General features: G+C 44.0%; 1 protein-coding gene across 1 annotated transcript; it reads right to left on the reverse strand.

The window, feature by feature from the left end:
- Positions 1-143933: 143933 nt before the first annotated feature.
- On the reverse strand, positions 143934-155529 carry LOC123428023. The gene is made up of 2 exons (XM_045112176.1): positions 155378-155529; positions 143934-144471 (listed from the first exon to the last, which is right to left on the reverse strand). The coding sequence occupies exons 1-2, from the start codon at positions 155527-155529 to the stop codon at positions 143934-143936; spliced, it is 690 nt and encodes a 229-aa protein (XP_044968111.1).
- Between the last annotated feature and the right edge of the window lie 132829 nt (positions 155530-288358).

The raw sequence follows: 288358 nt of genomic DNA on the forward strand, positions 1-288358 counted from the left end.
CAACTCTCCGGTGATCAAGCTAAGGAAGAAGCACAAGAACACTCACGACGTTTACCTAGGTTCAAGCCACCTTGCGTTGTAAAACCCTACTCCTGCTTGTGTGGATTGCTTTAGTTGGAAGATGAGTACAAAGGGGTGTTCTTACCCTAGTTGAGGTGGTGGATCCCCTTGCTACGGAGGCCAAGCCATCCATTTATACAAGTATTTGTCCTCTTTCGCCAAAAAATACACACTTGACGGGAAGGGTTGCCACAACAACCACTTTGAAAGGGGACAGGACTACAGCCTGCCCTGACAAAGGTGGTCTTCGCCTATTAAGGATCCTCGCCATGACGCGCTGGTGGGCTCGGGGGTGACCTCCGTCCTGTCGAGCCCCCAACCTTGGACTTCTTGCACCAAGTAGGAAACCTTTGGGGGTTGCTATGGGAACCCACGACATGGCTCTGCTCCCTTAACAACAAAGGGAAAAACTTCTCTGTTCGTGCCCACTGGCATGGAACCTGGCGCCGTCCTGCATGGCTCATGTCACCCATGTGAGGATGCAGGATCACGCGACCCTGCATGTCTGCCCTTATTAAGTACGACCTGACGAGGGCGGCATCACGAGGTGGCTTCTCGACGCGGCTCTTAGGGGGAATGGCCTCGAGGGGAACTCCACCAATTCCTGGCAACCTTCGATGATCTGTATCTCGCGAGGAGGGGACCTTGCGAGGGTCGGATTCTCGGGCATCGACGGAAATCACTCCCAGGCCCACGACGTGCGTCGTGCCTTAGGCCACATGCACGCAGGCCTCGCTACCACCAGTCCCAAGACCTCGACAATGCTGGAAATGTTTTAGGATTCAACAGAGATCATTGTGGTTCTTGACATCAGAAAGGCTTTAGGATTGACAAGAGAACTCTATGGTTCTCAATGTTGCCTCGCCCGCGGAGAACCCAGAAGTTCTTGGCGTCGGAACAGGTTTAGATTCAGAAGAGAACTCTATAGTTCTTGATGCTGGCTCGCCGGTAGAAAACCTAGAAGTTCACAATGCCTTCAAGGCTTTCAGATTCAATAGAGGACTATGGGGTTCTCGATGTTGGCTCGCCGACGGAGAACCCGGTTGTTATCCATGATGGAAAAGCTTTAAGATTGAATAGACAACTGTCGGGTTTCGATGTTGGCGTGCTGGCAAAGAACCCGGAATTTCTCGATGCCAGAAAGGCTTTAGAATTCAGCAGATAACTCTGTCGTTCTCGATGCTCGCTCACCACCGGAAAGCCCAGAAGTTCTCAACCTTGGAATGGCTTTAGGTTTCAGGAGAGAACTTTGTGGTTCTCGATGTTAGCTCAGCGGTTGGGAACCTGGAACTTCTCGATGCTTGAAAGGCTTTAGGATTTAGCAAAGAACAACGTGGTTCATTATGCTGGCCTGACGGCAGAGAACCCAGAAGTTCTCGTCGCAGGAAAGGATTTAGGATTCAACATAAAACTCTATGGTTCTCGATGCTGGCTCGCCGGTAGAGAACCTGGAAGTTCTCAACACCGGACAGGCTTTAGGATTCAACATAGATCTGTTTGGTTCTCTATGTTGGCTCACCGGCAGAGAACCTAAAAGTTCTCGATACCAGCAAGGCTTTCGGATTCAGCAGAGAACAGTGGGATTCTAGATGCTGGCTCGCCGGCAGAGAACCTAAAATTCTTGATGCCAGAAAGGCTTTAGGAATCAGTAAAGAACTTTGGGATTCTCGATGTTGGCTCCTCAGTGGAGAACGCAGAAGTTCTTGATGTCGGAAAGTATTTAGGATTGAGTAGAGAACTATGTGGATCCTGATGCTGGCATCCCCCATGGTCTTGGTCATGGAGCAGGGCATGGCGTGGGTGACGCTCTTACGACACACGATGTCAGGAGGATCGCTTCCCTGCCCCGTTGCACATTGTGCATTCTCATCAGGGGGTTGCTGATGGGCGTGGCCCTGCACCTCTTGGGAATGTCACGCAGATGTCTTGTCCACACGTCATCCAGGGTCGCCTCCCTGGGGATGCTGATTTTGGTGTCTTAGGAAGCACGCAACGGAGGGTCGTTGTGTGTGTCGTGCCGTTTGCCGTCGTCTCCACTTCAGTGTCGCCATTGGACCTCAACAGTGCGTCCTGGGATGCAACGTCGGTTGGGTCAAGGTCATGGCTCGTGGATCTCCACGTGGTGTTGTGGTTGCGCTCTCTTGTGCATTGTGCATGATGTTCGTCCCCACCTCATCGCCCGTACCAGACAATGTGGGCAGCTTGGACGAAGACGGGACGACTTCTGATGTTCCCTTGGCCTTCTTGGCCTCCTTGGAAGTTAATGAAGATGTTAAACAAAAAATACAATGATTCTTCCTTCGATTTGATTACATCTTTGACATGTTTCACTTGAAAAAGCTCGATTTTACGTTTGTCCGCCTTTTTGCCTTGCACATGAACCACATAATCAGAATAGAACAAATACCTTATATCTGTGTCGCTCACCCGCACTTCATGCAGGAGGGCTTCTTGGCAGTCTTCCCAAAGCATCGTGAATACGCGAGTAACTACATCGCCGATTTCATGGTCGCGAATAAGTACAAGGAGACGATTCTCGTGCCTTATCAATCCATGGAAGTCATCCATAGATATCTTTCCTTCGATTTCAATCATTAATTTGCACACGTGTAGGCTAATTTGAGGTGTACTTATTTTGTGCAGCGACGGTCGCGCCATCCGCATCGTCCTTTACCCCCGATTCTCCCACGCTCTTTACTTGGACTCGTCGAAGAACATGAAGAAAAAGGATTACACCCACATCAACTCTGTTCTTGACAATGCTATGTTTTTCTACGGCCTACGGGGTGGAGAGATCATGACCAGGAAGACAAGGAACCGTGCGTCCGCCTTCGGTCATAAGACTGACTTCTACTGCATCCAACAACCAAGTGGTACTCCTAATGATGGATTCTATATCCGCCACCACATGCTAGAGTAGAGACGGGATCAACAGAACCTTCGCATGTCACCTACATCCGATGATGCCCATATTCTGCAATGGGAAAGAATGTAGGAGATATCCCGGATCACCGACTTCGAGCTGAGTTCTATCACATGCAGCATGAATTTGCCCAAATCATCATGAAGGAGGTCGTCGAAAAAACAAGGATGTTCTATGAAGAAGGGTAAATGTCGTGGGAAGACGTCCGAACATGCGTATCGGCTCAACGTCTCGACCTGAAGCATTTCACTATGCTCGGGGACTATCTCTCTGACTTGGATGGATGGCACGACATGTTGGAGTGATTGACGATATATGACAAAGTGTCCGTTTAGTCCATACTTTCTCTATGATGAAACTTTGAGTTATGCATGACGGAACTTTATTTGTGATGTAAGTAAACCGTCCTCCTCAACTAGCGAATATCACTTTAGTTAGGGCATTTTGGGTACTATGAACTTTGTTATTTTATGCTTATGAGATGTTACTTCTATTTTTGTCAATTGTTTCTCTTTCTGTTGCTCAACTATACATGTTGCATATTATCGATTCATCTGATGATGCAGGTACATAGATCATCGATGGCGAAGAAGTGCTACGCGAGGAGTATACGACGACTGATCGGAGTTTCAGGCCCAGATGTACCGGTTTCCGAGTGACAGCCAGGGATAGTTAGATAGCATAGCCGAAGCAGAAAGTAGTCAGTTTAGGTTCACGCTAGTGCGAGAGAGGGATACGAACCGATGCCTCATGAAATACTACATTATGTATGATGAGACATGCCATGTAACTTGAATAGCTATATCATGATTATGATTTGATGACATGATTTGTGTTGGATGGTATGATGAGACTATTATGTGTATGATAATCATATCATAAACTGGCAATATGCTCATCATGGAATAGTGTATAAAATATGTACAAAAAGATCGCAAATACGTAGGAAAAAAAGTTATATGAAAATATAGTAGTAGCGCTCTTTAGCGCCGAAAAGGAAAACACTACTGCTAAGCCACTTAGCAGTAGTGCTGGTGTGGACAGTGCTACTGCTAAGTAGCTATAGCAGTAGCGTGGGCCAAAGCGCGCTATTGATAGACGTTAGTTGTAGCACCGTATCAGTAGGGCGGTACCCCGCTCTACTGATAGCCCTAAAAATTGCGCTACTACTAGGCTTTTACCTAGTAGTGCTTGACTAGTTCTTCGGCTAGTGCCTTTACGGCTTGCTTGAACACCCACCTACTTGGATTAGAATGAACGGGTGGCTTATAGAGAGTGTTGTGGATTCGGCAGGGCTTGTCCAGTATCTTGTTTAGATCGTTTGTGATCATGACAGGTGTGCTCATGGGTCTACTATATTGCGCATTGGTTTGTCATTCCCGTCACAGACTATTCAGGTGAGGGGGTCACTTCTGTCAAAACTTAGGGATAGCTAGCTATTCTCGCCCTTGCAAATGCGGGTCATTAGTGAGGTGAGGTCTGCCATGGTCCTCGGCTTGTTTTGCCTGAGCTGTCGAGCTAGCTATTCATCCCGAATGATGTCCTTAAAAGATGCAATTGCCTCGGTGTATGGACAGTCAATGATCTGGTTCTTTTTAGTCAGCAATCGATTCGAGAACTTCCGAGTTGACTTGTCCTCTTTTTTGATGATGTGGGTGAGGTCATCCGCATGTGCCCTAGAAGTTTGCCCTCAAGGCCTCCTCAAGTTCCTACCAACTTCCAATAGAGTTTCTAGGGAGGTTGTACACCCAATGCCTTGCCATTCCTTTAAGTTTGAGTGTCATGTACTTTATGGCATGGAGGTCATCACCTCGGGCCATGTCTATGTGGAGAAGAGAATTTTCTATACAAATGGAAGGATCTGCTGTTCCGTCATACTGAACTATGTTTATGGGTTTAAACATCTCAAGATATTGAAGTTTCATGACTTCATTTGTCAAACAGACTGGATGTGTCGGGGCTCAGTGTGAGGTATATCCTCATGCGTGTAGGAGATCGCTCATGCTCGTTATTATTCCAGGGCTTGCCCTTATGTAGCCAACCAGGCGTCATACCCTTCCATTCTAGCGGGCACATGCTCTCGTGCTCCGTAGATGGATCATCGAGGGCCTCTATCTGCATGTAACTTAGGGCGCGGGTCAAAGGGCTCTAGGTAGTCGATTGGGCTCTTGTCATGTGGACGGTTTCTTTTAGAGGGCTCCTTATATGCCCATGTTCGCTGATCTCGCCCTCTAGTGGTACAGTTGATATTGGCTCCATGGCCATACCTGAGTGGCTCGTTATCTACCACCTCGTTGTTAACGACGGGAACCTACTTCAAACATGGGTATGGGTTGGCTGCCGTACACCAGGCTTCGAGCTCTTCTTCGGTCGTGACGACATGTGTCCATTTGTCATTCACTACATTTTCATGATGTTACAGGTCCTGCTGTTTCTTCTTCCTGCTTTGCACTATCGCGATTAGCCGATGTTGGAAACGTGTTTGTTTGGTCGGGTCTTTGGAAACGTCAAAGTCGTGGGGTCAAAAGTTGTCCTCATCCTCGAAAGGGGAGGGGTAGGAATCGTCTCACCCGTGACCGAATGCTCCCTTGCCCCTGTGATCACGGCGGGTGTGCTCAAGGGTCTATTTTGTTTAGCTGGCTTGGCTTCATCATTGTTATCAGGGCGACACCACCATCAGCGACGCCCGTGGTGTTATTTTTATTTCCGCTATTGCCCTTTGTCTTCCTATTGGGATGACACATTTCGATCTTCCCTTGTGTTTCTCCTCGGGGTCTTCATTGGGTGTGTCGACCATGTAGACATCATAGGTAGACGTTGTGGCTCAATCCCATGTATGAGGTGCGGTAACAAGTGCATATCCTTCTATGAAGCTGTGGTCTTCATTCATCGGGTCCAAAGTCAAACATGTCCGTTAAATACCTGGCCATAGTGACTAAGTGGGTGGTGGACGGGATGAAAATTTCCCAATCATTGGCCTTACATCCAATCTAATCATACATCGTAGACCATATTACCAAATTCTGGATTCGATCTAGAATTTTGTTTAGTTGTGGGAGCTCTTTGGCATGAAGTGCATGTGGATAGGTTGGAATAATTTGAAAGATTCTTTTTTATTCTGCTTGACGCGTACCCGTTGTCTTGACCATCCTGGGTTGATTTTAGATTGGCTGCAGGAGTGGTTTCCTTAAAGGCCACGGGCTCGTCCGAAGACAAGGTCACCTCTAAGCCATCTATCAAATATGTTTTGGCCAGACTGACCGTAGAGGCCACCTAATCTAGCTCTAGGATTGGCTTCATCACGAGGTCGAATTCGGGGATCAGATCGGAAACTAGATATGGAGTTGTTGCTCCCGAGGGATCCTCAAATCGATCTTCGACCTGTTTCGATAGAACTAGGTCAGCCCAAGCATCTCTGACATACTCTAGGCTTCCGAACATGATGACATGATCCGAGGCGAAGGCCTCGACGTGACCGAGATGGCTTCTCGAGTCGGCGTGTAGTACTACACTGCGGAAGGTGAAGAGTTGGTTAGGGATGAAGATGGCCCTGCATCCGATGCTCCTATCGAACTACAGGTGAACCATCAATCCTTGGCTATCCAACAACTAGCTCTCAACGAAATCACTAATGTCGGTCTTAAAACCGACATACCTCGGGTAGGGGGGCACGAGGTGTTTAGTCGGATCGATGGGTAACAAGAGACAAGGAACACATCATGTTTTACCCAGGTTCAGGTCCTCTCTATGGAGGTAAAAACTTACGTCATTCTCTTTTTGAATTATTGGTGTTGCAAAATACAGAGTTGATCTACCTCGAGATCGGATGCGGTGGTCTAAACCTAGGGATGATGATGAATGTGTCTATGTATCCTCTACCGGCAAAATCCTCTAGCTTATATCGCCATCAAGGGTACCTATGGTTATGTAAATGTCGGTTAGCATATAGAGATTACATGCCGAATGAGTCATCCCTCCTTTGAGCACACGCTAGGTCTTCGGTAGAGTCTGATGTGTTCACACCCAGACCTGGGGGCCTCCAGAGTCCTTCCTCCTTGACGGGACTCCAGTCGGACCCATGGACTAGACTAGCTCGGTTGGGACCCCATAGTCCAGGATACCATCACCACCTAGCGGCCAATCCTCTAGACTAGGGCACTTCTGCTCCGTGGAGAGTCTGATTGCTCGGTGTACACGCCCAACTGTCGTTGTGCGTGCATGATGTCTACTACGCAACTTTATTCTTGTAGACGTTGTTGGGCCTCCAAGTGCAGAGTTCTCTAGGAGAAAAACAAATTCCCCTCAAGTGGTTGACCTACGGGTTATCAATTCGTGGGAGATGTAGGATAAATATGGTCTCTCTCTCAAATAACCCTTTAATCAAATACAAGAAATATCTTGTCTCCCCAACTCACCCAATACAATGGTAAATTGTATATGTGCGCTAGTTTGGCAAAGAGATAGTGATACAAGTGCAATTTGAATGGTAAAAATAGGTTTTTGTAATCTAAAAATATAAGAACAACAAGGTAGCAAGTGGAAAAGATGAGCACAAACGGTATTGCAATTCATAGAAACATGGCCTATGTTTTATACTTTCACTAGTGCAATCACACAACGGTGCTAACATAATTGAATCATATAACCATCCTTCAACGTGCGACGAAGAATCATTCCAAGTTCTTATCTCTCATAGAACATAAAATGAAATTGTTGTAGGTAGCAAAACCACCTCCAAGTTATCCTTTCTGGTCAATCTGTTGACTCGTCCCTATAAGTATCACAAATAGCCCTAGAGTTCATATTAGAATAACACCTCTGATACACATCAGTAAACTCTAATGTCACCGACATACTCTAATGTTACCACAACTATCAGTGAGTTTCTTGTTCGACATGCATCAAACAATTTTAGATACATCATATTCAATCCGACAGAAAGAACTTCAAAGTGTACCCCAACGTTTCTATCGGAGAAAGTAGGATGAAAACATGCATCAACCTATGTGCATAGACTACCCCAATGTTACCACATGAATCTGCAAGTTGATTACAAAAACATATATCAAGTCACTCAATAGAATACCCCATTGTCACCATGAGTATCCACATGGAAGACATATATTAAGTGTTATCAAATCCAAAGTATTCAATCCAACATAATAACACCTCAAAGGGAAAGACTAAAATCATCACAAGATAGAGAGAGAAGAACACCATATGATCCAACTACATTAACAAAGCTCGTGGTCCATCAAGATTTTGCCACATCAAGAACGAGAGAGAGAGAGAGGGAGAGAAAGATAGATAGATAAATAGATAGATAGATAGAGAGAGAGAGAGACAGTGAGAGAGAGATGAAACACGTAGCTACTGTTACATACCCTCAACCTCGAGGATGAACTACTCCCTCCTCATCAAAGAGACCATGAGATGATGTAGATGGCCTCTGGTAATGATTTCCCCATCCCGCACTAGAAAAGGGCTGTGGGTGAGACCGCTTTGGAATGGAGGCTTGTGGAGGCGGCGCAGAAGTTCTCTAATAAGTTGTGGAGTTCCCAGGATTTATAGGAATTTTTGGCGTTCGTTTCACGTGAAAGGAAGCCCGAAGAGCCCACTATTGGAAATATGCCCTAGAAGCAATAATAAATTAGTTATTATTATATTTCTTTGTTCGTGATAATCGTTTATTATCCATGCGATAATTGTATTGATTGGAAACACAAATACATGTGTGGATACATAGACAAAACACTTTCCCTAGTAAGCCTCTAGTTGACTAGCTCGTTGATCAAGGATGGTCAAGGTTTGCTGACCATAGACAAGTGTTGTCACTTGATAATGGGATCACATCATTGGGAGAATGATGTGATGGACAAGACCCAAACTATAAACGTAGTATATCATCATGTGAGTTTATTGCTACTATTGTCTGCATGTCAATGTATCTCTTTCTATGACCATGAGATCATGAAACTCTCGGACACCGGAGGAATACCTTGTGTGTATCAAACGTTGCAACGTAACTGGGTGATTGTAATGGTGCTCTATAGGTATCTCCAAAGGTGTCTGTTGGGTTGGCATGGATCAAGACTGGGATTTGTCACTCCGTGTGACAGAGATGTATCTCGGGGCCCACTCGGTAATACAACATCACAACAAGCCTTGCAAGCAATGTGACTAAGGAGTTAGTCACAGGATCTTGTATTACGGAATGAGTAAAGAGACTTGCCGGTAAAGAGATTGAACTAGGTATGGAGATACCGACAATCGAATCTCGGGCAAGTAACATACCGAAGGACAAAGGGAATAGTGTAAGGGATTATATGAATCCTTGGCATAGATGTTCAACTGATAGAGATCTTCGTAGAATATGTAGGAGCCAATATGGACATCCAGGTCTCGCTACTGGTTATTGACCGAAGAGTGTCTCGGGTCATGTCTACATAGTTCTCAAACCCGTAGGGTCTGCACACTTAAGGTTAGGTGATGTTTCGGTAGAGTTGAGTTATACGTGTTGGTGACCGAAGATTTGTCCGGAGTCCCGGATGAAATCCTGGACGTCACGAGGAGTTCCGGAATGGTCCTGAAATGAAGATTGATATATAGGAAATTTATATTTGGATTCCGGAAGTTTTTGGGCATTGGCGACAGTGTACCGGGAGGGACGAATGGGTTCCGGGGGGCCACTGGGTGAGCCCACCACGCCCCAAGGGTTCAACGTGGGTTTATTGGATGTGCAATAAGTCATAATGGGCTTACAACGTCATCCAAGAAAAGCCCATGAGGAAAAAGTGGAAAATCAAAAAGAGGTGGGAAATTAAGGAAGGAGTCCTAATCCAAGTGGCATTTGAGGAGGACTCCTCCCACCTCCACTTTGGCCGACCAAAGAGAGACTCCCTTGGTGCGCCAAGGGTGCCTCCTCCCTCCTCCTATATATACTAGAGGTTTAGGGATTTCGAGACATAACTTTGCAACGTGCTGCCCTCTCCTCTAGTTCGTAGTTCTTCCTCTAGATCGGTTTTCGGCGGAGCTCAGGCGGAGCCCTGCAGGAATAGATCATCACCATCACCGGCACGTCGTCACACTGCCAGAGAACTCATCTACTTCCCCGCCCCTTTTGCTGGATCAAGAAGGCGGAGATCATCATCGACTTGTACGTGTGTGGAACGCGGGGGTGCCGTGTTTTTGGCACTTGATCGGGATAGATTGTGGTACGGTTCATGGGACGGATCGTGAAGACATACCACTACATCAACCGCGTTTATCAACACTTCCGCTTAGCGATCTACAAGGGTATGTGGATCCGATTTCCCTCTCGTAGATGATCATCACCATGATAGGTCTCCGTGTGCGTAGGAATTTTTTTGTTTCCCATGCAACGTTCCCCAACAGTGGCATCATGAGCTAGGTTCATGCGTAGATGTAATCTCTAGTAGAACACAAAATTTTTTGTGGGCATTGATATTCGATTTTCTGCCCACCTTAATCTTTTCTTGATTCGGCGGTATTGTTGGATTGAAGCGGCCCGGACCAACCTTACTCGTAAGCTCATGAGAGACCGGTTTCATTGACTAACATGTAACGTGTTGCATAAAGATGATTGCGGGGTGTCTGTTTCTTCAACTTTAATTGAATTGGATTTGACCGAGGCGGTCCTTGGAGAGAGATTAAATGGCAATTTGCACGTCACCGTTGTGGTTTCGCGTAAGTAAGATGCGATCATACTAGATACCCATAGCAGCCACGTAAGACATGCAACAACAAATTAGAGGACGTCTAACTTTTTTTTGCAGGGTATGCATGTGATATGATATGGCCAAATACATGATGTGATATATTGCATGAATGAGATGATGATGTTGTAATAGTTAAATATCGACTTTCACGTCGATGCTACGGCAACCGGCAGGAGCCATAGGGTTGTCTTTAAACTAACGTTTGTGCTTGCAGATGCGTTTACTATGTTGCTAGTTAGTAGGTTTAGTAGTAATAGCATATATAGCACGACAACCTCGATGGCGGCACAATGTGGAGATCATGATGATGGAGATCATGGTGTGGCGCTACTGACGATGAAGATCATGTCGGTGCTTTGGTGATGGAGATCAAGAAGCACCACATCATGGGCATATCATGTCACTTATGAATTGCATGTGATGTTAATCCTTTTTTTGCACCTTATTTTGCTTAGAACGACGGTAGCATTATAAGGTGACCCCTCACTAAAATTTCAAGATAAAATTGTGTTCTCCCCGACTGTGCACCATTGCGACAGTTTGTTGTTTCGAGACACCACGTGATGATCGGGTGTGATAGACTCAACATTCACATACAACGGGTGCAAAACAGTTGCACACGCGGAACACTCGGGTTAAACTTGACGAGCCTAGCATGTACAGACATGGCCTCAGAACACAAGAAACCGAAAGGTCTAACATGAATCATATAGTTGATATGATCAACATAGAGATGTTCACCACTGAAACTATACTCAACTCATGATTTGGATCATGCGCCACTCGAATAACTAGACGGGTGTCTATTTGAGTGGGAGTTCTTAAGTAATATGATTAGTTGAACTAATTATCATGAACATAGTCGAAAGGTCTTTGTGAATTATGTTGTAGCTTATGTTGTAGCTCTACTGTTTTTTATATGTTCCTAGAGAAAATTTAGTTGAAAGATGATAGTAGCAATTTTGCGGACTGAGTCCATAAACTGAGGATTGTACTCATTGCTGCGTAGAAGGGTTATGTCCTTAATGCACCACTCGGTTTGCTGCACCTCGAGCGTCGTCTGTGGATGTTTCAAACATGTGACATACACGTTTTTTATGACTATGAGATAGTTCTGTGCATAATGCTTAACGACTTAGAATTGGGGCGCCGAAGACGTTTTCGAACGTCATCGAACATATGAGATGTTCTAAGAGATGAAATTGGGATTTCATGCTCGTGCCCTTGTTGAAAGGTATGAGACCTCCGACAAGATTCTTTGTCTACAAAGTAAAGGAGAAAAGCTCAATCGTTGAGCATGTGCTCAGATTGTCTGAGTGCAACAGTCGCTTGAATCAAGTGGGAGTTAATCTTCCACATGAGATAGTGATCGTTCTCCAAAGTCACTGCCACCAAGCTACTAGAGCTTCGTGAACTATACCATATCAAGGATAGATATGATGATCCTTGAGCGATTAGCAATGTTTGACACTGCGAAAGTCGAAATCAAGAAGGAGCATCAATTGTTGATGGTTAGTAAAACCACTAGTTTCAAGAAGGGCAAGGGCTAGAAGTGATACTTCATGAAACGGCAAACCAGTTGCTGATCTAATGAAGAAACCCAAGGTTGAACCCAAACCCGAGACAAAGTGCTTCTGTTATGAGGGGAACAGTCACTGAGGCGGAACTACCCTAGATACTTGGTAGATGAGAAGGTTGGCAAAGTCGACTAAAGTATATTGGATATACCTGATATTGATGTGTACCTTACTAGTATTCCTAGTAGCACCAGGGTATTAGATACCGGTTCAGTTGCTAAGTGTTAGTAACTCGAAGTTATAGCTACGGATTAAAAGGATACTAGCAAGGGTGAGGTGACGATGTGTGTTGGAAGTAATTCTAAGGTTGATGTGATCAAACATCGCACGTTCCCTCTACCATCGGGATTGGTGTTAAACCTAAATAATTGTTATTTGGTGTTTGCGTTGAGCATTAACATGATTGGATCGTGTTTATTGCAATACGATTATATATTTAAAGAGAATAATGGTTATTCCATTTGCTTGAATAATTACCTTCAATGGTTTATTGAATCTCGATCGTAGTGTTACACATGTTCATAATATTAATGCCGAAAGATACAAAGTAGTAATGATAGTACCACTTACCTGTGGCACTGCTGCTTGAGTCATGTCAGTATATAATGCATGAAGAAGCTCCATGCTGATGGATCTTTGTACTCACTCATTTTTGAAACGTTTGAAACATGCAAACAATACCTATTCATATAAACGCATAAAGAAACTCCATGCAGATGGGTCGTCTGGACTCACTTGATTTCGAATCACTTGAGACATGCAAATCATACCACATGGGCAAGATGACTGAAGGCCTCGTTTTCCAGTGAGATGGGACAAGAAAGTAACTTGTTGGAAGTAATACATTTTTGATGTGTGCAGTCCAATGAGTGCTGATGCATGCAGTGGACATTGTTATGTTATTACTTCACTGACAATTTGAGTAGATACAGGAGTATTTACTTGATGAATCACATGTCTGAAATGTTAAAAGGTTCAAAGCTATTTCAAAGTGAAAATCATCGTGACAAGAGGATAAACTGTCTACGATATGATCATAGAGATGAATATTTGAGTTGCGAGTTTTGGTACACAGTTAAGACAATGTGGAAATTTTTTCACAATTCATGCCACCTAGAACACCATAGTGTTATGGTGTGTTCGAACATCATAACCGCACCCTATTTGATATGGTGCATACTATGATGTCACTTATCAAATTACGACTAGCGTTTATGGGTTATGCATTAGAGACAACCACATTCACTTTAAATAGGGCACCACGTAATTCCGTTGAGATGAAACCATATGAACTATGGTTTGGAGAAACCTAAGCTATCGTTTCTTAAAAGTTTTGGGTTGCGATGCTTATGTGGATAAGTTTCAGCAAAATAAGCTCGAACCCAAAGCGGATAAATGCATCTTCTAGGACACCCAAATCAGTTGGGTATACCTCCTATCTCAGATCCGGAAGCAAAGTATTTGTTTCTAGAAACGGGTCCTTTCTCAAGGAAAAGTTTCTCTTGACAGAATTGAGTGGGAGGGTGGTGGAACTTGATGAGGTTATTGAACCGTCACTTCAACCAGTGTGTAGCATGGCGTAGGAAGTTGTTCCTGTGGCGCCTACGCCAATTGAAGTGGAAACTAATGATAGTGATCATTAAGATTCGGATCAAGCTACTACAAACCTTGTAGGTCGACAAGGTCACGTACTGCTACAGAGTGGTACGGTAACCCTGCCTTGGAGGTCATGTTGTTGAACAACAATGAACCTACGAGCTATGGAGAAGCGATAGTGGGCCCGAATTCTGAGAAATGGCTGGAGGCCATGAAATACGAGAGAGGATCCATGTATAAAAACAAATTGTAGACTTTGGAAGAAGTACTTGATGGTCGTAAGATCATTAATTACAAATGGATATTTTAGAGGGAGACATACGATGATGGTGAAAGTCACCATTAAGAAAAGGTCGACTTATCGCAAAGATGTTTCCGACAAGTTCAAAGAGTTGATTATGATGATACTTTCTCACTCGTAGCGATGCTAACAGTCTGTTGGAATTATGTTAGCAGTTGCTGCATTATTTATGAAATATTGCACATAGGATATCAAAACATTGTTTCCTCAACGGTTTCCTTGAGGAAAGGTTGTATGTGATACAACGAGAAGGTCTTGTCGATCCTAAGGATGCTAACAAGTATGCAAGCTCCAGCGATCCTTCTATGGACTGGTGCAAGCATCTCGGAGTTGGAATATACGCTTTGATGAGATGATCAAAGCTTTTGGGTTTATACAAGGTTTATGAGAAACTTGTATTTCCAAAGAAGTGAGTGGGAGTACAATAGAATTTATGATAAGTATATGTGGTTGACATATTGTTGATTGGAAGTAATGTAGAATTTCTGGAAAGCATAAAGGGTTGTTTGAAAGGAGTTTTTGAAGGAAAACCTGGATAGAGCTACTTGAACATTGAGCATCAAGATCTATAGAGATAGATCAAAACGCTTAATAGAACTTTCAATGAAATGCATGCCCTCACAAGTTTTTGAAAGAGTTCACAATAGATCAGCAAAGAAGGAGTTCCTCGCTGTGTTGTAAGGTGTGAATTTGAGTAAGACTCAAAGCCCGACCACGACCGAAGAAAGAGAAAGGACGAAGGTCGTCCCCTATGCCTTAGCCGTAGGCTCTAAAGTATGCCAAGATGTGTACTGCACCTAATGTGTGCCTTGCCAAGAGTCTGTCAAGGGGTACAAAAAGTGATCCAGGATTGAATTACTAAACAGTGGTCAAAGTTATCCTTAGTAACTAGAGGATTAAGGAATTTTTCTCGATTATGGAGGTGATTAAAGAGTTCGTCGTAAAGTGTTACGTCGAAACAAGCTTTGACACTAATCCGAATAACTCTAAGGAGTAAAGCAGATTTGTATAGTGGAGCAGTCATTTGGAATAGTTCCAAATGGCACGTAATTGTAGCATCTACATGATAACTTAGACATTTGTAAAGCACACACAGATCTAAAAGGTTCGGACTCGTTAACTAAAACCTCTCTCACAAGCAAGATGTGATCAAACCCCAGAACTGTATGGGTGTTGGATTCGTTAAAGTCACATAGTGATGTGAACTAGATTATTGACTCTAGTGCAAGTGGGAGACTATTGGAAATATGCCCTAGAAGCAATAATAAATTTGTTATTATTATATTTCTTTGTTCATGATAATCGTTTATTATCCATGCTATAATTGTATTGATTGGAAACACAAATACATGTGTGGATACATAGACAAAACACTGTCCCTAGTAAGCCTCTAGTGAACTAGATCATTGATCAAAGATGGTCAAGGTTTCCTGACCATAGACAAGTGTTGTCACTTGATAACGGGATTAGATCATTGGGATAATGATGTGATGGACATGACCCAAACTATAAACGTAGTATATGATCGTGTTAGTTTATTGCTACTATTTTCTGCATGTCAATGTATCTGTTTCTATGACCATGAGATCATGCAACTACCTGACACCAGAGGAATACCTTGTGTGTATCAAACGTCGCAACGTAACTGGGTGACTATAAAGGTGCTCTATTGGTATCTCCAAAGGTGTCTGTTGGGTTGGCATCGATCAAGACAGGGATTTGTTACTCTGTGTGACGGAGATGTATCTCGGGGCCCACTTGGTAATACAATACCACAACAAACCCTGCAAGAAATTGAGTTAGTAGTTAGTTACGGGATCTTGTATTACGGAACGAGTAAAGAGACTTGCCGGCAACGAGATTGAACTAGGTATGGAGATACTGACGATCGAATCTCGGGCAAGTAACATACCGAAGGACAAAGGGAATATTATACGGGATTATATGAATCCTTGGCATAGAGGTTCAATCGATAGAGATCTTAGTAGAATATGTAGGAGCCAATATGGACATCCAGGTCCCGTTGTTGGTTATTCACCGGAGAGTGTCTCGGGTCATGTCTGCATAGTTCTCGAACCCGCAGGGTCTGCACACTTAAGGTTAGGTGACATTTCAGTATAGTTGAGTTATATGTATTGGTGACCGAAGTTTTTTTTAGAGTGCCGGATGAGATCCCGGATGTCATGATGAGTACTGGAATGGTTCGGAAATGAAGATTGATATATAGGAAGTTGGTATTTGGATTCCGGAAGGTTTTCGGGCGTTACTAGTAGTGTACCGGGAATGACGAATGGGTTTCGGGGGCCCACTGGGTGGGCCCACAACGCCCCAAGGGGTCAACGTGGGTTTATTGGATGTGCAATAAGGCATAATGGGCTGACAAAGTCATCCAAGGAAAGCGCATGAGGGAAAGGTGGAAAATCCAAAAGAGGTGGGAAATTAAGTAAGGAGTCCTAATCCAAGTGGGATTGGAGGAGGACTCCTCCCTCCTCCACTTCGGCCGACCCAAGGGAGACTCCCCTGGCGCGCCAAGGTTGCCTCCTCCCTCCTCCTATATATACTAGAGGTTTAGGGCTTTTGAGACACAACTTTTCCACGTGCTTCCCTCTCCTCTAGTTCGTAGTTCTTCCTCTAGATCGGTTTTGTGCTGAGCTCGGACAGATCCCTGCAGGAATAGATCATCACCATCACCGGCGTGCCGTCATGCTGCCGGAGAACTCATCTACTTCCCCGCCCCTCTTGCTTGATCAAGAAGGTGGAGATCGTCATCGAGTTGTACGTGTGCGGAATGCGGAGGTGTCGTCCGTTCGACACTTGATCGGAACGAATCGTGGGACGGATCGTGAGATGGTTCGTGGGATGTATCATGGGACGTTTCATGGGACGGATCGTGAAGACGTACCACTACATCAACCCGTTTATCAACGCTTCCGCTTAGCGATCTACAAGGGTATGTGGATTGATACGTCTCGGTCGTGTCTACTTTTCCAAACTCTTTTGCCCTTGTTTGGGACTCTAATTTGCATGATTTGAATGGAACTAACCCGGACTAACGCTGTTTTTAGCAGAATTGCCATGGTGTTGTTTTTGCGCAGAAATAAAACTTCTCGAAATGACCTGGAAATTTACGAGGATTTTTTGTGGAATATATAAAAAATACTGGCGCAAGAATCAACCGGAGGGGGTGGAGCGAGGAGCCCACAAGCCCACCAGGCGCGGGCCCCCTGGCCGCGCCTAGCAGGCTTGAGGGGGCCTCAAAGCTCCACCGCCTCCAACTCAAGCTCTATTTAGTCCCTTTCTTTCGGAAAAAAAATCAAGGAGAAGAGTTCATCGCGTTTTATGATACGGAGGCACCGCCACCTCCTGTTCTTTCTCTCGAGGGAAGATCTAGAGTCCGTTCTCGGCTCTGGAGAGGGGAGATCGTCGCCATCGTCATCACCAACCTTCCTTCATCGCCAATTCCATGATGCTCTTCACCGTTCATGAGTAATCTCGTTGTAGGCTTGCTGGACAGTGATGGGCTGGATAAGATCTATCATGTAATCGAGTTAGTTTTGCTGGGGATTGATCCCTAGCATCGACTATATTCTGAGATTGATGTTGCTACTACTTTGCCATGCTTAATGCTTGTCACTAGGGCCCGAGTGCCATGATTTCAGATCTGAACCTATTATGTTCTCGTCAATATATGTGTGTTCTTGATCCTATCTTGCAAGTTGTAGTCACCTACTATGTGTTATGACCCGGCAACCCCGGAGTGACAATAGCCGGAACGACTCCTGGAGATGACCATAGTATGAGGAGTTCATGTATTCACTAAGTGCTAATGCTTTGTTCGGTTCTCTATTAAAAGGAGAACCTTAATATCCCTTGTTTGCATTAGGACCCCGCTGCCACGGGAGGGATGGACAATAGATGTCATGCAGGTTCTTTTCCCTTAGTACGTATGACTACATACGGAATGCATGCCTACATTACATTGACGAACTGGAGCTAGTTACATATCTTCCCATGTTATAACTGTTGCATGAGGAATGTCATCCGACATAATTATCCATCACCGATCAAATGCCTATGAGCTTTTCCTACTGGTCCTTGCTATGTTACTTTGTCGCTACTTCTGTCACTGCTGCTACTGTAACTCTGCCGCTACTAATGTCACTGCTGCTACTATTACCGTTGCTACTGTTGCAGCACACTACTTTGCTACTGATACTTTGCTGCAGATACTAAGTATTTCAGGTGTGGTTGAATGGACAACTCAACTTATAATACTTGAGAATATTCTTTGGCTTCCCCTTGTGTCGAATCAACAAATTTGGGTTGAATACTCTACCCTCGAAAACTGTTGCGATCCCCTATACTTGTGGGTTATCAAGACTATTTTCTTGCGTCGTTGCCGGGGAGGCATAGCTCTATTCTTTGAGTCACTTGGGATTTACGTCTGCTGATCACTATGAGGAATCCAAGAGATCCAAAAAATAAAGTCTTGCCCTCAACTACGAGGACATGTAAGGAACTGCCATCTAGCTTTGCACTTGATTCACCTTCAGTTATGAGTAAGTTTGCGACACCACCTACTGCTAGAAATTTTGATTTGTCGCCTGTGCTTGATGATGCTACTTATGCTGTCCATGATGCTTGTGATGATGCTTTGCTTGATACTGCTTTTCCACTAGGTGCATTCCTAGATGCACAAATTGCTAGAGTTGCTGCTAGATGTGATGATACTTCTGAAACTGCTGAGATTATTAAAGTAGAACCTGCTATTTCACCTGTTAGAACTAGCTCTCCTAGATATGAATTGCCTGATATGCCTGAGGGTTATGTTATGGAGGGAGAGATAGCTGAGGAATTTCTTGCTTGTAAGGATAGCTATGATGTTGAGAATTTACTGCGCAAGTGGAAAGAAAAATCTTTGAACGCTATGATGAAATATGACCCGAAGTTTGCTACTTCGCCTATCTTTGTGACCGATAAGGATTATGATTTCTCTGTCGACACTGAGTTAATCACTCTGGTCGAATCTGATCCCTTTCACGGTTATGAGTCTGAAACGGTTGTAGCACATCTTACCAAAATGCACGATATAGCCACCCTATTCACGAGTGAGGAAAAGATCCACCACTACTATATCCTTAAGTTGTTTCCTTTCTCTCTACAAGATGATGCTAAGACTTGGTTCACTCCTATTGCTCCTGGTTGTGTGCGTAGTCCTCAGGATATGATCTACTACTTCTCTGAAAAATATTACCCTGCCCATAAGAAGCAAGCTTCCTTGCAGGAAATATACAACTTTGCGCAAGTTGAAGAAGAGAGTCTCCCACAAGCTTGGGGGAGGCTCGTCCAGCTACTGAATGCTTTGCCTCATCGCCCTCTTGAGAAGAATGACATACTTGATATCTTCTATAATGGACTAACCGATGCTTCTAAGGACCACCTAGATAGTTGTGCTGGTTGTGTTTTTAGGGAACGAATCATAGAACAAGATGAGATCCTATTGAATAATATCTTGTGCAATGAGAATGCTTGGACTATTCCCGAACCACCTCCGAAGCCAACTCCCTAGAAAAGAGGTATTCTATTCCTCAGTCCTAAAGATATGCAAGAAGATAAGAAATCTATGAAAGAGAAAGGCATTAAATCTGAAGATGTCAAAAATTTACCACCTATCAAAGAAATCCATGGTCTTGATAACCCGATACAGGTAGTAGAGGTAAATTCTCTCCGTAGATTCAATGAGCGTGATATTCCTTTTGACAAACCTGCTAGCTTATGCTTAGATGAATTTGATAACTTTGTGGACAAACAACAAAGTTTCAATGATTATGTTAGCACACAATTGGAACAGAATGCTCGTATGCTTATTCATTTAAGTGCTTGTGTGGACAGAAACGTCAATGATCTTAAGCTCTTGAGTAAACATGCATCTATGGTTACTACTCAGGTAGAACAAGTACTTAAGGCTCAAAATGACTTGCACAATGAGTTGAATGACAATTTTGTCAGAGTCGTCACTAGAGGCGGTAGAATGACCCAGGAACCTTTGTATTCTGAGAGTCATCCTAAGAGAATTGAACAAGATTCTCAAGGAGTTAGCACTAATGCACCTAGTCATACTAGGAAGAAGAAGAAAGATAATAGGAACTTGCATGCTAGCAACCCTGTTGCTGTTACACATGAGAGTCCAAACGATGTCTCTGTTTTTTTATGCTGAAACGCAATCTAGTGATGAACATGAGCCTAATGATAATATCGATAGTAATGTTCAGGTTGATGCTCAATCTAGCAATGATAAGGATGTGGAGATTCAACCTTTTGATCTTGATAACCCACAACCTAAGAATCAGAGATACGATAAGAAAGAATTTGCTGCTAGGAAGCATGGTAAAGAAAGGGAACCATGGGTTCAGAATTCCATGCCCTTTCCTCCCAAAACATCCAAGAAAAAGGATGATGAGGATTTTGTGCGATTTGTTGAAATGATTAGACCTGTCTTTCTGCAAATGCGTTTGACAGATATGCTCAAAATGTCTCTGTATGCTAAGTACATGAAAGATATTGTGACTAATAAGAGGAGGATACCTGAGGTTGAGATTTCCACCATGGTCGCTAATTATACTTTCAAGGGTGGAACTCCTAAGAAACTAGGTGATCCCGGAGTGCCCACTATACCTTGCTCCATTCAAGGCAAAAACGGTAGAACTGCTTTATGCGACCTTGGAGCCGGTGTTAGTGTTATGCCTCTCTCTCTTTATCGTAGACTTGAAGTGGATAAGTTGACACCCACTTAAATCTCCTTGCAAATGGCCGACAAATCAACTGCTTTCCCTATCGGCATTTGCGAGGATGTGCCTGTTGTGGTTGCTAACATTACTATCTTAACAGACTTTGTTATTCTGGATATTCCCGAGGATGATTCCATGGCGGTCATCCTTGGAAGACCCTTTTTAAACACTGCAGGGGCTGTTATCGGTTGCAACAAAGGCAATATCACTTTCCATGTCAATGGTAATGAGCATACGGTGCACTTTCCGAAGAAACAATATAGAGTACATTGCATCAATGCTATTGAAAAAACTTCATCGATTCTTATTGGGAGCTTTGAATGCCCTATACCTACTGTTAAGATGAAGTATGATTTTCTTGTTGGGGATATGCACATCCCCATTGAGGTAACCTAGTGACAATTCGAAAATTCTCCGTTCTTTTTTCATGCGATTCGAAAAAGTTTGTCAAGGAGACTCGATCAACCTCATTGACGGATTTCTTTCGATGACCATGGGATGGATGAATCGAGGAGTCACAACCCTCTATTCCAAGCTTTCACCTTTGGTTGCTTAGAAGAAAAATGATAGATTTAGCTTTAGTTTTTCCTGCTTTCTGCTTTTTGCGTCCTGTAGAAAAGTGTCCCGAAAATAAAAGTTCTCCGAATGACGTGAAAATCAATTATGATTTTTTCTGGAATTTTTGAAAAATTGTGAGATGAAGAGCTAGTCAGGGGGATGCACCAGTGGGCCACAAGCCCTGGAGGTGCGGACACCCCCCTGGCCGCGCCTACCAGGCTTGTGGGGCCCACGTGTCCCCCCTCCACTTATTCCAGCTCCCATCTCCTTCTCCTACCTCCAGAAAAAATCATTTCCCAGCTCAAACCCGTGTTCTTGCTCTTCTTGCTGCGATTTTCGATCTCCTTGTGCAAAGCCCCATTCACCAAACTGCTTGGGGAAATTATTCCTTGGTATGTGAATCCTCCATTGGTCCAATTAGTTTTTGCTCTAGTGCCTTATTCGTTGCGTATTTTTGCTCCCTTGGTGACCCTGTTCTTGAGTTTTGGATGCTAATTTTAGCTGGTCCCAAGTAGTTTTGATGCATCATATGGCCTCTAGGCACTTGAAGGAGTAGTCGCTACGAGTTTCGTTGGGCCTTGTTCACTTTTCCTTAGAGTCACTAAAATTTCAGAAATTTTCAGAGAAAGAAAAAGGAAAAGATGAGGAGGTTCCTAAGAGGCTCTTCAAGCCGTGACCCAAGGATGATGAAAATGAGAAGAAGAAACGCAAGTATCCGGTCCCCCGAGTTGCAGAAGTTCGAGCGTGTGAGTGGCCAAGCGATGTGTTCATACGGGCCACCAGACTTTATGAGGAATTTTACTACTTGGTGGAGAACGCAGGCCTTACCGCCTTCGTTGAAGATAAGTGTCCGCAATACCTCCTCCTCACTAATATTTTCGTGCAAAGCTTTAATTTCTATCCAAGGAAGAACCCTCCTATGGTTGAGTTCAAGTTATATGATATCCCCGAGCGCATGTCACTTCAGGATTTTTGCAATGTTTGCTAATTACCTTATGTTGGGGATATTCATGAACCTCGTCCACGGGACTTGGAGGCTTTCATTGATACTATTGCTGTAGGAGAGGAGAGAGGAGTGTCTTGTGCTAGAGCTGCTAGCATACATTTTCCCGTGCTTCGGTACTTCTTATTATTCGTGGGAAAATGTTTGATTGGCTGTGCGAAAGCTGGGGCCCTTAGCTCCCCAGATCTTGCGGTTTTGCATGAAGCCCTTTATAATGATAAAACTTATAGCTTGGGTGCTATAGTGGCTCAATGGTTGAACATGAACCGTTCTAAAGGCGTTGTTTATGGAGGTATCTATGCTACCCATTTTCTTAGAAATTTTGAGATACCCATTAGACTGCACGAGGAAGAAGAGATTCTTCTTCCTGAGAGATATCTAGATTATGGTAGCATGGTTCGCCATGACTTTCTTGATAAAGATATAAATAAGAGGATGATTTACAACTTGGTATTTAGTCAGGGTACTTGTGAGACTATTACTTTGCCCGCTCCTTCTTTGTTCAATCTTCATCTAGGCAGGTACATTATTATGCCCTCGGACATCTACGCATAATGGGGCATAGCACCACCACAGGCGCCCGTGCCCGAGCTGCCAGTCGAGTACCAGATGCCAGTTTATCAGTGGGAGCGAGAGGAGCTCACATAGCAGTGGCACCCTCAGTACACTCCAGAGTACCCCGGAGCTGGTTATTTCCCTCCTTGGAAGTAGACCAACTTAGGCCAAAAACCTAAGCTTGGGGAGTACGTGTTTCTCACCGACTTTATATTCATGCTCACACTTTCAATTTGTTAGTCGGTGTTCACACTTTGCCACTCTAGCATGCATGCTAGTTTATTTCTTTTTCTCGCTTTCTTCTCGTGTGTTTCTCTAGTTTGAGAAAATACAAAAATATTTCTCGTTCTTCTTTTTCTTGTCGGGAGCTTTCCCGTGTAAATAGTTTTCTTTTTCTTTGGGTCAAGGTAGAAGATCATGGTTACAATGTTTAGTGTCTCTTGCATGCATATCTGTTTATCTGTCAAAGAGCCATATTACTTTCTCTTATCCTTTGTGTTTGCTTGCAGATTCCAGCTTAGTCCAATGCACGAGCACTCTTATTATTGTTCACATCATTCGGTCGTGCAAGTGAAAGGCAATAATGACGATATATGATGAAGGAATTTTGAGATGATTATGATGTAGTTTGATAGGATGGTATCCTCCTTTGAATGATTCGAGTGGCTTGACTTGGCGCATGTTTACGCATGTAGTTGAAACAAATCAACATAGCCTCTATAATATTCATGACCATGGTGATTTATGTCCTACTCATGCTTGCACTCAATGTTGGTTAATCTGAATGCATCTTGATGACTGTTGTCGCTCTCTAGTTGGTCAGTTCCCAGTCTTTTGCTATCCTTCACTTGTACTAAGAAGGAATATTGCTTGTGCATCCACTTCCATAAACCCAAAGTTGTTCCATATGAGTCCACTATACCTACCTATATGCGGTATCTACCTGCCGTCCCAAGTAAATTTGCATGTGCCACTCTCTAAACCTTCAAGAAATAATCTGTTTTGCATGCCCGAACTGCTCATGTGGTGACAAGGGGCGATCAGTATCTTCCATGCTAGGTGTGTTATCCTCGATATATGTTTATTCACTATCACTCACGAGAAAGGGGTAGGTAATTGAATGCCCAGTTCCATGCTCAAATCGAAAAGATAATTACAAACAAAACTCCCCCTGTATTGTTGTTGGTATGGACGGCACCCGAGTATTCGGCTAGTCGTGGAGTGTGATTGATCGGTGATGGGGGAGTCAAAACTTTACTTTTCTGTTTGGGAACCGCATATAGTATGTGTAGCATGGAAGATGGTGAAAACTCTTGGTCACTGGGTTGACAATGAAAGCATGCCACCCCAAATTATTTATCTCAGTTTTAAAAGCTTGAGCTCTGGCACCTCTGCAAATCAATGCTTCCCTCTGCGAAGGGCCTGTCTATTTATGTTTTCGTTGAGTCATCCTCTTCTTAAAAAAGCACCAATTAGAGAGCACCTCTGTCATTTCTATACTTTACTTTTAATTGTTATTGAGTATGACTCTGATTGGATCTTCTTTGCCATGAATTACAATGTTCATTCAGCCCTTGGTCTTTGAAGGTGCTCTGCATTTATGTTTTGCGGTCTCAGAAAGAGCTAGCGAGATACCATCTGTTCATATTGCTTCATGATTGTTTTGATTGATGTGTTGATATTTGAAACACATTATTATTGCCCGCTAGTTGATTATGCCATTGATATGAGTTTGCCATGAGACCTAAATGTCATTGCTTATGTGGTTAGCTTGTGATCTTGCTAAAAATCTGAATATGAGTTAGACATAATTGCAACAACAAGATCAAATAGAGTTCATAAAAGTTTTTCTTTTGTCTCTTTCAGTTTGTAAACTGAATTGCTGGAGGACAACCAAGGCTTTAAGCTTGGGGGAGTTGATACGTCTCCGACGTATATAATTTTCCAAAATCTTTTGCCATTGTTTTGGACTCTAATTTGCATGATATGAATGGAACTAACCTGGACTAATGCTACTTTCAGCAGAATTGCCATGGTGTTGTTTTTGCGCAGAAATAAAAGTTCTCGGAATGACCTGGAAATTTACGAGGATTTTTTGTGGAATATATAAAAAATACTGGCGCAAGAATCAACCGGAGGGGTGGAGCGAGTAGCCCACAAGCCCACCAGCCCCCCTCCCCCCGGCCACGCCTAGCAGGCTTGTGGCACCCTCAGAGCTCCCCCGCCTCCATCTCCAGCTCTATTTAGTCCCTTTCGTCTAGAAAAAAAATCAAGGAGAAGAGTTAATCGCGTTTTACGATACGAAGGCGCTGCCATCTCTTGTTCTTCCTCTAGAGGGCAGATCAGGAGTCCGATCTGGGCTCCGGAGAGGGGAGATCGTCGCCATCGTCATCACCAACCTTCCTTCATCGCCAATTCCATGATGCTCTTCACCGTTCGTGAGTAATCTCATCATAGTCTTGCTGGACGGTGATGGTTTGGATGAGATCTATCATGTAATCGAGTTAGTTTTGATGGGGATTGATCCCTAGTATCCACGCTTCATGCTTGTCAGTAGGGCCCGAGTGCCATGATTTCAGATCTGAACCTATTATGTTCTTGTCAATATATGTGTGTTCTTGATCCTATCTTGCAAGTTGTAGTCACCTACTATGTGTTATGACCCGGCAACCCCGGAGTGACAATAGCCGGAACCACTCCCGGAGATGACCATAGTATGAGGAGTTCATGTATTCACTAAGTGCTAATGCTTTGTTCCAGTTCTCTATTAAAAGGAGAACCTTAATATCACTTAGTTTCCATTAGGACCGCGCTTCCACGGGAGGGATGGACAATAGATGTCATGCAAGTTCTTTTCCCTAAGCACGTATGACTACATATGGAATGCATGCCTACATTACATTGACGAACTGGAGCTAGTTACATATCTTCCCATGTTATAACTGTTGCATGATGAATGTCATCCGGCATAATTATCCATCACCGATCCAATGCCTACGAGCTTTTCCTACTCGTCCTTCCTACGTTACTTTGCCGCTAAAGCAGTCACTGTTGCTACGGTTCCTCTGCCGCTACTGCTGTCACTGCTGCTACTATTACCGTTGCTACTCTTGCTATCACACTACTTTGCTACTGATACTTTGCTGTAGATACTAAGTCTTTCAGGTGTGGTTGAATGGACAACTCAACTTCTAATACTTGAGAATATTCTTTGGCTTCCCCTTGTGTCGAATCAACAAATTTGGGTTGAATACTCTACCCTAGAAAAGTGTTGCGATCCCCTATACTTGTGGGTTATCATGGATCCAATCTCCCTCTCGTAGATGATCATCACCATGATAGGTCTTCTCGTGCGTAGGAAATTTTTTGTTTCCCATGCAAAGTTACCCAACACCCACAAGCTCGGAGGGCTCGCCCTAGGGGGCGTCCACTTTGCTTGTGGCCTCCTCAACTAACCCCTCGCACATCTCCGATGCTCCGTGGGCCTCTTTTGATCCATAAACATCACTAAAAAGTTTCGCTCAATTCCGAGAACTTATATTTTTCGCAAAAAAACATGGTAATTTTGCTGAAAACAACGTGAGTGAAAGTTCCTTATATCGACTAGAGGGGGTGAATAGGCGATTTTCAGGAATTCATCACTCAGGAATTTCTCGTTGAGGAAATTCCTAAGCGATGAAACAATAGGAGCAGAATAAGTACTGAACAGCTTGTGAAGTACAGTAGCATCATATTCATCATGATAAAATGAAACATACATATAGCACATGTAGCGTGTAACCAAGATAAGTAGGTGAAGAACAAGCTGACTGAAGAATTTGACATGAGGGCATTAAGAAAGTCTTCAGTCAAAGTATTCAAATAGTAACGATCAATTTCATCGACAAGTACTTGAGGAAATATATGAGTTGAGGAAATAGAACCACGAGCTCAATGTAGACATTGATTCGATGACCTAGTTCCAACTTTGTGACAGTTGACGTATGATTTGGAGCAGCTTGGTATTTAAACCAAAGGACACACAGTTCCAGGACACACAGTCCTTACCATATTCTCCTTGAGCTAAGGTCACACAGACCTCACCCAATACTCGTGGTATGTCTTCAGGGCAGACATCTAAACCCTCACAAACTCGGTCACTTTGGGTTTTGGGTTTGGTTTGGGTGTTTGGGTTTTTCCTCACACATGATTTTCTTTCAAAGTCCTCACACGATGGGATGCTCTCAAATGACAAGTGTCAAGTTATCTCTCAGAGCAGCCAACCAACTAGTGATTGTAGGGCGGCTATTTATAGCCTCGGAGCAATCCCAACATGATATCACATAAATTCCCCCTATGACATGACCTTTATGTGGATAAGGTTTTGGGAAAGCTCGCTATCACACCCTGTTTTCACTTTGTTTCAACGGTAGTCTTTTAAAAATTTGAGTTTATTAAAACTTTTTAAGCAAAAACTATGAGTGCCATGATTTTCATTGTTCGTGTTGGGATCTAAAAACAATATTTTTATAACATGATATTTCCAAAAAGATCCTTTCTCTCATTTTGATTAATTCAAAACCTTGCTTTGGTTTTGCACTACAAGTCCCTGATTCCAAGGGAGTGCCATCACCCAAAGATTGTATACTGATTTTAGCATTATTATAACTCTCCAAAATCATAAATTTTTCATTTTATAAAATATTTTTCTATTTTATTTGCATGTCCCTTTTTAGGCCAGAAATGATATTTCTCAAATGCAAAATTATTTTTCTGCCTTGGAAAAATCTGAGAAAATATGGAGATACTCAAAGGACATATATTTTCCATACATCACATTTTCAGCCCCTATGTATGTTCAAAATATTGAGCAAAACCTTAAAACCTATTTTGTCTGTTTTGACCTTTTGAGATATTTCCAAAGGAAGTATTCTCAATAAATTCCCAGAAAATTGTAGCATGCCTCCCAAGCTATATTTGGTGATCATACCAAGTTTCACCTCATTCCAAGGTGGGTTGGTTCACCAAATAATCCTAAAACCTTTCGTGTTCAGAAGCAAATTGTAGCAACTCTACATAGCAAAGTCTGTCTAAATGACCTGAAACTTTGCAGGAGTGCTCAATACCCCAAATGAGGATTCCCTCCCAAGAATTGGATTTGTGGGGATTAATTTACCCACATTCTCCTTTAATAAGACATAATTGTCCATTTGGGAGTGTTTTCAAGTTTACACTGTCAAACTTGTCCAATGGAGCTCAAATTTGGCAGAGCATCCTACTTTTGCATAAAACCCAATCCTGTTAATTTTCAGCATCAGTGGTGAAGGTTAACTACCGCAAACACATGTCAAACATCTTCAGCGAGAATGGTCAAACAACACATAACACCCTCTACACCCACTCCCTTCTCATTAAAATCTTAGCACACGCTGCCAGCATAACTCCTCAACTACAAACGTGTGGCCCCTCTTTGGTTCCAAGCAGGTAAGCCAAAATCACCAATTTAGTGTGTGGTTTAAAACTGACAGCATCTCCCAAAGCACTTCCCATAGACCAGCAATTAGTCTCTTGGCTCAAACCAGTCGAGGGGCATCTAAGCCAACCCCCGGACATGCCAGACAGGGCCAAAGCACACCAGAGCGCGACAACATGCCGTGGCACGCCAAATCTGCGCTCTGGGCATGCTACAGGGCGCACCCGACGCAAAGGAGGCCAGCCCGGCCGGTTCTCACCTCCCCTCGGTGTCCCTGCGCGTCTCCGAAAAACTACCTTACTCAGGGCAGCCTCAGGGCCCCTTCTCCACCTCTTCATTGACCCAGGCGACGCGTGCCCGCGCATGCCAGATTCAGCCAGAAGTGCGCGGCCCCGCAGCACGCGCACACTGAGCCACCTCTCCCTCTCGTTGAGACTTCGGAGTCTCAAACCACGTCCACAAAACCGTGGTATCGACCCCGACCTCTGTCTCCCTCTCCTACAGCCACGGTGAAACCACCGACGCTCCCCCGCTCAGTGCACCATTGCTGGCCTATAAATGGGCCCTCCCCCTCCATTCCAGCACCTCACCCCACTCCTCCAGACCCTCAATCTAGCCCCTAGACACTCCACTCGAGCAGGAAAAGCTCCGGTGCTCGAGATCGACCGAGGCCCCGCCGCTTCGGAGCTCCGTCCATCTTAGGATACATGCCAACTCTCGCGCTCCTCTCACCTTCTGTGTGACCATAGTGAGCTCAAGAATCCTCTCCACCTCTTCCCCAAGCTATTCCCTGCCCGTAGCACCCACCTCCACCACCACCCGAATCATCTCCTCCACGGCCACGTCGTCGCCGGTGACCCAGGACCTCCCAGTCGTTCATTCGACCACCAGCAGGTAGGAGATGATGCCACGATGCCATTCCTGACACCTCCTGGCCACGAGAGCGTCGGAACCGCCACCGGCGTGCCTCCCCTCCCCTCTGTTCCGAGGAGGAAGATGACCCCGATAGGCAAGGCCCACCTGTCGACGACCATCCTCTCCCCCTCTCTCTTCTCTCTGACGTTGAGTGCAGGGGCCCGCACGTCAGGTTCAAACCTGATGGAGCGCGCGCACCTCGACCAGCTGGCTGGCTAACTCGACGGCTGGCCTGATGGGCCGGCCCAGCCACTAGCCGAGCGAGGCCAGGGTTTGAGCCCATTTCTTTTTTCCTTTTAAATCTGTTTTTAAATCATTTTTGTAAGATAAAATATTTAATCGAATTTAAATATTTTTCCACCACAATTCTTCTGAAAATATGTATAATTTATTGGTGTTGTTGTACTAATTTTTGTAAAACTTTTATACATAGCTTTCATTAAAATGCCTAGTTTAGGTATTTTAGCTCCTATTAAATAGATTTTAAAAATATCCTTTTACATCAAAACCATAGATAGACATTCGTAAAACTAAAGTTAAGATTTTTTAGAATAGGTTAACATTTTTAAAGTGAGTTTGTGCTCTGTTTTTGAGTGTGCTTTTATTAGTATTATATTTATTACGATGATAGATCACTCGTTTGATGAAGGAGTTGGACCCGAAGACCCCGGATACCTAGGTGATCAAGGCAAGCAGCCCTTTGACCATGTGTGAGAAAATGTGTTTTGCATGACATGTAGATTATTTATTCCGATGCATATAGTTAAGGTTAATCGGTGCACCCCGAGCATGGTGTTCCCGATAGCTCTTGTGGAGCACTTGCATTGAGCCTGACCCTACCATCTATGAGGGTCCCGCTGATAAAATGTTGCCAAGTAGACAGTAGTGCTACGCATAGGATGAAAATATGCATGATGATGGTAACACAGAGTTGATATCAAAGGTTTTATGAAAACCCCGTCGGGTGTCACTAATGTCCGAGGGTGATGGTGTTGAGCTGGATGACCACTTGAGAAATAAGTGGTGTACTGGAAATGTTTTCTGTGAGTTGTTTCGGAAATGAGATTAGATTTATGATGTGTCGATCATCCTAACCTTACATGTGCGACCACGGTACCCCTTTATGGGACGAGGCTTTGTTGATTACTTTGGTCGGTGCTACCAAAGAGCCCGCATTACTAGTGGCGGGAGTGATATGTGGTTATCTCGTGACAGGGTCATACCAGGTAGGTTGACTATGTTATTTTTACGTGTTCCGGGCACACCGTTGGTCCCCGCATGGATGATACGGTCTAGAGTTGGTGCTCGTAAGAGGTACTTCATGTGGGCTGGGCACCAATCGAGTGGACTCTTTGTCTAGTGTCTTCAGGGGAAAGGCATTCATCGGGTACTTACCTCGGGTATGTTATATACCGCGAGTCGTGGATGACACGGAAGTTTCTCGGATCTCGTGGGTATAGCGTCCAACCTCTGCATAGTGTGAAACTATTCTAATAGACGTGTCCGTGGTCAAGGACAGTTGGGTAATCCTGCTTAAACTACATCCAGTCGTTTCCGCATAAACCAAGTGTGTGTGTTTAAAAGTGTTATCCGAAAGAGGTGATAAGGTCAAGTTCGGTGACTTGGCGTATAGGGTGAACCCGGAGTGTTCAACCCTCAGCAGATATGCTGATATCTGTAACCTATTTTTACGATTACCATCTAGCTTATGATGCATATCCATACAAGTAATTGCCCATGCATATTCTTAAGCAAAAAAACTTCCTTTCAACAAAGGCTGCATGTTATTTATAGTCGTACCAAGTGCATTGTCCACATCATGGGTTGTTTGCTAGTACATTCAAAGTACTCACTAGCTTTCCACTGGTTATGTTATTGACCAGACATGGAGGAACCAAAGTTCAGAGAAGAATTCGTCATCCAGGACGGACACGCGAACTAGTGTCACATCCCTGGAACCCTAATCAAGTATATCATTGTGCTCATATCTTCTTTGCATTGCATCCAAGAAAATTGCAACAATATCAAAGCAAGTGGTGAAGCAAAACTCAAAAAAAAAACCCTAGCCACTTCTCAAATTCTAAGAAATTCTAAACTTGTTCAAATCAATGAACCCAAAATGGCCTCAAGAAAAGTTCAATTTTTTTGATAATTCATGAAAGCAAATAAGCAGTGAAGAAAACTATTTTCATAGCACCTTTGGCTTTCTATTTAAATGCAAAAACTACTGGATTCAAGTTTAAATTTTGAATGCAAAAACTTTAAGTTTTCAAAAATGTTGAAAACTTAAGGAATGGTTGGATATATTCCCAAAATGACCTCAAGAAAACTTCAGGAATAGCAAATCAAAATAGTTAGCAAAACAGAAATAAACACAAAAAAAATGAGGAAAGACTTACCTGTCGCTCGCCTCAGCCTAGGCCCAGCTTCCCTGTCGTCTTCCTCCTCGCTAGTAGGAGCATGAGGTGGCTGCCGCGCGCCTCCACGCAGCTCCCTACGTGCTTGGCCGCCGCTTCGCGCTGGCACGCGAGCGGATAACCCTCCCGAGACGTGCCCGAGCTCATCCTCTCCTCATTCTCCCCCTCTGCTTCGTTCCCCACTGCCGCCATTGGAGCCTGAGCAGAGCGCGAGCTCGCCGTCGTTCTAGCCTACCTCTCTCCTTACTGAGCCGCGCAATAGGTCCGCCGCAACTCCCTGAAGCTTTCTAGCCACGAGCCCGACGCTGAGACGCAGTGAAACGACGAGACGTAGTCGTTTTCTTCCTCGGGTCACCGAAGTTCGTCGCCAGCGTTCTCCCTCTCCAGGCCGTCCCTGAGCAAGCTAGCGCCACCACTACACTCCCCGAGATCTTGGGTAGCTTTTCCCCAAATTTCCCCCTTTGATCCCTTCCTCTAGCCTCGATTTCACCGAGTCCGACGAGATCCGCCGCGGGAGCTCGTCGCCGGAAGCCCTCCGGTGAACAGCTCGTCCTTCTGAAGCCACCAGCAGCTTCAGGCCGTCGCGTAGATGTCGTAGGAGCTCAGACCCGTGCGTAGCTCCCTCTGTTTCGATGACCCTGATGACGCCCAAACTTTGGCCGCCGCCAAGCTCGTCGCCGGCGTCATCTCCGGCCAGATCAGGCCCGGCTAAGTGCAAAAATGAACCCGCGGGAGACGTGTCGTTTCTTTGGTGCCCTCAGCGCAGAGTTTGGCCCCCTGTGCGCCGTTTCCGAGCCCCTCCGCCGTACTGGTGGTCACCGGAGGCTCCCTGTCGGCGAGGACGACCTTGCCGCCGGTGGATCTCAGCTGGCCTGAGCCACTGACGCGTGGGGCTAGCCTCTGGATAATTTGGATTAACAGAAATAAAGTTAATTAATCTAATAAGTCACTGACATGTGGGTCCAGTACTGTTAATTAGCTAATTAAGTTAAATCTAAACTAAAACTGATCAGAGTCATTGACCGGTGGGTCCCACTGGTCAGGTTTGACTTTCAACAGCCAGTTGGACCTGCTGATGCAGTAAAGATTTTCTGATTTAAAAGAATTCCAGAAAAATGCCAAAACTTCTAAAAATCATAGAAATTAATCTGTAACTCCAATGAAAATAATTTATATATGAAAAAGTATCAGAAAAATCCAAGGAATCTGAATATGTCATTTTCAAACATGTTTGAAAATGTTACTGGACCAAACATATAGAATAATGAACAAGTTAAATTTTATAAATACTTTGGAGATGGAATTTGAAAATCATTTGAATTCCACTTCAAATGCTATGATCAAACATTGTTCAATCAAAACCAACAACTTAACATATCATTTCCATGCATGTTAAAAACAAGTTGATCTGAGCATCAGGTCGAATCAATTAAAATGGTATTCGAGAATACCTCGTTTGAAGTGATATTTGAATCTGATTCAAATCAACTTCAAACCTAATAAATGTTAGCTATATTAGCATACCACCTTGCATCCTCATGCCATGCTCATCCATCATCTTGTTGCATATGATTGTTATTGATTGTTGTCATTTCTTTCGGTAGGCTCCGCTCCTCCGGATTCCACCGAATATCCGACTGACGGATATTGTCCCTCGTGTGAGCAACAAGGCAATCAACCATTTTGATCATCCCGATAAATCCCATGTTCTCGCTCCTGCACTTACTTATTGCATTAGGATCAAATGCTCAAATGCTTTTGCCACGTTAGTTGAACCCACTTCCTTTGCAAGACCTGTCTTTTGTCACAGTAAATAGCTGAACCTTGCAACCTAGAATACCTGGTAGATGCGTGAGCCATGATGTGCCTTATCCTGCTATGCATGCTATGCTTAGAGTTGTGTATGGTCTGTCATCTGGGAGATGAACAGAATTGTGAGAATGTGTTCAGTAAGTAAAGGTTTTGTGTTGAACCTGATTTGGTAAAGGTACCGGTGAAAGGCTATGTAGGAGTACATGGCGGGTTGTTTCATTGGAACCGTCCTTAGGACCTGAGTTCCGTGTTTGTAATCCAAGATGAGATACTACCACATGTTGGGCCATGAAATATGACCCCACTCGACTTATTAATCGCTTAATTCTCGGTCCAGGAGTTGCAAGCAGTTTCTGGTGTTTATAGTCATGCTGGAGGTCGTGCATAGAGCTGACCTGAGAGGTGGGCTGTGATGCGGTAGGCAGTGGCACGGTGTACCAAGTGGCACCCGGATGGTGGGCTTGGGAACCCTGCGCACATCGTTTGGGGCCGTGGCGGAAACCTCGGCCGGACTTCCGTGCGGGTTACCCTCAGATAGGCGATAGACCTGGACTAAGTATTAGTGTGGTTAACGGTCGTGGCCGACTCCCTCGCTGGGCTTCCGCTTAAAGGTTGCCGAGGTGCATGACGTGCACATGGTGATAAGTGGCGAGAGAGTGTGTGAAGAAGTACACCCCTACAGGGTTATCATCTATTCGAATAGCCGCGTCCGCAGATATGGACTACTTGGAGACATATGTTGTTCATAGACAACTTCAATGGCTACTCATAAAATTGTCAAGATAAGCGTGAGTGTCGTGGACGGCATTTCCGTATGGAAACTGAATGATTCCACGATGGGGTATTGTTGTGGTGTTAGTGGACTCGTGTGCGAGAAATCAAGTTGTCAAAGAGTGTTTAAAAATGGAAGTTGTCTAGCAACGAGTCAAATGCTGGCTTTCCGCATGAAGCCCCACAATTCCTTATTGATACATAGCATGAGTAGATAGTTATCCTAAAGTCTTGCTGAGTACCTCCGTACTCATGTTTGCTTAATAATTGTTGCAGAGGTTGTGAATGACCCTAATGGAGGGTTCTTCCTAGACATCGACGATGACGAGTAGCTGGTGTCCCACCTACGATCTGGCCCTAGGTAGGGTCTCTAGTATAGTGAGGCCATGTGCCTTCTAGTTTCATCTGTCTGTACTCAGACACTTTAATTACTTCCGTTAGCTTGTAACTTGAATGACTGTTAGGATGGGTCGTGAGACCCCTACTGTGTAATATTATGTGTGTGCCTCTTTCGAGCCTCTTAAATAAAGCTTGTATGTTTATGGTTATGTTGTGATGCCATCGATGTATCTATACATATCGGTATGCCATGCGTACGTGTGTTGTACTTGATATGTATGGGGTTCGATTACATAGCCGTAGACTTTAGTAGCATTCCTTACAGGGAAATGCCCCTTTGTGGTCCGACTAGCCATGGTAGCTCGATACTGCTCCGGACACATTGGTTGACCGGCGTGTGTCCTTCTTAGCTGTTGTGTCTGTCCTCTTTGGGGAAATGTCATGCGATGTAATGGAGTCCTTGTACCTTGCTACGACTCGTCTACATTCGCTGGTGACCGACACCTGCTTTGCTGGGTCATGTATGCCTGTCCCTCTGCGGAACAGTCGCTTTGGTTTATGACTAGTCATGTCGATCCGGGTTCTTTGTCATTGGATTGCTAGCGACACAATTGCATACGCGAGTCAAGAGGCGGAAACGGTCCCGGCTAAGGTAAGGCTGCAACCGTGGGGTTAACCGTGCGTGAGACCGCAAAGAGATGCGATGTGTTACAGGCTGGATTCCTATGGCTTAGGATTGGGGTCCCGACAACTAGGACGCTTTCTAGTCAGAATGCGTGTTGGTTAAGGCTGATGGCATGGGTTCCCGTTTACTACCAAGTATTCCTCTAGTAGTTGTGCGGAATTCCGAAACTATGAAATTCCTCAGATCTATGATGTTTCTCACTTGTAAGCAATTCGCAATGGCGAAATCCTAACTCCTCCGTCAGAACCATTTCCTCAGATCTGTTTCTAAAGAAATGACTGAACTACAAGAGATTTCCAAATGCTTCACTCGAAGGATTGGTTATGTGTAGGCTTTGAGATAAACATCACTTCAAAAAATTTCCTTATTACTACCTCAACCCCCTTTAATAGGACAATGTTCCTCTGGCAGAAAAGAAGGAACTGAAACGACGAAAACAAAATTCTTCATGCTTCAAAGTCCTTGCATCAATATCTTCAACGAGACATCAATTTCCTCACTTTCAAAATCTTCAGGAAAGTATCAAAGTCTTGAGTTGAAGACATTCATTTTTAGGGGTCAACTTTCTTCGATTATGTCAAACTCCTCTATGACTTATAGAGCCTGTGTACACTCACAACCATATTAGTCCAGTAACCTATAAGTCTCCAATACACCAAACTCACTAAGGGGCACTAGATGCACTTATAATCTTCTGGGAAGTATCAAAGTCTTGAGTAGAAGACATTCATTTTTAGGGGTCAACTTTCTTCGATTACGTCAAACTCCTCTACGACTTATAGAGCCTGTGTACACTCACAACCATATTAGTCCCTTAACCTATATGTCTCCAATACACCAAACTCACTAAGGGGCACTAGATGCACTTATTATCTCCCCCTCTTTGGAGATTGATGACAAATAGGTTAAGTTTTCAACGGGGAAAATATATGAAGTGTAAGTACTAAGTTTGTGATTGATGACAAATAGGTTAAGTTTTCAACCGGGAAAAATATATAAAGTGTAAGTACTGAGTTTGAGAAATTTGATAGCAAGACATAGAGAAACTCCCCATGAAGATGTGCATGTCTGAGGAATTTGCTTTGGATTGCAAATGCACAATCTAGGTTAATATCATGGAGATCTCCCCCGATATCTTCTAATTCATACAAACCTTTGACGTATAACATGAGGAAATTGAAATGCATGACGGTTAGTGGTGTTTGACGAAATTTAGCATCCGTGCATTAAACAACATGAGGAATAAGTATGCGAGGAAAAGCAGTTCAAAACTGTCAGACCACCACCGGACTTGAGTTTAGAACTCATTTAATATAACACTTCAGGAGAACGAGAGTCGCAACTTAGCAAAAACATATCCCATATAGGTAGACCTCCTTGAAGACTAATTCAAATTTCTACCCCTTTGTCATGAAGTGACGAAAAGGGATGAAGTTGAGGACTAAAGCCCCTGAAGAATTTCAACTAGTTGGTGGTGGAGGAGCACCATCATTGTCGGGTTGTTTGTCGATGAAGGGCCGGCAACAATGTCATCATGACCCCAGCTTTATTCATTGAGCGCGACGAAGAAAATGAGCTTGTCACTAGTAGAGGAACTTGAACTTCTTGAATTTCTTCTTGGGCGGAAACAAACAGTCAAAGTCATGCTGAAACTCCATCTCTTTAAGTTCTCCACGAGTCTCGAGGTGAGGCAGAATGGCACATGTGTTAACGAAGATTTCATGAAGATAATAGTGATTCTTCCTCATAGAATTATGCGTGATAGACATGTCATGAAGAATTGCACCAAACTAACATCTCACCCACTTGTGATTGCGATCGACCTTCTGATGAAGACTTAGAAGAAGTTCACGATTAGTCATCACTCATGGGGCAGATTCTCGAGGAACTTGAACTGAGGCATTTTCAGCAAAATCTTATGATGCCGTGTCATCATTTGTGGAATATGATGCAGCTTGACGAAATTGTCCATCAAGGGGACGAGATCCTTCATCAATGATAGTTTTGCCCTTACCTTCTATTGGGGTGAATGTTTTCTTGAGGACTTCGAGTGGGGGAAGGAAACTGAAGTGCTTTTGAAAATCCACTTTATAAGGGATTGAGGATCCGGCCGTGATGGATTTTATGATCATGGTGCACAAGGCTTCAATTCAAATGATGACCGAGTAATGTTGTCCAAAGTACTCATGAAGAAATCATGATGATTTATGGGAATCCCATGAATGATGTTGAACAACAAATCTTCATGATTCCCACCACATCTTCTTCTTTAGAAGTATGCCCATTGATAGGACTCGCGGTTTTGGTCAGAACACGGTAGAACATTCTAGGCACATGGAGAAAGTCCTTCACGAGGAATGTGGTTCTGGGAGGTTTGCATGGTGCCCATGGTTTCATCAACACTTGCATCATATGATTTGGCAGTTTAGGTTCATCATATATGCATCTGGCTCCTTCTGAGGGAATACCAACTGGGACCACACGAAGCAATTCCGTTGCAGGATCAGTATAATGTGTGTCTTCCCTCATCCAGGCAAGTACCCATGTGTTGATATCCTGTGCTTCACGAGAGAAGTGCAAGGTTGCATAGAATTGAAGAATCACTTCTTCATTCCAGTCATAGATATCCATGCAGAACAGCAAGAGGGCGGCACCGTGAAGAACACTTACCACTGGTGGGAAGCGTGGTATGAAATCCATGTATGCATGAGTAATTTGATGATGCTTGAACAATGTTTTATTCTCAAAGAGCACATCACCGTAAACTTTTACTTGAGTGGAAGTCTAGAACCTCTTGCGACTTATCTTCAAAGTGTCATAGGGATCTGCACCCGTGAAGAAATGATGTTCATCATAATATTCTCCTTGAGGAATTTGGGTCTCTTTGTACCTTTACATGGCTGAAGTGCCTTGGGTTTAAGTTTGGTTTATATCTCCCGATAAGTCCTCTTGGCACATTTTATGTTTGAGGAACTTGTGCCAGAACAACCGCTCACTCAGGATTTTGAATTAGGGGCTCATTAGTAGTGTCCTCAATGGTGATGATGTCGACCACTGTTTCCTCATCACGAGGAACAATTTCTTTAGCAACTCATTCTTCAGTCAGAGGAATATGCGGTGTCGATTCATCATCTACATTCTTGCTTGGAGTGGACTGAGGAATAGGTGCATCAATATCTTCAATCATGGTTTTTGTTGGTTAGCAGTTTGGTCAATAGAATCTTCAGCTGATGCATATGGTATTTCTCCCAGAATTGATGATCGGAGTAAGACGTTCGCCAAAACCTGTATGAATTTCTTAAGTGACAACATGGGACTAAGGACTCTGACGAGGTGGAGTGGCTAGTGCCGAATTTGGGTGAACTGTGTCCCGATATTCATCACCGATCGCCGGAGTGGTGCAGCCAATGTCCACGTCTTCTTCAATTTCTTCAACACCCACCTCTTTAGCAGATACCTAAGGCGGGGGTGATTATTCTTGAGGGGTTGAAGTGTTTTGATTCACTTCAATTTTTCCATCAATCGACAAGGTGGAAGCATGAGATCGATTTTATTCATCTAGTTCAGGAATGGCATATTCTTCACCAAACGGTGCCATTTCGTAAGAAGGTATCGAAGTGTTGGGAGTCACATCAATTGGTTCACTTGAGGAACTTGGCGAAGTCCTCAAGAATTTGACTTTAGAGGATTTTGTGCTTGTTGATGCTTTCCACTTCCTAGTGGCTTCCTTTTTAGTAGCTTTATTCTTCTTCGCTTCTCATGTAGAAGGAAGTGTTAATTTCTTCACACTTGAAGATTTTGTCGTTGGAGACAAGGGTGAAAGGGATGCACATTCTTCACCCAGAAATGATGCATTCGTCCTGAGAGGATCAATTTCTTCAGGCGCAATAATTTCTTCACCTGGCTTGGCAGGTTCTTTAGGTGCAACAATGGAGGTTGTCTTGACAGTTTCTTCATGTGCCGCCATTTCTTCAGCATACCTTACAACTTCTTGAGCAGCTAGAATTTCTTCAGTTGGCTGAGCAATTTCTTCAATTTGTGTGAAGGAGCTAGCGTGAGCTGCAACCCTTGTATTGTGTTCTATGATGGCCTTGGTTGCAAGGTTGACGAACCTATCCTTGGCATCTTTCGAGTCCGAATGGTAATGAGTGTATCCATCACTAAGATTTTTTATCTTACTCTATGCAGTGATTAGTTGTTCAGGAGACAAGGCGAGAAGGTTCTTCTTCATAAATCATTCCTTCTGATTCTGCTCCTTTCTGGCCCTCTTGGCTTTTTCAACTTTCCATTTTTCTTCGAGCATGAATGCCATCAATACATGGCTTTGTCCAGGTGGAAGTTGCAAATCGTCAATTGGCGTTTGAGGATTTTGATACCAGACATCAATGAAGTCTAGCACAACTCTGGGGTCCAGCATCACATGAATGTTGGTGCCTTTGACCTGAGGAACTCTTTCTTGTTTGCTTATGATGATTTCTGCAACTTCGTCATCATCAGCTTCATCATCCTTAGATTCCGAGGGAACATTGAAGACCACCTTGTGACGACTTTGTCTTTTACCTCGCCCATGAGTGATATTTTTTCATTGTTGCACTTGAATAGGTGAGTGGGGAGTCATACGCAGATCTTCCTTAGGGAATTGTGGTTCCCACTATGCGCTGACATGTTTGAGGGCTTTTCTATGAGAAATTTGAACTTGAAGAATTTGTCTTCACATCATATTTCTTCACCACAGCTCGCTTTGGAGATGTTGTAGTAGCACGTGCTTAAGTAGTGGATGACGTGGCAGCAGCAGCAGTTGCAAGGTTGAAGTTCCTCACTACCTCTGCTGCAACCTTCTTCATCTTTTCTTGACATTTTGCCCATTCTTTGGGAAATTCTTCACCACTCATCATGCTAGTGGGATAAGCAACTTGGTCTTCTTCCAGTGGTGGTCTTGGACATGGAGGATTTACAGTGAATTTCTTAATGTACTTAGGAGTAACATATTGGTACTCCTTCCATTCCTTCATCCATCTCCTCTGTATCGTTTGAATGCACGTTTTGCACTTCTGCTTGGTCTATTTTCCATCCACTTCCTCATCGAGAGTGAAGTACTCATCATTGATATCCTCGGGGATATCAAATGCGGTGTTGGTCTTAGCCTTATTTCCTCCTTTTGGAGGTATTTTCCCTTCAGCCATTGTATTCAACTTAGGAATTTGTTCTTTTGATGATTCTATAAAAGTGTGCAAATTTTCTTCAAGGAACGCTGCAAATGAGTTAAGTTTATGAGAACCTAGAGATTCATCCGCATACATTTTGTACATGTGAACAGTGTATAAGTGAGAAAATTGTAAGATGCAATATGTGTTCTTAGAATTTTTTCAAGAGAATACCAAGTTGAGGTATTTGACGATGGGATTTCTTGAGGAACTTCTCTAAGTGTTTTTTGTAGGTTGCAGAGTTGTGTAGATTCAAAAATTTATACAATTGAGGAATGTTTGAATAAATATATGGCTTAGTGAAATAGTGCAAGGAAATGAAGTTGATTCAGGAGTTTTCTAGATGATTCAGAAGTGATAAACACTTTTTGAAGAAATAGTGAAGTTACAAAGCTCTAATAGGGGCAGTAAAAAGTAGCTCTTATTTACCCTGGCCAAAGAACAAAGTGAACACGGAGTGAGAAAGGAGAACATCGTAGGTTCAGATCTACGACACCCTAACTCGACCGTAGAAATCAGCTATGACGAGGCATAGTGAAGATTTCCACGGCCGGTGTAAGTACGACGAGGAGGAGGTTGAGGCAACCAAGCTCGTCCTCTTCGACGGTGTTGAAGAACAATGGCGGCGCTGAAGTATGTGTTTGAGTGGGAGTGGAGGCGGAGTAACTGAGGTAGAGGAGGGGTTAAGGGGGTATTTATACCTGAACTGAAAACTTCCGGTCCGAAGATTTTGGACTAGATTGCCCGTGACCTTTCCTCTATAAATGTCATGTGTCACCCACATACACAGAGGTAGAGATCGCGGGGGGTCATGGGTTATCTAGTCATGGGAAGTGGGAGCAGTTTGAGTGGCAATGGCCAAATTTTTTATTGAATATTTTATGTTTCTGTTCACAATTTCCTAAGTTGGCAAGGACCTAGTAAGGACTTTGAATGGGTTTCAATTTAGAATGCATATGTGGAATTTGTGAATAGAGTGGGTTGAGCTGAGCATATAGGGGGAAAGGGTCCGATCACATTCACTTAGAAGAAAAACAATTTCAAGAATTAGCTATAAGTTAATTTTATTAAGAACTTGAAAACTAATATATATATATATATATATATATATATATATATATATATATATATATATATATATATATATATATATATATATATATATATAGTCGATGTAGAACATGTGTTGAAAAAGTTTGAAGAATTTGAACATGTTGAGGAATTTGCAAAGTTGAAGAATTTGCAAAATCCTCAACTTTTAAGAATTTCAACTTTGGTTGGGGGCGTGACCCACCATACAAGAATGATGATTTCAGACACCACGTACAATTATTGTAGGGTTCTTAGAATCAAATTGTTCATTAGTTTCTTCGCACTTAGAGTGTTAGTCTTCATTTGTTGCAGAAAAATGTTACTTCATGTTTTGCACATCTAAGTCATCAGTTTTGCATAAGTGTTAGGATGTGGGTCCTTTCACACAATGTTTTAACATTCTAAGATATTTATCTCACACCGCAACTTGCAAAATATCTTTTCATCCAAGGGCTTAGTGAAGATATCAGCCTGTTGTTCTTTTGTCTTCACGTAGTTGATGAAGATGTCAACCTTGAGTACATGATCACGAAGATAATGATGTCCAATCTGAATGTGCTTGGTCTTTGAGTGTTGAACTCGGTTGTGATCAACCTTAATTGCACTCTCATTGTCGGAGTAGAGTGGCCTATTGTTTACTTTGATGTCATAGTCCTTATGGGTTTGCTTCATCCAGTAGTTGAGCACATCACGAACCAGTAGAAAAAGTGTACTATATCGACTAGATGGGGGTGAAGAGGTGATTTTTATGAATTCATCACTCAGCAATTTCCCTGTGAGAAAATTTATAAGTAAGGAACTACTTGTAGTGGAATAAGTACTCACACTTAAGCGTAACATGGCAAAAGCATGGTCATCATGATGGAATGACACAACCATTTGCGTGAGTAGCGTGGCCAGGATAAGCAGGTGAAGAACAAGTGGGGTGAAGAATTTGATATGAGGAAATTCAGATAGTTTTCAGTCAAATTCTTCAAACAGTAACGATCAATTAAATCAACACATAAATGAGGAAATAGAAGGGTTGAGGAAATAGACCGAGGTACTCGGTGAAGACAGTTATTTGATGACCAAGTTCCAACTGTTGTGGCAGTCGTACGTCTGGTTTGGAGCGGCTTGGTATTTAAACCGAAGGGTATACAGTCCTAGAGCACACGGTCCTTACAGTATTCTCCTTGAGATAAGGACAGAGTCCTCGCCAAACACTCATCATAAGTCTTCAGGGTAAACTTCCAAACCCTCACAAACTCAGTCACTAGACAATCCACAATTTACTGCCGAATGCTCTATACCATTGACACCTAACCGTTTGAAAGATGCATTGTCTTCAAAGGTAACAAGCGTAGGTTCCTGATGACCCACAAGTATAGGGGATCTATCGTAGTCCTTTCGATAAGTAAGAGTGTCGAACCCAACGAGGAGCAGAAGGATCTGACAAGTGGTTTTCAGCAAGGTATTCTCTGCAAGCACTGAAATTATCGTTAACAGATAGTTGTGTGGTAAGATGATTTGTAGCAAGTAGCAAGTAACAAAAGTAACAATGGTGCAGAAAAGTGGCCCAATCCCTTTTGTAGCAAGGGACAAGCCTGGACAAACTCTTATAGGAGGTAAAGCGCTCCCGAGGACACATGGGAATTTCTGTCAAGCTAGGTTTCATCATGTTCATATGATTCACGTTCGCTACTTTGATAGTTTGATATGTAGGTGGACCGGCGCTTGGGTACTGCCCTTACTTGGACAACCATCCCACTTATGATTAACCCCTCTCGCAAGGATCCTCAACTACGAAAGAAGAATTAAGACAAAGTCTCACCATAGCATTAAACTAGTGGATCCAAATCAGCCCCTTACGAAGCAACGCATAAACTAGGGTTTAAGCTTCTGTCACTCTAGCAACACATCATCTACTTACTACTTCCCAATGCCTTCCTCTAGGCCCAAATAATGGTGAAGTGTTATGTAGTCGACGTTCCCATAACACCACTAGGGGAAAAACAACATAGAACACATCAAAATATCGAACGAATACCAAATTCACATGACTACTTATAGAAAGACTTATCCCATGTCCTCAGGAACAAAAGTAACTACTCACAAAGCATAATAATATTCATGACCATAGAGGTATTGAATAGCATCAAGGGTCTGAACATATAATCTTCCACCAAGTAATCCAACTAGCATCAACTACAAGGAGTAATTAACACTACTAGCAACCTTACAAGTACCAATCGGAGTCGCGAGACGGAGATTGCTTACAAGAGATGAACTAGGGTTTGGAGATGAGATGGTGCTGATGAAGACGTTGAAGGTGACGAGTCCCCTCCGATGAGAGGAGTGTTGGTGATGACGATGGCAACGATTTCCCCCTCCGAGAGGGAAGTTTCCCCGGCAGGACGACCTGCCGGAGCTCTAGATTGGTTCTGCTCAAGTTCCGCCTCGTGGCGGCGGCGATTCCTCCAGAAAGCCGCCCCTTGATTTTTTCTGGAACGAAACCCTCCTTATAGCAAAAGAGGGGGCAGAGGGCCAACAGGGAGCCCACAAGCCCCCTAGGCGCAGCCAGCGGGGTAGGCCGCACCTAGAAGGCTTGTGGCCTCCTGCTGGCTCCCCGCTGGTACTTCTTCGGCCCAGTATTTTTTCTAAATTCCAAAATAAATCCTCGTTGATTTTCACGGCTTTTGGAGTTGCGCATAATAGGTATCTCAAACTTGCTCCTTTTTCAGGACAGAATTCCAGCTGCCGACATTCTCCCTCTTCATGTAAACCATGCAAAATAAGAGAGATAAGGCATAAGTATTGTACCGTGAAGTTTAATAACAACCCATAAAGCGATAAATATCAACATAAAAGCATGATGCAAAATGGACGTATCAACTCTGCCAAGCTTAGACCTCGCTTGTCCTCAAGCGAAAGCCGAGATCAATAAATATGCCCACATGTTTAGAGAGAGAGGTGTCGACAAAACAAGATACGGACATGCATACATCATGATCATAGTTAGAACAAAAATAACATCATATAATCTCTCATGCTAAAGTGACAATTCTTTCACAGATTAAATTGTGGATCAAGAACCTTATTGAGAATTAACAACCAATAGCCTTTAGTCATTGAAGCAATTGCAATTTATCATAACATCGGAAAGAGACAAATAAGAGCTTGTAAAGCAAATCCAAATACTCAATCGTCCTTTTGTCTTCTACAATTGCTACAACTCACGTGGTACTTGTGAGATCAAAGTTTCAATCAGACACAGAGAAAGATAGGGGCTTATAGTTTCGCCTCCGAACCATTTACCTCAAGGGTAATTTCAACAATAATAATTCATGAATACTTACATCCAAGTTGACATATGAATATAGATCTTTCCCTAGCATATGACGTTAGCCAAGAAAAAGGTGAAATAAGGAATTGGTGTAGATCACCATGACTCTTTCAAGGGCAAAAATTAAAGGTACAAGATAGGCCCTTCGCAGAGGGAAGCAGAGGTTGTCATGCACTTTTGATGTTTGGATGTGCGGCCTCTTAGTCTGAAGGAACGTCACTTTATATTGCCTCCTCTGATAAAGAACTTTATTATGCTGTCTGTCGCTTTTATGTCTTCCTCATCACAGGTTCGTACAAAGCTTATTTTCCACACACTAATAGATCATACATAATTAGGGATCAATTTTTATTGCTTGCACCGATGACAACTTACTTGAGGGATCTTATTCAATCCATAGGTAGGTATGGTGGACTCTCAATGCAAAACTGGGTTGAAGGTTTATGGATGCACAAGTAGTATCTCTACTTAGTGCGGAAGTTTTGGCTAATATGAGGTGGAAGCAAGCATCACATGCCAATGGATCTCTTGTTATATAATCATTGTTCGGAACCAAGCAAACATAATTCATTACGTTGTCTTCCTTGTCCAACATCTACTTCTAAGCATGCAATAGTTTAGCGAGTGTTTACAATCATAGATGGTGTCAAAGATGATATATTTATATGTGAACCTCTCCTTCTTTATCACTTCCTATTAATTGCAACAATGACCAAGGTCTACGTTTGTCCACCCTCAACAAGTTTCAATCAACATTCTTTTTATATGTGAATCCATCACTTCCCATAAGATCATTACATGATCTTTCATGCTTTTGTTCTTTTATCATTCTCTTGACCATGGCATGAGGCAAGGCCCATAACTAAAACTCTCTTTATTATATGACTCACGAACTCGAGTACATCAGGGGTGACAAAAAGCAAAACTCAAGCCTAAAACACTAAGAACTTTAATCTACTAGAGAAAGATAAAACCAAAAAGGAACGAACTAAGAAAAGGAAAGGGCAAAAGATGTGATGGTGATACGATACCGGGGCAATACCCCCAAGCTTGGCATAAGCCAAGGGGATTGCCCATACCCATGCTTAGTTGTCTTCCTTCGATGGTGATGGTGGTGGAGTTCTTGCAGAGTTCTTGAACTTGTTTAATTTCGATTTGAGCACAAAGTTCTGCTCCTTCAAATCGTTGATTTCCTCTTCAAGCCTCAACACCCTTTGGCATAATTCTTGCTTACTCTCCTACAAAAGACGAGAAAGGGTAAACAAAATCTTAGCCTTCTTTATTGAGTTAGGAAGGCTCGACTTCTTGAACTCCACGTGTGTGTTTCCAGATTGAGGTAGAGGAGCTTCCACTTCATCGGAACTTGTTCCTTCCTTCCCCATGGGATCATAATCTTCTTCCTCATCAGTGGTCCAACCATAATGATCCAAGTCCCCATAGATCTTGGGGTTAGCAAGGTAATCTCTCACATAGCTCTCCCCCTCTGAATCTTGAGAAGACATCTTGCCCTAAATGTGCGACATAAAACAGGCTAGAAACGAAAACAGAGGAAATTTGCGTGATACGAGGGTCAGACCTTTCGGGAGAATATATAATGATTTTTTTCCGATCAGAAGGAATACTCCGCAAGAAAACGGAGTCCGGGAGGCACACGAGCTGGTCACAAGTCCCCCAAGCGCGGCAAGGGGGTGGCCCGCGCCTGGCAGGCTTGTCGCCTCCTCGTGCGCTTTCCGGACTACTTCAAATTTTTCTATTTTTCTAAAAATTCCAAAACGGAGGAAATTTCCTACTTGAAAAGTTTTGTAGTCTGTTTACTTACCGAATCACATAGCTCTTCGTTTTCAGAGTCTAAAACAGGCTGATAAATATCCCTTATGTACTCCTCCAGAGTTATGGTATTGATAATATTGCTTTCAACATTTATGGGAGTACGTGAGATATAATGCTTGATTCCTTGCCCATTTACCACTCTCGGAAAATTACCTTCTGTGTTGGTGATCTTGATGGCACCAGAACGATATAATTCCTCAACAATGTAAGGAACTTCCCATTTAGAGAGAAGCTTGCCTGCAAAAATCTTAAACGAGAATTATATAGCAAGACATAATCACCTACATTGAACTCACGTTTCTGTATCCTTTTATCATCCCACCTCCTAACATTTTCTTTGAAAAACTTGGCATTTTCATATGCCTGAGCTCTCCATTCATCAAGCGAGCTAATATCAAATAACCTCTTCTCACCAGCAAGTTTGAAATCAAAGTTGAGCTCTTTGATTGCCCAATAAGCCTTATGCTCTAGCTCAAGAGGTAAATGACATGCTTTGCCGTAAACCATTTTGTACGGAGACATGCCCATGGGATTCTTATAGGCAGTTCTATAAGCCCACAGTGCATCATCGAGCTTCTTAGACCAATCCTTTCTAGACCTATTGACAATCTTTTGCAGAATTAGTTTAATCTCTCTATTGCTTAGCTCTACTTGACCACTCGACTGAGGGTGATAGGGAGATGCAATTCTATGATTGACATCATACTTAGCAAGTGTTTTATGAAAAGCACCATGAATGAAATGTGAACCACCATCAGTCATCAAATATCTAGGGACTCCAAATCTAGGGAAAATAACTTCTTTAAGCATCCCATAGAAGTGTTTTGATCAACACTACTAGTTGGGATAGATTCTACCCACTTAGTAACGTAATCAACAGCAACTAGGATATGATTATACCTGTTGGATTTTGGAAAAGGTCCCATATAATCAAAGCCCCAAACATCAAATGGTTCAATGACAAGTGAATAATTGATAGGCATTTCCTGATATTTACCGATATTACCAATTCTTGGACATTCGTCACAAGACAAGACAAACTTACGAGCATCCTTGAAGAGAGTGGGCCAATAGGAACCTGATTGCAATACCTTGTATGCAGTTCTATCTCCCGCATGGTGTCCTCCGTAAGCCTCGGAGTGACACTTCTGTAGGATCTATCCCTGTTCATGTTCAGGTACACAACGTCTAATAACACCATCTACTCTTTCCTTATAAATGTGAGGATCATCCCACAAGTAATGTCTCAAATCAAAGAAGAATTTCTTCTTTTGTTGGTATGTGAAACTAGGTGGTATATATTTCGCAACTATATAATTTGCATAATCAGCATACCACGGTGCACTACGTGAAGTACTAATGACATTCAATTGCTCATCAGGAAAACTATCGTCAATAGGTTGTGGGTCATCAAGAACATTCTCCAACCTAGACAAGTTATCTGCTACGGGGTTCTCAGCACCCTTCCTGTCGACAACATGCAAATCAAATTCTTGTAGAAAGAAAACCCATCTGATAAGTATAGGTTTAGCGTCTTTCTTTTCCATGAGGTACTTAATAGCAGCGCAATCAGTGTGAATAGTGACTTTGGAATCAACTATGTAAGATCTGAACTTTTCACATGCAAACATGACTGCTAAAAATTCCTTTTCCGTAGTAGCGTAGTTTCTCTGGGCACTGTCTAGAGTTTTACTAGCATAGTGAATAACATTCAACTTCTTATCAACTCTTTGTCCTAGAACAGCGCCAACAACATAATCACTACCATCACACATGATTTCAAAAGGTAAGTTCCAATCAGGTGGTTGAACAATAGGCGCAGTTATCAGGGCCCTCTTAAGTATTTCGAAGGCTTCCTCACAATCATCGTCAAAAAAAAAAGGAATATCCTTTTGCAAGAGATTGGTAAGAGGCCTAGAAATCTTAGAGAAGTCTTTAATGAACCTTCTATAGAAACCAGCATGACCAAGGAAACTTCTTATACCTTTGATATCTGTGGGGCATGGCATTTTCTCGATTACATCAACCTTAGCCTTATCGACTTCAATACCTTTTTCAGAAATTTTATGTCCTAAGACGATGCCTTCATTAACCATAAAGTGGCACTTCTCCCAATTCAAGACAAGATTAGTATCTTTACATCTCTGCAAGACTCGATCAAGGTCGCTGAGGCAATCATCAAAGAAGACCCGTAAACAGAGAAGTCATCCATGAAAATCTCAACAATCTTGTCACAAAAGTAAGAGAATATAGCCATCATACATCTTTGAAAGGTGGCAGGTGCATTACATAAGCCAAAAGGCATACGTCTATAAGCAAAGGTACTGAAAGGCAGGTGAAAGTGGTTTTCTCCAGATCAGATTGTGCAACAGGTATTTGGGAGAAACCAGAATAACCATCTAGAAAGCAGAAGTGTTTGTGTTTAGAGACAGTCTTTCTAGCATTTGGTCGATAAAGGGCAAAGGGTAATGATCTTTCCTAGTGGCTTTATTCAATTTCCTAAAATCAATCACCATCCTATAGCCAGTAATAATCCTCTGTGGGATCAATTCATCCTTATCATTAGGGACAACGGTAATACCTCCCTTCTTAGGGAAGCAATGCACCGGACCTACCCAATAACTATGAGCAACGGGATAGATAATACCTGCTTCCAGGAGATTTAGTATTTCTTTTCTTACTACCTCTTTCATCTTAGGATTTAATCTCCTTTGATGAAAAGCAACTGGTTTGGAATCAGGATCTATTTTAATCTTGTGCTGGCATAGAGTGGGACTAATGCCCTTAAGATCATCAAGAGTATATCCAATAGCAGCATTGTGCTTCCTCAGAGTTTTTAGTAAATTCTTTTCTTCATGCTCTGAGAGGCTAACACTAATAATAACAGGATATATCTCTTTTTCATCAAGATAAGCATACTTAAGAGTATCAGGAAACTGTTTAAGCTCGAGTACAGGATCACCCTTTGATGGGGGTGGTTCTCCAAGCAGTTCAACATGCAAATTATTCTTAAGGATAGGATATTGTTCAAAGATAACTCTATCTATCTCATTCCTTTCATGCATATGCATATCGTTTTCATGCTCAAGCAAGTATTGCTCTAAGGGATCAGTAGGAGGCACAGCAATAGAAGCTAGGGCAATAGTTTCATCCTTACTAGATAACTTTTTTTCATGAGGTTGTCTACCAAACTTGGATGAATTGAACTCATGTGACACACCTTCAAAGCCAACAGTGACAGATTTCTTCTCACAGTCAATATGAGCATTGACAGTATTGAGAAAGGTGTGCCAAATATGATGGGACAAAAGCTATCTTGTGTGGTAGCAAGAACGAGGAAATCAGTAGGATACTTTGTTTTAACACACAAGACTTCAACATCTCTAATAATTCCCAAAGGGCAGATAGTATCTCTATTAGCAAGCTGAATAGTGACATCAATAGGTTCCATCTGAACAGGTGCAATCTCGTCTTTAATTTCATCATATAAGGATTGAGGTATTGCACTAACACTAGCACCCACGTCACATAAACCATGATAACAATGATCTCCTATCTTAACAGAAACAACAGGCATGCCAACAACATGCCTATGTTTGTCTCTAGCATGTGGTTATAGCAATTCTAGCAACATCTTCACAGAAGTGAATATCATGGCCATCAACATTGTCGTACAGGAGATCTTTGATAATAGCAATGCTAGGTTGAACTCTAATTTGCTCAGGGGGTGTAGGTGTTATAATGTAGCCCCTACGTATCACAGTTGAAACTTTAGAATGATCCTTTATCCTAACAGGGAAAGGTGGTTTCTCAATGTAAGCACTAGAAACAATAGGATCATTATAAGCGATGACTTTCTCTTCAACGGGATTGGGTTTAACTATATTGACTTCTAAGGGACGATGATATTTAAACCACTTATGTTTAGGGAGATCAATATGTGAAGCAAATCATTCACACAATGAAGCTACTATCTCCGAGTCAAGTCCATATTTAGCGCTAAAATCACAAAAAGTATTTGTTTCGACAAAGGATTTAACGCAATCAAACTTGAAATTCATACCTGAATCCTTACCTTCATCAAACTCCCAATCTTCAGAGCTGCGTTTAATTCTTTCCAATAAATTCCATCTGAAGTCAATATCTCTCTTCATAAAAGAACCGGTACAAGGAGTGTGAAGCATGGTGCGATCATCGTGAGAAAGCCGAGCATAGAAGTTTTGAATGATAATTTCTCTCTAGAGCTCATGGTTGGGGCATGAATATAACATTGATTTAAGCCTCCCCCAAGCTTGAGCGATGCTTTCTCCATCACGAGGCCAAAAATTATAAATATAATTCCGATCACGATGTACTAGATGCATAGGATAAAACTTTTGATGAAATTCCAATTTGAACCGATTGTAGTCCCATGATCCAGTATCATCACATAGCCTATACCATGTCAACGCCTTATCCTTCAAACATAAAGTAAAGACCTTCTTCTTGATTTTCACGGCTTTTGGAGTTGCGCAGAATAGGCATCTCAAACTTGCTCCTTTTTCAGGCCAGAATTCCAGCTGTCGGCATTCTCCCTCTTCATGTAAACCTTGCAAAATAAGAGACAAAGGCATAAGTATTGTACCGTGAAGTGTAATAACAGCCCATAAAGCAATAAATATGAACATAAACGCATGATGCAAAATGGACGTATCTGTTCCACACAGGAACAATTTCTTCAGAGATGCTCAATCACTTTGGGTTTTTGTGTTTTGGTTGGGTGTTTGGGTTTTTCCTCACTTATGATTTTCTCCCAAAGTCCTTAGACGATGGGATGCTCTCAAATGACAAGTGTCAAGTTCCCTCTCACAGCAGCCAACCACCTAGTGGTTATCGGGGCTCCTATTTATAGTCGGGGAGCAATCCTGACATGATTTGACATAAATGCCCGACTGATATGACCGTTATGCGGATCAGGTTTGGGGATAGCTAGCGCACGGCGCAACAACGACCGAAACTTTCAAGCTGTGAAAGTTCTCATGTCTCTCATGTTCCCCACTTATTGGCAATTTGCACTAGCGTAATCCTAACTTCTCAGTTAGAGCAACTTTCTCAAACACCAGAAGATCTTCGTCTCTATCACTCAAGAAATTGACTAAACTGTAAAAGATTTCCAAAGGCATCACTCGAAGGATTGGGTATTTGTAGGCGTTTAGATAAGAATCACTTGGAAACTTTTCCTTAGTATTACCTCGACCCCCTTTAATAGTATGGTGTTCCTATGAGTCCAAATAAAGGAAATAAAACTACACAAACAAAATTCTTCACTCTTCAATGTCATCGCTTCAATATCTTGAAGGACACACCAATTTCCTCACTTTCCAAATTTTCATGAAAGTATCAAAGTCTTGAGTTGAGGACATTCATTTTTAGGGGTCAATTTTCTTCGAATAACTCACACTCCTCAGTGACTTATAGAGGCTCTGTACAGTCATTAAATTATTAGTCTCTTAACCTATAAGTCTTCAATACATCAAAATCACTAACATGCACTAGATGAAATTACAATCGCCTCCCCCCTTTTGCTGATTGATGACAAATTGAATAAGTTTTCAATGGGGATAAATATTTGAAGTGTAAGTACAGAGTTTGTGGAGTTTGATTGCAAGATATAGAGAAACTCCCCCTGAAGATGTGCATATTTCAAGAAGTTGCTTTGGACTACAAATGGACATTGTACGTTTATACCATGGAGATCTCCCCCTATATCTTGTAATTCATACACTCGTTTAAGATATATCATGGGAAATTGAAATGCATGATGACAAGTGGTATATGACAAAATTCATCATGGTTGTATTAATCAACGTGAGGGATGATCATGCGAAGAAAGTGGTTCAAAAGTGTCAGACCACAACCGGACGTAAGTTTACAATTCATATAGCAAAACACTTCACAAGAACGAGAGTCGCAACTTCACAGAAATATAGCCCCAATAGATAGACCCGTTTGAAGAGTAACACAAATTTCTCCGCCTTTGTCATAAAGTGACAAAAGGGACAAAATTGAGGACTAACAGTCATGAAAAAATTCATCTTGTTGGTGGTGGAGGAGCGTCAACATTGTTGGGGTTGTTTGTCATTGAATGGCCGACAACAGTGTCATTAAGACCCTCAGATTCATCCGTCGATCGCGATGAAGAAAATGAACTACTCACCAACAAAGAAACATGAACCTTCTTGAATTTCTTCTTGGGTGGGAACGAACAATTGAAGTCCTGCTGAAATTCCATGTCCTTAAGTTCTTCAGGATTATTGAGGTGAGACAGAATATCCCATGTGCGATTGAAGATTTCTTGAAGATAATAGTGGTTCTTGCACACAACATTCTATGTCACAAGCACGTCATGCACAATTGCACCAAATTGATGCTTCATCCACTTGCAATGGCGATCGACCTTCGGATGAAGACTTAGTAGAAGTTCACGGTCAGTCATCACACGTGGGGCAGTTTCACGAGGAATTTGAGATGAGGCTTTTGCATCAAAGTCTTGTAATGTAGTGTCATCACTGGTGGAGTTGGATGCTGCTTTACAAATTGTCCATCAAGAGGACGAGATCCTTCATCAATGAGTGTTTTGCCCTTACGTTCAATTTGCTCGAAGGTTTTCTTAATGATTTCATGTGGGGGCATATAACTGAACTGATTCTGGAAATCAGCTTTGTCAAGAATTGAGGATCTGGCCCTAATGAATTTCACGATCCACGACGCGTAAGGCATACGTTCAACAGGTGACATAGCAATATCGGCCAAAGTCCTCATGAACAACTCTTGAAAATTTATGGAAATCCCATGAATGATGTTGAACAACAAATTATTCATGATTCCCATGTGACACCCTAGATTTTGGCCCTTTATTTTTCTTTTGGATTTCTTTAAGATTTTATTTGAATTTTTTTTTCGGTGGCTCTGTGGTTTGGAAACATGGGAAGATCATCTCTTCCTAGTTTCCAACGTGGCTTGTCAAGACCGTGTCATTTTCCATCTTAGCCCTTAGCAAAATTCTTGTTGGTGGGAATTTTCCTTTTTCTATTAAAGGAATAACTCTTTTTGCTCTAGGTTTTGAAGAAACCTATATTTCTGTCTCTCCCAAAATTCCTGAATAATTCTCATAAATTGTTTGGGTCATATCTTCCTCAAATATGTCAAAATATTTCCTTGTCTCGTTCAAAAATAATTCAAGAATATTCCATTTCCTATTCTGCCGTGAATGGCAATTTGTGGAGGAAGTGTCCCTTCTATCTTCTTGATTGCCCTCAAAAAATTGGTGGACTCTTTCCTATCCATATTAGGGCATCATGCCAAAGTGCAACATTATTTGCCCTATATACCTGAGCTAATTTGCAAAGTTTCTGTCTAGAAAGGAACTTTGTGATGGAGGTACTAGCTAGGCATATCCAAATGATTTGAAATTTGGACATAACCATCATCTACTAAAAAAAGCTCTCCTACAAATTGGAGCATATTCCCTTCATCCATGTGACCCGAGAATCAAATATTAATTCCTGGTCAAATTTTCAGTTTGTGAAGCAACTATATTTTATATTGCTTCATAATTGCTGAAAAGTTACCAGGACCTTCTCCTTCCCATAAGAACCATCTCGGCAAAATTTGAGATAATTTTATTGAGCCAATCTTTCGATAAAAATTTGCTTAGTTTTTGTCAAGAGGGATGCATTGTGAAGGAAGTGCCATTTTTTGTATCTAGTTGGCATGAATTTTTTGCATTGTGTTCATATGCACAAATCATTTATCTCCCCCAATTAATCCATACGCCCAAATAATTCATCTCCTCTAATCGTTGCCTTCGCCCTGGACCATGCCCACCCAGATTCTTCCTTTAGGCATTGTCCCCGTCGAGGAACAACGCATGCCAATGACCTGTGTCGTCCTCCCCTCCATGGCCTGTTGCCCATGTTGTCCCGAGCCCTCCCCTTGCATGTTTAGAGTGCGCCAAGCTCCCCCACAGCCCTCCGCTTCTCCCCAAGCTCTTTGCCGCTCCAATTGGCATCAATGGCCGAGATGCCACCGCCGATCACTTCGGCACTTTTCCTCCTTGCGGCCCTCCCTCTCCCTCCATTCGGCTCACGAAGACCTCCCAAAGATTGTAGAGCCGTCGATGCCGCCCTCTCCTGTTGAGGAGCCCTACCGGCGCTGTCCTCCCTTTATCGAGTTCAGCCGATGCGACCTCCGTGTGGCGCCCATGCTACATTCCTCCTCGAACAGCCCCGAGGCCACCCTTGAGTGCGGTGTAACCTCGTGGATCCCTTGAGCGTGGATAAGTGGAGGCGCCCTTCTAGGAAGCCACCTCTCTGCGCTGAAAGCATATTTTATAAAATGCGCTTCCGCGCTCTGCCCAACGCCGAAACTCTTAAGTTGCGGATATTCACTAGTTAAGAGCAGATTTATTTCTTTTTGTGCATGCCATCTTGCTCTAGGTGTATCATGTTCATTATTCAACTTTAACATGTAAATGCCGTGCTGTTGTTTGTATTGATTGGTTTGGTTGCTCTGAGCTTGTGAGAACATTCAAAGTACTCACCTGGCGTGTCTTGCCAGTTTGCAGGTCATGTCATGATTGATTGCATGATGAATTGGCAAGCTAGGATAAGTGTTCCAGCCAGAGTCCCTACAGAGTGGAGTCCACCGCTATCGTCGTTGTTCCACTTCAAGAAGTTACTCCGCTGGTTTGATGTATTTTGATGCTAGCATAGAGAAAACCCGAGTAGGCATAGTGTCGCTGTGCCAATGTAATTCGTTGTGATATCGGAACCATTCTATCCATATAATTTGTAATAAAGATCTGATTTGTTCTTTGCCAAGCAGTTTCATCTTCCATAATACTTATCTCGTGGCTGGAAGGGAGTACGGTATGGTCTCTTTGAGCCGGGGTGCGATAATGTTGGTATCAGAGTAGGTGTGGCTATAGAATGCCTTAGCCCGCGCGAATGTTAGAAAACCGTAGTATATAGTCTAGTCGGTTTGCTGCACTTGATTGCTACATTTCATTGCTTCATAGCATGCATATTTTTTTTATCTTATTGCTAACGGTTGACCTTGTGACTGAAGGTGAAATTTGATCCGCTACCTCCACCCTCCATCTTTGCATACCTACTTTTCTGTGTTTGTCGTCATCTCTGTCCAAGTGCTGCCAAGGTACCTAATGACACAGAATCCATTTGCAGGATTGAAGCTCAAGTATCTCATAGATATATTTTCATCACCCACACTTATCGTTTCGGTGATATACATGTTTCTATCCAAAATCGTGCCACCCAACCTCTTGTGTTGGCAACCCTTACTAATCTTTGCTATAAAAAATTGGCAATGGCAACCAGTCTTATTTTTCGCCGCAATCCTACCCTGCCACCCATTATGTGCATGTGTACAGTTCCCTTCCGTCCGCTTGATGATGATGTGGTTGTGACATTCGTGTCTCGCTACATGATCACCAAGTTCGTCCTCGTCCCTGATCCAATCTATATGCAACCGGTATTAAGCCATCGCTAGGTGTAGCTTTGCTTTCATCAACTTATTCCACGCATAGATTAACTCTTGTGCACACCATCACAACATATTAGATCGTGGTACCAAAGTTTCCACGAGATTTGTGTGCTTAAGCATGCATAGTTGTGAATAGCAATAAAATGTGATGTTCCTTGAATATGATATTATTTGTATTCCTTATGTGCTTTTGTTTCATTCATTTATTTTGCTTAATTTTCTTGGGCCCTCGGTGTTACCTTATTTCCCTTATAAAATTTTCTAAACAAACATCACCAGACCCGAAGAATTAGTGAGGAGTTCAAGTAGTTGGAAGCTGAGTTAAACATTATGGAATTCTCAGCCGACTGCATTATATTGAGAATACCTGGTCTTAATACTAATGATACTATTGCTTGACTAGCAACACCAAGTCTACCTCAGTGTACAATTTTCACAACAGTAATGATGAAATCAGCCGGAAGACAAATTGTGTGCAAGACAAATCGTATATTTTGAGTCAAAGGTATGATTCATATACAAGGTTTGATTCTAGTGTGAGTACAATTTGGAACATGCTATAAATCGAAAGAAAACCGAAATTTGATATGAATCTAGTTCTCATCAAGAAGAGTAGTCAAAAAAAATTCATACAAGTAACCGGCATATCACAAAGCATATATATGGTGTTGAGTCAACATATCACAAAGAGAAGTGTTTTGTATGAGGAACTCCAGTTTACCTATGCAAGCTACTAGAAGCATCCGATGCAAGATTCATCCGCCTCCCTGAGTATTATATGTGGATGACTTCCCATGCGAGCTAACGAGGTTTCTCCAATAAGCTACCGCAAAAGCTTCAAGCATAAGGTACCGAGTCTTCCCCACCAAGTCTTTAAGGGGGAAGCTTCTAAAGTACGATACCCATTCTTCCTCAACAAGCTGCCACGATGAAAGCTTCGAGCACAAGCTATTCATTCGTCCTCAACACAATACTCTCGATGGCTTCCAACACAAGTTGTCCGACCTTCCTTAGTACAACACTCGTGCAAGATATTACACAGTGATATGGAAGCATATAGCAGTGCATCCCAAGAATCAGATCCACTGCAGTTTGGTTAGAAGCAAGAATCAGTGAGAGTGCAGGTCTACCTCAGGAACCAGATACTTCCATATACACTATGAGCATGCTTCCAAATTCATGCAAGTCACTCGTACGATGAGAAACTCATGATAAGAATTTGACAACCCCACCAGTTATGCAAGAGGAAGAAATCCATTTATACACCTGTGTGAGTGATGCAAGGACAAACGAGCTTTGTTCAAAGACAACATGAAATCGATTTTGGCAGTGCTTATCCAGGCTAGCTTCCGCACACCCGACAAGGAGATATCATTAACCCTTATCACTAGCTTGTATGATGGACGACAACAATGAGCTCCGTACAAGCACACACGAAACTAACACATATCCTATGGCCCAAGTCTTGAACAAGGCCAAGGTATGATGGCCAAAATATTGCATATGACATCACCTCTAGTCATATGAAGAATCGAATACATATATATATAGGCAAGTGCTTTCAGCAAAGGATCTAGACAAAGAAAACAATAATGAAGGAGCAAAACCGGCACTACAGATATGGTACTTGTTGCATGAACAACATGGTACAGATACCCAAGACAGTCTGATACGGTATCGATTCCCATGAATATACACCTAAAGTGGGTCTACTCTGTTTTGGTAAGGACCTCTTATCAAGGCAACCCGCTCAACAAATTGTTATGCTCAGAATTGACAGTATCGACTAATCAAGTATGTCACGTCACATCAAAGGCCAGCTCAATGGATTGACTTCAGCAACCATGTTAAAGCATCACAGATCCTACTATCCACATGGATATACCGACATAATGAGTTATCTGAATGTTGAACAACAACCTCGAAGCATGTTCTTTCGCATACGGAACTCAGTTAAAGGATAGCTTGCCGAGAACAAGATTCTTGTGTCAGAACCAACGTTCGTCAAGACTCGAGATGCTCCGGGTATAAGGCCGTAGTCCTTTATACTGGTCACAATACACGACAACCAACCTTGGGTATGGACCTGATTCTCAAGACAGTGGAGCCATCAAAGATGATTAATAAATCCGTGCAAGAAGTCACACTCCGCGAGGAGAATGGTTATGATTCACATCACTGTTTTGGGCTCGCAGGATATGCATCTTTTTGAGCGACCCAAGGAAAGGAATAAAAGGTTTCGTGTCCATCGAGATTTTTTTCACAACTCCATGAAATATTGTTAGTGTCGAGTGCCACATCTATTGAAAAATCACTCTTAGACTTGTCAGAAGGAGATATATCTCAGTCACGATAATCTATCACGCTGAGCTAAGCCAACATATATCAAAATATTTGGAGATAGTGTGAGAAGGAGCATGTGAGGTAAAACCAGTCAGAATGGGGATACTGTGAAATAAACCACCCCAGAGCGAGTAAGTCAAGTCACCTGAAGAACACTATGGGAACATCATATAAGGGAAATGATACGTGAGTTGGAAACGGTTTCCTTAAGTCAGGATATTCATACTTGTTCCCATAGCAACCAAATCTTGAGGACGAGATTTCTATAATGGGGGAAGGTTTTGTTGGGGAACGTAGCATCGGAAACATGATTTTCCTACGCACACGCAATACCTATCCATGGTGATGATCATCTACGAGAGGGGTGAGTGAATCTACATACACTTGTTGATCTATAAGCGGAAGCGTATATAACGCGGTTGATGTAGTGGAACATCTTTGCGATCCAAATCGCAGCCCGTCCCGCGATCTCATCACGATCCGTCCTGCGATCTCATCACGATCTATCCCGATCTAGTGTCGAACGGACGACACCTCCGCGTTCAGGACACGTAGAACTCGATGACGATCCCCGCCTTCTTGATCCAGCAAGAGGGGTGGAGAGGTAGCTGATTTCTCCATCACGGCGGCATGGTGGTGGTGGTGGACATATTCCAGCAGGGCTTCTCCTAAGCATCGCTGAAACTAGACTTGAGGAGAAACGGATCTAGAGAGAGGGCAGCACGTGGCTGTTTTTCTTTGTCTCAAAAGCCCGCAATACCTCTAGTATATATATGAGGGAGGGAGGGGAGGAGGCAGCCTCAGACCCTCAAGGTTTCGCCAAAATTAGAGGTGGAGGAGTCCTACTCCAATCCTACTAGGAGTAGGATTCGTCCTTTCCACTTGGAAACCCTTTCCACCTTTTCCACCTTTGGGTTTTTTGCCTCACAATGCTCATGGGCGTTAGTAGGAGCCTATGTCAGACCACTAGGGGCTGTTTTGTATCCTCCCACAGCCCATAAGGCCCCTCGGGGCGTGACACCCCTCCCGATGGTCCCAGGTATCCTCCCGGCACTCCAGGTACACTACCGATGAGCCCGAAACTTTCCCGGAGACCAAAACAGGACTTCCTATATATCAGTATTTACCTCCGGACCATTTCGGAGCTCCTCGTGACCTCCGAATGTCATTCGGTACTCTAAAAAACTTTTGGTTACCAACAACTATAACTCAATTATACCGAAACGTCACCGAACCTTAAGTGTGCACACCCTGCGTGTTCGAGAACTATGCAGACATGACCTGAGACACTCCCTAGTCAATAACAAATAGTGGGACCTCGATGTCCATATTGGCTCGTACATATTCTACAAAGATCTCTATCGGTTGAACCTCTATGTCAAGGATTCAGTAAATCACGTATGATGTTCCCTTCATCCTTCGGTATGTTACTTGCCCGAGATTTGATTGTCGGTATGTCTATACCTAGTTCAATCTCGTTACCGGCAAGTCTCTTTACTCGTTCCGTAATACAAGATCCCGTGACTAACTCCTTAATCACATTGCTTGCAAGGCTTATTGTCATGTTGTATTACCGAGTGGGCCCCGAGATACCTCTCCATCACGTGAAAAATCCCAGTCTTTATCCATGCCAACCCAACACACACCTTTCAAGATACTTGTAGAGAACCTTTATAGTCAACCAGTTACGATACGACGTTTGATAACACACAAGGTATTCCTCCGGTGTGCGGGAGTTGCATGATCTCATGGTCATAGGAACAGATACATTGACATGTAGTAAATAGTAGCAATAGACTGGCATGATCATATGCTACGTTCATAGTTTGGGTCTTGTCAATCACCTCATTCTCTTAATGATGTGATCCCGTCATCAAGTGACAACACTTGTCTATGGCCAGGAAACCTTGACTATCTTTGATCAACGAGCTAGTCAACTAGAGGCTCACTAGGGCTAGTGTGTTGTCTATGTATCCACACATATATTTGATTTTCCAATCAATACAATTCTAGCATGGATAATAAACGATTATCATGAACAAGGAAATATAATAATAGCCAATTTATTATTGCCTCTAGGGCATATTTCCAACAACTTTGTGACACCCTGGATTTTGGCCCTTTCTTTTTCTTTTCAGTTTCTTGAAGATTTTATTTGAAATTGTTTTTCCGTGGCTCTGTCGTGTGGAAACCTAGGAAGATTATCTCTTCCTAGTTTGCAATGTAGCTTGTCATGCTCAAATCCGTCCCAAGACCCTATCATTTTCCATCTTCAATACAGGGAGCAGATACTTTGTCGTCTGCCATGGCAGACGACAAAGGGGGACACCCCGGACGGCAAAGGCCTTTGTCGTCCGTCAGCAGACGGCAAACTAGACGACAAACAAAAATCCGGTGAAGGGCCTCTTTGCCGTTTGTATTGGGAGAGCTGACGGCAAAGGATCTGTGCTGTGAGGGGGCAGGCGACAAAGAATATGGGACGACACATCTGCGGGCACCTCCGTCAAGTGCTAAAAGTAGCTTGCTGGGCCCACAGAGAGTTTGCCGCGTGCCATGGACCCCTTTGCCGTCTGCCATTCTGGTGGGCTGACGACAAAGGTGCCACAAAAGCCCCTCTCGTTTACCCCTTTGTCTTCTTCCCTTTGCCCCTTTGCCGTTTGCCCTTTGCCCCTTTGTCATCGGCCCACCAGCATGGCACATGGCAAATGGGGGCACCCACTTTGATTCGAAAGGACAGTTTGGGCCCTTTGCCGTTTGTTGTAGATCCTTTGCCGTCGGTGGGCACAGAGCAAAGGCTCCAAACTGCCAGTGTTTATTTTATTTTTAATAATATCCATAATCCATAATACATAATATATTTCACAGAAACTGCCCCATACTCATAACCATATTAAAATAAGTTTCATCCATAATACATACATATTATCCAAGTTTAATCCGTACCAAACCGTATATTACACTAGTTTCATCCATACATTCAAAGTTTCATATCCATTTACTACAATAGTTTCACTCCAAGCTTCCGTGAAGCCATTTTATAAGAAACCATATTGAAGCACTCCATCAATATAATCCAAGTTTCCATGAAGTGAATGTAATCTTCAAAATGGGAAATAAGTAAGTTAGAAGAAGAACACTAGATGAAGAGGAGAAGAAATAAGTAAGTTTTGTATCCATTTAGCTCCAAAAAGACATACTTAGCTACTTTAGCTCCAAGAAGAGGATAAGAGGAAAAATGAAAAGAAGTAAGAACAAGAATAAAAAAAGAAGAAGACAAGAAGAAGAAGAAGAAGAAGAAGGAGAAGAAGAAGGAGAAGGAGGAGCTTCTATTCTTCTTCATATTCTACCTTCTTTTTATTTCTCCGATTCTCCTCTTCTTAGAGCTAAATTAGCTAATTATGTCTTTTTGGAGCTAAATGGGCTAATTATGTCATTTTAGAGGAAACCAAGCTAAGTATATAATATTCATGAGCTAACCAAGGTTCTTATGCCATTTTGAGCTTATTATGTCATTTTGGAGCTAAATTAGTCATTCTAATGAGCTCACCAAGGTTCTTATGATGTATTTACATAACTAAGCTAATTATGTCATTTTGGAGGATAATTAGCGAAGTATGTCTTTGTTGGGGAAAATAAGCTATGTAGAAGAAGAAATAGAAGAAGCAAGAATAGAAGAAGAAGGAGAAGAAAAAGAAGAAGAAGGAGGAGGAGAAGGAGGAGGAGGAGAAGGAGAAGGAGGAGGAGAAGAAGAAGAAAATAAGAAGAGAAGAAGAAGGAGGAGAAGGAGAAGAAGGAGGAGAGAAGAAGAAGGAGGGCTCCTTCTCCTTCTTCTCCTCCTTCTCCTTCTCCTTCTTCTCTTCTAGTTCTTCTTCCTTCTTTTTATTTTCCTCTTTCTTCTCCTCTTGTCCTCTTATTCGAGCTAAATTACCTAATTATACCTTTTTGGAGCTAATTATGTCATTTTGGAGGATAATTAGCTAAGTATTGGTCATTTTTTATTAAATAGACCATTTTGGAGCTAAGTAAGCTAATTATGTCATTTTGGAGGATATTTAGCTAAGTATGTCTTTGTTGGGGAAAATAAGCTACGTAGAACAAGAAAGAGAAGAAGAAGAAGAGAAGAAGAAGGACAAGGAAAAGAAGAAGGAGGAGGAGGAGGAGAAGGAGGAGGAGAAGGAGAAGGAGAAGGAGAAGGAGGAGGAGAAGAAGAAGAAAAGAAGAAGAGAAGAAGAAGGAGAAGAAGGAGGAGAGAAGAAGAAGGAGAAGAAGAAGAAGGAGGAGAAGGAGGGCTCCTTCTCCTCCTTCTCCTTCTCCTTCTTCTTCCCTTCTTCTTCTCTTCTTCTTCTTCTTCCTTCTTTTCATTTTCCTCTTTCTTCTCCTCTTGTCCTCTAAATTAGCTAAGTATGCCTTTTTGGAGCTATTTATGTCATTTTCGACGATAATTAGCTAAGTATAGGTCATTTTTTATTAAATAGACCATTTTGGCCCTAACTAAGCTAATTATGTCATTTAGTTGGAAGCCTAGCTAACTATAGGTCATTTCAGTGCTAACTTGGGTAAAATAGGTCATTTCGGAGTTAACTATGCCTATTAAGCCATTTTCGAGCTAGCTAAGCTAATTATAGGCCATTTAATAGCTAAGTTAGGGGGAATAGGTCATCTTGGAGCTACGTAATCCTTATTATGTCATTTAGGAGGGAACTTAGCTAAGTATAGGCCATTTTTTATTAAATAGGTCATTTGGAGCTAAATAAGCAAATTATGTCATTTAGGTGGAAGCCAAGCTAACTATATGTTGTTTTGGAGCTAACTTGGGTTAAATATGTCATTTTCGAGCTAACTATGCTTATTAAGCCATATTGGACCATTAAGCAGTTGTTAAGCAAAACACTAGAAATAACATACCATTATCGTCATCATGGCGGTGAAGCACGGTGGCTCTGGCTTGTTTCATGTGGAGAAGGCTACCCTGGAGAAGGCTCCATTGTAGAAGGGTCGTGCGATGCGTTTCGGGAGATAGTCTGCACCAAACATCGTTTGCAATGTGTCGGTAGCATGATAACACTCTTGAGATCACTGCATTGAAATGGAACTCACTGTCCACGCCATGTTAATGACTGGCATCGCCGGAGGGACGTGGCCGGTCTTCTCCCACATAGACTGTACATTTGGTTTCGACAAGTCAAACTTTTTAGTTATTAATGAATCGGACATTAAAATGCAAGATTTGAAATAATATGAAGAAGAAACTTACCACGAAGAGCTCGTACATGGCCCTATTAGACGCATCATTCCGTGCCCTCTCCGCCTTCACTAATGCAGCCCTGCTCTCCTCCATCTCTTTCATCTCCTTATCCTTCTCCGCCAAAAGCGCCTGCATTGCCTCTCTCTCTTTCAGAATAGCAGCCTGCAACACGAATCATTGTTAGCATTGCAATCATATTGGTTCCGACGAACAACATAATGCGGAAAGATAGTTGAGACCATTAAACTATCCTCGATGGCGAGCTCGACTGGCCGTGGACGAGGTGTTATCTCAGGATAGGAGCTCGTTTGGTGTGCCTTTATATGTCGGGAGTGCTAGGACAACGTATAAGGCCGTCTCCAATGGTGATCGAGCCATGGGGCCTCCCGTTGCCAGCTATCATCACCAACTTTGGATCAATAGTCCCCTCGCTCGGGTTAAAGTCCCCCGTTTCCCCGCCTTCCCGTGATCTCTGTACTTCATGAGCTTGTGGTGGGAGGATATGTTGAAGTTTTATGGATGCTCGAGGTCAGACTCAGAGAATGCCTTGAACATCTCGTACGAGGCAGTATGGGCCATCACATACTTGTCGTACATTTGTGGCACCTCCGTCTTATTGTGACGCCCCTAAAAGAGAGAGAGAGGAAAAATGTATTAGTAAAGGGCTCAAGATAGCATTAAGAAAGAATTGAATGAGGCATGAAGCAAACCACATACCAAGTTCTTGCCAAATCGGATTAAGTTGACGCTCCCTTGATGGTGTGGCACACCAACCATTTTGCCACGCCTGTCCTTGCCATTGTTGTGGCACCACTGATCCACCATCCCAATAATCCATCTTATCCACACACCATCTTGGGGGCACCTAAGTTAATAAAGAGAAATTGAGCGCAAAGTGTAAGAATAAAATCAAGGAAACTAACTACAATGACTTAACATTATGTAATTACCTTCATGTAATGCTCCTTCTCCATCTTAGAATCGTGGCACTTCGCCTTGTCCTTCCTAATACGCCGCGAGGCATAATAGTCTTGAACAGCCTGCACCCGAGCCTCGTGCCGAAAGTTTTGAAGTAGGCGGCGACATTCGGTTTCAATAACGTTTGTCGCATCCTCCTCATATCCCTTCTCACACCTGTAGTAGGTCTGCAAACGAGACAAACCCAATTAGTACAATAACTAGCTATGGTTGATTTATAATTGTGTAAAGGAGAAATTACCCAGAACTGTCGGATCACCATGTCGGCCCTCGTGTGGCACAAAAAACTAAAGTACACGGAGGATTTTCGCTGACTGGTACATGTTTGCAGACAGTACATGGCCTTTGGGTAGAAAGCATCCAAATATCTACATTATCGCGTCGTAGCATTCTCTGCCTAGGTTGAGTTGAGCCTTCAGAGCCATTACTTGAGCGTTGGCATCCAGCTGAAAAAGCTCATGCTGCTCGTGGAGAGGACGTTTTGAAGACTCCAACATTTCATAGAAGGCCTTTGCAGATTCCTCCATCTCATCATCCGAATCCTGAGCATCATCAAAGTCTTGCACCATGTCTTCGATCCCAGTACCATGCTCGTCGGTGCGACGGCGAATCACCTCAGTACTGGCATGTTGGTCGGACTAACCATGAAAGGTCCACACCATATAATTAGGCGTGAAACCCCACTTTTGCAGGTGTTTACCCATTTCAAACTCTGTCTGCTTTTTCCACTTGTCGCAGTTGGGACATGGGCACCATGTTTTCTGTTGGCCATTTGCAAATACGGCTCTCACAAACTCCCTGGTTTTTGTTAACCATTCATGGGTCATGTCTTTCTGACTAGGGTGACCAGTGTACATCCAAGCACGATCACTCATCTTGCCAAGCTACCTATGGGCACACAAGAATTAAATATATAATTCATCATCTATATTCATCCGCTAATCAAGTTTGCAGTTTTATTACGTCCATGCAACCTACATGCTAATAGGTAAAGATAGGTCCTAATCCCACCCTAGTATGTGTAGATTGGGTTTGTTTTCCCATGCTCTGCTCTAGATCCGACGCAGAATTTTGGCAGCACCTCCGAGGTTCGAGGGTCAGTGGCATCGCGGGTCGGGGGTCGAGGGTCGGTCGCGTCGGGAGTCGAGGGTCAGTGACATCGGACGTCGGGGGTCGATGGTCCGTGGCGTCGGGAGTCGAGGGTCAGTGGCGTCGGGCGTCGTGGGTCGGGGGTTAGTGGAGTCGGGGGTCGCGGGTCGCGGGTCAGTGGTATCCGGTGTCGGGGGTCGGGAGTTGGGTGTCAGTGGCGTCGGGGGTCGGGGGTGAGTGGTGTCGGGCGTCGGGTGTCGGGAGTCGGGTGTGAGTGGCGTCGGGTGTCTTCTTCTTCTTCTTCTTCTTCTTCTTGATCATCTTATTATTATTATTATTATTATTATTCTTATTTCTCCTCCTCCTCCTCCTCCTCTTCTTCTTCTTTCTTTTCTCTTTCTCCTCCTCTCCTCTTTCTTCTTCTTCTTCTTCTTCTTCTTCTTCTTCTTTTTTCTTCTAGTTTATTCTTCACTTATTTTATTCTAAGTTTTTTCTTTTCTATCTATTTTTGTTTTCTTTTCAATCTACTTTTTCTACCTAATAAACTAACTATCTAATTTAACATAAAAAAAGAAAAAACTAACTATCCAATTTAATCGAAAAAACAGAAAAATAAACTAACTATCTAAATTAACTATCTAATTTAAGAAACAGGAAATAAAGCAAAAAAGGAAAAAAAACTCACCTGAAGGGGCAGTGGGTGCCGGGGCGGTTGGGGCTTGGCCAGTGTGGCGCCGGGGCCGGCAGGGGCGTCGGGCGGGTGCGGGGCGTCGACTATGGCAGCGGTGGGGCCAGGGCACCGACAAGGGCGTCGGGCGGGGGCAGGGCGTTGGCTGCGGCAGGGGCGGGACAGGGCACCGGCTACGGCAGGGAAGCCGAGTGCAAGGGCGCGGGTGGAGGGAGGACGGCGAGGGCTGAGGGAGGACGGCGAGGAGGGTGAGGGCAAGGGCGCGGGCGTAGGGGGGACGGCGAGGGAGGCGGCGCTCGCGGAGAGAGGGGCGAGAGAGACAAGGAGAGATCTGTTGGAGAGAGGGGGACTTGGGTGGGGTAGATGTTGGGGAACGTCGCATGGGAAACAAAAAATTTCCTACGCGCATGAAGACCTATCATGGTGATGTCCATCTACGAGAGGGGATTTCCGATCTATGTACCCTTGTAGATCGCACAGCAGAAGCGTTTAAGAAATGCGGTTGATGTAGTGGAACGTCCTCACGTCCCTCGATCCGCCCCACGAACCGTCCCACGAACCGTCCTACGATCCGTCCCACGATCCGCTGCGATCTAGTACCGAACGGACGGCACCTCCGTGTTCAGCACACGTACAACTCGACGATGATCTCGGCCTTTTTGATCCAGCAAGAGAGACGGAGAGGTAGATGAGTTTTCCGGTAGCGTGATGGCGCTCCGGAGGTTGGTGGTGATCTAATCTCAGCAGGGCTCCGCCCGAGCTCCGCAGAAACGCGATCTAGAGGTAAAACCGTGGAGGTATGTGGTCGGGCTGCCGTGGCAAAAGTTGTCTCAAATCAGCCCTAAAACCCCACTATATATACGAGGGAGGGAGGGGAGGAGGCAGCCTCAAAACCTAAAAGTTTGGCCGAAATTGGAGGTGGAGGAGTCCTACTCCAATCCTACTTGGAGTAGGATTCCACCTTCCCACTTGGAAACTCTTTCCACCTTGTGTTTTTTCCTTCTCAAACCTTATGGGCTTTAGTGGGAGCTTATTCCTGCCCACTAGGGGCTGGTTTATCTCTTCCCATAGCCCATGAGGCCCCTTGGGGCGTGACACCCCTCCTGATGGTCCCCGGCACCCCTCCCGGCACTCCCAGTACACTACCGATCAGCCCGAAACTTTTAAGGTAATGCACGAAAACCTTCCGGTAACCAAATGAGGTCATCCTATATATCAATCTTCATTTCCGGACTATTCCGGAAACCCTCGTGACGTCCGTGATCTCATCCGGGACTCCGAACAACATTCGGTAACCAACCATATAACTCAAATACGCATAAAACAACGTCGAACCTTAAGTGTGCAGACCTTGCGGGTTCGAGAACTATGTAGACATGACCCGAGAGACTCCTCGGTCAATATCCAATAGCGGGACCTGGATGCCCATATTGGATCCTACATATTCTACGAAGATCTTATCGTTTGAACCTCAGTGCCAAGGATTCATATAATCCCGTATGTCATTCCCTTTGTCCTTCGGTATGTCACTTGCCTGAGATTCGATTGTCAGTACCGCATACCTATTTCAATCTCGTTTACCGGCAAGTCTCTTTACTCGTTCCATAATACAAGATCGCGCAACTTACACTAAGTCACATTGCTTGCAAGGCTTGTGTGTGATGTTGTATTACCGAGTGGGCCCCGAGATACCTCTCCGTCATACGGAGTGACAAATCCCAGTCTTGATCCATACTAACTCAACGAACACCTTCGGAGATACTTGTAGAGCATCTTTATAGTCACCCAGTTATGTTGCGACGTTTGATACACACAAAGCATTCCTCCGGTGTCAGTGAGTTGTATGATCTCATGGTCATAGGAACAAATACTTGACACGCAGAAAACAGTAGCAACAAAATGACACGATCAACATGCTACGTCTATTAGTTTGGGTCTACTCCATCACATGATTCTCCTAATGATGTGATCCCGTTATCAAGTAACAACACTTGCCTATGGCCAGGAAACCTTGACCATCTTTGATCAACGAGCTAGTCAACTAGAGGCTTACTAGGGACAGTGTTTTGTCTATGTATCCACACAAGTATTGTGTTTCCAATCAATAACATTATAGCATGGATAATAAACAATTATCGTGAACAAAGAAATATAATAATAACTAATTATTATTGCCTCTAGGGCATATTTCCAACAGTAGACGGCCGTTAGGGGAGCCCTCTCTTTGCCGTCCACCCCCCGACGACAAAGAGGTGTAAGGCAGACGACAAAGAGAGCAACCGTTATGGGGAGAGAGGGCGTGCGTCGTGGGCCGCCCTATGCTCTTTGTCGTGTGCCGGCCTGCTCTTTGCCGTGTGCTGGCGCACGACAAAGACCAGACTGATTGCAAAGAGTATCTTTGCCATCCGTTTTTTAGTGAGTGACGGCAAATAGGGTCTTTACCATCAGCTAGCAGACGGCAAAGAAGAGGTTGACGACAAATTCTCTCATTCCAGTAGTGCTTAGCCCTTTGCCAAATTCTTTTTGGTGGGTATATTCCTTTTTATATTAAGGGAATAACTCTTTTTGCTCTAGGTTGTGAAGCAACCTATATTTCTATATCTCCCAAAATTCCCAAATAATTCACATAAATTGTTTGGGTCATATCTTCCTCAGATATGCGAAAATATATCCTTGTCTAGTTCAAAAATAATTCAAGAATATTCATTTTCGTATTCTGCTCTTCAAAGTGCGTTATATCGACTAAAGGGGGGTGAATAGGCGTTACAAATTCATCAATGAGGAAATTCCTAGTGAGGAAAGTCCTTAGTGTTGGACTAAGTGCAGCAGAATAAGTACTCAAACATATGTGCAAAACAGCTATGGCTTAATGGTCAGAGTAATGAAACGTTCAGGTTGGAGAGGTAGCATGATCAAGATAAGCAGGTGACAAATAACTTAAGTGAAGAATTTGAGGTGAGGAATTTGATAAAGTCTTCAGTCAAATTCTTCCAACAGTAAGGATCAAAGTCGTCAACATACAATTGAGAAATGAAAGGATTAAGGAATTAGAACCCATTGCTCGATGAAGAAAATGATTTGATGACCAAGTTCCAACTGCTTTGATAGTCAAAAGTCTAGTTTGGAGCAACTTGGTATTTAAACCGTGTTCTCCTTGAGCTAAGGTTTCAAGGCAGACTTACAAACCCTCACAAACTTGGTCACCCGACAATCCACAATTCACTTATGGATGCTTTAGACCATGACGCCTAATCGTGTGGAGGATTCATAGTCCTCAAAGGTAACAAGCGTCGGTTCCACACAAGAACAATCTCTTCAGTGATACTCAATCACTTTGGGTTTTGGGTTTTGGTTTGGGTGTTTGGGGTTTTTCCTCACTGATGATTTTCTCTCAAAGTCTTCGAGGATTGGCTTGCTCGCAAATGACAAGTGTCAATTTCTCTCATGGAGGAGCCAACCAAGTAGTGGTTATGGGGTGGCTACTTATAGCCGGGGAGCAATCCCGACATGAATTGACAATAATGCCCCAATGATACGACCGTTAGGTGGATAAAGTTGGGGAGAACTGGTGCGCAATAGAGCAATGGTCAGAACATTTCAACTGTGAGTCGCACTGGCGAAGATCTAACTCCTCATCTAGAGAAAATTCCTCACAAACCAGAAGATCTTTGTCTCTGTCACTGAAGAATTTGACTAAGCTGTTGAAGATTTCCTAAGTTGTCGGGGGGATAACCCCGGGGTAGGCTCATCAAGCGGGCTCCTTCATTTCCGGCCCAATGGACATGAAGATAGGGAGATTCCCAAGGCCCAAGTCTTCTGACCGGCTGGGCATCGCCAGCCAGCTGGAAGACGAGGCGGCCACCATTCTGGCCGGCCAGGCATCCCCCGCCGGCTAGAGCGCAGGCGGCCTCCCATTCAGAGCTGGCTTGGTCCCGCCAGCCGGACTAGGGAGGAGGCGGCCACCCGCGAGCCGGCTAACCAAGCAGGCTAGCTAGCCGAGGATCACCAGTCACATCAGATCGTAGGTCAGGAAAGGACCTCACAATTAAAGGTAGCTACGCGTCAGCAAAGGTACTGGATTGGGGCGCCCGACAGGTACGAGCGTTGGCGGCCACGCCGCTGACCTACCCCGGCTCTGATCCATCACCTAGCCTGATGTCGGACCGTCACACTCCCACTCCATTACTGCACTCGGTGTGGGGAACAGTGGAGGCGGTCGTACTGCCTGCCATGAAGAATCTCGCGGGGCGACGCTTGATGTACATCGCGTGCTCAGCGTCAACCTTACGCGGGAGCCCCATTGGCCAGCCGGCGGGTCCCACAGGTAAACGAGACCATGCAGCCGGCGGGCCTCTCATCGACAAGACAAGACCCTTGTGGGCCCCTGGCCAATCGGCGAAGCAGCCAGCCGGGTCCCACGCTTGTACCCTTTATCCATATTGTAGGCCGACGGGTTCGTCTATAAACCCCCCCGGGCGCCCCCCATGCAGAGGGACCGATCTTTGCCAGTCATTCAACACTACACACTCACCAACCAACAGAGAGCGAGGTAGAGACGAGTCGGCTGCTCCCCTCTTCCTCCTCCCAATACAGCTCCAGGAGCAACATTGTACTATGTTCCCATACATCAAACACACAAGCAGAATTAGGGGTGTTATCTCTACGGAGAGCCCTGAACCTGGGTACATCGTGCGTCCCATGCGTGTACCAACCTCGTTCCCAGCGCCCACCCTTGTGCCTTCGGTTCTCACCGACTTTAGGCTACCTATGGCATATGTTGTGAGTATTCACCGACATTTGGCGCCCACTGTGGGGCCGATCGCGGCATCGACTGGCTTCACGCGCTCGGCGGGGCCTTGCACCTACACCACCAGATGCATCGCGTCCGGATCAGTCTGCATGCTTGTGGAGCTCGCTTTCGACGAGGCGACGACCATGATGATCGACGTCCCCGTCCGCCATGCGGATTCAGACGAAGATTCTGATGACGAGGCGCTTCCTAGCGTCGTCGTCGCAGCTATCGCGAACCTGAGCGTTCTCTTCTGCGACCTTCGCCGCAACGACGGCCCACGCTACTTCGGCGAGGACTACGACGTTGAGGCGCTCTGCGCCAGCTTCAACAGGCTCTCTATCGCTGAGACGCCTCCCCATGACATTTACCCCAGTAACGTCCTCATCTTCGAGGGCCCTCCGCCGTCGGTGGGGTTCTTCACCCCATACAATGTCGCGGCCATCTCCAACGCCGTGGAGGTGATGGTTATCGGCACCGGCACCAGCACGACTCCTGGCAAGGCCTCCGCAGGCGCTGGCGAGCCCGCTGCGGCCGCCGCCGACACTCTTCGCGATGCCATCGCAGGCCGGAAGACACCAGTCGCCGCTTCCGCCGACCCTGCAGACGCTCGGGCCTCGCTGGAGGAGGGTCGCAAGCGTATCTTGGAGGAGGGCATCGCCGTGAGTATAACTCCGCATACGGTCTTACACCTATTTCCGAGGCCCCCAGCCGGTTTGGATCGGTCCGCAGCCGCGGACGGTTCGTTGCCGAGGTCCTAGGCGGGAACCTGCCCACCTACGAGACTCCTGCGGCCAACATGCGGGCGGTGCAGCGGCCATGGAGGAGATGGCCAGCCTGGAAGGCGAGGAGCACGTTTTCCACGAGAAGCGCGTCAAGGATCTCCTTGACGCCGCTAACCAGCAGCACGCTCGGTTTGACCCCGGCCAGGCTCATTCAGAGTCCCTCGGGCCGAACTCGCGGGCTCGCCGCGACCCTAGTGGCCATCACCACGCCGAGGGATCTTCCTCGCATCGCCCTTCCGGCTAGAGGGGAGAGGGAAGCCATGGCCGGCGCTCGCAGCACCAGAGCGAGCACACTTCAGGCCTACATCATGGAGGCGACGAGGGCGACTCGGAGTACGGGGATCTTCCCCCACGAAGAACTCACACATCCGGTTCCCGAGGAGCCTCCCCTCTCACCACCAGGGCAGGCGCCCCCGCCTCCGAGGACGAGCGGGACGCCCGCTGGCGTATCATCGCCCTGGCCCATTCGGCCCTCCTAGAGGAAGACGGACCCGTCGGTCCGGCTTGCTTCGGCCCCCGGATTCGAGGGGAGCCGTTCCCCGAGGCTTCACCTTGCCTCGGGATACGCCGAAATATAATGGCACGGCCAAGCCAGAAGACTGGCTGATGGACTACACCACGGCCCTAGGCATCGCCAGGGGCAACAAGCGTGTAGCGGTTCGCTACGTGCCACTCATGCTGGCCGGCTCGGCCCGGACGTGGCTTAACAGCCTCCCGGCCGGCAGCGTCAACTCCTGGGTGTACTTCGAGGAGGCATTCGTCCGCAACTTCACCGGCACTTACAAGTGCCCTGGTCGGCCTCGCGTGCTGGCCATGTGTGTCCAGAAGGACGACGAACCCCTCCGCGACTACGTCACCCGGTGGACTGAGCTCCGCAACTCCTGTGAGGGGGTGCATGAGGTACAAGCCATACAGTACATCATCGACGGATGCTGAGACGACACTCTCCTCAAGCACAAGCTCATGTGCGCCGAGCCCACCTCCTTGGTGGTGCTCCTGGCCAAGGCGGACAAGTATGCCACGGCCGACTCCGCGATGCGCATCAAGATGACCGCCTCGGACAAGGTTGTGCCCGCGCTGGCTACTCCCAAGCCAGCTGGGGACAACCGAGGCGACCAGAACAACTACAAGCGCAAGGCGGGTCAGATGGCCAACAACAAGCTAGTGGCCAATGTGGAGGGCGAGGCGTCGGCTGCCCAAGCCGGCCCTCCATGAAAGCGTCGCAATCAGGGCAACCCCAACTGGCTGCCCAAGTAGACTCTCGAGCAGCTGCTCGGCGCCCCCTGCAAGATACCCTTCAATAGTGCAGCATCGCTTGACGGTTGTCGCAAGGGGAGGGAATGCCGGCTCCCCCGGGTGCGCAGGCGGCGCCCCGTGCACCGGCTACCCACCACGCTCCGCTTCCGCCGCCGCCGCCTCGCGACGACGGCCCACACCCAGACGACTACCCGCATCAACACGGAGCGTTCGTCGTCTTCACCAGTGAAGGCGACGACAAGCACAGCCTGCGCCAATAGCGGCGCGAGGTAAACGCCACTCTCCCCCCGGTTCCCCAGTACATGCATTGGTCCGACAAACGAATTACATGGAGCCGGGTGGACCACCCTGCGGTGATGCCCAACCCAGGGTAATACGCACTCGTCCTCGACCCCACCTTCACCTCCAAGAGGCTCACATGCCGATTCTCCGAGGTGCTGGTCGATGGCGGCAGCAACATCAACATCCTCTACCTCGACACTCTTCGCAAGCTCGGGCTCAAGGAGACGGATGTCCTGCCAACCAGCACTATCTTCCACGGCATCGTGCCTAGGAAGTCGTGCTCGCCCATCGGAAAGATCCAGCTGGACCTCCTCTTCTGCGACAAGGCCCACTTCCGCCGTGAGTCCATATGGTTCGAGGTGGTGGACCTAAGTAGCCCGTATCACGCGCTGCTAGGGAGACCGGCTCTGGCCAAGTTCATGGCTATTCCGCATTACGCCTACCTGAAGATGAAAATGTTGGGTCCCAAGGGCATCATCACTGTTGTTGGCGACTACAAGAAGTCGCTCGAGTGCACCCAAGATAGCAACCGCCTCGCTGACGCCTTGGTGATTGCCGAGGAGAAGCGGCAGATCGACCAGCTCGTGGCCCAGGCTACCGAGCAGCCGGTGATTCCTTCTCCTCCGTCCCAATTGGCCGGCAAGGGCTCTTTCAAGCCGGCTAAAGAGACCAAGCAGGTCCCACTCGATCCTGCCAACCCGAAGTTGTGCATCACCGTCGGGGCTGGCCTCAGCCCCAAATAGGAAGGCGAGCTCGTCGACTTCCTCCGTGAGAATCGGGACATCTTTGCATGGTCCCCCAAGGACATGCCGGGTGTCCCGAGGAGGTAGGCCGATTACAAACTTCACGTGTGACCAGATGCAAAGCCGGTGAAACAACCTTTGTGCCGCTTCGCCGAGGGGAAGCGGCACACAATCGGAGAAGAGATCACCCGACTCCTTGCAGCCGGCTTCATCATGGAGGTTTTCCACCCGGACTGGCAGGCGAACCCAGTCCTGGTGCTGAAGAAGAACAACACATGGCGAATGTGCATCAACTACACTAGCCTGAATAAGCCCTGTCCGAAAGACCCCTTCGCATTGCCTAGGATAGATCAAGTGATCGACTCCAGTGCAGGCTACGAACTGATGTCATTTCTGGATGCTTATTCAGGCTACATCAAATCAAGCTAGGTCCAGCTGACCGCCTGAAGACCTCCTTCATCACGCCCTTCGGGGCCTACTGCTATACTACCATGACATTCGGTCTAAAGGACGCCCGTGCGACATTCCAACGCTGCATGCAGCAGTGCCTACTGCCACAAATTGGCAGAAACATCCTTGTCTATGTGGACGACATCGTCGTCAAGACGAAGCAGCACTTCAGCCTCCTCGACGACCTGCAAGAGACATTCGCCAATCTGTGCGAATACATGATCCGGCTCAATCCGGAGAAGTGTGTCTTCGGGGTCCCAGGCGGCAAGCTCTTGGGGTTCTTCGTATCCGCCCGCGGCATCGAAGCGAACCCTGAGAAGATCAGCACCATCGAGCGGATGGTGCGGCCGGCTCGGATCCTCGATGTCCAGAAGTTCGCCGGCTGCTTGGCGTCCCTCAGCCGGTTCGTCAGCCGGCTTGGCGAGAAGGCTCTTCCACTCTACCAGCTCATGAAGAAGACAACGAAGTTCGAGTGGAACGACCAGGCGGACGAAGCCTTCCGCGACCTCAAGCGGGTAATCTCGAGCCTGCCAATCTTAGAAGCACCATCTGAAAGGGAACTCATACTCATATACATCACGGCGACCACTCGAGTGGTCAGCGTAGTGTTGGTAGTTCAGCGCAAAGATGAGGGCAAGGCCCTGCCAGTGCAGCGCCCTGTGTACTACCTTAGTGAGGTCTTGTCCACCTCTAAGCAGAACTACCCTCATTATCAGAAAATCTGTTATGGTGTTTACCTTGCTGGTAAGAAATTAAAACAATTCTTCCAAGAGCATGCCATCACTGTGGTGAGCACTGCTCCGCTATCAGAGATCGTGGGAAACCATGATGCCACGGGCAGAATTGCCAAGTGGTCCATCGCCATGGCGGACCACGACATTCGGTACGAGCCTCCCACCGCCATCAAATCACAGGTGGTGGCCGACTTCTTAGTCGACTGGGTCGAGACCCAGTTCGAGCCACCGCCTCCAGACTCCACGCATTGGCGGATGCACTTTGACGGCTCGAAGATGCGGACAGGGCTAGGAGCCGACATCATCTTGACGTCCCCGAAAGGGGACCAACTCAAGTACACTCTCTAGATCCATTTCGCCGCCTCCAACAACGTCGCCGAGTACGAAGCACTGGCTCACGGCCTCCGGCTCGCCAAGGAGATTGGCATTCGGCGGCTCATATGCTTCGGCGATTCGGACTCGGTGGTGCAGCAGGTCTCTGGCGAATGGGATGCTAGGGACGCCAACATGGCAAGCTACCGCTTCCTCATCCAACAACTCAGCGTCCCCTTCGAGGGTTTTGAGTTCCACCATGTTCCCAGGGCGGAAAATGAGGCGGCAGATATGCTGGCAAAGATCGGCTCCACAAGGCAGGCCATCCCAGCCGGCGTCTCCCTCGAGCAACTCCACAAGCCGTCTATCAAGCCGTCTCCGGAGTCGGCATCAATCTTCGTACCGGCCGACTCCACAACACAAGCGCCGCCGGCTCCGGCAGTTATGCCGGCTGCGGACCCCACGCCAGCTACACTAATGACACCGGCTCCAAATACGACACCGAGTGAGTCTGCGGTGCAAGCGCCGTCGGCTCCACCAACTACGACGGCTTCAGATCCTAATCCAGCTCCATTGGTCCACTCGACTCTAGCAATAGCAACCCCGGCTCTGCCCGGGCTTGAACCCTCCCAGTGGGTGGACGTCATGGAGATAGACAATGAGCCGGCTGCAGCAATAGCACCGGAGACACCATCAGGCTCGGGGGCTGCAGAAGCCCCCAACAGTCAAGACAAAACGGAGGCGAACCTTGTGTCGGCTCCATCATGGGCTCAGGCTATTCTGGCCTTCCTTCTTCGCGGCGAACTTCCAAAGAACGAGGCGGAGGCGAGACAGACCCAGCGCAGTTCTGCCGCCTACGCCATCATCAATCGCGAGCTGGTGTGACGCAGCATGACCGGCGTGTTCCAACGCTGCGTCGAATCAGAAAAAGGGCAAGAGATCCTCAGAGACATCCACCAGGGGGAGTGCGGCCATCATGCCGCCTCCAGAACCCTGGTGGCCAAAGCATTCCGCAATGGATTCTACTGGCCCACGACGCTCTAGGAGGCTGTGGATCTAGTGGACAAATGTGAAGGCTGCCAACGCTTGAGTGCACAAAGCCATATGCCGCCTTCAGCGTTGAAAACCATTCCCTTGTCATGGACATTCGCCGTCTGGCGACTGGACATGGTTGGACCCTTCAAGACGGCTCGTGGAGGAATGACGCATCTTTTGGTAGCCGTCGACAAGTTCACCAAGTGGATCGAAGCCAGGCCTATCAAAAAGCTTGACGGCCCCACGGCTGTCACGTTTATCACAAACATCAATGTCCGATATGGTGTTCCCCATAGCATCATCACCGACAACGGCACCAACTTCGCCAAGGGCGCCTGGCGCTCTACTGTTCCAAGGTAGGCATCCGGCTCGACCTGGCCTCAGTGGCACACCCCCAGTGAAACGGCCAAGCGGAGAGGGCCAACGGCCTGATCCTAGCCGGCATCAAGCCAAGGCTGGTGGCACCACTGGTCAGGTCAGCCGGCTACTGGATCGAAGAACTGCCGGCTGTACTATGGGGCCTCCGCACCACGCCCAACCGGTCGACCGGCTTCACTCCATTCTTTATGGTATACGGGTCTAAGGCCAACATTCCCACGGATGTCGGATTCGACCCGCCTCGGGTCACCCTATACACAGAAACGGAGGCGAAGGAGGCCAGAGAAGACGGTGTGGATCTCCTCGCGGAAGCAAGGGACTTGGCTTTGAGCCGGACGGCCATCTACCAACAAAAGCTGAGATACAACCACAGCAAAAGGATCAAGCCCCTCTCTTTCAGGGAGGGAGACTTGGTCCTCAGAAGAATCCAGCGCACTGCCGGCCAGCACAAGCTATCACCCCCCTGGGAGGGACCCTTCATCGTTAGTAGGGCGTTACACAACAACGCTTACTACCTAATTGACGCCCAGAAGCCAAGGAAGCGCGAGAGAGACGACTCCGGCCAGGAAACGGAGCGCCCATGGAACGCAGCGTTGCTTCGCCCGTTCTATTGCTAAAAGGCGGAAGACAAGCGAAGGGAAGAACATACACATGTATCTTCCTCCCACTTCGGGAAACAAAGAAGGCAATAAAAAGGACCTGCCCCATGTTTCTTTCTATCAAGAGTTCTCACTCATGTGTATGGGCTACACAGCGTACCACCTCTTGCCGGCTTGCTTAAGCTCGGAGGCTACGTAGCGCAGCCCCTTGCTAGCTTTAAACAAGCTCGGGGGCTCGCCAGCCGCTCGGACGGTCAAATCCTTGTAGTCGGGCACATAGTGTACCGGCTGAATCCTGGTCCATCGCTTGAACCTGCGGGCAGGCTCCGGTCGGTTGGTTCGTGGTGTGACGTCGGGTCAGGTCGAATACATGCACAGTCCGGCTATACTTGGGACGACCGGCTCGGGCCGACTCGATCGTATATACGATCCCATTCAAGACTCAAGACGGCCTCTGACTGCCGGGAACAACTAAATGGTGAAAAAAGCAGGCTCCATGCTTTCTCTTGCTAAAAGAGTTTTCACTCAGTGTACGGGCTACACCGTGTACCACCTCTTGCTGGCTTGCTTAAGCTCGGAGGCTACGCAGAAAACAGCAGGCTCCATGCTTTCTCTTGCTAAAAGAGTTTTCACTCCGTGTACGGGCTACACCGTGTACCACCTCTTGTTGGCTTGCTTAAGCCCAGAGGCTATGCCCCGCGGCCCCTTGCTAGCTTCAAACAAGCTCGGGGGCTCGCCAGCCGCTCGGACGGTCAATCCTTGTAGTCTGGCACATAGTGTACCGGCTGAATCCCGGTCCATCGCTTGAACCTGCGGGTAGGCTCCGCTCGCTGGTTCGCGGTGTGACGCCGGGTCAGGTCGAATACATGCACAGTCCGGCTATACTAGTGACGACCGGCTCGAGTTGGTTCATTCTAGCCGGCCTCTGATTGGCTTATGTCTTGTTCTTTACATCTTGATTGCTTCGGATAAGAGAAGTCAACCAGGAATCAAAAGACAGGGTCATAAGACAACACGCTTGGTGACGAATATAATGCTGAATATATACTTTCATAACAAGCATTGGCCCACGGCCCACGTTCGTTACATCCCTCCGGGGGTAGAACGAAAAACACAAAGGGATGCCAGTTACGAGACATCGGCCTGAGGGGTCATCTCGGTTGCCGCTCCTGATGTGGTAGCATCGCCGCCTCCGGCTCCTCCCGAGGTAGATGCGCCGTCTCCCCTGTTGCGGCCCCCGGCTCCGCTGATCCCAGAGTCAGCATACGCCCCACTGATGGAGGCGGCAGCAGATTCCGCAGCCCAGGCCGCCTCCTCGGCGATGCCATCGACGTCGTAGGGCTGAAGGTCGTGCAGATCCTCAGCGATCACGCCGCCGTTCTCGCCCCGCTCCAAGACGAAGTCATCCCAACCGGCGTACTCGGCGACGGCGCTGGCTCTCACCCGGAGCTCCTCCTCCATGCCTTGCAGCTCCGCCTCTGAGCCGTCGCGCTGGGCAGCCAGCTTGCCCAAGTTCAGGTTGCGATACCATGACTTGGCCAAGCGCAGGGCCATATAAGCCCCAGACCACGCACCGGAGGCTCGCCAGGCGTGGAGGCGCTCTCCACCCGCTGCGAGCCAGCGGGGAAGCCGGCTGATGGTCGTCGGCTCCATGCCCTCCGGCCACAGGGCCGCCACCATCGAGAAACCTACAACCTGGAGCTGAGTCACAGACTCGCTCAGGACGTGCAGGCGGGCCCGAAGGCCCACGCCGATCTCCTCGACGCTCCAGCCGGAGGTAGTATCTACCTCCTGCCCGGCCGCGCAGCGCTCCTCGCGGCACACCTCAACGGCGGTGTCGGGTGCGACCTGGGTCTTGGATAAGAGATCTGGGGTAAAGATAGTCGGGACGTAAGAACACAGCAAGAGGAGGAGACGGCCAAAAAACCAAACGCAAAACAAGGAAACGAAACCTACGCTGGAAGGCACCGTCGGTCTCATGAAAGACCTCGAGGACCTCGCGCTCCCGCACCTCACTCGCATGAGTGTGGCGGGTGACCTCCTCCTGGAGGGTCGCGGCGGACTCCAGCGCCTTACCCAGCTGCGCTTGCTTCTGGCTAAGGGCGTCATCCTTCGCCCTCAAGTCGGCGTCCTTAAGGTTCGCCTCCTCAAGATGGAACGACGCGAGGCGGTCCATGTCAGCAGAGTAGGAGGCCTCCTGCTCCTGCAGCATGGCCTGCAGCCGCTCCAGCTCGACCCGACTGGCCACCTCGAGCTCCTTCTTCTCCGCCTGAAGAAGGTCCAGCTGCTCTTGGAGCCGGTAGCCGGCTTCGCGAAGCGCATCACGCTCCACGGCAGCCTCGCCCAGCCGGACTTCAAGCTCGGCGATCCGGCCATCAGCCCCCAGGTGCTCCTCCCGAAGCTCGTTGTACGCGTGTACCTGAGCATCGTATAGCGCCCGCCAAAGGGGAGAGAAAGGGAACATGATTAAGATTCGACCTGATTAAAAGCATAACCAGCGCGATTCTCGGGGGCTGCACCCAATGGGTGCGCTTGCGCGCCCCACTGAAGAAAAATATGCAGAAGAAAAAGGCCTCCAAGAGATCCGGACCGGTTGGCAACCAACCCGCCCGATTCTCGGGGGCTACACCCAGTGGGTGCGCTGTCGCGCCCCCACTGACGTCAAGAGAAGAGAAAAAAAAGAGCGCAAAGAAAAACAGGCAAGGCCTACCTGGGTGCGGGCTTCCAGGCGCTCCATGTCGCCGCGTACCATGCGGGCCGCCTGCTCCACCTTCGTCCGGCCGCTGTCAAACAGCGTCACCAGCTCCGGCACGCCGGAAAGAACGGTGCCGGCGGGCATTTTCAGGCGGGCCGCATTCGCCGCCCGCCATGACTTCATGGGCCGGCTCCCAGTCCGCCCCCTGCCCTTGGCGCAATAGGGCCCCGCTGGGGGACGACGATGGCGCCGGCTCCTGGTGCCGGCTCGCCGGACGGCTCGGGCGCCGTCCTAGCCGGCGCTACTTCCTCCGCAGGAGGCGGATGAGCCGCATCCGGCGCATCCATGGTCGCCCCTGGAGCATTAGGGGCCGCGTCCGGTGTGGTCAGATCCAGCACCGGCGCGCCAGGAGCCGCCTCGGCCCTGGGAGAAACCGGGATCATCTCCAGGACCACCTGCTCCGGGGCTGCCGGTTCAGACGGCTGGGCCCCTACCGTCCTTGGGACCGGCCTGGTGGCGGCATCGCTAGCTGGCTCCTCTACACGGGTGTGTGCGGAGGGAACCTGTCTAGCCTTTGCACGCTTCTCTGTCGGCCTCTCGACCCAGCTGGGGCAAGGCTGATCCACGGCGGCCTGCCCCGCAGCCGTGACCCACCGCCGCTTGGACTCTGCCTCCAGCTCCCTATCGGCAGCATCGGCCGCTGCCCAGCCGACCCGCTCGGCCGCGCAGGCGGTGTCTTCATCCACATCCTCTGCCTCCCTGACAAGCCAAGCTTCTGAGGAACAAAGTTCATCTCAAAATACGGAAGAGAGAAAAAGAGGAAACCATACCCGACAACTACCGGGACCTGCTTCCGGGCACCGCCACGGCGCGGTCTGCCCACTGCCTGGCTGGAGGACCCGGCGCCGGTCGCTTAGAGGCCAGCCGGGATGCTGTGGCACCCTTGCCCTTCCTCCCAGCTGCCTCGTCAGCAGCAGTCGCTCCGCCGCTTTGACGCCGGCCGTGCAACGGTAGTGGGCCAGTGACCTCCTCCACCTCGTCGGAGTCTCCTTCGAAGGCTGCATCAGAGCAGAATGAGGCTTCCTCATCGTCGTCCGTACAGTCTGCTAGGGCGTGCCGCGGGTACTCACTAGACGGATCGGTCCCTTCTGACTCCAGGGGATCTCCCGTGCCGGCGGAGGAGTCCGTGCGGGGCTCCATCACATCCTCATCCTCCATCTCGGAGGCGCCAGACGCCTCCATGTCGGGAGCAGGCTGAGGAAGGGACCCCTGCAGGGTCTGGAACATCTACAAAAAAGGAATTCTACCTGGCGCAGCAAACGCCACCGGCTTCAAAACAAAACGACAGAAAAGAATGGAGAAAGACTACCATGGGAGGCGGATGAGCCCGGTTGAACGGGGCCATCCCCCACGTCCATTCCCCACCCTCATCCGTACGGGCGGTGGAGATCAGGTTCACCCTCCGCGCCACAGAGCCCAACGTGAGCCTCTTGATGGACAGCCGACACGGATCAAGCCGGCCGCTCATATGGCAGACCAGATGCGGCCGCCTCTGCAGAGGCAGAATCCAGCGGACCACGATGGCGGCGAGAAGGTCGCGGCCGAGGAGGCCGCTCTCCCTCAAGATATCGAGGTGGGCGCGAACGAGCGCCACCTCAAGATGCGGCTTGGGTGTCTTCGCGTCCCAGTTCTGCCGCGTCGGAGGGGCGATGGCGAACGGGGGCATGTTGAGGGCGTCCTGGGCCGGGTCGGTGCTCTTCACATAGAAGAACCCCTTCTGCCAATGCTTGATGGAGTCTTGCAAAGGCATCTGGGGGAGCCGGACTTCGGGCGGTGATGCACCAACGCGGCCCCGCAAGGCGTCATGGGGCGCGGCCCCTTGAGCTTCTCCACCTCGGATTTCTCCATGGCGATGGATTGCTTCCTGAAGAGGAACAAGCTGCGCCACAGATCGGCGTGAGGCTCGATCCCCACGAAGCCGTCGCATAGGACCACGAAGGCGGCCAGCTGCAGTATGGCGTTCGGCGCCAGATGATGCGGCTGCAGGCCGAAGAACTAGAGTCACTCGGCGAAGAAAGAGCTAACCGGGAGCCCGAAACCCCGATAGAAATGCTCGGTGAAGACCACCACCTCTCCCGCGACACGTGCGGGAAAGGCCTCGGAGCCAGGGAGGCGTACAGACACTTGGGAGGCCGGGGGCAGTAGCCGATGATGACGGACCGCGTCAATGAGCCCCGCGTCAACATCGCTGCCAGCCAGGCCCCCTGCAAGGACGCCTGCTGTTGCGATGACCTCTTCGAAGAATATCCCCGAGCAATGGCTACAGGTGGCGAGAGCTCGAAGCGGGCGGAGGAGGTCTCGACAGCAAAGAAGAAGGAGACGAAGGGCGCAAGGAGGAAGAAGGCACGGAGCGGGGCGAGAAGAGGGGGCGAATGGCCTCCTCGAAACCCTCGCGTCCCGTTTAAACCCCACGAAGCGAAGTGGGGAGGGGATCCGGTGCGTGCCGGGCCCCATTAATTCCGCGTATTACGGGCGGTAACGCTCCCCTAAGCCCAACCGTCATGGAGTAAATCCGCAAAAGATCTTCCACGCATAGGCCGAGGGCGCGTCATGGCGGGACCCAGGGCCCAGGCCTAGTCCCGTCAAGCAGTAATCGCCATCATTATGCCAGGCGGGGCCTGGCACGTGGTGCTCCCCGGGTCAGTTACGACTGGACCGAAGCGTCGCTTCGAAGCTGCCCCGCTCCGAAGTCGGCGTCCTTCACCGCAAACAGCAACCAAAATATCATGACAAGACAACAAGCCGGTGAGGCCGCTCGCCCACAGGCGGTAGACCTCGCCAGCTTCGGGGACTAGTGTCGGGGGGATAACCCCGGGGTAGGCTCATCAAGCCTACTTCTTCATTTCCGGCCCAATGGACATGAAGATAGGGAGATTCCTAAGGCCCAAGTCTTCTAACCGGCTGGGCATCGCTGGCCGGCTGGAAGACGAGGCGGCCACCTTTCTGGCCGGCCAAGCATCCCCCGCCGGCTAGAGCGTAGGCGGCCTCCCCTTCAGAGCCGGCCTGGTCCTGCCAGCCGGACTAGGGAGGAGGCGGCCACCCACGAGCTGGCTAACCAAGTAGGCTAGCCGGCCGAGGATCACCAGTCGCATCAGATCGTAGGTCAGGAAAGGACCTCACGATTAAAGGTAGCTACGCATCAGCAAAGGTACTGGATCGGGGCGCCCGGCAGGTACGAGCGTCGGCGGCCACGCCGTTGACCTACCCCGGCTTTGATCCATCACCAAGCCTGATGCCGGACCGTCACACTCCCACTCCATTATTGCACTCGGCGTGGGGAACAGTGGAGTCGGTCGTACTGCCTGCCCATGAAGAATCTCGCGGGGCGACGCTTGACGTACAGCACGTGCTCAGCGTCAACCTTACGCGGGAGCCCCATTGGCCAGCCGGCGGGTCCCACAGGTAAACGAGACCACGCAGCCGGCGGCCCCTCATTGACAAGACAAGACCCTTGTGGGCCGTTGGCCAGCCGGCGAAGCAGCCAGCTGGGTCCCACGCTTGTACCCTTTATCCATATTGTAGGCCCGTGGGTTCGTCTATAAACCCCCCGGCTGCCCCATGCAGAGGGACCGATCACTTTCCAGTCATTCAACACTACACACTCACCAACCAACAGAGAGTGAGGTAGAGACGAGCCGGCTGCTCCCCTCTTCCTCCTCCCAACACAGCTCCAGGAGCAACATTGTACTCTGTTCCTATACATCAAACACACAAGCAGGATTAGGGGTGTTATCTCTACGGAGAGCCCTGAACCTGGGTACATCGTGCGTCCCATGCATGTACCATCTCGTTCCCAGCGCCCACCTTTGTCCCTTCGGTTCTCACCGACTTTAGCCTACCTATGGCATATGTTGTCAGTATTCACCGACAAAAGTCTTCATTCGAAGGGTTTGTATGTGTAGGCTTTGATATAAGCATCACCTGGAAATTTTTCCATTGTTTTACCTCGTCCCCCTTTAACAACTCAGTGGTCCTATCACACAGAATACAAAAAATGAAACTATGAAAACAAAAATCTTCACGCTTCGAAGTCGTCACATCGATTTCTTCACGGGCACACCAATTTCCTCACTTTCAAAGTTTTCATAGAAAATACCAAAGTCTTCAGCCAAAGACATACATTTTGAGGGGTTGATATTCTTAGAATAAGTCAAACTCCTCGGCGACTTATAGAGCATTTGTACACTCACAAACATATCTGTATCTTAATCTATAAGTCTCTAATACACCAAAATCACTAAGGGGCACTAGATGCACTTACAATATCCACCTTTATGGTGATTGATGACAAATAGGTTAAGTTTTCAACGTGGATAATAATACGAAGTGTAAGTACAAAGTTTGAGAAATTTGAATGCAAGATATAAAGAGACTCCCCCTAAAGATGCGCATATTTAAGGACTTTGCTTTGGCTGCAAATGCACATTGAGGAATTATACCAAGGAGATATCCGCCTATATCTTGTAATCAATGCATGCATTTGACATATAACTTGAGGATATTAAAATGCATGATGAAAAGTGGAGTCTGACGAATTGTAACATGCATGCATTAATCAACATGAGGAATAAGCATGAAGGAAAACAGTTCAAAAGTGTTAGGCCACCACCGGGCATAAGTATACAACTCATACAACGAAACACTTTAGAAGAACGAGACTTGTAACTTAAATAAAATATACTTTAAAAAGCCCATAAAATAATAAGGTAGAACCGCTTGACTAACTCATATTTCTCCCCCTTTGTCATCAAGTGACGAAAAGGGACTAAAGTGAGGACTAACACCCTTGAAAAATATCACTTCGTTCGTGGAGAATGAGCGTTGGGGTCGTTCGTCATAGCAGTGTCGTCAAGGACTTCAGCATCGTCTATTGTACATGTTGAGGAAAATGAGCTCGCGACGAGTTGAGGAACTGGAATCTTCTTGAACTTCTTCTTTGATAGCCAGGACTAGTCGAAGTCTTGTTGGAACTCCATTTGAGTGAGTTCGTGAGAACTTTTGAGATGAGACAGAATGTCCCATGCGCGGTCAAAGATGTCATGAAGATAATAGTGATATTTCTTCACTCCATTTTGAGTTGCATTGTGGTCTTTCACAATGGCACCAAACTGATGCTTGACCCATCTATGGTTGCGATCAACCTTCTGATTAATACTTAGCAAGAGCTCACACCAGTGATCACACGCGACATAGTTGGATTAGTGGCTTCTTGTGAAGCAGTGTCGTCATTGGTGAAGTATGATGAAGCTTTGCGAAATTGGCCATCAAGGGGCCGAGTTCCTTCACCGATCACAAATTTTCCTTTGCCTTCAGTCATGTCGAAAGAACTCATGACGACTTCAAGTTGAGGCAAGTAAGCGAGGTGATTTACAATATGTCACTTGTAAGGAATTCCACATCTTTTCCTCATGAATCTCATGATCCATGGCGCATAAGGCTTTCGATCAAAAGATGATAGAGCAGTGTGGGACAGAGTCCTCATGAAGAAATCATGAATATTAATTGGAATTCCTTGGATGTTATTGAAGATAAAATTCTTCATGATGCCCGCTATTTCTTCATCATTTGAGTCATGACCCTTGATTGGACATAAAGTTTTGGCCAAAATGAAGTACACTGTCCTCGGCAAATAGATCAATTCCATTGCGAGGAATTTGGTTCTTGGCGGCATGCCAGGAGTCAAAAGCTTCATGACCACTTGCATCATGTGATTTGGCACTTCAGGTTCATCATAGACGCATCTAGCTCCTTCTGAGGGAAGTGGATCTGGAAGGAACCGAAGAAATTCCGTTGTTGGGGCTTTTAAGTGAGTATATTGAGTCATCTAGTCTGGAAATCAAGTGGTGACATATGAGACATCTCCTGAGATGTGCAGTATAGCATAGAATTGATGAATGATTTCTTCATTTGAGTCATAGATGTCAGGGAAGAATTGCAACAGCCCAGCTTCTTAAAGAACTTGAAGAACTAGTTGGCAGCAAGGAATTTCCTCCATATCTACATGAGGAATTTGCCTGTGAGGAAAAACCTTGTCCTTGTTGAAGAGTACTGCGCCATAGTAGGTCATCTGACTGAGGGTCCAGAATTTGCTTCATGTGATGTGTGGAGAGTTAAAGGGATTGGCGCCTGTGAAATAGTCGTGTTCATCAAAAAATTGGGGCCTGTCAAACTTTTGCCTTTTTGTTCCTTTGAAGGGGTGAAAACTCTTCGGTTGAAGATTTAGCTTAAAGTGGCCCACAAGTCTTCAAAGATTTTCAGTTTGAGGAATTTCAGCCATGACAACTGCCCAATGAGGATTGTCAACATGAGGTTTAGAGGTAGTGTCTTGAGTGTGAGGAACATGTTCTTCAGCTGCACTCTTCTCAGTTTGAGGTATATGCTCAGCAGATTCATCAATTTATGGTGCAACAGTTTCCTCAGTTGTAGTTTGATGGGTAGTGTCTTCAGCTGATGCAGCTGATTCAGTTTCCGAGGTAGACTTCACCGGAGTTCTTTTTTCTTCAGACCCTGTCTGAATTTCAGTTGTTGTAGGGGACATAGGCACTTGAGGAATTGGAGTGGCCAATGGTGATTTGGGATGAGTCTTTTACGAGAAATCATCATGTATCACCGGATTTGTGCTGCCAATGTCCACATCTTCATCCTTTTCTTCATCATCCATACCAGTGTTCTCTTGAAGCGGAGGATTTGAGGCATGAGGAATTGACGGTTTGGATCAGCTTCAATCTCCTCATCAATTGGTGTGGAAGCAGCAGAGCGAGTGTCTTTCATTTCTCAATCCCATTCTTGTATGACGTTCTCTGCACCAAATGGCACCATTACATAGGCAGGTGCAACGTTGATAGGGGTGGCATCAATTAGAGCAGTTGAGGAAGTTTTCAAAGTCCTCAAGCATATTGCTTCTAAGGGCTCCAGGCTCACTGAGTCCTCTCTCTTCTTAGCTGCATCCTTTTCAGCACACTTAGTTTTCTTCACTTTTGTTGCACAAGGAAGCTTCACTTTCTTCACTTGTGAAGATTTTGGAGCTAGTGGGGCACTTTCTTCAGGCATGACTGATTCAGTCATCCTGGTTGGAACAGTATCTTCAGGCGCATCCATTTCTCCAGCTGCCTTGGCAGGTTCGTCAGTTGGAGGAAGTTCATCACCAGAGTCGCCACACAACTCAAATGTGTATTTTTCCAGAGGAGTTTTGGCTGCGTCTTGTGATAACCCACAAGTATAGAGGATCGCAACAGTTTTCAAGGGTAGAGTATTCAACCCAAATTTATTGATTCGACTCAAGGAGAAGCCAAAGAATATTATCAAGTATTAGCAGTTCAGTTGTCAATTCAACCACACCTGAAAAATTTAGTATCTGAAGCAAGGTATCAGTGGCAAAGTAGGGTGATAGAAGTAGTAGCAATAGTAACCAGTAGCAGCAAAGTGACAGCGGTAGCAGCAATGTAACAACAATAGCAACAGAGTAACACTAGCAGCGGTGACAGCAGTAGCAGCAAAGTAAGGTAGCAAGGACTAGTAGTAAAAGACTCGTAGGCATTGGATCAGTGATGGATGGTTATGCCGGATGCTATTCATCATGCAACAGTTATAACACGGAGATATAAGTTACTAGCTCCAGTTCGTCAATCTAATGTAGGCATGTATTCAGTATGTAGTCATACGTGCTTAGGGAAAAGAACTTGCATGACATCTATTGTCCATCCCTCCCGTGGCAGCGGGGTCCTAATGGAAACTACGGGATATTAAGGTTCTCCTTTTAATAAAGAACCGGACCAATGCATTAACACTTGGTGAATACATGAACTCCTCATACTATGGTCATCCCCGGGAGTGGTTCCGGCTATTGTCACTCCGGGGTTGTCGGGTCATAACACATAGTAGGTGACTACAACTTGTAAGATAGGGTAAAGAACACACATATATTGGCGACAACATAATAGGTTCAGATCTGAAATCATGGCACTCGGGCCCTAGTGACAAGAATTAAGCATGGCAAAGTAGTAGCAACATCAATCTCAGAACATAGTGGATACTAGGGATCAATCCCCGTCAAAACTAACTCGATTATATGATAGATCTCATCCAACCCATCACCGTCCAGCAAGCCTACGATGAGATTACTCAAGAACGGTGAAGAGCATCATGGAATTGGGGATGAAGGAAGGTTGATGATGATGATGGCAACGATCTCCCCTCTCCAGAGCCCAAAACGGACTCCAGATCTGCCCTCCAAAGGAAGAACAGGAGGTTGCGGCGCCTCCGTATCGTAAAACGCGATGAACTCTTCTCCTTGATTTTTTTCAGGCGAGACGGACTAAATAGAGCTGAGATTGTAGGCGGTGGAGCGTTGTGGGCCCCACAAGCCTGCCAGGCGCGGCCAGGGGGCTTGTGGGCTCACAGCTACACTTCCTCCGTTGATTCTTGCGCTAGTATTTTTATATATTCCACAAAAATTCTCCGTAAATTTTCAGGTCATTCCGAGAACTTTTATTTCTGTGCAAAAACAACACCATGGTCATTCTGCTGAAAACAGCGTTAGTCCGGGTTAGTTCCATTCAAATCATGCAAATTAGAGTCCAAAACAAGGGCAAAAGAGTTCGGAAAAGTAGATACGACGGAGACGTATCGTCTTGTCAGCAACCTTCTTGTTGTGTTGAGTGAATACTTTGTTGGCAACATTGATGAATCTGAATTTTGCACCCTTCTAGTCAGCATTGAAGCGACTGTATTCATCACTCAGGGTTTTTATCTCAGTTTGAGTGTGGTGGAGTTGATCAGGGATCATGGTCACAATGTTGTTCTTCAAAAAGTTCTCTTTTTGAGTTTGAGTATTTCGGGCTTGCTTGGCCTTCTGCACCTTCCACTTTTCTTCATTGATGAAGGTTATCTACATGTGGCTTGGACCAGGTGGAAGCTTCAAGTCATCTGTGGGTGTTTGAGAATTTTCATAGCAAAGGTCAATGAAGTCTAGTATCACGTTGGGATCCATCATGAGGGGAATGCTGGTTCCTTTGGCGTGTGCGACGCTTTCATGTTTGCTTCTGATGATTGCTTCAAGTGTTTCATCGTCGGCTTCATCTTCATACTCTAATGCAGTGGGAACATTCACGACTTTGCCAGGAGTGGGACTTTTTCCTCGCCTAGCAATCACTTTCTTCTTCACATTAGCACTGAAAGAAGTATGTGTAGAGCCTAAAGCATATGTCCCTGAGGGATTCTGAGTGGTCGTTAGCTTTCGAAGTGGTAAAGATTGTGTGGCTGTGGTTGAGGACTTTAATAGCACCTTAGAAGTTGTCACATGATTTTGCTGTGAAGTTTGAGCAGTTGAGGACTTTGGCTTGACAGCAGACTTCTTCAGAATGGTTCGCTTTGGAGCAATCTCCATCCCAGAAGCCTCAACAACATAGGAGGAGGTAGCGGCAGCAGAATCCTCATTGAATCTCTTCACGGCCAATTATGCAACTTTCTGCAGTTTGGCCTTGTGCTTGGCATATTCTTCAGGAAAGTGTTGAATGGTTGCAACACTTGTAGAATCAGCAACCTGTTGAGTGCTTAGAGGAGCCCTTTTGCACGTCCTCTTCAGGGCGAATTTCTTCATGTATTTGGGAGTCACATACATGTTCTCCCTCCATTCTTTGGCCCATCTCATCTCAATTTTCTGCAAGCGCGTTTTGCGCTTTTCTTTTGTCTCTTCCCATAAATTTCTTCATTGGGTATGCAGTATCCACCATAGATGTCATCAGGAATTTCAAATACACTGTTGAGTTCTGCCTTCTTCCCACCCTTTTGTTTCTTCTCATCAGTCATTTTCTTCACTTGAGGATTAATATGAAGTTTTGAGGACTCTCATGAGGTATGCAAATTTTCTTCAAGAAACGCTACAAATGAATTAAGTTGATGAGAACCTAGAGATTCGTCAGCAAACATTTGTACTTGGGAACAAAGTATAGGTGCGAAGAATTTGAAGAGGTCATATGCGTTCTCAAAAGATTTTCAAAAGTGACTGAAGTTGAGCAAATTTGACCAATACTGTTTTTGAGCAATTTTGCTGAGTGTCCTTGACTTGGGTTCTAGAGTAGTGCAAATTGAAAATTTTCACAATTGAGGAATCTCTTTATGAATTGAGTGACTTAGAGGAATTTTTCGAGTGTTCTAAGGCATGGAAGTGTTCATCTGACGAATTTGCTGAGGAATAACACTTTTCAAAGCTTTAATGGAAAGATAAGGATCAATAGGGGCAGTAAAACTAGATTTTAATTACCCTGGATGAAGAACACGACGAATTGTTGATGGTGAAAAGAGAAGCCCGTCGGTTAAGATGTTTAGCGCCCTAACTCGGTGGCTGAAGACAACTACGACGACGGCGGATGAAGAAGATCTACGGTCGACATGAGTACGCCGTCAGTGAGGTCGAGGTAGTGAAGCTTTTCCTCACCGGCGGCGATGATTTCCAGCGGCGGAGGTAGATGTAGCTTTGAGCGGTAAGAAGTGGGAACGAGAGGAAGGAATGACCTTGGGGTAAGAGTGGGGTATTTATAGCCCACGTGAGAAATGGTCCGATCCAAAGTTTTGGACCAGAATGCCCATGGCCTTTCCCTTCCGCTCGATAGGTGGTAGACACGTATTAAGTGATGGAGTTAGTGGAGATCGTGCTTATCCAAACATGGGTAGTTGGTGCGGTTTGAGTGATAATGGTTGGAAATTTTTTGAATTAAATTTGTGAGGACTTTATTCGCAAATTCTTCAGCTGACAATGACTCAGTGAAGACTTTGAACGACTTTCAAACACAACGCAGATGAAGACTTTGAGAACAGACTGGGTTGAGCTTAGAATAGAGGGAGATTGCGTCCGATCACATTCACTTAGAAGAAAAGCTCCGCATGAAGACTCAGCAATAAGTGAGTGTCGTTGAGGACATTGAAAACTCATAACATAGTATATAATCAATGAAGAACATATTTAAAAAGTTTGAAGAATTTGAACTTTTGAGGAATTTTCTATCTTGAGGATGTTGAAAATCTGAAGGCTTTGAAGATTTGAAGAATTTGCAAGAATCTCAACTATGAAGAATTTCAACTTGAAGTTTCAAATTGGGTTGGCGGCGTGACCCACCGTACAAGAATGATGATTTGAGGCACCGCATACAATTGGCATAGGGTCCTGAGAATCAAATTCTTCATTAATTTCTTCAAACTTAGAGTGTCATTCTTCATTGATTAAAGAAATATGTTACTTCATGGGTTGCACATCGAAGTCGTTAATTTTGCATAAGTGTTAGGATGTTTGTCCTTTTAATAGAACATTCGAAGATTCAAAGATATTTAGGTCACACACCGCAACTTGCAAAATATCTTTTCATCCAAGGGCTTAGTGAAGATATCCCCGAGCTGGCCTCCAGTGTTCACGTGACCGATGATGATAAAACCCTTGAGTACATGATCATGAAGAAAATGATGATGAATCTGGATGTGCTAGGTCTTCGAGTGTTGTACTGGGTTGTATGCAATCTTGATTGCACTCTCATTGCCACAGTAGAGTGGCATATTCTTCGTGTTGATGTCATAGTCCTCGAGGGTTTGCTTCATCCACAACAGTTAAGGACGCCAAGAACCAACCGCAATGTACTCAACATGAGCAGTGGAAAGTGATATGGAGTTCTGCTCCTTTCAGGACCAACACACTAAGGATCGTCCCAGGAAATGGAAGGTGCGTGATGTTGACTTGCGATCCACACGGTCACCAGCATAACAAGAATCAGAATATCCAATGAGGTGAAGATTTGAGCCCTTGGGGTACCATAATCCAAGTCTTGGTGTGTGAGATAGATACTGAAGATTATGTTTCACATCCTTATGGTTTGATTCCTTCGGTTTTGCTTGGAAACGGGCACACATGCAAACACTAAGCACAATGTCTGGCCAAGATGCACATAGGTGCAATAGAGAGCGAATCATAGAGCGATATACTTGCTGATCAAAATGTTTACCATTTTCGTGAGTGAAGAGGTGGCCGTTGGTAGGCATGGGAATTTTGAAGCCTTTGCATTCATTCATGCCGAATTTCTTCGGGACATCCTTGCGGTATTTCTGTTGATAAATGAAGATGTCGTTGTGTTGTTGACGAATTTGAAGCCCTAGGCAGAATTTCAGCACCCACATCATGGACATTTGATATTATTCACCCATCATGTAGGTGAATTAGTCAATGTAAAATTTTTCTCTACAACCAAAGATGATATCGTCCACATATATCTGGCGTACAAATAGTTCATTATCATAAGATTTTGTGAAAAGAGTAGGATAGACTGTACCACGTTTAAAGCCTTTCTTCACTAGGAATTCCTTCAATGTATCATACCACGCGCGAGGGGCTTGCATGAGGCCATAGAGTGCTTTGTTGAGTCTGAAGACTTTGTTAAGATGCTTCGTGTCTTCAAAACCTGGGGGTGAGCCACATATACTTCTTCCTCAACCTTACCACTCAGGAATGCACTTTCGAATCCATTTGATACATTGTAATATTGTGATGATTAGCATAAGGAAGCACTATACGAATACCTTCAAGTCTAGCAACTGGTGCAAAAGTTTCGTCAAAGTCAATTCCTTCAACTTGTGTGTAGCCTTGGGCTACAAGTCGTGCCTTGTTCCTCACTACTTGACCATCCTCATCTTGCTTGTTTTGGTAGCTCCATTTGGTGCCGATGACATTGTGCTTGCGAGGATCAGACCATTTGACGAGTTCCCACACGTTGTTAAGCTTGAATTGATGAATTTCACCTTGCATAGCTTGAATCCTCTCAGGTTCAATGAAGGCTTCATCAACTTTTGAGGGTTCAATCACAGACACAAAGGAAGAATGCCCACAAAAGATAATCAAAAGTGAGGGGATCTAGCACATTGATCTCATCGAGAATTTTGTCGATTTCCACTTCATATGCAATCCTCGGATGTGTGGGTTGAAGACTTTGGTTGGGTTGAGGAACTTGATCTGGAGCAATTTCCTCAAGTGCACCAGTTTGAATTTTGTCATTGTTTGGGATGACTTGTTCAAGAGGTGGTTGTTCCTTAATAGGAATGATATCTTCAGTAGCCTTGAGCATAATAGCTCCCTCAAGAGTCAATTTATCTCGCATAGGAGGCAGGTGCTCTCTTTGTGAGAAATTACTTTCATCCAACCGCACATATACAGTTTCATCGAACCGCACATATACAATTTCAACAACTTGGTTGTGGTAGTTGTTGAAGACTTTGTAGGTGTGCGAGTCCTTTCCATAACCTAGCATAAAACCCTCATGTGCTTTCGGAGCAAATTTTGAAATGTGGTGAGGATCTCTTATATAGCATCTTGCACCAAAGACTTTGAAATAACAGACATTGGGTTTCTTGTCAGTGAGGGGTTTGGATGAAGTCTTGTTGAGGAATCTGATATTCTTCAAGCATAGTCCACGCCATCTCAACGAGAGTCGAGTTCTTGAGCTCAACAAATAGGCCCTTGAGGAAAATCGTTTCAAGACTTCTTGCACTTCAGTTTTGTAAAGAATGATATGCACCCAAGTATAAAAAGAATAGTCGTCAACGATGGCAAAGCCATAGAGATGCTCCATTGTTTAGAGTAGCATAATGATTAGGTCCAAAGAGATCCATGTGAAGAAATTCAAATGGGCGAGTAGTAATTATGACAGTCTTCGAGGGGTGCTTGGATTTGGTCATCTTTCCAGACTCACAAGGCCCGCAGAGATGATCCTTGAGGAATTTAACGCTTTCGATGCCAATAACATGCTTCTTCTTCGCTAGCGTGTGCAAATTCCTCATGCCCGCATAACCAAGTCGTCGATGCCATAGCCATCCCACGTGGCTGGCTAAGGACTTGTAGAGAAATCAACATTGTACAAGTATCATCTCCTAAAGCCTTCAAAGACTTTGGATTTGTCAGATTCCAAGATGATTACATATTGATATTTGCCAATGATGGCAATCATATCAAGATCACAAGGCATTGAGACTAACATGAGGTTAAACCCAAGGGATTCTGAAAGTGCGTTATATCGACTAGAGGGGGGGTGAATAAGATATTTTTAGAATTTCATCCCTGAGGAAATTCCTTGTGAGGGAAGTCCCCAATGATGAAGTAAGTGCAGTGCAAATAGCACACGATCATGAGTGCAAAAACAACTACAGCAGAATACACGATGAAGTTTACGAGATTCGGTTTGCACAGTTCACAAGTACAGAGTACGCAGGTGAAGATTAACTCAAGTGAAGAATTTGAGGTTGAGGTAATTCAGAGAAAGTCTTCAGACAAATTCTTCACACAACACAGATGAAAGTCTTCAACATACAATTTGAGGAGGTGAAAGATTTGAAGACACATAACTCGTAACTTGATGAAGACGGTTGTTGATGACCGAGTTCCAACTTCTGTGACAGTTGTACGTCTGGTTCGGAGCGACTTGGTATTGAAATCAAAAGGACACACAGTCTCGGAACACGCAGTCCCTACTGTATTCTCCTTGAGCTAAGGACACACAGTCCTCGCCCAACACTCGTGGTAAGTCTTCAGGGCATACTTCCAAACCCTCACAAACTCGGTCACCCGGCGATACATAATTGGCTGCTGGATGCTCTAGATCATGACGCCTAACCATCTAGAGGATGCACAGTCCTCAAAGGTAACAAGCTTCAGTTCCACAGAGGAACAATTTCTTCAGTGATGATCAATCATTTGGTTTTCGTTTGGGGTTTGGTGTTTGGGGTATTTCCTCACTTGATGATTTTCACTAGAGTACTCTGAGGAATTTGGGTTGCTCTAAATGACAAGTGTCAGTTTCTCTTGGAGCAGCCAACCAGCTAGTGGTTGTGGGGAGGGCTATTTATAGCATGGGAGCATCCTGACACGATTTGACATAAATGCCCTTAAATAATGTGACCGTTGGGTGGATAAGATCATTGAGGTAGCGTGTGGCGCGGCAATGGTCGGAACTTTCAACTTTGAAAGTCCTCATGTCTCTCATATTCCTCACTGTGAGGCTTTGATAGATTTAGGCTTGGGTTTAGCCTCATGGGGAAAGTCATTCTGTAGTTTTACCTCGACCCCGTCTAACAGTATAGTGTTCCTGTGACTCAAGTGTAAATAAAATGAAACATAAAGAGTAAATCTTCACGCTCCAAAGTCTTCCGAGTTTTTTCTTCAGGACACACCGAATATCTCATCTTCAATATCTTCATGAGGAATATAAATTTCTTCGCGATCAAAGTCTTGAAGGAAGGACCAAAGTCTTCACCCGAAGACATACATTTTTAGGGGTCGATATTCATCGTATAACTCAAACTTCTCAACGACTTATAGAACATGTGTACACTCACAAACATATTAATCTCTTAACCTATAAGTCTTCAAACCACCAAAATCACTAAGGGGCGCTAGATGCACTTACAATCTCCCTCTTTTTGGTGGTTGATGACAATTAGGTTAAGTTTTCAACAGGGATAATAATATGGAATGTAAGTACTGAGTTTGAGTAATTTGAAATCAAGATACAGAGAAACTCCCCCTAAAGATGTGCATATTTCGAGGAATTTTCTTTGAGCAGGAGATGCACATTGATGATTTATATCATGCAGATCTCCCATGTATCTTACAATTGATGGATGCATTTGACATATAGTATGAGGAATTAGATATGCATAAGTTACAACTCATTACATCAAAAACTTCAGAAGAGACAAGAGTGTGTAACTTAATAAAGTTTTATACACCCATAAAGTATCCCGCTTGAAGACTAACTCTGGGATTTCTCCCCCCTTTGTCATCAAGTGACGAAAAGGGATAAAACTGAGGACTAACGCCCTTTAAGAAATTCACTTCTTTGACGATGTAGAGGCGTGAGCATCCATGGACACAGGATTCTTTCTTGGATCAGTTGCAGTGTCTTCTAGTTCTTCATCTGATTGAATAGTGCAAAATGAAGAAAATGAACTGTCCTCCATGTCGGGAACTTGAATTGGCTTGAATTTCTTCTTTGGAGGCCACGATCAGTCAAAGTCTTGAGTAAATTCCAATTCCTCAAGTTCCGTTGGAGTCTTCAGATGAGCCAAGGTGGTCCAAGTGCCATCAAATACCTCATGAAGATAATAGTGATTTTCTTCACTACATTTTGAGTCTCATTGAGGGTTTTTACAATGGCACCAAACTGGCATTTCACCCACTTCTGATTGTGATCGACTTTTTGGTGAAGACTGAGAAGAAGCTCTCTGTTAGTCATCACCCTCGGAGCAGTTGGGCTTGGAGGGTATTGAGTAGCAGTGTCTTCATATGAGGAATATGAATCAGCCTTGCGAAATTGGCCATCTAGGTGCCGACTGCCTTCATCGATCACAGATTTTCCTTTGCCTTCAACAGGTTCAAAAGATGACTTGATGACTTTGCGGCCGAAGATATCCGAGTTGATTCTGAAAGTCAGCTTGATAGTTGATGCCTGATCTGTTCCTGATGAATCTCATGATCCAAGGTGCATAAATCTTCAACTCATATGGTGACAAAGCATTGTTAGCCAAAGTCCTCAAGGAGAAATCATGAAGATCCATAGGGATACCATGAATGACGTTGAACATGGTATTCTTCATGATGCCTACGATGTCTTATTCATTGTCATGCCCTTTGATAGGTGCAATGGCATAGGACAAGATCTTGTACACAGTTATAGACTCATACTTCAAATCTTGCACTAGAAATCGAGTCCTTGGAGGTTGGCCCTTGGCCAAAGGATTCATGAGGACTTCCATGAGCTTGTTCGGCAGTTGTCGTTCTTCATACATTTTGATTGCATCCTCTAAGGGAATTGATATTGGGAGAGCTCGAAGTAATTCAGTAGTTGGAGCTTTGTAATGCCTATGCTGAGTCATCCAGTCCAATACCCATGTGGTGACGTATTTTGGGTCGCCTGAGATATGTAGTGTGGCATAAAATTGAAGAATTATGCTCGTGTTCCAATCACTGATATCTTTGCAGAAAGGCAATAACCCATCTTCATGAAGAACATTGAGGAAGGGGACGAATCAAGGTATTTCTTCCATATCACAGTGAGGAATGTGAGTGTGAAGAAATATCTTCTTTCTTCCACAAAGCACACAGGCATAGTAGTTGAGCTGATTCCTTGTCTAGAACTTCCTGTGTATGATGCGAAGCTTGTCATATGGATTATATCTCGTTAAGTAATGAAGTTCATCAAAGAAAGCTTCCTTGTGAAACTTTGGCCTGTTGGACAAGGGTTGATTTGGCTTCGGCTGAAGATTGTGCTACTGTGCATCTTGAGGAGTTGTGGCTACTACAATGGAAGTTTTAGGATTCACCACAACAAGCGTAGTTTCAACATTTGGGGTAGAAGCATTTTCATCAGCTTGAGCATTTTCCTCAGCATGAGGAATTTGCTGACTTGAGGAAGTAGTTGCATTTTTTGATGCTGCATTTTCTTCAGGTCATGCAGCTGATTCTTGTGCTAATTCCACATGAATGCTCTTTTCATCAGAGCCTGTGAAAATCTCAGTGGCAGCTGGAGTTGGAGGAATTTCAGCTGTCCTTGGTGAGTTTGGATGAGTCTCTTCCTAGAACTCATCATGGATCAGAGGAGTGTTGCATCCAATTTCTTCATCACCCTCCTTTTCTTCAGTAGTCCTTGGAGGTGTAATGATTTGAGGAATGTCATCAATTTGCATTTCCTCATCCATCCGCGTGGATGCACGCGAGCGAGTGTCTTCCATTTCATCATCTTCTTCGGAAATGACATAGTCCTCACCGAAGGGAACAATCATGTACGATGGTGCTACATTGAGAGGAGTAGCATCCACTAGGGGTGATGAAGATTCTGAAGGCATGATCTTCATATGCTTGGCTTTTGAGGATTCTGAAGCCATTGAAGCTTTTCTCTTTTTAGCTTCTTTTTCAGCCGCTTTGGTTTTCCTCACGTGTGATGCAAACGGAGTCACTTTTTTCACCTTTGAGGATTTTGGTTAAGGAGCAATTTCATCAGGCACTAGTTCATCAGTGTTAGGCCTGGCAGTTTCTTCACCTAGAATATTCTAAGGAGTTTCTTCTGCAGCTGGTTCTTCATCTTCATCTTCCTCAGCCAGCTGAACGGTATAGCTTGGCTGAGGATTTGTGTGCAGCTTTGGAGCGGCAGCTCTGCTATTGTATTCATCAACTGCAACAGTTGCAGCTTTGATAAATTTCACTTTGACCCCTTGACGATCAGCATGAAGACTTGTATACTTGTCCGTGGGGGTTTTGAGTTCAGCCTGAGTTGAAACCAGTACTTCAGGCGACAAGTTGAGGAGATACTGCTTCAGGAATTTCTCCTTTTTGACTTTAGCAGCCCTCGCTTGCTTGGCTTGCTGCTCTTTCCATTTAGCTTCATTGATGAAAGTAGCAACCATATGGCTTACACTAGGGGGAAGCTTCAAATCATCAATCGGTGTGTTTGGATCTTCATACGAGAGGTCAATGAAGTCTAGTAATACCTTTGGGTCCATTGCAAGAGGAATGGAACTGCCAGAGGCTTGTGCAACACGTCCGTCTTTATTTCAGACAATGGCTTGGAGTGTTTCTTCATCAAATTCTTCACTTCCTTCTGATGTAGAAGGAATGTTCATGATTTTGCTAGGACTGGGTCTGGTGCCTCTACCAGCAGTCATCTTAGTCTTCAAATGACTTGATGAAGATTATGAGGCGGAGCCAGCAGCAGATGGCACACAGGAACTAGTTTGTTCAGACTGAATCTTAGTGAGCTGCTTTTGCGGAGGAGGTACAGACTGTTTAGCAGTTCAGGATTTTGCACTCATTGCAACTTTCTGAGGCAATTGCTCTTTTGACATAACGGTTAAAGCTTCTGGTTTCTTCAGCACAGTCGTCTTGTGAGGAATTGCAGTAGTAGAGGCCTCAGCAGCTGAAGAAGTGGCAACAGTGGGTGCAGCACCAGAATCCTCATTGAATTTCTTCACAACAACTTTTGCCTTTTTTGTAACTTAGACAAGTATTTGTCTTTCTCATCAGGATAATCCTCAATAGTGGCTACACTTGAGGCATGAGCTCCTTGTTGATCTCCCTGTGGCGGCCTTTTGCACGGAGGTTTGAGGGTAAACTTCTTTACATATTTTGGAGTCACATATTTGTACTCCTTCCACTCTTTTTCCCACCCGCGCTCAATCTTTTGAAGCCTAATCTTGCGCTACGACATGGTCTCTTTACCATGTATTTCTTCATCAGGTCTAAAGTAGTCAGCATATATTTCTTGAGATATCTCAAAAGCAGTATTCTGCTCCAGTTTCTTGCCACCTTTCTGTTTCCGGTCTTCTTCTATTTTCTTCAGCCGAGGTTTTTGATGAGGAATTTGAATTCTTGACGATTCTGAAGACACAGGTAAGGTTTCTTAGAGAAATACTGCAAATGAGTTAAGTTGATGAGAACCTAGAGATTCATGAGCTGGCATTTTGTACGTGTGAATAGAGTATAGGTGCGAAGAATTTGGAGAGGTCATATGCATTCTCAGATTTGAGGAAATTTAAATTTTTTAAAGGTTGAGGAATTTGACCAGTGAGTTGAGGAATTTGACCAGTGAGTTGAGGAATTTGACTAAGCATTCTGATCTTGGGTTCCAGAGTTGTGCAGATTCGAAAAATTACACAACTGAGGAATCTCGTGAACAATTTTACTAACTTAGTGAAATTCATCAATTGTTCTAGGCATGAGTGTGCACAGCTGAGGAAATTTCTGAGGAAAACCTGATTTCATGAATCGAGTGTGAAATAAAAGATCTACATGGGTAGTAAAATAATATTTCATTTACCCTGTGTGAATAACACGGTGAACTAAGGGAGTTAAAAGAAGAAGTTCTTCGGTTCAGATCTTCAGTGCCCCAACTTGGCGACTGAAAACAACTACGGCGGCGGTGGAGGAGGTTATTCCGCTGTCGGCGTGAGTCCGGTGTCGGCGAAGTCAAGGCAATGAAGCTCTTCCTTAGCGGCGGCGAAGATGTTAGCGGGAGCGCTAGGGTTCGAGCTCGATCAGAGAAGACGAGAGGGAAAGAAGAGTTTTGACTGAGGGGGTTATGGGGTATTTATAGCTCAGGTGAAAAACTATTCGGGCCGAAACTTTCGGACTGAACTACCCTTGCCCCTTCATCTCTGCTTGACACGTGGTGCCCACAATTGAAGTGGTGGAGATCGTGGTTATTCGAACGTGAGTAGTGGGTGCGGTTACTGTTGCAACGGTAAAAAATTGAATTTTGAGGATTTCGTTTCAAAGTCGTCAACTGACAAGGATTCAGTGAACAAGTGTCAAATAGCACGCATATGAAGAATTGAGAATAGACTGGTTTGACCTTAGCATAGAGGGGAGTCGGGTCCGATCACAATCACTTAGATGAAATATCAAATTCAAAACTTGGCTATAAGTGAATGTTGTTGAGGACATTGAAAACTCATGATATATATATATACTCAAATTAAAATCATCAAAAATGTTGAAGAATTTGAAGATTTTTGAAGATTGAAAGTTTCAGGATTTTGTGACAAAATCTCAGATTGAAGAATTTCAACTTTTAAAAAAAACAGCTTGATGAATTTCAAAGTTGGGTGCTGGCATGCCCCACCGTATAAGAATGATGATTTCAGGCGCCACGTACAATTGTTGTAGGGCCCTGAGAACCAAATTATTCATTGATTTCTTCACACTTAGAGTGATTTTCTTCATTGGTTGAGGAAAATCGTTAGTTTGTTTGTTGCATATCTAAGTCATCAACTTTGCGTAAGTGTTAGGATGTGTGCAAGTTTACAAGACATTCAAAGATTCTAGGATATTTAGCTCACACCGCAACTTGCAAAACCTTCTCTCATCCAAGGGCTTTGTGAAAATATCTGCTAGTTGATCATCAGTCTTCACATGGTCAATGAGGATGTTGTCCTTGAGGTCATGATCCCGAAGAAAATCATGATGAATCTGGATGTGCTTGGTCTTCGAGTGTTGTACTGGGTTGTAGGCGATCTTGATTGCACTCTCATTGTCGTAGTGGAGGGGCACATTCTTCATGTTGATGTTCTAGTCTGTGAGGGTTTGCTTCATCCATAGCAGTTGAGCACAGCAAGATCGAGCAGCAATGTACTCAGCTTCAGCAGTGGAGAGTGATACACAATTCTTATTCTTTGAGGACCAGCAAATTAATGATCTTCCGAGGAAATGACATGTGCCTGAAGTTGACTTGCAATCCACACGGTGAAGATTTGGGTCCTTGGGGTACCATAATCCTAGTGTTGGTGTGTAAGCTAAGTATCTAAGAATGTGTTTCACACCCTTATGGTGTGATTCCTTCGATTTTGCTTGAAAATGAGCACATATGCAAACACTAAGCATAATATCTGGCCTAGATGCACATAGATACAATAAAGAGCCAATCATAGAGCGATATACCTGTTGATTAAAATCTTTACTATTTTCATCAGTGCAGAGGCGGCCGTTGGTAGTCATAGGTATCTTGACGCCTTTGCATTCATGCAAGTTGAATTTCCTCAGAACGTCCTTGAGATATTTCTCTTGAGATATGAAGATGCCATTGTGTTGTTGACGAATTTGCAGACCTAAGAAGAATTTCAGCTCCCCCATCATAGATATTTGATATTCTTCACTCACCATGTATGCAAATTCATCACTGTAACGTTTGTCAGTACAACCAAAAATAATGTCGTCGACATATATTTGGCACACAAATAGTTCATTCTCATAGGATTTTGTGAAAATAGTAGGATCAAGTGAACCAGGTTTGAAGCCTTTCTTCATGAGGAATTCCTTCAATGTATCATACCACGCCCGAGGAGCTTGCTTCAGGCCATAGAGTGCCTTATTGAGTCTGAAGACTTTGTCTCGATGCTTCGGATATTCAAAACCTAGGGGTTGAGCAAGATATACTTCTTCCTCAAGATTACCATTGAGGAATGCACTTTTCACATCCATTTGATATAGAGTAATATTATGATGATTAGCATAAGCAAATAATATTTGAACAGCTTCAAGTCTAGCAATAGGTGCAAAAGTTTCGTCGAAGTCAATTCCTTCAACCTATGTGTAGCCTTGGGCTACAAGCCGTGCCTTATTCCTCAAGACCTGACCATCCTCATCTTGCTTGTTTCGCTAGATCCACTTGGTGCAGATGATATTGTGCTTGCGAGGATCTGGTCGTTTGACGAGTTCCCACACGACATTTAGCTTGAACTGAAGAAGTTCATCTTGCATGGCTAGAATCCTCTCAGGGTCCATGAAGTCTTGATAATCTTTTGAGGGTTTTGTGATACACACAAACGAGGAATCCATCAAGATCAAGACAACTGAGGATATCATTTCTACTAAGGAACAACCCCTTGTTTAAGAAGTCGTCCCCAACACTGAGGAAATTCAAACTGGTGCACCTGAGGAAAATGCTACAGATCATATTCCTCAGCCCAATCAAAGTCATCAAACAACTCATCCGAGGATTGCAAATGAAGTAGAACTTGACAAAACCCTCGATGACATCAATGCACGAGGTCCTCTCACTCGCACAAAAGCTTCACATTTAGTTAACTTTTGTGGGGATGAAGAAATTGAACTTGATGGCTTCCTCACGAGGTAATTTATCTGGCACAGGAGGCAGTTGCTCTCTTTGCGAGCCATTAGTTTCATCGAACCGCACATCTACAGTTTCGACAATCTTGTTGTGATAGGTGTTGAAGACTCTGTAGGTGTGCGAGTCCTTTCTGTAACCAAGCATAAAAACCTCATGTGCTTTAGGTGTAAACTTTGAGCTATGGTGAGGATCTCTAATCCAACATTTTGCACCGAAGACTTTCTTGAGGAATTGGATTTCTTGTCAATGAGGAGTTCATATGAGGTTTTCTTGAGGAATTTGTGAAGATATACCCTGTTGATGATGTGGCAAGTAGTGTTGATTGCTTCAGGACAAAAACAACGAGGAATGTGATATTCTTCAAGCATAGTCCGTGCCATTTCAACCAGAATCTTGTTCTTGCGTTCAACGACGCCATTCTGTTGAAGAGTATAAGGAGCATATAATTTGTGAGTAATACAAATTTCATCAAGTAATCATCAAGACCAGTGTTTTTGAATTTTGTCCCATTATCACTCATGATATGTTTGATCTTGATGCCGAACTTTGTCGAGGCCCTTAAACAAAATCGTTTGAATACTTCCTCCAGTTTAGTTTTATACAGAATGATGTGTACCCAAGTATAGCGAGAATAGTCATCAATGATGACAAAGCCATATAAGGATGCTACATTGGTTAGAGTAGCATAATGAGTAGTTCCAAACAGATCCATGTGAAGAAATTCAAACGGACGAGTAGTAGTCATGATAGTCTTCGAAGGGTGTTTGGATGTGGTTATTTTTTCAGATTCACAAGCACCGCAGAGATGGTCCTTGAGGAATTGGACAGATTCAATGCCAATGGCATTCTTTTCTTTGCTAGCTTGTGCAAATTCCTCTTGCCTGCATGACCCAGACGTCGATGCCATAGCCAGCCTTCTGAGGTTTTTGCTAGTAAGCATGTGGCTGGTTGAGGACCTGTGGAAAAATCTACAATGTAGAAATATCCTCTCCTAAAGCCTTCGAAGACTTTGGATCTATCAGATTCCATGATGACAACCTCAAGATCACAAAGCATTAAGACTGACATGAGGTTAAACCCAAGGGATTCGACAAGCATGACTTTGTCCATGTGTCAGTCCTTGGAGATAGCCACTTTGCCAAGTCCCAATACCTTGCTTTTACCTTTATCAGCATAAGTGATTTTCTTCAGTGGTGATGGAGTCAGTGGCATATTCATCAACAAGCTTTTATCACCAGTGATGTGGTTTGTGCAACCACTACCACGAACCCACTCTATATTCTGGGGGTTGTCATCCTGCAGATGAATTAGTACAGCTTACCATCTCATAGGCTTCAGACTTGAAGAATATGATATCAATTTCATCACATAGGAATTTTATCATAAACACTAAATTTGAGGACGTGTGAAATGTTATAATTTCATCAAGTTTAGCTTGCTTCCAATCAAGCATTTCCCTGAGGTCTCCAGCAAATGTTTAGTTGATGACTTTCATCTGGAGACCTGACCTGCAGAAGTGATTAGTTCAATTTCTTCACCACCCACACCTCAAGGGGTGGCAAAGAGTTCATTATCCTACGAGCACCATATGAGAATGGCGGCATTGAATCTAAAGCACTTCTTTTTTACTGTAGGGGGTTATAGTACTCAAATGAATAGTTAGAGAAATTCTTTGAGGACTTATGAACATAATAATTTTAAGAATAACGCTCATATTCATGTCCCGTGTAATTTCCCTGCATATCAGAAGCATTAGCGTGAGTACGAGTATAGTGTTGACCATTTGGGCATTTTGATCCTCGTGAAGACTTTGGTCCACCTGAGGAAATTGATCTTGGTTTCTGGTTCTTCACAGGTGGTGTCATGAGGACATTCACCTGAAAATTTTCCAAGCAACTTTTGGGGACCCGGATTTTCCTCAGGGGTGGTCCATTCCTGCAGTTAGTTCCAACATATTGAGCAAATACTTCACCAGATTGATTTTTGAACAGTTTATAGTTGGAGTCAAATGACTCATCTGAGGAATATGACAATTCACATGCAAAGCCTGATAGAGTGGATGGATCGATGGGAGGACCTTTAGCAGCAACCCATGAGGTTTTGCGGTACTGCACAGGTTTCCAGTATGATCCGTCAGCATTCAATTTCCTCTCGACGGCAATTCCTTCCTTCCCTCGGTTCCTGTTCAAAATCTGCTATTTGAGCACATCGCAAAGGGTTTGATGCCCTTTGAGACTTTTGTATATGCCTATCACATACAATTCCTTCAGCCCTGCATTTTCATTAGTAGCATTTGTGGTTTCTTCAAGTGAAGAATGTTATACCACAAGGACAGTTGAAGAATTTGTAGCAATATAAGCATTTGATGATTCTGGTGAGGAATTGGCAGTTTCACGCTCGATGCATTTCAAGCATGGCGGAATGAATTCAACCTGAGTGGTACTGATATGTTGAGCAAGCAATGAATCATTTTCCATTCGAAGATCATCATGAGACATTTTGAACTTCTCAAGATCAAGCTTCCTTTGAAGAAATTGATAGGAAAGTTTCTCATGATTAGCCAAAAGTGTGCCTTAACGATCTTGAAGACTATCAAACCTAGACTAAAGACTTTTCACGTCTTCACTGAGGACTTGAGTACGATTCATTTCATCATTCAACTAATCATCGCTTTTGTCTAGTAGTTTTTGAAGTTTTTCAATGGCACGTTGTTGCATAGTGGCAATGTTGGCAAGTTTATTGTAACTGGGTTTTTGATAATCATTAGGTTCACAGTCACTAGAATTAGAGGCGGAAGTATGGTTTGGTACCTTTGAACCTTTTGCCATGAAGCAATAGGTTGGAGCAAAGTCATCATCATTTTCATCAGTGTACATAGTGTTGCCATTTTCTTCAAGTTTGAAGATTGACTTGCTGACGAATGTGGTAGCTAGTGCAAGACTTGCCACACCAGACTCTGAATCCTCTTCAGAACCTTCGTCTTCATCACATTCCTCAGATTCTTCCTCAAAATCCATTTCCTTGCCAATGAGTGCCCGAGCCTTTTTGAAACTGGTCTTATTGTGCGATGAGGACTTTGAGGATCAGGACTTTGAAGATTTTTTTTCGAGCCATTAGAACTTTCATCCTTATATTTCTTCTTCCTCGGTTCCTTCACCAACGAGGATAGTCAGCAATGTAGTGACCAGATTTCTTCCATTTGTGGCAGGTTCTTTTCTTGTAATCCTCAGATTAAGATTCTAATTTCTTCATATCTCTTCTTGAAAATTTACCAAACAGGCCATGCCTTGTGAACTTCAGGAATTTCCTCACGAGTATAGAAAGTTTATGTCCCAGTTCTTCATGGTCACCAATGCTGCAATCTAAGCCTTCTTCTTCAGATGAGGAAATAGCCTTAACCTTCAGCGCACGAGGTCTCGAGTAGGCTTGGTCCATACATATCTCTCTTTTATTCTTGCTAGAATTCATGAGTATTGAGTCTCTTGAGTATATCAGCAGGATAAAGCATTTTGTAGTCTCTTCGTTCTTGAATCATCACAACCAATATGTCAAATGATGGATCAAGAGATCTTAGCAGTTTCTTCACAACTTCATGGTCATTGATGTATCTAGCTTCGAGTGGTTGCAGTTCATTTGAGATGTCAGTGAGGCGGTCAAAGATATCTTGGCAGCTTTCATTGTCAAGCCTCTTGAAGCGATTGAAGAGATTGCGAAGAACATCAACACGAGAGTCATGCTGTGTTGAGCCTCCCTCATTTCCTTTGGACAACCTATCCCAGAGAAGCTTAGTTGTGCCCAAAGCACTCACTCTGCCATACTGACCTTTGCTCAGATGGCCACAGATGATATTCTTCGCTTGTGAGTCAAGTTGCTTGAACTTCTTCACATCAGCGACAGAGACAGTAGCAGCGATGGAGGGAATACCATTTTCCACAATATACCAGAGATAATTGTCAATAGACAGAAGATGCATCTGCATCTTGGTATTCTAGTAGGGAAAGTCCTTTCCTTCTAAGGTAGGACATCCTGTAGTAACCTTGATCATACCACAGTCGACATAACTAAAACTCCAGGTGGTTAAACCAAAATCACACAGAACAAGGGTGTACCAGCTACCTCTTGAGCTTGCGTTAGTTTTTCCCTTGAAGAGGAAAGGGTGATGCAGCAAAGTAGCGATAAGTTTTTCCCTCAATTTGAGAACCAAGGTATCAATCCAGTAGGACTATCAAGATGAGGCACCAATGTACGTGCGCAAAAACAGAGAAACTTGCACCCAACGCGAAAAAGGGGTTGTCAATCCCTTCATGATTATTTGCAAGGTGAGATCTGAAGGTGAAAAGTGCAACAAAGTATTCTTGGTATTTTTGTAGATCTGAATATATGATGTGAAGTAGACCCGGGAGCCATAGTGTTCACTAGAGGCTTCTATCATGATAGCAAGTATTACGGTGGGTGAACGAATTACTCTCGAGCAATTGATAGAATCGCGCAAAGTCATGACGATATCTAAGGCAATGATCATACATATAGGCATCATGTCCGAGACAAGTAGACCGATACTTTCTGCATCTACTACTATTACTCCACACATCGACCGCTATCCAGCATGCACCTAGTGTATTAAGTTCATAACAAACGAAGTAACGCCTTAAGCAAGATGACATGATGTAGAGGGATAAATTCATGCAATATGATATAACCCCCATCTTTTTACCCTGGATGGCAACAACACGATGCGTGCCTCGCTAACCTTTCTGTCACTGGGTGAGGACACCGCATGGTATGAACCCAAAACCAAGCACTTCTCCCATTGCAAGAATTATAGATCAAGTTGGCCAAACGAAACCCATAACTCGAAGAGAATTGCAAGGATACGAAATCATGCATATAAGAGATAAGAGGAGACTCAAATAATAATCATAGTTAATCTGATCATAAATCCACAATTCATCAGATCTTGACAAACACACCGCAAAAGAAAGTTACATCGGATAGATCTCCATGAAGATCATGGAGAACTTTGTATTGAAGATACCAGAGAGACAAGAAGCCATCTAGCTACTAGCTATGGACCCGAAGGTCTGTGGTGAACTACTTATGCATCATCGGAGAGGCAATGGTGTTGATGAAGAAGCCCTCCGTGTCCGAATCCCCCTCCGACAGGGCACCGAAACGGCCCCCAGATGGGATCTTGCGGAGACAAAAGCTTGCGGCGGCGGAAAACTATTTTGGTGGCTCTCTGGTTTGGTTTCGGGATTTTAGAGAATTTATAGGCGAAAGAAGTAGGGCAAAGCTGGTACGTGGGGCCCACAAGCCTGCCAGGCGCGCCCCCTAGGGCGCGCCTAGGGGGCTTGTGACCTCCCACGAGGTCTCCTGCCTTGGTTCTCCAGTCCCATGCTTATCTTATGTTATGGAAAAAATCATCCCGCGGGTTTTATTCCGTTTGGACTTTGTTTAATATTCTTTTCTGAAAAAGGAAAAAAACACGGAAAAACAGAAACTTGCACGAGGCACTGAGTTAATAGGTTAGTCCCAAAAAAGATATAAAATAGCATATTCTTGCATATAAAACATCCAAAGTTGACAAGATAATAGCATGGAACCATCAAAAAATATAGATACGTTGGAGACGTATCAGTACCTTGCTCTGATACCAATTGAAAGTGTGTTATATCGATTAGGCTGAGGAAATTACTTGTGAGGAAAGTCCTCAATGATGAACTAAGTGCGGCGGAAATAACGCTAGATCAGGAGTGCAAATACACTACGGCAGAATACACGATGAAGTTTACGAGATTCGATTTGCGCAGTTCGCAAGTACAAAGTACGCAGCTGATGATTAACTCAAGGGAAGAATTTGAGGTTCAGGAAATTCAGAGAAAGTCTCCACACAAATTCTTCAAATAGCACAGATGAAAGTCTTCAACGTACAATTTTAGGAAATGAAAGAGTTGAAGAAATGGAACCCGTAGCTCGATGAAGACAGTTGTTGATGATCCAGTTCCAACTGCTGTGACAGTTGTACTGTAATTGCATCAAGTGCCCTTAGTGATTTTGGTGGTTTGAAGACTTAAAGTTTAAGTAACTGATATGTCTCAAACGTATCTATAATTTTTGATGGTTTCATGTTGTTATCTTGTCATCTTTGGATGTTTTATGTACCTTTTATATCTTTTTTGGGACTAACTTATTAATTCAGTGCCAAGTGTCAGTTCCAGTTTTTTCTGTGTTTTTGGCTCTTTTCACATCTGAATTTGGAACGGAGTCCAAACGGAATAAAATCCCCGAAATGATTTTTTCCCGAACGAAAGAAGATCAGGGGGCTTGTGGGCCAAGCCAAGAGGGCCACACGGAGCCCGCAAGCCCCCCATCCGCCACCAAGGGGCGGTGGTGGTCAGGCTTGTGGCCTCCCTGTCGCCCCCCTGACCTAGATCTTTCGCCTATATATTCCTTAAAATACAGAAAAAAATCAATGGATCCACGAAAATACTTTTCCGTCGCCGCAAGCTTCCGTTTCCGCGAGATCTCATCTGCAGACCCTTCTCGGTACCCTGTCGGAGGGGACTTTGGAGTTGGAGGGCTTCTACATCAACATCATCGCCCCTCCAATGTATCGTGAGTAGTTCACTTCAGACCTACGGGTCCATAGTTAGTAGCTAGATGGCTTCTTCTCTCTCTTGGATCTTCAATACAAAGTTCTCCATGATCTTCATGGAGATCTATCCGATGTAATCTTCTTTGGCGGTGTGTTTGTCGATATCCGATGAATTGTGGATTTGTGATCAGATTATCTATGATATATATTTGAGTCTTTGCTGATTTCTTATATGCATGATTTGATATCCTTGTAAGTCTCTCCGAGTCTTGGGTTTTGTTTGGCCAACTAGATATATGATTCTTGCAATGGGAGAAGTGCTTGGTTTTGTGTTCTTACCGTGTGGTGACCTTTCCCAGTGACAGTAGGGGCAGCAAGGCACACATCGTGTAGTTGCCATCAAGGGCAACATGGTGGGCTCTGTCGTAGATATGAGATTGTCCATCTACATCATGTCATCTTGCTTAAGGCGTTACTCTATTCTTTTGGACTTAATACACTAGATGCATGCTGGATAGGGGTCAATGTGTGGAGTAATAGTAGTAGATGTAGAAAGTATCGGTCTACTTGTTTTGGATGTGATGCGTGTAGATATAATCATTGCCATAGATGACGTCACGACTTTGCGTTGTTCTATCAATTGCTCGACAGTAATTTGTTCACCCACCGTCTACTTGCTTTCATGAGAGAAGCCACTAGTAAAAACTACGCCCCCCGGGTCTATTCACACCTATCGTTTCCACTTTCGCTTTAACTTTGCTTTGTTACTTTGTTGGTTTCAGTTCTCACTTGGTAAACAATCTATACGGGATTGACAACCCCTTCATAGCGTTGGGAGCAAGCTTTTTGTGTTTGTGTAGGCACTTGATATACTCCTTCATTGGATCGATACCTTGGTTCTCAAAACTGAGGGAAATACTTACCACCGCTGCGCTACATCACCCTTTCTGCTTCGAGGGAACACCAACGCAAGGCTCCAAGGCCACGGGGGAAATCCTTTGTATATTTGCCTAGGAAGTCCCTTAAGGCTTAGCCGTAGCAGAAGGATTCCTGGTGCCGTCAACACACCTATTTGTGGCGCCGTTGGAAGGTCTTTTGTTGCAGTAGCAGTAACTAATGTGTTTGTAAGTGTAGACATGCTCTATAAGTCGCTGAGGAGTTTGAGTTATACGATGAAGATAGACCTCTAAAAATGTATGTCTTCAGCTGAAGAAATTGGTCTAAACTTGATTACTTTGATCGCAAAGAAATTGCGATGAAATTGATATTCCTCATGAAGATATTAAAGATGAGGAATTCGGTGTATCCTGAAGAAAATCAGTCCAAAGACTTTGAAGCTTGAAGATTTACTCTTTCTGTTTCATTTTCTTTACTCTCGAGTCATAGGAACATCGTACTGTTAAAGGGGGTGGAGGTAATACTACGGAATGAATTTCCTCATGATGCTCAACCCAAGCCTAAACCTACAAAAGCCTCAAGTGAGGAATATACGAGACATGAGGACTTTCACAGTTGAAAGTTCCGACCGTTGCCGCGACACGCGCCACCTCACTGATCTTATCCACCCAACGGTCACAATACTTAAGGGCATTTATGTAAAATCATGTCGGGATGCTCCCAGGCTATAAATAGCCGCCCCAACAACCACTAGCTGGTTGGCTGCTCTGCGAGAAACTGACACTTGTCATTTAGAGCAACCCAAATCCTCAGAGTCTTCGAGAGTAAATCATCAATGAGGAAATACCCCAAACACCAAACCACAAAACAAAATCAAGTGATTGAGCATCACTGAAGAATTTGTTCCTATGTGGAACTGAAGCCTTTTACGTTTGAGGACAGTGCATCCTCCAGACGGTTATGCGTCAAGGTCTAGAGCATCCAGCAGTCAATTGTGGATCGCCGGGTGACCGAGTTTTTGAGGGTTTAGAAGTTTGCCCAGAAGACTTGCCATGAGTATTGGCTGAGGACTATGTGTCCTTAGCTCAAGGAGAATACGGTAGGGACTATGTGTCCCGTGACTTTGTGTCCTTTGGTTTCAATACCAAGCCGCTCCAAACCAGACGTACGACTATCATAGTAATTGGAATGGGGACATCAACAACTGTCTTCATCGTGATAGGGGTTCTATTTCTTCAACTCTTTCAATTCCTCAATATAGTTTGTTGAAGACTTTCATTGTCACTGTTTGAAGAATTTGCTGAAGACTTTCTCGGAATTTCCTCAACCTAAAATTATTCATACCAGGTAATCTTCACCTGCTTATTCTGTGCCTGCATACTACGCAGACCGATCCTCATAATCTTAATTAAGTAAACTTCTGTTGTAATCTTTGCACCCCTGATCCTGCGTTATTTCTGTTGCACGTTATTCATCTGTGAGGAATTTCCTCAAAAGGAATTTCCTCAACGATGAAATTCTAAAAATCGCCTATTCAACCCCCCCCCCCTCTAGTCGATATAACACACTTTCAATTGGTATCAGAGTAACGTACTCCCTTCTTCTGTGTGATTTTGGTTTAACCATATGGAGTTTTAGTAATGTCGACTGCAGGTATGATCAAGGTTACTGCAGGATCTCGTACCTTCGAAGTAAAGGACTTTCCCTACTAGAAGACCAAGATGTAGATGCATCTTTAGGCTATTGACAATGATCTCTAGTACATTGTGGGACATGGCATTCCCACCATCGCTGCTACTGTCTCTCCCACTGATGTGAAGAAATTCAAGCAACTTGATTCACAACCGATTAATATCATCTGTGGCCATCTGAGCAAAGGTCAGTATGGCAGAGTGAGTGCTTTGGGCACATCGAAGCTTATCTGGGATAGGCTATCCAAAGTCAATCATGGAATTTCAACTCAGCGTGACTCTCGTCTTGATGTTCTTCTCAATCTCTTCAAGAGGCTTGACAATGAGAGCTGCCAAGACACCTTTGATCGTCTGACATCTCAAATTAACTGCAAGCACTGGGAGCTCGAGACATCACTGACCATGAAGTTGTGAAGAAACTGCTAAGATCTCTGGATCCATCATTTGATACACTGGTTCTGATGATTCAAGAAAGAGCAGACTACAAGATGCTTGATCCTGCTGATATACTCAAAAGACTCAATACTCATGAATTCCAACAGGAAGAAAATAGAGATCTGTATGGACCAAGCTACTCTAGACCTCGTGCGCTGAAGGCCAAAGCAATTTCCTGATCTGACGAAGAAGACTCAGATTGCAACATTGGTGATCCTGAAGAACTAGGACAGGAGGTTGCAATGCTCGTGAGGAAATTCCAGAAGATTACAAGGCGTGGCCAGTTTGGTAAATCTTTAAGAATAGATATGAGGAAATAAAAATCTTCATCTGAGGACTACAAGAAAAGAACGTGCCACGAATGCAAGAAATATGGTCACTATATTGATGATTGTCCTCGCTGCGTGAAGGAATCAAAGAAGAAGAAATACAAGGATGAAAGTTCTGATGACTCGAAGAAAAAGAAGAAATATTCAAAATCCTCATCCTCAAAGTCCTCGTCGCATAAGAAGACTAGTTTCAGAAAGGCTCGGGCACTTATTGGCAAGGAAATGGATTCTGAGCAAGAATCTAAGGAATGTGATGAAGAGGAAGGTTCTGAAGAAGACTCAAAATCGGGTGTGGCAAGTCTTGCACTAGCAACCACATTCGTCAGCAAGTCAATTACAACGCGATCTACACTGATGACTGTGCTGATGACTTCGCTCCAACCTATTGCTTCATGGCAAAGGGTTCAAAGGTAACAAATGACTCTTCCTCTTCTGTCTGAAGAGACTGTGAACCAGATGATTATAAGAAACCCAGTTACAGTAAACTTGCCAACATTGCAACTAAATAACAAAGTGCGATTGAAAAGCTTCAAAAATTGCTAGACAGAAGCGATGACCTGTTGAATGATGAAATGAATCATACTCAAATCCTCACTGAAGATGTGAAAAGTCTTTAGTCTAGATTTGATAGTCTTTAAGATCGTTATGGCACAGTCTTGGCAGATCATGAGAAACTTTCCTATGAATTTCTTCAATGGAAACTTGATCTTAAGAAGTTGAAGATGTCTCATGATGATCTCCGAATTGAAAATGATTCATTACTTGCTCAACAGATCAGTGCCGCCCAGGTTTAATTCACTCCACCATGTCTCAAATGCATCGAGCGTGAAACTGCCAACTCTTCACCAGAATCATCAAATGCTTCTATCGCTACAAATTCTTCAACTGCTTTTCTGGTATCAAATTCCTCACTTGAGGAAACCAAAAATGTTACTAACAAATATGCAGGGCTGAAGGAATTGTATGTGACATGCATCTCCAAAAGTCTCAAGGGGCATGAAACCCTTTGCGATGTGCTCAAATAGAAGATTTTTAAGAGGAACCCGAGGAAAGAAGGAATTGCCTTTGAAAGGAAACTGAATGCTGATGGATCATACTAGAAATCTGAGCAGTATCCGAAAACCTCATGGGTTGCTGCTAAAGGACCTCATGTTGATCCATCTAACCTAACAGGCTTTGCATGCGAATTATCCTATTCCTTATATGAGTCTTTGGATTCAACTATAAACAGTTCAAAAATCAATCTGGTGAAGTATTTGCTCGATATGTTGGAACTAACTGCAGGAATGGATCACCCCTGAGGAAAATCTGGGTCCCCAAAAGTTTCTTGGAAAATCTTCACGTGAATGTCCTCATGACACCACGTGTGAAGAAACTGAAACCGAGATCAAATTCCTCCGGTGGACCAAAGTCTTCAGGAGGATGAAAATCCTCAAATGGTCAAAACTATGCTCGTACTCGTGCTAATACTTCTGATATGCAGGGACATTACAACGGATATGAATATGAGAATTATACCTCAAATCATTATGTTCATAAATCATCAAAGAACTTCTCTGCCTATTCATTTGAGAACTCTAACCCCCTTACTGTGAAGAGAAGTGCATTAGCTTCAGTGCGCCCTTTCTCATATGGTGCTCGGAGGATACTGAACTCTTTTCCACCCCTTCAGATGTGGGTGGTAAAGAACTTAAACTAATCACTTCTACATGTCAGGTCTCCAGATGAAAACCATCATGTGAAGAATTTGCTGGAGACCTAAGGAAAATGCTTGATTGGACGCAAGCTAAAATTGATGAAATGATAACATTTCACTCGTCCTCAAATTCTCATTTTATAATGAAATTCCTATCTGATGAAATTGATATCATATTCTTCAAGTATGAAGCATATGAGATGGTAAGTTGTACTAATACATCTGCAGGATGACAAACCCAAGAATACTGAGTGGGTTCTTCATAGTGGTTGCAGAATCCATATGACTGGTGATAAAAGTTTGCTGATGAATATGCCACTAACTCCGTCACCACTGAAGAAAACCACTTATGCTGACAAAGGTAATAGCAAGGTATTGGGACTTGGCAAAGTAGCTATTTCCAAGGACAGGCACATGGAAAAAGTGATGCTTGTCGGATCCCTTGGGTTTAACCTCATGTCAGTCTCAATGCTTTGTGATCTTGATATGGTTGTTATCTTTGGAAAATATAGATGTGTTGTCATCATGGAATTTAACAGATCCAAAGTCTTCGAAGGCTTTAGGAGAGGAGATTTGTACATTGTTGATTTTTCCACAGGTCCTCAACCAGCCACATGCTTACTAGCAAAAACCGTAGAAGGTTGGCTATGGCATCAAAGACTTGGTCATGCAGGCATGAGGAATTTGCACACGCTGGCAAAGAAAAAGCATGTAATTGGCATCAAATCGGTCAAATTCCTCAAGGATCACCTCTGCGGTGCTTGTGAGTCTGGAAATATGACCAGATCCAAACATCCCTCGAAGACTATCATGACTACTACTCGTCCGTTTGAATTGCTTCACATGGATCTATTTGGACCTACTCATTATGCTACTCAAACCAATGCAACATCCTTATATTGCTCTGTCATTGTTGATGACTATTCTCGATATACTTGGGTACATATCATTCTATATAAAAATGAAGTGCAGGATGTGTGTTGGGGAACGTCGAATGGGAAACAAGAATTTTCCTACGCGCACGAAGATCTATCATGGTGATGTCCATCTACGAGAGGGGATATTCGATCTACGTACCCTTGTAGATCGCACAGCAGAAGCGTTAAGAAACGCGGTTGATGTAGTGGAACGTCCTCACGTCCCTCGATCCGCCCCGCGAACCGTCCCGCGATCTGTCCCACGATCTAGTGCCGAACGGACGGCACCTCCGCGTTCAGCACACGTACAGCTCGACGATGATCTCGGCCTTCTTGATCCAACAAGAGAGACAGAGAGGTAGATGAGTTCTCCGGCAGCGTGACGGCGCTCCGGAGGTTGGTGGTGATCTAATCTTAGCAGGCCTCCGCCCGAGCTCCGCAGAAATGCGATCTAGAGGTAAAACCGTGGAGATATGTGGTCGGGCTGCCGTGGCAAAGTTGTCCCAAATCAGCCCTAAAACCTCCGTATATATAGGTGGGAGATGGGGGCCTTGCCTTGGGGCTCAAGGAGCTCCAAGGGGGTCGGCCGAGCCAAGAGGGGGAGTCCTCCCCTTCCAAACCGAATCCAACTAGGTTTGGAAGGAGGAGTCCTTCCCCTTTTTCCCACCTCCTCTTTTTTTTCTCTTTGATTTTCTTCCTATGGCGCATAGGGCCTTCTTGGGCTGTCCCACTAGCCCAAAAAGGGGTGGTGCGCCACCCCCAAGGCCTATGGGCTTCCCCGGGGTGGGTTGCCCCCCCCCCCCCGGTGAACACCAGGAACCCATTCGTCATTCCCGGTACATTCCCGGTAACCCCGAAAACCTTTCGGTAAACAAATGAGGTCATCCTATATATCAATCTTCATTTCCGGACCATTCCGGAAACCCTCGTGACATCCTGATCTCATCAGGGACTCCGAACAACCTTAGGTAACCAACCATATAACTCAAATACGCATAAAACAACGTCGAACCTTAAGTGTGCAGACCCTGCGGGCTCGAGAACTATGTAGACATCAGCCGAGTGACTCCTCGGTCAATATCCAATAGCGGGACCTGGATGCCCATATTGGATCCCACATATTCTATGAAGATCTTATCGTTTGAACCTCAGTGCCAAGGATTCATATAATCCCGTATGTCATTCCCTTTGTCCTTCGGTATGTTACTTGCCCGAGATTCGATCGTCAGTATCCGCATACCTATTTGAATCTCGTTTACCGGCAAGTCTCTTTACTCGTTCCGTAATACAAGATCCCACAACTTACACTAAGTCACTTTGCTTGCAAGGCTTGTGTGTGACGTTGTATTACCGAGTGGGCCCCGAGATACCTCTCCGTCACACGGAGTGACAAATCCCAGTCTCGATCCATACTAACTCAACGAACACCTTCGGAGATACCTGTAGAGCATCTTTATAGTCACCCAGTTACGTTGCGACGTTTGATACACACAAAGCAATCCTCCGGTGTCAGTGAGTTATATGATCTCATGGTCATAGGAACAAATACTTGACACGCAGAAAACAGTAGCAACAAAATGACACGATCAACATGCTACGTCTATTAGTTTGGGTCTAGTCCATCACATCATTCTCCTAATGATGTGATCCCGTTATCAAGTGACAACACTTGCCTATGGTCAGGAAACCTTGACCATCTTTGATCAACGAGCTAGTCAACTAGAGGCTTACTAGGGACAGTGTTTTGTCTATGTATCCACACATGCACTGTGTTTCCAATCAATACAATTATAGCATGGATAATAAACGATTATCATGAACAAAGAAATATAATAATAACTAATTTACTATTGCCTCTAGGGCATATTTCCAACAGTCTCCCACTTGCACTAGAGTCAATAATCTAGTTCACATCACCATGTGATTCCAACGAATCCAACACCCATATAGTTCTGGGGTCTGATCACGTTTTTATCGTGAGAGAGGTTTTAGTCAACGGTTCTGAAACTTTCAGATCCGTGCGTTCTTTACAAATCTTTATGTCATCTTATAGATGCTGCTACTACGTGCTATTCGGAAATGCTCCAAATATCTACTCTACTATACGAATCCGTTTCACTACTCATAGTTATTCGGATTAGTGTCAAAGCTTGCATCGGCGTAACCCTTTACGACGAACTCTTTAACCACCTCCATAATCGAGAAAAATTCCTTAGTCCATTTAGTTACTAAGGATAACTTTGACCGTTGATCAGTGATTCAATCCTGGATCACTCTGTGTACCTCTTAACAGACTTGCTGCAAGGCACACATCAGGTGCGGTACTCAGCATGGCATACTTTAGAGTCTAGGCTAAGGCATAGAAGACGACCTTCGTCTATTCTCTTTATTCTGCCGGGGTCGGGTTTTGAGTCCTACTCAAATTCACACCTTTACAACGCAACCAAGAACTCCTTCTTTGCTGATCTATTTTGAACTCCTTCAAAAACTTGTCAAGGCATGCATCTTGTTGAAACTTCCATTAAGCGCCTTCGATCTATCTCCATAGATCTTTGATGCTCAACGTTCAAGTAGCGCAATCCAGGTATTCCTTTGAAAAACTCCTTTCAAACAACCTTGTATGCTTCACAGAAATTCTACATTACTTCTGATCCACAATATGTCAACCACATATTCTTATCAGAAATTCTATAGTGCTCCCACTCACTTCATTGGAAATACAAGTTTCTCATAAACCTTGTACAAACCCAAAATCTTTGATCATCTCATCAAAGTGTATATTCCAACTCCGAGATGCTTGCACCAGTCCATTGAAGGATCGCTGGAGCTTGCATACTTGCTATTATCTTTAGGATCGACAAAACCTCCTGGTTGTATCACATACAATGTTTGCTCAAGGAAACCGTCGAGGAAACAATGTTTTGACATCCTATGTGCAATATTTCATAAATAATGCAGCAACTACTAACATAATAATGCTACGAGTGAGAAAGTCTCATCATAGTCAACTGTTTGATCTTGTCGGAAACATCTTTGCGACAAGTCGAGCTTTTCTTCATAGTGACTTATCACCATCATCGTCTGTCTTCCTTTTAAAGATCCATCTTCACTCAATAGTCTTATGACCATCAAGTAGTTCTTCCAAAGTCTACACTTTGTTTTCATACATGGATCCTCTCTCGGATTTCATGGCTTCCAGCCATTTGTCGAAATCCGGGCCCACCATTGCTTTCTCCATAACTTGTAGGTTCACTGTTGCTCAACAACATGACCTCCAAGACAGGGTTACCGTACCACTCTGCAGTAGTACGCGACCTTGTCAACCTACGAGGCTTGTAGTAACTTGATCCGATGATCGATGATCACCATCATCAGCTTTCACTTCAATTGGTGTAGGCGCCACAGGAATAACTTCCTGCGCCCTGCTACACACTGGTTGAAGTGATGGTTCAAATAACCTCATCAAGTTCTACCACCCTCCCACTCAATTCTTTCGAGAGAAACCTTTCCTCGAGAAAGGATCCGTTTCTAGAAACAAACACTTTGCTTTCAGATATGATATAGGAGATGTACCCCACTGTTTTGGATATCCTATGAAGATGCATTTATCCGCTTTGGGTTCGAGCTTATAAGACTGAACTTTTTCACATAAGTGTCGAAGCCCCAAACTTTCAAGAAACGACAGTTTAGATTTCTCTAAACCTCAGTCTATACTGTGTCATCTCAACGTAAATACACGGTGCCCTATTTAAAGTGAATGCGGTTGTCTCTAATGCATAACCCATAAAAGATAGTGGTAATTCGATAAGAGACATTATAGCATGCACCATACCAAATAGTGCGTGGCTATGACGTTCAGACACATCATCACACTATGATGTTCGAGGTGGCATCAACTGTGAAAAACTTTCCACATGGTCTTAACTGCGTACCAAAACTCGTAACTCAAATATTCATTTCTATGATCATATCGTAGACAGTTTATCCTCTTGTTACGACGAACTTCACTCCTGAAACAGAATTGAACCTTTCAATATTTCAGACTTGTGATTCATTAAGTAAATACTCTTGTATCTGCTCAAATCGTCATTGAAGTAAGAACATAATGATATCCACTACGTGGCTCAGCACCCATTGGACTTCATACATCAAAATGTACCACTTCCAACAACTTACTATCTTGTTTCATCTCAATGAAAACAAGGCCTTGCTCATGTGGTATGATTTGCATGTCACTAGTGATTCAAAATCAAGTGAGTGTAAAGATCCATCAGCATGGAGCCTCTTCATGCAATTTATACCAACATGACTCAAGCGGCAGTGCCACAAGTAAGTGGTACTATCATCATTACCTCGTATGTTTTGGCACTAATATCATGAACATGTGTAACACTACGATCGAGATTCAATAAACCATTGAAGGTGATTATTCAAGCAAGTAGAGTAACCATTATTGTCTTTAAATGAATAATCGTATTTCAATAAACAGGATCCAATCATGTTCATGCTTAATGCAAGCACCAAATAACAATTATTTAGGTTTAACACCAATCCCGATGGTAGAGAGAGTGTGCGACGTTTGATCATATCAACCTTGGAAACACCTCCAACACGTATCGTCACCTTGCCTTTAGCTAGTCTCCATTTATGCCATAGCTTTCATTTCGTGTTACTAATCACTTAGAAACCGAACCGGTATCCAATACCCTCGTGCTACTAGGAGTACTAGTAAAGTACACATCAACATCATGTATATCAAATATACTTCTTTCGACTTTTGCCAGCCTTCTTATCTACCAAGTATCTGGAGTTGCTCCGCCTCAGTGACTATTCCCCTCATTACAGAAGCACTTAGTCTCGGGTTTGGGTTTAATCTTGGGTCTCTTCATTAGTGCAGCAACCGTTTTTCCGTTTCACAAAGTATCCCTTCTAGCCCTTGCCTTTCTTGAAACTTAGTGGTTTTACTAACCATCAACTATTGATGCTCCTTCTTGATTTCTACTTTCGCAGTGTCAAACATCGCGAATCACTCAAGGATCATTGTATCTATCCTTGATATGTTATAATTCATCACGAAGCTCTTACAGCTTGGTGGCAGTGACTTTGGAGAACCTTCACTATCTCATCTGGAAGATTAACTCCCACTTGATTCAAGCGATTGTCATACTCAGACAATCTGAGCACATGCTCAACGATTGAGCTTTTCTCCTTTACTTTGTGGACAAAGAATCTTGTCGGAGGTCTTGTACCTCTTAACAAGGGCACAAGCATGAAATCACAATTTCATCTCTTTAGAACATCACTTATGTTCCGTGACTTTTCAAAATGTCTTCGGCGCCTTGCTTCTAAGCCATTAAGTATTTTGCACTGAACTATTGTGTAGTCATCAGAAACGTGTATGTAGGATGTTCACAGCATCCACACACGATGCTCGAGGTGCAGCATACCGAGTGGTGCATTAAGGACATAAGCCTTCTGCGCAGCAACGAGGACAATCCTCTGCAAGTTTGCTACTATCAACTTTCAACTAAATTTTCTCTAGGAACATAAAAAAACAGTAGAGCTATAGCGCAAGCTACATCGTAATTCGCAAAGACCATTAGACTATGTTCATGAAAATTTGTTCAATTAATCATATTACTTAAGAACTCCCACTCAAAAAGTACATCTCTCTAGTCATTTGAGTGGTACATGATCCAAATCCACTATCTCAAGTCCGATCATCACGTGAGTCGACAATAGTTTCTGTGGTAAGCATCTCTATGCTAATCATATCAACTATACGATTCATGCTCGACCTTTCGGTCTCATGTGTTCCGAGGCCATGTCTGCACATGCTAGGCTCGTCAAGCTTAACCCGAGTGTTCCGCGTGTGCAACTGTTTTGCACCCGTTGTATGTGAACGTTGAGTCTATCACACCCGATCATCACGTGGTGTCTCGAAACGAAGAACTATCGCAACGGTGCACAGTCGGGGAGAACACAATTTCGTCTTGAAATTTTAGTGAGAGATCACCTCATAATGCTACCGTCGTTCTAAGCAAAATAAGGTGGATAAAAGGATTAACATCACATGCAATTCATAAGTGACATGATATGGCCATCATCACATGCTCCTTGATCTCCATCACCAAAGCACCGACACGATCTTCTTGTCACCGACGCCACACCATGATCTCCATCAACGTGTCGCCATCGGGGTTGTCGTGCTACTCATGCTATTACTACTAAAGCTACATCCTAGCAAAATAGTAAACACATCTGCAAGCACAAACGTTAGTTTAAAGACAACCCTATGGCTCCTGCCGATTGCCGTACCATCGACGTGCAAGTCGATATTATCTATTACAACATGATCATCTCATACATCCAATGTATCACATCACATCGTTGGCCATATCACATCACAAGCATACCTTGCAAAAACAAGTCAGACGTCCTCTAATTTTGTTGTTGCATGTTTTACGTGGTGACCATGGGTATCTAGTAGGATCGCATCTTACTTACGCAAACACCACAACGGAGATATATGAATTGCTATTTAACCTTATACAAGGACCTCCTCGGTCAAACCCGATTCAACTACAGTTGGAGAAACTGACACTTGCCAGTCATCTTTGAGCAAAGGGGGTTACTCGTAGCGATGAAACTAGTCTCTCGTAAGCGTACGAGTAATGTCGGTCCAAGCCGCTTCAATCCAACAATACCGCGGAATCAAGAAAAGACTAGGGAGGGCAGCAAAACGCACATCACCACCCACAAAAACTTTTGTGTTCTACTCGAGAAGACATCTACGCATGAACCTAGCTCTGATACCACTGCGGGCTCGAGAACTATGTAGACATGACCCAAGTGACTCCTCGGTCAATATCCAATAGCGGGACCTGGATGCCCACATTGGATCCCACATATTCTATGAAGATCTTATCGTTTGAACCTCAGTGCCAAGGATTCATATAATCCCGTATGTCATTCCCTTTGTCCTTCGGTATGTTACTTGCCCGAGATTCGATCGTCAGTATCCGCATACCTATTTCAATCTTGTTTACCGGGAAGTCTCTTTACTCGTTCCGTAATAAAAGATCCCGCAACTTACACTAAGTCACTTTTCTTGCAAGGCTTGTGTGTGATGTTGTATTACCGAGTGGGCCCCGAGATACCTCTCCGTCACACGGAGCGACAAATCCCAGTCTCGATCCATACTAACTCAACGAACACCTTTGGAGATACCTGTAGAGCATCTTTGTAGTCACCCAGTTACGTTGCGACGTTTGATACACACAAAGCATTCCTCCCGTGTCAGTGAGTTATATGATCTCATGGTCATAGGAACAAATACTTGACACGCAGAAAACAGTAGCAACAAAATGACACGATCAACATGCTACGTCTATTAGTTTGGGTCTAGTCCATCACATGATTATCCTAATGATGTGATCCCGTTATCAAGTGACAACACTTGCCTATGGTCAGGAAATCTTGACCATATTTGATCAACGAGCTAGTCAACTAGAGGCTTACTAGGGACAGTGTTTTGTCTATGTATCTACACATGCACTGTGTTTCCAATCAATACAATTATAGCATGGATAATAAACGATTATCATGAACAAAGAAATATAATAATAACTAATTTAGTATTGCCTATAGGGCATATTTCCAACAAAGTGTTCAAACGATTTTCCTCAAGAGCCTCGACAAACTTCGGCGTCAAGATCAAACACATCAGGAGTGACAATGGGACAGAATTCAAAAATACTCGTCTTGATGATTATCTTGATGAACTTGGTGTTACTCATGCATTATTTGCTCCTTCTACTCCTCAACACAATGGCGTCGTTGAACACAAGAACAGGACTCTGGTTGAAATGGCATGGACTACTCTTGAAGAATATCAGACTCCTCGTCGTTTCTAGCCTGAAGAAATCAACACTGTTTGCCACATCATCAACACGGTATATCTTCACAATTTCCTCAAGAAAACCTCATATGAACTCCTCACTGACAAGAAACCCAATGTAAGCTATTTCAAAGTCTTCGGTGCAAAATGCTGGATTAGATATCCTCACCATAGCTCAAAATTTGAACCTAAAGCACATGAGGGTTTTATGCTTGGTTACGGAAAGGACTCGCACACCTACAGAGTCTTGAACACCTATCACAACAAGGTTGTTGAAACTGTAGATGTGCGGTTCGATGAAAATAATGGCTCGCAAAGAGAGCAATTGCCTCTTGTGCCAGATAAATTATCTCCTGAGGAAGCAATCTAGTTCAAAGCTACTGAAGACATTGTTCCTACCGAGGAAATTGCTGAAGAAATCATCCCCAGCACTGATGAAATTCAAGAAGGTGCTCCTGAGGAAATTGCTCCAGATCAAATTCCTCAGCCCGAACAAAATCCTCAACAAGCTCATCCAAGGATTGCAAATGAAGTAGAACTTGCCAAAATCCTCGATGACATCAATGTGCCAAGTCCTCTCACTCGCTCAAAAGCTTCACATTTAGTTATCTTTTGTGGGCATTCCTCTTTTGTGTGTATCACAGAACCCTCAAAAGTTGCTGAAGCTTTCATGGAACCTGAGTGGATTCAATCCATGCAAGATGAACTTCTTCAATTCAAGCTAAATGACGTGTGGGAACTCGACAAATGACCAGATCCTCGCAAGCACAATGTCATCGGAACCAAGTGGATTTTCCAAAACAAGAAATATGAGGATGGTCAAGTGGTCAGGAATAAGGCACGACTTGTAGCCCAAGGCTACACATAGGTTGAAGGAATTGATTTCGATGAAACTTTTGCACCTGTTGCTAGACTTGAAGCTATTCGAATACTACTTGCATATGCTAATCATCATAACATTACTCTATATCAACTGGATGTGAAAAGTGCATTCCTCAATGGTAAGCCTGAGGAAGAAGTATATGTTGCCCAACCCCCAGGTTTTTAGGATCCGAAGCATCCAGAAAAAGTCTTCCAACTCAAAAAGGCACTCTACGGCCTCAAACAAGCCCCTCGGACGTGATATGATACATTGAAGGAATTCCTCATAAAGAAAGGCTTAAACCTGGTTCACTCGATCCAACTCTTTTCACAAAATCTTATGATAATGAACTATTTGTGTGTCAAATATATGTCAACGACATTATCTTTGGTTGTACTAACAAACGTTACAGTGATGAATTTGCTTACATGATGAGTGAAGAATATTAGATGTCTATGATGGGGGAGCTGACATTCTTCTTAGGTCTTCAAATTCGTCAACAATGCAATGGCATCTTCATATCACAGGAGAAATACCTCAAGGATGTTCTGAGGAAATTTGACATGCATGAGTGCAAAGGCGTCAAGACTCCTATGCCTACCAACGACGACCTCTACACTAACGAAAATGGTAAAGATTTTGATCAGCAGGTATATCGCTCGATGATTGGATCATTATTGTATCGATATGCATCTAGGCCAGATATAATGTTTAGTGTTTGCATGTGTGCTCGTTTTCAAGCAAAACCGAAGGAATCACACAATAAGGCTGTGAAGCATATTCTTCGATACTTAGCTTACACAAGAACACTAGGATTATGGTACCCCTAGGGCTCAAATCTTCATCTCGTTGGATATTCTGATTCTGATGCTGGTGACGATGTGGATCGAAAGTCAACATCAGGCACATGCCATTTCCTCGGAAGATCATTAGTGTGCTGGTCCTCAAAGAACCAGAGCTCTGTTTCTCTCTCCACTACCGAAGTTGAGTACGTTGTTGCTGGATCCTGCTGTGCTCAACTGCTATGGATGAAGCAAACCCTCAGGGACTACGACATAAACATGAAGAATGTGCCTCTCTACTTCGACAATGAGAGTGCAATCAAGATCGCCTACAACCCAGTACAACACTCGAAGACTAAGCACATCCAGATTCGTCATCATTTTCTTTGGGACCATGTCCTCAATGGCAATATCATCATTGAACATGTGAAGACTGACAATCAACTAGCACATATTTACACTAAGCCCTTGGATGAGGGAAGGTTTTGGAAGTTGCGATGTGAGATAAATATCTTAGAGTCTTCAAATGTTTTGTGAAAACTTGCAGACATCCTAACACTTATAAAAACTGATGACTTAGATATGCAACACACCAAGAATAGATTTTCTTAAATCAATGAAGAATAGCACTCTTAGTGTGAGGAAATTAATGAAGAACTTGGTTCTCAGGGCCCTACGACAATTGCACGCGGCGGCTGAAATCATCATTCTTATACGATGGATCACGCCACCACCCAACTTTGACAATCTTCAAGCTGTTTTTCTTCATATTTGAAATTCACTAATGTGATACTTTGTCACAAAATCCTCAAATATTCAAAATCTTCAAATTCTTCAAAATGTTTGATAATTTTCATTTGGATATATATATATATATATATATATATATATATATATGTATAGACAATTATTTCAAAGTCCTCAACAACATTCACTTATAGCTCAATCTTCAATTTGATATTTCATCCAAGTGAATGTGATCGGACCCGACTCCCCTCTATGTTATGCTCAACCCAGTCTATTCATTTCTTCATATGCGTTCTGCTTGAAACTTGTTCAAAATCCTCACTGTGTCCTTGTCAGCTGAGGACTTTGCAATGAAATCTTCAAATCTTCAAATATCAATTTTTCTAACGTTACACAGTAACTGGACCCACTTCCCACGATCGGATAACCACGAACTACACCGCTTCAATCGTGGGCTCCACGTGTCGTGCGGAGACGAATGGGCAAGGGCAGTTCGGTCCGAAAGTTTCGGCCGAACAGTTTTCACGTGAGCTATAAATAGGCCCTTACCCCCCTCAGTTAAAACTCTTTGTCCTCTCATCTTCTCTCCGCTCGAGCTCAACCCTGGCGCCACCGCTAGCGATATCGTCGCCGGTGAGAAAAAGCTTCACTCCCTCACCCTCGCCGTCGCCGAAGTCACGCCGGAAGCGGAATCTCTCCCTCTGCCACCGTCGTAGCTGATTTCTACCGCCAAGTTAGGGCGCAGAAGATCTGAACCGAAGAGCTTCACTCTTTTACTGCTCCTGTTCTTTGTGTTCTGCGCTCAGGGTAATTAAAATCTTATTTTACTACCTCTGTTGATCCATTATTTCACTTTAGACTCGCAAAATCTGTTTTTCCTTAGAGTGTCTGTCGGCCAGGCACACTCATTCCTCAAACACTTGATGAATTTCACTAAGCCACTCAAATAATTCATGAGATTCCTCAATTGTGTAAATTCTCGAATCTACACAACTCTGGAACCCAAGATCAGAATGCTTAGTCAAATTCCTCAACCCCCTGGTCAAATTCCTCAACTTCTAAAATTTTCAATTTCTTCAAATCTGAGACCGCATATGACCTCTCCAAATTCTTCGCACCCATACTTTGTTTACAGGTACAAAAATGTCAGCTGATGAATCACTAGGTTCTCATCAACTTAACTCATTTGCAGCGTTCCTCGAAGAAACCTTACCAATGTCATCAGAATTTTCAAGAGTGCATATTCCTCAGCAAAAGCCTCAGTTGAAGAAAATGGAAGATGACAGGAAGCAGAAGGGAGGGAAGAAACTTGAACAGAACACAGCGTTTGAGATTCGTGAAGATATATACGCTAACTACTACACTCCTGATGAGGAAATACATGGCAAAGAAACCATGGCGAAGCGCAAGATAAGGCTTCAAAAAATTGAACGTAGGTTGGCTAAGGAGTGGAAGGAGTACACATATGTTACTCCAAAATATGCAAAGAAACTCACCCTCAAGACACCTTGCAAGAGGCCTCCTCAGGGTGATCAGCAAGCTGCTCATCCCTCAAGCGTTGAAACTATTGAGGACTACCCTGATGAGAAAGACAAATATTTTTCTATGTTACAGAACAAGGCACAAGCAGCCGTGAAGAAATTCAACGATGACTCTGTTGTTGCTGCCACTGCCGCCACCTCATCAGCTGCTGAGGCCTCTGGTACAGCTATTCCTCAGAAGAAGACTGTGCCAAAGAAACCAAAGGCCTCAGTGCCAAAGGAGCAATTGCCTCAGAAGGCTGCACCAGTGACAAAATCCTCACAGCAGCACAGTCCTCACAGCCTCAACAGAAGCAGATAGTTAAGCATCAGCCTGCTCAATCTATCTCCTCAGTGCCGTCTGCCACGAGCTCTCGTACAAAGTCTTCAACTCCTCTATTGAAGACTAAAATAACTGCTGGAAGAGGACTCATGCCTAGTCCTAGCAAAGTCATCAACGTCCCTTCTGCATGAGAAGGAAGTGAGGAATTTTATGATGAAACTCTTCAAGCTATCATTAGAAACTAGCAGGAATGAGTTTCTCAAGCCTCAAGCAGCTCTATTCGTCTTGCCATGGACCCGAGGGTTTTGCTGGACTTCATCAACCTCTGGTATGAAGACCCAAAGACTCCTATTGATGACTTGAAACTTCCCCTGGTGTAAGCCACATGGTTGCAACTTTCATCAACCAGGCAAATTGGAAACAACAGCAAGCCAAGCAAGCAAAGGCTGCTAAACTCAAGAAGGAGAAATTCCTCAAGCAGAATCTCCTTAAGTTGACGCCTGAAGCTCTTGTATCAACTCAGGCTGAACTGAAAACCTTGACAGATAAGTGCACAAGTCTATCTGATCGTCAAAGTTTCAAGGCGAATTTCATCAAGGTTGCAACAGCTGCAGTTGATGAATACAACAAGAAAGCTACTCCTCCTATGCAGCATAAGCTACCTGAGTCTAGCTACATGGTTCAGCTGACAGAAGAATATGAAGCTGATGAACTTGCTACTGAGAAATTCCTCAAGATAGTCCAGCTGAAGAAACTGCTCTAGCTGAAGAAACTGTTCCAGCTGAAGAAAATCTTTCGGCGGAGGAAACTGCGAGGACTGAATCTGCACCAGCTCCTGATGAAACTATTCCTTCACCTCAACCCTCAAAGGTGAAGAAGATGATTCCGTCTGCATCATACGTGAGGAATACCAAAGTTGCTGAGAAAGAAGCAAAGAAAAGAAAAGCTTCAATGACCTCAGAATCCTTAGAGGCCAAGCGCCAAAAGGTCACTCAGTCAGAGTCCTCAAAAACCCCTGTGGATGCTACACCTCTGAATGTAGCTCCATCTTACTCAATGGTTCCCATCGGAGTTGACTACGTCATTCCTGAAGATGATGAAGTAATGGAGGATGCTGAAGCTGAAGAAATCATGGATGAGGAAATACTAATTGACGATATCCCTCAATCCACTATTCCTCAAAAGACCTCTGAAGAACGTGTGGGTGATGATGAAACTGGGTGCAGCACTCCAGTGATACATGATGACTTCTGGGATGAAACTCATCGCTCACCAAGGTCATCACAAATTCCTCCAACTCTGGCTGCAACAGAAATCCTCACAGGTTCTGATGGGAAGACCTTCCATGAGGAATCTGCTCAAGATAATGCAGTGACAAATGCTTCAACTGCCTCATCCAACAAGCAAATTCCTCAACCAGAGGAAAATTCTCAGCCTAATGAAAATGCTCAGAATGAACAAAATGCTTCTGCCCCAAACACTGAAGCTGCTATTGTTGTGGTAAACACAAAAACAACAATGATAGTAGCTCCACCTCAAGAACAGCAGCATAATCTTGAACCGCGGTAGAATCAGCCTTTCTCCAAAAGGCCAAAGTTTCAAAAGGAGGCATTTTATGAAGAACGCTTGTACTTCACTGGCGAAAATCCTTATGACAAGCTTCGCATCAGGTGTAGGAAGTTTTCAACAAGGAACGAACTCAACTACTATGCTTCAGTGCTTTGTGGGAGGAACAAGATATTTTAGCATAAGCATATTCCTCACTGTGACATGGAAGAAATACCTTGCTTCACTCCACTCCTCAACGTTCTTCACGAAGCTGGATTACTGCCTCTTTGCACTGACATTGGCGACTGGAACTGCGACATCATTCATCAGTTCTATGCCACACTGCACATCTCTGGAGACCCAAAGGATGTCAACACTTGGGTTTTGGATTCGATGACTCAGTACACACACTACAAAGCGCCTACCACTTAATTGCTTCGAGCTCTTCCAGTATCAATTCCCTTAGAGAATGCGGTGCTGATGTATGATGAGCGTGAGCTGCCAAACAGAATGATGGAAGTCCGCATGAAGCCTTTGGCCAAGGACCAACCTCCTAGGACTCGCTTTCTGGTTCAAGACTTGAAGTATGAACCATGAATAGTCTACAGAATCCTGGCCAATGTCATCGCTCCTATCAAAGGCCAGGATGTTGAAGAAGATGTCGTAGGCATCATGAAGAATATCCTTTTCAATGTCATCCATGGCATACCAATGAATCTTCATGATTTCTTCCTGGGGACTTTGGCTGATAATGCACTGTCGCCATTTGAAATTAAGATTTATGCACCGTGGATCATGAGATTCATCAGGAGCAAGTCATCCATCAACTACCATGCTGATTTTCCTAATCACATCGAATATCTGCCACCAATCAGAGTCACTAAGAAAACATTTGAGCATGTTGAAGGCAAAGGCAAATATGTGATTGATGAAGGAAATCGGCCTCTATTGGCCAGTTTCGTCAAGCGGAGTCATATTCCTCATATGATGACACTGCTACCCAAGATCCTCCATGTGCAACTGCGCCAAGAGTGATGAATAATAGAGAGCTACTCCTCAGTCTTCATCAGAAGGTCGGTCGCAATCACAAATGGGTCAAACGTCAATTCAGTGCCATTGTGAAAACCCTCAACGAGACTTAGAACGCAGTGAGGAAAAATCACTATTATCTTCATGAGGTGTTTGATCGTACCTGGGCCACCTTGGCTCATCTGAAGACGCAAGAGGAACTTGAGGAATTGGAGTTTACTCACGACTTCGACTAGCCGTGGCCTGCCAAGAATAAATTCAAGCCAATTCCAGTTCCTGACCTTGAGGATAGTTCTTTTTCTTCATTCCGCACTACTGAGTCAGATGAAGAACTAGAATACACTGCAACTCGTCCAAGGAAGAAGCATGTCGCCAAGAATCCTCACGCCTCTTCCTAAACCAAGAGTGAAAGTCTTCATGGGGCTTTAGTCCTCATTTTTGTCCCTTTTCATCACTTGATGACAAAGGGGGAGGAATCTGAGTTATTCTTGAAACGAGATCTATTTTGGGGCTTATAAACATTATTAAGTTACAAACTCTTGGTTCTTCTGAGTTGTTTTATGAAATGAGTTATAACTTAAGACCGGTGGTGCTTTGACTCTTTTGAACGTTTTTCTTCGCATGCTTATTCCTCAAAGTATATTAATGCAGGTATGCTGAAATTCGTTATACACCATTTTTCATCATGCATTTTCAATTCCTCATTTTATTTGTCAAATATATGCATCATTTACAGGATAAAGTGGGAGATCTCTATGATATAAATCATCAATGTGCATCTGCCGTGAAAAGAAAATTCCTCAAAATATGCACATCTTCAAGGGGAGTCTCTCAGTATCTTGATTACAAATTCCTCAAACTCACTATTTAGACTTCATATTTTTATCCCAGTTGAAAACTTAACCTAATTGTCATCAACCACCAAAAAGGTGGAGATTGTAAGTGCATCTAGTGCCCTTAGTGATTTCAGTTGTTTGAATACTTATAGGTTAAGTAACTAATGTGTTTTTAAGTGTACACACGCTCTATAAGTCGCTGAGGAGTTTGAGTTATACGATGAATATCGACCCCTAAAAATGTATGTCTTCGACTAAACAAATTGGTCTAAATTTGAAGATTTTGATCCCAAAGAAATTACGATGAAATTTATATTCCTCAAGAAGATATTGAAGATGCGGAATTCGGTGTGTCCTGAAGAAAATCAGTCTGAAGACTTTGAAGCGTGAAGATTTACTTTTTCTGTTTCATTTTCTTTACTCTTGAGTCATAGGAACACCATAGTGTTAAAGGGGGTCGAGGTAATACTACGGAATGAATTTCCTCATGATACTCAACCAAAGCCTAAACCTAAAAAAGCCTCAAGTGAGGAATATGACAGACGTGAGGACTTCCACAGTTAAAAGTTCTGACCGTTGCAGCGACACACGTCACCTCATTGATCTTATCCACCCAACGATCACTACAGTTAAGGGAATTTATGTCAAATCATGCCGGGATGCTCCCAGGCTATAAATAGCCGCCCCCACAACCACTAGCTGGTTGGCTGCTCCACGAGAAACTAACACTTGTCATTTAGAACAACCCAAATTCCTCAGAGTCTTCAAGAGTAAATCATCAGTGAGGAAATACCCCAAACACCAAACCACAAACCAAAACCAAGTGATTGAGCATCACTGAAGAATTTATTCCTGTGTGGAACTAAAGTCTTTTACCTTTGAGGACTGTGAATCCTCCAGACGGTTAGGCGTCATGGTCTAGAGCATCAAGCAGTCAATTGTGGATCGCCGGGTGACCAAGTTTGTGAGGGTTTGGAAGTCTGCCCGGAAGACTTACCACGAGTGTTGGGCAAGGACTGTGTGTCCTTAGCTCAAGGAAAATGCTATAGGGATTGTGTGTCCCGAGACTGTGTGTCCTTTGGTTTCAATACCTAGCCGTTCCGAACCCACAACCACAGGGTGTGGAACTGAAACCTGTTACCTTTGAGGACTGTGCATCCTCAGACGGTTAGGCGTCATGGTCTAGAGCATCCAACAGTCAATTGTGGATCGTCGGGTGACCTAGTTTGTGAGGGTCTGGTTCGGAACGGCTTGGTATTGAAACCAAAGGACACACAGTCCCGGGACACACAGTTCCTACCGTATTCTCGTTGAGCTAAGGACACACGGTCCTTGCTGAACACTCGTGGTAAGTCTTCTGGGCAGACTTCCAAAACCCTCACAAACTCGATCACGAGGCGATCCATAATTGACTGCTGCATGCTCTAGACCATAACGCCTAATTGTGTGGAGGATGCACAGTCCTCAAAGGTAACAAGCATCGGTTCCACATAGGAATAACTTCTTCAGTGATGCTCAATCACTTGGGTTTTGGTTTGGGATTGGGTTTTTGGAGTATTTCCTCACTTGCTGATTTTCTCTCAAAGGCTTTGAGGAATTTGGGTTGCTCTAAACGACAAGTGACACTTTCTCTCGGAGCAGTCAACAAGCTAGTGGTTGTGGGGGCGGCTATTTATAGCCTGGGAGCATCCCGACATGATTTGACATAAACGCCCATAATCATATGACCGTTGGGTGGATAAGATATGTGATAGGTGGCGAGTGGCATGGCAATGGTCAGAACTTTCAAATGTGAAAGTCCTCATGTCTCGCATGTTCCTCACTTTGAGGATTTGGTAGATCTAGGTTTGGATTGAGCATCATGAGGAAATTCGCTCCATAGTTTTACCTCGACCCCCTATAACAGTATGGTGTTCTAGGACTCTAGTATACAGAAAATGAAACAGGAATAGTAAATCTTCAAGCATCAAAGTCTTTAGAGTATTTTCTTTGGGACACACCGAATTCCTCAACTTCAGTATCTTCATGAGGAATATCAATTTCTTCGCAACTTATTCGCGATCAAAGTCTTCAAGGAATGACCAAAGTCGTCACCAGAAGACATACATTTTTAAGGGTCGATATTGATCGAATAACATAAACTCCTCAGCGACTTATAGTGCATGTTTACACTTACAAACATATCAGTCGTTTAACCTATAAGTCTTCAAACCACCAAAATCACTAAGGGGCAATAGATGCACTTACAATCTCCCCCTTTATTGGTGGTTGATGACAAATAGGTTAAGTTTTCAGCGGGGATAATAATATGAAATGTAAGAACTAAGTTTGAGGAATTTGAATACAAGATACAGATAAACTCCCCCTGAAGATGTGCATGTTTTGAGGAATTTGCTTTAAACAACAATTGCACTTTGATGATTTATATGATGGAGATCTCCCCATGTATCTTGTAATCCATGCATGCATTTGACATATAGTATGAGAAATCTGAAAAGGATGATAAAAAATGGTGTCTGACGAATTTCAGCATGCATGCATTAATTAACTTGAGGAATAAGCATGCGAGGAAAAATGATCAAAAATGCCAGAACACCATCGGGCTTAAGTTACAACTCATTAGGTAAAACACTTTATAAGAACCAAGAATTTGTAACTTAATAAAGTTTGTAAGCCCATAAACTTAACCCACTTGAAGACTAAGTCTTAGATTTCTCCCCCTTTGTCATCAAGTCATGAAAAGGGACGAAACTGAGGACTAATGCCCTTGAATAACTTCACTTCTGTGTTGAAGGAAAGGCGCGAGCATTCTTCGAATCACACATACTTGTTGGGACAGTTGCAGTATCCGTAGGTTCTTCATCTGAATAAGTAGTGCGGAATGAAGAAAATGAGCTGTCCACCAAGTCAGGAACTCGAATATTCTTGAATTTCTTCTTTTGTGGCCATGACCTATCAAAGTCGCGAGTGAATTCTAGTTTTTCAAGTTCCTTTCGAGTCTTCAGGTGAGACAATATGGCCCAAGTGCGATCAAATACCTCATGAAGATAATAGTAATTTTTCTTCACAACATTTTGAGTATCATTGAGGGTTTTCACAATATAGCCAAACTGGCGTTTCACCCACTTATGGTTGTGATCGACTTTCTGATGAAGACTGAGGAGAAGCTCTTTGTTAGTCATCACCCTTGGGGCAGTTGGGCTTGGAGGTTTTGCTCTGCCATCAGATTCTTGAGTGGCATTGTCATCATATGAGGAGTAGGAGGCAGCCTTGCAAAATTGACCATCCAGTTGTTGATTTCCTTCATCAATCACTGACTTGCCTTTGCCCTCAACTAGTTCAAAAGATTTCTTGATGACATTCAGAGGAGGTAGATAGTCGAGGTGTTTGTAATAGACAGCTTGCTAGTTGATGGTGGATCTGATTCTGATGAATTTCATGATCCAAGGCGCATAAATCTTCAGCTCAAATGGTGACAAAGCATTGTCTCCCAAAGTCCTCAAAAATAAGTCATGAAGGTTCATTTTGATTATATGAATGACGTTGAATAGAATGTTCTTCATGATTACAACAACATCTTCTTCATTATCATGCCCTTTGATAGGTGTGATGGAATAGGCCAATATTCTGTAGACAGTTTTGGGCAATACTTCAATTCCGTCATGAGGAATCTAGTCCTTGGAGGTTGGCCCGGAGCTAAAAGATTCATGAGGACCTCCATTAGCTGATTTGGCAACTCTGTTTCATTATATAGGTTAATTGCTTCATCTGAAGGAATTGAGATTGGTAGAACTCAAATCAATTCTATGGCTGGTGCGTTGAAGTGAGTGTGCTGAATCATCCAGTCTAAGACCCAGGAGTTGATGTTTTTGGGGTCACCAGAGATATGAAGTGTGACATAGAAGTGAAGAATGATATCTATATTCGAGTCACCGACATTTGTGTATAATGGCAGTAGCCCTGCTTTGTGAAGAACACTCAGTACTGGTGTGAAGCAAGGAATTTCGTTCATGTCACGATGAGGAATGTGCGTGTGATGAAATATCTTCCTCTTCCCACAAAGCACAACAGCATAGTAATTAAGTTGAGTTCTGGTTCAGAACTTTATGTGCCTGATACAGAGCTTATCGTAAGGATTTTTTGTAGTGAAGAAATGATGTACATCATAGAAGTATGTTTTCAGAAACTTTGGCCTCTCTGAGTAGGGATGATGAGGCTTTGGTTGAAGATTTAGATGTTGAATTTCACCATCTTGAGATTTTTTGCCATCACAATTGCAGTTTTAGGATTTGCAACCACAATTGCAGTTTCTTCAGTGGTATCTTTATTCTATGATGCATCATTTTCATCAGGGGCTTGTTCTTGAGTTTGAGGAATTTGTTGTGCAGATGCACACGTAGTTTCTAGTACACCAGTTTCCTTTTCAGTTCCTTCAGATGATGCAACGTGAGCTCTTTTCTTCACAATGAGTCAAAATTTCTGTAGCTGAAGGAGATGCAGGAGTGTGAGGAATTTGAGTGATCATTGGCGAGTTTGGGTGAGACTTTTCCTAGAATTCATCATGGATGACACGTGTGGTGCAACCAATATCCACATCAGCCTCCTTTTCTTTAGCAGGCGTTTCTGGGTTTTCAGGAGGTGGTGTTTGGACTTGACGAAATTGGTGAGCTTGAATTTCCTCATCAATTGGTGTTGATGTTGCAGAGTGATTTTCATCCATTTCCCCATCATGTTCTGGAGTGATATGCTCCTTATCGAATGGAACAAGCATGTATGACGGTGCAACACTGAGAGGAGTTGCATCAACTTGAGCGGATGATGAAGTATACTAACTCTTCTGGTGTTTTTCCTCTGAAGACTTTGTCGGAGTTAATGCCTTTCTCTTCTTGGATTCCTTCTCAGCAGCTTTTGTTTTCTTCACGTCTGACGCAGAAGGAAGTGTCACTTTCTTCACTTTTGAGGATACTTGTGAAGGAGCATTTTCTTCAGGCCTTGCATGTGCGCAGATTCAGGCCTGATAGATTCTTCAGCTGTTGCATTTCGAGCAGATTCATCTGCTACCATTTCTTCATCTTCATCCGAATTAGCTAGTTGTACATTTTAGCTAGGCTGAGGAATTTCTGATTGCTTTGGAGGAGCAGCCCAGTTGTTGTGTTCATCAATGGTATCAGTTGCTGCCTTGACAAACCTCACTTTGACACCCTTTCCATCTGCATGAAGACTTGTGTATTTCTGAGTGAGGGTTTTCAGCTTTGCTTGAGTAGAACCAAGTTTTTCACGTGCAAGGTTGAGGATTTTTGTTTCAAATACTTCTGCTTTTTCACCTTTGCATCTCGAACATGTTTTGTTTGTTGATCCTTCCACTTTGCTTCATTGACGAATGAACTAACCATATGGCTGAGTCCATGTGGAAGTTTGAAATCATCAATGGGTGTATTTGAATCCTCATACCAAAGGTCGATGAAGTTCAGCACCACTTTCGGATCCAGTGCTAGAGGAATGGTGTTGCCAGTAGCTTGTGCAACCCTTGATTGTTTGTTCGTGATGATCGCTTGAAGAGTTTCATCATCTTCTTCACTTCCCTCTGATGCAGAAGGGATATTGACAATCTTGCTTGGACTCGGCCTTGTTCCTCTTCAAGTAGTCATATTTGTCTTCAGTATGTCAGGTGAAGATTTGTGAGCTGATCCAGAGGCAGGTGAAGATCTTGCTGGAGTTGAAGACTTTGCAGCCGTTGTTGCTTATTTTTGAGGAATTTGGTTTTTCGATAACGCTATTGAGGGTTGTGGCTTGACATCTGATTCTTTCATCAGTGTCTTCTTGGGAGGTTCCTCTATAGCAGAAGCCTCAACACCAAACGAGGAGGCAGCAACAGCTGTAGAAGTAGAATCCTCATTGAACTTTGTTACACCAACATTAGCCTTTCTCTTCAGTTAGGACAAATACTTGTCTTTTTCATTGGGATAGTCTTCAATTGTGGCTACGCTGGAGGGATGTGCAGTTTGTTGGTATCCTTGTGGCAACCTTTTGCAAGGATGTTTGAGGGCAAACTTCTTGGCATACTTTGGAGTGACATACTTGTATTCCTTCCACTCCTTTGCCCATCCGCGTTCCAACCTTTGAAGCCTTATCTACCGTTTGGCAGTGGTTTCTTTCCCATGAATTTCTTCATCAGGCATGTAGTAATCAGCATATATATCCTGTGGGATTTCAAAAGCAGTGTTCTGTTCAAGCTTCTTGCCACCCTTCTCTTTTCTGTCTTCCTCCATTTTCTTGAGCTGAGTTTTTGCTGAGGAAATTGTACTCTTGAGGAATATGATGACACAGGTAGTGTTTCTTCAAGAAATGTTGCAAATGAGTTAAGTTGATGAGAACCTAGAGATTCATGACCTTGATGAATTTTGTACCAGGGAACAGAGTGTAGGTGTGAAGAATTAGGAGACGTCATATGCGTTCTCGGTTTTGAGGAAGTTTAAAAATGACTAAGTTGAGTAATTTGACTAGTGTAGTATTGAGGATTTTGACTAAGCATTCTGATCTTGGGTTCCACAGTTGTGGAGACTCAAAAATTTCCACAATTAAGGAACCTCATGAAGAATTTTGTGGCTTAGTAAAATTCATCAAGTGTTCTAGACATTGGTGTACACAGCTGAAGGAGTTTCTCAGGAATAACTGATTTTGCGTATCTAAAGTAAATAAATGGATCAATAGGGGCAGTAAAATAGGATTTTAATTACCTTGAATAAAGAACATGATGAACCGGGGAAGAAAGAGCAGAAGTTCTTTAGTTCAGATCTTCAATGCCCTCGCTTGGCGAGTGAAGAAAGCTACGGCGGCAGGGGAGGAAGATGATCTGCAATCGACATGAGTCCGGTGATGGCGATGTCAAGGCAGTGAAGTTGTTCCTCACCGGTGACGAAGATTGCTAGCAATGGCGCTAGCTTTTGAGCTCGAGCGGAGAAGGCGCGAGGGAGAGAAGATTTTTACTAAAGGGTTGAAGGGGTTATTTATAGCTCAGGTGAAATGGTCTGTGGCGAAAACTTCGGACGAAACTGCCCGTGCCCTTTTTTCTCTGCGTGACACGTACTACCCACGTACGATGTCCTGGAGATAGTGGAGATCGTGGTTATCCTATCGTGAGTAGTGAGTGCAGTTACAGTGGTAACGTTAAAATATATTTTTTGAATTTTTTGAATTTTGTTGCAAAGTCATCAGCTGACAAGGATTCAGTGAGGTCTTTGAACGAGTGTCAAATAGAATGCATATGAAGAATTGAGAATATACTTGCTTGAGTTTAGCATAGAGGGGAGTTGGGTCCGCTCTCATTCACTTAGAAGAAACACCAACTTGAAAACTTAGCAATAAGTGAATGCTACTGAGGACATTCAAAGCTCATTATATATTATATAGTCTACGAAGATCATCATAGAAAGTTTTGAAGAATTTGAAATTTTTGAAGACTTTGAAGATTTTGAGGAATTTGTAAAAAGTCTCAGACTGAAGAATTTCAACTTTGAAGAATTTCCAACTTGAATAATTTCAAGGTTTTGTGGTGGCGTGACCCACCGTATAAGAATGATGATTTCAGGCGCCGCGTACAATTGTTGTAGGGCCCTGAGAATCATGTGTTATTCTTCATTGATTCAAGAAAAACGTTACTTTGTGTGTTGTGCATCTAAGTCATCAATTTTTTCACAAGTGTTAGGATGTGTGCATGTTTACAGAACAGTTGAAGATTCTAGGATATTTAGCTCACACTGCAACTTTCAAAACCTTTTCTCATCCAAGGGCTTTGCGCAGATATCTGGTAGCTGGCCATAAGTCTTCACATGGTCGATGACGATATTGCCCTTGATTACATCATCAAGAAGAAAATGATGACGAATCTGGATGTGCTTCGTCTTCGAGTGTTGTACTGGGTTGTAGGCGATCTTGATTGCACTCTCATTGTCGCAGTAGAGGGGCACATTCTTCATGTTGATGTCGTAATCTCTAAGGGTTTGCTTCATCCATAGCAGTTGAGCACAGCAAGATCTAGCAACAATGTATTCAACTTCAGAAGTGGAGAGTGATACGTAGTTCTACTTCATTGAGGACTAGCAGACTAAGGATCGTGTGAGGAAATGACATGTGCTTGACGTTGACTTGGGATCCATACGGTCACCAACATAATCCGAACCAAAATATCCAACGAGGTGAAGATTTGAGCACTTGGGGTACCATAATCCTAGTGTTGGTGTGTGAGCTAGATATCGAAGAACATGTTTCACTGCCTTATGGTGTGATTTCTTCGGTTTTACTTGGAAACATGCACACATGCAAACACTAAGCATAATGTCTGTCCTAGATGCACATAGGTACAATAAATAGCCAATCATAGAGCGATATACCTGTTGATCGAAATATGTACCACTTTCGTCAGTGTAAAGATGGATGTTTGTAGGCCTAGGAATATTGACAGCTTTGCATTCATGCATGACGAATTTTCTCAGGACATCCTCGAGGTATTTCTCTTGATATATGAAGATGTCATTGCGTTGTTGACGAATTTGCAGACCTAAGAAAAATTTCAGCTGCCCCATCATGGATATTTGATATTCTTCATCCATCATGTAGGCAAATTCATCACTGTAATGTTTGTTAGTACAACCAAAAACAATGTCGTCAACATATATTTGGCACACGAATAGTTCATTGTCATAGGATTTTGTGAAAATAGTAGGATCAAGTGAACTCGGTTTGAAGCCTTTCTTCATGAGGAATTCCTTCTATGTATCATACCACGCCCGAGGGGCTTGCTTGAGGCCATAGAGTGCCTTTTTGAGTCTGAAGACTTTGTCAGGATGCTTCGGGTCTTCAAATACTAGGGGTTGAGCAACATATACTTCTTCCTCAAGCTTACCATTGAGGAATGCAATTTTCGCATCCATTTGATATAGAATAATATTGTGATGGTTAGCATAAGCAAGCAATATTTGAATAGCTTCAAGTCTAGCAACAGGCACAAAAGTTTCATCAAAGTCAACTCCTTCAACCTGTGTGTTGCCTTGGGCTACAAGCCGTACCTTGTTCTTCACAACCTGACCATCCTCATCTTTCTTGTTTCGGTAGATACACTTGGTGCCAATGATATTGTGTCTGCGAGGATTTGGTCTTTTGACGAGTTCCCACACGTCATTTAGCTTGAACTGAAGAAGTTCATCTTGCATGGCTTGAATCCTGTCAGGTTCCATGAAGGCTTCAACAACTTTTGAGGGTTCTGTGACACACACAAAAGAGGAATGCCCACAAAAGTTAACTAAGTGAGAAGATTTTGAGCGAGCACTACAAGAAATATGCTAACTTGTGACCTTCAATATTGGTCTCCAAATGGTCGTTGATTTCCATTTGCGACCTTTTTATGACCAAAAATACACGGTCAAAAGTTGAGGGTCCCTAATGAACTATAACGACCTTTCTTCTGGAATGGTCGAAGACATTTACGACCAAACAAAAGGTCGTTTGTTCTATGACCAATTGTTATGGTCACTCATTGTCTGCCCAGGCCACGTCGGATCCAACGTGGCAAGCTGATGTGGCGAAGTTACGACCAATTGGAATGGTCATTGACAAGAATCAGCCCGGGTCCAATTCGGTGTTTTACATGGGCCAAGCCCAACAATTCAACACTTTTGATATTTATTTTTCATGTTAATCCTGGTAAGCCACATGGGTGAGGCCCAACAATTCGGCCTTTTATTTTCTCTGTCGTGGCCTTTTATAGTCTACTGATTTTCAATCTTCAGTCATTATATATTCAAGTTTCTCCCACTAGTCAGATGGGTACCACTTGTCATGTTCACCTCTCAAATTGGTCCCACATGTCAGAAATGTACAAATTTGACAGATTATTTTCACAAGTGGCCTCACTGGTGAGGTTTACATTTTACAGGTTTTAAAACCACATACATAATCAATATTTCAAATAGAACAAAGAACACATAAAACTTATCAAATATACCACTAAATAAATTTATTACGATATTTACAACACAGATATGCTACAGTATGCTGCTCTTCACGACTTCACACTTCACGAATCTCGCATCATTGTTGCCGCCATCTGGATTGGTGTGTAAGGAGGAAGCGATCTGAAGCAACAATAACTGAGAAAATGTAAAGTATCAGTCACCAGAAGCCTGTAGGCAACAGTAGTGGATACAACAATTGCTGCATATAAATACTGAACTACAACCACAAACAAGCTTTAAATACTGCACTACATAAATACTGCAATACATAATAAAACAACATGATAAAAATGTACTACGTTATATTCGCACAAGCACACAGAATGTACATTTATTTAACCTGAAGCTGAACTGACTTTGATATCATTCCATTTCTGAATTCTGGCTCCATTTATGTACTAGTTTCACCTCCTTTTTGACTAAAAAATAACAACACTTAACAATGAATAAGGAATGGGGATAAAAAACTAGAGGGCAGTGGAATAGCGATGGCATATTGCTAGAATAAAGAAGACGTACACCAGGGAACTAGCCAAAAAATGTGTTCCTCTGCTCCAGATTAAAGAACATGCTGAAAAGAATCACGTCATAAACTAGTACATCTAGTGAAGACTGAGCTAATCTTACTGTGCTAGGAAAGAATAATCGAATCCATTTGGGATATTGCTAGAACTATATGTTTGTTTTTTTTTACATAGACTAAAAACATAAAATAAAAATCTGATTTGCATTCTACTTTGGCATATGTCTCAAGGAACCAATAATACTTTATGCAGTGCATATAAATTAAAGGAAGACATTTTTTTGCTTAGGGCATGGCATGTCATATGTCACTCATTTTTGCGAGAATCATAACTCACTATTCAATATTTAGCAGTTTGCAGTAAGTTAGCAGAAATACATATATAAGCTTCTTCTCGACGATGACTTGGTATTAGCATAAATTGAAATTACATATGGGGAACTAGTCATAATGGAAACAAGTAAGAGCTTCTAAATGCCAAAACAGGTAGATTCGGCAAGCTATAATTAGGCCGAACAAAGGCACGGTTCAAATCAAGCCTGGAAATTTGGCACTACTAGATTCAATCAATTTCTCACAACTGAACTACCATCAAAAATCGCAGTGAACCTATTGCACATCCATCCAAATTTCTACAATATACTACACGATAAAGGGTCAGGATCTAATTGAGATTGCTATTTTGGAGCATTTGAGCAGATTGGCAGGCCATCTTCAGCAGCTTATTAGTCGAATTTGAGTTTACATTGTTTAGCTATATTAAGAAAGTATAGAAATACCATGTTCATCTACTTATGGAAGCTACATAAAAAAATTATGTTGCATCAAAGTGGCCAGGCATATGTTTGAAACACCACCTGCCTATAAAGATTTAACCATTAATGCAATGTTTTTTTATCTTTTAGATTCCTAGTCTGTGATGATGATATGTGTGCACCTCAGTTAATCCTGGTCCAGTTAATCGATCTGTGTACCAATAGAACATTCCTCCTTGGATATCTAGGCATAGATTGAGAGAAACATATATGTAAAAACATGCCCGCCGGACTTCACGGCACTTGAGTGTTGTTCCCATTGACTGAATTTATTTTTAGAACTTCTTATGAACCTAATTCGGCAAAAGCCTTAAACGACATTAGTGTGCAAGACATGATTCAGTAATTCGACCCAACAAAAAAGTGGAGTGTGATGTCTGACCTACTTGTAATCGAAGTTTTTCACTCTGCTCTCCTTCACGAGAAGCCAAGCTAAGAACACCAGTGCTAAGGGGATGCTCAGCAAGCCAGTATCCCCCTTAAAATAGCAAGCACAAGATATATCATTCACTGAGAACATGGAATTCGCATGCAATGCCATGGAATGTGAGGAACAAGAATTGATAGCGTATTAGCTTAACATAACAGGAGACTCACGAACCTGGGCACCCATGGAGTGGAAAAGAAGGCCATTGATGAACTGGATCGTATTAGCGAGAAGAGAAGTGAAGAGGAGGCTTCGGTCGCGGCCATCCATGACGGGGCCGAAGACAGAGAGAGGCGCGGGTAGGAGTGGAGGAGAGACATTGACGAGATCCATGGCGTCGGCATGTAGGGAAGAGCATTGTCTCGAGATCCATGCAAGCGACGTGGTGGCCCAAACCGTGGCTGATGGTAGCATCTACACCTATGAGCCATAGTAAATTTCTCTTTGATATCAAACCTAGAAATTGTCCACAAGAAACAAATGGAATCAATGGCGCTCCTAGTTGGCATAGATGATTACTATGCTGGTCGCGGAGACATCCAAGGAAGCATTCCTAACATCGACGAGGCATGACTTTCTGAAGATGGAGGCGACAACGTTCAGGTCGACGCGTCGGTTGACGGCGACCGTGATTGCGCCACCACGGCAAACGATGTGCTCGATCTCAGACGCGAACCTGGACAGGAAGAGCGCGTCGGTCAATGCTGTCGGGTAGTTGGAGAGGACGAGGTTGATGGCATCGTCGAAGAACGGGAGGTTGCACGGGTCCGCACGGAGCACAAGGGGAGGTAAGTCAACGAGATCAACACCGGTGACGTCCCCCACGCCGGCCATGAGGAGCCTGTTGACTGCTTGCCCCGCGCCGGTGACAAGGCAGAGAACTCGGGACGAACTACTGAGGAGGACCAGCCGATAGAGTGGATCGATGACGGATGCGGAGTGGGCCGCGTTGTGTCGTTTCCAGCCCGGGGAGGACCGGAGCTTGGAAAGGAAGATGTCGGGGTCGACCACGCGGCGGAATGGAGGATGGCGAAGGCTATGGGAAGACGGCGATGGTGGAGTGACTCCGGCTAGGTGTGAGAGGCGATGGCATCAATCTGGATGAGTGGATCGGGGAGAGGGAGAGAGAGGGAGGTAGCGAAATCGATCTGGATCGGGGAGAGGGAGAGAGATAGGGGGCTCTCGAGAAGGTGTTCATTGGGCTGCTAGGGTTTGGATTGGTCTGCTCAAAGACGTTGGATGGAACGGGTGTGAACAGCTCAGATCGGTAAAGTTGGGGTGATCCATGGGAAGAGTGCTGATTGGTTCAAAACAGATGCGATTTAAAATAGTTTCTAAGTGCTACAAATAGAGGTATTTTTTGAAGCATCTATCAAAAATAATTTTTGAAAGGCCACCATTAAAATTTCCACTTGGGTTAGACCACATTTTATGGATGATCACCAATTTGTATTCCTTTTCGATATTTCTATCTAATTTTTGGCCATACAAATGGGTTTTTTGCCAATTTAGGTGGAACTGGGAAAAATGGAACTACAAGTGCTTCATGGTTTGCTATTTATTTTCTCTAAAAAATAATTTTAGGTGGAAAAGTAGATATTTAATCAGAGAACCAACAAAAGTTTTACAATATTCAAGTACCCCTAGGTACCAACTGTCATGCCCACAGTTTTGACCGCATTTTGCAATCGACATAAGAAATACAAAAAGACCAAAAAAATTGAAAACCTTCACATTGTGTCACTATATGTGACCAAGTTACCATGAAAAATAAGAAACTTGTAATACAACAATTATTTTAAAAAAGTGTTTTCAGAAATGAGCTATCATGTGTGAAGGTTCATGGCTTTCAAGCCAAATGATCAATCATATGGCCTCATTCATGGCATAGTTTGTACAAATGAAACAATATTGTGCACAAGGGTGCATCTTGAAATGGCAAGCAATGTCGCCTAAGGAAGTTTTCATTTTCTTTGGAAGAAAAATTTATTTTCCATTTTTCGAGTGCCCAAAATGAGTTTTTTGGTGAAGGACCTACAATATATTTGTTGCAAAACTGGACCAAATCATTTTTATAAAATAGTAGGCCATATTTAATATACAATTTACCAAATGGTTGGGTGTGAAAAGATTTTATCCACCTCTCTCAAAAAGACAAGTTTGTGCCGATTTAGTTGGAAGCGGGTCATATTTGAACTGCAGTTGCATAATAGTTTGCTCCTTATTTTTTACAAGAATATTTTTTATTTGCAATAGTATCCATTTAATCAGAGAAACACCAAAAGTTTTCCAACATTCAAACACTAGCTAGGAACGGTCATGCCCGCTGTTTTGACCACATTTTGAAATGGGCATAAAAAATTCAAAAAAAAATGTAAAACCTTCATATTGTGTCATTATATGTGACCAAGTTACGAGGAAACATAAGAAACTTGTAATACGACAATTATTTTAAAAAAATGTTCTCAGAAATCAGCTATCATCTGTGAACGTTCATGGCTTTCAAGCCAAATGATCAATCTTATGACCATATTCATGGCATAGTTTGTACACATGGTATAATATTGTGCACAATGGCATATCTTGGAATGGCAAGCTATATTGCCTAAGGAAGTTTTCATTTTCTTTGGGCAAAAATTCATTTTCCATTTTTCGAGTGTCCAAAATGAGTTTTTTGTGAAGGACCTACCATATATTTGTTGCAAAATTGGACCAAATTATTGTTATAAAATACTTGGCCATATTTAATCTACAATTGACGAGATGGTTGGGTGTGAAAAGATTTTATCCACCTCTCGTGAAAAGACAAATTTCTGCCGATTTAGTTGGACGCCGGTCAAATTTGAACTGCACTTGCATTATAGTTTGCTCCTTATTTTTTCTATTTAATCAGAGAAACACCAAAAAAATAGCAAGATTCAACCACTAGCTAGGAACGGTCATGTGTGCCGTTTTGACCAAATTTTGAAATGGGCATGAAAAATTCAGAAAAACATCAAAAAAATGAAAACCTTCATATTGTGTCATTATATGTGACCAAGTTACTAGGAAAAATAAGAAACTTGTAGTACGACAGTTTTTTTTAAAAGTGTTCTCTGAAATGAGCTATCTTGTGTGAAGGTGCATGACTTTCAAGCCAAATGATCAATCTTCTTCCCACATTCATGGCATAGTTTGTACAAATGATAAAATATTGTGCACAAGGGTGCATCTTGGAATGGCAAGCAATGTTGCCTAAGGAAGGTTTCACTTTCTTTGGATGAAAAATTAATTTTCCATTTTTTGGGTGCCCAAAATGAGATTTTTGTGAAGGACGTACAATATATTTGTTGAAAAATCGGACCAAATAATTTTTATAAAATACTAGGACATATTTAATGTACAATTAACCAAATGATTCGGTGTCAAAAGCTTTTATCCACCGCTCGTGAAAAAGACAAATTTCTGCCGGTTCAACTCGAAGGTGGTAAAATTTGAACTGCAGCTGCATTAGACTTTGCTCTTTATTTTTAAAAAAATCATTTTGAGGTACATAAGTATCCATTTAATAAGAGATACATGGTGTGGTGGCAAGACATAGAGGTTTGGATGGTGTAAGAGGGGCCCAACTCCAGAGCGTGTAAACGAGCATGCGAACCGCGTGGTCACCGCGTGACTGTGGCATTGACGCTCATCCTGGGCAGCCTCGGCATGTCTGGTGGGTTGATCAATCCCCCGTTAGGTGTTAGTAAGAATAATACAATGGAATAATCTCACGAGGAGACTCAAAGCTCAAACATGAATTAGCAGCCAAGTGTTTGATTAGCGATGGGGGAAATTCAGATGGCCAATGGGCGTGATCTTTGGGTGAGGATGATCATCTACTAAGGAGACTGTCTTGGCAAATTTTGATCTCAAATGAAGAGCCTAGGTGGAAATTTCTTTGCGAAGTACCACACTGGGCATAAATATGGATGTTGAAGCTGGGCTCAAATGAATAAATGGATTGATCTAAAATTTGGTGGAGGATGGTGATTTGGGCATAGGAAAGCACCGTAAAAAATTTATACCATTTGTAAATTCCTTCACAAAAATTTATACCTTGACAATAGTCTTCTATGTACAGAAACTTGTAAACATTATTGAGAGGAATTGATAAGTGAAATGAGCACACATTTGGTGTAGATAAGTTATACACGTAGGAACATGTCATGGTAAATTTTCAGCAGTAATTAAGAAAGCTAAAATATATTTGCTTCACAAACTAAAAATATGACCAGAATAAAAGATTGGATGATGAGCTCACATGGATTACTGGATAGAGCTCAAATTTTCTGAAGAGTGATCATTTTGGCATATAGAATATTTGGAAAAACCTTAGATCATTTGTATATTCCTAGCTAGTACTTCCTTCACAAAGATTCTTTGTGGCTAGAAAATTTGGAAATTTGCTCAGGAATATTTAATAGGAAAATAGAGCTGAATTTTGGCATGTGGCAATTATTTGGATATTAAAGATAGCCAAGAAAGTTTGCGGGCAATAGGAGGTGTCTAGATAGCACTTTCTTTGTAAGGTGCCAATATGGACAGAAAATAGAAATTAAAGTTGTGCTCACATACATGATTGGATGGAGCTGAAACTGGGAGGACTACGATCATTTGGTCATATGAAGACACTATAAAAATTTCATACGATATGAATAAATAAAACTGGTACTTCCTTCACAATGCTCTCCACTAAAGAGAACATTGGGAAAATATTGAGGGAAATTGGCTAAATTAAATGAGCTATAATTTGGTGGAGGGAGGTTATATGGTCAGGGTCATGATCTGGTAAATTTTCATCATTTATAATGCAATATAAAATGTAGTTGCTTCACAAACTGAAAATATTACCAGAAACAAAGATTCAATGGTGAGCTCACATGGATTGGTAGATGGGCTCAAATTTTGTGGGGAGATATTATTTAGGCATATATAAGATGTGGCAAAAATTAAACTCATTAGGTTACTCGTGGATAGTACTTCCTTCACAAAGCTTCTAGCTAAACAAAAACTTTGGAAATTTGCTGAGAAAGATTTACTTGGCAAATGGAGATGAATTTTTTCACGAGCCAATCATATGGATAGGAACGAGTGCCCAAATTTTTTTGGGAAATTATGAAAATATAAATTGCACTTCCTTCACAAAGTGCTATTGTGAACAAAATAGGAAAATGAATATTGCTGGATTAATTTGAACTAGGGAAGAAGGGTTTTGACATATTTGAGGACTATATGATCCAAAGAATTTATGAGAATTTTTGGAGAATGTTGGGAAATGACAGAATGGTAGATTGGTTCACAAACTAGGGAAAAATTGACACATAGGAAAAATTGATGATGTGGTGCCTAGTCATAGCTATGACCATCTATATTGGTCGTAATTAGCTAGCAATTAGGCAGCGGACGAGTGATATATGCTTTACGACCATTTCCAATAAGGAAATTACTACCTTTTTTTGACCAAATTGGTCATTATGGTTTGGGGTTGGAGCCTCCCGAACAGTTTACGACCAATTGATCTCAAATGGTCGTAGATTTACGATCATTTCCGCTTCATTTGCAATCCTTGGATGAGCTAGTTGAACATTTTGGTTCGGTTGAGGAATTTGGTCTATAGCATTTTCCTCAGGTGCACCTGCTTGAATTTCATCATTGTTGGGGACGATTTCTTCAACAAGGGTTTGTTCCTCATTAGGAATGATATCTTAAGTAGCCTTGTGCTTAATAGATTCCTCAGGAGTCAATTTATCTAGCACAAGTGGTAGTTGCTCTCTTTGTGAGCCATTAGTTTCATCGAACCTCACATCTATAGTTTCAACAACCTTGTTGTGATAGGTTTTGAAGACTATGTAGGTGTGTGAATCCTTTCCGCAACCAAGCATAAAACCCTCATGTGCTTTAGGTCCAAACTTTGAGCTATGGTGAGGATCTCTAATCCAGCATCTTGCAACGAAGCCTTTGAAATAACTTACATTGGGTTTCTTGTCAGTGAGGAGTTCGTATAAGGTTTTCTTGAGGAATTTGTGAACATATACCTTGTTGATGATGTGCAAGCATAGTTGATTGCTTCAGGCCAAAAGTGACGAGGAATTCGATATTTCTCAAGCATAGTCCGTGCCATTTCAACCAGAGTCCTGTTCTTGCATTCCACAATGTCGTTGTGTTGAGGAGTATAAGGAGCACACAATTTGTGAGTAATACCAAGTTCATCAAGATAATCATCGAGGCTAGTGTTCTTGAATTCTGTCCCATTTTCACGCGTGATGTGCTTGATCTTGACGCTGAAGTTCGTCGAGGCCCTTGAGGAAAATCGTTTCAAGACTTCCTGCACTTCAGTTTTATACAGAATGATATGCAGCCATGTATATCTTGAATAATCATCAACGGTGACAAAGCCATATAAGGATGCTGCATTGGTTAGAGTAGCATAATGGGTAGGTCCAAAGAGATGCATGTGAAGAAATTCAAATAATCGAGTAGTAGTCAAGATCATCTTCGAGGGGTGTTTGAATCTCATCATTTTTACGTACTAACAAGCACCGCACATATGGTCCTTGAGGAATTTGACATATTCGATGCCAATGACATGCTTCTTCTTTGCCAGTCTGTGCAAATTCCTCATGCCTTCATGACCAAGTCGTCGATGCCATAGTCAGCCTTCTGAGGTTTTTGCTAGTAAGCATGTGGCTGGTTGAGGACCTGTAGAAAAGTCAACAATGTACAAGTCTCCTCTCCTAATGCCTTCGAAGACTTTGGATTTGTCAGATTCCATGATGACTACACATCTATATTTTCCAAAGATGACAATCATATCAGGATCGTAAAGCATTGATACTGACATGAGGTTAAACCCAAGGGATTCGGCAAGGATGAGTTTGTCCATGTGCCGGTCCTTAGAGATAGCCACTTTACCAAGTTCCAACACCTTGCTTTTACCTTTATCAGCATAAGTGATTTGCTTGAGTGGTGATGGAGCCAGTGGTATAGTCATCAATAAGCTTTTATCACCAGTCATGTGCTTTGTGCAATGAATGTCAAGAACCCACTCTGTATTCTTGGGTTTGTCATCCTGCAGATGAATTAGTACAGCATATCATCTCATATGCTTCAAATTGGAAGAATATGATATCAATTTCATCAGATTTCAATTTCATCATAGACAGTAAATTTCACGGCGTGTTAAATGTTAGATCATTTCATCATGTTTTAGCTTGCGTTCAATCAAGCAATTTCCTCAGGTCTCGAGCAAATTCTTCTGATGATGACTTTCATCTGGTGACCTGACATGCAGAAGAGATTAGTTCCATTTCTTCACCACCCACATCTGAAGGGGTGGCAAAGTGTTCATCATTCTGCGAGCACCATATGAGAATGAAGGCATTGAAGCTAATGCATTTCTTTTCACAGTAGGGGGGTTAGAGTACTCATATGAATAGCCAGAGAAGTTCTTTGAGGACTTATGAACATAATGATTCGAGGAATAGTGTGCATATTCATGTCCCTTGTGGTTTTCCTGCATATCAGAAGCATTAGTGCGAGTACGAGCATAATTTGACCTTGTGAGGGTTTTTATCCTCGTGAAGACTTTGGTCCACAAAAGGTATTTGATCTGGGCTCTAGTTCTTCACTCGTGGTGTCATGAGGACATTCATGTTAAGATTTTCCAAACAGCTTTTGGGAAACCAGATTTTCCTCACGGGAGGTCCATTCCTTCAGTTAGTTCTAACATATCGAGCAAATACTTCAGCAGATTAATTTTTGAACAGTTTATAGTTGGAGTCAAATGGCTCCTAAGAGGAATAGGACATTTCACGTGCAAAGCCTGTTAGATTAGATGGATCAATGGGAGGCCCTTTAGCAGCAATCCATGAGGTTTTGGGGTACTGCTTAGGTTTCCAATATGATCCATCAACATTCAGTTTCCTCTCGAAGGCAATGCCCTCTTTCCTTGAGTTCCTGTTTAGAATCTGTCTTTTGAGCACATCGCAAAGGGTTTGATGCCCTTGGAGATTTTGTATATGCCTGTCACATACAATTCCTTCAATCCTCCATTTTTGCTAGTAGCATTTGTGGTTTCCTCAAGTGAAGAATTTGATACCACATGAACAGTTCAACAATTTGTAGCGAAAGAAGCATTTGAGGTTTGAGGTGAATAATTAGTAGTTTCTTGTTCGACGCATTTCAGACATGGTGGAATGAATTCTTCCTGAGCGGTATTGATCTGTTGATCAAGCAATGAATCATTTTCCATTCGAAGATCATCATGGGACATTCTTAACTTCTCAAGATCAAGCTTCCGTTGAAGAAAATCATAAGAAAGTTTCTCATGATCAACCAAGAGTGTGACATAGCAATCTTGAAGACTATCAAATCTAGACTGAAGACTTTGAAGATCTTCAGTGAGGACTTGAGTACGATTCATTTCATCATTCAACAGATCATTGCTTTTGTCAAGTAGTTTTTGAAGCTTTTCATTAGCACTTTGTAGCTTAGAGGCATTATTGGCAATTTTATAGTAACTGGATTTTTGATAATCATCAGGTTCACAGTCACTACAATCAGAGGAGGATTTATGGCTTGGTACCTTTGAACATTTTGTCATGAAGCAATAGGTTGGAGCGAAGTCATCAGCATATTCATCCGTGTAGTTGGCGTTGTCATTTTGTTCAAGGTTGAAGATCGACTTGGTGACAAATGTGGTAGCAAGTGCAAGACTTTCCACACTAGACTCTACCTCCACTTCAGAGCCTTCCTCTTCGTCACATTCCTTGGATTCTTCTTCAGAATCCATTTCCTTGTCAACGAGTGCCCGAGCCTTTCTGAAACTAGTCTTCTTGTGCGATGAGGACTTTGAAGATGAGGATTTTGAACATTTCTTATTTTTCTTTGCGTCATCAGAACTTTCATCCTTGTATATCTTCTTCCTTGACACCTTCACCCAGCGAGGACAGTCAGCAATGTAGTGACCAGATTTCTTGCACTTGTGGCAGGTTCTTTTCTTGTAATCCTTAGATGAAGATTATGATTTCCTCATATCTCTTCTTGAAGATTTTCCGAACTGCCCATGCTTAGTAAACTTCTTAAATTTTCTCATGAGCATAGCAAGCTCCTACCCAAGTTCTTGAGGATCACCAAGACTGCAGTCAGATTCTTCTTCTTAAAATGAGGAAACAGCCTTTTCCTTCAGTGCACGAGGTCTTCAGTAGCTTGGTCCATATAGGTCTCTCTTTTCTTCTTGTTCGAATTCATGAGCATTAAGTCTCTCAGGAATATCAGCAGGATCAAGCATCTTGTAATCTCTTCGTTCTTGGATCATCAGAACCAGTGTATCAAATGATGGATCAAGAGATCGTGGCAGTTTCTTCACAACTTCATGGTCAGTGATATCTCTGGGTCCCGGAGCTTGCAATTCATTTGAGATGCTAGTGAGGCGGTCAAAGGTATCTTGGCAGCATTCATTGTCAAGCCTCTTTGAATGATTGAAGAGATTGCGAAGAACATCGACACGTGAGTGTAGCGACCCGACTCAAAACGAGTCAAGCCTCTGTGTAGCTATGCCATCCTTGGATCAGTATGCTGGCACACACAGTACATGAATGTATATATCAAAGTGCAATCACATGTAAATTGCGTAAAACTGATATATACCTTAAATATCTCAGCGGAAGCAGTCAAGGGAGTGGAGTCCCAATAAACACCAACGGCAAGTTGAGTGTAGACCGTAACCCTGAATCATACTCTTACTCGTCGAAGAAAAATATCTACAACATAAGACGTTGCAGCCGTGTAGGTTAGCATATTGAATATGCCGGCAAGGCACATAAGAGAGGGGTGAAAAGTAATCATCTATACTATATGCATATAGGGCAGGTGGGGCTATAAGTTTTCAGCGAAAAGCAAGTTTTCTCCTATCAAGAGAGGGCTAAAAGCAAAATATTACTACATTGTTGGTTGTTAACGAGATGGTTCCGCCAACCAATCCTCGTACCCGAGTTGTCAATAATTACCCTCATCAAATATATATAATGGTGCTGAGATATCCAGATAACTTCAGTTCCTTTGGCTCAAGTTCTCCATGACTGTGGACACGGCTAATCGATTAGGTTTGAGTACTCTGCAGAGTTTTGCACACGTTCCCCACAAGATTTGATCGCCTCCGAGTATGTCCTCGCACTTCAGGGTGTTTGAAGACTGGATGATCAAAACATGGTCTTTCAACGGGTCTCTCTGAATCCCTGTCGGTGCCCATCCATTCCTACCGTTCTTCTACATCTACTAGCACCGGCTGTCCAGAGTCGCCGCGTTGTCAAACCAAGCCAGAGCCCATAATGACTTGTGGCTGTGCACGTAAGCCTTGGGTCTTGAAAATATCCGTCTATCTGTTTGAGCCTGGGTGAAGCTTTCCGCAGGATGTCATGGCCTCTCCAGCATCCCGGGTCATCCACTGGGTTCTCCAGGGAGCCGATTAACCGTCCTTCACCCAGAGTTGCATTGCGTCCGAGGTCTTGAAAATCTTGTCTTAACCGGTCTTGATTAGTTAATCAACCTCGCTTCACTCGTGTTATGCACTCAACCGAAATCCCGTCTACTCAAGCATAGCAATATGAAATTTGTCGTCCCGGGGCCAAGTATCGGGGTTGTTGTGTGCCTACCACATGATACTACAATCTATACTGAAATTTCCAAGTACCTAAGCAGCATGCAATTGGGCATAGGATGGTAGATCTACGATGCATAAAACATAGGTGATAGTATGATCAAAGTGACTTGCCTGGTAATGTTGACGAAGAAGAGTTTTCTCGAGAAAAAACTTGATAGACTACTCGTCACTCTCCGGTGAAATCTATATAACAAACATATCATTCAAATAAGCACTCATACTAGCAATCATTCTAGCAATCAAAACAAGAGAGAGCGAATAGGAATCCGAAGGGAACTTCAAATAAGACTAGGGAGTCTTCTACTACGTCAAACACTAAATAGTTTTTGTCTAACAGAAAATAAAACACTAAAATAGAAAAAATAACAGAAAACAAAATATAAAATAACTAAGATAACAGAAGTAAAATTTACAAAACAATATTTTTTATAAGTATTTTCAAAATAGGAAATCAAACTAGCAATGCAATCAATTCGCAAGTTAGTATAGAACTAGAATTGATTCCATGCAAACAAATAAGAATAAATAAAATGAAATTTTGTTGTTGTTGAGAAGTTACTGATAAATATCAGAAAACAAAATATAACTTGTCACAATTACAAAAAAAACAAATTAAGAACAATTAATACAAAAGAAATAGCAAGAAAACAAAAAAGGCTAAAACAGAATCTGTTGTGCTTAAATCCCTAAGTAAAATTATTTAAAAAAACTTTAAACTTAAACTACTGAAAGATATGAACAATAGGAAACAGCAGCAAAAAGAATCAAATTAAAAGCTATTTATAAACTCCTGGAATAAGCAGAACAAGGTTTAAACTAAATCTGATCTAAATTATATTTGAAAATTTCAAACATAGACAAATTATATGTTTTTAAAAACTACAGGAAATTTGTGAGCTACTGGAAAAAGAATCAACTCCATTGGAGTTGTGGATCAAAATTTATGGCCAAAAAAAAACTGGAACTTTTCTTTTTTTTTGGAATTAAACAGAAAAAAAGAAAAACTGATTTGTGGACAGGGGGTCCACGTGGCATCTTCTGATTGGCTAAGGGGGTGTGTTCTGCGAGACATATAAGCAAACGGCCGAAATCTAACTAAAACCTCCGGCTAAAAGTTAAGTGAATAAAAACGAGCGGTTTTTTTGTTTAAAAACTGAAAGGTTATCCTACTCTAATCTACACCGTTGAAAATAGATCTAAGGGTAAAACTAAAAAAAACAAAACAAGTAAAAAAAAAGAAAGGAAAGAGGGGCCTTACCGTGGCTGGGAGTTGCTCCCGTGGCTGGAGCCTTCTCCTGCGAGGTGGCCGGCCGGCGGCGAGGGTGGGGAAGGGGCAGTGGAGGAGGGGGTAGCAGGGAGGCGGTGGGGCTCCAGGGAGGGGAGGGAGGCGAGGTGGAGGGAGGGCTGCATGGGGGCCGACGGGGGAAAAGCTCCTGGCGAGGGGAGGGGGTGCAGCTCTGGCGAGGTGCAGGGCGAGGGGGTGTGGTGGGGCGGCGGAGGAGGAGAGGTCGAAGGGGTGGGGCGGGGCAGGGTTGCCAGGGGGGCGACGGGGTGGAGCTGGGGCGAGGCAAGGAGTGTCTAGAGGGCTCTCGGAGCTTCGGCGCCGGCGAGTTTAAGGCGGATGGCACGCGAGATAGAGGCGAGGAGAGGCGGTTCTCTCGGGAAAAATGGAGAGAGGAGATACTGAGGGTTTTATAAGCGGCCTCGGATGGCGTCCGGAAGGAAAGAAGAGGGAGATCGGGAAGGGGGGAATTCCTTCCTCCATGGATGGAAACTCGTGTAACGTGAGGAAGGAGAGAGGTAGGAGATGATCTCTGTTGGGCCAAAAATAGGAAAGGTCTTAATGGGCCAGCAGGTCTTTCCAAAATAAAGGGATTCCTTTCCTATTTTCAAAACTAGGAAACTAAAACGATAAAAAGGAAATCAAATCAAGTCGGTATAAAGAGTTTCTATATACTAAAATTATCAGAAAAATAAAATATAGATGATGGGCATTTTTCCACGGCAAAAATACAAACTTCAGAAAAAATTATTTTCACAAAATTGCCTAAAAGGTTTATTTTCTTTTGCAAATAATTTTCAAATGACCCTCTAAGTTTGAGGGCTCAAATAACTTCCAAAATGCCCGTGGGTTCGAGGGTCATGTTCCTCATCTCTAGAATGTATTTCCCGGCCTTTCTTGCATGAAGAAAACGAATGGAAATGCAAAAGAATTCAATGCAATTATCTCCGTTCAAATTCTTTATAGTTGAAGAAGTCATGTCATCTTCTCTCTTTGCTTTTAAAAGATTGAATTTGAATTCACCGGAGAAGGGGAAAGTCATTTTATTCCCTCTCATTCAAAAGTTTTGAAAAGTTTCAGATTTCACACAAGTTTCAATCACTCACGCAAACAAACAAACAATCTAATAATTATATTAACATTTCAAAATTTATAATTTTGGGATGTTACAGTGAGTCACGCTGTGTTGAGACTCCCTCATTGACTTTGGAGAACCTATTCCATATAAGCTTAGTAGTGCCGACAACACTAACTCTGCGGCACAGATAGTAGCAGTGATAGAGGGAATACCATTTTTCACAATATACCAAAGATCATTGTCAATTGATTGAAAATGCATTTGCATCTTGGTCTTCCAAAAGGGGAAGTCCTTTCCTTCGAAGGTAGGACAGCGTGCAGTAACGTTGATCATACCTACGGTCGACATAACTAAAACTCCATGCGGTTAAACCAAAATCACACAGAACAAGGGAGTACCTTGCTCTGATACCAATTTAATGTGTGTTATGTCGACTAGAGGGGGTGAATAGGTGATTTTTACAATTTCATCAGTGAGGAAATTCCTAGTGAGGAAAGTCCTGAGTCATGAACTGAGTGCAGCGGAAATAGTACTTGGTCAGGAGTGCAAAAACGTCTACCGCAAAGTACTCAGCGTTAATTAGTAGAATTGGTTTGTACTGGTCATGAGTACAGGATAAATAGGTGATGAATAACTCAGGTGAAGAATTTGAGGTGAGGAATTCAGAGAAAGGCTTCAGTCAAATTCTTCAAACAGTACAGATGAAAGTCTTCAACATGCAATTGAGGAAATGAGATGAGTTGAGGAAATAGAACCCGTAGCTCGATGAAGACAATTGTTGGTGACCTAGTTCCAACTGTTGTGACAGGTGTACGTATGGTTTGGAGCGGCTTGGTATTGAAACCAAAGAACGCATAGTCCCTACCGTATTCTCCTTGAGCTAATGAAAGTGCGTTATATCGACTAGACGGGGGTGAATAGGCAATTTTTACAATTTCATCACTCAGGAAATTCCTAGTGACGAAAGTCCTCAGTCATGAACTGAGTGCAGCGGAAGTAGTACTATGTCAGAACTTGCAAAAACATCTACAACAAAGTACTGAGCGTGATTTCAGAGAATCGGTTTGCACAAGTCATAAGTACAAGATAAGTAGGTGAAGAATAACTTAGGTGAAGAATTTTAGGTGAGGAATTTAGAGAGAGTCTTCAGTGAAATTCTACAAACAGTATAGATGAAAGTCTTCAACATGCAATTGATGAAATGAGGGATTTGAGGAAATACAACCGGTAGCTCGATGAAGACAGTTCTTGATGACCGAGTTCCAACTGCTGTGATAGTTGTACGTATGGTTTCGAGCGGCTTGGTATTGAAACCAAAGGACACACAGTCCCTACCGTATTATCCTTGAGTTAAGGACACACAGTCCTCCCCCAACACTCATGGTAAGTCTTCAGGGCAGACTTCCAAACCCTCACAAACTTGGTCACCCGACGATCCACAATTGACTGCTGGATGCTCTAGACCATGACGCCTAGCCGTTTGGAGGATGCATAGTCCTCAAAGGTAACAAGCGTTGGTTCCACACAGGAATAACTTCTTGAGTGATGCTCAATCACTTGGGTTTTGGTTTGGGTTTGGGTGTTTGGGGTATTTCCTCACTTGATGATTTTCGCTCAAAGGTTCTGAGGAATTTGGGTTGCTCTAACTGACAAGTGTCAATTTCTCTTGGAGCAGCCCACATGCTCGTGGTTGTGGGGGCGGCTATTTATAGCCTAGGAGCATCCCCACATGATTTCACATAAATGCCCTTTAATAATATGACGGTTGGGTGGATAAGATCTAGGACACATGGCGCGTGGCGCGGCAACGGTCAGAACCTTCAACTTTGAAAGTCCTCATGTCTCTCATGTTACTCTCTTTGAGGATTTGGTAGATGTAGGTTTGGTTTGAGAATCATGAGGAAATTTGTTCCATAGTTTTACCTCGACCCCCTTTAATAGTACGGTGTTCCTATGACTCAAGTATGAAGAAAATGAAACAGAAAGAGTAAATCTTCAAGTTTCAAAGTCTTCAGTGTATTTTTTTTCGGGACACACCGAATTCCTCATCTTCAAGATCTTCATGAGGAATATTAATTTCTTCACAATTTCTTCGCGATCAAAGTCTTCATGGAATGACCAAAGTCTTCACCTGAGGACATTCATTTTTAGGGGTCGATATTCATCGAATAACTCAAACTCCTCAGCGACTTATAGAGCATTTGTACACTTACAAACATATCAGTCTCTTAACGTATAAGCCTTCAAAACACCAAAATCACTAAGGGGCACTAGATGCACTTACAGTCTCCCCCTTTTTGGTGGTTGATGACAAATAGGTTAAGTTTTCAAAGGGGATAATAATATGAATTGTAAGTACTCAGTTTGAGGAATTTGAAGGTAAGATACAGAGAAACTCCCCCTGAAGATGTGCATGTTTTGAGGAATTTGCATTGAACAACAAATGCACATTGATGATATATATCATGGAGATATACCCATGTATCTTGTAATTCATGCATGCATTTGACATATAATATGATGAATTTGAAATGCATGTTGAAAAATGGTGTGTGACAAATTTCAGCATGCATGCATTAACTAACTTGAGGAATAAGCATGCGAGGAAAATCGTTCAAAAGTGTCAGAACTCCATCGGGCTTAAGTTACAACTCATTACATCAAAAACTTCGGAAGAGACAAGAGTGTGACACTTAACAAAGTTTATAAGCCCATAAATTCAACCCGCTTGAAGACTAACTCTTAGATTTCTCCCCCTTTGTCATCAAGTGATGAAAAGGGACGAAAATGAGGACTAACGCCCATGAAGACCATCACTTCTGCGTTGAGGAAGAGGCGTGAGCATTCTTTGAGTAAGACTTCCGTGTTGGGCCAGTTGCAGTATCCGCAGGTTCTTCATCTGAATCAGCAGTGCAGAATGAAGAAAATTAGCTGTCCACCAAGTGAGGAACTGTAATATTCTTGAATTTCTTCTTTGGTGGCCATTACCAACCAAAGTCGCGAGTGAATTCCAATTCTTCAAGTTCCGTTGGAGTCTTAAGGTGGGACAATATGGCCCAGGTACGATCCAATGCCTCATGGAGATAATAGTGATTTTTATTCACAACATTTTGAGTATCATTGACGGTTTTCACAATAGAGCCAAACTGTCATTGTACCCACTTATGATTGTGATCGACTTTCTGATGAAGATTGGGGAGAAGCTCTCTGTTAGTCATCACCCTTGGGGCAGTTGAGCTTGGAGGTTTCGCTCTGCCATCAACTGTTGAGTGGCAGTATTATCATATGAGGAGTAGGAGACAGCCTTGCGAAATTGACCATCTAGTGGCCGATTTCCTTCATCAATTACTGACTTGCCTTTGCCTCAACTGGTTCAAAAGTTTCTTTATGACTTTGAGAGGCGGCTGATAACCGAGGTGATTCTGATAGTCAGCTTGGTAGTTGGTGGCTGATCTGTTTCTAATGAATCTCAGGATCCCAGGCACATAAATCTTTAGCTCAAATGGTGACAAAGCATTGTTAGCCAAAGTCCTCAAGAAGAAACCGTGAAGGTTCATTTTTATTCCATGAATGACATTGCACACGATGTTCTTCATGATTTCAACAACATTTTCTTCCTTATCGTACCCTTTGATAGGTGCGATGGAATATGCCGAAATTCTGTAGACAGTTCTGGGCACATATTTCAATTCCTTCACAAGGAATCTAGTCCTTGGAGGTTGGCCTGGAGCCAAAGGTTTCATGAGGACCTCCATGAGCTGATTTAGCAATTCTCTATCATCATATAGGTTTATTGCGTCATGTGAAGGAATTGAGATAGGTATAGCTCGGAGCAATGCTGTGGCTGGAGCTTTATAGTGAGTGTGTTGTGTCATCCAGTCCAAGACCCAAGAGTTTATGTTTTTGGGGTCACCTGAGATATGCAGTGTGGCATAGATCTAAAGAATAATTTTTGTATTCCAGTCACCGATATCTGTGCAGAATGGCAGTATCCCTGCTTCGTGACGAACACTCAGTACTGGGGTGAAGCTAGGAATTTCCTCCATATCAAAGTGAGGAATGTGCATGTGATGAAATATCTTCATTTTCCCACAAAGCACACAAGCGTAGTAATTAAGATGAGTTCTGGTCCAGAACTTCATGCGCCTGATAAGAAGCCTATCGTAAAGATTTTCGCCAGTGAAGAAATGATGTTCATCATAGAAGTCTTCCTTTAGAAACTTGGCCTCTTTGAGAAGGGCTGATGAGATGCTTTGGTTGAAAATTATGATGTTGATCATCTTGAGGATTTTTGGCCACCACAATTGCTGTTTCAGGATTTGCAACCTGTTGGGGATATTATCTGTTGGGTAACCCACCCTAGTTGGGCCGGGTCACCAAGCTGGCGACTCATCCTCAAGTGATTAGGGCTTTGACCTGGTAAGGCCGGAAGCGAGATGGCGGTTCAAGATCTTTGGGAAGAATCCATCGTTGGGAAGATCTCCAAGTCTTGGAAAGATGGCGACTTAGAGATAGAAAGAATCACGATTTATAAAGGCAAGGACTCTTGTAAACCATAAGGGCTCGACCTGTATATAAAGGCGAGTCCGAGGGAAGGAGAGGATAGGTTAGATATCATCGAGTGCTAGGTCAGGCGAGTTATGCCCTCCTTGTAATCGAAACACTATCAATACACAACCAAGCAGGACGTAGGCTTTTAGCTCCTCACGAGGGGCCGAACCTGGGTAAATATCTGTCTCGCTCCCGATCAACCCCTTTGAGTCGCCACCAAGGTGCGATGGCTCGAACACTAAGTCCTTTCACGAGGACATCTGCCGTGACAAAACCACCACAGTTAGCGCCCATCGTGGGGCCTGCGCACGGTGGAGTTGAGTTCTCAAAGGGAGCCCTACCAGGGTCAGGGAGCTACGCAGCGGGGCTCATGACTCGGAGCCGCCGTGGGAAGTACTACATCAATAACTTGTTGTGGGGGCCCGAGGCCGATTCAATCGAATCCTTCTACAGAATCCCCTTTGGCAAGATTGACGTATTTGTCGGCATGGTTGGATCACCTATGCCTGAGCCGAACATCTTCACCGACATCGTCGAGCCGGCCAGGTACGTCTGCCCTGTCGCAACGCCAAACCTAACCCGCACAGTCTTTGTTGGTTTCACACAGGGATCTGAGGAACCAGAACGATCGCCGACTCACGTGACCACGCCGGTCAACATTGATGACGAATCATCCATGGGCGACTCAGATTCAATTCAGTCTCTACATGGGGGCTGCCTCGGAGGTTTGTCACTAGCAATGGACCCCAAGGTTCTCGACCGGACCCGCCGTCAGATCGCCGTTTACATGGCAGGGGCGACTCAGCCCCCGCCAAACCCCGGCACGTAACGACGGGACTGGCGAAACATCCAGAAGCCCAACTGCGATCTTGGTGGATTTGGCAGTAGAGATAACAAGGCTCATGGCGACCCCTGTAACAGCAGAAAACCAGGACGCGATAAAGATTGAGTTAACAAAGCTTAAAGATGGGGTGGCAAAGGCCCAGCGAGATGCTGAAATAGAAGCCGCCAGGATCGAGACCCGGCAAGCTCGAATCACCGATGAAGCAGCTCGCCTGAACACCGAAAATTGGCGGCTCGAGAGGCATCAGCACGCATCTGACGTTGTCCATGAACGGAGGCCCCAGGGGCGTTTACCCCCTGATCTCAACCCGACCCGCCTATTCGACACTCCACGTACCCCCAGGGCAGGAGACGTTCCAAGAGGAGGGTCGGGTCAGCCGCCAAACCCGCCGCTTCAGCGAACTGTTGATCGCAGTCCTCGATTCCACACACCTCGAGGTCACTTTTCCAACCCGGTGGACAACGTCCTCGCCGCGACTCGCCATTTAGAGTCCCTTCTGATTCATGGCAACAGCCATGCTGAAATAGAAGCAAGGAACGCCCTTGAGATGTTGAAGACGGCGGTGGTCCAAAACGCCCAGTTCTCACACAGCCTCGATCGGCTGCACTCCACTGCCCAGGCAAGCCGCACCAGGAGCCGGCCAGAGGATCAGCCCGCCATAACAAGCGGGCCGCGACCACTTCCCCACGTCAACTCGCCTGATCATCGGGACCCGTCGGGTCGGGATCACCCGGACATCCAAACCGGCCCAGCGCCGCTTGTTGGAGGCGGCAGGCAGGTAGGGGTGCCATGCTTCACCCCCGCCCTTCACAATGAACGAATGCCGAAGGATTTTAAGGGACCAAGAAAGGTGCCTAACTACACCCCGGACCTTGAGCCGACGTCATGGGTTGAGAGTTACGAAATCACCATGGACATGCTCGATGTAAGTGAAGCAATCTGCGCTAGGTACTTCACAATGATGCTCGAGGGAACGGTGCGTACTTGGTTAAAAGACCTCCCCCCAACTCCATCCAGACTTGGTCTGAATTGAAAGCGTGTTTCATCAAAAACTTCCGGGGAACTTGCAAGCGCCCGATGACAATAGTCGATTTACAGCATTGCGTTCAGCGCCCTGATGAGTCGGCTCACCATTGGACGTGGCGGGTCACGGAAATCATTCACTCGTCGGACGGTATCACGGAGGCTCAGGCTGTACTGATCTTGGAGCAAAACTGCCACTATGAGCCCTTGGTACATAAGTTGGGGCGACTCAAGCGAAAAGTCCAGGATATGGGGGAACTAATGGACACCCTCAGTAGGTACGCCAAGGCGGACGACACCAAAGATCCAGGAGAGGATGGCGGCAAGACCAACTTGCCAAGGAAAGGCGAGTCATCCAAAAATCATACCCGGTTTGAGGGACGCGCCCGCCATAATCACGGAGGGAACGACAAGCGAAGGCAGCAGGAAGAGTCCTCCGACTTAGTCGCCAACACCAATGCCAACAACGGCAACCAGCGCCAGAAGAAGAGGGGTTACAGTGGAAAGAAGCCGTGCAATTATATTGAGATACTCAAGGGCCCCTGCCCGCACCACGCCATGGCAGACGGACCGACAACTCATTCCTGGGAGGACTGTTACGTGATGCTGGAATTTCGGGCGGAGGCGGTCAAAAAAGGGCAAAGCGGTGACCCGGACCAGCGGCAGGAATAGTTCGGTGCACCTAATCAACGCGAGAACCCGTTCGGCGGCTTCCCTGAACCGGGGGCTCAGGGCGGCTCGCAGCCAAGCAACGGCCAGTATCTAGTGCATTACCAACGGCGGTATAACCCGCCCGGGGTTTTTCAACAGCCACCCCCACAGGGGGCTTCACAGGGGCAAGATGATAATGGCGGGTTCCGCAACAATACCAAACAATTAAGCAATGGGCAATACCACGTCTTCACCACCAATGCCTGCAGGCGTGATAAAAAGGTGAATCATCGAGCGTATAGTGTATCTGAGCCGGCATTCCCTAGGTACCTCCACTGGTCCGAGCAGATTATATCGTGGAGCAGGGAGGATCACCCGCCTAGAGTTGACAACCCCGGCGACTTAGCGTTGGTCGTGGATCCTCAAGTCGGGGGATATACCTTATCAAAGGTACTTATGGATGGTGGTAGCAGCATCAACATATTATAATTCGACACCTTTCGAAGGATGAACCTGCTGGAGAAAGATTTAATGCCTTCAACCACGGTATTCCACGGAATTGTCCGAGGTAAATCGGCATACCCCATAGGCAGGGTTAAGCTCACAGTTGCGTTTGGAACAACATCTAATTACAGGAGTGAGTCGCTTATGTTTGAGGTGGTCAAGCTAAAGAGCCCCTATCATGCGTTGTTTGGGGGACCGGCTTACGCCCGTTTCATGGCTCGCCCTTGCTATGTTTTCCTTAAACTCAAGATGCCCGGTCCTAAGGGACCCATCATGGTTGATGGTGACCGGAGGATCGCAAGAGAGTGTGAAGAAGGGGATGCGGCTTACGCAAAAGTCGCGTGCGCTGCAGAAGAACTCAAATATCACCAGTCCAATGTTGATCCAGTTGACATGTCACCTCTAAAGAAGCCAACAACAGACGTTGAGCCAACCCTCAAGTTCAAACCAACAGACGACACTAAGATAGTGGATTTCGTCTCTGGCGACTCAACCAAGCAGTTCACTATCGAGGCGGGTCTGGACCCCAAATAGGAAAGCGCGCTCATCGAATTCATCCGTGAGAATGGGACATCTTCGCATGGAAACCTTCTGACATGCCTGGTGTACCGAGAGAATTCGCTGAGCACCATCTTAATGTTGACTCAAAAGAAAAACCGATTCAGCAATATCTTCACAGGTTCAATGACGAACGACGCAAGGCAATCGGGGAAGAAGTCGACCGTCTTTTGGCCGCCGGATTCATCGTAGAGCTCTTCCACCCGAAATGCTTGGCTAACCCGGTCCTGGTGCTCAAGAAGAACGGCACCTTCCGCATGTGCATTGATTACACAGATCTTAACAAAGCCTGTCCAAAGGATCCTTTCGGCCTTCCCTGTATCGATCAAATCATTGATTCAATGGCGGGCTGCGAGCATTTGTGTTTCCTGGACTCTTATTCCGGGTATCACGAAATCAAGATGGTTGTGGAAGATCAGGAGAAGACAACTTTTATAACCCCCTTCGGGGCATTTTGCTATGTGTCCATGCCGTTTGGGCTCAAAAGCGCTGGGGCGACTTACCAGCGCTGCATCCAAAATTGTCTCCGTGGCCAAATCGGATGCAACGTCCACGCTTACGTTGACGACATTGTGGTCAAGACTCACAGGAAGGAGACGCTCTTGGAAGATCTAAGGGAAACTTTTGGCAATCTGCGGGTATACCAGATGAAGCTTAATCCCACCAAGTGTGTCTTTGGCGTTCCTGCAGGAAAATTGTTGGGTTTCCTGGTATCTGAGCGCGGCATTGAAGCCAACCCGGACAAAATCGAGGCGATTACTTCGCTTGAGAAACTAGCAAATATCAATCAAGTTCAACGGATGGCGGGTCGTATCGCGGCTTTAAGTCGCTTCATAAGCCGCCTGGGAGAAAAAGCTATTCCCCTTTATCAGTTGCTTAAGAAATCTGACCGTTTTGTTTGGACAGACGAGGCCAATGAAGCTTTTGAAGCCTTGAAGCAGCAGCTGGTCAACCCGTCGGTTTTGGCCGCCCCGACTGAAAAGGAGCCTATGCTTCTGTATATTGCGGCAAACTCCAAAGCGATGAGCGTGGCAGTGGTCGTCGAAAGGAAGGAAGAAGAGAAGGAATATCCGGTGCAACGCCGGGCATATTTCATTAGTGAGGTGCTAACTCTCTCCCAGCAACGATACCCGCACTAGCAGAAGTTGGTCTATGGGGTCTTTATGGCGAGTCGAAAGCTCAAACACTATTTCCAAGAGCATCCCATCATGATGGTTAGCTCCGCTCCTCTCGGAGACATCATCCAAAACCGAGAAGCGGCAGGGCGAATCACCAAATGGGCAATCGAACTTGGGCCGCACCACGTGCGATACACCCCTCGCACGGCTATCAAGTCTCATGCCTTAGTTGATTTCGTCAACGATTGGACCGAATTACAGATTCCGGAAGACAGGCCCGATCTCACGTACTGTACTATTTACGGGTCCAGGCAATTGGAAGGCTCAGGGGCTGGAGTGGTGTTGATTTCGCCCTAGGTATACAAATTCTGCTATGTTCTCCGACTCATGTTTCCATGCACCAACAACGCTGCAGAATACGAAGCCTTGCTTCATGGTTTGCGACTCGCCAAGGAGATGAACCTCACGCGGGTCAGATGTTTCGGCGATTCTGATCTGGTGCCTCAGCAAGTTTCAGGTACTTGGGATTCTCGGGACCCCCTAATGGCGGCTTACAGGAGGGCTGTGTCTGATGTGGCGGGTCATTTCCATGGCTATCAAGTTGATCATATCGACCGGCCTCTTAGCGAAGCAGCTGATGCCCTTTCGCGTCTCGGCTTACACCGTAAGCCGGTTCCTCCCAATGTCTTTTTGGATACTTTGCATAATCCTTCCGTAAGGTTGCCCTCAGAAGAGGAGTTGGCAATACCAGACCCTGAGTCCCAGTTCGTGGCGGCACTCCATGTTACGCCGGATTGGGTTCTTCCGTATCTGGCGTATCTCGCCCGAGGCTAGTTACCTTCGGATGAAGTGTTGGCTCGCCAAATCGTTCGTCGAAGAAAATCAATGGTCATCATCAATGGCGAATTATATAAGCGAAGCACTTCTGGGGTATTCCAGCGATGCGTTTCTTCCGAAGAAGGATGCGTGATTCTGAACGACATCCATGCTGGAGATTGTGGGCATTATGTCGGGTCATGCTCCCTGGTTTCAAAGGCGTTCCGTCACGGTTTCTTTTGGTTGACGGCACATGCAGATGCATAAGAGATAGTTCGTCGATGTGATGGTTGCCAGCGTTACGGACGACAGGTTCATGTGTCGGCTCAAGAACTAAGGATGATACCTATTACTTGGCCTTTTGCGGTCTGGGGGTTAGACATGGTTGCCCCTTTAGGATGTCATCCAACAAAAAAACCTCATCTGCTGGTGGCGGTTGATAAATTTACCAAGTGGGTCGAAGCAGAACCTGTTGGTGCTTGTGATGCGGAGACAGCGGCCAAGTTCTTGAAAAAATTGATCTTCCGGTTCGGATATCCACACAACATTATTACTGATAATGGTACTAATCTATCACAAGGTGCGATGCTGGAGTTTTGCCATCGTGAGCACATCCGGCTTGATGTCTTTGAAGTGGCTCATCCAAAATCTAATGGGCAGGCCAAACGGGCGAATCAAGAAGTATTGCGAGGAATCAAACCACGACTTATGGTTCCCCTGGAATGCACCCTAGGGTGTTGGGTTGAGGAGTTGCCTTTAGTACTATGGAGCATCCGGACCACCCCAAACCGTTCTACGGGTTTTACTCCCTTTTTCCTGGTATACGGAGCAGAAGTTGTTCTTCCCACTGACATTAGGCATGACTCGCCCAGAGTTGCTGCTTATGTGGAACAAGACAACGAGTTGGCGCGTCAAGATTCTTTGGACGCTTTGGAGGAAGCTCACGATTTGGCTGCCGCCCGATCGGCGATTTATCAGCAGGACTTGCGGTGTTACCACAGCCGCCGGGTCAAGAGCCGAACCTTTCAGGAGGGCGACTTAGTGCTTCGATTGATCCAAGATCGCACTGGCATGCATAAGTTATCACCACCATGGAAAGGACCGTTCATCATCAGCAAAAGCCTTCGCAACGGGTCATACTATCTGGTGGATCTTCGGCCTGATCGGCCAACCACGGAGGCTGAGTCAACTCACCCTTGGAACATAGCCCACTTGCGGCCTTATTACACTTGACAAATTAGCTCTGCTTTTTGTAAGTTTTTCATTTTTTATGAAGCAATAAAATTGATGCCCACAAGCTCGGGGGCTTTCCTTCTATTTCATCTTATTGAAAGTATGGATCTTTTATTTTGCTCTTCAACAAGTCGCCCAAGCATGGATGCTATCCATACCACAGAGCATAAGTCGCCATGATGCACTTATTACAAAACTGGGTATCGATAAGCCAAAGAGGATCGAAGTCTCTACAAGCACGCGATTCAATCATAGGCGCCTTATATGATTCTGTGGATTAGGACCGCTTACTTGGGGGCAATTTGTTCTCAAGTCGTTTTGTGGTAATAGTGTATACGCTTCTACAATCCTATGACCGGTCTTTCCCCTAATCATAGGTCACTTGGGGGCTTCCTCTCACTGATATCAGCCATACTACCAATTTGGCCTGCGAAAAATTACCGCATTAAAAATGGTTATACTGGACTGTGTGTTGGCTGAATCGCCATATGGACCCATGAACTCTTGGTGAGTTACTCCGCTTTATGGACCGTGAACTCGCCTTGGTTAAAACATGTCTGGTACCAGCCAGCGCCCCACATGGAAAATAGAGAAACCATCGGTTCACTGAACCCGCTTCACTGAAGCTTGACTCGTGCCTGATCAGCTGGTCTAAATACTTGAGCTTTTTTATACAAAAGTCTCCCTCGGGTAGCACTTGAGTTTATATAACTCGTCCTATCCTGTCGCGACTTCAGTGAGCCAACGAAATTCTTATTTTTTCACCTTCCTGGCACTGCCACAAGGTTTTTCAAAATTTTCCGACTTACCTTAACATCTTGAGTCGATTATTATTTATTATCATCCATTACTCACTGAGGTGGTTTTGATGTATGTTTTTAAGCCTAACAAGTTCATGATCAAAATCATTATTGCCACGACGGGTCAAGCATCATAAAACGCCCTGAGGGCGGGTCAAGCATTATAAGGTGCCCTGAGGGCGACACAAGGGTTTTAAATAAATCACATAAGAGGGTTGTTTTCTATGAATGACTTATTACATGGCTCTGATGGCCAAATCCATGAAGGATTACTCTGCTGATGTCCCCGGGTCAGCCTGCTTTGAGCTCTGACCGGCTTCAGTTTGCAAGTCGCCCAATACCTAGTTACACTTGGATAAGGCGGCAAATTCATCTTCATCGTTCCGAACTTATGAGAGATCCACCTCCAAAACAAAAGGGTTCTTGGGTCGACGCGGAGTCAAGCTGGTGTCACAAAGGTTGGCGGATTAACTTTCTTATTCTTATTGTCATTGGCGGCTTGATACTTTGATAAATCCAAGTTGCTGCAAGCTGAGTCGCCGCCAAGCGGGATTCTTTGACAACGCGCTGGTAATCCCTTGAGCAAATTCTGACCCGTCGTCCTTGAGCTGGGGAAAGCCTGCTGCTACTTCTTCGGGTTTTAATTCTGGAGCATACGCGAAGCACCAACTCAACGTAGTCAGTACCCCTTTTCGGGCAGCTGACCGGGTTAGCTCACCGATCTGAGGCGGAAGGGTAGATAAGTAGCCAAGCATCTGTTTTATTGATGTTATGGGTTCCTTGGCACCCATCACTGCTTTCACGGTCAGCACGCTTCCGGTATACAGCTGCTCTGTTAACGTGTAAATCGCTTTCAGCATCAGGACGTAGTCGTTCTGAAGGTTGGCGGCTCTCGGACCTATATAAGGGATAATGATGGTCAGTAACTTCTTCGTACTAAGTTATTTATTTACAAAGTGCAAGGTCGGGTCTTGTTTCTTACCAAAGATAGCTTGTGCCATGTTGGAGATATGTTGCATTAAGCCGGCCAGCTCTTGTTGCACGGTTTCCAGTTTAGCCTCAGCTCTTTCTGCTCGCTTTACCACGGCGTCTTGATCATCTTGAGCCTTTTTGAGGATGGCTTTCAGTTTCTCCAACTCAGATAAGATTATTTGATGGTTTTCTTCTGATTTTGCCCGTGCATCTTGCTGATCGGCTAAATTTTTCTTTAAGTCGCCAAATGTCGACTCAGCTTGGGCAAGAGATTCCTGTCAAAATATATTATCAAGGGGCAAGTCTCAGAATTATTGCAAGCAACATCTCCAACACTTCGGGGGTAATGTATAATTTTTTAGACAAAATTATACAATATCAAGACCCGGCTCATCTTTTTACAGATGACCCAGCCCTTGGGGGTTACAGGTCGAAAGATTTCTCCGACTATCAAGACCCGGTTCATCTTTTTATAGATGACCCGCCCTTGGGGGTTACAGGTCGAAGTATTTCTTCTACTATCAAGACCCGGTTCATCTTTTTACAGATGACCCGGCCCTTGGGGGTTACAGGTCGAAAGATTTCTTCTACTATCAACACCCGGTTCATCTTTTTACAGATGACCCGGCCCTTGGGGGTTACAGGTCGAAAGATTTCTTCTACTATCAAGACCCGGTTCATCTTTTTACAGACGACCCGGCCCTTGGGGGTTACAGGTCGAAAGATTTATTCTACTATCAAGACCCGGCTCATCTTTTCATAGATGACACGGCCCTTGGGGGTTAATGAGGATAATATATTATGCAATAAGGCGTACGTCATGTCTGTTCTTCATCATAAGGAGCAGACTTTTTTTCCATCTCATAACTCGCCTCCAGGAGACTTGCAAAGCCAGAGCAGAGTTCTTTAAATTCAAGATTCTCATATTGGGATAGCTTAGCCTTGGAAATTTCATGTTCAATAGAAGGTTGAGCTGATGATGATACGTGCTTCGACAAGACTGTAGAAGCCGGCTTAGAAAAGCGAGTGCCAGTGATGATCACAGCATCTGGATCTTCTGTCGTTTTTAACGGACTTGGTGGATTAGGCGTTTCCATGATTCCCTTGGGCGAATTCGGGAGATCCGCTTGATCTTCAGGTTTATCCTTGGCCGGGTTATCCTGAATTGGCACCAGTTTTACAATAGGCTCTGAAGCTGTAGTGGGAGTTGACCCGCTAGTTTTCCTCTTCTTCGCTTGTGTCCTAAAAGAAAAGGGGGTGCGCTTAAAAACAGACATTATCATCATCAGGACAATGTAAGTATTATAAGAACTTACCCTGGAACGCGGATCATCTGCGGAAGCGGTGACATCACTGAGTCGCCTGACGAAGGAGGAGAATTCTGCAAAAATAACACCTCAAGATGTGAGCGAGTGATAATTATGATCCAAAAGGAAACAAAAGGAGATGCTATTAAAAGGATACCTCATTCTGCCTCTTCTTAGTTTTTGTTGGTAACCCGGACACCAAGTCTCCAGAATGGCTCCGAGTTTTCCGATTGGAAGCATATTGCGTTTTCTTCAAAAGGAAATTAGGATCCAAACAAGCATTTGGGTGAGACATGGGAACTTTCCTGCAAATCCTCCTGGCCGGCTTAGGTGGAGGAGAAGATGAGTCGGAGGAAACAGAAATTACCTCTACAGAGTCTTCCTGGCTTTCGTTCTCCTCATTCTACACAAGAGATAAGGAGGCGTAAACACAAAACTATAACGATGAATGGCGAGTCAAAGAAGATAGAATTTTACCTCTGAAAGTACGTCGCCGACTTGGGATTCGTCTACATCAGACGGCTCAATAACAGCGGCTTTGCCTTTGCCCTTGGATTTCTTCTTTGGGGGCGGCTTGGCTTGCTTCAGGGCCATCTTTTTTGGCCTCTTGGAACAGAATTTGTCGCCTTTTTGAAATGGCATTTTTATTATGAGGATCATAATTCAAGTAAGTCGAAAGGAATAAAAGTAAAGGCGGGTTAAGTTATTTACCTTTGGTGCCGAGTTGATCTTGCAGAATGGTTTAAGACCTATTTGGCCACACTTGGCCAAGGGCTCACCGGTCAACTTCTTGATGATGGATACGATGTCGTTTTCTGTCAGCGCTGTACGGAAGTAGCACTGGGGATGGTCCAAGGTGCCATCAAACTCACACATTAGGCTATCCCGGCGACTTAAGGGGAGGATGCGCCATTCAACCCAGCAGCGGATCAAATCGATCCCAGTAAGACTGTTGTTTGTCAGAGATCTTAACTCGGATAGTACTGGGATAAAATCTGACTCCTCTTCTTCAGTGAGCTTGTCTGGGAGGTTGAAGTTTGTTGGAAGGCATTCCTCCCTATAGCCAAGGAGCTTATTCTCACCCTCAGGAGAAGTTTCCTAGCAATAAAACCAAGACTCGCCCCAGCCTTTAGGATGACTTGGCATGGCGAGTGATGGGAATGGATTGTCCCTGCGGCGTTGAACGTTGACGCCTCCAAGTTCCAAACTAGGGCCATTGGAAAATTCTGTCTGGCGATTCAAATGAAAGAAATACCAGAACAAAGGAACTGAAGGTTACATCCGCAAGTAGGCTTCACAGAACACTTGGAACTGCCATAAATTGCTAATCAAGTTAGGTCCTAAGTCTTGGAGGCGGACATTCATGAAGGTCATGGTGTCTCTGAGGAATTTTGACCATGGCGGCTTAAATCCCCGTTCGAGGTGCTCAACAAAAACAACTATTTCTCCTTCCTTCGGGTTGGGAATCTCTTCTCCAAACCAGGAACGCCAACCGATAACCTCTTTTGTGTCAAGATTCCCCGTCTTTACACAGTTGTTGAGAAGAGCTTCATCAACTTTGGTCGGGAGCCAATCGTCTTTGAAAACGGTACCCATGCTACAAAGGGAGAAATACGGGTAAATTAACTCGTCGAGCGCTTACTAAATGGTTAAAAGATCCATTGACTCGCCAAACATTTGTCAAGTAACCAACGGAGTTTATTGACTCTCCAACAAAGGGTCGGGTCAGAATACCAGGGCGATTTATGAATTTCCTACTGCTTAAGAGAGATGGCTCAGAGCTTCAGAGATGTTCGCTAAAATGGTGAAGTATGGATCTACAAACAGGTTTCAAACGACAGGCAGTAACATATAGATCTACGGAGTAGGCAAAAATGAATGGGGAAAGTCTGGATAAAGAAAAACAACCTATGGCTAGGGTGAAAACAGTGAAGCTGATCTGACGAAAACATGTCTAGATCTTCACACGAAAGCTGGTCAACTAAGGGTATGGTTGATGCTACTGTGCCTACTGTCATTTTCATGAACTAACCAGCGATTGAGAAGGCGTTCAAGGTGTTCTAAGAAACCGGCAGACATGAACTTCGAAGGACTAAGATCTACCTCTAATGGCGGAGGACTGACTAGGTGATGACGACTGGAGGCGACCGAGGAAGATCCGCGGCGAGTGTTGCGCGTTTAGCTGGTGTTGGGATGCGTCGGATGCGGCGGCCGGAGACAGAGGTCTTCGGGCGACGACGGAGTTCTCGGTACAATGTCGAGGAAGAAAGGGACGACAAGACGGGTAGGTGGAAATGTGCCCTGTCTCTTCCCCCCGCCTATTTATTAGGTCAGGCGCTGGAATCAAGGCGCCATGTGCGGGCTCTGCCAATCGGATAAAGATTCACTATGATGGCCCCCAAAATTTTCGGGATATCTGTGCCGAAGGATCCGTTGGGGACTGCGTCATTATCTCTTCCGAGATTAAAGGGATAAGATGATGCCAACAAGAAGTGGTTTAGCGACTTAGGTATCACTGCAACAGATGGCGGTTTAAGTGTATGGTGCATAAAAGGAGCGGAATGAGTCGCCCCTAACTAGGTAAGAATATTGGCATGAACACGTTCAAGTCAATCTGGGGCCTAATGTTGGTGATATTATCTGTTGGGTAACCCGCCCTAGTTGGGCCGGTCACCAAGCTAGCGACTCATCCTCAAGTGATTCGGGCTTTGACCTGGTAAGGCCGGAAGCCAAATGGCGGTTCAAGATCTTTGGAAAGAATCCATCGTTGGGAATATCTCCAAGTCTTGGAAAGATGGCGGCTTAGAGATAGAAAGAATCACGATTTGTAAAGGCAAGGACTCTTGTAAACCCTAAGGGCTCGACCTGTATATAAAGACGAGTCCCAGGGAAGGAGAGGATAGGTTAGATATCATCGAGTGCTAGGCCAGGCAAGTTATGCCCTCCTTGTAATCGAAACACTATCAATACACAACCAAGCAGGACGTAGGCTTTTACCTCCTCACGAGGGGCCGAACCTGGGTAAATCTCTGTCTAACTCCCGATCAACCCCTTTGATTCGCCACCAAGGTGCGATGGCTCCAACACTAAGTCCTTTCATCAGGACATCTGCCGTGACAAAACCACGACACAACCAGAATTGCAGTTTCATCAGTAGTATTTTTGTCCTGTGATGAGGCATTTTCATCAGGGGCTTGTTCTTCAGTTTGAGGAATTTTTTGTGCCGAAGGAACAGATGCAGTTTGTGGTACATCAGTTTCCTTTTCAGTTTCTTCAGCTGTTTCAGCTGATTCTTGATCTGGTGCTGATTTCACATGTGAGCTCTTTTCTTCAAAGCCAGTCAGAATTTCAGTAGCTGCAGGAGTTTGAGGAATTTGAGTGGTGATTGGTGGGTTTGGGTGAGCCGTTTCCCAAAACTCATCATGGATAACAGGTGTGTTGCTACCAATGTCTTCATCAGCCTCCTTTTCTTCAGTAGTCATTTCTCGATTTTGAGGAGGAGGTTTTGAAACTTGAGTAATTTGACCAGCTTGAATTTCCACATCTATTGGAGTGGATGCAGCAGACCGATTTTCATCCATTTCCTCAACCTGTTCTGGAATGAAGTGATATTCACGAAAAGGTACAATCATGTATGATGGTAAAACACTAAGGGGAGTTGCATCCACTGGAGCTGATGATCTAGTACGCAGAGTCTTCAGGCATTTTGCCTCTGAAGACTTTGAAGGTGTTGATGCCTTTCTCTTCTTTGCTTTCTTCTCAGCAACTTTTGTTTTCTACTCGTTTGATGCAGACGCAAGAGTCACTTTCTTCACCTTTGAAGAAATTCATGAAGGAGAATTTTCATCAGGCATTGCATGAGCAGTGTTAGGCCTGGCAGATTCTTCAGCAGGCATATTCTGTGTAATTTCATTAGTAGCTGGTTCTTCGTCTTCATCAGAATCAGCTAGTTGCACAGTATAGCTGGGCTAACAATTTGTTGGTTTCTTTGGGTTTGCAACCCTGCTGTTGTATTTATCAATTGCTTAAGTTGCTGCTTTGACAAACCTCACTTTCACACCCTTTCGCTCTGCATGAAGACTTGTGTATGCATCAATGAGGGTTTTCAGCTCTGCGTGAGTAGAAATAAGTTTCTCACGCGTCAGGTTAAGTATGTTTTGCTTCAAGTACTTCTCCTTTAAACCTTCGCAGCCCGAGCTTGTTTGGCTTGTTGATCCTTCCATTTTTGCTTCGTTGATGAATGAGGTAACCATGTGACTGAGTCCAGGTGGAAGTTTCAAATCATCAATTGGTGTCTTTTGATCCTCATACCAAAGGTCGATGAAGTTCAGCACAACTTTCGGATCCAGTGTGAGGGGAATGTCAGTAGCTTGTGCAAACCTTTCTTGCTTGTTTCTGATGATGGCTTGAAGACTTTCATCATCATATTCCTCACTTCCTTCTGATGCAGAAGGGATGTTGACAACCTTGCTTGGGCTTGGCCTTGTTCCTTTTCCAGTAGTCATCTTTGTCTTCAGTATGCCAGGTGAAGATTTGAGTACTAAACCTGAGGCAGATGGTACTGAGGAATTTGGATTTCCTGTTTGATGTTGCCTAAGCTGTGACTGCATAGGAGGTGAAGACTTTGCTGCAGTTGAGGACTTGGCAGACGTTGTTGCTTCTTTCTAAGGAATTTGCCCTTTTGACAGTGTTGTTGACGGTTTTGACTTGAGACCTGGTTTCTTCATCAGAACCTTCTTCTGAGGTTGTTCTCTAGCATAAGCCTTATCAGCAGAAGAAGTGGCAGCAGCAACCGCAGAAGCAGAATCCTCATTAAACTATGTTACATCAACTTTTGCATTTTTCTGCATCTTACACAAATACTTGTCTTTTTCATCAGGATAGTCCTTAATTGTCGCTACGCTGGAGGGATGTGTTGTTTGTTGGTCTCCTAGTGGCAATATTTTGCAAGGAGATTTGAGGGCAAATATCTTGGCATACTTTGGAGTGACATACGTGTTTTCCCTACACTCCTTTGCCCAATTGTGTTCAATCATTTTAAGCGTGATCTTTCATTTTGCCATGGTCTCTTTTCCGTGAATTTCTTCATCACGCGTGCAGTACTCAGCATATACCTCCTCTAGAATTTCAAAAGCAGTGTTTTGTTCCAGTTCCTTGTCACCCTTCTGTTTTCTGTCTTACTCCATTTTCTTCAGCTGAGGATTTTGCTGAGGAATTTGTATTCTTGAGTAATCTGAGGACACATGTAATGTTTTTCAAGAAATGCTGCAAATGAGTTAAGTTGATGAGAACTTAGTGATTCATCAGCTGATATTTTGTACGTGTGAACAGAGTATATGTGCCAAGAATTTTGAGAGGTCATATACATTCTCAGATTTGAGGAAATTGAAAAATTACTTAAGTTGAGGAATTTGACCAGTGCGTTGAGGAATTTTGACTAAGCATTCTGATCTTGGGTTCCAGAGTTGTGCAAATTCAAAAATTTACAAAATTGAGGAATCTCATGAAGAATTTAGGGGGTTAGTAAAATTAATCAAGTGTTCTAGACATGGGTGTGAAAAACTGAGAGATTTTCTGAGGAAAACCTGATTTCACAAATCCAAAGAAACTAAATGAATCAATTAGGGACGGTAAAATAGGATTTTAATTACCTTGTATGAAGAACTCGATGAACTGGGGAAGTAAAAAACAGAAGTTCTTCGGCTCGGATCTTCAATGCCCTAACTTGGCGACTGAAGACAGCTACGGCGGTAGTGGAGGAAGATGATCCGCAGTCGGCGTGAGTCCGGCAACGGTGAGGTTGAGGCAGTGAAGCTATTCCTCACCAGCGATGAGGATGCTAACGGCGGCGCTAGGTTTTGAGCTCGAGCGGAGGAGTCGAGAGGGAGAGAAGAGTTTTTGACGGGGGGTAAGGGGCTATTTATAACTCAGGTGAAAACGGTCTGAATCGAAAACTTCACACAAATCTGCCCTTGTCCTTTCGTCTCCGCATGACACGTGCTACCCACAATCAAAGCGGTGGAGATCGTGGTTATCCTAACGTGAGTAGTGGGTGCAGTTACAGTGGTAACGCTAAAATATTATTTTTTGAATACGAAGGACTTTGTTTCAAAGTCTTCAGCTGACAAGGATTCAGTGAGGACTTTGAACGAGTGCCAAATAAAACGCATATGAAGAATTGAGAATAGACTGGGTCGAGCTTAGCATAGTGGGGATACGGGTCCGATCACATTCACTTAGTAGAAATACCAAATTGAAAACTTAGCAATAAGTGAATGCTGTTGAGGACATTGAAAGCTCAATATATAATATATAGTCAATGAAGATCATCACAGATTTTTTTTTGAAGAATTTCAACTTTGAAGAATTTCCAATTTGAAGAATTTCAAAGTGTGGTGGTGGCGTGACCCACCATATAAGAATGATGATTTTAGGCACCGCATACAATTGTCGTAGGGCCGTGATAACCAAATTCTTCATTAATTTCTTCACACTTGGAGCGATATTCTTCATTGATTGAAGAAAATTGTTACTTCATGTGTTGCACATCTAAGTCATCAATTTTTCATAAGTGTTAGGATGTGTGCATATTTACAAAAATTTGAAGACTCTAGGATATTTAGCTCACATCGCAACTTGCAAAACCTACTCTCATCCAAGGGCTTTGTGAAGATGTCTGCAAGCTGGCCATCAGTCTTCACATGGTCAATGATGATATTGCCCTTGAGTACATGATCACGAAGAAAATGATGACGCATATGGATGTGCTTGGTCTTCGAGTGTTGTACTGAGTTGTAGGCGATCTTCATTTCCCTCTCATTGTCGCAGTAGAGGGGCACATTCTTCATGTTGATGTCGTAATCTCTAAGGATTTGCTTCATCCGTAGAAGTTGAGCACAAAAAGATCCAGGAGCAATGTATTCAGCTTCACTAGTGGAGAGTGATACACAATTCTGCTTCTTAGAGGACCAACAGACTAAGGATCGTCCGAGGAAATGACATGTGCCTGATGTTGACTTGCGATCCACACAGGCACCAGCATAATTAGAATCAGAATATCCAACGAGGTGAAGATTTGAGCCCTTGGGGTACCATAATCCTGGTGTTGGTGTGTGGGCTAGGTATCAAAGAATATCTTTCACAGCCTTATGGTGTGATTCCTTTAGTTTTTCTTGAAAACATGCACACTTTCAAAATCTAAGCATAATGCCTGGCCTAGATGCACGTCGATACAACAAAGAGCCAACCATAGAATGATATACATGCTGATCGAAATCTATACCATTTTCGTCAGTGCAGAGGTTGCCGTTGGTCGGCATAGGTATCTTGACGCCTTTGCATTCATGCATGCTGAATTTCCTCAGAACATCCTTGAGGTATTTCTTGTGAGATATGAAGATGCCATTGCGTTGTTGACGATTTCCAGACCTAAGAAGAATTTCAGCTCCCCCATCATGGACATTTGATATTCTTCACCCATCATGTTGGAAAATTCATCACTGTAATGTTTGTCACTACAACCAAAAATAATGTCGTCGACATATATTTGACACATGAATAGTTCATTGTCATAGGATTTTGTGAAAAGTGTAGGATCAAGTGAACCGGGTTTGAAGTCTTTCTTCATGAGGAATTCCTTCAACGTATCATACCACGCCCGAGATGCTTCCTTGAGGTCATAGAGTGCCTTTTTGAGTCTTAAGACTTTGTTAGGATGCTTCAGGTCTTCAAAACCTGGGGGCTGAGCAACATATACTTCTTCCTCAAGCTTACCACTGAGGAATGCACTTTTCACATCCATTTGATATAGAGAAATATTCTGAAGGCTAGCATAAGCAAGAAATATTCGAATAGCTTCATGTCTAGCAACAGGTGCAAAAGTTTCATCATAGTCAATTCCCTCAACCTTTGTGTAGCCTTGGGCTACAAGCCATGCCTTGTTCCTCACAACCAAACGATCCTCATCTTGCTTGTTTCGGTAGATCCACTTGCTGTCGATGATATTTTGTTTGCGAGGATCTTGTCATTTGACGAGTTCCCACACGTAATTTAGCCTGAACTGAAGAAGTTCATCTTGCATGGATTGAATCCACTCAGGTTCCATGAAGGCTTGAGCAACTTTTCAGGGTTTTGTGATAGACACAAAATAGGAATTCCCACAAAAGTTAACTAAATGTGAAGCTTCTGAGCGAGTGAGAGGACCTGATAAATGTGAAGCTTCTGAGCGAGTGAGAGGACCTGACGCATAGATGTCATCGAGGATTTTGTCAAGTTCCACTTCATTTGCAATCCTTAGATAAGTTGGTTAAAGACTTTGGTTGGACTGAGGAATTTGATGTGTAGCATTTCTGTCAACTGCACCAGCTGGAGTTTCATCAGTGTTGGGGATGACTTCTTCAAAAATGGGTGATTCCTCAGTAGGAATGATATATTTAGTATCCTTGTGCTTAATAGCTTCCTCATCAGTCAATTTATCTGGCACACGAGGAAGTTGATTTCTTTGTGAGCCGTTAGTTTCATCGCACTGCACATCTACAGTTTCAACAACCTTGTTGTGATAGGTGTTGAAGACTTTGTAGGTGTGCGAGTCTTTCCGTAACCAAGCATAAAACCCTCATGTGATTTAGGCACAAACTTTGAGCTATGGTGAGGATCCCTAATCCGGCATCTTGCACAGAAGACTTTGAAATAACTTACATTGTGCTTCTTGTGAGTGAAGAGTTCATATGAGATTTTCTTGAGGAATTTTGGAAGACTTCCTGCATTTTAGTTTTATACAGAATCATACGCACCCATGTATATCGTGAATAATCATCAACGATGACAAAGCCATATAGGTATATTGCATTGGTTACAGTAGCATAATGAGTAGGTCCAAAGAGATCCATGTGAAACAATTCAAATGGACGAGTAGTAGTCATGATAGTCTTCGAGGGGTGTTTGGATCTGGTCATTTTTTCAGACTAACAAGCACCGCAGAGATGGTCCTTGAGGAATTTGACAGATTCGATGCCAATGGCATGCTTCTTCTTGGCCAGTGTGTGCAAATTCCTCATTCCTGCATGACCAAGTCGTCGATGCCATAGCCAGCCTTCTTAGGTTTTTGCTAGTAAATATGTGGCTGGTTGAGGACCTGTGAAAAATCAACAATGTACAAGTCTCCTCTCCTAAATCCTTTAAAGACTTTGGATTTGTCAAATTCCATGATGACTACACATCTATATTTTACAAAGATGACAATCATATCAAGATCACAAAGCATTGATAGTAACATGAGGTTAAACCCAAGGGATGCAACAAGCATGACCTTGTCCATATGCCGATCCTTAGAGATAGCGACTTTACCAAGTCCCAATACCTTTCTTTTACCTTTATCAGCATAAGTGATTTGTTCAGTGGTGATGTAGTCAGTGGTATATTCATCAATAAGCTTTTATCACCAGTCATGTGATTTGTTCAACCACTGTCAAGAACCCACTCTGTATTCTTGGGTTTGTCATCCTCCAGAAATTAGTACATCTTACCATCTCATATGCTTCAGATTTCAAGAATATGATATCAATTTCATCATACTTGACTTTCAACACAAACAGTAAATTTCATGACGTGTTCAATGTTAGATCATTTCATCATGTTTTAGCTTGCGTCCAATCAAGCAATTTCCTCGGGTCTCTAGCAAATTCGTCATATGATGACTTTCATCAGAAGACCTGACCTGCACAAGTGATTAGTCTGATTTCTTCACCACCCACATATGAAGGGGTGGCACAGATTTCATCATTCTGCGAGCACCATATGAGAATGGAGACATTGAAGCTAATGCACTTCTTTTCACAGTAGGGGGTTAGAGTACTCAAATGAATAGGCACATAAATTCTTTGAGGACTTATGAACATAATGATTTGACGAATAATGATCATATTCATGTACCTTGTAATTTCCCAGCATATTATAAGCATTAGTGCGTGTACGACCATAATTTTGACCATTTGAGGAATTTGATCCTCGTGAGGACTTTGGTCCACCTGAGGAATTTGATCTGGGGTTCTGGTTCTTCACTAGTGGTGTCATGAGGACGTTCACCTGACGATTTTCCAAGCAAATTTTGGGGACCCAGATTTTCCTCAAGGGAGGTCCATTCCTGCAGTTAGTTCTAACATATCGAGCAAATACTTCCCGAGATTGATTTTTGAACAGTTTATAGTTGGAGTCAAATGACTCATCAAAGGAAGAGGGATTTCACATGCAAAGCCTGTTAGAGTAAATGGATCAATGGGAGGGCCTTTAGTAGCAACCCATGAGGTTTTGGGGTACTGCTTAGGTCTCCAGTATGATCCATCAACATTCAATTTCCTCTCAAAGGCAATGCCCTGTTTCCTTGGATTCATGTTCATAATCTACTTTTTGAGGATGCAGCTGCAAAGGGTTTGATGCCCTTCGAGACTTTTGTATATGTCTGCACATACAATTCCTTCAATCCTGCATTTTCTTCAGTAGTATTTGTGGTGTCCTCAAGTGAAGAATTTGATACCACAGTAACAGTTGAACAATTTGTAGCGATAGAAGCATTTGATGATTCAGGTGAAGAATTAGCAGTTTCACGCTCGCTGCATTTTAGACATGGTGGAATAAATTTTACCTAAGCGGTACTGATCTGTTGAGCAAGCAATGAATCATTTTCCATTCTAATATCACCATGAGACATTCTTAACTTCTCAAGATCAAGCTTCCTTTGAACAAATTCATATCAAAGTTTCTCATGATCAGCCAAGAGTGTGCCATAGAGATCTTGAAGACTATCAAATCTAGATTGAACACTTTGAACATCTTCAGTGAGGACTTGAGTACTATTCATTTGATCATTCAATAGATCATTGCTTTTGTCTAGCAGTTTCTGAAGCATTTTGGTAGCACTTTGTTGCTTAGTGGCAATGTTGGCAAGTGTATAGTAAATGGGTTTTTGATAATAATCAGGTTCACAGTCACTAGAATCAGAGGACGAAGTGTGGTTCTGTACCTTGAACCTTCTGCCATGAAGTAATAGGTTGGAGCGAAGTCATCAGCATCTTCATCAGTGTAGTTGGCGTTGTCATTTTCTTCAAGGTTGAAGATCGACTTGCTGACAAATGTGGTAGCAAGTCGAAGGCTTGCCACACCAGATCTTGACTCCACTACAGAACCTTCATCTTCATCACATTCCTCATATTCTTCTTTAGAGTCCATTTCCTTGCCAATTAGTGCCCGAGCCTTTCTGAAACTGGTCTTCTTGTGAAATTAGGACTTTGAAGATGAGGATTTTGAAGATCTCTTTTTTTTCTTCGATTCATCAGAACTTTCATCCTTGTATTTCTTCTTTCTTAATTCTTTCACCCAGCGAGGACAGTTAGCAATGTAGTGATCAGATTTCTTGCATTTGTGGGAGGTTCTTTTCTTCTAGTCCTCCGATGAAGATTATGATTTCCTCATATCTTTTCTTGAACATTTTACGAACTGGACACGCTCTGTGAACTTCTGGAATTTCTTCACGAGCATTGCAAGTTCCTGACCAAATTCTTTAGGGTCACCAAGACTGCAATCAGATTCTTCTTCTTCACATGAGGAAACATCATTAGCCTTCAGCGCACGAGGTCTTGAATAGCTTGGTCCATACAGATCTCTCTTTTCTTCTTGTTGGAATTCATGAGTATTGAGTCTCTCAGCAGGTTCAAGCATCTTGTAGTCTCTTCATTCTGGGATCATCAGAACCAATGTGTCAAATGTTGGATCACGAGAACATAGCAGTTTCCTCACAACTTCATGGTCAGTGATGTCTCTAGCTCCCAGAGTTTGCAGTTCATTTGAGATGTGAGTGAGGCGATCAAAGGTATCTTGGCAGCTTTCATTGCCAAGCCTCTTGAAACGATTGAAAAGATTGTGAAGAACATAGACACGAGAGTCACGCTGTGTTGAGACTCCTTCATTGACTTTGGATAGCCTATCCCAGATAAGCTTAGCTGTGCCCAAAGCACTAACTCTGCCATACTGGCCATTTCTCAAGTGGCCACAGATGATATTCTTCGCTTGCGAGTCAAGTTTGCTTGAACTTCTTCACATCAGCGACAGAGATCATAGTAGTGATGGAGGGAATACCATTTTCCACAATATACCAAAGATCGTTGTCAAATGCGTGAAGATGCATTTGCATCTTGGTTTTCCAGTAGGGGAAGACCTTTCCTTCGAAGGTAGAACACATTGAAGTAAGTTTGATCATACTTGTGGTCGACATAACTAAAACTCCAAGCGGTTAAACCAAAATCACACAGATCAAGGGAGTACCTTGCTCTGGTACCAATAGAAAGTGCGTTATATCGAGTAGAGGGGGGTTGAATAGGCGATTTCTACAACTTCATCACTGAGGAAATTCCTAGTGAGGAAAATCCTTAGTCATGAACTAACTGCAGTGGAAATAGTAATAAGTCAGAACTTGCAAAAACGTCTACAGCAAAGTACTCAGCGTGATTTCACATAATCGGTTTGCACAGGTCGCAAGTACAGGATATGCAGGTGAAGAATTTGAGGTGAGGAATTCAGAGAGAGTCTTCAGTCAAATTCTTCAAACAGTACAAATGGAAGTCTTCAATATGCAATTGATGAAATGAGAGTGTTGAGGAAATAGAACCAGTAGCTCGATGAAGACAGTTGTTGATGACCCAGTTCCAACAATTGTGATAGTTGTATGTGTGGTTTGGAGCGGCTTGGCATTGAAACCAAAGGACACACCGTCCTAGGACACAAAGTCCCTACCGTATTCTCCTTGAGCTAAGGACACATAGTCCTCACCCAATGCTCATGGTAAATCTTCAGGGCAGACTTCCAAACCCTCACAACCTTGGTGACCCGGCGATCCACAATTGACAGCTGGATGCTCTAGACCATGACGCCTAGCCGTCTGGAGGATGCATAGTCCAAAAAGGTAACAAGCGTCGGTTCCGCACATAAATAACTTCTTAAGTGATGCTCAATCACTTGAGTTTTGGTTTGTGTTTGGTTGTTTGGGGTATTTCCTCACTTCATGATTTTCGCTCGAAGGTTTTAAGGAATTTGGGTTGTTGAACAGGTTATCGCTTTTATCTAGCAGTTTCCGAAGCTTTTCAATAGCGATTTGTTGCTTAACGGCAGTATTACCAAGTTTATAGTAACTGGTTTATGATAGTCATCGGGTTCACAGTCACTAGAGTTAGAAGCGGAAGTGTGGCTTGGTACCTTAGAACATTTTGCTGTGAAGCAATAGGTGGGAGCAAAGTCATCATCACAGTCATCCGTGTTGTTGACGTTGTTATTTTCTTCTAGGTCAAAGATGGACTTGCTAACGAATGTGGTAACAAGGGCTAGCCTTGCCACACCAGATTCTGACTCCACCTCAGAAAATTTCCCTTCACCACATTCTTCAGATTCTTCCCGAGAATCCATTTCTTTGACAATAAGTGCCTGAGCATTTCTGAAGCTAGTCTTGTTATGCAATGACGCCTTTGAATATTTCTTATTTTTTCTTTGAGTCATCAGAATTGTCATCCTTATACTTCTTCTTCTTTGGTTCCTTCAGCCAGCGAGGATAGGCAGCGATATAGTGATCGGATTTCTTGCATTTATGGCAGGTCCTTTTCTTGTACTCCTCAGATGAAGATTCTGATTTCCTCATATCTCTCCTTTAAGACCTTCCGAACTGACCACGTCTTAAGAACTTCTGGAATTTCCTCACGAGCATATGAAGTTCCTAACCAAGTTCTTCAGGATCACCAACACTGGAGTCAGAGTTTTCATCTTCAAATGAGGAATCAACCAGGTCTTGTATAGCTTGGTCCATAAAGGTCTCTCTTCTTAGCTTGTTGGAATTCGTGAGTATTGAGTCTCTCAAGTATTTTAGCAGGATTAAGTAGCTTGTAGTCTCTTCGTTCTTGAATCATCAGTACGAGTGTATCGAATGAAGAATCAAGAGATCATAGCAGTTTCCTCACCACTTAATGGTTAGTGATGTCTCTGGCTCCAAGGGCGTGAAGCTCATTGGAGATGTCAATGAGGCGATCGAAGGTTTCTTGGCAGCTTTCATTATCAAGTCTCTTGAAGCGGTTGAATAAATTGCGAAGAACATCAACACGAGCGTCACGTTGCGTGGATACTCCTTCATTCACTTTGGACAACCTTTCCCACATAAGCTTTGCAAAGCCCAAAGCACTCACTTTGGCATAGTGACGTTTGCTGAGATGGCCATAGATGATATTTTTTGCTTGAGATTCGAGTTGCTTGAATCTCTTCACATCAGCGGCAGTGATAGTTGAAGTGATAGAGGGAACACCATTTTCCACAACGTACCAAAGATCATTGTCAATTTCTTCAAGGTGCATGCACATCTTGTTCTTCAAGTAGGGGAAGTCCTTTCCCTCAAAGGTAGGACCGCCCGCAATGACCCTCATCATACCTGCGGACGACATAACTAAAACTCTAGGTGGTTAAACCAAAATCACACAAAACAAGGGAGTACCTTGCTTTGATACCAATCGAAAGTGCGTTATATCGACTAGAGGGGGTGACTAGGCGATTTTTACAAATTCCTGACTATAGAAATTCCTAGTGAGGAAATCCCTTAGTCCCGAACTAAGTGCAGCGGAATAAGTACTCAAACAGATGTGCAAAACAGCCATGGTTAGAGTAAAATCAAATGTTCAGGTTGCAGAGGTAGTGTGATAAGGATAAACAACTGACGAATAACTTAAGCAAAGAATATGAGGTTAGGAATTTGAGAAAGTATTTAGTCAAATTCTTCAAACAATAAAGATCAAAGTCGTGAGCATACAATTGAGGAAATAAAAGGGTTGACGAATTAGAACCCGTTGCTCGATGAAGACAATGATTTGATGCCCCAGTTCCAAATGATGCGACAGTCGTATATCTGATTTGGAGTGGCTTGGTATTTAAACCAAAGGACACACACTCCCAGGACACTAAGTCCTTACCATATTCTCCTTGAGCTAAGGACACACAGTCCTCGCCCAACACTCGTGGTAAGTCTTCAGGGCCGACTTTCAAACCCTCACAAACATGGTCACCCGACGATCCAGAATTCACTTCTGGATGCTCTAGACCATGACGCCTAACCGTTTGGAGGATGCACAGTGTTCAAAGGTAACAAGCATCGGTTCCACACAGGAACAATCTCTTCAGTGATGCTCAATCACTTTGCGGTTTGGGTTTTGGTTTGGATGTTTGGGGTTTTTCCTCGCAAATGAGTTTCCCTCAAAGTCTTTGAGGATTTGGTTGCTCTCAAATGACAAGTGTGAGTTTCTCTCGCGGAGAAGACAGCGAACTATTGGTTATGGGGGTGGCTATTTATAGCCGGGGAGCAATACCGACATGAATTGACATTAATGCCCCAATGATACGAATGTTAGGTGGATAAGGTTGGGGACAGCTAGCGTGCAACACAGCAATGGTCGAAACCTATCAACTCTGAAAGTCCTCATGTCACTCATGTTCCTAACAGGTAGGTGATTCGCACTAGTGAAGACCTAACTCCTCAGCTAGAGCAAATTCCTCATAGGCCAGAAGATCCTCGTCTCTATCACTAAAGAATTTGACTAAGCCGTTGAAGATTTCCGAAGGCTTCATGTGAAGGGTTTGCATGTGTAGGTTTTGAGATGAGCATCACTTGGAAACTTTTCCTTAGTTTTACCTCGACCCCCTTTAACAGTATGGCGGTCCAATGGGACATAATATGAAAAGTGGAACTATGAAAACGAAAGCCTTCATGCTTCAGAGTATTCACATCGATTTCTTCACGGACACACCAATTTACGCACTTTCAAAGTCTTTAAAGGAAATACCGAAGTCTTCAGCCGAAGACATACATTTTTAGGGGTCGATATTCTTCGAATAACTCAAACTCCTCAACGGATTAGAGAGCATGTGTACACTCACAAACATATCAGTCTCTTAACCAATATGCCTTCAATACCAAAATCACTAAGGCGCACTAGATGAACTTACATCCCTGAATGGCACTTTGTGAAGGAAGTGTCACTTCTTTCTTCTACATTGTCGTCAAAAGTTTTGTGGACACTTTCCTATCCATATTAGGGTATCATGTCAAAGTTCAACGTCATTTGCCTAGTAAATATTCCTCAGCTAATTTCGAAAGTTTTTGTCGACAGTGGAACTTTGTGAAGGAGGTACTAGCTAGCCATATTAAAATGATTTCAAATTTTGACATGGCGTTCATATGCTCAAATAATAGCACTACTCCAAATTTGAGCATTTCCACTTCATCCATGTGAGCCCAGCATAAAATCTTAGTTTCTTGTCAGTTTTTCAGTTTGTGAAGCAACTATATTTTATATTGCTTCATAATTGCTGAACATTTACCAGGACCTTCTCCTTCCCTTATAAACCCTCGCTGCAAAATTTGAGAGCATTTCATTGAGCCCATATTTCTCTAGAATATTTCCTGAATTTCTACACACGGGGATGTGTTATGAAGGAAGTACCATTTTGATGTATCTTGTTGGTATGAAAATTTTGCAATGTGTTTATATTCCCAAATCATTCATCTCCCACAAATTTCATATCAATCCAAGAAAGCATGTGAGTGCATCTTCTTAATTTGCATGTTTTTCTAGTAGGGTGCATTGTACAACAAGTGTTATCTAGTTTCATCCTTTGGAGCTGAAAATTTGCATAGGTAATCATCTTAGCAAGTTGTGGTAACGTGAGTGGCTATTATGCTTCTTTCTCTCCTCCATCGCCCTCTCTAATGAATGACCTCTCGAGAAGATATGGTCTAACCGACCAAAGCATGTGTCATCACCGAGTTCACGCGGTGACCACGCGTCTGGAATACCAATGTCGCGCTCTCTCGTATGGGTCCTCTATTCTCGTTCATTCCCTCGAGCTATAGCCACCTACCATGTCTAGGGGCTTCCTCTCGTCGTCTCCTTCGCCCTGAACCCTGTTCCCACTTCGGGTTCTTCCTCTAGGCATCGTCCATGTCGAGGAACAACGGATGCCCGTGACCCGCATCGTCTTCCCCTTCATGGCGTGTAGGCCATGTCGTCCCGAGCCCTCCCCCAGCCTATTTGGAGCGCGCCCAAGCTCTCCTGCAGCCCCTCAGCCTCTCCCCAAGCTCTCTGGAGCTCCCATTGGCATCAATGGCCGAGATGCCGCCGTTGATCCCTTCATCACTTTTCCTCCTCGTGGCCCTCCCCCTCCGTTCATTCGTCTCTCGAAGACCTACAAAAGATTGTAGATCCATCGCCGTTCCCCTCTCAGGCGGAGGAGCCCTGCAGGCGCATTCCTCTCTTCGCGTAGTTTGGCCGTCGTGACCTCCCCGTGGCGCGTGCGCTACAATCCTCCTCTAGCAGCCCCGCGGCCACCCACGGGTGTAGTGCGATCTGCCAAAGCTCCTGAGCTGTCGGCCGGTCCCCTGTGCCCTGCCACCTCCCTATATCGCGTAGAAGAAGAATACAGAAGGAGGAGAGAGAAGACCCGACAGGTGGGGCCGGGACGCACCTATCGGCGGCTGAAGGCCGCCAATGTGGATAAGTGGAGGCGCTCTTCTAGGAAGCCACCTCCGTGCGACTAAAGCATATTTTTTTAAAAAGCGCTCTCGCCCTCTACCCAGCGCCGAAACCCTTAAGTTGCGGTTGTTCACTAGTTAAGAGCATAAATGGACAAGTTTTTTTTCTCCCTAACGTGTGAATGGCCATAACTTTGCAACAGTAACTCCAATTCATGTGATTCCCAAGCCCTCATTTTTATCTCGTCAAGCCCGTTCTGTTGGAATCAATTTCACCATGGTATCCCATACTGAAAATGACCATTTTCCCTTGCCCTTGTTTAGCCCCCTTTGAGACAGAAGTGTTTTAAGCAAATCATTCCGTGAGTTCCTCGCACTTCTACCTGGTGGATCCTTCATCCCCAAGCCAACCACCACAGCCACTTGCATGATGGCCTTGCGGTAGCCATGGTTTCCACTTGAATGTTTAATAATTGTTTGCTATGTTACTACTGTTATTCTTGTTTCAGTATGCTTGTGTATTCATGTTCATCGTCATGCTTTGTGCCTGTGCACCCTGTTAGTTATGTGACTACTTTCTAGTATTATTCTCATATGTCATGCCTGTTCTAATTACATTATAGTGATAGTAGTGTTCATCTGATGCATGATTATCATCAGTTATCAAAAGTACTTGTGATATGCATGATCGCCGCTATGCCATGTTCATCTACATCAAGTATACTAAGTGCTTTATTATTGTTGATGTTAATGCGTCACATGTTTAAATGGTTATACTTCCCATCCATGTTTATGCTAATATAATGCTCATATGCATTGTCATTTCATTATGTTATTATATTCTGATTCAACTCATTACTTTTCAAGTTAAGTCAGATATTAATTGAAGTTGAACACATGTTGGCCCAGTCATAGTGCCATCGAATCGAGCTAACCAGTGTATCCACACTTGCCTATATGGGAAGGCCTTAATACGGTCTATTATTATGCCTATCGCTGGTGCCTCTAACTAGGGAAGGTTATGTGTGCGCGCTACGCTGATCAGGTAAGTGGTCATAATCCTTGTGTCCATGTAGTTGTTGTAGGCGCCTTCGTTCCTGTTTGGGACCATTTTGTTTTGCCAGGACGGTGGTCGTTGGATGTCCAAAGTGGCATCAGGGTCACCCATGACTTAGCCCAAAGGCGAGTTGGTCGGAGTGGATGGGAGAGTTTCATGCAATAGATCCGTTTTGTCGGAACATCGTTGGTCCACCCAAATGGGAGCGCGAGGCCTTGGGTTCCATGGTGTGAGTACAATGTACTATCCTCTGCAAAGTGTATAACTATCGATAGCCGCGCCGGCGGATGTGGGCCCAGTTTGTACTAGGTCACACTATGAGCCAACAGTGGTAATAATCTGATTAATAAACAAACCTGATTAGACGAGGAAAGAAGTTGGTTAATCTTTATGAAATCTTTAGAGGATCAAAGTGGCATCATGGATACCAAGGTTGGTTGATGTTTACGATCTCATGTGATGATTCTTGTTAAAGATCAAGCTCCTTGTGGTTATGTGACAGTCACTACGGTATTGTTAATACCAAGCTTGATTTGATCCTCAGTTTGTCGTGTGGTGTCCATGATGGTAAGTTGATACATGTGGTGTATACGTGATAATCCCCAATAAGGGTAGGTTAAATCATCATAGTTTAAAAATGATACATGCTAGTATCATATTTGTTCATGCCTTGAGTAACATGTTCATGTCATGCTCATCTGATGTTGTTCTAGGGGTATTATGTTCACCATGTACATGCCATGTTGCTCTAGTTCTACCATGTTCATTATTCATCTTTAACCTGTAAATGCCATGATGTTGTTCGTCTTGATTGCTTTGGTTGTTGTGAGCTTGCGAGTACACTCAAAGTACTCACCTGGCGTGTCATGCCAGTTTGCAGGTTATGTCATGATTGATTGTGTGACGAGTTGGCGAGCTAGGATAAGTGTTCCAGCCAGAGTCCCTTCGGAGGGGAGTCCATCGTTCTCATCGTTATTCTGCTGCTAGAAGTTATTCCGCTGCTTCGATATATTATGCTTCTAGCATAGAGCAAACCCGAGTAGGCATAGTGTCGCCATGCTGATGACCCACAAGTATAGGGGATCAATCGTAGTCCTTTCGTTAAGTAAGAGTGTCGAACCCAACGAGGAGAAGAAAGCTCTGATAAACGGATTTCACGAATGTAATAACTGCAAGCACTGAAAGTAGCGGTAACAAGTGATTGTGTAGCGAGGTGAAACGTAGCAAGCAAAAAGTAACAAGTAACAAGTAGTAGCAACGATGCAGCAAGTGGCCCAATCCCTTTTGTAGCAAGGTACAAGCCTGAACAAAGTCTTATAGGAGGAAAAACGCTCCCGAAGACACACAGGAATTTCTGTCATGCTAGTTTCATCATGTTCATATGATTCGCGTTCGTTACTTTGATAGTATGATATGTGGGTGGATCAGCGCTTGGGTACTGCCCTCACTTGGACGAGCATCCCACTTATGATTAACCTCTCTCGCAAGCATCCACAACTACAAAAGAAGAATTAAGACAACGTCTAACCATAGCATTAAACTAGCGGATCCAAATCAGCCCCTCACGAAGCAACGCATACACTGGGGTTTAAGCTTCTGGTCTCCAGCAACCCATCATCTACTTACTACTCCCCAATGCCTTCCTCTAGGCCCAAGTATGGTGAAGTGCTATGTAGTCGACGTTCACATAACACCACTAGAGGAAAAGACAACATACAACATATCAAAATACCGAACGAATATCAAATTCACATGACTATTATCAGCATGACTTATCCCATGTCCTCGGGAACCAAAGTAACTACTCACAAAGCATAATCATAATCATTATCAGAGGTGTAATGAATAGCATCAAGGATCTGAACATAAACTCTTCCATCAAGTAATCCAACTAGCATCAACTACAAAGTGTAATCAACACTACTAGTAACCTTACAAGTACCAATCGGAGTCGTGAGACGGAGATTGGTTACAAGAGATGAACTAGGGATTGGAGATGAGATGGTGCTGATGAAGATGTTGATGAAGATGCCTCCCCTCCGACGAGAGGAGTGTTGGTGATGACGATGGCGACGATTTTCCCCTCCGGGAGGGAAGTTTCCCCGGCACGATCATCCTACCGGAGCTCTAGATTGGATCTGCTCAAGTTTCACCTCGTGGCGGCGGTGAAACCACGAAAAAGCTCCCGATTGATTTTTTTTCTGGAATGAAACCCTTCATATAGCAAAAGAAGGGAGCTAGTGGGCCGTCAGGAAGACCACAAGCTTGCCCTCCAGCACCAGGGGGTAGGGGCGGTGGCAGGGCTTGTGGCGCCCTGGTAGCCCCCCTCTGGTACTTCTTTCGCCCAATATTTGTTATATAATCCCAAATAATTCACGTAAATTTTCAGGGCATTTGGAGATGTGCAGAATAGTGGACTAAGATTTGCTCCTTTTCCAGTCCAGAATTCCTGCTGTCTGAATTCTCCCTCTTCAAATAAACCTTGCAAAATAAGAGAGAAAAGGCATAAATATGGTACCACAAAGTAATATAACAGCCCATAAAGCAATAAGTATCAACATTAAAGCATGATGGAAAATGGACGTATCAACTCCCCCAAGCTTAGACCTCGCTTGTCCTCAAGCAAAAACCAAGTTCCATAAACATGTCCACATGTTTAGGGACGAAGGTGTCGATAAAACATAATATGGACATGAGGGCATCACGATCACACATAGAACAGCAATACATCATAAAGATTCTTAGGGGAAAGTAACAATTCCTTCACAAAGCAAAGCATGAAGCAAAAACCTTACCGAGAAGTAACCAATAACAGACCAAAGTCACTGAATCAATTGTAATTTATCACAACATCAGAAAGAGTCAAATAAGAGCTTGTAAGGCAAATCCACATACTCAATCATCTCTTTTGTTTTCCACAATTGTTACAACTCACGTGGTACTCATGGTGTCAAAGTTTCAGCTGGACACAGAGGAAGATACGGGCTTGTAGTTTGCCTCCCAACGATTTACCTCAAGGGTAAAGTCAACAATAATAAAGCATGAGTACTCAACTCCAAGTTGATATATGAATATAGATCTTTCCCAAGCATGTGACCGTAGCCAAGACAAAGGCAAAAATAGGGAATTGGTGAAGATCACCATGACTCTTACAAGGGAAAAAAGTAAAGGTACAAGATAGGCCCTTCGTAGAGGGAAGCACAGGTTGTCATGCACTTTTGAGGTTTGAATGCATGTCCTCTTAGTGCGGAGGAACGTCACTTTATATTGCCTCCTGTGATAAAGAACTTTATTATGCAGTCTGTCGCTTTTATTTCTTCCTCATCACAGGTTCGTACAAAGTTTATTTTCCACACACTAATAGATCATACATATTAGAGAGCAATTTTTATTGATTGCACCGATGACAACTTACTTGAAGGATCTTATTCAATCCATAGGTAGGTATGGTGGACTCTCAAGTCAAAACTGGGTTGGAGGTTTATGGATGCACAAGTAGTATCTCTACTTGGTGCGGGAGTTTTGGCTAATATGAGGTGGAAGAAATCATCACATGCTAAGGGATCTCTAATCATATAACATTGTTTGGAACCAAGCAAACACAATTCATTATGTTGTCTTCCTTGTCAAACATCTACTCCTAAGCATGTAATAGTTTGGTGAGTGCTCACAATTGTAAAAAGTGTCTAAGATGATATATTTATATGTGAACCTCTCTTTCCTTATTACATCTTATTAATTGCAACAATGACTGAGGTCTATGTTGATTTATTCTCAACATGTTTCAATCATCATACGTGTCATATGTGAAGCTATCACTTTCCATAAGATCGTCTCATTATCTTTCGTGCTATCGTTCTTTTCATACTATTGATCATGGCAGAAAGCAAAGCCCTTGACTAAGATACTCTTTATTATATAGCTCGTAAGCTCGAATACATCGGGGGAGAGACAAAAGCAAAAGACTCAAACTAAATACTAAAGACTTATTCCTCTAAAAGAAGAAATAAAAACTGAAAAGGAAAGAACTAAAACAAAGGTAAAAGCAAAAGATATAAAGGTGATACGATACCAGGGCAACTCCCCCAAGCTTGGCAGAAGCCAAGGGGATTGCCCATAACAATGCTTAGTTGTCTTCCTTCGGTGGTGATGGTGGTGGAGTTGTTGAAGCAGTCTTGAGCTTGTCTAATTTCCACTTGAGCAAAAAGTTCTGCTCCCTTAGATCGTAATTTTCCTCCTCAAGTTTCAACACTCCATGGAAAAGTTCCTGCTTACTCTCCTGCAAGAAACGAGAAGGGATAAACAAGGTCTTAGGATTATTCCTTTGGTCAGGGAGGCTTGACTTCTTGAACTCCACATGAGTGCGTCCACGTTGAGGTAGAGGAGCCTCCTCTTCATCGGAACTCGTTTGTTCCTTCCCCTTGGGCTCATAGTCCTCTTCCTCGTCAGTGGTTCAGCCATCTTGGGCCCATTTACCACTCTAGGAAAATTTCCTTCCGTGTTATTGATTTTGATGGCACCGGAACGATATACTTCCTCGATAACATAAGGACCTTCCCATTTAGAGAGAAGCTTGTCTGCAAAGAATCTCAAAGGAGAATTGTATAGCAAGACATAATCAGCTACATTGAACTCTCGTTTCTGTATTCATTTATCGTGCCATCTCTTAACCTTTTCCTTGAACAACTTGGCATTCTCATATGCATGGGCCCTCCATTCATCTAACGAGCTGATATCAAACAACCGCTTCTCACCGGCAAGTTTGAAATCGAAGTTGAGCTCTTTGATTGCCCAATAAGCTTTGTGTTCCAGCTCAAGATGTAAATAGCAGGACTTACCGTAAACCATTTTATACGGTGACATGCCCATGGGATTCTTATAAGCAGTCCTATAAGCCCATAGTGCATCGTCAAGTTTGCTAGACCAGTTCTTTCGAGATCTATTGACGGTCTTTTGTAGGATCAATTTGATCTCCCTATTACTCAACTCCACTTGACCACTAGACTGAGGAAGATAAGGAGATGCAACTCTATGGTTGACATCATACTTAGCTAGCATCTTGCGGAAAACACCATGAATGAAGTGTGAACCGCCATCAGTCGTCAAATATCTAGGGACTCCAAATCTTGGGAATATGAATTCTTTAAGCATATTAATAGAGGTGTGGTGATCAGCATTTTTAGTGGGGATAGCTTCAACCCACTTAGTGACGTAATCCACAGCAACTAAGATGTGAGTGTATCCATTGGAACTCGGGAAGGGTCCCATATAATCAAAGCCCCAGACATCAAATGGTTCAATGACAAGTGAATAGTTCATAGGCATTTCCTGACGCTTACTGATGTTCCCTGTTCTTTGGCATTCGTCACAAGACATGACAAACTTACGGGCATCCTTGAAGAGAGTGGGCCAATGGAAACCTGATTGCAATACCTTATGGGCAGTTCTATCTCCAGCATGGTGTTCTCCGTAGGCTTCGGAATGACACTTCTGCAAGATCTGTCCCTGTTCATGTTCAGGTACACAACGTCTAATAACACCATCTACTACTTCCTTATAAAGGTGAGGATCATCCCAAAAGTAGTGTCTCAAATCAAAGAAGAATTTCTTCTTTTGCTGCTAGGTGAAACTGGGTGGTATGTATTTGGCTACCATATAATTTGCATAATCAGCATACCATGGTGCACTATGTGAAGTGCGGATGACATTTAATTGCTCATCAGGAAAGCTGTCATCAATAGGTAGTGGGTCATCAAGGACATTCTCTAGCCTAGACAAGTTATCTGCTACAGGGTTACTAGCACCCTTTCGGTCAACAACGTGCAAATCAAATTCCTGTAGTAGGAGAACCCATCTGATTAGCCTAGGCTTAGCGTCCTTCTTCTCCATAAGGTACTTAATAGCAGCATGATCAAAGTGAATAGTGACTTTGGCGTCAACTATATAAGATCTGAACTTTTCACATGCAAACACGACTGCTAAAAACTCCTTTTCCGTAGTGGCATAGTTTCTTTGGGCACTGTCTAGAGTTTTACTAGCTTAGTGAATAACATTCAACTTCTTGTCAACTCTTTGTCCTAGAACAGCACCAAAAACATAATCACTAGCATCGTACATGATTTCAAAGGGCAAGTTCCAATCGGGTGGTTGAACAATAGGTGCGGTTATCAAAGCCTTCTTAAGTATTTCGAAAGCTTCCTCACAATCCTCATCAAAAACAAAAGGAACATCCTTCTGCAAGAGGTTGGTAAGTGGCCTAGAAATCTTAGAGAAGTCTTTAAGGAACCTTCTATAGAAACCAGCATGACCAAGGAAACTTCTTATACCTTTGATATCTGTGGGGCATGGCATTTTCTCGATTACATCAACCTTAGCATTATCAACTTCAATGCCTCTTTTAGAAATTTTGTGTCCTAAGATGATACCTTCATTAACCATAAGGTGGCAGGTGCATTGAATAAGCCAAAAGGCATACGTCTATAGGCAAAGGTACCGAAGGGGCAGGTGAAAGTGGTTTTCTCTTGAGCAGATTGTGCAACGGGTATTTGCGAGAAACCTGAATAACCGTCTAGAAAGCAAAAGTGTGTGTGTTTGGATAGCCTTTCTAGCATTTGGTCGATAAATGGCAAAGGATAATGAGCTTTCCTGGTTGCCTTGTTTAGTTTCCGGAAGTCTATCACCATCCTATAGCCGGTAATAATCCTTTGTGGGATTAGTTCATCCTTATCATTACGAACGACGGTGATACCTCCCTTCTTAGGTACACAATGTACTGGACTTACCCAATCACTATGAGCAACAGGATAAATGATTCCTGCTTCCAGAAGCTTTAATATTTCTTTTCTAACGACCTCTTTCATCTTAGGATTTAATCTCCTTTGATGATCAGCAACTGGTTTAAAGTCAGGATCGGTTTTAATCTTGTGCTGACATAGAGTGGGACTAATACCCTTAAGATCATCAAGAGTATATCCAATAGTAGCACGGTGCTTCCTCAGACTTTTTAGTAACTTCTTCTCTTCTTGCTCTGAGAGGAGGGCACTAATAATGACAGGATATGTCTCCTTCTCATCAATATAGGCATACTTAAGAGTATTAGGCAACTGTTTAAGCTCGAACACAGGATCACCCTTTGGTGGGGGAGGATCCCCAAGCAGTTCAACAGGCAGATTATTCTTGAGAATAGGATATTGTTCTAAGACAATTTTATCTATCTCATCTCTCTCCTCCATATGCATATCATTTTCATGCTCAAGCAGATATTGCTCTAAAGGATCCGTGGAGGTACGACAATAGAGGCAAGAGCAATAATTTCATCCCTACCACACGACTCTCTTTCATGGGGTTGTCTTCCAAACTTGGAGAAGTTAAATTCATGAGACACACCCTCGAAACTAACTGTGACGGTCTGCTTAATGCAATCAATGTGAGCATTGACAGTGTTGAGAAAGGGTCTACCAAATATGATGGGACAAAAGCTATCTTGTGCAGTACCAAGGACGAGGAAATCAGTAGGATACTTCGTCTTACCACACAGGACTTCTACGTCTCTCACAATTCCCACAGGGCAGATAGTGTCTCTATTAGCTAGCGTAATAGTGACATCAATGGGTTCTAACTCAGCAGGTGCAATCTCATCTTTGATTTCATCATATAAGGAACGGGGTATTGCACTAACACTAGCTCCCATATCACATAAACCATGGTAACAGTGATATCCTATCTTGACACAAACAACGTGCAGGCCAACTACAGGTGTGTGTTTGTCTTTCGCGTGAGGTTTAGCAATTCTAGCAGAGTCCTCACAGAATTTGATAATATGCCTGTCTATGTCTTCGGCTAAGAGATCTTTGATAATAGCAACACTAGGTTCAACTATAATCTCCTCAGGGGGTGCAAGTGGTCTAATGTAACCCCTACGTATCACAGTTGGAGCTTTAGAATAATCCTTTATCCTAGCAGGGTATGGTGGTTTCTCAGTGTAAGCAGAAGGAACAACAGGATCACTAAAAGCAATGACTTTCTCCTCAACTATATTGGTTTTGGCTATGTTGCTTTATACAAGAGGATGATATTTAAACCACTTCTCTTTTGGAAGATCAACATGAGCAGCAAAAGATTCACATAGAGAAGATACCATCTCAGAGTCGAGTCCATACTTAGCGCTAAAGTCTCTAAAAGTGTTTGTCTCAACAAAAGATTTAACGCAATCAAACTGGAAATTCGTACCTGACTCCATACCTTCCTCTAGCTCCCAATCTTCAGAGTTGCGTTTGATTCTTTCGAATAAATTCCACTTGTGACGAATATCCTTCTCCATAAAAGAACCGGTACAAGAAGTGTCAAGCATGGTACGATCTTCATGAGAAAGCCGAACATATAAGTTTTGAGTGATGATTTCTCTCAAGAGCTCATGATTGGGGCATGAATACAGCATTGATTTAACCCTCCCCCAAGCTTGACCTATGCTTTACCTGTCACGAGGCCAAAAGTTAGAAATAAAGTTCCGATCATGATGTACTAAATGCATAGGCTAGAACTTTTGATGAAATTCCAATTTCAACCGATTGTAGCCGCATGATCCAGTATCATCACATAGCCTATACCATGTCAATGCCTTATCCTTCAAAGATAAAGGAAAGACTTTCTTCTTTACCCCATCCTCGGCAAACCTGCAAGCTTAAATAAACCACAAACTTCATCTACATAGATCAGATGCAAGTGTGGATGTGAAGATACATCTTCTGTGAAAGGATTAGCCATCAGTTTCTCAAGCATACCCGAAGGAATTTCAGAAAAGATATTTTCAGTAGGTACCTTAGGTTGAGGAACAACTCCTCGTGCTTTCGTTCGTGGTGAAGATACCCCGAACAAACTCCTCAAAGGAACAGTTTCCATAGTGACAAGTGACAATAAATTTCAGCAAAGCATAAAAATGTTTCCTTACCAAAGGCACTTCACTCCCCGGCAACGGCGCCAGAAAAGAGTCTTGATGACCCAAAAGTATAGGGGATCAATCGTAGTCCTTTCGATAAGTAAGAGTGTCGAACCCAACGAGGAGCAGAAGGCTCTGATAAACGGATTTCAGCAAGGTAATAACTGCAAGCACTGAAAGTAGCGGTAACAAGTGATTGTGTAGCGAGGTGAAACGTAGCAAGCAAAAAGTAACAAGTAACAAGTAGTAGCAACGGTGCAGCAAGTGGACCAATCCCTTTTGCAGCAAGGGACAAGCCTGAACAAAGTCTTATAGGAGGAAAAACGCTCCCGAGGACACACGGGAATTTCTGTCATGCTAGTTTCATCATGTTCATATGATTCGCATTCGTTACTTTGATAGTTTGATGTGTGGCTGGACCGGTGCTTGGGTACTGCCCTTACTTGGACAAGCATCCCACTTATGATTAACCTCACTCGCAAGAATCCGCAACTACAAAAGAAGAATTAAGACAACGTCTAACCATAGCATTAAACTAGTGGATCCAAATCAGCCCCTCACGAAGCAACGCATAGACTGGGGTTTAAGCTTTTGTCACTCCAGCAACCCATCATCTACTTACTACTCCCCAATGCCTTCCTCTAGGCCCAAGTATGGTGAAGTGTTATGTAGTCGACGTTCACATAACACAACTAGAGGAAAAGACAACATAAAACATATCAAAATACCAAACGAATATCAAATTCACATGACTATTATCAGCATGACTTATCCCATGTCCTCAGGAACAAAAGTAACTACTCACAAAGCATAATCATAATCATGATCAGAGGTTTAATGAATAGCATCAAGGATCTGAACATAAACTCTTCCACCAAGTAATCCAACTAGCATCAACTACAAAGAGTAATAAACACTACTAGTAACCTTACAAGTACCAATCAGAGTCGTGAGGCGGAGATTGGTTACAAGATATGAACTAGGGATTGGAGAGGAGATGGTGCTGATGAAGATGTTGATGAAGATGCCTCCCCTCCGACGAGAGGAGTGTTGGTGATGACGATTGCAACGATTTCCCCCTCCAGGAGGGAGGTTTCCCCGGTAGGATCGTCCTGCCGGAGCTCTAGATTGGATCTTCTCAAATTCCGCCTCGTGGCGGCGGTGAAACCACGAAAAAGCTCCTGATTGATTTTTTTTCTGGAACGAAACCCTTCATATAGCAAAAGAGGGGAGCTAGTGGGCCGTCAGGGAGCCCACAAGCTTGCCCTCCACCACCAGGGGGTAGGGGGCGGTGGCAGGGCTTGTGGCGCCCTGGTAGGCCCCCTCTGGTACTTCTTTCACCCAGTATTTTTTATATAATCCCAAAAAAATCCATGTAACTTTTCACGGCATGTGGAGATGTGCAGAATAGTGGACTAAGATTTGCTCCTTTTCCAGTCCAGAATTCCTGCTGCCCGAATTCTCCCTCTTCAAATAAACCTTGCAAAATAAGAGAGAAAAGGCATAAATATGGTACCACAAGGTAATATAACAACCCATAAAGCAATAAATATCAACATGAAAGCATGATGCAAAATGGACGTATCACATGCCAATGTAATTTGTTGTGATATCGGAACAATTGTGTCCATATCATTTGTAATAAAGAGCTAATTTGTTCTATGACAAGCATTGTCATATTCCAGAAGACTTATCTCTGGGTTGGAATACGGGGTGTTCTGGTCTTTGTGAGACGGGGTGAGACATCTCACCACATCTTCTTCTTCAGAGTTGTAACCCTTGATATGGCTGATGGTTTTGGTCAAGATGCGATAGACTATTCTTATCACATACAACAGGTCCTTGACTAGGAATGTGGTTCCTGGTGGTTTGCCAGGAGCCAAAAGCTTCATCAGAACTTGCATCATGTGATTTCGTAGTTTACGTTCATCATAGATGCATCTGGCTCCTTCTAATGGGATTCCATCTGAGACCATACGAAGCAATTTCGTCGCAGGAGTAGTGTAATATTTGTCTTCGGTCATCAGGTCAAGAACCCATGTGTTGATGTCTTGTGCCTCACCAGAAAGATGCAAGGTTGCATGGAATTGATGAATTATCTCTTCATTCCAGTCACATATATCCATGCAGAACGGCAAGACGCTAGTATCATGAAGAACACCGAGGTCCAGAGTGAAACAGGGAATGAATTCCATGTTTGCATGAGGAATTTAACAGTGCTGGAAGAGCTTGTTATTTCCAAAGAGCACAACACCGTAAAAGTTCATTTGCATGGTAGTCATGTGGATTTGCACCCGTGAAGAAATGATGTTCATCATAAAAATTGTCCTTGTGGAATTTGGGTTTACTTGTACCACTGAATGGTTGAAGTGGCTTGGGTTGAAGATTTGGCTTGTATCTCCCAATAAGTCCTCTGAGCACTTCTTCAGTTTGAGGTGCTTGAGCCACAACAATTGTTGACTGAGGATTTTGAACTAGAGGTTCATCAGCAGTGGCCTCAACTTGAGAAGCAGTTTCTTCAGCCAAGGTTCTTCAGTCTGAGGAATATGCTTAGCAGATTCATCAATGACAGTGTGGCTCACAGTGCGCTGACTATCAGATGCAAAAGTATCTTCAGTCGTAGTTTGATCAATAGTTTCTTCAGCTGATGAAGCTGGTAACTCCTCATGAATGGACTTCATCGGAGTGTGACGTTCCTCAGATCCAGTATGAATTTCCTCAGTGACAGAAGGGGAGTGAGGATTTTGAGGATGTGGCGTGGCTAGTGGAGAATTGGGATGATGTGCTTGCCCATGTTCATCCTTGATTACTATTGTGTGGCAGCCAATATCCATATCTTCTTCCATTTCTTCAAATCCCGCCTCTTCAGCAAAAAACTGAGGTGGGTGATGTTGCTTGAGGGATTGAAGTATTCGGATCCACTTCAATTTCTTCATCGATCGGCTCCTGAGAAGCAGCAAATCGATTGTCTTCATCCACTTCAAGGATATCATATTCTTCACGGAATGGCACCATCTCTTAAGATGGTATCGTATTGATAGGAGTATCATCAATTGGTGTGGTTCAGGAACTTGTGAAAGTCCTCAAGCGTTTGGCTTTTGAGGAATGTGTGCTAGTTGATGCTTTCCGCTTCTTAGCGACTTCCTTTTCAGCAGCCTTAGTTTTGTTTGGTTCTGATGCAGAAGAAAGTGGAAAGTTCTTCACACTTGAAGATTTTGTGATTGGTGCAGATCCTTCAAGAACAGCCGATGCAGTCATCCTGGCAAGAGCATTTTCTTCACGCTCAGCAATTTCTTCAACTGGCCTATTAGTTACTTCAGGTGCAATTTCTTCACGCGCTTGAATTTCTTCTGGCGTGGAAATATCTTCACCAGGATGAGCGGAGGAGCTAGACTGAGTATTTTATGGTTGTGCTGGAGATGCAACCCTGGCGTTGTGATCTGACATGGCCTTGGTCGCCATGTCGACGAATCGGACCTTGGCACCTTTCTAGTCCGCATGCTAGCGACTCTATTCTTTACTGAGGATTTTGATCTCAGTTGTTGTGGAAATAAGTTGTTCAGGGGACAAAGAGAGGATCTTGTCATTCAAAAATCTTTCGTTCTAACTCTGTTCCTTTCTGTCCCTCTTGGCCTTCTCAACCTTTCATTTCTCTTGAGAAATATATGTCGTTAGCACATGTCTTGGCCTACGTGGAAGCTGCAAAAAATCAATCAGAGTCTGAGGATTTTCATACTAGGCGTCGATGAAGTCTAGCACCACCCTAGGATCCAGCATCAGAGGAATGTTTCTCGCTTTGGCCTGAGCAACCCTCTCTTGTTTGCTTCTGATGATTTGAGCAAGTTCTTCATCATCAGCTTCATCATCCTTAGATCCCGAGGGAATATTGAAGACCACATTGTTAGGACTTGGTATTTTGCCTCTTCCAGCAGTCATCTTTTATCTTCATCTTTGCACTTGAAGAAGTGAGGACAGAGCGACATGCACAAGATCCTGAGGGAATTGCAATTCCCATCATTTGCTGACTTTTATCCAGTTGCACTAGCATTGAGGACTTTGCGACAGTCGCTCAGGAAGTTGCAGCCACACTTGGAGGTGGTTGAGGATTTTGTTGTGAGGATTTTGAAGTTGAAGATTTAGTCTTCACAGCTAATTTCTTTACCAGAGGTTGCTTTGGCGTTGTTTCCATTCTAGAAGCTTCTACAACAAAGGATGTGGCAGTAGCAGCTACAGCAGGAGTCTCCAGGTTCAAATTCCTCACTACATCTTTTGCAATCTTCTGCAGCTTTGCTTGACGTTTTGTCCATTCTGATGGGCATGGAGGATTCAATGTGAATTTCTTCATGTATTTTGGATTCATCTACTGTACTCCTTCCATTGTCTTGCCCATCTCCTCTCAATTTTCTGTATGCGCATTTTGCGCTTTTGCTTGGTATCCTTGACATATATTTCCTCATATAGTGTCCAATATTCATCATACATGTCTTCAGGTATTTCAAAGGCAGTGTTGGTCTGTGGCTTCTTTCCCCCTTCCGCTATCTCTTCCCATGAGAAATTTGAGATTTTGATGATTCTGAGCAAGTGTGCAAATTTTCTTCATGAAATGATGCAAATGAGTTAAGTTGATGAGAACCTAGAGATTCGTCAGCACACATTTGTACCCGTGAATAGAGTATAGATGCGGAGAATTTGAAGAATTCATATGCGTTCTGAGAAGGATTTCAAAAGTAAATCAAGTTGAGGAATTTGACCAAATATTGTCTTGAAGAATTTCGCTAAGTGTTCTTGAATTAGGTTCCATAGTTGTGCAAATTCGAAATATCACACAATTGAGGAATCTTTTGAAGAATAATATGTCATGGTGAAATAAATCAAGTGAACTAAGCTTAGGAGGTGTTCATATGATGAATCTGTTGAGGAATGAACACTTTTTGAAGATTTTATGGAAACACAAAGATCTAGAAGGGCAGTAAAATTAGATTTAATTACCCTTGATGATGAACACGACGAACACGGAGAAGTGGAGGAGAAGTTGTCGATTTAGATCTTGTACGCCCTAACTTGGTGATAGAAGACAGCTACGGCGGTGGAGGAGTGAAGATGTTCACGGTCAACGCGAGTATGGCGCCGAGGTGATTGATGAAGTGAACCTCTTTCTCTCCGTTGGTGATGACTTCCAGTGGTGGCACTTGGTCTAAGCTCGACCAGTGAAGAGTGATATAAAGATGAAGAGAGTTACTAAAGGGGATGAAGGGGTATTTATAGCCCAGGTGAAAACAGTCCGGCCCAAAGTTTTTGGACCGAACTACCCCTGACTCTTCCTCTATGTGCGGCATGTGTCAACCACGTATAAAGAGGTGGTGTTAGTGGGGGATCGTGGGTTATCGAGTCATGGGTAGTGGGAGCCCGTTGAGCTGCAACGGTTGAGAAAATTTATAAGATATTTTTCAGGATTTTTTCGCAAATTCTTCATTTGACACGGACTCACTGAAGACTTTGAATTGGTTTCAAGTAGAACGCATATGAAGAATTTGAGAACTGAATGGGTTGAGCTTAGCATAGAGGGGGAATGGGTTGAACATACTAAGGATTGTCCGAGGAAATGGCATGCGCTTAGAAGAAAAACCAACTTGAAGACTTAGCAATAAGTGAATTTTGTTGAGGACTTTGAAAGCTCAAATATTAACATATGTCTGTATATTGTCAATGAAGAACATCTATTGAAAAGTTTGAAGAATTTGAACTTTTTGAGGAATTTGCAAACATGAGGAATTTGGAATTTTGAAGAATTTGAAGATTGAAGAATTTCCAAAATTCCCAACTTTGAAGAATTTCAACTTTGGTTGGTGGCGTAACCCGTCGTGTAAGAATGATGATTTTAGACACCGTGTACAATTGTTGTAGGGTTCTCAGAATGAAATTCTTCATTAATTTATTCACACTTAGAGGATTATTCTTCATTGATTAAAGAAAAATGTTATTTCGTCTGTTGTACATCTAAGTCATCGATTTTGCGTAAGTGTTAGGATGCGTGTCCTTTAACAGAACATTCGAAGATTCTAAGATATTTATCTCACACCACAACTTGCAAAATCTCTTTTCATCCAAGGGTTTAGTGAAGATATCTACCAGTTGTTCTTCAGTATTCACGTGTTCGAGGAACATATTTCCCTTGAGTACATGACCACGAAGAAAATGATGACGAATCTGGATATGCTTGGTCTTCGAGTGTAGTACTAGATTGTTCACAATCTCGATTGCACTCTCATTGTGAGAGTAGAGTGGCACATTCTTCAAGTTGATGTCGTAGTCCTTGAGGGTTTGCTTCATCCAAAGTAGTTGAGCATAGCACAAACCAGCAGCAATATACTTAGCTTCAGCAGTGGAAAGTCTCACGGAGTTCTGTTTCTTCGAGGACAAACATACTAAGGATCGTCCGAGGAAATGGCATGCACCTTATGTTGACTTGCGATCCACACTATCACGTTCATACTTAGAGTCGGAATATCCAACAAGATGAATATTTGAGACCTTGGGTACCATAATCAAAATGTTGGTGTGTGAGCTCGATATCAAAGAATATGCGTCACACCCTTATGGTGTGATTCCTTCGGTGTTGCTTGGAAATTAACACACATACAAACACTAAGCATAATATCTGGCCTAGATACACATAGGTACAATAATGAGCCAATCATGGAGCGATATACCTTCTGGTCAAAATCTTCGCCATTTTTCTCAGTACAGGGGTGGCCGTTTGTAGGCATTGGAATCTTGACGCCTTTGCAATCTTGCATGTGGAATTTATTCAGGACATGCTTGAGGTATTTGTCTTGAGTGATGATGATGCCATTGCGTTCTTGACGAATTTGAAATCCTAGGAAGAATTTCAACACACCCATCATGGATATTTGATATTCTTCACCCATCTTATAGCCAAATTGGTCACTTTAACGTTTGTTAGTAGAGCCAAAGATAATATCGTCTACATATAATTGCCACACGAATAGTTCTTTTTCATAGGATTTTGTGAAGAAGTGTTGGGTCAAGTGAACCCGGTTTTAAGCCTTTCTTCATGAGGAATTTCTTCAACGTATCATACCACGTCCGAGGAGCGTGCTTGAGGACATAGAGAGCCTTGTTGAGTCTGAAGACTTTGTCATGATGCTTTGGGTCTTCAAAACCTCGGGGATGAGCAACATATACTTATTCCTCAAGCTTACCATTGAGGTATGTACTTTTCACATCCATTTGATATAGGGTGTTATTATGATGGTTAGCATAAGCAAGCAATATACTAATAGCTTGAAGTCTAGCAAGAGGTGCAAAAGTCTCATGAAATTCAATTCCCACAAACTGTGTGTAGCCCTGAGCTACAAGAATAGCCTTATTCCTCACTACCTTACCATTTTCGTCTTGCTTGTTGCGGTAGATCCACTTGGTACCAATGATATTGTGCTTGCAAGGATCAGGCTGCTTGACAAGTTCCCACATGTTGTTGAGCTTGGCTTGATGTAATTCCTCTTGCATTCCTTGAATCCACTCATGCTCCCTAAAGGATTTATCAACCTTCGAAGGTTCTGTGATAGACCCAAAGAAAAGTGCCTCTTGCTACTCCTTGAGCTTGTTGATAAGTATTTCCCACAGTTTGTTGAGAACCAAGGTATCAATCCAGTAGGAGGAACAAGCAATGCCCCAATCGTAGTACCTACACAAACAATCAAACACTTGCACCCAACGCTAAAAAGGGGTTGTCAATCCCTTCAGAGAGATTTGCAAGGATGAGATCTCATAGAGATAGATATAAAAGATTGCAGAAACAAAAGTAAATAAATTGCAGCAAGATATTTTTGGTATTTTTGGTTTATGCATTTGAAAGTATTATATGGAAAATAGACCCGGGGGCATAGGTTTCACTACACGCTTCTCTCATAAAGGAAAATAATATGGTGGGTGAACAAATTACTGTCGAGCCATTGATAGAAAAGCGAATAATTATGAAGATATCTAAGGCAATGATTACGCATATAGGCATCACGTCAGTGTCAAGTAGACCGAAATGATTCTACATCTACTACTATTACTCCACACATCGACCGACTCGTGCCTGCATCTATAGTATTAAGTTCATGAAGAACAGAGTAACGCATTAAGTAAGATGACATGATGTAGAGGGATAAACACAAGCAATATGATGAAAACCCAATATTTTTATCCTCGATTGCCATGCAATACATGCCTCGCTACCCCTACTTTGTCACTGGGTGAGGACACCGCAAAATTGAACCCAAAACTAAGCACTTCTCCCATTGCAAGAATTACCAATCTAGTTGGCCAAACCAAACCAATAACTCGAAGAGACTTGCTAAGATATGAAATCATGCATATAAGAATTCAGAAGGGATTCAAATAATATTCATAGATAATGTGAACATAAACTCACAATTCGTCAGATCTCGACAAACACACCGCAAAAGAGTATTACATCGGATAGATCACCATGAAGATCACGAAGAACATGGTATTGAAGATCAAAGAGAGAGAAGAAGCCATCTAGCTAATAGCTATGGACCCGTAGGTCTGTGGTGAACTACTCACGCATCATCGGAGGGGCAATGGACTTGATGTAAATGCCCTCCATGATCAATTCACTCTCTGGTAGATTACCAGAATAGGCTCCCAGATTGGATCTCACGGGAACACACGCTCTCGGCGGCGAAAAGTATTTTCGTGGCTCCCTTTAACGATGTGGGAATATTATGGAATTTATAGGCCGAAGAATAGGGTTAGGAGACGTGCAGGGGACCCACAAGCCAGGGGGCACGACCCCCCCCCCCCCAGGGAGTGCCCTTCACGATTGTGGCCTCCCGGCAGGTGTCCTTCCCCCTACTCCAAGTCTTCTGGGTTTCTTCTGGTCCAAGAAAAATCATTTCGGAGATTTTATTCCGTTTGTACTCCGTTTAATATTCCTTATGTGCAATACTCAAAAACATGGAAAAACAGAAACTGGCACTAGGCTCTAGATTAATTGGTTAGTCCCAAAAATAAAATAAAACATCATATTAATGCATATAGAACAGCCAAAACAGATAATATAATAGCATAGAACAATCAAAAAATATAGATACCTTGGAGATGTATCAAGCATCCCTAATATTAATTCCTGCTCGTCCTCGAGTACGTAAATGATAAAAACAGAATTTTTGATGTGGAATGCTACCTAACATATTTATTCATGTAATATTCTCTATTGTGGCATGAATATTCAGATCCATAAGATTGAGAACAAAAGTCTAATGTTGACATAAAATAATAATACTTCAAGCATACTAATAAGGCAATTGCTTCCTTTCGAAATAACATGGTCTTAGAAAGTTATACCTACAAAATCATATGGTTTGGCTATGCTCCATATTCACCACACAAAGTATCCAAAACATGCATAACCCCAATGAAAATCAAGCAATTGTTTCACACTTTTTATGTTCTCAAACCTTTTCAACTCTCACGCAATACATGAGCGTGAGCCATGGATATAACACTATAGGTGGAATGGAGTATGGTGGAGGTTGCAAAAAAGGAGAAGATAGTCTCACATCAACTAGGCATATCAACATTCTATAGAGATGCCCATCAATAGATATCAATGTGAATGAGTAGGGATTGCCATGCAACAAATGCACTAGAGATATAAGTGTATGAAAGCTCAAAAAGGAAACTAAGTGGTTGTGCAAAAGATGTAATTCTACTAGTTATATGAAAGTGTCAAAATAGGAGACTCTCTATGGAGAACATGGTGCAACTTTGAAGCACAAGTGTGGAAAAAGATAGTAGCATTATCCCTTCTCTCTTTCTCTCATTTTTTTGGTGGGCTTCTTTGGCCTATTTTATGTTTTTATGGGCTTTGCTGGCCTCTTTTATTTTTTGTAAAATCTAGAGACTCATCCCAATGAGGGAATCATAGTTTCCATCATCCTTTTCTCACACGGTACTATGCTCTAATAATGCAGATCATCACGCTTTTGAATACTTATAACTCAAAGATTACAACTCAGTCTCTAGAACAAAATATGACTCTATAAGCAATATGCAAGTGATGGTGCGTTTCATAAAAACGGGACAGTGGTGTTGCATGGCAATATATCTCAGAATGGCTATGAAAATGCCATAATAGGTAGATATGGTGTCTGTTTTGAGGAAAATATATGGTGGCTGTTTTGAGGAAGGTGGGTTTAATGTACCAGTGGAAGTTGCGCGGTACTAGAGAGGCTAGCAAAGGTGGAAGGGTGAGAGCGCGTATAATCCATGAACTCAATATTACTCATAAAGAACTCACATACTTATTGCAAAAGCCTATTAGTTATGGAAGAAGAGTATTAGACGCATGCTCCTAGGGCAAGGGTTGGTAGGAGTTAGCCATCGCGTGATCCCGACCTCCACACAAAGGTTGACAATCATTAAACAAATCATGCTTCGACTTCATCACATAACGGTTCACCATACGTGCATGCTATGGGAATCACAAGCTTTAACACAAGTATTTCTTCTAATTCACAATTACTTAATAGCATGACTCTCGTATTACCATCTTCATATCTCAAAACTATATGCAAGGAATCAAACTTCTCATCATATTCAATGCACTTAATATGGAAGTTTTTATTATATCCATATTGGATGCCCATTATATTAGGAATAAATTCATAAACTAAACCAATTACCATGCTCTTTAAAGAACTCTAAAAATAATATAAGTGAGGTATGAGAGTTTAATAATTTCTGTAAAACAAGTCGTGCTCTAAAAGATATAAGTGAAGCACTAGAGCAACATTGCCTAGCTCAAAAGATATAAGTGAAGCACAAAGAGTATTCTAATAAATTCACAATTCAGTGTGTCTTTCTCAAAATATGTGTGCATCAAGGATGATTGTGGCAAACTAAAAAGTAAAGACTCATATCATACAAGACACTCCATGCAAAACAGATATCATGTGACGAATAAAAATATAACCTCAAGTAAATTGACCGATGGATTGAAAACAAAAGAAGGGATGCCTTCGTGGGCATCCCCAAGCTTAGGCTCTTTGGTATCCTTGAATATGGAATGGGGTGCCTTGGGCATCCCTGAGATTAGGATCTAACCACTCCTTATTCCATAGTCCATCAAATCTTTACTCAAAACTTGTAAACTTCACAACACAAAACTCAACAGAAAACTCATGAGATCCGTTAGTATAAGAAAAATAAATCACCACTTTAGGTACTGTTGTGAACTCACTATTTATTTATATTTATGTAATATTTATTGTATTCCAACTTGTCCATGGTTCATACCCCTCGATATAACCCATAGATTCATCAAAATAAGCAAACAACACAAAGAAAACATAGTATGTCACAAACAAAATAGTCTGTAGCAATCTGTTTACTTCGCATAATTATGTAACTCCAAAAGTTCTGACAAATTAGGACAATCTTGGAAATTTTTAGATCAATCTTTTGTAAAAAAAATTCAGTTCAAAATCTCGTTCGTGTGAATTCACAAAATTCCTGGACTCAGTGCGAAAGTTTCTATTTTTTAGCAAAATCAACTTGCAAACACCGTAGACCATCCCAAAGGTCTTACTTGGCTCAAACACTAATTAAAACAAGAAAACACAATTATTACAGAGGTAATAATGTGTGAAGCACTCAAAAATAAAATCATATAAATAAAATTGGGTTGCCTCCCTACAAGCGTTATTGTTTAACGCCCCTAGCTATGCATAATGCAATAGATCTAGGTATTGTAATCTTTGGTATGCAATCTATAAGTAGCTCTCATAATAGATTCATAAGGTACTCTTATTTTCTTTATAGGAAACTTCTCCATGCCTTTACTTAATGGAACCTGGAATCTAATATTACCTTTTGTCATATCAATAATTGCACCAATCATTCTAAGGAAAGGTCTACCAAGAATAATAGGACATGTAGGATTGCAATCTATATCAAGAACAATGAAATCTACGGGCACATAATTCCTATTTGCAACAATAAGAACATCATTAATCCTTCGCATAGGTTTCTTAATTGTAGAATCCACTAGATTTAAATTTAAAGAGCAATCGTCAAATTCACGGAATCCTAGCACATCACACAAAGTTTTTGGAATTGTGGAAACGCTAGCACCCAAATCACACAAAGCATGGCACTCATAATCTTTAATTTTAATCTTAATAGTAGGTTCCCACTCATCATAAAACTTTCGAGGTATAGAAACTTCCAACTCAAGTTTTTCTTCAAAACATTTCATCATAGCATCCACTATATGTTTAGTAAAAGCTTTATTTTGATTATAAGCGTGCGGAGAATTCAACATGGATTAAAACAAGGAAACACAATCAATAAAAGAGCAACTATCATATTTAAAGTCCTTGCAATCCAAAAGAGTGGGTTCATTGCTATTTAAAGTTTTGACCTCTTCAATCCCACTTTTATCAATCTTAGCATAAGATCTATAAATTCCAAATCATTGGGATGCCTTTTAACTAAAGTTGCCTCATATCCAGTCCCATATTTTTCAATATTTATACTAGAAAGCAAAGTTTCAATAGGAGTCACATCAATCACTTTAAGATCTTCATCATTATTATGATGAGAAAACACCTTTTTGAGCCATTCATGCTTAGCACGTATTGTAGCGGTTCTTTCCTTTAATATCATGCTTGGGTGGAATAGATCTAATTTTCAAAGAATCAATCTCAAGAGAAATTATGTCGACGTTCCAAACCAAATCATCAATCTTGAGCAATTTTTCTTCAATCATAGCATTGAAACCTTTTTGCGAGCTAATGAATTCTTTAATATTATTCTCAAGATCAGAGGGCATATTATTATAATTTCCAAAATAATTGTTGTACAAATTACCAAAATTGTTAGAGGAATTACTAGGAAACAACCTAGGATTAAAATTACTTCTATACACGTTATTGCCAAAATTGTTCCTCCCAACAAAATTCACATCCATAGATTCATTATTATTTCCAATCAAAGAAGACAAAGGCATATTATTGGGATCAATAGGAGCAATCTTACTAGCAAACAATTTCATCAATTCATCCATCTTTTCACTCAAAGTATTTATTTCTTCAAGAGTGTGCACTTTTTTACATGTAGGAGATCTTTCGGTATGCCATTGAGAGTAATTTTCCATAATATGATCTAGGAGCTTAGTACCTTCTCCTAATATAATTTCCATACAGGTATCACTCGCGGCGGAATCTAAAAGATTTCTAGAAGGAAAATTCAATTGCGCATAAAAAATTTGTACAATCATCCATAAAGTCAAACCATGCGTGGGGCAGTTCCTAATCATTAGTTTCATTCGCTCCCAAGATTGTGCAACATGCTCATGATCAAGTTGCTTAAAATTCATTATATCGTTCCTAAGGGAGATAATCTTAGCGGGCAGAAAGTTCTTGGAAATAAAAGCATCTTTACACTTATTCCACGAATCAATACTATTTTCATGTAAAGATGAAAACCAAGTTTTGGCATGACCTCGTAGTGAAAAAGGAAATAGCTTCGACTTAACAATTCCATTATCCACATCTTTCTTCTTTTGCATATCACACAACTCAACGAAAGTATTTAGATGGGATGCGACATCTTCACTAGGAAGGCTAGAAAATTGTTCTTTCATAACAAGATTGAGCAAAGAGGCATTAATTTCACAAGATTCCACACTAGTGGCGGGAGCAATCGGAGTACTAATAAAATCATTATTATTAGTAGTGCAAAACTCACATAACTTGGTATTCTCTTGAGTCATCGTGACAAAGCAAGCAATCTAGCACACAAGCAAGCAAACGAAAAGACGAATGGAAAAAGGGCAAATAAAAAGACAAATCTTTTTGGTATTTTCTGAAAATTGTTTCAGAAGTGGGGGAGAGGAAAACGAGAGGCAAAAGCAAAATAATGTAAATGCAAGAAATGAGTTTGTGATGGGTACTTGGTAGGCTTATTCTTGCTATGTATCTTCCCCGACAACGGTGCCAGAAATCCTTCTTGCCATTTCTTGAGCTTGCATTGGTTTTCCCTTAAAGAGGAAAGAGTGATGTAGCAAAGTAGATAAGTATTTCCCTCAGTTTGTTGAGAACCAATGTATCAATCTAGTAGGAGGAACAAGCAAGGCCCCAATCATAGTACCTACACAAAAATCAAACACTTGCACCCAACGGTAAAAAGGGGATGTCAATCCCTTGAGAGTTATTTGCAAGGATGAGATCTCATAGAGATAGATATAAAAGACTGCGGAAACTAAAGTAAATAAATTGCAGTAATATAATTTTGGTATTTTTGGTTTATATATCTGAAAGTATAATATGGAAAATAGACCCGAGGGCCATAGGTTTCACCAGAGGCTTCTCTCATAAAGGAAAATAATACGGTGGGTGAGCAAATTATTGTCGAGCAATTGATAGAAAAGAGAATAATTATGAAGATATTCAAGGCAATGATTATGCATATACGCATCACATTCATGTCAAGTAGACTGAAACGATTCTACATCTACTACTATTACTCCACACATCGACCGACTTGTGCCTGCATCTAGAGTATTAAGTTCATGAAGAACAGATTAACGCATTAAGTAAGATGACATGATGTAGAGGGATAAATTCAAGCAATATGATGAAAACCCCATCTTTTTATCCTTGATGGCAACAATGCAGTACGTGCTTCGTTACCCCTGCTTTGTCACTGGGTGAGGACACCAATGCAAGCTAGAACCCAAAACTAAGCACTTCTCCTATTGCAAGAATTACCAATCTAGTTGTCCAAACCAAACCAATATCTTGAAGAGACTTGCTAAGATATGAAATCATGCATATAAGAATTCAGAAGAGATTCAAATAATATTCATAGATAATCTGAACGTAAACTCACAATTCATCGAAACTCGACAAACACACCGCAAAAGAGTACTACATCGGATAGATCTCCATGAAGATCATGAAGAACATGGTATTGAAGATCATAGAGAGAGAAGAAGCCATATATATACTAGCTATGGACCCGTAGTTCTATGGTGAACTACTCACGCATCATCGGAGGGGCAACGTAGTTGATGTAGATGCCCTCCATGATAAATTCCTTCTCCGACAGATTACCGGAAAAGGCTTCTAGATTGGATCTGAGGGGAACAGAGGCTCTCGGCGGTGTAAATGTATTTTGTTGGATCCCTTTGGTGATGGGGGTATATTTGGAAATTTATAGGCCGAAGAATAGGGTTAGGAGACCTGCAGGGGACCCACAAGCCAGGGGGCACACCCCCCTAGGGCGCGCACTGTAGGCTTGTGGCCTCCCGGCAGGTGTCGTACCCCCTACTCCAAGTCTTCTGGGTTTCTTCTGGTCCAAGAAAAATCATTCCAAAGATTTTGTTCCGTTTGGACCCCGTTTAATATTCCTCATCTGCAATACTCAAAAACATGGAAAAACAGAAACTGACACTAGGCTCTAGATTAACACGTTAGTCCCAAAAATAATATAGAACAATATATTAATGCATAAAAACATCCAAAAAGATAATATAATATCATGGAACAATCAAAAATTATAGATACGTTGGAGACGTATCAATGCCCACAAAAGTTAGTTAAATGTGAAGCTTTTGAGCTCTTGAGGAGACCTGGTGCATTGATATCATAGTGGATTTTGTCAATGTCCACTTGATTTGCCACTCTAGGATGAGGAGGTTGGTGAATTTATTGTGGTTGAGGATTTTTGCCACCAACAATTTCCTCAAGTGCACTAGTATGGATTTCTTCATTGTTTGGGATGACTTCCGTAGCATATCTTCAGTATCCTTGAACCTAATGGATTACTCATGAGACATTTCAACTAGCACACGAGGTAGGTGCTCTCTTTGTGATCCATTAGTTTCATTGAACGTCACATCTACAGTTTCAAAAACCTTGTTGTGGTAGTTCTGAAGACTCTGTAGGTATGCGAGTCTTTTCCGTAACCAAGAATAAAACCCTCATGTGCCTTCGGTGCAAATTTAGAACTGTGGTGAGGATCTCTAATCCAGCATCTTGCACCGAAGACTTTGAAATAACTTACATTGGGTTTCTTATCAGTGAGGAGTTCATATGAGGTCTTTGAGGTAGTCTAAGGCTAGGGGGTCCTCAAGCGTTCTACCTATTCTCATTTCCGGGACTCCTGGGCATGCTCGACTGTCAATAGAAGTATCAGACTCAAGATGGACTCTTTCAAAGTCTTGGTGTACAATCCAAGGTGATGTCGTAATCAACATATTCCTTCTCTATTGTAACCGACCTTGTGTAACCCTAGCACCCCTGGCATCTATATAATCCAAGGGGACATAGTTTGTAGGACACATTAAGCTCATACGAATAGGGTTTAGACCACAACATCTGATCTCGAAGTAGATCAACTCTGTACTCTATACTACTCCATCAACACCAACAAGACCAGGACGTATGGTGTTACCTCCATCAAGAGGGCCCGAGGCTAGGTAAAATATCGTCTTATTCGTCTCTTGTTACCCATCGACCCTAGATCCACAATTCGTACCACATACTCGAGAACAATCGGTTTTGACACCAACAGTCTTTTTGAGGAATTTGTGAAGATATACCTTGTTGATGATGTGGCAGGTAGTGTTGAGTACCTCACGCAAGAAACGACGAGGGGTTTGATATTCTTCAAGCATTGTGCAAGCCATCTCAGCAAGAGTCCTATTGTTGTGCTCCACGATGCCATTCTGCTCACGAGTATATGGGGCAGATAGCTCATGAGTAATACCAAGTTCATCAAGATAATCATCAAGACCAGTAATTTCGAACTCAATCCCATCATCACTCTTGATGTGCTTGATCTTGACACCGAAATTCGTCAATGCCCTTGAGGAAAATTGTTTGAAGACTTCATGCACTTCAGTTTTGTAAAAGATAATATGCACCCAAGTGTAATGTGAATAATCATAAACGATGTCAAAGCCATATAGAGATGCGACATTGGTTAGTGTGCCATAATGTGTAGGGCAAAAGAGGGCCATGTGAAGTAATTCAAAGGGACGAGTGGTGGTCAGGATAGTCTTCGAGGGATGCTTGGATCTAGTCATCTTTCTAGACTCACAAGTCCCACACAAATGATTTTTGTGGAATTTGGCACCCTCGATTCCAATGACATGCTTCTTCTTCACGAGAGTGTGCAGGTTCCTCATGCCTGCAAGACCAAGTCATCGATGCCATAGCCATCCCTCTGAGTCTTTTGCAAGTATACACGTGGTCGACTGTGGACCTATAGAGAAATCAAAAACTATATAGATCTCCTCTCCTAAAGCCTTCGAAGACTTTGGATTTGTCAGATTCCATGATAACTACGCATTTATATTTGCAAAAGATAACAATCATATCAAGATCACAAAGCATTGAGACTGACATGAGGTTAAAGCCAAGGGATTCGACAACCATGACTTTGTCCATGTGTATGTCCTTAGAGATTGCAACCTTACCTAGACCCAATACCTTTCTTTTTTCCATTGTCTACGTAGGTGATATGGTTTAGGTGTGATGGAGTTAATGGTATGTCCATCAACAGATTCGTGTCACCAGTCATGTGATTAGTACATCCACTATCGAGAACATTCTTAGTGGCTTTAGGTGTATCATCCTGTAGATGAATTAGTACATCTTACCATCTCATATGCTCTAGAGTGAAGAATATGGTATCAAATTCATCAGACTTGAGTTTCATCAAATAATGTATAATTAAGATAACATGAGGACGTGTGAAATGATTTCCATTTCATTATGATTAGCTCGCATCCTTTCAAGCATTTCCTCAGGTCTCCAGCAAATTCATCAAACATTAAGTTTGTCTGGAGACCTGACCTACATGCTTGGTTAGTTCAAGTTCTTCACCATGCACATCTGAAGGGGTGGTAAATATTTCATCATTCTGCGAGCACCATATAAAAATTTAGGAATTTAAGCTAATGCACTTCGCTTCACAGTAGGGGGTTAGTGTACTCGTATGCATATGCACAAAAAATCTTTGAGGATTTATGAACATGGTGATTTGAAGAATAATGCACATATTCATGACCCATATAGTTTACCTGTATAATAGAAGCATAAGCACGAGTATAAGAATTTTGACCTTATGAGGAATTTGGTCCACGTGAAGACCTTAGTCCACTTGAGGAGTTTGATCTGGGGTTCATGTTCTTCATTGGTGGTGTCGTGAGGACATTTATGTGAAACCCTCAACCCAGATCTTCCTCAAGGGTGGTCCATTCTTGTAGTTAGTTCCAACATATCTAGCAAATGCTTCATAATTTGGATTTCTGAACAGTTTATAGTTGGAGTCAAATGACTCATCATAGGAATATGAAGATTAACATGTAAAGCCACATAATGTAAATGGATCTAGAGGAGGTCCTTTTGCAAAAATCAATGAGGTTTTGGGATACAACTAAGGTTTCAATTATGAAACATCAGCATTCAATTTCCTCTCAAATGCAATACCCTCTTTCCTAGGGTTTATGTTCACAATATGGTTTTTGAGGACATCGCAAAGGGTGCCCTTTGAGACTTGTGTATATGCCCGTCACATATATTTCCTTCAACCCTGCATTTTTTGACATTTGTCGGTTCCTCAAGTGAGGAATTTGTGAACACTGATATAATTCAAGAATTTGCAGCAATACAAGCATTTGAACGTTGAGGTGAATAATTAGCACATTCACACTCGTTACATTTCAAACATGGTAGAATGAATTCTTCCTGAGCGTAACTGATCTGTTGAGCAAGCAAAGAATCGCTTTCCCCTTGAAGATCATCGTGAGACATTCTTAATTTCTCAAGATCTTGCTTTCTTTGAAGAAATTCATAAGAACGTTTCCCATGATCAAATAAGAGTGTTTCATGATGACTTTGAAGGCTTACGAACATAGCTTGAAGACGTTGAAAGTCTTCAGTCAGAGTTTGTCTCGGATCCATTTTGTCCTTCAACAGGTCATCGCTTTTGTCTAGAAGTTTTTGAATCTTTTCAATAGCATTTTGTTTCTTAGTTGCAATATTAGCAAGTTTGTAATAACTAGGTTTCTGATAGTCATCAGGTTCATCACTTGAATCACACGAGGAAGCATGGTTTAGTACCTTGGCACCTTTTTCCATTAAGCAATTGGTGAGAGCAGAGTTGTCATAACAATCATTGTGTTGTTGATTCAAGAAACAACAATTGATAAGGAAGGTGCCAATTATTGCCTCTAGGGCATACTTGCAACATGGCCATCCTTCCCGCCAATGTTTCAGGGGAAGAGGACTAAGGCCAGTATATAAGAGAGGCCCAACCTCCATAGAAGGGGATCCAACCCCCCCCCCCCCCCGGCTAGGGCGAGAACCCGCCTTTGTACTTGTCTTCCACCTCAAGCAATCCCACCACAAGAAGGAGTAGGGTTTTACACCGCGAGGTGGCCTGAACCTGGGCAAACTATCATGTGTTTCACCTACTCTTCCTATCTTGCATCACCAGAGAGCCGCCGTGAAGCCGCGACCTAGAACATGGTAGGACAGAGAGTGCATCCCAGTGTTCGAACCTTTCCTTGGGTCCGCAAAGCCCCGATTTTTACAACGACCTTGAGGTTCTTTAGCTTCTCTCCATCCACTCCCTTGCAATGGATACGGACGAGCAAGAGAGTGATGTAGGCTCCAGCTCGAGCTGCTGATTTCTTCCAAGACTGCTCTCGGCTGGGAACTTCCTTCACTCGGTCAATGATGGCTAGTGCATCCTTGGAGGACTCCTTACCACGAGTGACCTCTTGGCCAATCTCCAAGATGGCCAACTGAAGCCACTTGAAGTAGACCAACACATATTCGATGTGGTCCTCAAGTCGGAGAAGAGCTAGAGCCGCAGTGTATCTCAAGAGACCCCCTATTTGGATTCAGTTCCTTCTCGATCTTCATGGTCTCTTCATTAATGTCGGCACATAATGTTGAGCACAAGCGAAGGAAAAAGCACATCAAATATCACTCGGGAACCGCAAAGATACCGCACAAAATTACTCGGATCTGCAGCATACCTTTGAGTTTTTCGCTCATTTCCTTGCCGAAGTCCTCGACAAATTGCTCCAACTCAAGCTTCTTGGTGGCGACCTGCTCAAACTTTCTCTCCCACTCGGTGTAATGCGTATTTAGCTTGGCAAGTTCTTCAACGGATTCTTCGTGGCAACCTCCATGAGTCGTTTCTCCTGCTCGAGCTTTTCTTCTGATTTGAGCTTAGTGCCAGCCGCTTTGGTTTTCTGGTTGGCTTCCTTCCAGGTGGACACCAGATCTTCATGCCTCTTATCGAGGCCCTCCTTCATGATAACTAAAGAAATAGAACTCTTCAACCTCTCAGCAAGTCGATCTGGTAAAATAACTTAGTCGGATGGGAAGAGAGATCAAGTTTTAAAATAGTCGGATCGGAAAGATTTACTTTCAAGTGTGCACTTCTCCTGCTCCACGCGCTCACTCCTAGCCCTTTCAACATCGATACTGAGATGCAGGACCCACACCTCCTTCTCCTAGGCGTCATAGAGGCTCTTGATCCCATAGACATTTTGCAACAACAAATACAATCATGCAAAATTCAACAATGCTAACTCTAAGACTATCGCCGACTGATTCAGTCGACAGCAGTCTCGGGGACAACACCCAATGGGTGCGCTCAGTGCACCCCCACTTGAAGGATGAGGAGAGAGACAAAGTTTCTTCTACCATATTGTTATATCTCTAGTTAAAATAAGAAATAAGACTACCGTTGACTGATTCAATCGACGACAGTCTTGGGGACTACACCCAATGGGTGCGCTCTCCGTGCCCCCACTAGAAGAGAACACCTAGTGGGTGTGCTCCATGCAAACCCACTTGGGACCAAAAACAAGAAAAATGCAAGACAACTTACTCGAACGTTCTTCATCATGGCCTCGTAGGCATCATATGCCTCTTTCAATCGTTCGACCAGCAACTCCAGTTAGGCTAAGGCCTCCTTGCGCGCACCTTCTTGATCCTCTAGGATCTGGTGCAGCTGGAACATATTGGCCATTGGAGGAGTCAACGGAGTGATAGTTGGACTGGTTTTGATTGACGCCCCAGTCGAGGTAGCACCCCACGCGAGATTTGTAGCCTTGGCAACTAAAGACCTAGTCACTCGGTTGGGAGTGGCACCCTGCGTCGCCATGTCCTCGACAACTGGAGAGCTGAGCGGATCAAGCTCAATCACATTACACGAGCATGGAAGCATCAAAAGGCACTCATCTGTTGCATCAAAGGGAAACCTCAAATCCTGAATGAAACATGAATGAGTTCAAGCATTACCTTTGGAGGACGCAACGTTGGCATCAGCCTAACCTTTCTCCGAAGACTTTGGATCCAGCAAAATGGCTAAAGTATTGGTTGTGCAACAAAGTCACAAAGAAGCAAATAATTATTCAGTCGTCATTTGGGAAACTCTTCTCAGTAAATCCATCCATTTGGCGAGAACACTTATGCTGAAGCTACTTGCACGTCCACCTTGATGCGCGGGATAACAATCTTCTCAGGTTTGGAGACGGTGTTCTTGCGTTGCTTGGCGGCCTTCTCCGGCGACACCTCGGGCTCTCTCCATCCCCGTTTGGAGATAATCGGTGCAGCTGGCATAGTTGGCTTTGCAACACTCGGGGTCTTGGCGCCCCCGGTACGGACTCCATGGTCCTCGCGCATCTTGGTTAGAGCCTCGGTCGGGAGTTCGTCACACGGGGTGGACTTCACCTCATCCCCGTGTTCATCGTCGTCAACGCTCTCCTCTGTCTCCTCTTAATCGTCGTCATCTTCCTCACCTCCGAGCTTTTCAGATGCTCAGTGTCACTCGCCACGTCAAACAGTGTACGATCGACCACCGACACAGAAATGACAAATGTTGTAAAGGTCCCCCGAGTGAAGAAAGCAAGTTCATGAAGATGGACGGAAGAAACAGCAACAAAGATTAGTTGGAAAAAATGTACAAGATATTACCTCATTCGGTGGGTTCGTCTCTGATAAAGGGGGCACCATCCTAGTTCCCCTAGGGTTGTAGCACACATGAGTGATGGCTTTAAGCTTGTTATGAAACTCCTCTACCCCAATCTCCTCTGGGTGAACACGGGTTCGATCATTCGGCCCTTCATACCTTCACATGGGGCGGACCCTAGCCGGAAGGGATTGGATCCTCCACTGAAAGAAGACCTCTAAAAGGTCCATCCCACTGACACCCTTCCGCAACAGCACAACCACAGTGATCACCAAGATGTCTACATCTAACTTCTCCTCCATTGACATAATCAAAAAAGGAGTCGACTGAACTCACTCAACCTAGTAAGGCGGGAGACTCGGCTGTCCCTCGCCAACTCGAACATCCTGGCAGTAAAACCAGGAGGCCTGCCAACTCTTCACACAATCGGGGGATAACATTTGGGGGAAGCTACTCTTTCATCTGAGTTGTATACCTAAGTCCCTGCAAAGCTGCACTACATTCATCTCCCCCCCCCCCGACCGAGAAGATCTAATTACTATGATAACTCGGCATGTAAACACATGTTTCAACAATACCCAATGCGGATTGTATCCAAGGAAGTTCTCACACAAGGACACGAAAGCACCTAAATACGAGACGACATTGGGGGCAAGATAATGAAGTTGCGCACCGAAGAAATCGAGAAATGCATGGAAAAAGGGATGAGGTTGGCATGGAGAAACCTCTCTACACGTGAGTGACGAGGAGAACTCGCTTGTCTCCTTGCGGTGCAGGCTCTCACTCGCCCTCCTCTGGCAGCCGCCAGCTTGCCGGAGCCACGAGCCATTGGCTCTCTAGCTCTAGCAGGCGGGCTTTGGTGACGCGCGACACCGTCTAGTAGCCCTAGATCCAGCCCGGCAGAATTGCTCCAACAATCGACGAGGACCCACGCAAGCCCTTCTTGGCTCACTCGCCTTCACTGTCGCACCTCTCATCATGTCACACGGCGAGGTGGTCAAGACGTGTGGTGGCTGGAGCCGCGATGGAGCTTTCGAATGGGACAGCTTGGAATGAGGGGAGGAAGAAGGGATCCAGATCTGAGAGTGTGCCTCTCTCTGCCCTCAGCTTCCCCTTTTATATACAGCACCGAAGATCGTCGTCAAGCAAACTGCCTTTAGAGAGGGGATCCAGAAGATCCCTCAAACAACTCATCTGCCGCACGTGGCGAAATCTCAGTCATGGGAATCAAGGTGCCTCATCACTTTCCCCACTCCCCACGACGCCATCGTTTCCGCTCCGTTGAGCGTGCTCCCACTAATGGAGTTGTACATTAGGGGTAGGGCCATGGACCTACATTCCAGGGCCCACCTAACGCCCCCACATAGTGACCAATATCTTTAGATCATCTCTAGTAGAACCCTCAAACCCTTAAATCTAAAATCAGTTTTAAGGATTGAGAATTGCTCATTTTTGACACTTTTAAGGGTTGAAAAACAGGAGCAAAGACAAGAACCCTTAAACCCAACCCGTAAAAATCGGCGGAGGTGGCCTTGGCGGCGGCGGAGATGGAGGCCATGGCGACGGCGGCCGAGGCGGGCGTGGCGGCTGGCGCGGCGGCCGGGGCGGGCGCGGCGGCGGCCGGGGCGGGCGCGGGGGCAGGGCGGGGCGGGCGCGACGGCGGCCTGGGCGGGCGGGGCGGCCGGCGCTGCGGCCGGAGCGCGGTGACGCGATGGCCGGGGCACAGAGGGAGGGCGGGGCGGCGGCGGCCGAGGCAACTTCTTCGCGCGGGCGGGAACCAACTGCCTCCCGCGCGAGGTGGGAAGTGGAGTATGGGTTGGGGGCAGTTTTCCCTCCCAACCCTTACTTCTACAGGTTGGGAAAGGGTTTGTGGGTTGGACCTTTAAATTGTTTTACGGGTTTAAGGGTTTAAGGGTTCTAGTCTACGTCGTTTTGTCGACGAAAACTGTAAAAAAGCGGTTATTTTTAAGGGTTTTAGGGTTCTACTAGACTTGCTCTTAGAGCTATTGCTGTAGTTTTGGTCTCACTCGGGTGAATAGATTCTCACTCGGATGCACAAGGTCACTCGGACCATCTTTGGTCTGTCAGACGTGCCCCGACACTCGGACTAAAGCAAGGTGCGGACGATGAAGGGACAACAACGGCAACGGCCTTAAACTACCACATAAAGTACAGTGAAGACCGGCGTTACCAGTAACGCCAGAGTTACCGTTGTTGTTACTAGTAACTTCCCTAGTTATTAGCATTAACACACCCTTGTAATGGCGCTCGGCCGATCGTGGTGCACTCTATATAAGCTGCACCAGAGCTCTTGGACGAGGGTGGAGCCTTCTGTATTCTCACACCCTGCATAAGCAAAGTAGCCTCCGGGCTCGGAACATAGGGTCTTTACCACTCCCAAGTGGGGACCGAACTCGTACATCGGAGTGCAAGCACTGCGCCATAGCTAGGCATCACCCTTGTCTGTACCCTTGGTATTATTGTTAGGATCATTCCCACGACATTTAGTGCCCACCTTGGGGCTGCGCATTTAGCGAAATCCAGCACAATTGAAATTACCATTCTTTCCGTCATCATGATGACACTCGGCGGCGAGATCCTCTTTGGTTCCCTCGGCTTCATTGCCGACTACCCGGCATGGCTGCAGGATGCACCATTGGGCACCTGCGCTATGCCCGCCTGAGGTGCTTCGCACTTTAGCGTGGTGGTGCATGGGGTCCTGATTCGATAGGCATCGGTGACCTATCAGTCGGTACCCCCACGCCCCACTGTCGTTTATTGCAAGTGCTCTGTGGTCTCACGGCTGCAGCAGTGGATCAAGCATGCGGTGGCCCATCACACCACATCAGGGCAGGTGGCCATGCTCGATTTAGACGAGCCCAGCATCAGCCTTTTCCCTTCACCGGGCGATGACTTGTTCGACGAGTGTGACTGCGAAAGCAGCGGGTACACCGCGGAGGTCTTGATGGATGACACAGCCAGGGGAGGAGCCCCTGGTCTTTACACAAGGAATTCCCACGGACACGATGCTGGCAAACATCGTCATCCTGACTCCGGCCACCATGTTCCCTAGCCGATCAATGAGCAGGAGCGGGAGGAACTCCAACGGAGGACCGAACAGGCTTTGTGTACCCCTATCACCGAGAACACCCTAGAGGAGATAGCCTTGGAGAACGCGCGTTAGGACACTCTGGCCAAGCGCGAGCGACTTGAGCGGCTTGAGCGCTCACTCGACACCCGAGCCACGAGGGATCAGCCTAGTTCGAGTCGCAACCGCTTGTAATTTTCTCCAAAAGACCGAGAGCGCAACATCGAGGTCATACGAACACCTTTGCAGAACTTGGTCGCGGCCACTCAGATCAGTGATTCCATTCAGCCGAGTGATTCCGCAATTGGGGACACCATTCGACAGATCCAGACTTGATACGTCTCCATCGTATCTACTTTTCCAAACTCTGTTGCCCTTGTTTTGGACTCTAATTTGCATGATTTGAATGGAACTAACCAGGACTGACACTGTTTTCAGCAGAATTGCCATGGTGTTGTTTTTACGCAGAAAGATAAGTTCTCTGAATGACCTGGAAATTTACGAGGATTTTTTGTGGAATATATAAAAAATACTGGCGCAATAATTACCTGGTGACGCAGAGCCAGGAGCCCACAAGCCCAGGAGGCATGGGCCCCCCTGGCCGCGCCTCGCACGCTTGTGAGACCCTCGTGGTATCGTAGCCTCCAACTCCAGCTCTATATATTGTCTCTCGCCCAGAAAAAATTAGGAGAGAAGAGTTCATCGCGTTTCACGATACGGAGCCGCCGCCACCACGTGTTCTTCCTCTGGAGGGCAGATCTGGAGTCCGTTCTGGGCTCCGGAGAGGGGAAATCGACGCCGTCGTCATCACCAACCATCGTTCATCGCCAATTCCATGATGCTCTTCACCGTTCGTGAGTAATCTCATCGTAGCTTTCTGGACGGGGATGGGTTGGATGAGATCTATCATGTAATCGAGTTAGTTTTTATGGGGTTTGATCCCTAGTATCCACTATGTTCTAAGATTGATGTTGCTACTACTTTGCTATGCTTAATGCTTGTCACTAGGGCCCGAGTGCCATGATTTCAGATCTGAACCTATTATGTTTTCATCAATATATGTGTGTTCTTGATCCTATCTTGCAAGTTGTAGTCACCTACTATGTGTTATGACCCGGCAACCCCGGAGTGACAATAACCGGAACCACTCCCGGAGATGACCATAGTATGAGGAGTTCATGTATTCACTATGTGCTAATGCTTTGTAACAGTTCTCTATTAAAAGGAGACCTTAATATCCCTTAGTTTCCATTAGGACCCCGCTGCCACGGGAGGGATGGACAATAGATGTCATGCAAGTTCTTTTCCATAAGCACGTATCACTAAATACGGAATACATGCCTACATTACATTGACGAACTGGAGCTAGTTACATATCACCCTATGTTATAACTGTTACATGATGAATGTCATCCGACATAATTATCAATCACTGATCCAATGCCTACGAGTCTTTTCCTACTAGTCCTTGCTAAGTTACTTTACCGCTACTGTTGTCACTACTGCTGTCACTACTACTGCTGTTACTGCTGCTACCGTTACTATCACACTACTTTGCTACTGAAACCTTAATGCAGATACTAAGTCCTTCAGGTGTGGTTGAATTGACAACTCCACTGCTAATACTCGAGAATATTCTTTGGCTTCCCCTTGTGTAGAATCAACAAATTTGGGTTGAATACTCTACCCTCGAAAACTGTTGCGACCCCCTATACTTGTGGGTTATCAAGACCTTTTTCTGGCGCCGTTGCCGGGGAGACATAGCTCTATTCTCTGAGTCACTTGGGATTTATGTCTATTGATCACTATGACGAATCCGAGAGATCCAAAAACTAAAGTCTTGCCCTCAACTACGAGGACAGGTAAGGAGCTGCCATCTCGCTCTGCACTTGATTCACCTTCGGTTATGAGTAAATTTGCGACACCACCACCTATTGGTAATTCTGATATGTCGCATGTGCTTGATGATGCTGCCTCTGCTATCCATGATGCTTATGATGATGCTTTTCTTGATAATGATATGCCTTTGGGTGCATTTCTTGATGCACAAATTGCTAGAGTTACTGCTAAATGTGATGATACTTCTAAAACTGATGAAATTATTGAAGTAGAACCTGTTCTTACACCTGTTAGACCTAGCTCTCCTAGATATGAATTGCCTAATATACCTAAGGGTTATGTTATGGAGGGAGAGGTAGCTGAAGACTTTCTTGCTTGTAAGGATAACTATGATCTTGAGAATTTATTGCGCAAGTGGAAAGAAAAATCTTTGAATGCTAGAACGAAATACGATCCTAAGTTTGCTACTTCACCCATCTTTGTTACTGATAAGGATTAGGAATTCTCTGTCGATCCTGAGTTGATCACTTTGGTTGAATCTGATCCTTTTCATGGCTATGAGTCTGAAACGGTTGTAGCACATCTTACTAAACTGAATGATATAGCCACCCTATTCACGAATGAGGAAAAGATTCGCCATTACTATATCCTTAAGTTGTTTCCTTTCTCACTAAAGGGTGATGCTAAGACTTGGTTCACTTCTCTTTCTCCTCGTTGTATGTGTAGTCCCCAGGATATGACTTACTACTTCTCTGAGAAATATTTTCCTACCCATAAGAAACAAGCTGCCTTGCAGGACATATATAACTTTGTTCAAGTTGAAGAAGAGAGTCTCCCACGAGCTTGGGGGAGGCTTGTCCAGTTACTTAATGCTTTGCCTGATCACCCTCTTGAGAAGAATGAAATACTTGATATCTTTTATAATGGACTAACTGATGCTTCTAGGGACCACCTAGATAGTTGTGCTGGTTGTGTTTTCACGGAACGAACTATGGAACAAGCTGAAATTCTATTGAATAATATCTTGGGCAATGATAATGCTTGGACTATTCCCGAACCACCTCTGAAGCCAACTCCGAAGAAAAGAGGTATTCTATTTCTCAGTCCTGAAGATATGCAAGAAGCCAAGAAATCTATTCAAGAGAAAGGTATTAAATCCGAAGATGTTAAGAATCTACCACCTATCAAAGAAATACATGGTCTTGATAACCCGACACAGGTAGTAGAGGTAAATTCTCTTCGTAGATTCAATGAGAGTGATATTCCTTATGATAAACCTGTTAGCTTATACTTAGATGAATTTGATAACTTCGTTGCCAAACAACAAAGTTTCAATGATTATGTTAGCAGACAATTGAGACAAAATGCTCGTATGATTGATCATATAAGTGCTTGTGTGGATAGAACTGTCAATGATCTTAAACATGCCTCTATGGTCACTACTCAAGTAGAACAAGTACTTAAGGCTCAAAATGACTTGCTCAATGAGTTGAATGACAATTCTGTTAGAGTTGTCACTAGAGGTGGTAAAATGACTCAGGAACCTTTGTATCCTGAGGGCCATCCTAAGAGAATTGAACAATATTCTCAAGGAGTTAACACTGATGCACCTAGTCATCCTGGTATTAGAAAGAAAAAGAAAGATGATAGGAACTTGCATGCTAGCATACCTGTTGCTGTTACACCCAAAAATCCAAATGATGTCTCTATTTCTGATGCCGAAACACAATCTGGTGATGAACATGAGCGTAGTGATAATGTTGATAGTGGTGTTCATGTTGATGCTCAACCTAGTAATGATAAGGATGTGGAGATTGAACCTGTTGTTGATCTTTATAACCCACAACCTAAGAACATGAGATATGATAAGAACGACTTTATTGCTAGGAAGCATGGTAAAGAAAGAGAACCATGGGTTCAGAAACCCATGCACTTTCCTCCCAAACCATCCAAGAAAAAGGATGATGAGGATTTTGAGCGCTTTGTTGAAATGATTAGACCCGTCTTTTTGCAAATGCATTTGACAGATATGCTCAAAATGTCTCCTTATGCTAAGTACATCAAAGATATTGTGACTAATAAAAGGAAGATACCTGAGGTTGAGATTTCCACCATGCTCGCTAATTACACCTTCGAGGGTGGAACTCCTAAGAAACTAGGGGATCTCGGAGTGCCCACTATACCTTGCTCCATTAAAGGAAATTATGTTAGAACTGCTTTATGCGATCTTGGAGCTCGTGTTAGTGTTATGCCTCTCTCTTTATATCGTTGACTTGAATTGGATAAGTTGACGCCTACTGAAATGTCTTTACAAATGGCCGACAAATCAACTGCTTTTCCTATCGGCATTTGCGAGGATGTGCTTGTTGTGGTTGCTAACATTACTATCTTAACGGACTTAGTTATTTTGGATATTCCTGAGGATGATGCCATGGCGGTCATCCTTGGAAGGCCCTTTTTAAACACTGCAGGGGCTGTTATTGATTGCAACAAAGGCAATGTCACTTTCCATGTTAATAATAATGAGCACACAGTGCACTTCCCGAAGAAACAATATCGAGTTCATTGCGTCAATGCTATTGAGAGATCTTCATCAATTCTTATTGGAAGCTTCGAATGGCCTATACCTAATGTCAAGATGAAGTATGATTTACTTGTTGGGGATATGCACATCCCCGTTGAAGTAACCTAGTGATTATTCGAAAATTCTCCATTCTTATGTGATTCGGAAAAAGTTTGCCAAGGAGACTTGATCAACCTCATTGACGGATTTCTTTTGATGACCATGAGATGGATGAATCTAGGAGTCACAACCTTCTGCTCCCAACTTTTACTTTCTGTTGTTTAGAAGAAAAATGATAAATTTAGCTTTATTTTCCTGTTCTGTGCTTTCTCCGTCCCTTAGAGAAGTGTCCCGAAAATAAAAGTTCTCCAAATGCCCTGAAATTCAAGTATGATTTTTTCTGGAATATTTGAAAAATGCTGAGATAGAAAGCTAGTCAGGGGGATGCACCAGTGGGCCACAAGCCCAGGAGGCGCGGGCACCCCCCCTGGCCGCGCTTGGCATGCTTGTAGGTCCCACATGGCCCCCTCCACTTATTCCAGCTCCCATATCCTTCTCCTACCTCCAGAAAAAATCATCCCACAGCTGAAACCCGTGTTCTTGCTCTTCTTGCTGCATTTTTCGATCTCCTTGTGCAAAGCCCCATTCACCAAACTGTTTTGGGGAATTGTTCCTTGGTATGTGACTCCTCCATTGGTCCAATTAGTTTTTGTTCTAGTACTTTATTCGTTGTGTATTTTTATTGTATTGGTGACCCTGTTCTTGAGCTTTGCATGTTAATTTTAGTTGGTCCCAAGTAGTTTTGATGCATGATATGGCCTATAGGCACTTGTAGGAGTAGTTGCCATGAGTTTTGTTGAGCCTTGATCACTTTTCTTTTGAGTCACTAAAAATTTCAGAAAAAAAAGATGTTCAGGAGAAATTATCATGGTGGTTCCTCAAGCAAAAGGGGTCCCCGTCTCACGATTCGGGAGCCCGATCCTTATCAGCCGAGGAACGCACAGGTACAACCATGTGAATGGCCTTCTGATGAATTCATGATTGATGCAGGTTTCAAGGACGAGTTTGATACATTTGTTCACAACGCCGGGCTCGAAGAATTTATCTCCAACAAATGCGAACAGTATACTACACTCACTGCCTCTTTTATTCGTAGATTCAAATTTTCAGTTGGCCGTGACACATCCATACTGTTTGATCTTTATGACAAATCGTATACCATGGATTTAGAGGATTTTAATAGAATTTGCAAGATACTTGATTGGGGTAGTCTCAATGATCCTCCTAAGTCTTTGTTTAGAGATATTATCTCTAGTATAACTGTTGGAGAAACTAGAGATATTACGTAGGCTACTATCGGGAGCATTCATTTTCCTGCCGTACATTATTTTGCCCTCTTCATAGGTAGATGCATTAACGGCAAGATTGAGCATTGTCACCTCTGCGCACCTGACCTTACTATTCTTAAGAGCGCAGTAACGGGTGATAGAAGTTTCAACATGGGAGTTATAATCGCGAGGAGGATAAATAATAATGCTAATGAAGGGGGTTTCTTTGGAGGGATCTATGCAACTCGCATAGCAAATTTTCTTGGAATGCCCAACCGCACAGGAGATCCCCCGCTCCATACAGCTTTCCTTGATCGCGGCGCTATGACACGTTATCAGTTCCTTGAGAGGGATAATGAATCCCTCCTATACCGGTTAATATTTAACCGACAACGTGTTTTCCATATTACCCTTCCTCCTCCTGCCTTCTTTGACTTTTAGGTAAAACGGAGATATTACATAACCAGAGGAGAGGTAGAGGAGTATGAGAGGGAGGCGAAAGTTGTTTGCCTCCATGAGGCAGCTATTCAGGCGGTAGCTGCCGCGTTCCCGTACAACCCCCATTATGATTTTGGATATCGCTCGGACCAGCCGTGGGAGTAGACCAACTTAGGCCAAAAGCCTAAGCTTCGGGGATTACGTGTTTCTCACCGACTTTATATTCGTGCTCACACTTTCACTTTTATAGTCGGTGTTCACACTTTGCCACTGTATCATCCATGCCAGATTATTATTTTTTCTAGCTTTCTTCTTGTGTTTGTTTGAATTTGAGAAAAACAAAAAATTAGTTGTAAGTTTACTTTCCAGCTTGTTTAGTGGTATTTAAAAAGAAAACCCAAAAATATTTCCTGATCTTCTTTTGCTTGTTCGGAGCTTTCCCGTGTAAATAGTTTTCTTTTTCTTTGGGTAAAGGTAGAAGACCATGTTTAAAATGTTTAGTGGCTCTCACATGCATAATTGTTTATCCGTCAGAGAGCCCGTATTACTTTGTCTTCTCCTCTGTGTTTGCTTGCAGATTCCAGCTTAGTCCAATGCACGAGCACTCTCATTATTATTGACATCATTTGGTCGTGCAAGTGAAAGGCAATAATGACGACATATGATGAAATGACTTAGCTTGGAAAAGCTGGTATGAACTTGACCTATTTGTTTTGTAAATATGACTAGCTCTTCGTTCCTAATCCAGCATTGTTATGAGAGAAACATGTTTGCAATGACAGCTTAGAGATCATAGTTTCTGATGCCATGCTTAATTAGCTAGGAGCTTATAATGGTTTTTCTTGGATGCCAACATGAATTTCAAGATGATTATGATGTAGTATGATAGGATGGTATCCTCCTTTGAACGATTCAAGTGGCTTGACTTGGCACATGTTCATGCATGTAGTTGAAACAAAATCAACATAGCCTCTTTGACATTCATGTTTATGGTGATTTATATCCTACTCATGCTTGCACTCAATGTTGGTTAATTTCAACGCTTATTGATGACTCTTGTCGCTCTCTAGTTGGTCGATTCCCAGTCTTTTGCTAGCCTTCACTTGTACTAAGCGGGAATACTGCTTGTGCATCCACTTCCATAAACCCAAAGTTGTTCCATATGCGTCAACCATTCCTACCTATATGCGGTATCTACCTGTCGTTCCAAGTAAATTTGCATGTGCCACTCTCTAAATCTTCAAGAAATAATTTGTTTTGTATGCCCGAACCGCTCATGTGGTGACAAGGGGTGGTCAGTATCTTCCATGCTAGGTGTGTTATCCTCGATATGTGTTTATTCACTATCACTCACGAGAAAGGGGACAGTAATCAGAATGCCCAGTTCCATGCTCAAATCAAAAAATAATTGCGAACAAAACTCCCCCTGGATTGTTGTTGGTATGGACGGCACCCGAGGATTCGGCTAGTCGTGGAGTGTGATTGATCGGTGGTGGGGGAGTCAAAACTTTACTTTTCTGTTAGCGAACCGACTATAATTTGTGTAGCATGGAAGATGGTGAAAACTCTTGGTCATCGCATTGACAATGAAAGCATGCCACCCAAAATTATTTATCTCTGTTTTAAAAGCTTGAGCTCTGGTACCTCTGCAAATCAATGCTTTCCTCTGCGAAGGGCTTATCTATTTATGTTTCTGTTGAGTCATCCTCTTCTTATAAAGGGCACCAGTTAGAGAGCACCTCCGTCATTTTTATGCTTTTCTTTTAATTGATATTGAGTATGACTATGACTGGATCTTCTTTTCCATGAATTACAATGTTCAGTCGGCCCTTGGTCTTTGAAGGTTCTGTGCATTTATGTTTTGCGGTCTCAGAAAGGGCTAACGAGAACCATATGTTCATATTGTTTCATGATTGTTTTGATTGAAGTGTTGACGTTTGAAACTTATTATTATTGCTTGCTAGTTAATTATGCCATTGATATGAGTACATCATGAGACCTAAATGTCATTGCTTATGTGGATAGCTTATGATCTTGCTGAAAATCTGAATATGAGTTAGACATAATTACGACAACAAGATCAAACAGAGTTCGTAAAAGTTTTTCTTTTCTCTCTTTCAGTTTGTCAACTGAATTGCTTGAGGACAAGCAAGGCTTTAAGCCTCGGGAGTTGGTACGTCTCCATCGTATCTACTTTTCCAAACTCTTTTGCCCTTATTTTGGACTCTAATTTGCATGATTTGAATGGAACTAACCCGGACTGACGCTGTTTTCAGCAGAAGTGCCATGGTGTTGTTTTTGCGCACAAATAAAAGTTCTCGGAATGACCTGGAAATTTAAGAGGATTTTTTCTGGAATATATAAAAAATACTGGCGCAAGAATTACCTGGAGACGCGGAGCCAGGAGCCAATTCCATGATGCTCTTCACCGTTCGTGAGTAATCTCATTGTAGGCTTGCTGGACGGTGATGGGTTGGATGAGATCTATCATGTAATCGAGTTAGTTTTGATGGGATTTGATCCCTAGTATCCACTATGTTCTAAGATTGATGTTGCTACTACTTTGCTATGCTTAATGCTTGTCACTAGGGCCCGAGTGCCATGATTTCAGATCTGAACCTATTATGTTTTCATCAATATATGTGTGTTCTTGATCCTATCTTGCAAGTTGTAGTCACCTACTATGTGTTATGACCCGGCAACCCCGGAGTGACAATAACCGGAACCACTCCCGAAGATGACCATAGTATGAGGAGTTCATGTATTCACTATGTGCTAATGCTTTGTAATGGTTCTCTATTAAAAGGAGACCTTAATATCCCTTAGTTTCCATTAGGACCCCGCTGCCACGGGAGGGATGGACAATAGATGTCATGCAAGTTCTTTTCCATAAGCACGTATCACTAAATACGGAATACATGCCTACATTACATTGACGAACTGGAGCTAGTTACATATCACCCTATGTTATAACTGTTACATGATGAATGTCATCCGACATAATTATCAATCACCGATCCAATGCCTACGAGTCTTTTCCTACTAGTCCTTGCTAAGTTACTTTACCGCTACTGTTGTCACTACTGCTGTCACTACTACTGCTGTTACTGCTGCTACCGTTACTATCACACTACTTTGTTACTGAAACCTTGCTGCAGATACTAAGTCTTTCAGATGTGGTTGACATGACAACTCAACTACTAATACTCGAGAATATTCTTTGGATTCCCCTTGTGTCGAATCAACAAATTTGGGTTGAATTCTCTACCCTCGAAAACTGTTGCGATCACCTATACTTGTGGGTTATCAAGTCTCTGCTGAAGACCGCTTGCAGCACAACTCAATGGAGTCACAATCTTAGTATCGCATCCAGAGCAAATCAGTCCGAGCGGACATGGTGTAGTCGGCACACAACCCTCATGCATCCAGAAGACACCAAAGATCTCCTCTTCTTCCAAGAGGTCCTACGGGGATGGGAGGCATGATTATCGGGTTTATAGCAGGACAACTCCCACGAGGATTGGTTCACTCGGACACCAACCACACGATCGCATGCCAGGCCCCAATTGGCAGATGGTTTATGGAGACGACAATTACGGTGCTCCCCAGTTCAATGCAAGGTCCATAATCACGCAAAACGCGGTTGACTAGTCGCGGGCAGGCCGGAGAGTCACTCGTCTTGAGTGTTTTGGCAGACACATCCATGAAGCGGAGATCCCCTCCAAATATTAATTGTCTATGGGGATCGGCAAGTTCAATGGTGAGTCCAAGCCGGGAACTCGGCGCGAAGACTAACGAGTGACCATCCAGGTAGGCAGCAGGGATGACTTCGTCATGATGAAGCACCGTCATCTCATATTGGGAGGGTTGGTGAGTGCGTGGCTCAATTAGCTGCCCTCTAGTAGTATCCACATGAGGGGGACCTTGCCCGAGTGTTCATCAAAACATTTGAGGGCACTTAGAAGCGCTCGGGTGGCCTGATGGAGTTGCAATACTGTGTTCAGAAGAGCAACAAGACTCTTAGAGAGTACATCCATCGATGGACCATACTGCACAACATCTTCGAGAATGTCCGGGAGCATTAGGTCACGTGCACCTTCAAGACGGACACCTAGTACATGGAGCTCATTTTCAAGTTTGGTCGATCGGGGGACTTGTCCCTTGGTCGCACCATGGAATTCGCCAATCAGTATGCGAGCGATGAAGAAGACCACCTACATAGCGGCAAAGGCCGAGCTACTGATACCTGTCACTTGGGGGGTAACATGGGAAAGAAGCAGAAGCGGAAGGTTGATGCATCAGGCAAGGCCAAAGTCGATGCTGTTCTAGGACAAGGTCAAAACAAATCCAAGGAGAATAAGAAGGATTGGGCAGCTAAGAAGTAAACCGAGCCCAAGAGCAGCCTCTTGGACTAGCCATGCCCAATTCACACCAAGAAGGATGATGATGGAGAACCCATCTTCCCAAAGCACACGGCTGGGGAATGTCGCATGCTCCGGCAAGAAATCGGCGGAGAACCCTCCGGGGAAAAGGATGATGAGGATGATCAGGAGGATGCCCGTGGGTATCAAAATATCGAGAAGGTCCTCATGATCTTCGCCAATCCTGAGAGTAAGAGCCGATTGAATGTCATCAATCGGGAGGTGAACCTGGCAGTTTTGACTGTCATGAAGTATCTTGATTGGGAAAAGACGCCCGTCACATTCAATCAGTCGGACCATCTAGCCCACATTGCCACCTTCGGGAGGCACGCGCTGGTTGTTGATTCGGCAGTCAACGGGGTACGACTGCATAGGGTCCTCATGGACGGCGGCAGTAGCCTCGGCATCATGTACACCAACACGCTGAAGGCCATGGACATTCCGTTGTCCTAACTAAGAAAGAGAAACATTAATATCCACGGGGTCATCCCTGGGAAGAAAGCCAAGTCACTTGGCGAGATCACCCTAAATGTTGTATTCGGCAGCGAAAATATTTACAAGAAGGAGTGACTCACCTTCGAGGTGGTTGATTTCCAAAGTGCTTATGACGCCATCCTAGGTAGGCCTGCCTATGCATGTTTCATGGCCCGACCATGCTACGTGTATCTTAAACTCAAGATGCCAGGGCCGAAGGGCATGATCAGGGTGACCGCCAATCAGAAGATCTCCAAGGAGTGCCTCTAGTAGGGCGCCAAGATTCCCAATGAATAGGTCCTCGCATTCAAACTCGAGGGATACAAGAAGACGATGGACACCGCTGACTTGCTCACGTCGAAGCGTCTGACTACTCAGTCCGCCTTTCAGTTGGCTAGTGAGACCAAGTAGGTTCACATTCACCCCAACAATCTGAGTGCCTCCGCGACGAACATCTCTACATCACTCGGCGAAAAATAGGAAGCTGAGCTCATCCAGTTCCTCCGTGAGAACTCAGACGTCTCCGCATGGAAGTCATGTGACATGCCAGGTGTTCCTAGGGAGCATCGCCTCCGAGTGGACTCCAAGGTCAATCCTGTCAGGAACACTTGCGTCGTTCCTCCATGGAAAATCGCAAGGCGATATGCGAGGAGATCGCTCGGCTCTTAGTTGTCAAGTTCATCCGCGAGCTCCGAGTGGGTCGTGAATGTAGCCACGGTTCCTAAGAAGAATAATTCACTCCGAATGTGTATTAACTTCAAGCACCTCAATTGGGCCTACCCGAAACACCATTTCCCCTTAACTCGCATAGATCAGATTGTAGGCTCTACATGTAGATGTGCACGCGTGTCGTTCCTGGATGCGCACTCCAGGTACCACCAGATCCGAATGTATGGACCCGATGAAATAAAAACGGCTTTCATCACCCCAATTGGGTGTTTTTGCTACACCACTATGCCAGTCGGTCTCAAAAACACTAGGGTCACTTTCCAGCGTATGATCCAAAGTGTCAAAGGAACAGATCAGTCAGAACGTGGAGTATTATATGGATGACATCATGGTCAAGTCCAGGAAAGGTTTCGACCTCCTGACTGACCTCGCCGAAACCTTCACGAACCTATGGCGCTGCAGGATCAAACTCAACCGAGCAAGTGTACCTTCGGTGTGCCAGCCGGCAAACTACTCGGTTTTCTCGTTTCCAAAAAAGGCATTGATGCCAACACCGATAAAATCAGTGCTATAGTCCGAATGAGACGAGTAGAACACATCCATGATATGTAGAGGCTTACATGTTGCCTTGAAGCTATGAGCCGCTTCATCTCAAGACTCGGCGAAAAGGCATTGCCTCTTTACCGATCGACGAAAAAATCTGACAGATTCGATTGGATCAATAAAGCGCAAATCGAATTAGACCAGCTCAAGGCTTTGCTTTCCACCCAGCCGGTGTTAGCTGCTCCGGGCAACTGGGAGCCTTTACTCCTCTACATCGCAGCCACTAGCGAAGTGGTTAGCACCGTTCTCACCGTAGAGCGTGAGGAAGTAGGCAAATCATATAAGGTTTAGAGAGCCATCTGTTACATCTCAGAAGTGTTGGTACCCTCCAAACAAAGGTACCCACATTACCAAGATATGGTCTATGGTATCTACCTGACCGTGAAGAAGGTGGTCCATTACTTCCAAGATCACTCGGACAAAGTTATCAGTGATGCCCCCTTGTCAGAAATCCTGCACAGTAGAAACGCCAGTGGCCGAGTGGCCAAATGGGCGATTGAACTATGCCCGCTGGAGATCAAGTTTGGAGCCAAAAAAGCGATCAAGTCTTTTGCCCTGATGAACTTCCTGGCCGAATGGATAGAACAAGGGCAGTCGGCCCTTATTGTCCCCAAGCATTGGACTATGTTCTTTGACGGATCCAAGATGCTCCATGTCTTGGGGTCGATATCTGATATTTGATGGTCTACAGCATCTCGGACCTCGTCGTCAATAAGGTCATGAAGGGATGGGACATTCGAAGCCCACCCATGACAATTTACTCTAGTGCAGTCACGAAGCTTGATAATAATTTCAAAGGTTTAGAGTTGCACCATGTGCCCCAGTCCAAGATTCAAGCGGCGGACGACTTGGCCAAGACCAGCTCCACTCGGCGAGTCGTTCCAAAAGGTGTGTTCCTTGAACACTTGCGTGCCCCCTTGGTTAAAGAAGATCCTTTCACACAGGAGCCCCCACAGGCAGTCGGTCATGCAAATCCGACTGAAATCGACGTCCCGGCTTTGGTCGACATAGTCCACGAGATGTTGGTCATCACGCAATATTTGGCTTACTTGCTCCGACAAAACTCCCAGAAGACAAAGAGGAAGCCCTTCGAATAATTCAATGGTCTAAAGCTTTCAAAGTTTTGGGAGACAAACTATACAAGAAAAGTGCTACAGGCGTCAGTTAGAAGTGCATTTCCCGAGAGGAAGGGCTTCAAATCTTGCATGAGATTGACTAAGGAACCTGTGTTCATCACGCGTCCTCTCGGATATTGGTGTCCAAGGCCTTCCAAGTGGGGTTTTATTGCCCCGAGCCAATGAGACAGCAAGATACCTAGTCGATCTATAGGTTGGATGCGAGTTCTATAAGAATCAGTCACACAAGCCTCCATCCGCGTTGAAAACAATTCCACTCACCTGGCCATTCGCCATGTGGGGTCTCGACATGGTCGACCCTTTACAAACTTGGTCGAGTGGATTTACCCAACTGCTAGTAGTGGTAGATAAATTCACCAAGTGGGTCAAAGTGAAGCCCATCAAAAGTCTGGATTCAGCGAATGGCATCAGCTTCATTCGGCAAATTATCTTCAAATTGGGAGTTCCTCACGATATCATCAATGACAACGAATCCAATTTTGACTCAAACGAGTATCATGAGTTCTGCCATTCCCAGGGCACTTGTGTTAATTACGCCTCTGTGGCTCACCCGCGTTCGAATGGACAAGCCGAGCGAGCGAATGGTATGATACTGCAAGGATTGAAGCCCCGATTTACGAGGGATCTCAAGTACGCCACATGCGCTTGGGTAGAAGAACTGCCATCATTCTTGTGGGGCATGCACACGACTCTGAATCGTTCCACCAGTTGTACCCCTTTCATCATGGTGTATCGACCTGAAGTTGTTTTGCCGAGTGGCTTATGTCACAACTCCCCTTGAGTGGAGCAACACAATGAAGTTCAAGCCAAGGCAGCGCTTCAAGACAGTCTGGGTCTTTTGGAAGAAGAGAGATAACTAGCCCTCATTCAGTCCATGCTATATTAGCAAGACCTGAGGCGCTACCATGACAAACAAGTCAGAAGGCGAGCCTTCCAAGAGGGTGACCTAGTCCTCCGACTAGACCAGCAAAAGCCACACAAGCTGACACCTTCATAGCAAGCTCCTAATGCAATCTCCAAAGTTCTACACAATGGAGCATGTCGGCTTTACAACTTCAAAAATGAGATGGAAGAGCCCAGAACCTGGAACGCGGATCTGCTCCGCAAGTTCTATACATAGAATATGTATCTTTGTTCGTGTAACGGATCCGAATGATTGGATGAATAAAGTGTTTCCCTCTTCAACTTTTTTTTCATCAAACATCACACTCCGATGAAACATCCTTCCATATCGCCCCCAAAACCTTCCCCAAGCAAGGATGATCTCCACACTCGGGGGCTTAGCAGCGAACCTGCTTTCTCCTAAGTACAAACGATTCTTAGTGCAGGCACGACCCCCATTCGGATACCAAGATGGACATGACCATCGTTTAGTTCGCAAGGGCTACCTTCGCTTCTCGGTTGTGAACCGTAATTCTCCTAAGATAAAACCGGCTCTGAGTGCATACGACCTTCACGCTCGGGGGCTTAGCTGCAAAACTGCTTTTGCCTAAGTAAAAAAATGGTTCCAACTGTGAGCATGACACCCACTCGGATGCGAAGATTAATAGGACAATCAGTCCTCCGCTGTGTACCTATTTTCGCCTAACTCAAAGCTTGCCCTGAGTGAGGATGACCTTCGTGCTCGAGGGCTTAGCAGGGAACCTACTTTCGCCTAAGTTCAAACGGTTCCGAGTGCGGGAGCGACCCCATACGGATACCATGATGGACATGACCATCCTTTAGTTCGCAAGGGCTACCTACACTTCTTGGTTGCTAATCGTAATTCGCCTAAGATAAAACCGTCCCGAGTGAGGACGGCCTCCATGCTCGGGGGCTTAGAAGCGAACCCTATTTCACCTAAGTCAAAACGGTTCCGAGTGTGGGCACGACCCTCACTCAGATGCCAAGATGAACAGGACAATCATTCCTTAGTTGTGAACCTATTTTTGCGTAAGTCAAAACCTACCCCAAGTGAGGTCGACCTCCACACTCGGGGGCTTAGCAACGGACCCGCTTTCGCCTAAGTAAAAATGGTTCCGAGTGTGGGCACGACCCTCACACAAATGCCAAGATGAACAGGACAACCTTTCCTTAGCCGCGAACCTGTTTTCACCGAAGTCAAAACCTACCCCGAGTGAGGACGACCTCCATGCTTGGGGGCTTAGCAGCGACCCGCTTTCGCCTAAGTAAAAAAATGGTACCGAGCGTGGGCACGACCATCACTCGGATGCCAAGATTAACATGAAAATCATTCCTTGTTCACGAACTTGTTCTCTCCTAAGTCAAAACATGTCCCGGGCAAGGACGACCTCCACGCAAGGGGACTTGGCTGCAAACCCGTTTTCGCCTAAATGAAAACGACTCCAAATGAAGGAATAACCCACACTCGGATGTCACAATGGATAGGTCCATCAATAGTTATAGGACGCAAATTTGAATGAATACATAGAAAATGAAACCACATTATGATTCAAGCAAAAAGTGTAGATAAAGCTCCCAAGGCTCGATCAAAGTTTAAAGGTTACATCAACCACTCGTCATTCCGAGGCGAATTAAACTTAATGTTTTCTCGACATCACTAACAAGAAGAAGACTCCATAGCTTCCACGAAGGTGTCGAGGTTGATCCCATCAGCGATCCGAGTGGCAGCTTCCATGAACATCTGCATGAAGTCCTCAAACTTGGCACTCTTCATATTTATGACCATGAGGTTCTTCATCTTCTCTTCGTCCACTCCTTTACAGTAGATGAGAATGAGTGAGAGAGCGATCTCGGTTCGAGCCCGCGCAGCTGATTTCTTCCAAGACTAAAGTCGGCAAGGAACTGCCTTCACTCGGTCAACAATGGCTTGTGCGTCGTTGGAGAGCTCCTCACCAAAGGTAACCTCTTGATCAATCTCCGAGACAGCCGATAGGAGCCACTTGAAGAAGACCAAGATGTACTCAATACGGTCCTCCACTCTGAGAAGGGCCAGAGCAGCGCTGTCCCTGGAGAGCCCTCGCTTTGGATTCACCTCCTTCTCAATCCTCTCAGTCTCCTCATTGACATAAGAACAGAGAGCTGAACACAGAAGAGAAGCAAAGGATGTAAAATATCACTCAGGAATCGTGAAGATATTGTGAAAAGTCATTCGGATCCACAACATACCTTTAAGTTTCTCGCTCATTTCTTTGTCGAAGTCCTCGACAAACTGCTCCAACTCAACCATCTTGGCGGTGAACTGCTTGAACTTGCTCTCCCACTCAGCAAAATGCCTCTTCAACTCGGCAAGTTCTTCAGCGGATTTCTTCGTGGCAACCTTCAAGAGCTTGTTCTCCTCTTCAAGCTTTTCAACTTTCTTGAGCTTGGCATCAGTTGCTTCGGTTTTTTGGTTGGCCTCCTTCCAGGTAACTAAAGAAATAGAAGTCTTCAGCCTCTCACAAAGGAAATCTAGTAAAATAACCTTAGTTGGATGGGGAGAGAGATCAAACTATAAGGAAGTCGAACAGGAAAGGTTTACCTTCGAATGCACGTTTCTCCTGTTCCATTCGTTTACTCCTAGCCTTTTGAGCAACAATAGTGAGACGCGTGTACCGCACCTCCAGCTCCATGGCAACGTAACGGCTCTCGATCTCACACACAGTCTGTCATAAAAAAACACAATTATGTGAAGTACAGAAATGATAACTCTAAGACTACGGCCGACTGACATAGTCGACGATAGTCTCCGGGACTACACCGAGTGGTTGCACTCAGCGTGCCCCACTGGAAGGATGAGAAGAGGGACAAGGGACACCGTACCCTATCAACCTCTCTCAAGTCAAATTAGGAACTAAGACTACCGCCGAAGCCAGTCTCGGGAACTACACCAAGTGAGTGCGCTCAGCGCGCCCCCACTAGAAGTAAACACCCATTGTGTGTGCTTCGTGCAAACCCACTCGGGATCAGAAACAAATATATACATATATATATATATATATGTGTGTGTGTGTGTGTGTGTGTGTGTGTGTGTGTGTGTGTGTGTTTGTGTGTGTGTGTGTGTGTGTAATTCCCGGTTGGAGTTGACGTCTACAAAAGAACTTACCTGAATGTTGTTCTCCACACAATCGCTGGCATCATATACCTCCTCTAGTCGTCCAACCATTAGCCCCAGCTGGGCTAGGGCCTCCTTGCATGCGACTTCTTGGTCCTATGGGATCTGGTCCAGCAGGAATATATTGGCCATAGGAGGAGGCCACGGGGTGGAGGTCGGACCAGTTCCGAGTGATACCCTAGTTGAGGTAGCCCCCCAATCCACGGGAGTCACAACCTTGGAGACTGAGGACTTTGCCAATCGGCTCAATGAGCGGAGGACTCGCCAGGTCAACCTCGATCACGTCTCATGGCCCTGCAAATGTCAAAAGTTATTCAAAAAGTTATTTCAAGGCAAAATCTCAAGTCCCGAATGGAACATGAATGAGTTCAAGAATTACCTTTGGAGGAAGCGACGTTGACGTCACCCTGTCCTTTATCCGAGGTCTTGGGCTCGAGCGAAGCATTCGATGTATCAGGCCTGCAACAAAAATGCAAAGAAATCAACCATCACTCGGAGCACTCTACTCGATAAAAGAATCACTTGGCATGAATGCTTATGCCAAAGCCACTAGCACATCAACCTTGATAGGCAGAAGGACAGCCTTCCGGGGCTTGGAGACCGTGGTCTTGGGTGGCCTAGCGGCCTTCTCTGCCAACATCTCGGGCTCACTCCATCCTAGTTTGGAACCGCGGGTCGGCATGACTAACACAGTCGGTATTGTCGCCCTTGGGGTCTTGGCGTCCCTAGTGAGGACTGCAGGGTCCTGGTGCGCCTTGGTGCAATCCTCAGTCGGCACTTCATCGCACAAAGAAGACTCCGCCTCATCCCCGTGTTCATTGTCATCGTCGATCTCCTCAGTCTCATCTTCATCGTCATCATCGATCGGCATTCGATCGATGTCACTCTGGATGAACCCTCTGGACATCCGGTGTCGCTCGCCACATCAATCGGCATTCGATCTACCATTGACACATAACTGACCAATGTCGTAAAGGCCTGCCAAGTGGACAAAACAAGTTCACGAACAAAGACAGAAGAAAACAACTATGAAGTTCACTCGGATCGAACATATGATTGTTTCCCTCATTCGATGGATTCTCCTCCCAGAAATGAGGCATGTGGTGCCCTAGGGTTGTCACGCACGGGAGTTATGGATTGAGCTTGTTCTCCAACTCCTCCACCCTGATCTCTTCTGGGTGAATGCGAGTTGGATCATTCGGTCCTCCGTACCTCCACATGGGGTCGGCTCTTGCCTGGAGGGGTTGGATCCTCCGCTGAAAGAAGGCCTCCAGGAAATCTATCTTGTTGAGACCCTTCCGTATCAGGACAAGCAACACGATCACCAAAATGTCTACATCCACCTTCTCCTCCTTAGACACGGTCAGAGAAGGAGCCGACTGGACTTGCTCAGCCGAGTAAGGTGGAAGACCCGGCTGACCCTCACCGACTGGGACGTCCTAGCATTAAAACCAGGAGTCCTGCTAACCCTTCACAGAATTAGGGAAGGAAAACTAGGGGAAACTGCTCTTCCCTCTAAGCAGTATTTCTAAACCCCACAGAGATGCACTACGTTCGTCACCCCCCCCCCCCCTTGATTGAGAAGACTTCTTCACCATCATCACTCGGCAAGTGAACAAGTGCTGGAGTAGTCCCCAGTGCAGATAGCATCCGAGAAAGTTCTTGCACAAGGACACAAAAGCAGCTAAATAAGAGACGACGTTGGGGGAGATGATGAAGTTGCATGCCAAAGAAATCAAGAGACACACGGAAGAATGGATGTGGGGGCATGGAAAAACCCCTCTCCACATGGGTGATGAGGAGCACTCGCTCGGCCCCTCATGGCGTAGGCTCCCACTCGCCCTCCTCCGGCAGTCGCCAGGTCCCTGGAGCCACGAGCCCCTCGCTCTCGAGCTCCAACAGGCGTCCCTTGCAAACACAGGATGTCATCCAGTCGCCCTGGATCCAACCCGACGGAAGCACAACGACACTCAACGAGGACCCGCGTGTGACCTTCTTAGCTCGCTCGGCCTTCGCCGTTGCGCCCTTCGCCATATCGCGCGGCAAGGTGGTCGAGGTGGGTGGAGGATAAGGACATAGGAGAACTCTCGAACGCGGCAGCACGGATTGAGGAGAGGAGTGAAATGTTCCAGATTTGGTAGCCTGATCCCCTCCTCTCTCTGTCTTGCCCCTTTTATACGCTGCCAAAATATTCCCCATCGAGTAATCCACATGCGATGAGGGGATCCATAGGATCCCTAGGATAGTGTGCTTGCAGCATGGCACCGATATCTCACGTGTGGGAATCGAGTCGCCTTGACACTTCCTCCACCTCCCACTTCGCGGCCATTTCGGCTCCCACTAGCTCGCTCCCTCAATTCAAAAAATGTGCAAACTTCGTCGCACTCATGACCCGAATGGATTCCGCATCCATGGCTTAGAATGAAGTGAGTCGAACATCCAGTAGCTCGTCCTTCTATTGGACCCCAATCACTCAAATTGGTGAGAGGGTCGGATCGCCCTTACCATAGTGTGAGTGCGATCCGTCCTAACTCCTCACTGGACATTCGGAGCTCCGGGCTCATGATCGTCCGAATCGTCAACTTATATCCCCGAAAGATAAACAATTGCTACCGACTATGACCATGCGTACATGCTCGAGCACTGGGAATATTTCACTCCTGAATCCATAGTGGCTTAATGAGAGTCCAAGTGAACTGGCCTCGAGCTACATCACCCGCGTCTCCGAGACACCAAGGACACTGGGAAGAGCCTTTCACTCGGCCAGTAAAACGTCAACCAATTAGGGGGCTACTGATGGGATTGTAAATTAGGGGTAGGGCCACGGACATGCATTCCAGGGCCCTCCTAAGGCCCCACATAGTCATCAATGTCCTCACAGCTATCAGTGCAGTCTTGGTCTCAATCCGGTGAATAGTTCCCACTCGGATACACAAGGTCACTCGAACCATCTTCAGTTAGTCGGACGTGCCCCGACACTCGGACGAAAGTAAAATGTGGACGATGAAGGACAACAACGGCAACGGACATAAAGTACCACATAAAGTACAGTGAAGACTAGCGCTACGAGTAACACCAGAGTTAGAGCTGCTGTTACTAGTAACTTTCGTAGTTACTAGCATTAACTCACCCTTGTAATGGCACTCGGCCGGTCATGGCGCACTCTATATAAGCCGCAGTCGAGCTCCTGGACGAGGGTTGAGCATTCCGTATTCTCACACCCCCCCCATAAGGAAACTAGCCTCCGTGCTCAAGACGTAGGGTCTTTACCACTCCCGAGTGGGGCCCGAATTAGTACATCCGGGTACAACCACTATGTTGTAGCTAGGCTTCACCCCTCGTTCGTACCCCTCGTACTATTTTCAGGATCATTCCCACGACACCCATGATTCAAAAAATGGGTTATGCATCGTGTTGGTCACAACAGAGTGGGTCGGACATCCGAATAAGTCGTCCCTCTGTTGGACCCCGGTAACTTGGAAACGCATAAAGATGACCAGGTTGCCCTCTTCAAGGCATGAGTAGGATGCGTCCTAACTTCCCTTGGTCATTCGGACCTCCGGGCTTGCGTTCATCCGAGCCATCAATTTATCTCCCCGAGATATAAGAAACTGTTGCCGACTGTAGGCATGCGTATGTGTCCGATCATTCGAAATATTTCACTCCTGAATCTGTAGTTGCTAGTTGTGAGTCTGAGTGAAATAGCTCCAAAATGCATCCCCTGCATCACCGAGACGCCGAGGACACCGAGAAGTGTCTCTCACTCGGCCAGTGAAACCTCAACTGATTCAGGGGCTACTTATGGGGTTGTCCATTAGGGTTATGTCCATGTACTTGCATTCTAGGGCCCACCTAGGGCATAGTTATTAAATTCCCAAGACCATTCGTTGAGTCTTAGTCACACTCGCACATGCAGGGTCACACTCGGATGCACAGGGTCACTCGGACCATCTTCGGTCAGTCGAACGTGCACGAACACTCATACTAAATCAAGGCGTGGATGAGGAAGAGGCGGTAACGACAAGAGACGTAATCTACCACATAAAGCAAAGTGAAGACCGGTGTTACGAGGAACTCCAGAGTTAGAGTTGTTGTTACTAGTAACTCCTGTAGTTATTAGCATTAAGTCACGCTTGTTATGAAGCTCTACGGGACCAGGCGCACTTTATATAAGCCTAGATTGAGCTCTGTGTCAAGGGTTAAGCATTATGTGCACAAACACCCCCCCATAAGCAACACTAAGCTTTCGGGCATGATACATAGGGTTTTTACCACTCGCGAGTGGGGCGTGAACTCATACATCCAAGTGTTACCACTACGCCGTAGCTAGGCTGCGCCCTCCGTTGGTACCCCTGATATTATTGTCAGGTCCATTCCCATGACACCGCCAGCTTCTCAAGATCACCAATGAGATGATCAGTTGCATGGCTATCAACATACCAGTTCGTGTCCATGTCGTACTGCGCAGCAGCACCGACTTTTTCCTCCAGGGCTTCGTCATCGAAGCGGTACCGGCAATCCTTGGCGTTGTGGCCAAGTTTACTCTAGATTTGGCACTGAATGGGGTCATTGCCCCTAGGGTTGTTGGCGGGGGCACGCCCTCCTGGTCCTCCTGGACCCGAGGGGGGGTACTTCTGGTTGGAGAAGAAAGGGCGCCCATTCTTGTTCTTCTTTTTGAAGTCGTCGTTTTTCTTCTTGTAGTCGTCGTTACCACTGGGTTTTTACTGAAGAGAACCCCCACGATGGGCGGCAAAATTTGGAGAAGATTTGAAACCCCCGTCATTGCTCGATCCGCTGGAGAATAGCTCCACGCGCTAGGCAAAGTTGTACACATGCACATAGAGGAAGTCAAGGGTGACAGGTTCCGTGCGGGCGTCAAGGGCGGAGACACGGAGTTGTAGTTGAGGTCCAGCCCTGCGTTGATGAAGGAGAGGAGCTCATCTTCATCCAGCGGCTTCCGAGCAGTCGCGAGTTCATTCGCCAAAGCCTGCATCCGGGTATAGTATACTGGAGTAGACCGGTTCCCCTTTTGGTTGTTTGCAAAGGAGATGCAGATGTTATTTATGCTAGATCGAGACATTGATGCAAACATATTACCGAGGGATGTCCACATCATGTGACCTGTTCTGATGGAGATAACGGAGACGAGAACATCCCGTGTTAGGTTGTTCAGCATGTGGTCGAGGACATGCTGATCCTTCCTGACCCATGCATCGTACGCTGCATTGACCACGGTCTAGTCCTTCCTCTCCTTGTCCTTGGTGACGACCACATTCTCTCGTGCAGGGATGGATCAGTCGGCATAGCCATATAGGCCAAAGGTGGGCGGGTTGGAAGAGGAGGACGCTGTTGGAAATATGCCCTAGAGGCAATAATAAATTATTTATTATTATATTTCCTTGTTCATGATAATCGTTTATTATCCATTCTATAATTCTATTGATTATAAACTCAAATACATGTGTGGGTACATAAACAACACACTGTCCCTAGTGAGCCTCTAAGGACTAGCTCGTTGATCAAACAAGGTTAAGGTTTCCTAGCCATAGACATGAGTTGTCATTTGATAACGGGATCAGATCATTAGGAGAATGATGTGATCGACAGGACCCAAACAGTAAACGTAGCATATGATTGTGTCAGTTTATTGTCACTGCTTTCTTCATGTCAAGTATCTGTTTCTATGGCCATGAGACCATGCAACTCCCGGGCACGAGAGGAATGCCTTGTGTGTATCAGACGTCACAACGTAATTGGGTGACTATAAAGGTCCTCTACACGTATCTCTGAAGGTGTGTGTTGGGCTGGCATGGATCAAGACTACGATTTGTCACTCCGTATGACGAAGAGGTATCTTGGGGCCCACTCGATAATACAACATCACAACAAGCCTTGCAAGCAATGTGACTAAAGAGTTAGCCATGGGATTTTGTATTACTGAACGAGTAAAGAAACTTGCTGGTAACGAGATTGAACTAGGTATGGAGATACCGACGATCGAATCTCGAGCAAGTAACATACCGAAGGACAAAGGGATCACCATACGGGATTAACTGAATCCTTGACATAGAGGTTCAACCGATTAATATATTCGTATAATATGTAGGAGCTAATATGGGCATCCAGGTCCCGCTATTGATTATTGACCGGAGAGTGTCTCAGACATGTCTACATAGTTCTCGAACCCACAGGGTCTGCACACTTAAGGTTCGGTGAGGTTTCGGTATTATTGAGTTATGTATGTTGGTGACCGAAAGTTCTTCGGAGTCCCGGATGAGATCCTAGACGTCACGAGGAGCACCAAAATGGTCTAGAGGTAAAGTTAGATATATAGGAAAGTTGTATTTGGCTTCAGGAAAGATTTCGGAAATTAGCGGTAAAGTACCGGGAGTGACAAATGGGTTCCGGGGTTTCACCGGGAGGGGCCACTCACCCGGAGGGGGACCAAGTAGGCCTAAAGGTGGCGCACCAGCCCGTGGTGAGCTGGTGCGGGCAGCTCAACAAGGCCTATTTCGGCCAAGTGCAAAAGAAAGGGGAGGAGAAGACCAACTAGGAAGGGGAGCCCTTCTCCACCAAACCGAATTGGAGGAGGACTCTCCCCCTAGCTTCGACCAAACCTCTCCTCCTTGCAGGAGGGGCCAAGGCATCCCACCTACCTCTTCCTCCTATATATAGTGGAGGTTTTGAGGGCAACACACACCTCAAAAGCCACGTGTTGCCCTCCCCTCCATAGATTGTCTCCTTCGTCTAGATTAGTCCTGCATAGCTTGGCAAAGCCCTCCTGGATTAGTTCACCACCACCACCACCACGTTGTCGTGCTACCGGAGAACTCATCTACCTCTCCTCCCCTCTTGCTGGATCAAGAAGTAGGAGATCATCATCGAGATGTACGTGTGGTGAACGCGGAGGTGCCATCCGTTCGGCACTAGATCGCGATTGGATCACGGAACGGCTTGCGATTTGGATCTCAAAGACGTTCAGCTACATCAAGCGAGTTTCTTAACACTTCCTGCTTAGCGATCTACAAGGGTATGTGGATCCGGTCTCTCCTCTCATAGATGGTCATCACCATGGTTAGATCTTACGTGTGCGTAGGAAATTTTTTGTTTCCCATGCAACGTTTCCCAAGAGTGGCATCATGAGCTAGGTTTATGTGTAGATGACATCTTGAGTAGAGGACAAAGGAGTTTGTGGGCGTTGATATTTAGATTGCTTCCCTCCTTAGTATTTTGTTGATTCGGCGGTATTTTTGGTTGAAGCGGACCAGACCAACATTACTCGTACGCTTACGAGAGACCGGTTCCATCAATTAACATGCAACTTGTTGCATAAAGATGGCTGGCGGGTGTCTGTTTCTCATACTTTAGTTGAATCAGATTTGACAAAGGAAGTCCTGGGAGAAGGTTAAATAGCAACTTGTGTAATACCGTTGTGGTTTTGTGTAGGTAAGAATCATTCTTGCTAGATACCCATAGCAGCCACGTAAAACATGCAACAACAAATTAGAGGACGTTAAACTTGTTCTTGCTGGTGATACGTCCATTTTGCATCATGTTTTCATATTGATATTTATAACTTCTTTGGCTGTTATTTCACTTCACGGTACAATTCTTATGCCTTTCCTCTCTTATTTTGCAAGGTTTACATGAAGAGGGAGAATGCCGGCAACTGGAATTCTGGCCTGAAAGTGGAGCAAAGTTGAGATACCTATTCTGCGCAACTCCAAACGTCATAAAAATCAACAAGGATTTTTTCCTGATTTATCAAAAATACTAGGCCAAAGAAGTGCCAGAGGGGCACCACGGGGTGCCCACAAGCCTGCACGGCGCGGCCACCCCCCTAGGCCGCGCCATGAGGGCTTGTGGGCAGCCCACTGGCCCACTTGCTCTCCTCTTTTGCTATATGGAGGGTTTCGTCCAGGAAAAATCAGAGAGGAGCTTTTTCGTTGTTTTTGCCGCCGCCACGAGGCGGAACTTGAGCAGAACCAATCTAGAGCTCCGGCAGGACGATCCTGCCGGGGAAACTTCCCTCCCGGAGGGGGAAATCGTCGCCATCGTCATCACCAACACTCCTCTCATCGGAGGGGACTCGTCACCATCAACATCTTCATCAGCACCATCTCATCTCCAAACCCTAGTTCATCACTTGTAACCAATCTCCATCTCGCGACTCCGATTGGTACTTGTAAGGTTGCTAGTAGTGTTGATTACTCTTTGTAGTTGATGCTAGTTGGATTATTTGGTGGAAGAGTTTATGTTCATATCCTTGATGCTACTCATTACCCCTCTGGTCATGAATAAGATTATGCTTTGTGAGTAGTTACTTTTGTTCCTAAGGACATGGGATAAGTCATGCTAATAGTAGTCATGTGAATTTGGTATTCGTTCGGTATTTTGATATGTTGTATGTTGTTTTTCCTCTAGTGGTGTTATGTGAACGTCGACTACATAACACTTCACCATTATTTGGGCCTAGAGGAAGGCATTGGGAAGTAGTAAGTAGATGATGGGTTGCTAGAGTGACAGAAGCTTAAACCCTAGTTTATGTGTTGCTTCGTAAGGGACTAATTTGGATCCACTAGTTTAATGCTATGGTTAGACTTTGTCTTAATTCTTCTTTCGGAGTTGCGTATGCTTGCGAGAGGGGTTAATCATAAGTGGGATGCTTGTCCAAGTAAGGGCAGTACCTAAACGCCGGTCCACCCACATATCAAACTATCAAAGTAACGAACGCGAATCATATGAACATGATGAAACTAGCATGACAGAAATTCCCGTGTGTCCTCGGGAGCGTTTTTCCTCCTATAAGACTTTGTCCAGGCTTGTCCCTTGCTACTAAAGGGATTGGGCCACTTTGATGCACCGTTGCTACTTTTGTTACTTGTTGCTCTCTACAAATCATCTCACCACACAATCACTTGTTACCGACAATTTCAATGCTTGCAGATATTTCCTTGCTGAAAACCACTTGTCAGATCCTTCTGCTCCTCGTTGGGTTCGACACTCTTACTTATCTAAAGGACTACGATTGATCCCCTATACTTGTGGGTCATCAAGACTCTTTTCTGGCGCTGTTGCCGGGGAGTGAAGCGCCTTTGGTAAGTGGAACTTGGTAAGGAAACATTCATATAGTGTGCTGAAATTTTTGTCACTTGTCACTATGGATACTAATCCTTTGAGGGGCTTGTTCGGGGTATCTTCACCTCGAACGGAAGCACGAATGGTTTCTCCTCAACCTGCTGCGCCTACTGAAAATATTTGCTTTGAATTTCCTTCGGGTATGCTTGAGAAACTGCTGGCTAATCCTTCTACAAGACATGGAACATCACAACCAGACTTGCATCTAATCTATGTAGAAGAAGTTTCTGGTTTATTTAAGCTTGCAGGTGTGCCCGAGGATGAGGTCAAGAAGAAGGTCTTTCCTTTATCTTTGAAGGATAAAGCGTTGACATGGTATAGGCTATGTGATGATACTGGATCATGGGACTACAAGCGGTTGAAATTGGAATTTCATCGAAAGTTTTATCCTATGCATTTAGTACATCATGATCGGAATTATATTTATAATTTTTGGCCTCGTGACAGAGAAAGCATCGCTCAAGCTTGGGGGAGGCTTAAATCAATGTTATATTCATGCCCCAATCGTAAGCTCTCGAGAGAAATTATCATTCAGAACTTCTATGCTCGGCTTTCTCATGATGATCGCACCATGCTTGACACTTCTTGTATCGGTTCTTTTATGAAGAGAGATATTGACTTCAAATGGAATTTATTGGAGAGAATTAAACGCAACTCTAAAGATTGGGATCTTGAAGAAGGTAAGGAGTCAGGTATGAATTTCACGTTTGATTGCGTTAAACCCTTTGTTGCGACAAATACCTTTAGTGATTTTACCGCTAAGTATGGACTTCACTCTGAGATAGTAGCTTCATTGTGTGAATCCTTTGCTGCTCATATTGATCTCCCCAAAGAGAAGTGGTTTAAATATCATCCTCCTTTAGAAGTCAATGTAGTTAAACCCACTCCAGTTGAAGAGAAAGTCATTGCCTATAGTGATCCTCTTGTTCCCAGTGCTTACATTGAGAAACCACCTTTCCCTGTTAGGATAAAGGATCATTCTAAAGCTTCAACTGTGATACGTAGAGGCTAGATTAGAACACCTACACCCCCTGAGCAAATTAGAGTTGAACCTAGCATTGCTATTATCAAAGATCTTCTGTCTGAAGAAGTTGAAGGACATATTATTCACTTCTGTGAAGATGCTGCTAGAATTGCTAAACCTCACGCTAGAGACAAACATAGGCCTGTTGTTGGCATGCCTGTGGTTTCTGTTAAGATAGGAGATCATTGTTATCATGGCTTATGTGACGTGGGTGCTAGTGTTAGTGCAATACCTCAATCCTTATACGGTGAAATGAAAGATGAGATTGCACCTGTTCAGATAGAGCCTATTGATGTCACTATTCAGCTTGCCAGTAGAGATACTATATGCCATGTGGGAATTGTTAGGGATGTTGAAGTCTTGTGTCATAAAACAAAGTATCCTGCTGATTTCCTCGTTCTTGCTACCACACAAGATAGCTTTTGTCCCATCATATTTGGTAGACCCTTTCTCAATACTGTCAATGCTCATATTGATTGTGAGAAGCAAATTGTCACTGTTGGCTTTGAAGGTGTGTCACATGAGTTCAATTTCTCTAAGTTTGCTAGACAACCTCATGAAAAGGAGTTGCCTAGTAGGGATGAAACTATTGCCTTAGCTTCTATTGTCGTGCCTCCTACTGATCCCTTAGAGCAATACTTGCTTGAGCATGAAAATTATATGCATATGGTTGAATGGGATGAGATAGATCGAGTTGTCTTAGAACAATATCCTATCCTTAAGAATAACTTGCCTATTGAACTGCTTGGGGATCCACCCCCACCAAAGGGTGATCCTGTGTTCGAGCTTAAACAGTTGCCTGATACTCTTAAGTATGCCTATCTTGATGAAAAGGAGATATATCCTGTTATTATTAGTGCTAGCCTCTCAGAGCATGAAGAAAAGAAGTTACTAAAAACTCTAAGGAAGCACCGTGCTACTATTGGATATACTCTTGATGATCTTAAGGGCATTAGTCCTACGCTATGCCAGCACAAGATTAAGACCGATCCTGATTTCAAACCAGTTGTTGATCATCAAAGGAGATTAAATCCTAAGATGAAAGAAGTAGTGAGAAAAGAAATACTAAAAAGCTCCTGGAAGCAGGTATCATTTATCCTATTGCTCATAGCGATTGGGTGAGTCTGGTGCATTGCGTTCCTAAGAAGGTAGGCATTACTGTTGTCCCCAATGATAAGGATGAATTGATCCCACAAAGGAATATCACTGGCTATAGGATGGTGATCGATTTTAGGAAATTGAATAAAGCCACTAGGAAAGATCATTACCCTTTGCCTTTTATCGACCAAATGCTAGAAAGGCTGTCCAAACACACGCACTTTTGCTTTCTAGACGGTTATTCTGGTTTCTCCCAAATACCAGTTGCACAATCTGATCAGGAGAAAACCATTTTCACCTACCCTTTCGGTACCTTTGCTTATAGACGTATGCCTTTTGGCTTATGTAATGCACCTTCCACCTTTCAAACATGTATGATGGCTATATTCTCTGACTTTTGTGAAAAGATTGTTGAGGTTTTCATGGATGACTTCTCCATTTACGGGTCTTCCTTTGATGATTGCCTCAGCAACCTTGATCGAGTTTTGTAGGGATGTAAAGACATCAATCTTGTCTTGAATTGGGAGAAGTGCCACTTTATGGTTAATGAAGGCATCGTCTTAGGACATAAAATTTCTAAAAGAGGTATTGAAGTCGATAAGTCTAAGGTTGATGCAATTGAGAAAATGCCATACCCCACAGATATCAAGGGTATAAGAAGTTTCCTTGGTCATACTGGTTTCCATAGAAGGTTCATCAAAGACTTCTCTAAGATTTCTAGGCCTCTCACCAATCTCTTACAAAAGGATATTCCTTTTGTTTTTTATGATGATTGTGAGGAAGCCTTCGAAATACTTAAGAGGGCTTTGATAACTGCACCTATTGTTCAACCACCTGATTGGAACTTACCTTTTGAGATCATGTGTGACGCTAATGATTATGTTGTTGGTGTTGTTCTAGGGCAAAGAGTCGATAAGAAGTTGAATGTTATTCACTACACTAGTAAAACTCTAGACAGTGCCCAGAGAAACTATGCTACTACGGAGAAGAAGTTTTTAGCAGTCGTGTTTGCATGTGAAAAGTTCAGGTCTTACATAGTTGATTCCAAAGTCACTATGCACACTGATCATGTTGCTATTAAGTACCTCATGGAGAAGAAGGACGCTAAACCTAGACTTATCAGATGGGTTCTCTTGCTACAAGAATTTGATTTGCACATTGTCGACAAAAAGGGTGTTGATAACCGAGTAGCAGATAACTTGTTTAGGTTGGAGAACGTTCTTGATGACCCACAACCTATTGATGATAGCTTTCCCGATGAGCAATTGAATGTCATCAATGCTTCACGTAGTGCACCGTGGTATGCTGATTATGCAAACTATATCGTTGCCAAATACATACCACCTAGTTTCACGTTCCAGCAAAAGAAGAAATTCTTCTTTGACTTGAGACATTACTTTTGCGATGATCCTCACCTTTATAAGGAAGGAGTATATGGTGTTATTAGACGTTGTGTACCTGAACATGAATAGGGATAGATCCTACAGAAGTGTCACTCCGAGGCCTACGGAGGACACCATGCGGGAGATAGAACTGCACACAAGGTATTGCAATCAGGTTTCTATTGGCCCACTCTCTGCAAGGATGCCCGTAAGTTTGTCTTGTCTTGTGACGAATGTCAAAGAATAGGTAATATTAGCAAACCTCAGGAAATGCCTATGAACTATTCACTTGTGATTGAACCATTTGATAACTGGGGCTTTGATTATATGGGACCTTTTCCAAAATCCAATGGGTATACTCACATCTTAGTTGTTGTTGATTACGTCACTAACTGGGTGGAAGCTATCCCCACTAGTAGTGCTGATCACAACACTTCTATCAAGATGCTGAAAGAAGTTATCTTCCCTAGATTTGGAGTCCCTAGATATCTATTGACTATCGGTGGTTCACACTTCATTCATGGTGCTTTTCATAAAACGCTTGCTATGTACGATGTCAACCATAGAATTGCGTCTCCCTATCACCCTCAGTCCAGTGGTCAAGTAGAGCTAAGCAATAGAGAGATTAAACTAATTCTGCAAAAGACTGTCAACAGGTCTAGAAAGAATTGGTCTAAGAAGCTCGATGATGCACTGTGGGCTTATAGAACTGCCTATAAGAATCCCATGGGCATGTCTCCGTACAAAATGGTGTATGGAAAAGCATGTCATTTACCTCTTGAGCTAGAGCATAAAGCTTATTGGGCAACCAAAGAGCTCAACTTTGATTTCAAACTTGCCGGTGAGAAGAGTTTATTTGACATTAGCTCCCTTGATGAGTGGAGAACTCAGGCATATGAGAATGCCAAGTTGTTCAAAGAGAAGGTTAAGAGGTGGCATGATAAGAGGATACAAAAGCGTGAGTTCAATGTAGGTGATTATGTCTTGCTATATAACTCTCGTTTAAGATTCTTTGCACGCAAGCTTGTCTCTAAATGGGAAGGTCCCTATGTTGCTGAGGAAGTATATCGTTCTGGTGCTATCAAGATCAACAACACGGAAGGTAATTGTCCGAGAGTTGTAAATGAGCAGAGAATCAAGCATTATATCTCAGGTACTCCCATAAATGTTGAAAGCAATATCATCAATACCATAACTCCGAAAGAATACCTAAGGGACATTTATCAGCCTGTTTAAGACTCCGAAAACAAAGAGGTATGTGATTCGGTAAGAAAACCGAGTCCAAAACTTTTCGAGTAGGAAATTTTCTCCGTTTTGGAATTTTTGAAAAAATACAAAAATTGGAAGTAGTTCGGAAAGTGCGCGAGGAGGCGACAAGCCTGCACGGCGCGGGCCCACCCCCTGGCCGCGCCGTGAGGGCTTGTGGCCACCTCGTGCGCCTCCCGGACTCCGTTTTCGTGCACGGTGCTCCTTCTAGTCTGGAAAAAATCATTATATATACTTCCGTTTGGTCTGACACCTGCATCACGCAGATTTCCTTTGTTTTTCATTTTGAGTCTGTTTCTGTAGCAGATCTAGATCGATGTGACTTCCCCAAAAGCTCCAAAGGACAAGGTCTTCGAGAAGGTCATCAATCCCTACCTCACGGAAGTGCTGCAACACCCTCAATCTTCCGAGATGCGTGAGGGGATGTTGGACATCCGTGATGTTGAGGGGCCTAAGAAGACCGGAAGCGTGGAGATGAGGCTTGAAGCAATGGAGCAACAAGTCTTCAAGTGCCAAGGGATGGTGGAGCGTGGACTCAACGCCAACCACATGATGATCATGGAGTTCACCAAAAAGCACAGGATTGATGCCAATGACATTGGGAAGCACCTCTCCAGGCTCTATGACAGGGTTGATCAACTTTAGGGCCAGATCTATGACCTGCAGAACCAAAACTATGAGTATGAGTATAGATTTAAATCAATAAGGTTCGCTGCAGATTTGAGGATTCCGGAGACTCGTTCATCTTTCCACGATGGAGCACTTATGCCTTGGAAGACGGAGGATCAAACTCATGTTGCAACAACTCCACCATCATCGCCAAAGGAAAACAACTGAGCATTGGTATGGGCAATCCCCTTGGCTTTTTCCAAGCTTGGGGGAGTTGCCCTGGTATCGTATCACCATCACATCTTTTTGTCTTTACCTTTGTTTTAATTTTCCTTTTCAGTTTTATTTTTCTCTATTAGTTTAAAAGTCTTAGTGTTTTAGTTTTGAGTTTTGCTTTGTGTCACTCCCGATGTATTCTTGCTCGTGAGCCATATAATAAAGAGTGTCTTAGTTGAAGGGCTTTGCCTCTTGACATGATCAAAAGAGTGAGAATAGAACAAAAGCATGAAAGATCATGTAATGATCTTATGGAAAGTGATGGCTTCACATATAAAAAGAATGAGGATTGAAACTTGTTGAGGGTAGGTAAACGTAGACCTTGGTCATGGTTGCAATTAATAGGAAGTGATAAAGAAGGAGAGGTTCACATATAAATATATCATCTCTGACACCATCTATGATTGTGAACATTCACCAAACTATTGCATGCCTAGAAGTAGATGTTGGACAAGGAAGACAATGTAATGAATTGTGTTTTCTAGGCTCAGAACAATGTTATATGATTAGAGATCCCTTAGCATGTGACGATTGCTTCCACCTCATATTAGCCAAAACTCCCTCACCAAGTAGAGATACTACTTGTGCATCCATAAACCTTCAAACCAGTTTTGCCATGAGTGTCCACCATACCTACCTATGGATTGAATAAGATCCCTCAAGTAAGTTGTCATCTATGCAAGCAATAAAAATTGCTCGCTAATATGTATGATCTATTAGTGTGTGGAAAATAAGCCTTGTACGAACCTGTGATGAGGAAGACATAAAAGCGACAGACTGCATAATAAAGTTCTTTATCACAGGAGGCAATATAAAGTGACGTTCCTCCGCACTAACAGGACACGCATCCAAACCTCGAAAGCGCATGACAACCTCTGCTTCCCTCTGCGAAGGGCCTATCTTGTACCTTTACTTTTTGCCCTTGAAAGAGTCATGGTGATCTTCAACAATTCTTTATTTTGCCTTTGTCTTGGCTACCGTCACATGCTTGGGAAAGATCTATATTAATATGTCAACTTGTAGGTAGGAATTCATGAATTATTATTGTTGACATTACCCTTGAGGTAAGCAGTTGGGAGGCAAAACTGTAAGCCCCCATCTTTCTCTGTGTCCAGCTGAAACTTTGATTTCATGAGTACCACGTGAGTTGTAGGAATTGTAGAGAACGAAAGAATAATTGAGTATGTGGATTTGCTTTACAAGCTCTTATTTGACTCTTTCTGATGTTATGATAAATTGCAATTGCTTCAGTGACTAAAGGCTATCAGTTGTTACTCCTCGGTAAGGTTCTTTATCCATGCTTTACTTTGTGAAGAAATTATCACTTTAGCATGAGAGATTATATGTTGGTATTGTTGTTCTGATCTTGATCATGATGCATGCATGTTCGTATTCTGTTTTGTCGACACCTCTCTCCCTAAACATGTGGACATATTTATTGAGCTCGGCTTTCGCATGAGGACAAGCGAGGTCTAAGCTTGAGGGAGTTGATACGTCCATTTTGCATCATGTTTTCATGTTGATATTTATCGCTTCTTTGGATGTTATTTCACTTCATGGCACAATTATTATGCCTTTTCTCTCTTATTTTTCAAGGTTTACATGAAAAGGGAGAATGCCGGCAACTGGAATTCTGGCCCGAAAGTGGAGTAAAGTTGAGATACCTATTCTGTGCAACTCCAAACGCCGTAAAAAACAACGAGGAATTTTTTTCCCGATTTATCAAAAATACTGGGCCGAAGAAGTGCCAGAGGGGCACCAGGGGTGCCCACAAGCCTGCACGGCACGGCCACCCCCCCAGGTTGCGCCATGAGGGCTTGTGGGCAGCCCACTGGCCCACTTGCTCCCCTCTTTTGCTATATGGAGGGTTTCATCCAGGAAAAAATTAGAGAGGAGCTTTTTCGTGCTTTTTGCCGCCGCCACGAGGCGGAACTTGAGCAGAACCAATTTAGAGCTCCGACAGGACGATCCTGCCGGGGAAACTTCCCTCCCAGAGGGGGAAATCGTCGCCATCGTCATCACCAACACCCCTCTCATCAGAGGGGACTCATCACCATCAACATCTTCATCAGCACCATCTCATCTGCAAACCCTAGTTCATCACTTGTAACCAATCTCCATCTCGCGACTCCGATTGGTACTTGTAAGGTTGCTAGTAGTGTTGATTACTCTTTGTAGTTGATGCTAGTTGGATTATTTGGTGGAAGAGTTTATGTTCAGATCCATGATGCTACTCATTACCCCTCTGGTCATGAATATGATTATGCTTTGTGAGTAGTTACTTTTGTTCCTGAGGACATGGGGTAAGTCATGCTAATATTAGTCATGTGAATTTGGTATTCGTTCGGTATTTTGATATGTTATATGTTGTTTTTCCTCTAGTGGTGTTATGTGAATGTCGACTACATAACACTTCACCATTATTTGGGCCTAGAGGAAGGCATTGGGAAGTAGTAAGTAGATGATGGGTTGCTAGAGTGACAGAAGCTTAAACCCTAGTTTATGCATTGCTTCGTTAGGGGTTGATTTGGATCCACTAGTTTAATGCTATCGTTAGACTTTGTCTTAATTCTTCTTTCGTAGTTGTGGATTCTTGCGAGAGGGGTTAATCATAAGTGGGATGCTTGTCCAAGTAAGGGCGGTACCCAAGCGCCGGTCCACCCACATATCAAACTATCAAAGTAACGAACGTGAATCATATGAACATGATGAAACTAGCATGACAGAAATTCCCATGTGTCCTCGGGAGCGTTTTTCCTCCTATAAGACTTTGTCCAGGATTGTCCCTTGCTACAAAAGGTATTGGGCCACTTTGCTGCACCGTTTCTACTTTTGTTACTTGTTGCTCGCTACGAATCATCTCACCACACAATCACTTGTTACGGACAATTTCAGTGCTTGCAGATATTTCCTTGCTAAAAATCACTTGTCAGATCCTTCTGCTCCTGTTGGGTTCGACACTCTTACTTATCGAAAGGACTACGATTGATCCCCTATACTTGTGGGTCATCAGCTGGGTATGCATGTGATATGATATGGCCAACGACATGATGTGATATATTTGGTGTATCAGATGATCATGTTGTAATAGTTAAATATCGAGTTGCATGTTGATGCTACGGCAACCGACAGGAGCCATAGGGTTGTATTTAATTTATTTGGGCGCTTGGTGATGTTTTACTTTATCGCTAGTTCAGTTGCTTTAGTAGTAATAGCATAGTTGGCGCGACAACCTCGATGGCAGCACAATCATGGAGATCATGATGATGGAGATCATGGTGTTGTGCCAGTGACGATGGAGATCAAGCCGGTGTTGTGAAGATGGAGATCAAAAGCACTAGTTCATGGCCATATCACAGCACTTACGATTTGCATGTGATGTTAATCCTTTTATGCAACTTTTTTTTGCTTAGGACGACGGTAGCATTATAAGGTGATCCCTCACTAAAATTTCAAGATAAAATTGTGTTCTCCCCGTGTGTGTACCTTTGCGAAAGTTCATCGTTTCGAGACACCACGTGAAGATCGGATGTGATAGACTCTACATTCACATACAACGGGTGCAAGATTGTTGCACACGCGGAACACTCAGGTTAAACTTGACAAGCCTAGCATGTACAAACATGGCCTTGGAACACAAGAGGCCAAAAGTTCGAACATGAGTCATATAGTAGATATGATCAACATAGAGATGTTCACCATTGAAGCCAACTCAACTCACGTGATTATCGGACTTGACTTAGTGAATTTGGATCATGTGTCACTCGAATGACTAGAGGGATGTCAATTTGAGTGGGAGTTCTTAAGTAATATGATTAATTGAACTCATTATCATGAACATAGTCAAAATGTCTTTGCAAATTATGTTGTAGATGATTAGCTTGCGTTGTAGCTCCGCTGTTTTTGATATGTTCCTAGAAAAAACTAAGTCGAAAGATGATAGTAGCAATTTACGAACTGGTTCCGTAAACTGAGGATTGTCCTCATTGCTGCACAGAAGGCTTATGTCATTAATGCACCGCTCGGTGTGCTACCCCCCAAGCGTCGTCTGTGGATGTTTAGAACATCTGACATACACGTTTTTGATGACTATGTGATAGTTCATTGCGTCATGCTTCATGGCTTGGAATTGAGGTGCCCAAGACATTTTGAACGTCACGGAACATATGAGATGTTACAAGAGCTGAAATTAAGATTTCAGGCTCGTGCCCGTATTGAGAGGTATGATACATCCAGCAATATTCTTTGCCTGCAAAGTAAGGGAGAAAAGCTCAATCGTTGAGCATGTGCTCAGATTGTGTGGGTGCTACAATCGCTTGAATCGAGTGGGAGTTAATCTTCCAGGTAAGATAGTGATTGACATAGTTCTCCAAAGTCACTGTCACCAAGCTACTGAGCTTCGTGATGAACTATAACATATCATGGATAGAGATGATGATCCCTGAGTTGTTCGCGGTGTTTGACACCGCGAAGGTAGAAATCAAGCAGGAGCATAAAGTGTTGATGGTTACTAAAACCACTAGTTTCAAGAAGGGCAAAGGGAATGAAGGGAAACTTCAAGAATGACAAGTCAGTTGTCACTCTAATGAAGAAACTCAAGGTTGAACCCAAACCCGAGACTAAGTGCTTCTATGATGAGGGAATGATCATTGAGGCTGAACTGCCCTAGACACTTGGTAGATAAGAAGGCTGGCAACGTCAACAAGTATATTGGATATACGTGTTATTGATGTGTACTTGACTAGTAATCCTAGTAGCACATGGGTTTTAGATACCGGTGCAGTTGCTAAATGTTAGTAACTCGAAATAAAATTTGCAGAATAAACGGAGACTAGCTAAAGGCGAGGTGACGATATGTGTTGGAAGTGTTTCCAAGGTTAATGTGATCACCATCGCACGCTCTCTCTACCTTCGGGCTTAGTGTTGAACCTAAATATTGATCGGTGTTTGCGTTGAGCATGAACATGATTGGATCGTATTTATTGCAATACGATTATTCATTTAAAGAGAAAAATGGATACTCTGTTTACTTGAATAAAACCATCAATGGTCATGCACCTAATATGAATGGTTTATTGAATCTCGATCGTAGTGGTACACATGTTAGTAATATAGATGCCAAAAGATACAAAACAGTAATGATAGTACCACTTACTTGTGGCACTGACGCTTGAGTCATATTGGTATAAAACGCATGAAGAAGGTCCATGCTGATGGATCTTTGGACTCACTCGTTTTAAATCGGTTGAGACATGTGAACCATGCCTATTGGTGTAAACGCATGAAGAAACTCCATGCAGATGGATCTTTTGGACTCACTTGATTTTTAATCCCTTCAGACATTCAAATCATGCCACATGGGCAAGATGACCGAAGGCCTCGTTTTCCAATGAGATTGAACGAGAAAGTGACTTATTGGAAATAATACATTTTGATGTGTGCAGTCCAATGAGTGTGAGGCACGCAGTGGATATCGTTATGTTCTTACTTCAGAGATGATTTGAGTAGATATAGGTATATTTACTTGATGAATCACGAGTCTGAATTATTGAAAATTCAAGCAATTTCAGAGTGAAGTTGAAGATCGTCGTGACAAGAGGATGAAATGTCTATGATGTGATCGTAGAGATGAATATCTGAGTTGCGAGTTTGGTATACATCTAAGACAATCCGGAAATTGTTTCACTACTCATGACACCTAGAACAACATAGTGTGATGGTGTGTCTGAATATCGTAGCCACACCCTATTGGATATGGTTCATACTATGATGTCTCTTGTCGAATTACCACTATTGTTTTGGGGTTAGGCGTTAGAGACAACCACATTCACTTTAATAAGGCACGACGTAGTACCGTTGAGATGACACCGTATGAACTATGGTTTGAAGAAACCTAAGCTGTCATTTCTAAAAGTTTGGGGCTATGATGCTTATGTCAAAAGGCTTTAGCCTAATAAGCTCGAACCCAAAGCGGATAAATGCATCTTCATAGGATACCCAAAACATTTGGTTACACCTCTTATCTCAGATCCGGAAGCAAAGTGTTTGTTGCTAAAAACGGTCCTTTCTCAAGAAAGAGTTTCTCTCGAAAGAATTGAGTGGAAGGATGGTGGAACTTGATGAGGTTGTTGAACCGCCACTTCAAATAGAGTGTAACAGGGCACAAGAAGTTGTTCGTGTGGCGCCTACACCAAATTGAAGAGGAAGCTAATGATGATGATCATGAAGCTTCAGATCAAGTTACTACCAAACTTCGTAGGTCGACAAGGACACGCACTACTCGAGAGTGGTACGGTAATCCTGTCTTGGACGTCATGTTGTTGGACAACAATGAACCTAAGAGCTATGGGGAAGCAATGGTGGGCCTCGATTTCGACGAACGGCTGGAAGCCATGAAATTCAAGATAAGATCCATGTATGAAAACAAAGTGTACACTTTGGAAGAACTACTTGATGGTCGTAAGGCTATTAAGTACTAGTGGATCTTTAAATGGAAGACGAACGATGATGGTGAATGTCACCATTTAGAACGCTCGACTTGTCGCAATGAGGTTTCCGACAAGTTCAAGGAGTTGACTATGATGAGACTTTCTCACCCATAGCGATGCTAAAATCTATTGGAATTATGTTAGCAGTTGCTGCATTTTTCAATTATGAAATCTCACACATGGATGTCAAAACATTATTTCCTAGATGGTTTCTTTGAGGAAAGGTTGTATGTGATACAAGAAGAAGGTTTTGTCGATCCTAAGGATGCTAACAAGTATGCAAGCTTGAACGATCCTTCCATGGACTCGCGCAAGCATCTCGGAGTTGGAATGTACACTTTAATAAGATGATCAAAGTTATTGGGTTCATAGGTTTATGAGAAACTTGTATTTCCAAGAAAGTGAGTGGGAGCACTACAAAATTTCTTATGAGAATATGTGGTTGACATATTGTTGATTGTAAATGATGTAGAATTTCTGGAAAGCATATAGGGTTGTTTGAAAGGAGTTCTTCAACGGAAAACCTGAATTAAGCTCCTTGAATATTGGGCATCGAGATCTATACAAGATAGATCAAGATGCTTGATAAAACTTTCAATAAAAACATGCCTTGACAATTTTTTTGAAGGAGTTGAAAATGGATCAGTTAAAGAAGGATTTCTTGACTGTATTGTAAGGTGTGAATTTGAGTAAGACTCAAAACCCGACCTTGACAAAAGAAAGAGAAAGGACGAAGGTCATCCCCTATGCCTTATCCATAGGCTCTATAGTATGTCATGTTGTGTACCGCACCTGATGTGTGCCTTGCCATGAGTGTGTCAAGGGGTACAAAGAGTGATCCAGGAATGAATCACTGGACATCGGTCAAAATTATGCTGTGTAACTTAAGGACTAAGGAAATGTTTCTCGATTATGGAGGTGACGAAAGAGTTCGTCGTAAAGGGTTAGGTCGACGCAAGCTTTGACACCAATCCGGATGACTCTGAGTAGCAAACCGGATTCGTATAGTGGAGCCGTCATTTTGGAATGGTTCTAAATGGCGCGTCGTAGCAGCATCTATAGGATGACATAGAGATTTGTAAAGCACACACGGATCTGAAAGGTTTAGACCCGTTGACTAAAACCTCTCTCACAAGCGAACATGATTAAACCCCAGAACTTATTGGGTGTGAATCATATAGTGATGTGAACTAGATTATTGACTAGTGAAAGTGGGAGACTATTAGAAATATGCCCTAGCGACAATAGTAAATTAGTTATTATTTTATTTCCTTGTTCATGTTAATCGTTTATTATCCATGCTAGAATTGTATTCATTGGAAACTCAAATACATGTGTGGGTACATAGAAAACAGGTTGTCCCTAGTGAGCCTCTAAGGACTAGCTCGTTGATCAAAGATGGTCAAGGTTTCCTAGCCATAGACATGAGTTGTCATTTGATAACGGGATCACATCATTAGGAGAATTATGTGATGGACAAGACCCAATCTATAAACATAGCACATGATTGTGATAGTTTATTGCTACTGTTTTCTGCATGTCAAGTATTTGTTTCTATGACCATGAGATCATGCAACTCCCGGGCACCAGAGGAATGCCTTGTGTGTATCAAACGTCACAACGTAACTGGGTGACTATAAAGGTGCTCTACAGGTATCACTGAACGTTACTGTTCGGTTGGCATGGATCAAGATTGGGATTTGTCACTCCGTATGATGGAGAGGTATCTCGGGGCCCACTCAGTAATACAACATCACAACAAGCCTTGCAAGCAATGTGACTAAAGAGTTAGTAATGGGATCTTGTATTATGGAACGAGTAAAGAGACTTGCCGGCAACGAGATTGAACTAGGTATAGAGATACCTATGATCGAATCTTTGGCAAGTAACATATCGATGGACAAAGGGAACAACATACGAGATTAACTGAATCCTTGACATAGAGGTTGAACCGATAAAAATCTTCGTAGAATATGTAGGAGCTAATATGGGCATCCAGGTCCCTCTATTGGTTATTGACCGGAGAGTCGATCTGTTATGTCTACATAGTTCTCAAACTCGCAGGGTGTGCACACTTAAGGTGCGGTGACGTTTCGGTATTGTTGAGTTATGTCTGTTGGTGACCGAAAATTATTCGGAGTCCCCGATGAGATACTGGACATCATGAGGAGCTCCGGAATGGTCCGGAGGTAAAGATTGATATATATGAAAGTTATATTTGGCTTCCGGAAAGATTTTGGGCATTATTGATAAAGTACGGGAGTGACGAATGGGTTCAGGGGCTTCACCGTGCGGGGCCACTCACCCGGAGGGGGACCAAGTAGGCTTAAAGGTGGCGCACCAGCCCCTGGTGAGCTGGTGCGGCCAGCCCAATAAGGCCTATTTAGGCGAAGTGCAAAAGAAAGGGAAGGAGGAGACCAACTAGGAAGGGGAGTCCTCCACAAAATTGAATTGGAGGAGAACTCTCCCCCTAGCTTCAGTCGAACCTCTCCTCCTTGGAGGAGGGGCCAAGGCAGCCCACATCCCTCTTCCTCCTATATATAGTATAGTTTTTTAGGGCAACACACACCTGAAAAGCCACGTGTTGCCCTCCCCTCCGTAGATTGTCTCCTTCGTCTAGATTAGTACTTCATAGCTTGGCAAAGCCGTGCTGGATTAGTTCACCATCACCACCACGCCATCGTGTTGCCGGAGAACTCATCTACCTCTCTGCCCCTCTTACTTGATCAAGAAGGCGGAGATCATCATCAAGCTGTACGTGTGTTGAACGCGGAGGTGTCATCCGCTCGGCACTAGATCGTGATTGGATCACGGGATGGCTTGCGATTTGGATCGCGAAGATGTTCGACTACATCAACCGCGTTTCTTAACACTTCCCGCTTAGCAATCTACAAGGGTATGTGGATCCGATCCCTCTTCTCGTAGATGATCACCACCATGGTGAGATCTTATGTGTGCGCAGGAATTTTTTTGTTTCCATGCAACGATCCCCAACAGACACCACGTGTTTCTTTGTTCTGGTAGATCAGTTTCTCAGAACGTACTGAGAGACACAGCTCTGAGACCATGTAGAAATTATGAGGAAACGTTTCACCCTCGTGAGAGGGCCACGTGAGTATATATTGATTGGATGAGGTGTATCCCATAAGCTGCATACATATCTTGGATTACAAGAGATAGAGAGATAGAGATTAATTTAAAGAGAACAATCCTATCTCTAACCAATAGCTAACTCTAACACAAAGATATGATGCAACCGGTACAAGATATTTCAGTAGAGTAGAGGATGGCCTGTTGCTAGAACTCCTCTAGGAACGTCGGCACACGCGCGGCCGCAGCTGCATCTCTGGTTTGGCGGCCTCCTTCGCGTGGAATCACGCGAGCTCCGCATACCTACGGTGTTGCAGCTCGGATCGAAGATGTCGCAGGGGCGAAGGAAGTTCTCCCTAGCCTTGGAACCGGCGATGCGCTACTCGGCGCCGCACTTGCGTGCCGCCTCCCTCTGCCTCTCCGACACGGGAGGGCGGGGGTCGGAGCCACCTACCTCGTTGTGCTTCCTACAATTGCAGGCGGCAAAGCAGACACGAGCGTCGAACCCACTACGACACCAGAAGCCCCCGCGGTCCCCGAAACCCTAGCCGTCGCCACGCCCCGCACCCGTCGTCACCATTGCCGCGAAGCTCTGCTCAAGCAAACCATGGCAAAATGCTGCCGGATGGGGGTCGATTTGTTGCCCAAGATGAAGGATTTCCGGGGAAGACGAAAAGAAAAGAAAGTGAAGGGATACCCTAAACCGCTAGGGCGCCGCCCTATATATCGGATGCGAGGGTGGTTTACGGGCCTCCCGTAAATATTTTACAGGCCGAACCGGATTTGTGGGATATGCTCGGATCTTATTTTTGGGGTGTCCCATAGATCAGCCAAGAAAGCATAGTTTGCCAATCGTTTAAAGAGTTTTTTTGGAAAAGGAGGTTCAAACTCTCGGTCTCTACATCAATCGATGCATACGGCCATTTTTATTAATTATTCAACATAGGCCTAACAAGAACATACATCAAACCATCTGAAGCGACCACTCACATCTACAAAACTCGATAATGTGGAGTGCTCTCACTCCCCATATCTAAAACCGGTGTCGTCACCGATACATCCACATAACGTATCGGAACCCACAATCGGTGCAGTATACCTAAAGCGTACACCGCATCCACACGTTTTAGATGCCGCCATCATCATCAGGCCGCTAACCCATCTTCAGGAGAGAGATCTGTATCATCCTTGCCAGTCCGTCCATCCGTCGATGCCACCATGGCTCGTCAGTCCAAACGCGAAGATTCTGAAAGATCTGTCATGCGTAGCACCTGCCGACCAGGCATGACACAGCGTAGCACCTGTCGGCCTGACATGACTTGACATCTCCACCGAAAGCTCTGTGCAAGATGATCGATACCACCATGGTGCCAAACAGTGCTACCACCCTACGCTCATTCGTCCAGACACGAAGATTCTGGAAGAACTGTCATGCGTAGCACCTACCAACCAGGCATGACTCAGCGTAGCACTTGTCGGCCAGGCATGACTTGATAGTTCCACCAAATCTTCGGGCCAGACGAAGCCGCTCCATCTCCTGCCTCTGTCATCCAGCGTTGCACCACAAATGATGCTCCCAAGAGAAAAGCGACACCGCAGTACCATCATCATCCGATTTGGAAAGTCAGATCTTAGGGTTTCCCCCGAAGCAGTGCCCACCACCAGCAACAGTCCAGGACCCACATAGTGCCCACCACCACTCAGCCCTCAAGGCGACGCCTTCAGGAAGGTCACGACGTCAAGGACGCTGCCGCCGCCCACTGGAGTTAGGGTTTTCACCGGAGAGGCAGTGAGGTAGGAAGTGGAGGAGCAGACGTAGAGCGACGTCTCGAGGAATAAAAACGGCGCCCTTGAGCATCGTCGTCGGCGCGGCCGGCGAGGGCCGACCAATGGGTTTCCCCTTATATGAATCTCCTCCACCAGCTTCATCCGCGGCCATGCCGGCAACGCCAAGAAACCGCAGGAGAGAAGCACACCGCGGGTAACTGGATCAATGAAGATCAAATCTGAACAGTCACGAGTACCACCACCCTGCGCTGGCCGGCGGCGTCCGGGCTCCGGATCCAGAAGGATCTGACCTGAACTCGACGACGCACGCGACCACCATGTCTTGCCCCTCTCACAGCCGCCACACCGCGCCGAAGGAACGAACCCCAGTCGTCGACGCGCTCCGCACGCCGCCGCTAGGATCCACATGCAGCGCAGCCGCACCGCACGCTAGTCCGGCGCCTCTTCACGAACAGTCGTCCCGTGCCAGCCATGTTGCGTGAAGGGAGAGGATCCTCGCCGCCGCCCTGTTGGCCAAGCTTCGCCCGGCGGCGGCGGCTAGGGTTACATGAGGAGGCGGCGGCTCAGTGGATCCTCATTTAAAGAGTTTGCTAGAGATGCTCTTAAGGCCCACTTGAGGGAAAGGACTGCAAGATAGTCTAGTAGCAATGCCCTCCTTTATTTTGTTTTTGCTCATTTTCTCCTTTTGCACTCGAGCTAGTGCTGCATGGTTACTTGATCCCCTGGTTTCCCCTTTGCTATCGTCTAAACCAATAAAGACGGCTCAAACCGGATCTTTCAAAAATGTCTGATGAGCACAAAGGAAGATCGGCACACACACCGACCTGCTGTAATGTTGCTGTAGCTGCCCAGTTCTTTTGAGCAGATTCTATAGAATCTCAGTCCCGAAAATCCAGAGCCAAAAGAACTCAAATGAACTACCAAAATCTGAATCAGATTCTGCAGAATCTCAGTGCAATTCAAAATCTGAGGAAAACCTGGTTTCTCCCACAATCTCAAGATTCTACCAAGTCCCACAAAAGAAAACCTTTCGGATTAATACCATACCCCTATTGTACCACGTAATTACACGCAAAATGCCACCGAGCAGTCAACCAAAACGCCCCGCATCTGCGCTCGCTCCCCACCTCGCCTCTGCACCGAGCAGTCCTCAGGCCGTATCTGCGCGCGCTCCTCAGGCCGGCCCCGTCGCCTCGCCGCCGGCAAGCCCCGTCGCCCCGCTCGTCAGGCCGGCCCCGCCCCGCCCAGCCGCCGGCCGGCCCCGCCCCGCCCCGCCGCCGGCAGGCCCCGTCGCCCCGCTCGTCAGGCCGGCGTCCGCCCTGCTCCTCAGGCCGGCCCCGCCCCGCCCAGCCGTCGGCCGGCCCCACCCTGCCCCGCCGCCGGCCGCCCCGCCCCGCCTCCGGCCGGCCAGGCCCCGCCCCGCCCACCCTGCAGTCTGCCCCACCCCGCTGTGAGCTTCGTTCTTCTTCCCTGTAAACAGACAGATATTGCTGCTTATTTGTTAGATGGATGAATGGATTTGCTGCTTATTTGTTAGATGGATGGATGGATGGATTTGCTGCTTATTTGTTAGATGGATGGATGAATTTGCTACTTATTTGTTAGATGGATGGATGAATTTGCTGCTTATTTGTTAGATGGATGGATGGATTTGCTGCTTATTTGTTAGATGGATGGATGGATGGATTTGCTGCTTGAACACACTGTATTGCTAGATAGTGCTGCTCATACAATTTGGGATAGTGCTGTCAATGCTGTCAATGTTTCCTGCTGTCAATGTATTGCTAGATAGTGCTAGATAGTGCTGTCAATGTTTCCTGCTGTCAATGCTAATGTGGTAATGTTGAATAATAATGGTAGATGGAGAAAGTTAAAGAGCCCAAAGCAAATTCGGATAGTGCTGCTCATACAATTTATATGACTGCTTGCGCAGAGGAGGTTCGAGGAAATAATCGCAGCGGCAGCTTTTTGTCGGACATAGGACAAGCTAATTTGCATAAAAAGTTCAATGAACGCTCCGGAAGAAACTATTCAACCCGGCAAATCAAAAATAGGTGGAGTGTGTGTAGGAGCGACTACAATACATGGAAGACATTGATCCAGCAAGCATCTCGCCTAGGAAGAGATGAGCATACGAAGACTATTGCTGCTACAAATGAGTGGTGGGCATTGGAGATAAAGGTATTGCTTTTGTCATGTCATTTTTAAATAATGAGTCATGTTGCTTCACTTTGATATTAACATGTGGTGGCTTATGATTACAGGCACATCCAGAAGCTGCCAAGTTCCAGTATGCTCCACTAGCGGAGGAGGAAAAAATGTCAGAGGTTTTCGATAATTGTTGTGTCACAAATGAGCATGCGAGGGTGCCAACTCCCTCTTATCAAGGTGATCCCTCCCGAATTATTTTGGAGGATGACTCAGGGTGTGAAAGTCAGGATTGCCAAGTTACCCCTATTCAAAATCGAGGAAAGAGTGGGAAGAAGAGGGCGTCTCCTTACTCGCCAAGTCCAAAGATGAATGATAGGTGGGCAGGTGAGAATGCTAAAAATGAGGCTTTTGTACGCATGGTGGATCTCTTTAGTGCAAGAGACAAGAGGGATGCAGAGGAGAGTGCAAGGGATAAGAGGGAGGCAGAGGATGTGGCAGCTTAACAACAAGTAGAACATGTTTGAATTGTATTTACCGTTATTTCCTTTCACGACTCATGAAGCAGACTATTTGCTTGTAAAGTTATTTGCTTTCAACATGTACTATTGTGATTTAAGCTATTTATTGGCACTGTTGTGAACCTGATATGAATTGTGTTGTATCTAATATTATATTTTGTGCATGTTGTTCTGGCAGATGGATATTTCCAAAAAGATTGCCAAAAAGAAACAAGATGATAAAGAATTTGAGGCGGCAATGGTTGCATTTGCTATGGATGTAGCGTCGTCAAGTATGACACTACCGTATGCACCAAGAAAGTTACATCTTTTTACAGGCCTCCAATGGGTAGAAGAGAAGGAGAAAGATGCAAAAACTTTCTATGCGATGTTTAGAATGAGGAGGTCAGTGTTTCGCACATTGCATGATCTGCTAGTTCAGAGCTATGGGCTTGAGCCCACTTCCAACATATCATCAAAAGAGGCATTGGCACAATTTTTATGGACTGTCGGTACATGTCAAACCACTGATAATGTCGCGGATCGGTTTGCACATAGTCATTCAGTCATTAACAAAAAATTTCACGAGGTTTTGGAGTGTGTAGACCGCATGGCTGGCGATTACATTAGACCAATTGATTCAACTTTCTCTGAACCACACCCAGTACTTACAAAAACAAAGTTTTGGCCTCATTTTCAACATGCTATTGGAGCCATTGATGGAACACACATCAAGGTAATTGTGCCCAAAGAGTTGGAGCCCCAACACAGGAATAGAAAAGGTTACACAAGTGAAAATGTTATGGCAGTGTGTGATTTTGATATGAGGTTCACGTTTGTTGTTCCCGGATGGCCCGGATCTGTTCATGACACACGTGTATGGAGCGATGCCATAGTTCGTTATGATCACTTTCCACAACCCCCCACAGGTAATCTCTCTCATGTGCCCATATAGTAATATACATGGTATGCTATAAATTTATAATGTCTTATGTTGATGTCCTACTGTAGATAAATATTATCTTGTCGACTCCGGATATCCAAACAAGGTTGGTTATCTAGCACCATACAAAGGGCAACGATACCATGTACCAGATTTCCAACAACACCAACCAGTTGGGAGATATGAGACATTCAACCATCGACATTCTTCTTTGCGAAATGTCATCGAAAGAACATTTGGTGTTCTGAAGATGAAATGGCGAATTCTCGAAGGCATACCTCGGTACAAACCGGAGACCCAAAAAATGATTGTCACTGCATGCATGTGTCTCCACAATTGGATCCGCGATAGCAAGTTACGTGATGAGCATTTCGACAAGTTTGACAATGATGCATACGTGCAACCTCTATTGCCGTTTACAGGTGCCAACGCTCTACCACCAGAAGATGATGGTACCATGAACGCAACACGTGAGGCGATTGCTGCTAGTCTTGTACCCTGAGAGTATTGTCTTTTTTTAGTTTATGCACTTACCGTCATGAACATAACTTTACACCCGTTGTAATATTTAGCAATTTTTATGCCATTCGTAAAATACACTTTCATCACTGTTAGAAACAAGAGAGTGTTAACAATTCAGCAAACAACTTCTATCTAAGGGCAGTACAGACATTTCAACAGACAACACTTTCCAGAATCTCAAACTACAATCTCTGAAAAGAACTCGACTACAGATTCTGAGAGAAGTAGATTCTGGGAGAATTTTTCATAATCCTGATTCTCTAGAATCCAGGGTGAAAAGAACTGCGCCTTAAGCTAGCTAGCGACCAGCCGGCGGGCGTGCAGCCAGCTGCGGCCTCGCAGCTTAGACAGTCTACTTTCCTTCTTGCCGCGCCCGTCTACTTTGCTAAGCTAGACGGGTGTATTTAAGTTAGTCTGTGCTACTCCTACTTTCCTTCTTGCCGCGCCCGTCTAGCTTAGCTTCCACTAGAACTACTCGTACCTCACGTAAGTACGAGTACGTGTAGTACTTATTTGTTTACTCCACGGGTAGGCCGTTGCTAGCTAGTCATGCGTGGCATGGCCGCCCGCGTGCGTGTCCTTGGTACGGTACTGGCTCGACTCGTAACGCCTCACCTCAGCAGCCAGCTTTTCTTTACGCGCGCACAGAATCTCCGTTAGCTGGAGCTACCCGTGTGTAGCCTCTTGATCTACGCACTAGCTACGTGTTGCCGAAAAATGTACAAATACACAACCTCGAGAGTTTGGTATGCCATCAGGTTTTCTAGAAAGCCCGCCTTCGGTTCAAATTCAGATACTACAACGGAGCCATTGACGCAATGACGCACATGCCAAGTGACTGCTCACCTGTTGTGTTCCTCTCTGTCTTGTGCTTCAAGTACTAGTTGCCTGCCCTCTAGCTAGGCTAAGGGAAGGACCACAACATCACGTCCTTGATGTGCAAGCAACTCTGGGATTGATCGATCGATTCGCCGTATTGGAAGATCACAAGATACTCGGGTGACCCAAACGGACGCGTGGTTTGCTTATGTTTTGTCTGTTTGGATCGGCTCATCGGTCCTTTTTTGCAAATGGATCGGCCATACATCCAATGTGCGGCAGGCTTACGATCTTTTTCTATCGCATTGATAAATATTATAAATGTTCTAGAATAATAAATGTTTAATACAAAACATTGCATAGTTTAAGAATTACAAAAATATCTCAGCATCGATACATTTAAAAGAAAAGGTTGTCGATACATCTACTGGTTGCCGACATGATTTCACGTATGCACAATCAAACCATTTTACAACTGCATGTGAGCATTCCAGTCATGCATCTTATGATGAAACTCGACGAACTGTGCAAACATTGCCTCTCCTTCATGCTCATGCACTACATTGTCACCCTTAAACTTAAACCCTTGATCACAGAGACATTCTGAGCGTTCATCCTCTACAATCTTGTTATGCATGATTACACAGGCAGTCATCACCTTTCATAATTTTTGCGTGCGTCTTGTTCTAGCAGGATATCGAACGATGCCCCATCGAGACAGAAAGCCAAATGCACGCTCTACATCTTTTCTAACAGTTGAAAACATGTCTAGCCATAATTATTGTACTCCCAGAATTATCGCACTCAACCACCGCCCCTCGAATACGGTTAAAAACATGTCTAGCCATCCGAAAACGGGGACGAAACAAGTGATGTTTGAAGAGCGGATTTGAAGTCTCGAAATAATCTTTCCAAAGTAGAAAATAACCACTCTTCCAGTTGCGATTCAGGGCCGGCATGTGCCCCGCATGGAGCCCTTGAACGATGGCCGCTCCATACTTATGTGGTCATGGACAACCAACGCAGCCGTCACCGTCTCCTCATCATCGGATGAAGAATCATCTGAGTCTAAAATAACGTTGTACCAAAAATACTCTTTATCGGAGTCCATTTGTACCTTGCCCAAAGCATCAAACATCTTGCGGTGTTGTGGAAGACACCGTTCGAAGAGGAGCCTCTCATCGAGAGAAAGTGGCATAGCTTGGCGTCGGCTGTGGGAGACGTGTCCACAGCGCGGATGGCTGGCGGTGCCGGCGGAAGCGGGCGATGGAGGTGGGAGGCGGGGGGCGGGCGAGTGCAGGCGGGTGTTTTGCAGGCGAAGGAGGAAGAGGTTGTCGCACGTCCCACCGACTGACGGGCCAGGGGAAAAGGAGGGCGGGCGATGAGCGTGTCTGCTTTGTGTCCGCAGCGACGCAAATGCCGTCCAAATTTGGACCTGGAATGGGTCACACACAGACGAAAAGCGAACGTGCGTCTGTTTGAATCCACCCGTTGGGTTGTATTTTATATTCACGGTACAAACGAATACGGAGGGATCAAATGAGTCGTCTGGCTGGAGTTGCTCTGAATTACGGTGTACTCTCTCCGTTCCTAAATATAAGTCTTTTAAACGATTTTAATAGGTGTCTACATACGAAGTAAAATAATTGAATGTACACTTTAAAGTATGTCTATATACATCCGCATGTAGTCCATATAGTAAAATCTCTATAAAGACTTATATTTAGGAATCGGAGGGAGTAACATGCATGGCTTTTTGCTCCCTTTGGTAACTCCTCCTTTGCAGTGGCACGCAGAAGAAAAAAACCTTTTCCACCCGGTTTGTCCTTTTCATTCGTCTTCATCCAAGAGCAGCTCCCGAGTAGCTATAGCCTATAGACACGTCCATGCATCCGCTTTCCAGTCGCACAAAATCACTTTACCGGCGCCGCAGCTTGCAAACAGCTGGTCCATCCTGTCACAGCCATACAGGATACAGCTTTCGGCAAACAAATAAAATTGTAAACCATTATGTGGGATCGTTAGGACATCAGAGTTCAAGTCACTTAATTTGACACTGTTGTTCGTATTTATCTAAATTTATTTCAGGCCTCTTGAAGATATGCGTTTAGTGAGAAAGACGTTTCCGTCGACTATGAATACGTGTGTGATAACTTTAATTATTTTCAAATAATGTGTCGGGTTAATATTTTGGGATGCTTACAGATATGGTGCACGTTGGTACGTTTATAGCGATGAGTACATGTGAACGACATTGGTTGTATTGTGACAAAGAAAAAAACTAACTTCCTACAACTGTTATATAGCCATTTAACTGACACCAATTGAATGATCATTAAAAAGTGAAACAAATCAATGGCATGATGTATCAAGGTCATGTTAGCAGCTACTCCAGAAACATCTTTAATTTAAACAAAGATCGGCAACCATGCAGGCATTTTTTCATGATTGCCTATCACTTTCTTTTGTGCATGGAATCCCATGTAGAATCATGTCATGCTGTAGCTCCAGTGTCAGCTCCACTCCATGCATGAAAAGAAAAGAAAAAAAAAGAGCACCAACTTTCGGAAGCAGCAAAGATCAAGGAGAGGATAGAAAGGCTATTATATGTAGCGGAAAGAGTAAGATTGGATGCTTTGATCAGATCACTGGCTCATGCATGCATACTCTCCATGTATTCTCCATCTCCGTGTATTCTCGTCATGGTACAAGCTTCCCCCAATGGATACATTATTACTGGAAGCCTGAAAATTATAGCTCGTGCGGATGGACGAAGTCTCACTAGTATCTTCCGCTTTTCTGCATATATTGACCCTTAACCACAGTGTGTATTGCATGCATTGATCCTCTTATTGAACACACATTCTACGCATGGAAGTCTGTGCCATGTACTCTTTCCATTCCTAAGGCTGGTCACAATGGGGAGGAACTTAGCAGTAACATCACACACTCCAATACAACTTTGCTTATGTGGCACATATTTAATGAAGAGAGAGGTGCTTGTGGTAACTAGCTAAGGGCATCTCCAATGGTTGTAAGATAGTTGTTGGTAATTTTGACACATAGGATTTTTGATGATGTGTCATTGCAATAAATGAGGAAAGAGAACAAGGTTGTATGTAAATTAGCCAACACCCTTGCACAAGCTCCAATGTAGAATGAGAGAGCACCTTATTTATTACCTCACATCTTATTAGACAAACTAGATACAACCCATTGGAGTAATTGTATGTTAAGGTGTTGGCTGATGACATGGCATATTTTACCAACAAGCTAACCAACAAACTGTTGGAGATGCCCTAAGTTACCGGAACATCACACACTCCAACAAACAATGAGTCTATAGCCTAATAAATGCATTGTTGCATGACACTACATATATGTTACTCCCCATTGTGGAGGTAGGAACATAGTCTAGAAAAGTGTGTACGTTCCTACCTTATGTTACTCCCCATTGTGACAAGCCTAAATATAACAACTTTTAGATATTATACTATGAACTACATACGGATGTATATAGACGTATTTTAAAATATAAATTCACTTATTTTCTTTGATATATAGTCTATAGTAGAATTTCCAAAATGTCTTGTATATTTAGAAACGGAAGGAGTAGCTCGTACGGATGCATGCACTGTCTGCCTTGCAATTAATGCGCGCAGCTCATCTGCGAAGTGCATATATGTCATCTGCGAAGTGCATATATGATCATAATGATCCGGTGGGTCAAGTCGTACCACTAATGCAGCAGCAGCTACGTGAAAAGGGTACAATTACATTCACAGGAAGCAGCAGCATATATGAGAATGATGGCCCTTGATTTGTGCTGCTGCGTCTGCGTGCCCTCTCTCATTCATGCCGCCCCAGCCTGCACCGCACCACCGCGCTGCAATGCATGCAGCCATCTTCTCTCTCTCTCTCGCTATCTCTTTCTTTTCTGTACTCTCTCTATCTCTCGACATTGACAATGTACGTGCAGCCAACAGTGCAAACACCCACAAAACAACAACCATGCGGATGAGATCGAGGCATGCGGTGCAGGAGCTCAAGGCCATTTATAATGGACCTGGCCCTATGTTTTGTACACTGTGCATATGCCATTGATTGCATACGTGCCATGTAGTACTAGTACTAGCCTGTCGTTCGAGCAGCCAGAATGCAGCATGCATGCATGTGTAGTGCTGAAACAATGATGATTCTACGACTACTACTACGTGTGATCACGATCTGTCTGGCCCCAGGAAAAATGGCGGTTTGCTTGCGAGTACTACGTACTGTAGGTGTGTCGAGTATTCAAAAGTGCATGCATGGATAGGTCGCCAAGGCAGAGAGATCAAGGGGCGAGAGATATATCAGTGAAAAGACGTGGCCTGGCTTTGATCGGTCGCCTTTCATATCATATGCACTGATCCAACGTACAAGCTGAAGCTAGCTACCTGGTTAGACTTAGATGCATACATATGCGTAGTTAATTGCATACACGCTTGAGCATCCAGCAATAGCTAGCTAGCTAGCTACTAGGTGCATGCATGCGTGCATGACTAATGATCTGATGAAGTATACTTGCGTAAAGCTTTGTCTCTACCTGGGTGTCGCCACTCGGCAGCTGGAGATGGTTTTCGGTATTATTTCGTGGTTTGAAAATACATACAAGTACGTACTCCGAAGCATCTGTTACCAACTCATCAAATTAGCTGCGTTCTAGCAAGGTGTAAACGTTATTGTACACTAATATACGTATTAACGTATAGCACGCAAGGGTTTTTGATTCTAGAGCGTCGGCCCCGCATGGACCGTCACAGAACTCTGGGGAGAGTGTGGGGGTGGTTGAAACCATTGTGTGAAATTGAACTACGCCCCCGTTACAAACATATACTCTATCAATTACTTCAAGGCGTATAACTTTGTATATACGTTCATGGTACTGAATCCCAGATCTCAAGCTCCGGTTCATGCGTGAGTAGGTCCATACGTTACGTACGTTGCTGGTGTCGGTGGGCTGAAGTCGAGAGAAATTCAAACTTGGCGATGAGAAAGAGAAAGAAGGCCGGCAAAGAAGAAAGTGAGGCTGGGTAAGTGGTGGGCGGGCCCAGCGCGTGTGCCGTGGGCCGAGTAATACTGAATGCCCGGACTCCGCACGCGCGCTCAGGTGGTGGGCGTGGGCCCGCGAGGCTGCCGGAAACCCACGCAGACATACATGCTGCATGCAGCAGGAAGTGGACCACGCGTGCATGAGGGGAATATTTCGCGTCGCTGAGATCTCTCTTCAATTCTCCCGCCCCCACATGCACGTACTGCTACTCCTCACCACCGGCGACTGGGATGCTCGCCCCCTCTGCCTTTCTGACTTGGCTTCAGCGCCATGTGAAAGAATGAATGCAATGTGCCAGACAGCTGCTTACGTACTCCCGGCCGGCAGCCCGGCACGGCCATTCTCTCAAATTAAGCACCACGCGCGCCATGTGCTAAGAGCACCTCTAACAGGTGCCCTAAATAGGGCAGCCTCTTTTCATTTATAGGACATGCAAAATCGAGATATAAGGCAGCAAAACATCAGCCGTTTTACCAGCAGCCCAAGATAGGGCAGCACCCGCCCCAGCAGCTGCCCTATATAGGGCACGGCTGCAAAACAGTTTACTCCTATTTTGCTACATCTTTGCACATATATCTTATAAAAAATATGATAAATAAGATAAAGTATAATTCAAACAAATAATAATTCAATAGTACTAATTATGACAACAATAGTTCATCAAATGGTTCACAAAGTTGCTCACAAATCAACACACAAATAGCAAGTTTCATCACATAGAAGTAATAATCAAGTGCACGGCACGACCCTTTGACGTCCATACCATGACCACCATTCTTCCATAAGATCTTTCTGAAGATCTTTGTGCACATCGGCATCACGGATGTCGTGGTATGCATCCAAGAAGCGCTGAACTCGGTCTCCACCTCTCCTGGGACGCACTGGACGTCCCATCAACTCATAGGTGCCATAGACCACATTTTTCCCACGCTCATCTTGAATAATCATGTTATGCATGATTATACATGCAGTCATGATGTACCAAAGCATCTCCTGGTTCTAAAATCTTGTCGGTCCCCTCACAATAGCAAATTGGGCTTGCAGAATCCCAAATGCCCTCTCCACATCCTTCCTCGCTGCCGCTTGAGCATTATGGAATTCACATTCCTTTTCACCATGGGGGGCAACTAAGGGCTTCACAAATGTAGCCCACTGCGGATAAATCCCATCTGCAAGATAGTACCCCATGTTGTATGTTCGGTTGTTGGCTTGGAACTCCACAGGTGCTAACTCACCGGCGGCTAGCTTGGCAAACAAAGGGGACCGTTGAAGAACGTTGATATCATTGCACGAACCGGGCATTCCAAAGAATGCATGCCATATCCAAGTCTCCTGATCCGCCACAGCCTCCAAAATAATGGTGGAGTCTTTCTTCATCCCTTGAAACTGTCCATGCCATGCTGCAGGACAGTTCTTCCACCTCCAGTGCATGCAATCTATGGACCCGAGCATTCTTGGAAAACCTCAAGCCTTATTAATCTCCAAGATCGGTGCAGTGTCCTCGGCATTGGGAGCTCTCCGAAACTCAGGGCCAAAAGCTTCAACCATAGCAACTGCAAACCGTTTGACACATTTGAGACTTTGACTCTCAATCATGGCCAAATGGTCATCCACGAGATCAGCCGGTATCCCGTATGCTATCTGCCGCAATGCGGCAGTCACCTTTTGAAAGGTGCTGTGCCCAAGCTCTCCGGTGGCATTCCTCTTTTTTTACTAAATACTTCCTCCGTTTTTAGATATAAGACCTTTTAAATATTCCAATATAAATTATATATATATATATATATATATATATATATATATATATATATATATATATATATATATATATATATATATATATATATATATATATATATATAGGGCCGGTCCATACATATTCCTCCGTTTTTAGACGATAAAATGGGGCCCGTGTGGACAAATCAAATATTTTTCGGAAGAAATTCAGTACACACCATAGATTGATCGTCCAAAGAACTACATCAGAATAATATGGAAACAATATAGTTCTATAAAAGAGCCCTCTTCTAAGTTGCACAAAAGAGACTATCATCTCGCTCTTTTAAGTATGAAAACTTGTCAAAACTGATAGCAACTTGAACATTTTATTTAATTTTCACTTTCTTTTCTTATAGATAAACAATTTTAGAACACATGTCACCAAATAATTGCATAAAACTGTCAATATATACAGGGAACAAAAGCACCTGAGTGTGGGCATATGGCTTGATGTCGAATTGTCGATGTAGTTTCGGAGATATACAAGGCTGCAATACTCATTCCGTCCCCCCTTCTCATCCCTGGATCGAATGAAGGTTTGAAAAACAAGCCAACAAAAGAGTAGAAACTAGGAAGAGAAGAATTGAAGATGTCAGATGAAGAGGCGGGCTGTTTAACACGAATGAAAAAGAGTACTTGATTAGGCGAAGAAGGGAGACGTACCATCTTTGATGTGGTCATGTTGATGTGGTGATGCCTCGAACGTCTATTGATGGGCAACGTTGACGATGCAATGAGAGGTGATTGGAGAAGGGGATAGCACCATCGGTCTCCATTAATGGATGCAGGGAGCACCACCTCGAATTTGGAAGTGCACGAGGGGTGGCGCAGTTCTCTGGGATTGGCGAATTTGGGGAGGAGCCGAGGAGGCGAAGTTTTTTTTAGAGCCGAAGAGGCGAGGTGACTGGAGGAGATCGATGGAGTGCTGCAGCAGCCTAGCGAATCAGCGATCGATTCTTTTTGTCCGGGAGTGCTAGCTACGTGATGGGCTTGGGCATTTTTTCCCTCTTATTTTTTTGACCTAAAGAAAAAAATCCTAATACGTAAAATGTACTACTACCTAGAAAGGGGCCCTATGTCCCAGGGGCCCAGGGCGGTAGCCCCGTTGTCCCGGCCTATGGGCCGGCCCTGTAGATATATTTTAGAACGTATATTCATTCATTTTGCTCCTTATATAGTTTATCTTAAAATCTCTAAGAGCAAGTTCAATGGGGTGACCCATTTCGTCCGCCGCCGTCCGTTTGGGTCGGCGCAGACACAAAAGGCGGCCCAACGCGCCGACCCAAACGGACGCGCGTCCGGTTTATCCGCGGTGACCCATTCGGCTCATTTGAGCCGGATTTGCGTCGGCGCGGACACGCGACGGACGCGCGCACGCTCGCCTTTTCCTCTCCCGGTCCCCCTGGTCGGTGACACATTGGCCTCCCCCCATCCAACCCTCGCCCGCCTCCTTCGTCGTCGCCGCCGCCCATTTTTTCCACGACTCTTCCAGCTGCCGGCGCCTCCACATCGGCCCAACAACGCCTCCCACTCCCACGTCGCCCGCCGCTGCCGTCTTGCCGTCGGAGAGACGACTGCTTCCCACTGCCGCCCCCACCACCACACAGCCTGCCCCGACCAAGAAGCCGCCTCGTCGCCCGGCCAGGTCCTCACCGGCACGCTCGTCGGATGCCGGGAGGGCAACTAGCTGGTCCGTGCGCACCGCGACTCCCTTCGTCGGCTGTCTCCTTCGTCGACGCCCGCAAGCTGTTCGACAGTTTGACAAGGTACAAAATGGATTGCGCCGACGAGTTCTTTTTTCACAATTTCCTTTGAGACTCCGACGATTCGTCGTCCGATGACGAGGAGGAGGTATTGGCTGCCGTGTTGGTCCATCGCCACCTCAACAGCCAGCGGCCGTTGTTCTGTGGCTCCATTCTGGGCCACCTTCCGGCGTTGAATCGCAACTGAGAGAGCGGACATTTCCTTCTTTGGAAGGACTACTTTGATACAACAAACCCGTTGTTCAAACATCAAAAATTCCGCCGCCGTTTTCGTATGAGTAGGCATCTTTTCAACCGTATTAGAGAGGGGATGGTCGGCTATGATGACTATTTCGAGTGCAAAGAGGGTGCCGTTGGCAAGATAGGTTTTCCCTTTTATTAGAAATGCACTGCCGCCATCCGAATGTTTGCATGAGGAGTGCCCGGTGATCTCATTGATGAGTACGTTGGTATGAGCGAGTCTACTTGCCTAGAGTCCATGTATAAGTTTTGCAAGGCTGTTATTACTGTGTTTGGCCCTGAGTACTTGAGAGAGCCAACTGCTGAACATAGAGCCCGTTTGTTGGCGATGAATGCCAGCAGGGGCTTCGCAGGGATGCTTGGTAGCATAGGCTGGATGCACTGGGAGTGAAAAAACTGCCCTTCTGCTTGGCAAGGGCAGTATAAGGGCCATGTCGAGGCTTGCACTGTCATACTAGAGGCTGTGGCGTCTGAAGATCTCTGGCTCTGGCACTCTTTATTTGGCATGGCCGGATCACACAATGATATTAACGTGCTCCAGCGCTCGCCGGTGTTTGCTAGGCTTGCCGAAGGCAACAGCCCACCGATGAACTTTACTGTCAACGGCCACAACTACAACAAAGGATACTACCTGGGTGACGGTATCTATTCTCAGTAGACCATTATTGTCAAGACAATACCCAACCCTGTCGGAGAGAAGAGGAAAAGATTTGCCCAAGAGCAAGAGAGTGCTAGGAAGGATGTCGAGCGTGCCTTTGGTGTTTTGCAATCTCGACGGGGCATTGTTCGATATCCTGCTAATACCTGGAGCACGCAGAAACTGTGGGAGGTGATGACTGCTTGTGTGATCATGCATAATATGATCGTAAAAGACGAGCGCCCGGAACATCTGTGCGATCAAGGGTTTTAGTTTCAGGCTGAGAATGTTATGTGTAAGCATGGAGGAGCGGCAACGTTCGAACAGTTCACCCAATTTCATCAAGACATGCGCGATTGAGAAACTCACGTGCAACTGCAAAATGATTTGGTTGAGCATATGTGGGCTCATGTTGGCAACCAATAGATTTATCTTCTTCTATTCGTTTGCAAAACTATGCGAGAACTATGTGAGACATTTTTATTTTTATTCGGTTTGTAATAACTATGCTATTTTATTCGGTCCAAATTATGTTATTTGATTCAAACTATGCAAATTCATGCAAAATAGGGCGGCCAGCCGACCACGCCGGCACATATGGGTCGGCGCGTTGGGCGAGCTGCCGATCCATATCTAAAATAGAGCGGACGCCGGGCGGGCGGCCGACCCAAACGGACCAAAAGCGGATGGAATCGCCGTTTGTTTGGGTCGCCCCATTGGAGTTACTCTAAACGTCTTATACTCCCTTCATTCCTAAATATAAGTCTTTTTAGAGATTTCACTAAGGACTACATAGGGATGTATATATACATATTTTAGAGTGTATATTCATTCATTTTGCTTCGTATGTAGTCCCCTAATGAAATATGTTAAAAGGCTTATATTTAGGAACGGAGGGAGTACAAGTCTTTTTTTAGATATTTTAATAATGGACTACGTATAGAAAGAAATAAATAAATAAATAAATATATACTATAAAATATATAAATAAATCTCTTTGAAAAACGTATATTTAGAGATGGAGGAAATAACGTACAGTTCCAAAACACCTTTTTTTTGGTGAGAGAGTTTGAAAACACCTTAAGGCCTTGTTTGGTACTAGTGTTTTTGAGGAGATTGGTGGGGATAATCCCCCAAGAAATTGGGTGAAACCCCAACCTTCACCCAATTCCTTTAAATCCCCATTTATCCCCAATACACTAGGTAGGGGTAGTGTATTGGATATTGAGAAAAATACACTATAATTTAGTGATTTGAGGAAAAATGTGGGGATGAAACATGTCAAATACACTAGAACCAAATGGTGTTATGGGATATGTAAGGATTGAGGGATTTGACCGGAATAATTCCCATAAATTCCCTAAAATACACTAGTACCAAACAAGGACTAACTCAGTGTGGGAAATTGCAGCCGGATACACGGGACTATTGTTTTGAGTTACTATATGAACCCTAGCGAGGATTACTAGTGTTGGGGCCCTGCCTTTAGGTTGTTAGTTTATATATGAACGTACCCATGCAAACATGCATGCATGCACCTTTCCTCACGGGAATGCAACGCAAGCATGAACCTTTTCGGGTTAATTATCCAAACACGCTCCCTAGCAACTTTGTTTACTGTGTACCCTTTGCTACAAGGTAAACAACGCGTGCAGATCGTGTCGCCGAGCTTTGCAGATCGAGGAGACGTACACTGACTCCAGAGTAAAAAGTTGGCCATGCAAGCAAAGCATCTTAACTAAATTAGTTAATATTCCAGGACGTACACTGACTCGGAGTACTACTAAAAACCCCATTCGCATCAGTATGGCCGATGAAACAGCCATCATGCCTATCATTCCCTAATCTTGCGGTACTAGCTAGGTGTGAGAAGAAAAAACTAGATGTATGCATTGTACTTACGGCTAGCACGCTTAAAGAAAGGCTATATCATTTTACCCCTTTCCTCATGTTGATTTTACCGTCTGCATGGTCATGCATGCATCGATGTAACGCTTGTGTGATAGTACATCATTCTCTCCTATTAGTAGCAAAAGTACTATTCCCACATCTTAGAACTATGAACCATGGAAGTTAGTACTACACAGTTTTTTTACTAACAGCCCATAACGGAAACAAAAAGGAACACTCATGCCTCCCTCTTAGGAGGGACAAGAAGAATATATTTGTAAAGGGGTTCCAAAAGCTAGGGCTTAATCCTGATTAACTATGCAGAGGACATGATGATGAGAACAAGTGATGGTTTGAGCAAGAAGCATACTCCTCCCAAGCAACATGCAAACTGCAGCATGCAATAGTGGAGAAAGAAAGGAAAAGGGAGGGAATATTTGGGGGGCAGTGGCATTCATGCATGCATGCCCCTGATGAGGCTTTGCTTCATCTATATTTCGGTGTCGCAGCAGGTCAGGTGTACAGTATATTTATTCGGTAGGTGACAAGTATGGTACGAATACATGCAGTCTGGTGCAGCTGTGCTGACAGCATTGGGGGTGAAATGGTGGCCAAATTCTAAACAACACACAACCTTGTATGCTTTTCATGGGAATGTGTGGGCTTTTGTGTGCATGGTGAAGCACGAGTATAGACTATAGACACAATAGAGCTTTCCATAAGCTCCACTCCTGGTTATATTTTGGGTGCTTCAGCTTTAATATTGTTACATCACCAGACAAACAGAACGGCGATATGTCAGATTCTCATCCAGCTAGCTAGCTAGCTAGCTAGTGCATTTTCCTTGGTTATTACTGAGATTTTTTGAAGTAGGTTGTGAAACTCAAGATCTGCACCAATATTATTCACTATCCAGACATCATCATTTTGACATTTTTGTATAGCTAAAAAAACTGGAAGAAGGTGGTCGCTCAGCCAAAGCCCTAGTTCAACCAGAACAGTAGGGAAAGCGGTAGAGGCCGCTCCGTAGCTTTGGTCGTCGCACTCTAATCCGCTTTAGAAGAAGCAGCTATTCTGTTGGACTGCTTGGCTATAAAGCCTATAAGTAAGAACTCTAGGGAAGGAATTCGATCTGCAGATGAAGCAGAAGCAGGCAAAAGGCGAGCGCACAGCGAGGAATTTTTCATACTAGATCGACTCAACATTACCGAATCTACTCTGAGACTCTCTTCTCTTCATGGTTGGCTTTGCATGTTTGCTTATTTCATCATCAAATTTAACATATGTATAATATACATCCATATGTAATGTATACTTTTTTCAGAATTTTCTGAAACTTTAAATGTGATTTTTAACCTATTTAAAATAAGGTACTCTAATGCACGGGCTCCAAAAATCCACTCTCCTTGTATATCGATCGATAAGGATACAAACATGCATGAACACGCATGCATGCAATTCCACATCCTCCCCACATGTATTCGTTTCCTCGCTTTTTCCATCCATTGATGCATGTATGTGTTGTATACTTGTATAGGGTGAAATGATCACGTCTCGCTATCACTCTCTCTTTCTCTCTCTCTCTCATGTCTAAGTGCTAGATCATGGGAAATAAATAGGGACGACATCTCACCATCCCCACTGCCGCTCCTTGCATGATTGATCATTACTGCATGCATGGAAAAATATATGACGAAAAGTGGGGCTCATTTTCATAAGAGACGACCCAGCGCTTTCACTGTTCTTTATCAAGTCTTGTATTCTTGTAAAAAAAAGGGGGGGGGGGGGGGGGGGGGAAGTGAAGCGGACGCATGGCCCATGAATGCATCTGCAGTATATATACTACAGTAGATGGATATACATATGTACTACGTGCACGACCATATCTGTTCCACATAACAATACAACATCTTCTATTCTTAAATAGTTGGAACTCACTATCTATTTTTCCTTCTCATGTAACCATGCCACATCATCAAGTGATGCATTTAGTCATAAGTATTAATTTTTTCTCATGTAACCATGCCATATCATCAAGTCATGCATGTTATTATAAGTTATAATGTGTGCACTAATCAACACATTGTTTCACTAATTTTTGTTATGGGCGTAAGCGGTATATACTTTAGACCAAATACATGTAGATCATGTTACACTTTTTTACGCATCTTTCGTCAAATGCTTCGTATGAGTTATCGTTCTTCAAATATAAAACGAGAGCAATCCTAATATTTTTTAGCAATAGTTTTTGTTTTTCAACACCTATTTATACATATGTTTATCATGTTTCCCGCAGCAACGTGCGGGGCATCATCTAGTGTCATAAAATGGCTAGGTCCGGATAACGGAGCGGCAAGTACGTACGTAGGACCGATTTTTTTTTGAGTCGAGCAAGACACCCCTTTCCATTGCAAAGAACAGAAATGCAATAGGTCTTGAAGTATTAACGAAATGGGAAAAAAGGCAAGCAGTCTCAAGCATTGCCAGAGGATCCATGAAACATTCGCTCGCCGTCAAACCGAATGCTATGGCACCATTCTGTCAGCACCGAGTTACAATCACACTACTTATAACAGCTCCCAAACTAAAGCAGAGAAATAGACAAATAGCTACCATAGCCTCCAAAACACTAGCCGACGACTAAGTAAGTGAATCGACACGAGAGAGAAGTCACAGTCATTCCTCTATGATCGGATGCCTAGCTGCCTCACACATCTTCATCAACTGCATAGTATTCACTCTCACCATCTCAGCGCCAGATCGTCACCTCCCTACTGCAGACCTGCCCAGTACAATATAAACGAGCACATTGAAAACACAATCTCAAACATGGTTTTGATCATTTGTTTTTGAAAGTAGGACGTTTACGTGCCAACCAACTAGCCTAGCAAGCACTCGCGAGGCCCACCATGTAATACTTCCCCCCTGCAGGTAGGAAAGTGCTACACCAGGAAAAGTATTGCCAGTAGGAATTGAGGCAGCAACCAGTCCCCAAATTAACTCCCACAGATATCCACATAATTTTAGCAACGGGGCAGCTGAAAAAAAGATGCTGTGAGGTTTCTCTCTCGCAGCAAAATGAACATCTAGGGTTGCCAGGCCAATTCTTTCCTTTCATCACATGTCTAGTCAGCACAGCATCCTGCGATAGTTGCCACATGAATATTTTTATTTTCAGTGGTAATTTTGCTTTCCATATCAACTTATCGTGGCAACCATGAAGTTGCTTCTCTAGCCACTTGTACATAGATTTCGTGGAAAACTTACCATTATTAGTCAATCCCCAAGTCACTCTATCACTATCTTGGGTCAGAGTAATCCCAGAGATGATGCTATGCATCTCACTCCATTGGGTCATGAGCTCTGGATTAAAACTTCTTCTAAAGAAAGAGATGTCATCCACCGAGCACAAACTCTCCACCGTGCACTTAGGTTTATTGCAAATATCAAACAACAATGGATTTTTTTCCTTCAAAGGAAGCATCCCGTTGATTGAATCCTGCCAGACTCTCGCAATATTCCCAGATTCAATATTAACTTTCCTCCCCACCAAATAGTATTCTTTAACTTTCAGAATTGCTTTCCAGCATGGTGAATTAGAGAACGTGGGCTTAACAATAGCCAGAGTTTTGTTTTTGAGGTATCTGGCCTTGATAATATCTTGCCAGATCCCTCTTTGTGTCTTTAATCTCGACACCACTTAACCATGAGAGTGCTATTCTATGTCCGAAGATCTTTAACCCCTAGACCCTCTTTATCTTTGGATTTGCAGACCCTGCTCCACTTGACTAAATAATATCTCTTTTTTATTGTGACCTTGCTAGAAAAACCTTCGTCGATGTTTATCAAGTTTTTCAATGAATGTTTTATTCACGAGCCACATAGACATATGATAGATGGAGATTTGAGTAATAACAGAGTCTAGGAGTATGAGTCTGGCTCCCATGAGCCAGCATTACCTATGCAGGCCTCAAACCATTTCATATATCTTTCCACTATAAACTCCCAATCGGAGTTCCTCAGAGTAGTATAACTAACCAGCATACCAAGATATTTGATTGGAAAGTTACCAATATAAGAATTAAAAAGCTCACCATAGGTATTCACCACATTGTCATCTCCCCCAACAGTAAAAATTTCACTCTTCGGAAAATTAACTTTATGACCTGACAACATCTCAAAGATATACAAAAGTAACTTTGGGTTAACTGCCTTATCCACGTCGTGCTCAATGCAAATGATCGTGTCATCCACATATTGCAAAACAACAATCCCATCAGGAATGAGATCCGAAGCTAGTCCCACCAGCATCTTATTTTTCTGAGCATTCTTAATCATCTTAGCGAGGCACTCAACAACTAGATTGAATAAGAATGGGGAATGGGGGTCTCCTTGCAGCACCCCATTGGAACCTTGGAAATATGGACCCACACAATTATTCAGTTTGATACTGGCCGTGCTATTGTGTAGGATCTGTTTAATCTAGCCACACCAGGTTCCACTGAAGCCTCTCAATTTATGGCACTCCAAAAGGAAATCCTAGTTGACCTTGTCATAGGCTTTGGAGAAGTCAAGCTTCAACACTATGCCAACTTTCTTTTTAACATGAGTATAGTTAAGGATCTCATGTAGGGCTAGGATCCCATCCATGATGTTTCTACCATTGATAAAGATGTTCTATGTCGAACAGATCAAGGTATCAAAGACAACAGCCGCACGTCGGTCTAGTACGTTAGTTATAAGTTTGTAAGGGCACCTAAGGAGGCAAATGGGTCTGAACTGTTGAATTTTCTCTGCTCTCGAGACTTTGGGCAGCAGT

The sequence above is a fragment of the Hordeum vulgare genome, chromosome 2H (genome assembly GCF_904849725.1).
Source record: "Hordeum vulgare subsp. vulgare chromosome 2H, MorexV3_pseudomolecules_assembly, whole genome shotgun sequence".
In the NCBI taxonomy this organism is placed as follows: Eukaryota; Viridiplantae; Streptophyta; class Magnoliopsida; order Poales; family Poaceae; genus Hordeum; species Hordeum vulgare.

Excerpts from the sequence above, each read along its gene's own strand:
- LOC123428023 (XM_045112176.1), bottom strand. The coding sequence starts at position 155,529 with ATGCAGCCCTCCCTCCACCTCGCCTCCCTCCCCTCCCTGGAGCCCCAC. Across the intron at positions 144,472-155,377 it reads GGGAGCAACTCCCAGCCACG|CCTTCGCCATCCTCCATTCC; the intron begins GTAAGGCCCCTC and ends GTCTTCCCATAG.